Here is a 276,181-nt window from a genome sequence, read left to right on the forward strand (position 1 = left end):
TTAGCTTTTTAATGGTTGTAGTATCTGTGGTGATGTCCTCTTTTTCATTCCTGACATTGGAATTTGTGTTTTCTTTTTACCCATTATTTCCAGGGGATTATCCATTCTATTAATCTCTTTTGGCTTGGTTGAGTTTCCCTGCTTTTTGCTTTGTTTCATTAATTTCTGCTTTTATTTTTATTTCCTCTCACCTTTAGATTTAATTTGTTGTTCTTTTTCTAGCTTCTTGAATTGGAGCTTAGAGCATTAATTTTAACCTCTCTTCTAAAGCTATAAATTTTCCTTGAAGCACTGCTTTACCTATATCCCACGGCATTTGATATGTCACGTTTTCACTGCAGTTCACTTCAAAATATTTTACGACTTCCCTTGTGATTTACTATTTGACCCACTGATTATTTAGAAGTGTGATATTTAATTTCCAAGTACTTGGAGGCTTTCTGATAGTTTTCCTGTTTTTGAGTTTTAGTTTAATTCAGAGAGGACACACTTGTATAATTTCAATCCTTTGAAATTTGTTGAGACTTCATGGCCCAGGATATGGTCTATTTTGTTTAACATCCTATGTGCACATGGAAAGAACATGTATTCAACAGCTATTGGGTGAAGTGTTGTATATATGTGAATTAAGGCAAGTGGGTTCATCCTGTTGTTTCAAGGATAGAGATGTTGATTCAAGGATAGTGAAATAGGGACTTCCCTAGTGGTCCAGCGGTTAAGACTCTGTGCTTCCTAGGCAGAGGGCATGGGTTCGATCCCTGGTCACAGAACTAAGATCCCACATGCCAAAAAAAAAAAAAAAGGATAGAGAAATAGACCAGTGGGATAGAAAAGAGTCCAGAACAGATCCTCACATACACAGACACTTGGTTTATAATGGGGACTCTGGGCTTCCCTGGTGGCACAGTGGTTGAGAATCTACCTGCCAATGCAGGGGACACGGGTTCGAGCTCTGGTCTGGGAAGATCCCACATGCCGCGGAGCAACTAGGTCCGTGAGCCACAATTACTGAGCCTGCGCGTCTGGAGCCTGTGCTCTGCAACAAGAGAGGCCGCGACAGTGAGAGGCCCACGCACCGCGATGAAGAGTGGCCCCCACTTGCCGCAACTAGAGAAAGCCATCGCACAGAAACGAAGACCCAACACAACCGTAAATAAATAAATAAATAAATTAATTAATTAATTAATTAATTTTAAAAAACCAAAAAACAAAAAAACAAAATATAATGGGGACTCTTCTCCAATTCAGTGGAAAGATGATGGCCCTGTCAATAACCGATGATGGTCTACTGGATATCCATATGGAAAAAATGAGCTCTGACCCCCTACCACAATATTCATAAGAATTAATTTGTGATCCATCATAGATCTAAATGTGAATGCTAAAACAATTAAGCTTCCAGAAGAAAACACGGGAGAATATCCTAATAAAAAAGCACAAACATGAGAAAAGATTGATAAATTGGACTTCACTGAGAAAACTCCTGTTCAATGTAAGCAATAGCAAACCACAGAATGGCAGAAGATATTTGCAATACCTTCCATACAATGCAAATCCAAGTATCCATCTATAATACCAAGCCATGTGTAAGATCAGGGACACAGCATCCAGAATATATAAAGAACCTCTAGGAATCAATACGATAATGAAGCCGGGTGTGAATCCAGGAGGCTGGTGCCAGAGCTAGGTTCTAATCACTGGGACAGTGGGGGACAGCTCCTGCCCCGTGGTCCTCCTTGAGCGCATACCGGGAACTCGCTCGGTCCTCCTTAAGCGGGGAGGCGGTGGGGAAGCTCTGGCCGTGGCTCCGCCCCGGGGTTGCCTTTCCCTTAGAAGGCAAAGCCCCAAGCCTCGCCTCTCGCCGGCGGAAAGTTGCGCTGTGCTGCCCGCACTCCCCTCGCCCCCGACGACGCCGCCGGAGCCCCCGGAGGGCCCGAGACCCCGCGCCCTCAGCGCTCCAGCCCGGCTCGGGCGTGGACAGGGCGGGCGCCGGGGCGGGGCGCGCGTCCTCGCCAGTTTGAATGGAAGGATCCAGATCTGCGGAGACGGCGGCCAGCAGATACTGAGGCCAGCACTCCTCCCCAGCCCCCGCGCCCGAGACATGCGGTGGGAGAGGTGAGCAGGGCGGGCCGCGCCATGGGAACGGCGAGGCCGGGGACAAACACCGAGGACGGCGAGGCGCGGAGGTGGGTGGTGGCCCCGGACGCTGGGCCGGGCCGGGGTCCCGGCTGCCGCCGGTTGGGAGCAGGTCGGGCCATGCCCCCCCGCCCACGCCTCCGCCGCCCGCGCACTCGTCTTCGAGCGCGGGCACGGCGGCCCCAGAGCCAATCGCCATTTCCCCGAGGTCCTTCCTATCCCCGGCACCCGTGGGGATCTTTGTGATTGAGTTCGGCATCTAAAAGAAGGTGACACCGCGCTTTTAAAGATTTGGGGCACAAACAGGAACGCTTACCCGTAGCTGGCCGAAGCCCTTCCCCGGAGCCGCGCCGGCCCGGCCTCCCTGTGCGCTCCGGCCCGGCGCACGCACGCGATCTAGGCGCACGCCGCGCCCCTTGCCCGCGCCCCGCTGCCCGCCCTCCTCGCGCGGCCGACCTTCCCCTCCGCCAGCCAGGCCGGGGCGGCGGGGCGGGCCTGTCTGAGCACCCTCTGCCCGCAGGTGCGGCGCCCCCCGCCCGCGTCCCCGCCATGGAGGTGCTGCGGCGCTCCTCGGTCTTCGCCGCCGAGATCATGGACGCCTTTGACCGCTCGCCCACCGACAAGGAGCTGGTGGCCCAGGCCAAGGCGCTCGGCCGGGAGTTCGTGCACGCGCGGCTGCTGCGCGCCGGCCTCGCCTGGAGCGCGCCGGAGCGCGCCACGCCCGCCCCCGGCGGCCGCCTGGCCGAAGTGTGCGGGGTGCTGCTGCGCCTGGGTGAGTGCGGGCCTCGGCGGGCGGGGGGATCCCAGGCTTCCCCTCCAAAGCCGGCCGGCGGGGCGGCCCCGCTGCGCCTCGGGGTACAGCTGTCCTTGCACGGGCCCGCCCGCCGGTGACCGCGCCGGCACCCGCCCCTGCTGGGCCTCGGTCTCCCCTCTGGGGCAGGGAGGGGGCTGGTCCGGGGTGCCCTGAGTAACCCGGCGCACAAGGCGGGCGCACCCAGACCGATGATCCCTCCAGCACCCCTACTCTTGCAGTTCCCCCCTCAGGCTCGCCTGTGCACTGCCAAAGACCTTCCCGCATTTGCCTGCTCAGCCCGGATTTCAGACACTCTGGCAATAAAGAATAGACAGCTCCGGGAAGAATGATGTTTTGGTGGCTAAACTTCCGAGTGACCCTTGTACTCAGCTGGGCACAAAAATCCTTTGTCGGACCACGTGTCCTGATGTTTGTTTTGGAAAATAGGTCCTTGCAGTTACTGGCTCAAATCCTGCCGTGGGTTGCTCTTTTCTCTTGATTTGGAGGCCTCTTAGGGCTCCCTGTGAAATTTAGCGCCCCAGGAGAGCTGAGCCACCGTGAGGCTGGGTAGCCCAAGATCTCACCTGGACGGCTTGTTGAGTGGACACCTGGAGGTACTTGACTCTGGGGTCACACACAGCCCGGTAACTGTCTCCACCTTCTCTAAGGACCCCAGAGAGGGAGGGACCGGCCCAGCTGACTCAGTCAGCCCACCTCTCCACGGGGACTGAGGTTGCCCAGCCCTGCCCCATCCAGTGTGACAGTTCCACCCCGCGTGTGCACACGGGGAGGTGTGGCAGCGCAGATGGAGCCCTGACCAGGTGGCTCTCCAGGCAGAGTGCGGAGAGACTGGCCCAGGAGCCCTGGTCGGAGGGAGCACCCCGTGAAAGGGGATGCCCTCCCCTTCTCAGGCTGGCTTGCGTGTCTGCTTGCCCCTGTTTTGTGTGGACCCTGGGGGCAGGGTTGCGTAGACCTGGCCTGCACAGGAGTGTTGGGGTCGGGGGGAGACACACAGATGCCGAGGGGCCATTGCAGAGGGCTGCCAGGGGGGCGGTGTCCCGCCTGGGTCTCAGGGGAGGGGAGCAAGCGGGGTTTGGGGGATCAGCCAAAGGCCCAGAGTGCCTGGACTCCCCTGAGGTCAGCGCCCAAGCCATTTCTTCCAGTTGGGCTGTGGGGACAACACTGGGGGAGCGTTCCAGAGGGTCCTGGTGAATATGGTGTCTTGACCTCCCAAGAGCCCCTGGAGTGGCCAGGAGAAGGTCCTGCCTCTGTCCCGGCCTCCTCTGCGACCCTGCCCGCCCCCAGCTCCATCTCCTTGCCTGCGAGCAGGGGCTCGGGGCTGCCTCTACCTTGGGCCCGGGGTCCCTACTGTTTGAACTTTCTGAAAAGCCCTGCTTTGGGCTCTGCTAATCAGACCGGGCCGGTATCTGTCCCTTCAGCACTGTGACCTCAGACCCGGAGAGCCTGGGATGCTTCCAGCCTGGGCTGGAGGAGCAGATCCAGCTAAGTGCCCTGCGCTGGCCCTCTCAGGGGCCAGGCCTTCAGGCCCTTCTCCAGCATCCGGCCTCACCACGGCCAGTCCCTGGGGTTCAGTTCCTGCGAGATGGCTAAGGGGACCCTGGAGGGAGATGGCTTGGACCCCCAAAGCATCCGCCCTTGCAGCTGCTCAGCGTGACCACCCCTTCCCCACCCGTCATGGCCTGGAGCTGTCTCCCTGCCCCCAGCGTACCTCCAGCTCCTCCTGAGCACAGACGCCCAGCTCCTGGGGCAGCAGCAAACAGGAAGAGGCCCGGGTCGAGCTGGGGTCAGTCCCCGGTAGACCCCAGGGTATGTACGTGGGAACAGCCAGGCCAGCCCTGGGAGTTTCCACGCTCCCTTCCCCATCGTCTGCCAGCCTCCCCTAAGTCCTGCTCTGGTTCCAGATCTTAATTAATTAGATGGAGTGCATCTGCCCCATGGCTGACTCGGAGCCCTTATCGCCTGGACCTCCAGTCGGAAGCATTTTCCTGTTTGCTTTGGCGGAGAGGCGGCTGGGTTGGGGGACGCCCAGTCCGAGGGCTGTGTGGGATTCCCGGCACATCACTGCCAGGGCGCTGCGGCGGGCACGTCACTGCCGGGGGCGCTGCAGCGGGCACACGTGCAGACAGCGCCCTTGAGAGGGCCTCCCACTGCCAAGTGCGGCCGCCCCATCCAGATACCCCCGCTTGGCCCCGGGAGCCCAGGTCTGACCCTGTGTGGTGCTGGTGGCCCCGGGTAGTGGCTCCTTTTCTTGGTTCGCTGAATGGTGCTGGGGCCTGAGCGAGGACGCCCCTCTGAGGCGGCAGCCGGGCTCCCCACCTGCGTGGGGTCGCTGGCACGGTCCACGCCCATGTTGGGCTCTGGTTGCTTGCCTGTCAGACTACTGCCCGCCCGCCTGTGGGCTGTGAGTCACTCATCAGGCACGGCTGGGATTCCCGCCCCACTGGCCCAGCCGGCTCTGCCCTGGGGGGAGGGGGGGGGGCGTGGCTGGCTCGGCAGAGGGGACAGGCCCCAGAGGCAGGTCTGGGGGAGCCCACCGCACCTCCCTGGTCTTGTCCCCGGGGGCTCTGGGGGTGGTGTCTCGTGGGTGGGAATGTGACAGGTCGGGGGGTCAGGAGTAGGGCTGGGATCAGGGTCCCCAGCTGTGGCCACAGGCTGAGGAGTGGGCTGGCCCCAGGCCCGTGTGACCACCTCTGACCCGCCTGTGTGACCGCGCAGCGGACGAGCTGGAGCTGATCCGGCCCAGCGTCTACCGCAACGTGGCCCGCCAGCTGAACATCTCCCTGCAGTCCGAGACCGTGGTGACCGACGCCTTCCTGGCTGTGGCAGCCCAGATCTTTTCTGGAGGTAGGCCTGTGTGTCCAGGGGGCCCACACTGCTGGCATGGCCCAGGGTCTGTGGGTCAGGGCCGGGGCTGCAGTGCTGGGTGGGCTCTCAGGGGACCCTCCCTGGGTCCAAGGACAGTGGGCCTGCTGGGCAGCTGGCACGGGCCTCTTGTGCGGTCCTGGGGCTGCAGTGACCGGAAGCCCTGGCTGGGGTGCATGTCGCAGGCTGCCAGTTGGTGGTGACTGTTGGCTGGAGTGGGGCGGGGCTGTTCTGCGTGTGGCCTGTACGTGTCCTGTGGGGCTTGGGCTTCTCACAGCGTGGCCCCAGGTCCCAAGCAGCCCAGGTGGGCACCGCCAGGCTCTTTTGCCGTAAGAAGTCATGGTGTCACTGAGCCTGAGTCTGTTGGTCAGAGGCAAGTCGCAGAACAGCCCCCATAGTGGGAGGGCTGCACTAGAGTGGGAGTCCCTGGTGGAGTGGCTCACCGGGACACGTTTGGAGAATGCTGACACACCTGTCTCACCTGGCTGGCCCACAGTCACCTGAGAATCTCCCGAGCCTCCATCTGGGCCCTGGGAGCAGGTGACATCTCCTGCTTCTCCTCCTTGTGCCCTCGCCCTGAGTTCAGCTCGTGCTGCTTCCTGTCTGCACACCTGCCTCCAGGCTCACAGGAAACTATAGGACTCATCCCCCAAAACCCCCTCTCGTTCCCACGCCCCGTCCTGGGAACGCTGCTGGGCTCCCTGTGGTCCACAGATCTTGTCTCGCCACCCGTGACCTCGTGCCCTGTTCTGGTGCCCCTGCTCTGCGTGTCCACCCCGGTCCTGTGTCCTGGTACGTAGCAGGTGCCAGGCGCTGCTGGCCATCCAGGTGACCAAAGCCCCCACCCCAGGGCAGCACCTGCTCCATCAGCCGACCCCACCCAGGTTTCCCCAGCACGGTCTGGCGCTGCCCTGGGCCTGGGGACCCTGTGATGGACGGGATGGCCAGTCCCAGCCCTCAGGGAGGGGGAGCTTGGGGGCCCCAGAGCCAGAGTGTTCCCAGGCTACATCCCGGTGGAGTGGGGGTGTGAGTGGCCACGTGGCATCGAGGGTGGGAAGGGCTTTGGGGAGGACAGGCCCCTTCTGTGAGGTGGCTTTGGGTCTGTCGCTGACCAGCAGTGTGACCTCGGAGCACCCCTTGCCTTTGCTTAGCCATCGGAGGGTTGGGACAGCAGCAGGGCTTTGGGGCAGAGGGCGCCGCGAGCCGCAGCCCCCGCCCCATGGGGGACCTCCGCCCACCGGCAGAACAAAGGAGGCCGGTGGAGGGGCTGGGGCTGCCGCATCCCTTCAGGGGGCCCCCAGCCCGCTGACCACACCCTCTGGGTGTTGCCCTGCACTGTCCCCTCTCGAGGAGGCTCCTCCAACCCCTGGTGGGCAGGCCAGTGTGGCAGGGACACGGGACCACCGGCTGCCGGACCCAGCCTCCAGGGCGGCACTGGGTCGGCACTGACTTCCCAGCGGCGGCCACGGTGGCCAGGACTTCCCGGGGGAGTGCCTGGGAGGGAGGGGGCTGGTGAGAGGCGTGGGCTGCCCAGGAGCGTCTGGCAGTCCTGACCTGGGTGCCCTCGCGGTGACCTGGGCAGGCCGGGGAAGGGGGCTGACAGCCGCCCTGGGCCCTCCCTGGGCTCCCGTCCGGCCTGACGCTGGCGCGCGGGTGGCCACCGGTGTCTGTCTCCGCTGTCGGGTGGGCGGGCGGCTGGCTTACGAGCCGAGGGCTGGCTTTAAAAGGAAGGGTCATCTCTGAGAATGCGGCTCCGGCCGGCTGGTGTTTGGGACTGAGGGGGCGGGGACGGCTGGGCCTGGGGAGGCGGCTGGCGTGTGGGCAGGGACAGGGGGCGGGCAGCCGGGACGAAGCACCCCCCCCTGCCTGCCCGGCTTGCTCGGTGCGGGACAGGCCGGAGACGTGCCCAGAAGGGCTCTGGGTTCTGGAAGGACGAGGCGGGGTCTGGGGCAGGGCGGGGAGGGGGAGGGGCGGGGAGGAAGGTGCGGCCGTGTGAATGGGCACAGGGCACCGCGGCTTCTTCCACTTGGGGAGTTCAGTTTAAATCCCGTGATTTTTCGCTTGAAACCGGAGCAGGACGTACTTGTCTGCAATCAAGCATCCCCGCCCCACCCAGCTGGCTCTACCTTTTTCTCGTGGCGGCCTCCACACCGCCACCTGCCCCTCCGGTGCTGTGGGGCGCCCGCCCCCTCGTGGGCTGTGTGACCTGCAAGTGGCTTCTTAACCTCCGTGGACCTCAGAGCCGCCTGAACGGGGTGCAGAAACAGGCTCCACGGAGCATAGCGCTGCGGGTCCACCCCTCCTGCCGCCGGCTGGCTCTCAGCCCGTCCCCCTGACCAGCCCGTGGCCGCCCCAGGCGCCCTCCCGCTTCCCGCCCACCCGAGGTCTCCCTTCAGCCCTTGCTCATCCCAGCCTTCCCGGTCCTCAGGCCCCCTGGCCACCAGGCGAGCTCCAGCCATCAGATGCTTGCCGGCCCTGCCCGTCTCTGCCCGCAGCCTCTCCCAAGCAGCTGGGTCTTGCACTCGCTGACCCCCCGGGCTGGTCCTTCCTCCCCCTCCTCCTCCCGGCCGGCCCCTCACCTGCTCTGGCTGTGGCCGGTGACGTGGACGGCTCGAGGACTGCAGGGCAGGGTTCCAGGTGGCCCCCCCACGTGGCTGAGCCCCCGCGAAGGCAGAGGCAGGGGGTGCTGTTCCCGGCTGCGTCTTGGCTGAAGGCGCTTCTCAGTTCCCTTCAGTGGAAAAACTGAAAGTTGGCAAGTGTTTTCATTTTTTTCTTCTCATTACGAGAGCAAAATATTTCACCATGGAAAGATCAGAGAATACATGAGATAAAGAACTCTCAGAAATCAGTACTAAAAAGACCACCTCACTTTAAAAAGAGCAAAGGGTCTGAATAGGCATCTCGTCAGGGAAGGTGTGTGAACAGCCAGCACGTGCACGAGAAGTTGCTCAGCCTCATCAGTCACCAGGGAGACGCACATCACACCACAACAAGATGCCACCTCGCGCCCACTGGGGCACTCAAGGCAAAAGGCCAGAGAACCCAGCACGGGTGAGGCTGTGAAGAGTCAGGGCGTGAAGTGGTCCGGCAGCTTCTCCAATGGTAACTGACGGGGTCACCCCCTGACCCAGCAGTTCCGCTCCTCGGTTTTGACCCCTGAGAAAGGAAGCCACATGTTCACACAAGGGCTTGCACACGAGTGTTCAGAGCCGTGTACCCCCACAGCCGGAGGGGCCAGCAGCCCACGTGTTTGTTTCCTGATGGGTGGTCCATCCACTCGATGGAACATTATTCGGCCGTAAAAAGGAATGAGGTGCCGACACCAGGACAGCACGGAGGAACCCTGAAAACATTTTGCTCAGTGAACGGAGTCAGACACAAAGTGGGACATACTGTGTGACTGCATTCATGTGAAATGTCCAGAACAGGTAATCCATAGAGACAAAGTAGATGAGACGTTGCCAGGGCTGGGGTGATGGGCATGATTGCTCCCGGGGACAGTGATTTGGGGTGAAAATGTCTGGAATTCGATAGTGGTGATGGTTGTACAACATTGTCAGTATGCTAAAAACACTGGATCTCACACTTTAAAAGGATGAATTTACGCTAGTGAGATTATATCTCCATAAAAAAGAACACAAAGACCTCAAAGAAAATAGGACATACCTGAGCCCCACCTCCCAGAGACCACCCTGCCGGCACCTTCCAGACCAGGGCTTTCCTCTCCAGGTAAAACGTGGCCGTCACGTGGAGCTCACCTCTCCACACAGCACCACAGGACGCGTGTTCACTCTCTTGATCCCCGCCCTGCCACGCTGACCCTTCACCTGCCCCCGGTGGTGTTGGGTACCTGCTGGACGCCAAGCCTGGGGGTGCCAAGGGCACAGCTGTGAGCAGCACAGAGCCCGCCAGGGCTGGCACCCACGAGCAGCTGGTAAATGGGGAGCGTGGTGTGACGGCAGCGTCACCAGGACCTGATGCCGTCATGGCCTCAGTGGCCCTTAGAGGGGGGACCTCGAGCAGAGCCCTGGGGGTGAGGCTGGAATAGCGTGCATGAGGCCAGGTGGCGGGACAAGGGGGCCTCAGAGGGGCCAGCAGCCGGCTCAGGTGGGACTTCAGACTTGGATTTACTTTGAAGGAGATGGGAAGGGACAGTAACAGGAGGGTTTGGGGAGTGGCCTGGCCTGATTTATGGGGTTTTAAAATTTTCTTTTCATTGAGGTGAAATTCACATGACATACAATTAACCATTTTATTTATTTATTTATTTATTTATTTATTTATTTATTGGCTACACCACGTGGCATGTGGGATCTTAGTTCCCCGACCAAGGATTGAACCCATGCCCCCTGCAGTGGAAGCACGGAGTCCTAACCACTAGACCGCCAGGGAAGTCCCAATTAACCATTTTATTTTATTTTTTTTTTTTTTTTTTTTTTAATTTATTTATTTTATTTATTTATTTTTGGCTGCACTGGGTCTTTGTTGCTGCGTGCAGGCTTTCTCTAGTTGCGGTGAGCGGGGGCTACTCTTCGTTGCGGTGCATGGGCTTCTCATTGCGGTGGCTTCTCTTGTTGCAGAGCACGGGCTCTAGGCGCGCGGGCTTCAGTAGTTGTGGCACATGGGCTCAGCAGTTGTGGCTCGCGGGCCCTAGAGCGCAGGCTCAGTAGTTATGGCGCACGGGCTTAGCTGCTCTGCGGCATGTGGGATCTTCCCGGACCAGGGCTCGAACCCATGTCCCCTGCATTGGCAGGCAGATTCTTAACCACTGTGCCACCAGGGAAGCCCCCAATTAACCATTTTAAAGTGTACGATTCAGTGGCGTTGAATGCATCCACAATATCGTGCAACCACCACCTCTCCAGGTTCTTTGTCAGTGGGAAGAACACCCATTCCCATTAAGCTGTCACTGCCTGGCCCCCTCCTGCAGCCCCCAGTGACCACTGGTCTGCTTTCTGTCTCCACGGATCTGACAGTCCTGCACATTTCATAGGAATGGACTCATACGATACGTGTGGCCTTTCGAGTCTGCTTCTTTCACTGAGCGTGATGTTTTCAAGGTTCATCAGGTTGTGGCCCTGTCAGTGCTTCCTTCCACTTTGAGGCCAAATATCATTCCATTGTGTGGCTGGACCACATTTCCATTCACTGCTTCTTTATGTTTTGTCATTTCCACCTTTTGGCGACTGTGAACAGGGATTTATTTGCACTGACTTGTGCTCTTATGACACTGTCCCAGTTGTGGTGTGAACATGGGTTGAGGGGCATGCTTCCTCCCTGCCTGTGCTGCTTCCTTCGAGGACTGAGGCGGGGCACCCATGTTTGTGTCCTTTCACAGGTGGTGCCGGGTGCCCTCCAGCTGTCTTCCTCATCACAGTTACCAGGCTGCAGAGTTACGTGGATCCTCACATTGCCACTTGGAATTTTTAGTCTGATAGACTATAATTTACATCTCGTTTTAATTTACACTTCTTTGTTTATCAGTGAGGGTGAGCATTTTTCATATGTCTAGTGTACTGCTAATACTTTTTCTTTTGTGAATCAGCTGTTTGTATTCTGTGTTCGTATTTCTTTTGAAAGGTTTCTCTCTTTTTCTCATTGATTTATAAAATCTCTTTCTATATTAAGGAACCTTATACGACTGGCAAGCACTGTTCCCCAGATTGTCATTCGTCTGTCTTTCCTCCCAGGTGGGCTCCATCTCAGTTCTGCCCCCAGTAGCTTGGTGGTCTGGGGAAGGCCGTTCCTCCCGGGGCCTCAGCTTCTTTACATGGAGAACATCCTGCTGTCCTCGCAGGGCTGCGCTGGGGGCAGGTGCAGATGGAAGCTGCTTCCTGTTTATCACATCCAGTGCCAAGTCACTGAGCCCCCTTGACCTGCTCAGCCCCCTCTTTGCCTTTCTGCTCCATCACTTCCTCCAGCAGATACTGGGCTGTGCAGGGGCGTCGCCAGGCCCTGGCCCAGGTGTGCAGGTGCAAGGTGTGCAGGAGTGTAACGCAGGCTCGAGACATCCCCGCCTGAGGACGACCCGTGATGGTGGCAGGACTGACCTACAGCAGACGGTGGCTGGGACTTGCCCAGCAGGCAGCTGACCGAGCTCCCCGTCGGGTGGGAGCTGTGGGTTGAGGCTGCCCCGGGTGTCGACCCCAGTCACCAGCGGAATGGCAGGGGTGTGGCTCAGAAAGGCTCAGCCCCCCCACGTGACCCTGCGGGCTGGCCTCGAGCCGGGTCTTGGTGGCCTTTGGTGACCAGCACCCATCTCTCTCCCTGCAGGAATCACCTGGGGCAAGGTCGTGTCCCTGTACTCAGTGGCTGCGGGGCTGGCCGTGGACTGCGTGCGACAGGCCCAGCCCGCCCTGGTCCACGCCCTCGTGGACTGCCTCGGGGAGTTCGTGCGCAAGACCCTGGCGACCTGGCTGCGGAGACGCGGTGGATGGGTGAGGGAATGTGGCGGTGCCAGGAAGGGGGCGGTGGTCGAACGCCTGAGTGCCGGCAGTGGCAGGGGTGATGGGGCTGGAGGAGGGGCGAGGCCGGGGCTGCGCGGCCCAGGACGGCTCCTGCAGCCCAGCTCCAGTGCGGGCCCTCTGGGTCTGACCACCCCCGACTCCGGAGCTGAAACCCGCCCCCCGCCCCCAGGGACGGTGTCAGAGTCTCCACGCCCCCGATCACCTGGTCAGGCCTCAGGGGCAGCGGGGCAGCCCCACCTGTAGGAGAGCTGTTTTCTCCTCTGTAAAATGGGTGGTGGGCAAAGGTGTGCAAAGCACACTGGCCAGGGGGACGGAGCTCAGCCCTCTGCTGGGATTGGAGCCACGGGGGGGCGGTGAGGGGCCACCAGGGCCGTGGTCTCATCTGCAGGCGGCACTGGGCGGGGAGGGCGTCACCTCCTGGGTGGTTCACGTGGCTCCGGGCCTCCCGCTGTCCCATCCTGCCGTCCTGTCCTGGAGCCCGGCTGAGGCTGGGCACCGGGGCACCCAGGACGCTGACTGACACCACGGCCAAAGGTCAAGCTGTAGGGATAGTACTTCATTTCTCAGCAGAACTAGAAAGAAATAAGGAAGTAAGGAGTGGCCGTTCACTGGGCTTCTGGAAAGCTCAGTTCCTGCTCCTGTTCTAAGGGATTTGTCCTTCCCTGGCACCCCAGGCTCCACGGCACCTGCGGAAGGACGCTGGGATGTCAGCAGGTGACCGAGCCGGGAGCTGGTCCCGTGGCTGGGGGCCCAGCAGGCTCCCCTCCCTCCCCTCTCACTGTCTGAATCCACCTGTTGGGTCGGGTCCCATGCTGGAGCCTTCCATCCAGCTGGACCACAAGCCTTCCCAAACGGCCTCGAGCATTCCCTCAGGAGACTTGGCTGACACCGGGCGGGGCACGGGCCGCACCCTCTCCGCTCCACTCTCTGACTGCCCCCTCTTCCCTCCCAGACGGATGTGCTCAAGTGCGTGGTCAGCACCGACCCCGGCCTCCGCTCGCACTGGCTCGTGGCCGCGCTCTGCGGCTTCGGCCGCTTCCTGAAGGCTGCATTCTTCATGCTGCTGCCAGAGAGATGAGCTGCCGGCTTGGGCAGGGGCCGCAGCCCGGCCCCCGTACCCAGGAGGCCCTCGGCCCCTGAAAGTATCACCCTCTGCCCCACCCAAGCCGGGAAGACCCTCAGAGCCCCGTGTCGAAGCTGGAAGCCCTGCCCTGAGCCCCTCCTCCACAGACCCAGGCCCTCTGGACAGGGAAGTGGGGGGCTTCCTGGCCCTGGAGCTGGGCTTCAGGGCCGACGGGGGGCCCTTCCCCATCGTTCCCCCTCTCCCGGAACCCCCGCTGGTCCCCTTCTTTCTAGAGCCAGAAAGTCAGGGTCACGTCCCAGGCCCTGAAGGAAGGGAGCCAGGAGCGCCAAGCTCTCACTCGACGCCGGGCCCCGTCCGTGTGGGCTTCCCACGTCAGGACGTGAGCTGGCCGCGGTGCTCCCGGGCAGGGGGCCTGGACGCGGGCCTGGAGGCGACTCCCGAAGCTGGAGGAGCTGTGGAGTGTTACCGGCTCCGCACGTGGGGCCTAAGGCTCGTGTGGTGGCTGCTGAACCCGTTTCTAGAGGGAGGGCGTGTCCCCTGTGCACCGGGGGTGGGCCTCTGCGTGGCAGGGTCCTGTGGAGCCCACGACCGAGAAGGATGGTGTGCTTGTCCGATCCCAATAAAGCTCCGCAGCCGTGGAGGGTGACCCCGTCTGCTCCTTGTGCCCGTCCTCCTGCGACTGCCAGGGACCCGACAGATGGCAGGCCGGCCTGACGTGATGGAGCACAGGGGCACGTCTTCCCTCACAAGGCCGACTTGTGCTGCCCTGTGCCACACTGGGCCCGCGCGCATACACGCCTGCACGTGCTGCCACCGTGTGTGCACCAGCAGCTGCTCCCACGCTCCTCAGTCCCCCTCCCCCCCCGCCCCCGCCCCCCGCCTCTGGCCTGGCAGCAGGCACATGGTGCTGGACGCGGCCTCTCTCAGCCCCGGTTCCCTTTCTGTACGACGCAGGGTGGACCACACGGCCGCTAGGGTCTTCCCTTCCCCATCCAGCCTCCTGGGGAAGAGCCCAAAGGCGAGGTTGCCGTGCACAAGGGGGGCTGCCCCCCTCCCCCCATCGCCCACCTCCTGGCCCCCGGGCCCCCCACAGGACCCCTCTCCTCAGCTTCCTCCCGGGGGGCGGCCGCCCCTGCAAGCCCATCACCTCTCCAAGCTCTGCCTGCTCTGTCTGCACGGGACCCAGGGGCGCTCGCAGTGAGAAGCCTGGCAGATGGCGAGAGGGAAGGAAGGGGGCGGGAGGAGAGGAAGGTCCCTTTGCCACCCTGCTTCCATCACTAGGATCGATCCCTTGGTACGTTTCCAGCCTGGGAAAGTGATGTTACAGACGCTGAGTCAGGGAAGCAGCAGATTTACGGTCACTCAGAGAGACCAGGCATCTGCGTAGACATTGGGTTAGAGGCTGCAGTACAGGAGATGCCCCATTTCCAACAACAACAGAAGATGACATTTCGGGGTATAAACGGAGTGAGAAATGAGAAACCCTATGTGAGGCAAACTTTGAAGGTACCTCAGAGACACCCTGGACTTGGAAGGACAGAAGAAATCCCACGTTCCAGAGGAAAACGATCTCATAAGACAGTTCTCTATAAGTAGCTTTGTAAATTTAACGTAATCCTTATGAAAGTACCAGAATGTTTTTCCCCCTCTGGATCTAAACAAGCTAATTATAAAGTTCATATGAAGTGGGGGGGAAGGGCAAAAACAGCCGGGAAAACCCTTCAAAGAAGAGAAACGAGGAGGGTCTAGGCCTCTTCCTCTGAGTCTGTTGTTGGACCACCAGGCCCCAGGCTAAATGCAGGCAGGCAGGCGCAGGGTCACGGGACCCCCAGAGACAGACCCGCGTGCCTGGAGAACCAAGTCCATGATGAGGTGGGAAGAGCTGGGCTTGTGAGCAAACGTGACAACCAGTTAACGCTCAGAAAGAGACCAAATCGAATGCGTATGTCACACTAGACACAAGACAAATTCCAAATGGATCCAAGAGCCAAGCATGAAAAATGAAACAAGTTCTAGAAACAATGGGTGAATTTCTTTGTAACTGGGGAGTGAGCAGAATCTTCCTCAACATGATTTAAAATCCAGGAGCAAGAAAAGACAAAATACTTGCTGGGAAAAAAAAAATGTAACATTTAACATTTTCAAAAGTATCTGCAACTTGAGACAGGAAGCAGAGCAGTGCCGTCGGGGGGCGGGGGGGCGGGTAGAGTGGGAGTGGCTTAATGGGTACGGGGTTTCTCCTTGGGGTGACAGAAGTGTCCTGGAAGTAGACAGAGTTGATGGTTGCACGACACCGAGAATGTACTAAATACCACTCAACTGTACACCTGTGGACACTGTGGAATAGTGAAGTTCATGTTGTAACCGTGCATTTCACCTCCATGAAAGGTGGTCACTGAAAATCAGGAATACTAGGACTAATGTTTATAATTCGAAAGAACTTAAAAGCTTCGAAAGTCGAGAAGAAAAAGACAAAAAAAGAGAAATGCAGGGACTTCCCTGGTGGTCTGGTGGTTAACACTCCACGCTTCTTCCACTGCAGGGGGCGCGGGTTCAATCCCTGGTTGGGAAACTAAGATCCTGCGTGCGGTGTGGCGCAACCAAAAAAAGAAATGCATGGACGATCTCATTTCTCACAGATCAGGTTGGCCCAGATCCAAATCTGACAACAGACTCTTGTTGGTGGAGGCAAGTCCCCTCACACAACACTGCTGGGAAGCAAAACGGCACAGTCCCTTGGGGGAGGGGCAACACTTGGACAAGTCATAGATGCATTTACCCTTGGACTGGCTACTTCTGGAAATCTATCCCAGAGCTACGCTGGCCAAAGTCCAAAATGCCATGTACATAAAGTTATTCATTGTGACATTATTTGATCAGCAAAAGACTGGAAACAACCCAGATGCCCAGCATCAGGGCGTCTGCTGGAAAAACCATGGCAGGGCTGCCTGGTGGGGCACTCAGCAGCTGGGCTATACCCCCACGTGGAGCAAAATTTATCTTGTTTTACACTTTTTTAAAAAAAATAAATTTATTTATTTATTTATGTTTATTCATTTATTTTTGGCTCCGTTGGGTCTTTGTTGCTGTGTGCGGGCTTTCTCTAGTTGTGAGGGGTGGGGGTTACTCTTTGTTGCGGTGTGCAGGCTTCTCATTGCGGTGGCTTCTCTTGTTGTGGAGCATGGGCTCTAGGCACATGGGCTTCAGTAGTTGTGGCTCGCGGGCTTAGTTGCTCCACGGCATGTGGGATCTTCCCTGACTAGGGCTCGAGCCTGTGTCCCCTGCATTGGCAGGCGGATTCTTAACCACTGCGCCACCAGGGAAGTCCCTTGTTTTACACTTTTGACAATAGGGTCACGTAGGATGTTTTGCATAAGCAAAGCTAACTTAAGAAAACAGTCAATTTTTAAAAATTAAACAAATGAGTTTCTCTATCAAGTTGGTGACATAAGCACCCAGAGAAATCAATTATTCCAACTATATTTTAACTTTACATCTTCAATGAGAAAGCTGTAAAAACAGCAAAAAAGTCAAACTTCAATCAGTAGTCTTATTGTTAATAACAATATTATTATTCTCAAATAATCATACGTATCCTGTAGGAGAAAGCAAATAATGATAAACAGGATTTTTATTTTAAAAGAGGTAAAATCAAAGAATTTAAGTAAAAAATTTTATAATCTTAAAATTTGAATTGGAAACCTAAGTGTGGATGCACCATTTTGTTTTTCTTAAAAAATGCATGTATCCCATGCTAAAGGAGTTGAGAGTGAAGGGTTGTGATCTCTGCAATGAGATCTCAAATAGTAAAGTGGAAATAAGTGAGAAAATAATTTATAAAGGGATTTTCCAGTTCTGCCCGGGGCCTCTCAGTCCCACCCCCACTGGAGAGAAGGAGGTTCTGAGCCAGGAAGTGGGTACAGAGGCCATCAGGGGCTTGAGGGGCTCCATCCAGCCAACTATCACATCATGTGGGCCCCTCCCATCTGTCAAAGAAAAAGACTGGACTTGCCTAGCTCACGTCGAACATACAAAAAGTACTGGGTTCATAACAGAAGCAGGAGGGGCGGTGGGGGTGTGTGTGGTGTGAGAAGGCTGGTCGGGCGGCCAGCACCGTTGTCCCTGGCACACTTGTTCTAAAACCCGATGATCAAAGGGGAAGAGAGAAGCGTTTCCACTGGCTTCCTGGTGTGAACTTATTTCAGAGGAACCAAACTGAGCCTAATTGGATGGATGGAAGATCTTCGGAGAATTCCGCCACTGAATGCAGGACAGGCTTAGAAGACGGCCCTTCGGCAGCTCTGATTGGGGAGCTGGTTCAGGCGGGTTCACCCATGGGCGGGCCGGTTGATAGACACTGAGAATAAAGAGGGCAGGCCGCACTGTCTGAGCCTGTTAAGTTTAGCATCAGCCACGTGAGACAGGCAGATGCCGCACAGGAAGACCCGGACAGCCCTTAGGAAGTGTGATCCAACCTCCAGACTACAGCAAACAGAGGGGTTAGAGGAACAATTCAGACACCGCGAGGAACCCAGAGGAACCCAGGATCCAGACTGGGGACGCCTCCCAGCTTCCCAACAATCAGTGGCATGGGGGGCGGGGGAGGAAGAGGAGGATCAGGTGACCATGTCAGTTATTTGCTTTTCATCTCTCAGCTCTCAGCCCCACCCTTCCTGCTCCGCTCTGGGTGCTGCCCTCCTAGCCCGCTTCCAGCTGTGAGCAGGAAGCAGCCTGGGATGCAGGAGGGAGAGAGTGGGGCTTCCTTGATGCTCCCAGCTCCTCTCAGCCTCATTCCAGCAGCAGAGACAGCTCTGGTCCCATCCTCCAGGCTCCCTTGGAGCTATGGTCTGAATGTGTTTTCCCTCAAATTCGTATGTTGAAATCCTAACCCCCAAAGTGATGGTAGGAGAAGGTGGGGCCTTTGGGAGGTGACTAGGTCATAAAGGCTCCACGCTCATGATTGGAACGAGTGCCTGCATAACGCAGACTCCAGAGAGCTAGCTCAGCCTTTCTGCATGTGAGGTCACAGTGGAGACGGCCGTCCATAAGCAAGTAGCCCTTGCCACCTAATCAGCCAGCAACCTGATCTTGGGCTTCCAGCCTCTAGAACCGGGACAAGTAAATTTCGGTTGTTTACAAGCCACCCAGTGGATGGTTATTTTTGTTATAGCAGCCTGAACGACTAAGTCAGAAAGTTGTTACCAAGAAGTAACAAGTATCTAAAAATGTGGAAGTGGCTTTGGAAATTAGAAGTTGGAAGAGTTTTAAGATGAATGTTAGAAAAAGCCTCCACTGCTGTGAATGGACTGTTCAGGGCAATTCTGGTGACCCAGGAAGAAAAGAGAGCTGTGGAGAAAGCTTCAGTGTTCTTAGAGAATACCTAAGTAATCCTGAACAAAATGTTGGCAGATATATGGGATGTGTTCATCTAAAACAATAAAACAGCCAGTTTTTACCAACAAAATGGGTTTATTATGGAGCAGCAAAGATTTGTGTTTCAGGACAGGTAACTGTGGCACAAGTCCACAGGCAAGTCCAGTAGGACAAAGGAGAGGAAACTCTTTTATAGAGGAGAAGGTAAGGTGGGAGGGGCTGTTATAAGCAAAAAAGTCCATTGGAGGAAAATGGGGGTCTAAAGTGTGGTGGCTTTTCATTGGCTGGGCTGTTGCCAGGCAGGGAGAAAATCTTCCTTCCTCCTGATGGTGGTAAAGGGCTTCTGGCCTAAGAGGCCAGGTGGTCTCCTCCTGTTGGGATCTGTGCTGACATCCAGTGGAGCTGGTGAGTGCTCCCTCTTGTGCCCTCCCCACTCCATTATTTTTTGTTTTTTGTTTTTGGCCGTGCTGCATTGCTTGTGGGATCTTAGTTCCTCAACCAGGGATTGAACCCAGGCCCTTGGCAGTGAGACCTCAGAGTCCTAACCACTGGACAACCAGGGAATTCCCTCCCCACTCCAGTTTCGAGAGCTTTCCCTTTACTAATTTTCACAGGTGCAAAGGCCAGTCTGCTGAGATCTCAGATGGAAATGGAGGTCACTGGAAACTGGAGGAAAGGCAATCTTTCTTAAAAAGGGACAAAGAGCTTGGCTGAACTGTGTGTCCTAGTTTTGTGGAAGGTAGAACTTGTGAGCAATGAAATTGGTTATTTGCCTGGAAATTTCCAAGCAAAGTGCAAGTGTTGAAGCATGAGGGGCCTTGTTTCTCTTGAACACTTAAGAGTAAAATGCAAGAAGACTTAAGGACAGAGTTGTTAACCAAAAAGGAAGCCGACCTTAAAAATGTGGAAAATCCTCAGTCTATTGATATTGAAAGTAGTAAGAAAGCTTGTTGAGACAGATCAGGACGCGTGGGAGGACCTGACTCGGAGGTTAGTACCGATCTGTCACCTGTCACGAGCTAGTTACCCACACAATGGGAGACCAGGCAGCCACCTAAACAGAAGCCTAAAGTCCACACAATGGAAAAATGTCTTCAAAGGCATTTCAGAGATTGTGGGGGTGACCCTTCCATCCAAGGCCCAGAGGATAAGGCTCTGCTCCCCACATTCCTGTGCCACAGCAGACGTGGCGGCCCCCCCCGGAGGGCACAGCTGCAAACTTGGCTGGAATCGGTGTGTGGCTTCCACAAGGTACCATCTCTGCCAGCATGCAGAATGCAAAAGCCCTGGAGGCCTTGCTACCTTCCCTCAGTTTTGAAGGATGGAGCCACCTGGAGCCTCAGGCTCATGACCCAGGCAGAGACCCACACCCTGCAAGGGGTGCAGAGCCCCCGTTAGGGCGACCCCGGGTGGGCAGAACCTGGGGAGAGCCGCAGGCACATGACTCCAACCCCTGAGAACTGTGGTGACGGCTGCACCCGGCAAAGCTGGGGCGTGAGGGGGAGGGCAGGACCACCCCAGGGGGGCCCGGAGGACAGACACGGAGCCACAGAGGATCGTTCCTCTTAAGCCTTAAGGTTTTGGACTTGCTCAGGACCTGTCACGCCTTCTTCTTTCCTATTTCTCCCTTTTGGAAAGGGAGTGTCCATCCACTCCTCTCCTGTCGTTGACTTTCGGAGGCAAGTAACTTGTCCGGTTTCCCAGGTTCACAGCTGGAGGGACGAACTGTGCCTGAGTCTCTGCTGACCTGACTCTCTCGGCGAGCCCAGCCCGGCCACCACGTCCACCCTGCACGCAGGGGGCCGGCCGCCTTCCTCACGCTCCGGCCACACTCCTCTGAGGGTTCAGCACCAGCCCCGGTCCCTCCTCTGCGCTCCCAGGTACTGACAACCCCCGCGGTGGTGCCTTTTGTCCCCAGGGTGTGTGACAAGGGGATGTGTGGCTGCAGACACTGACCCCTGCTCTTGAGCACGGCCTTCTTTCACCCCGTGTCTACGTTCCTGGTGAGGCTCCTGATACCGTGCTGTGCTCCGGAAAGGAGAAAGGCGCTGTTTTGCTTTTACACACATGCTGAAGTGTTCCAGAGAAGTGACACTGTGTGTGGAATTCGCTTTAAGATGCTCCAGCCACAAAAAGGGGGCAAGAGCAGACGGAAGCACCGGTGTGGCCACACGCTGGCAGGAGCTGGAACGGGGTGAGGTCCAGGGGTCAGTGTATGTCTGGAAACTTCCATCGTAAACAAACAAATGAAGGTGATATTATATTGCCGAGAATAAATCAAATTTACAGAATGATGATAAATTCACTACTATCCTCTTGCCTTGGGAACACCCTTCGTCCATATGGAAATGAGGTCCTTATACTCTCAGCTCTTTAAAAATAAAGGAAAATTAACTGCAATCCTTTTTGTCCTACCTTTGTCTTCACCTTGTTACTGACTACTGTAGATTTATTAATATTTTCAGATCTTGTCAAAATTGCACAAAGGAGAGTCACCCCTTTCCAATTTTTTAGGGAAATGACTCTGAAAACAAATAGTCACCAGCAGATGAAAGAAACGTAGTCTACGCAAGTGATAATATTCAAAATGCTCAGCCATAAAAATAAAGGCCTTTTATTTGGTTTTTCTGTGCCATTACAGGAACACGTGGCAACACCCTTGAACCCATGGTGACCTGTGGCCACACCCACACCTGCTGCGGCGTCTGCTGAGAAGCCGAAGTGTCACCACACAGGCCGGCCCCGCCGGGACTCAGCTCTACCTGGGGTCATGGGGTCACCTTCTTGTAGGTGACGTGCAGATGCTGAGTCAGGGGCTGCGTAGTGGTTGCCATGGAGACCGTCTGTTCAAGTTTGCCTTCGGAATTCAGCCTGAATTTTCGGGTAATCTGAGCAGAACAAAACAAATACAAAACACCTTAATTTTACCTTCCAAAGATTCAACAACCGCTGAGGTGCCACCACAGGCCACATGCTCCCGCGGCAGCTGCAACGTTTCACCTCAGTGGTCAGGGGCTTGTGAGCCAGGCAGTGTCCCCGCCAGGGGGTGCCAGACACTCGGCCGGCAGCCGTGACGGGCGTCCTGAGCCCTGGCCCGCGCCCTCTCCCTGCCGCTCAGCTGTTCCCAAAAGACCGAGGTGAGCACGGGCGTCAGTCTCGCCGTCTGACTAGGGGCCGACTGTCCAGCGCGTCCCTCTCCACACAGCTTGAACTGATGTCAGATGTGTTCTCCGAAGACTCGGTACCAGCACTTTTGGAACCCCCGATTCATCAGGGCCAATTACGGCAGCTGTTTCTAACAGGAACACAGATCTGCAGCATCCGAGCCCCCGATGAGAAAACGGGTTTGCCTGGAATGTCTGTGAGCAGAGGGTGAAAGCCCGACGACTGTGGAAGCCGCCTCCAGGGGTGGGGGCCCACGAGCGCCAGAACCCGTGCTGGCCAGGCCCCAGCGACCGTCGGGCAGAGAAGAGAGGAGAGCCAGATCCCAGAGCCTGTTTAAAGCAGCCAGGCTGCAAGGCCAAGGCCTCAGGGGGAAGGGCGTGCAGGGGAAAGACCCAGCTCAGAGCAGCCGCCCCCTCTCAGAGGCCACCCAGAGGCTGGCGAGCCGGGTGGGTGCGCCCGACCCACGGGGCTGCGCGGCACGGGCCACCCCCTGGAACCGCTAGAAGGAGGCGTCTAGAAGGAGGGGCCGCGGAAAACCGCCCGGCTGTCGGTCAGGACCCTCTCAGGGCCGCACCCCAGGAGTAAGAGTTCCCCAGAAACAGACTGGGAAGTCCAGTTTCAAAGTAGTGCTGTCTCTGTGGACAGGATCTGCCCTTCCTGGACAAACCAGCAGAAGTGCAAGAACTGCCCTTTGGTGGGAGACAACATCGAACAAGGCCTCAAGTCACCCACGGTTTTCACACGCGATGTCTAGAATTCAAGAAATTCAACAGAAGGGATGGAAACTAGAAGACAATGGAAGGACATCTTCAAAGCAATGAAAATAGCTGTCCCCCTGGCATTCTGGCTGCAGTGAAAATACCTTTCAAAAGTGAAGGCAAAATAAAGACATTTTTAGACAAAAAATTCACAGAGAATTCACCGCCAGCAGGACTCCCCCCTTCTTTACACAAAACACTAGAGGAAGTTCTTCAGGTTTTAAGGAAAAGGGTGGAAGCAGAGATGCAGGAACGAAGGAAGAGCAGCAGGAGGGGTGAACGCGTGGAAAACCGTGCGGAACCCGAGGCTGGAAGTGAGGGTGAGCTGTCACGTATCCAGCCTCGTGGGGTCTCGTGTGCATGCGTAGCTACAACACGGGACGGCAGACGCAGAGGCGGGAGGAGGACACAGAGTCAGTGTCCCACGTCCCTGCTACTCGGTGGGCTCCAGGCACCAGCCCCACCTGGGCGGCTGCTGGAAATGCAGAGTCTCAGGCTCCGCCCCAGACCTGGTGCCTCAGAATTGCCACCCTGAGCCCCAGGGACCACCCCGCGTGGTGGTCCGAGCGGCCCTGTCCTAAGGTCCTTGCCACCGTCCACAGGTGTCAAAGGTCAACACGGTGTCCTCGCCACGGTAACCGCTGAGGACGGGAGAGGGCTGCAGAGGGCAGGACGTGGGGGGGGGGGGGCACAGCCCCAGACGAGGCGGACAAACAGAAAGCAGACGGGTGGCGGGCCAACATTCTCACACTGGGCTCGCTTCTTCAACTCCACAGCCTTTGTTCTGGAATTTAATTGAAAAACAAAGTCAAGGCTCTTACCCTTGAGACCACTGTGCAGAGGAAGCAGAAGTGCAGCGGAGAGAAACAAAGCCCGCGTTGCCCGTGCCACGGGCCACGTGCTCAGCTTCCGCAGGACAGCGGCCGCCTGGCCTCAGAGCCCGCGGCCCGCGGGGGGCCCGCTCCCCGGACGCCCCACCGCCGACGCGGGACACGGGCTCTCGCCCTCACGCCGGACGCCCGGCGCCACACGTGCCGGGGCAGCGCGGGCGGGGGCAAGGGGAATGCCTCCCCGGGGACCCGACGGCGGGGGCCCCCCGCGCCCCGTGAGCCTTTCCACGTTACAGGGGAGACACTGCGTATCTCTCACGCGGAGCCCGCCCGACGGGCCGAGGCTGCGGTCACCCCCGAAAAGCCGCACCTGAGGACAGACGACCTGGCTTCCGGCGCGGCCCTGCACCCCCCGTGCCGCCTCCGCGCTGCCGCGCCGGCTGCTGGCCACGCCGCGAGGACGCAGCCCATTTCACCGTGCGCTGAACCGAGGGCCGCCTCTCCCTCGGCCTTCGGCTCTGCCTCTTCGTGCCGAAGTCCGTGAACATCCGGTAACAGCCACCGGGCGGCAAGACGCAGGGCAGCAGAAGGCGGGAGACGGTCACGGGGGAGACCCCACGGCGGAGACGCTGGTCCCCCACGACCTCCGCAGGTCCCAGCGCGAGGCTGTGTGAGGGCTGTCCGGCCGCTGCAGCACACGCGCGGGGCTGTGTCCAGCGTGGCGCCCTCAGCGACGACACGGCTCCTGCAGCGTGCCCCCGTGCCCGGGAACCACCCGTTAGGTTCCTCTGGCCTTGGCGGCCTCCTGGATGAAATTTCTTGTGCTATTTTCCTCTTCAAATGAAAGTTATCTGGAAGAACTTAAAGTTGAGGCAGGTCGTAGATGGCATCGCTCAGGCTCAGAACCAGACCTCTCGCGGCGCCCACGGCCTCTGCTGGCAGTGATCCCGAGGTCACGCCACGTCTACCCTCAGGATGAGAATCCACCTGAGCTGCAGACTGACCCTCGTTTAAACAGGTTTAAACAAGGTGGGGCTGGAAGCAACTGATTGCCTTTAAACCGTCAAAGCGGAGCCTGTCGGGGCCACTGGGTAAGCGGAAGCTGCGGGGGCCGCATTCTGGAGAGAAGCCCGCACAGCTGGGGCCCAACTCCCACGGCAAAGGCAGGTTAGGAGGCCAAGGAGCCTCTGAACACAGGGACAGAGGCCATCTTGAAAACAACACGAGTTCTTACTTTAGCCAAGTGTGCTCACCTCTCCTCGACTGCACAGACCAAAGAGAAATATTACTGCAGAGAGAAGCTTGATGTGAGAACTTCTTGATGTTTTAATGATTTCTCAAACTGGTTAATAAAAAAACCGAGAAGCCACCCCATACAACACTTGAGGCATCAAGGAGGGGGCTGAGTCACGAAGAAAGGGGCTGAGTTTGATAAACAAGGACATCAGGACACTGTTGGAGAATTACAGACAGTGCAGGCCTCGCGTTTCTCTCGCTGACTTGCAAGAGGGAGGGGATGTATGTATATGTGCCGCTGACTCACTTCACTGTACAGCAGAAGCTAACACAACATGGTACAGCAACCCTACTCCAACTAAAAAAAAAAGAATTAGAACAGATGCAGGCTGCTTGCTGCCAATACCGGCTCCTTTCCCCTCCTTTGCCCCCTGCTTTATTGAGATATAACTGACATGTAACACAGTATAGGTTTAAGTTGAAACATGATGATTTGATACATGTGTATATGGCGAAACGTTTACCGCAATAAGGTCAGTTAATACATCCATCACCTCACAGTTATGTCTTTTTCCTCTTAGCAAATTTCACTAATACAACAGAGCCCTGCCAACTCTAGTGCCGCACTGTCCATCTTACACCTGGACGTTCACACCCACTGAGCAACACCTGCCCATTTCCCCCACCTGAGCTCCCGTAACCAGCATTCTACTCTGTTTCTGTGAGTTTTCTTTCTTTTTTTTAAATTTCACATATACTGGGCTGGCCAAAAAGTGCCTTCGGTGTTTAAGTAAAAATAAAAGACACATTTTTCATTTTTACCAAGAACTTTATTGAACGACGTTTTCACCCTTTTGTTCCACTACCTTCTGCCATTTTTCAGGCACCTTCATAATCTCACCTTCCCAAAACTTTTTACCTTTTTGAGCAAAGAACTGTTCCAGGTGCCTTTTACAGTCTTCAAGGGAATTGAAATTTTTTCCATTAAGAGAATTTTGTGAAGACCTAAATAAATTGAAATCCGAAGGTACAATGTCTGGTGAATACGATGGATGAATCAGAACTTCCCAGCCAAGATATAACAGTTTTTGCCTGGTCATCAAAGAAACATGCCGTCTTGCATAATCCTGATGGAAGATTATGCATTTTCTGTTGACTAATTCTGGACACTTTTTGTTGAGTGCTGCTTTCAGTTGGTCTAATTGGCAGTAGTACTTGTTGGAATGAATCGTCTGGTTTTCCAGAAGGAGCTCATAATACAGGACTCCCTTCCAGTACCACCATATACACAACATCACCTTCAGACCGGACTTTGGTGTGGTTGGTGGTCGTTTATTTCCCTTGCCCCACGATCTCTTCCCTTCCACATTATTGTACAGTATCCACTTTTCATCACCTGTCACAATTTGTTTTAAAAACGGAACACTTTCATTACATTTAAGTAGAGAATCGCACATGGAAACACGGTCAAGAAGGTTTTTTTTTGCTTAACTTACGTGGAACCCAAACATCAAAGTGATGAACATAACCAAGCTGGTGCAAATGATTTTCAGCGCTTGATTTGGATATTTTGAGTATGTCGGCTATCTCCTGCGTGGTATAACTCTGGTTGTTCCTAATTAATGTCTCGATTTGATCACCATCAACTTCAACTAGTCTACCCGACCGTGGAGCATTGTCCAGCGAGAAATCTCCAGCGTGAAACTTTGCAAACCACTTTTGACACGTTTGATCAGTCACAGCACCTTCTCCATATATGGCACAAATCCTTTTTTTGCATTTCGGTTGCATTTTTACCTTTCTTGAAATAATGAAGCATAATATGCTCAAAATGTTGCTTTTTTCTTCCATCTTCGATATTAAAATGGCTATACAAAAATTCACCAATTTTGATAAGTATTTACTTATTTATTTATTTGGCTGCGTTGGGTCTTTGTTGCTGCGCTTGGGCTTTCCTCTAGTTGTGGCGAGCGGGGGCTACTCTTCGTTGCGGTGTGCGGGCTTCTCATTGCGGTGGCTTCTCTTGTTGCAGAGCACGGGCTCTAGGCACGCAGGCTTCAGTAGTTGTGGCACGCAGGCTCAGTAGTTGTGGCTCGCGGGCTCTAGAGGGCAGGCTCAGTAGTTGTGGTGCACAGGTTTAGTTGCTCCACAGTATGTGGGATCTTCCCAGGTCAGGGCTCGAACCCATGTACCCTGCATTGGCAGGCGGATTCTTAACCACTGTGCCACCAGGGAAGTCCCAATAAGTCTTTTTATAAATGCACGCTGGTATGACAGCTGTCACGCACAATCTAACAAAATTGTTTTGAATGAACTTAAAGACAACTAAGTGCTAGTAGAGCCCTCTTAAGGAAAAAAATGAACGAACATTTTGGCCAACCCAATACAAAACATTCCAGAAAGAAATTAAAGAAGACATAAATAAATGGAAACACATCCCATGTTCATGGATTGGAAGACTTAATATCATTAAGAAACAAATACTACCCAAAGAGACCTACAGAATTAACAAAATTCAAATCAAAATGCCAATGATATGTTTTGTAGAAATAGAAAAATCCATCCTAAAATTCATATGGAATCTCAAGGGACTCTCAACAGATTTCAAAACTTACTACAGAATGACAGTGACCAAAACAGCGTGACACTGGCATAAAAACAGACATATAGACCAATGGAACAGTTTTGAGAGCCCAGAAATAAATCCTTGCATATGTTATCAAATGATTTTCAACCAGGTTGCCAAGACCATTCAATGAGGAAAGGACAGCCTTTTCAATAAATGGTGCTGGGAAAACTGGATATCCCCTCGCCAAAGAATGAAACCGTACCCTTACCTAACATTAATACAAAAAACGAGTGAACAAAAAAAACCCTCAAAACGAATCACAGCCTTGAAGGTAAGAGCTAAAACTATAAAAACTCTTAGAAGAAAACATAGGGAAAGTGTAATGACATCGGATTTGGCAATGCTTTCCTGGATACCAATTTATAGCCAATGAAGAAAAAGCAGACAAACTGTAATTCATGAAAATTAAAAACTTTTGTGCATCAAAAGATACTATTTACAGAGAAAAAATACAACCCACAAAATAAGAGAAATATTTGCCGATCATATATCTGATAAGGGATTCATAAACAGAATAACAGAGAACTCCTAAAATTCAACAACAGCAAAAACAAAAAACAAACAACCCAATTCAAAAATGGGCAAAGGATTTGAATAGACATTTTTACAAAAACGATATACAAATGGCCAAGAAGCACATGAAAAGTTGCTCAATATCGCTATCATTTAGGGAAATGCAAATCAAAACTACAATGAGATACCACCTCACACCCATTAGGATGAGTGATATCAAAAAACCAGAAAACAGCAAATGATGAGAATGCAGATAAATTGGAACCCCTGTGCACTGTTGATGGGAATGTAAAATGGTGCAGGTAAAGTGATTGTGCACTGTTGATGGGAATGTAAAACGGTGCAGGTAAAGTGGCGGGTCCTCAAAAAATTAAAAATAAAATTAACCACGTGACCCAGCAATTCCTCTTCTGGGGATACACCCCAAAGAACTGAAAGCAGGTCTTGAAGAGATATCTGTACACCCATGTTCACAGCAGCTTCATTCACAACAGCTAAAAGGTGGAAGCAACTCAGTTATCCATTGATGGATGAATGGAAAAGCAAATGTGGTCCATCCATACACTGGAATACTACTGAGCCTTAAAAAGGAGGGAAATTCTGACCCAGGCTACAACATGGATGAACCTTGAGGACATTGTGCTCAGTGAAATAAGCCAGATGCAAAAAGAAAAATAACTGTATGATTCCACTGATGTGAGGTACCTAAGAGGTCAAAATCAGAGATGGAAAGTAGAGAAGTGGCCGCCAGGGGTTCAGGGGAGGAGAGGACAGGGAGCTACTGTTTAGTGGGCCCGAGTTTCAGTTTTGCAAGGTGAATCTGTTCTGGAGATGATTAACAATGTGAATATATTTAAGTGTAACCTTAAAAATGGTTAAGATAATTAAGTTTTATGTATCTATTTTTCCACAATAAAAAATACTGAAGAAGAAAAAAAAGTTGGGGGTGAAATAAACTCAAAAGAAATATTGCCAGACCTATACACCTATACTACAAGAAATGCCACTAATGCAGGTTTAGAATGAAGGGAAATGGTACCACAGGAAACTCTACAGAAGGAGAAAAGAGCAACACAAAGAGAAACTAAGTGGGTAACTATAAGAGATTACTCCCCTGCCCCCCACACTGTAATTTCTTTGAAAGTTAACCGATTATTTAAAGCAAAAATCCTAGTGTGAAGGTTTATAATGTATGTGGATACTTTTTATATGTAAAAGGTATGATGACAACAGCACAAAAGGAGGATAAATGTAATTCTACACAGCTGTAAGATTAACACACACGTGAAGTGGGAAATGTAACAGTGTATCACTGATTATAAACAGACTTTGATAAATTTAGCATGCATATTGTTAGCCTTAAGTTAACTATTAAAAAAAAAGATACAGTTAAGCTAATAGAAGAAATAAAACAGAATGCTAAAAATACTTAGTTAACCCAAGAAAACATACTGAAGGAACAAAAGAGGAACAAAGCCAAGAAAGAAGCAGACAAATCAAGATGGTGGATGTACAACCACCCATACAAATACTTATGTTAAACATAAATGAACTAAATACTCCAATTAAAATACAGAATTTTCTGACTAGAGAAAAAAAGCAAGACTCTATAAGAAATGTACTGTAAGTATAAAGACACAATTTGAATGTGAAAAGGGTAGGAAAAAAGATATACTGTATAAATGATAAGCATAAGAAAGCAGGTGCGGTTACATTAGTATCAGACAAAGCAGATTTCCAGGTATAGTATTACAAGTTATAAAGGACATTTCATAAATATAATACATATATCATCTGTATGCATCTAAATTACAGAGCTTCAAAATTATGAAGCAAAGATGGAACCAAAGAAAAGAACTGAAATATCTTCAGTCATAACTGGAGATTTTAATACCTCTCAGTAATTAGATACAACGAAGAACCCCTCCACCCCCAAATCCTCTAGTATATAGAAAATCTGATGACATTATCAATCAGTTTGACCTAACTGGCATTTTCAGTCCACTACAGCCAACAATTGTCAAATACTTATTCATTCTGAGTGCATATGAAATATTCACCAAGTTAGATCATATACGGGGCATAGAATAACTTTCAAACAGACCACGTTCTCTGGGTTTTATAGAACTGAATTAGAAATCATAGCAAGAAAGTCCTCCAATAGTTGGAAAATAAGTAACATTCTTCTAAATAATCCTGTTCAAGGAAACAAAATCATTGGAGAAATAAAATATTTTGAGTGAGGATAAAAATAATAAAAATGGGTTAAGGACTTCCCTGGTGGTGCAGTGGTTAAGAATCGCCTGCCAATGCAGGGGACACGGGTTCGATCCCTGGTCCGGGAAGATCCCACATGCCACAGAGCAACTAAGCCCGTGTGCCACAATTACTGAGCCTGCGCTCTGGAGTCTGAGAGCCACAACAACTGAGCCCTTGCGCCACAACTACTGAAGCCCATGTGCCTAGAGCCCGTGCTCCACAACAAGAGAAGCCACCACAATGAGAAGCCCGCGCACCGCAACGAAGAGTAGCCCCGCTCGCCGCAACTAGAGAAAGCCTGCGTGCACCAACGAAGACCCAACATAGCCAAAAATAAATAAAGAAAGAAATTTATTTTTAAAAAGGGTTAAATATCAATGATCCAAATTTTTCCTTTAAGAAGCACCCCCCACAAACCAAACAAACAAACAAACAAAAAAAAAAAAACAAAGAGGAAGAAATTAAACCTGGAATGATTAGAATAAAATAAATAATATGACACAAAAATTTTCCAATTTACATATTTCAGTAATACATAAATCCGGTAATATAAAAAATGACAGATCATCACAATCAAAAGGGGTTTATCTGAAGAATGCATGGTTGGCTCAACATCAGAAAACCTATTACTGTAATTCATCATGAGCATCTGTCAGAACTTAATACCCATTTATGATTTTTTAAAACTAGCCATACAACCATATATAATAAACAACAAGGATTTACTGTATAGCACAGGGACCTATATTCAATATATTACAATAAACTATAACTGAAAAGAATAAAAAAAAGAATATACACATATATATGCATAACCGAACCACTTTGCTGTACACCAGAAACTAACACAATATTGTAAATCAATTGTACTTCAATAAAAAAAAACTAGCAAGCTAACATCACACCCAGTGGTGAAAGACTGAACACCTGCTCCTAAGACAGAGAACAAGGTACCAACGTCTATTCCCACTACTTTTACTGAATACTATACTGGTGGTCCTATCCAGTGCAGTCAATGCAGGAAAAGAAATAAAAGGCATCAGAATGGAAAAGGTACTGTCTATAATAGCAAATGATATGATTGTCTATGCAGAAAATCCTAAGGAATCTGTTAAAAAACTACTAAAATAAATAAGTGAATTTAAGAAGGTTATATAAGATCGATCTACAAATATCAATTTTATTTCCATATACTACAAACAAATAATTGGAAAAATTTTAAAAATCACTTATAATAGCATCTAAAACCATGAAATTAGGAAAAATTTAACAAAATATGTGTACGGCTTGTACATTGAAAACTGCAAAACAATTTAGGGTGGAAAAAACCTAAATAAATGTAGACATTTACCTGATACTGATCACAAGACTAAGTTTGCTGAAGATGGCAGTTCCCCACGTTCATCTAGAAACTCAAGCAATCCCAGTAAAATTTTTTCTAGAAATTCACAAGCTGATTCTGAAATTCATATGGAAATGAGAAAGATCCTGGATAGCCAATTTTGGAAAAAGAAAAAGAAAAAAATTGGGTAACTTATATTACCCGATTTCAAGGATTAATACAAAGCTATCGCAATCAAGACAGCGTGGTACTGCTGTAAAGACAGCTTAGAGATCAATGGGATAGAACAGAGTCCAGGAAAAGAGCCACATAAATATAATGAGTTGATTTTCAATAAAGCCACCTACCTACTTCAACAAATTAAGGATAATTTTCTTTTTAAAAAATGGTGCTGGGCGACTTCACTGGTGGCACAGTGGATAAGAATCCGCCTGCCAATGCAGGGGACACGGATTTGGTCCCTGGTCCAGGAAGATCACGTGCCGTGAAGCAACTAAGCCCGTGTGCCACAATTACTGAGCCTGCGCTCTAGAGCCCGCGAGCCACAACTACTGAGCCCACGTGCCGCAACTATTAAAGCCTGTGCGCCTAGAGCCCGTGCTCCACAACAAGAGAAGCCACCACAAGGAGAAGTCTGCGTACTGCAACGAAGAGTAGCCCCCGCTTGCCACAACTAGAGAAAGCCCATGAGCAGCAACAAAGACCCAACACAGCCAAAAATAAATAAAATTGTAAAAAAATAAAATAAAATAAAAATAAAGAAAATAGTGCTGGCACAACTGGATATCTATCTAGGAAAAAATGAAAGCATCTTGACCCCTACTTCACACCATACAAAAATATAAATTCCCAAATAATAAACCTTAAAGTAAAAGGAGACACTGTAAAAATTCTTGAAGAAAATGCAGGTGAAAGTGTGTGTTAGGCAAAAAATGTTAAGACAGGGCACAAAAAGCACAAACTGTAAGAGAAAAAACTGATAACAGAACTTCATCAAAAGTAAAACATTTTGTTAAAGCAATGAAATGGTAAGTTTTAAGTTGAGAGCACAGTCTTATCAACACGACTACCTGATAAAGGACTTGTGTCCAGAATACGTAACAAACTCTTACAGCTCCAAGATAAGGCAAACAAGCTGCTGGAGAAAAAGGACAAAGGATTTGAACGCTCACGTCATGAAACAAACAATACAACGGCACGTAAGCATGTTGAAAGGCTGAGCCACATCACTCATCACTGGGAAAAGGTAATTAACAGCTCACTGCAACAACGCCACTCGGTAGCCACCAGGACGGCCTAAGTTCAAGGCCCAGCCCGGGACAGGGTGTGCGCTGCTGCAGGGCAGGGCTACAGAGTGGCAACAAGAACCACAAAGCACTTAAGACTTCACCATGGAGTGTCCAAGGCCTCTGTGGTTGACGCCAGAAAGAAACCAGCTTTGGTATCTACTGAGATACACCGAACAAGATCCGAAATCCCTGCAGCGCACCCCCGTGCTGCTGTGCGCGGCTACCTGCGGGGTCTCTGGCGCCCATCACGTGAAAATAAAAGTAAGAGAGACTAACGGTCTACGCGTAAAAAAGGAAAGCTGTGACAGCACAAAAAAATGGAAGAATAATTTTATCCTTTTGGAGCAGAAGACATCTTCCTGAGCAAGAGCCCAAATTCATACGGCATTTAGGAAAAGACCCCGAGAGGCAACTAGAGAAAGATGTACAGCCTGTGGGTAGAAGACATCGTCAATCAGGCTAACCTAAGTCACCGGATGGGGGTGTTGTCACAGATACAGCAGACGACAGATTGATATCCACAGAACATAAAAAATCTCCCAGAAATCAACAAGAAAATGACACCTCGCAGAAAAACAGGCAATGACTCTGAACATCAAGTATCGGAACAAGAAATACAAACAACCAGTGAGCACGAAGAATGCCCCCTCACTCATAAGTTAAATTTAAAACACCAATGAGATACCACCTTTTATTTATCAGATTAAAAAAATCAGAAATCCTGAAAACACACTGCACTGGTCAAGGAGTAGGGAACAAGGTCCCCCCCACGCAATGCTGGTGGGGACGTAATTGTTCAACAAACCTGAGGACAGCCAACCGCGCACGAGCAGGGATAGATAATCACATCACGGCCTGTGTGAGCGCGAGAAAGAACCAGGTGACAGGAGACAGCCAGGCCTCCAGGATGGAGTGCAAAGGCAGGGGTGCCGCGCGGTCCCACCCGGGCTCACCTGCTCCACGTGGGGCTCCTTGGCGAAGGAGATCCTGGCAATGGAGTGGGACGCGATGCACAGCTCCTGCCCGTTCACCTCGCCCTCCTCCACCTCCACGATGCCTGCAAGGGACACCGTCAGTCCACGCAGCCTGCCCGGGGCCCCCGGCTGCCCTGCGCTGACCACCCTCCTTTGCAATCAAGGGCTCAACCAATCTGAACGTCACGGCCATCGAGGCAATAACTGCCCAGTCACCTGCGATGACCCCCCAGGTATCAAGAGGGAAAAGACACAACTCCTCCTGCAGCCAGGGCAGGTGATCTCTGGGGGTCGCCCTGACCCTGGCCCTCCCACTCCCCCCAGCGACCTGACAGGAGGGACACGAGGCCAGGGGAATGGACGCCCCTCTGGCTGCCCACCGATTTCCAGGCTGCCAATACCCCGGGCAGCTCGGCTGGCCCTGACTGTCCACCTGCTTCCTGGAAGTGAGCGCTCACTTGAGCCAGTGAGCAAGGTTAAGGGTCACGTAGGTGGGTGTTGAGTAATTTTGAATTCATGAACCTGGTTAACCATTTTAGGATGAATTCCCCCTGGGGGCAAAGCAAACTTCCAGACATAACTTTTGCTCCCTGGTCTAGGTACCCCAGAGCCCCACCTGCCTGGGAAGCTGAGCGACAGCACAGATGTGAGCGCAGAGGGCCGGAGATGAAGCCGGCCTGTTCCCACAGAGCCACTCCCGCAGCCCCCCGCCTGCCGGCCCCCCACTCTCCAGCTCCCCCGAGCCGTCCAAAGGCCCGACACTGTCCACCCTGAAAGGCACCCACGGGGCCACGTCTGCGGTCACATAGAAATCGGGGGGCAGATGCCACCCCACCTGCTGGCAGCACGCAGGACACGTGGGTGGAAGGCAGGCCGGCAAGGGGAGTACCTGTGTTCTGGGCGCTGACGAAGGCCACCTTGTTGGTGTCGGGCTCCAGGCGGATGAAGCCACACTCCCTGTGCATGGGCTTGTGGGTGTCCGGGTGGAAGGCGTTGAACCTGGACGGGTAATGCGACAGGTGAAGCCCAGGTACCAGGTGCCCACCAGAGCACATGCCAGACTGTGGCCCGCCCCCTCCTCACTTGGCAAGCGTCCCACCCACTGAACGTGAAGCACTGTGTGGAAACACAGACACGTGTAAAGGGCGCCGTGCGGAGACACGGGAGACGACAGGTGCGGGCACACCCGCTCCCCCGTCTCTCCTCCCCCCCCATCCTCCCACCAAGGCCTTTTCAGCCCCAGCACCGCACACACTTCTCGGCCTAAGCCCTCCACCCACACAGTAAAGTCCCAGCCAATGCCGGGCCTTCCCTCTTCTGAGCTATTATCTTGCTTAGGAGCCCAGTTAATTCATAGGGTAGGAGAACAGAGCAGGCCATGAGTCAGCGTCTTATCACCCGGCCACCGCTGCAAGTTCACTGTGGTGGTAAGAGCTGCCCCTCGACCCGAGAGCACCGACTCACAACTTCAACACCAACGCTTACAGTCTCACCAGCACGACGTGGGGGAATCTACGGCCGCTGCGGATGAGCTTCTGACAGGCTGGTGGTGTGGCTACGGCTTACACGCCCTCTTGCGACCACAACCCCTCACTGAGAAATACTTCTACTACATACACGTAGACCACGACGTTGACCAAAATACGTATTTTCTATTCTATTTCATTTTTCTTTAATGTTAGTCACAAAACTGAGTGACCAGCATTAAAAGAAAATTAATTAATGCTAGTCATAAATGTCTCTAATGGGTTACAGCTCATAGTTTAAAAAGACTGCTTTCGGGGCTTCCCTGGTGGCGCAGTGGTTGAGAATCTGCCTGCCAATGCAGGGGACACGGGTTCGAGCCCTGGTCTGGGAGGATCCCACATGACACGGAGCAGCTGGGCCCGTGAGCCACAACTACTGAGCCTGCGCGTCTGGAGCCTGTGCTCCACAAAGAGAGGCCGTGATAGTGAGAGGCCCGCGCACCGCGATGAAGAGTGGCCCCCGCTTGCCGCAACTGGAGAAAGCCCTCGCACAGAAACGAGGACCCAACACAGCCAAGAACGAATAAATAAATAAATAAATAAATAAATAAATGTACTATTCAATTAAAAAAAAAAAAAACCTTTAAAAAAGACTGCTTTCTATTAGGGGTTATTCTGCATTATCCAGAATTTCCACCTTTTGTTTATGTGCAGGATATTCTTTCCCTTCACCCATTCAGTCAAGAATAATGCAAAAAGGTATGAGACAATGTATCCTCCGCCACCTCCCCACCACCCCACGCCCCGGGGTGCCCCCACCTAGCCGCCCTGCCCTGCGACCCGCTTCCTCAGGAGTGGCAGGGAAAAGCTTTGCTGCACGCTACGAATCTGAGAGCCACGATACACCAGCTTCTCTGAGCCCTCGGCTGGCTCAGAGGTAGGACTAAATGAAAGCCGGGCCCCCTATTTTCAGTAATCTTGGGGTGACTGATTTCCACACAGGAATACCGCAGGAGATGAAGGATTTAATTGAGCACACGCACTTATCTCCACGTTTGGATTACCGAGCCTGAGATTCTGTGGTCACCTTCACGTTGTCTAAGACACAGGAAGGTACCATTTCCATCCAGTGTGTGTCTCAGGGGCCGGTGCAGGGCAGGAAGAGGGCACCTTTCGGAAAGAGACCACCAGGTGCCCTCTGTACCTTCCCACCTGGCGTTCACCTGTCTCATCTCAGAGAGCAGCGCGGCGGGCGGACTCACGAGAAGTTCAGCACGGGCTGGCCCACGTGCGAGATGTGCACCTCCTCCAGGTAGGGGCAGGGCTGCAGCGTCGGGAAGGTCCCGGCTCCCGGCGGGTCGGACAGCCAGGTGCCCAGCATCCAGGACAGCGGCTCCACCACGGGGTTCATTCTGGGGGGCTCTGAGGACGGAAGGAAGAGGGCGTCAGCGGCTGCCGCCAGCGGTCCGCGGGGAGCTGTGTGCGGCTACTCACACTCCGTACTGGGGCAGGCCCCAGTCACTGCAGCTCACCCTGCGGGGCCTGCACACGCCACCAGCCACCTGTCAAGAGGGGGAGAAAAAGGCCAAGCAGTTAGCAAACGTCATCTTGCCAGATGCAGCTTTGGAGCCCTGCAGCAGCCCGACACGGGGAAGAGAAGGAGAGGGCCTGGAGGGCAAGGAGAGTCCAGAGGCCCCGGGGCCTCCGAGGAGGGCTGGGAAAGCGGCAACGCCAGGCCCCACGCCGGGTGAGCGTGCCCTGGCACGGCGGCCCGGCGATGGAGGTGAAGGGCAGAAGGAAGATGCGGGGAGCGGAGCGGGGGGCTTCGGGGCCAGCAAGACGTGAGAGCGCACGGTGCGGGCGAGACGCGACTGTGGACTCAGCTTCCCGGGAGAAGCCGAGGGTCTGCCCCAGCGGCTCCCGGTGGGCCTCCTTTAGACCATTACCCAGACGGAAAGGACCCTCAGAAGGACCCACCGTCACTGAAGAGTGAAGGACGACAGCAAGGCCTTGAATGGGGAGGAGCCAGGTGGCAAGGCCCCAGCGACAGGACCGCGGGCGAGGGTCAGGTGGCCGCTCCCACTGCCAGGGGCCCCCAGGCAGCAAGCCCAGCCCCACGCCCCAGTCCTACCGGCCAGCAGTCAGGGGATGGAGGCTGACTAAGGACCACGTGCTGCTGAGCAGCTTTTCAGAAACGGGCTCACGCGATTCTCACGCCCGCCGTGTACGGTGGACTCGCCCTGAGACCACGGGAAGGCGGGGCTGGCGCCCGCACCTGGCCCACCGGGGGCACAGGGACAGGTGGTCTGAGTCCCAGATGCAGCCAAAGTGCTCCTCCTGGTACGCCTGCTTCCCACACCCTGTCACGCCTCAAACCCAAGTGCTTTCAGGCAAACAGTGCAAGCAATACAAAGCAAAAGCAGAAGAGGAGAGAGGCCGGTGTCAGCTGAGCCGCGTGGGAGGCTACACTACTTTTTTTTCTTGGCCGCACCACGGGGCTTGCGGGATCTTAGTTTCCCTACCAGGAGTCGAACCCGGGGCCCTGGCAGTGGAAGTGCGGAGTCCTAACCACTGGACCACCAGGGAATTCCCAAGGCCACACTACTGATTTCTGGGTTCTATCAACAAGCTCCAAAATGCCAGAGCAAAGGAACCCGCTCCCCAGTCACACACACCAAGGGGACGGGAGTTCCGGAAGCATCTCGGCCTCTAAAATCACACAACCTTCGACTAGATTGAAAGCAGTCTGGGAGAATGACACCCAGGGGAAAAGGAGCTCGAAGGGCTCTGGTGGTGGAGAAGCGACAGACAGCATCTAAGAACAACTGGGGACCACGGAGGAAGGCCGAGCTCCCGGCCAGGCCTGGGCATGCGGCGCAAACCAGAGGGTGGGGAACAGGGACTCACACCTGTGACTTCTGAGCCTCACGAGGCAAAAAACGGGCAGGCTTCGCGGGGTGGGGCGGGGTGAAACTCCCCTTCTTCTCCAACCTGGCTATCTCTTCCGGTACTTCCTTTTCAAACTGCCCGTGGAAAGTTAGAAAGCGAGGATGGCAACACCGGAGGCTTGACTCATCAAACCTTCATAATTAGACAGCAAAAGAAATTTACATCAGGCTTCTAGTTACAATCTTTGATGGAAGCAAAGAACAGAGCTTCCGAATCATCAGTCTGGGCTCCAGCAGACCCTGCTGCTGCTGACTCTCGGGGACGCATGGCTCATTCATTCACCCGTGCGACGTGCCACACGATCGTCCAGGGAGAGGGGCCCAGCAGCCAGCGGACGGGAGACAGACACTCGTCCCGGCGAGGGGAGCCGGCTGGACACAAGGAGAAGTAGAAGGGGCGGAACCTCCCGGACACTAGGTGATGAGCCAGAAAGGGACCTGGGGGCTGTGGGGACCTTCTGCGATCTTACTAAGCGGGGCAAGTTTGGCCCCTGGTGGGCGGGGAGCAGAGCCCGCGCTGGGGACTGGAGCCGACTGCTGCTCGGGGGGGCGGACAAGCTGCAGACACAAGTTCCCGCAGACACAAGGCGGGCTGGCCTTGCTGGGCAGGAACAGGCAGCCAGCGTGGCTGGGGAGGGCCGGCTGGGAGAGCCTTGTGAGCCCCTGGAAGGGCTCCGGCCTTGACTCTGAGCAGAGCCTGGAGGTCTGAGCAGAAGGGCCGAGGCCTCTGGCTGCAGGAAGCAGCTGGTGGTAGAGGAGGGTGGCCCCCGCGGCCGCGAGGGAGGCGGCACAAAGGGTAGGAAGCCACGACCGGGCGGCAATCCTGCCCTCGGAGCACCCGAGAGAGACGGAAACACGCCCACCCGAGACCTGAACACGAGGCTCATCTGGGACACCCCAAATGTCCTCCAACGTCGAGGGAATCAACAGATCACGCAGACACGGAGTGCAACTTGGACACAAAAAGGAGGGAAGCTCTGGGCTTCCCTGGTGGCACAGTGGTTAAGAATCTGCCTGCTAATGCAGGGGACACGGGTTCGAGCCCTGGTCCGGGAGGATCCCACACGCCGCAGAGCAACTAAGCCCGTGTGCCACAACTACTGAGTCTGCGCTCTAGAGCCCACAAGCCACAACTACTGAGCCCACGAGCCACAACTACTGAGCCCGCGTGCCACAACTACTGAGCCCACGTGCCACAACTACTGAAGCCCGTGCACCTAGAGCCCGTGCTCCGCAAGGAGAGAAGCCACCGCAATGAGAAGCCTGTGCGCTGTAACCAAGAGCAGCCCCCGCTCGCCACAACTAGAGAAAGCCCGCGCGCAGCAAAGAAGACCCAAGGCAAACAAAAATAAATAAATCTAATAAAATTTTTTTAAAAAAAGGAGGGAAGCTCTAGATGAGGACGACCTTGAAAACGTGGACGACCTTGGAAATGCAGGCTGAGCGAGGGAAGGCGGACGCTGAAGGCCACTCGGTGCGCGATCCGGTTTGTAGGAAAGGCCGGAAGGGCAGGCCCACAGAGAAAGCAGGGCAGCACTCTGCACCGCGACACGGGGGGGGCTCCCCAGGGACGCGGGGAGGGGACGCGGGTCCGAGGGTCCTGAGGCCACCAGAGCCCTGCCTGCCGTCCAGGTACAGGCCGGGCCATCCAACACTGAGCCTGTGAAAGGCGGCTGGTCCGCTGAGACACGCTCTAAGTGTAAGACACGCACTGAATTTCAAAAACTCAGTCCAAAAAAAGGAACTTCACGTAAATCAGCAATTTTCAAGTATTGGTGGTTACACGTTGAAATAATAATGTTTTATATAATATTGAGTTAAATAATTTACTAAAGTTAACTTCACTTGTTTCTCTTTACCTTTTTAATACGTTTAGTAGAAAATTTAAAATTAGGTAGGAACTCACGCCACATTCCGGTTGACAGCACTGGAAAGGCCAGTTTTCAACACTCAGGGAATGCTGTCCTGTGAGTTCTCCCTGAGGGTGTTCCTAGAAGACAGACTTCCCCAAAAGGCGATGGGAGATGGTGGCAGAGGAGTTGCCGTAAGTCCTGAACATGTTCCACGGGACAGCAGAGGTGAGCACAGGGCATGGGTGGGGGGTGCCCCAGCCGCACACAGAGACCGCGGGAGGAGTGGGAGCCCGGGGGGCAGGGCAGGCCGGCCGGTCCCTCATGGAGAGTCCGTGGCCCCGAGGCTGCCCAACCAAGAACAGACCATGCGGGAAAGATTTACTTTAAAAACAAAACACAGCAGGCACACTATAAAGCACTAAGAACTAACACCAAACACACCTGAAGTCACATGTTGAAAGAAAAAGCTCTTCAGAATGAATCACAAAGCAAGATCCTCAACACTTGCTGTAAACAAGAGATACAAAGGCAAGCAGCAGGAAATCAGGCGTCATGACCCTAAAATCAGGTAAAATGAAGTTCAAGCCAAGACGCATTCAAGCAGACAAGGAACAGCTTCTCAGAATGCGAAGGGCGCAGGTCACCATGGAGATTATGTGTGAATACGCATGCACCAAATGCCGGCAGCAATGTTTATAAAGCAGAAATTACTGAAGACGCTCAGATGTTGATAGAAAGAAACTAAAGGAAATCTCCATTCATGTCTCTCTATGTCCAAGTGAATAATATTCAAATAATGAAATAGAAAGCCTATACAATATAATTAATGAGGTGGTTCTGACATACACTGAACTTTGTAGCTTAAAACTAAAGGATACTCCTTCAAGTTCCTCTGAAAGACTCATGAAGACTTACCTTATAAGGGGTCAGAGAAAACCTGTAAGTTTCAAAAACTGAAAAGAGTTCCCACCATACTGTCCGATCACAATGAGAGACTAGAAATTAAAACAGTACAGATATTCCTTAAAAACATGTCACGAAAGAGACGCCAGACACAAAAACGTACACATTCCACGACTCCACTTGTAAGAACGTCTAGATCAGGCCCGCAGATCTACGGGAGGGGAGTCAGGAGGCACAAAAGAGCCCAGGGGAGCTGGCTGAGGGGTCTGCACCCGTCAAACCTCATCCAGGGGACACCTAAGCTGTCTCACTCATGTAAATGCTACCTCAGTAGAAACGTTAGGAGGTGAAACTTCCGTGAAACAAACAGGCATCAAAAGAAAGCAGAGACGCCCGCCTTTCCCTGGCCTGCTGGCTGTGCGACAGCAGCATGGGGCGGCCTCGCCTCCTGGGTCTCGGGTCCCCGCAGGCGGACTGCTGCCCCGCAAGGACGGGCTCTCTGTTGCAGGTATTCTGGTATTTTAAGAGAAACCAGAAATATTGACTTTGGGGGTAAAATATCCCGGTTTCTAAACATGTGTTCAAATTAAAACAAGAACAGGCTGTGGTGAGTCCCACCCCCTCGTCCCCAGCGGTCCCGGTCCATGAGCTGTCACAGCCTTGGCCTCACGACACAGGGCTTGTGGAGGGCCCGGCGCTCCCCTGGCCCCAGGGTCAGGGCCCGTGAGTGCCCCCCTCGTGGCCTCTCGTCCCTTCTCTCTTCCAGCCTGAGTGAGAGGCTGGTGACACCAGCGACCCCCCCGCAACCTGAACCAATGGCTTCCAGAGTGTCAAGGGACATTGCAGCTGCCCTCAGCTGGGTTTCTAAGTGAGGAAGGAGCTTTCTGCACTGTCTGAGATGCACAGGGAGCTGCTCTGGACACAGGGACGCTGCCCGCGTACGGACAGGCCCGCTGCCCTGATGTCAGCACGAAACCAGCAGCCTGAACAGTGCAGGAGGAACAGCCCCAGGACCTGCCGGGAGAGGCCTGTAAGGACGCGGTTGTGGCGGTCCACGAGGAGGAGAGCACAGCCGGTCCAGCGGGAGAACGGGGCAGCAGAGACGGTGAAGTCTACTGCAGGGGTGCTCCGCCGTCCCCAGCCCCCAGGGGCCCAGGGACTCGCCGCAACACCGGCACCTGGAAGGTGGGGGGAGGCGGAGCAAAGACGGATTAAAGATGGGCCTGGGGGGTCTCCACTGCACCCTTGTTTGCTAGGAGGCAAGAGAGGATGTTTTTATAAGAAACTCCAGCAAGACGCAGGAACTGCCTCAGGGACGCGGAGACGAGACAGGAGGAGCACAGGTGGGAAAGGGTTCCACGGAGGGTCCTCTGAAGGGACAAGAGCCCAGCTGCTCTCGAATGGGTGGGACGGGGCATGGGGGCGGCTGGCCGACATACGCAGAGCCCAGCTCGTCCCGGGAGAGTTGGGCTGGGGGGCCTGAGGCGGGCCCGGACCGCGCGGTGTACACCTGCAGGGTCGTGGGACGAGATGGCAGCGCTGGCCGGCGGCCCACCACCACTGGTCCCGCCTGCCCTCCTCGTTCCGGGGTAGCGGCCCCGGGCCGGGTCTGAGCGAAGGCTACCACCCACCAGGCTCAGGCAGAGGAGGAGCTGGGTGTGCAAACCGCAGCCAGGTGAGGCGAAAGGCGGGGCTGACCAGTCCCGGGGATGGGGACCAGGGAGGTGGCCAAGGGGACTGAGGGTGGAAGTCAGACACCTGGAGGAGAGTCGCCAAAACCAGAACATGGGAAGCGAGGCTTAAGATGTGACGTAGGTTAGGGAGTGAATGAGGACAGAAGGTGGGGGGGGGAGGCGGGGGGAGAAGTCCAGGTGCGGCTGGCGTCCTGGGGGGTTGGCACTGTCAGGGCGGCGGTGTGGGCCACACAAGCCAAGGTGGACACTGCCACCAGCACGGGTCAGAACCACCAAAGAGGCGGACTCAGCCAGGCACAGGCCCCTGGACAGAGGGTGGCAGGGTGTTTCGGGAAGAGCAGGCAGGGTGGGGTGACTGCTGAGGGCCTTGCTCCCCGCCTCCAGGAGACTCAGCCCCACACGCGCTCATCCGCGGACTCGGCAGGGCCGGATGGTGCCCACGAGGCCATGTGGAGCCTTCCCGAGCCGAGGTTCCTTGAGTCCTCGGGAAACAGAACCCTCGCTCAGGTGTCGGCTGTCGCTGAGCACGGAGCTCACCTGTGATGGACACTGTCATCACACTGAGAAAGTGGAAGGGGCAGCAGTGTGTTTATAAGACTGCATAGTAAAAAAGACTAGAAAATTCTAAGATGACTCTTCTTTTAAAAGCCAGAAGAAATACTGTGAGTAGAAATGGAGCGCTTGCTTGGAAAGGAAGGGGCACGCTGTTAAATAAACGTCAGGAGACTCCTGGTGCGGCCCGAGCGCACGGTTACAACCCAGAAGGTCCGACACCTGGCTCTGCTCCGAGAAACGCTTCAAATCCAGTCCTCCTGGGCTGCTGTCACTTGCTCTTAATCGTAATGAACTTCACCGTGGACAACAGTCAACAGGTGGGCGTGGGCAAGTCCCCGAAGGTTGGCTGCCCCGCCCCCGCCCCCACGCCGAGCTGCCACCACCAGCTCCTTGTGTGCACTGAAGTGCTGCAGGGCAGAAAGACCAACAGGATACTTCTAAGATCCGAAGGTCAAGTGACATGAGCCTATACATATGCCAGAATCCATCCAACTATATCCTTAAGATTTGTGTATTTAACTCTAAGTTATACTTCATTAGAGAAACAAAAACAAAATGAATTTAAAAGTCAAACAAATGAGAAGTATAATAAATAGGAAATCTAGCCTACTTGCCACTTTCAACCTCTTCAAGTGAACCAGACAGGTTTTTCTATGCATTTTTTTCCCCCGATTTGATTTTTCTTTTATTAAGATCTCAACCCAAACGCAAAAACAAAAATTTAAATTTTCTCCAAGAAATTTAAATTTTCATTTTTTTTGGCTCAAGACAGTGAAAGCAGGCTTACCCATCCCTAAGTTTTCTACCCTCCAGACACCGTCAAGGTTCTTCAAGGTTGTTTTCTGCCAATACACGGGAAATGTTTGCACCTGGCTGTTAGCAGCTCGACAGGAAGTGACTGCCAAACCTGAAGGATGCATTCTGGGAACTGTAGTTCCATGATAAAAGGGGATTCCTCAGGAGAAAGTGGAAGACAAGGACAGACCAGAGACGACCGAATCTTAGAGCTGAGAGGGGCTTTGGAGGTCAAGGTGAATTTATGAAAGTCAGACAGGCCAGAGGGGCGAACCGTGTGGAACAGAGCCAGGAGTGGGGCCTGCACCCTCCGCTGCTCCCACTGATGACCAGAGGGGACTGCCCTGTTCAACAGGGAAAGCACGTGGGCCAAGCACGCAGCAAAGGCTCTTTCTGGAACACACACTCTGGAAACTCCTGCCGTGTTCCCTTCTGTGTCTCCTGGCAAATGTGTCAGCAGTGTACAGGCCCAGGACCCCCAGGGGCAGGAAATGAGCACACCCGTCCATTGGGACCTAGGGACCGATGCCTTCCTGGTGCCACCCACGCCCACATCGCTTTGCGTTGATGCCAGCATTCCCGCCAGGGCACAGAGAAAATGACGCCAACTGCACACACATAGGGTGCAGAGCCCAGGTGGCCCAGCCAGCGCTGACTGTCCCAGGCAGAGAGGGCATACACGCAGCACACATGGTCCGGCTGGTTCCCACTGGACGGGCACACCAGGGGAAACTGTTCTTTTAAAACGATGGCAAGGCCTTCACTTCATCACCCAGGAAATGGAAAGGCACCCATGCACACAGGGGGAAAAAGGAAATGACAGAAAATAGAGCATATTTTCTATAAAATACAAAAGACATAAAAAGAGGCCAAATTATTATTATTTGCGGATAAATGTTATGGTTGGTTATCTAGTTAATCCAAAAGTCTCAACTGAGAAACTATTAGAATTAATAAGTGAATTTGTTAAGGTGGCAGTTACTAAAATGGGCAGCTTTCCCGCAAATTAAACTCAACAGGGGAGGGGCCGCCATCTTCCACTCTGACACGTAGAGCTTAGAAGTCATAACTCCTGTCTTTACAAGAAAAACACTGAAAGAACTGAAAATCAATGACTGTCCTTGGACCCATCAGAGAAGTGCGGCCACAGATGTCTCCCCCAAACCTGCAGAAACGTGCTCACCTGGAGCAGAAGATGGCGGGAACCCTGGACCAGATGCTGGGCTGAGTGCGCGAGACTGAGAGAGTAAGCATCTGTGGGGCCACAGTCCTGTAGGCCCCGCACTTCCACGGCGTTCATTTCCAGAAACCCACCAAGTTCTCATCACAAAAAGCCAAGAAAAAATCACCTGGGTCCTTGGCAGGGGTAGGGGAAGGGAACCATGTTGAAATAAGCCCAGAGCATTCTCCAAAACAAAGGCCTGTTCTGCAGTGAAAAGACTTCACCAGAGCTTGATCTCACCTGGGGGAAGGGCTCTTCCCCACTCGGCCCGCTGGCCTTCCGGTCTTACCCCAGGGAGGGGAAAGAAGGGGAAGAAACACTTGTGAAGGTCACAGCCCAGGAATACAGGCCACTAAAAGGCTGAAATTTAATCATAAGATTATAAAATGCTTCCCTTCCCCCTCACCGCTACTCAGGGCTCCAGCTAACAACAGGATTACAGGGGAAAATGCCCCAAGGTACGGACTCTATGAAAACAGTCTTCAGAGAAACCCAAAGACAAGAGGGGAGACAAAAAATAAGGACACGGAGGAATCTGAAGACTTGGTACGTACAGCTGCAGCTGCAGGAGAGATGAGACGCTGCCCAATCGCTAGTCAGGTTATGGTGACACTTCAAGCGGAGAGCCCATCTATGTCAGTTTCCACTGTGATACATGACACCATATCCACCTCTCCAAAAAATTACATGGTATGCTAAAAAGCAAGAAAAAAAAAAAAAAAAACACAGTCTGAAGAGACAGAGCCTGACTCAGATATGGAAGAAATTCTGGAATTATCAGATTAATATGCTAAGGATGCTAACTGAAAAAGTGGACACCATGCAAGAAGAGATGAGTAACATCAGAGGAGAGAGGAAATGTGGACAAATAATCAAAAACACTGATGGACAAGGCTGAGGAAAGAGAGAATCTGAAGATATGTCCATGGAAACTTCCCCAACTGAAATGCAAAAAGAAAAAAGAACGAGAACAGAATATCAGGGAAATGTGCAACAATAAAAAAGTGATACGTATGCATGATAGGAATAGAGAAGAAGAAAGGAGATAAAGAAATATGTGAAGTAAAAAGAGCTGAGAATTTTTCAAAATTAATGACAGACACCAAACCACAGATCCAGGAAGCTCAGACAATACCAAGCACAATAAATACCAAAAAATCTACATCTAGGCATATCATATTCAGACTGCAGAGAACGAAAGACAGAGAATCTTGAAAGAGGCCAGAGGGGAAAAAACCTCATCTACAGAGTTAAAACGATAAGAATTACAGTGGACTTCTCGTTAGAAGACATGCAAGCAGGAAAAGTGTAGAGTCCTACATCCAGTGAAACTATCCTTCAAAAGTAAAGAGGAAATAAAGACTTTTTCAAACAAAAACTGAGAGAATTCACTGCCAGCAGACATGCCCTGCATGAAATATTAAAAGTTCTTCAGGGAGAAGGAAAATGATATAGGTCAGAAAACTCACATCTATATAAAGAAGAGAGCATAGGAGAAGGAATAAATGAAGGTAAAAATAAAATGCTTCCTTTTCTTATTCTTAATTGACACAATAGACAAAGGTTTGTTCAAATTTTTAGTAGTAACAGGGTGATTATAGCATAAGTGAAATGAATGACAGCAATTTCATAAGGCACACTCTGTTAAAGGCACCTACACTACCTGTGAAGCAGTGTAGTGTTATTTGAAAGTGGACACAGATTAGGTGTAAATGTATATTGCAAACTTTCGGACAACCACTAAAAAACTTTTTTAAAAGAAGTATAATTGATATGCTAAGAAAGGAGAGAAAATGAAATCAAATAAAATGCTCAATTAAAAACAGAGAAGGCTGAAAAGGAGAGGAAGAAAACAAAAGAAGCAAATGGAAAGCAGTCACAAACATGATAGACATCAATCCAGCTGAAGCAATGACCAGTTTATATTTGAGTGGCCTAAGACCACCCATCAAAAGATGGAGACCATTAGAGCAGATTGAAAAAAAAAAAGACCCACTATATGTTGTCTATAAGAGACCCACCTTAAATATAAAGACAGATTAAAAGTAAAGGGATGTAGAAAGATATATCACGCTGACAAGAATCAAAAGACAGCTGGAATAGCCGGAAAGCAGACATTAGGACTAGAAAAATTACCAGGGGTAAAGAGCAGCAATAGTATATAATAACCAAGAGGCCAAGTCTCCAAGAAGATTAATAATCCTCAATGCTTATGTACCTAACAACAGAGCATCAAAATACATGAGACAAAGCCCGACAGAACTGCAAGGAGAAATACACAAACCCACTATCACAGCTGGAGACTTCAACACACTACGAGGAAAGGACAGATCCAGCAGGCAGAAAATCAGCAAGGACACAGATGAACTCATCAATCAACTGAATATAACTGATCTCTATGGACCACTATGGTGGCTAATTTTAGGTGTCAACTTGACTGGGCTAAGAGAATGCCCAACTAGCTGGTAAAACATTTCAGGGTGTGTCTGTGAAGGTGTTTCCAGAAGAGATTAGCATCTGAATTGGTGCACTCAGTAAAGCTGATGGCCCTCCCAGTGTGGGTGGGCCTTGAGGGCCTCAACAGAATAAAAAGGCTGAAGAGAGGCAAACTTGCTCTCTCTGTTTTAGCTGGGGCACCATCTCCTGTCCTGGGGCCTTCAGATGGACCAGGACTTCCCTACCCCCTCCCAGGCCTTTGAACAGGGACTGAATTACTCCACAGGGTTTCCTAGTTCTCGAGCTTGCCATACATAATGGTGGGAGCCAATTCCTGTAATAAATTTCTGTGTACACACACACACACACACACACACACACACACACACACACACACTACTGGTTCTATTTCTCTAAAGATCCCTGACTAACCACTAGTTCAATCAACAACAGCAGAACACACACTCTGCTCAAGCTCAAGCTCACAAGAAACATTCACCATGACAGGCCACATTCTGGGCCACAGAACACATCTTAACACATTTAACAGAACAGAAATCATAGAAAATACGTTCTCAGATCACTGGAATTAAATCAGTAACAGCAAGATACCTGAAAGATTCCAAAATACTTGGAGATTAAACAAGACACGTCTAAGAACAAAGTGGGTCAAGAAGGAAGCCTCAAGAGAAATAAAAAACACTTAAACTAAATGGAAATGAAAATAGAACTTATCAAAATTTGTGGGACGCAGAAAAAACAATACTTAGAGGGAAATGTATATTAGAAAAGTAGTATCTGAAATTAATAATCTAAGTTTTCACATTAGGAAAGTAGAGAAAGAAAAGCAATTAAGTTGAAAGCAAGCAGAAGAAAAGGAAAAAAATTAGAGCAGAAACTAATGAAATTGAAAACAGGGAAAAAAAGAAAATCAACAAAATCCAAGATTGGTTTTTCAAAAAGATCAATAAAATTGATAAAACTCTAGCCTGGTTAACTAAGGAAAAAAAGAGAGAAGACACAAATTACTAATATTATAAATAAAAGAGGAACATCACTACTATCCCATGGACATTAAAAGGTTAAAAAGGCATACTATGAACAACTTTATGCCTACAAGTTTGATAATTTAGGTGAAATGGATCAATTCCTTAAGAGACACATACTAGCAAAATTTATACCAGGAGAAATAGATAATCTGAATAGGCCTATCTCTATTAGAGAAATTGAATCAATAATTAATAACCTTCTAAAACAGAAAGTACCAGGCCTAGATGGGTTTCTAGAATATTGGTGAATTCTACCAAACACTTAAGGAAAACATTTTACCTCTTCTTTACAATCTCTTCTGGAAGGCAGAAGCAGAGGGACTACCCCCTAAGTCATTCAATTGAGACCAGCATCACCCTAATTCCAAAACCAGACCGAGACATTACAAGAAAGGAAAACTACAAATATCTCTCATCAACATAGATGCAAAACTCCTTAACACGAGCAAATGGCATCTAACAACGTAAAAAAAAAAAAAAAAAAAATTATACACCATGACCATGTGGGTTTATTCCAGTATACAAGGCTGGTTCAGCACTCTAAAATCAGTTAATACACTCCGTCACATCAACAGGCTAAAGAAGAAAACTCAAATGATCATATCAATGGATGCAGAAAAAGTGACAAAATCACTTTTCATGAAAAAACTCTCAATAAACTAGGAATAAAGGGGGAACTTCCTCAACTTGATAAAGAATGTCTATTTAAAAAACCCTACAGATGGGAATTCCCTGGCAGTCCAGTGGTTAGGACTCCGTGCTTTCACTGCTGAGGGGAGGGTGCAGGTTCAATCCCTGGTCAGGGACCTAAGATCATGCAAGCCGCATGGTGTGGCCAAAAAACCCCCCCAAAACCAAAAAAACGCTACAGTTAATGCCATACTCATGGTGAGAAACTCAAAGCTTCCCTACGAAGATCAGAAACAAGGCACGGATGTCCCCTCCCCACTCAAACAATGAACTGGAAGGTCCAGCTGATGCTGTGAGAGAAGAAAAGGAAATAAAAGGTGCACAGAGTGAGACAGAAAGATAAAACTGCCTTTGTTCTCAGATGACATGACTGTCTGTAGAAAATCCTAAAGGATCCACAAAAAAACTACTAGAGTTAATCAGCAATTATAGCAAGGTTGCAGGATATAATGCTAATGTACTAAAGTCAATTGTTTTCCTATATACTAGCAATAAACAACTGGAATTTGAAATTAAAAAAAAAATAACATTTATACTTCTGCCAAAAAAAGAAGGAAATATTTAAGTACAAATCTAACAGAATATGTAATAAACAACTGGAATTTGAAATTTAAAAAAAAAAATAACATTTATACTTCTGCCAAAAAAAGGAAATATTTAAGTACAAATCTAACAGAATATGTAAAGATTTATAAGGAAAACTACAAAACTGATGAAAGAAATAAAAGAAGATCTAAATAAATGGATGGATATTCTATGTTCCTAGATTGGAAGATTCAATATTGTTAAGATGGTCAATTCTGCCCAACTTGATCTATTGATTCAACACAATCCCAATCAAAATCTCATCAATCATTTTGTGGATACCGACAAACTGATTCTAAAGTTCATATGGAGAGGCAGAAGACCCTGAATAGCCAGCACAGTACTGATGGAAAAGAATAAAGTTGGAGAACTCACAGTACCCTATTTCAAGACCTATTATAGAGCTACAATCATCAATAAAACGTGGTATTGGCGAAAGAACAGATATATCAATCAGTGGAACAAAACAGAGTTCAGAACTAGACCACCACAAACAGAGGCAACTGATTTTTTACAGAGGAGCAAAGGCAATACAACGGAGAAAGAACAGTCTATTCAACAAATGGTGCTGGAACTGGATGACTGGACTGAAAAAAGCATCTAGACACAGACCTCACACCTTTTACAAAAATTAACTCAGGATGGATCACAGGCCTCGATGTAAAACGTTAAAGTGCAAAACTCCTTAAAGAGACACAGGAAAAAATCTACGTGACCTTACTTGGCAATGAGTTTTTAGATACAACACCAAAAGCACAATCCATGTAAGAAAAAAACTGATAAGGACTTTATTAAACTTAAAAATTTCTGTTTTGCAAGATGCTGTTAAGAGAATAAAATAAAAAGAGAATAAAAAGACAAGCTACAGACTGGGAGGCTATATTAGCCAACCCCTACCAACCCCTCCGACGCCCCCCACCCTGCCTAAAAGCTGCACTCGTCACCTTCCCTGCCTCCTTCTTTGGATCCTAGTTTTAGAAAAATTCATGTTCCTAACCCATGTTTGGTTTTTTCCTACCATTTCTATCCCATATATTTTCATATATTTAACTTTATTACATAAAGAAGTAAAACAAAAAAGGACTTGTACCCAAAATACACAAAGAACTCTTAAAACAATAATAAAACAACCTAATTTAAAAATAGGAGAACCATCTTTGAAAAGATGAACAAATTCAACAAACCTCTAGCTAGATGCACGAAGAAAAAAAGAGAGAAGACTCAAATTACTAAAAATAGAAATGAAAGTAGGGACACTACTACTAATTCTACAGAACTAAAAAGGACTATGAAAGGACTATGGACAATTGCATGCCAACAAACCGGATAACCTAGATGAAATGGACAAATTCCTAGAAACACAAAACCTACTAAGACTAAATCACAAACAAATAGAAAAGCTGAATACACCTACAACTAGTAAGGAGATTGAATCAGTAATCAAAAACCTCCTGACAAAGATGAGCCCTGGACCTGATGGCTTCACTGGTGAATTCTACTGAACATTTTAAGAAGAACTAACAACAATCCTTCTCAAACGTTTCCAAAAAAATTGAAGAGGAGGAAACATTTCTAACTCATTGTATTGAGGCCTGAATAACCTTGATACCAATGCCAGACAAAGATACTCCAAGGAAAGAAAACTACAGGCCAATATTCCTTCTGAATACTGATGCAAAAATCCTCAACAAAATACTAGCAAACTGAAGTTAGCATCATATTAAAGAATTACATACTGTGACAACGTGGGATTTATTCCTGGAATGCAAGCATAGTTCAACATACAAATATCGATCAGTGTAATATGCCACACCAACAAAATGAAGGGAAAAGAACACATGATCATCTCGATGCAGAAAAAGCATTTGACAAAATTCAAAACTCTTCCATGACAAAAACACTCAACAAAATAGGGATAGAAGAAAACTACCTCAACACTATAAAAGCCATATATGAAAAGCCCATAGCAAACATAATAATCAGTGATGAAAGACTGAAGCTTTTCCTCGAAGATCAGGAACAAGGCAAGGCTGCCCACCTCACCTCTTCTATTCAACATAGTACTCGAAGTTCTAGCCAGAGCAATTAGGCAAGAAAAAGAAATAAAAGGAATCCAAATTGGAAAGTAAGAAGTAAAATTATCTGAGATAGCACGACCTCATATGTAGAAAATCCTAAACACTGCACAAAAAAGCTATTAGATTATAGGTCATATAACTCAATATCAAAAAACAAACAACCCGATCCAAAAATAGGCAGAATACCTAAAAAGACATTTCTCCAAAGAAGACATACAAATGGCCAACAGGCACATGAAAAGGTGCTCAACACTGCTAATTATTAGAGAAATGCAAATCAAAACCACGATGAAGTATCACCTCACACCGGTCAGAATGGTCATCAACAAAAAGTCTGCAAATAATAAATGCTGGAGACTGTGGGGAGAAAAGGGAACCCTCCTACACTGTCGGTGGGAATGTATATTGGTGTAGCCACAATGGAAAACAATATGGAGGTTCCTTAAAAAACTAAAAATAGAGCAACCATAGGATCCAGCAATCCCACTCCTTGGCATATATCTGGAAAAGATGAAAACTCTAATTCAAAAGGATACATGCACCCCAATGTTCCTAGCAGCCCTATTTACAATAGCCAAGACATGGAAACAACCCAAGTACCCATCAGCAGACAAATGGTTTAAAAAGAAATGTGGTATATATGTACACAATGGAATATTACTTGTCCATAAAAAAGAATGAAATACTGCCATTTGCAGCAACATGGATGGACCTAGAAAATAACATAATAAGTCAGACAGAGAAAGACAAACATTACGTGATATTACTTATGTGTGGAATCTAAAAAATAATAGAAATGAATCTATATATAAAATAGAAACAGACTCACAGACATAGAAAGCTAACTTCTGGTTATCAAAGGGGAAAGGGAGGGGAGGAGGGATAAATTAGGACTATGGGATTAACAGATATATGCTACTACATATAAAATAAATAAGCAAGAAGGATTTACTGTATAGCACAGGGAACTATATTCAATATCCTGTAACAACCTATAATGGAAAATAATCTGGAAAAAAAAAAGACTGAATCACTTTGCTGTATACCTGAAACTAACACAATATTGTAAATCAGCTATACTTCAATTAAAAACAAAACAAAACAAAACATCAATAAACCCATGGTGATTCATGGTGAGCCAGCTAAGGTAATTTGGTAATCCTTTAGGAAAAAAAAAAAAAAGCTGTTGGATCTAATAAATGAATTCATCAAATTAGCAAGATACAAAGTCAACACACAAACACCAGTTGCATTTCTATACACAAACCATGAACATGAACAATCTGAAAAGGAGATTACAGAAACAATCCCATTTATAATAGCATCAAAAAGAATAAAATACTTTGAAATTAACTTAACCACGGAGGTGAAAGACCTGTACAATGAAAACTACAAAACACTTCAGAAGGCAATTAAAGAAAACATAAATTAATGGACACACATCCCATACTCATGCAGTGTAAGGCTTAATATTGTTAAACGTCAATATTAACCAAAGCAATCTACAGATTCGGTGCTCTCTCTCTCAAAATCCCAATGTTTTTTGCAGAAATAAAAAAAACCATCCTAAAATTCATATGGAATCTCAAAGGACTGAGAATAGCCAAAACAATCCTGAAAAAAAACAAAACTGGAGAACTCACATTTCCTGATTTCAAAACTTACTACAGTAATTCAAAACAGTGTGATATTGGCATGAAGACGTATATAAACCAGCGGAACAGAAGAGAGAAGCCAGAAATAAACCCCCACATATATGGTCAAATGATTTTTGACAAGAGTGCTAAGACCATTCGGTGGAGAAAGGACAGTGTTTTCAACAAACGGTCCTGGGAAAGCTGGACATCCACGTGCCAAAGAATGAAGGTGGGCTCTAACTGGTCCGGTATATGGTTATCTAACACCATATGTAAAAACTAACTCAAAATGGATGAAGGACCTAAACGTAAGACCTAAAGTAATAAAACTCTTAGAAGAAAACATAGGATGAAAGCTTCACGACACTGGACTTGACAATGATTTCTTGGATATGACAACAAAGGTACAGGTAACAAAAGAAAAAATAGACAAACTGGAGTTTAAGAAAATTGCTATAATTTGTATATCAAAAGGCAATATTCACACGATAAAAAGGCAACCTACAGAATGGGAGAAAATATTTGCAAATCATATTTCTGATAAGAGATCAATACCTAGACTATATAGAGAACTCCTAAAACTAAACAACAAAAAAACCCAAATAACCTGATTGAAAAATGGGCAAAGGACTTGAACAGACATTTCTCCAAAGAAGATATACAAATGGCCAATAAACACATGAAAAGATGTTCAACGTGACTAATCATTAGAGAGATGCAAATGAAAACCACAGTGAGATATCACCCCACACCCATGAGGATGGCTATTATCAAAAACACAGAAAACAAGTGCTGGTAAGGATGCAGAGAAACGGCAACTCTTGTGCGCTGTCGGCAGGCATGTAACGTGGTGTATTCATTATGGAAAATAGTACGGAAGTTCCTCAAAAAATTAAACACAGAACTACCATATGAACCAGCAATCCCACTTCTGGGTATACACCTGAAAGAATTGAAAGTCAGGTCTTGAAAAGTCACTTGTACACCCACATCCATAGCAGCATTATTCGCAAGAGCCAGTGGGTGGAAGCAACCCAAATGTCCATTGATGGATGAGTGGCTAAACAAAATGTGGTCCATCCACACAACGGAAGAAAATTCTGCAGTATGCTACAACATGGATGCACTTTGTGGGCACCAGGCTAATTAAACAGCTAATCACAGACGGACAAATACTGTACCATGTCACTTACATGAGTCAAAATCATGGAGACAGAAAGTAGAATGGTGGCTGGCAATGGCTAGGCGAGGGGAGAGGAAGGGATATTGTTTAGCTGGTATAGAGTTTCAGATTTACATGAGTTATGGGGATGGGTGGTGGTGACGGCTGCTCAACAACGTGAATGTATTTAATGCCACTGGACTGCACACTGACAAACTGTTAAGAAGATAAATTTTTTGTTATTTGTACTTTAACTCAATATAAGAAAAGGAACAACAACAAAAAAGAAATGAACTATCAAGCCATAAAACGACAGAGGAACCCTAAATATATACTAAGTGAAAGAAGCCACCCTGAAAAGGCTGCATGCTCTGGTTCATAGCAACCAGACATCCCAATCACACGACAGCCTAGAAAAGGCAAAACTACAGAAACAGTCTAAAGATCAGTGACTGCCAAGGATTGGGAGGAAAGGCATGAACAGTGGACGGAGAGGTTTTTAGGGCAGTGAAAATACTCTATGATATTGTAATGAGGATACATGTGCTTATGTATCTGTCAAAATCCAAGTATAAGGCGTCCTGCGGGCTGACCTGCCCAAGCATCTCCAGGGGCGCACAGACCCTGGCCGGGACTCAGACGCGTGCAGTGGTCGCCTTCCTCCCCAGGCCTTCAGTGGGGAGGCCGGTGCTCCTGTGTTTGTGTTTGTTTGAAAGATTCCTCTTTTTGTCCCTTTCCCAGCCGTGTTTTTCTTGCCCAGCAATGATTCATCTTCAATGGTTTGAAATCACAAAATTTCTACCCACCGAATCTTTTACTTCATTCTACTGAGTTGGTCTTAAATAAAATCCTCTTGAGATTTGTATCTTTGAAAGATATTCTTTCTTGTTAACAATGGTTTGTCAGTGGACGAAAAAAATCCAAGTATAAGACAGCGAACCTGAATGTAAACTGTGGACTTAGTTAATAACAACGTATGTATATGGGTTCATAACTTGTAATGAACGAACCACACTAACACAAGTGGAAATGCAAGATGTTAGTAGCAGGGGCAACTGTGGGGGAATTTCCTGTACTATCTGCTGAATTTTTCTGTAAATCTCAAACTTTCCTAAAAAAAACCTCTATTAATCAGAAAATAATCAATGGAAGGTAGGGAGTAGGTAGAAATATAGATGAAATAAGAATATCAGAATACTGATAAATGTTGAAGCTAAGGGGTAGGTACAAGGGAGTTATTATACTTTTCTGCTTAATTTGTACATGTTCAAGATTTCCACAATAAAAAGCTTTTAAAACTCCAGATTAGCTCAAGAACTGTCTGTATAATGAATAAAAGAGCGGGAAGAAAACTGAGATATTTTTGGAGCAAGTATTAAATTAAAACTGAGGGCATGGCTGAATCACACTTGATAGTGGACATCCTTGTCATATCAGGGACATTCACAGGTCAGTGAGCAAGGCGGGAATGGCACGGGCAGGGAAGGACGGAGAGGGGATGAACATGGAAAGATGTTCATCCTCACTGGTTCACAGAAAGGCCAGCAACGCGGCCTGGTGCAGCATGATGCCTGGACTCAGCACGGGCTCGGGGACAGAGCGCCCCATCCTGTGGGAATGCCACTCAGCACCAGCTTTCTGGAGGGCAAACTTCCCAGAGCCCGGAACCTGCAGGCCCACTGGCCGGGCTTCTCTGCTTCAGGGACTCTGTCCAAAAAAATGGGACTGGCTGAAGGTCATGGACTGAATAAACAAGTGTACAGTCCCTTCAACACACCCTATAAAACCACCAGAAGGTTCCTTCACCGATGAACGAAGTCATAAGCACACCGGGAACGGTCAAGGGAGCAGACGCCAAGGAGAGCCGCAGGCGGTGACCGTGGCGCTGAGCGGGGCCCTGGGTGGCCTCTCTCCCTCCCGCCCCTCCCACTGCCCCGGCCCAGCTCCTCCTGCAGCCTCTCCCTGCACCCCAGGGAGCCCGGGAGCAGAGGTGCAGCACCCCCCCCCGCCCCTCCTCAGGGCCCAGCGCGCTCCCCTCCGTCCTCACGGCTCTCCCTGCCCATCTGGGCCCCAGCAGACACCTGCTCCCTCGTCCCCATCCGACACACAAAACCTCCCTGTGGAGCCGTGCTCCCCTCTGGCTACTGCCCACTGTCCCCACAGCTCAACCTCTTAAAGTGCCTGGTCCCCAGCCACCCTCACCGGCCCCTCCCTTCACCGGCTCTACACCCAGCTCCATTCCCACCACTCCACGGAGACTGTGGTCACCAGTGACCCCATGTGGCCGAGTCAGCCATCCTTTCTCCATTCTGATCAGAGCTGCTGCAGCCCAGCAAAGCACCCCCCTTTCTACAACACCTTTTTCCCCCGCCTCTGCAGGCACACACATGCAACCTCAAGAGGCTGGGTGCTGGCTTTCTGGCATCAGCACCTATGAAGCATCTCAAACTGGATTCCTCTCAAAATTTCTCTGTCATTTGAGCTCCCCCCAAATCATTAACTATTTCCCCAAAAGAGGGAAAAATTGGTAACAATAAATCATGGTGAATAAAGTAACCAATACCACGTGTACGTGCATCTACTGGGGAGATGAGGATACAGAGCTCAGATCAGAGACGACCTGCACTGGGGGAGGGGGCACAGGAGCCGATCAACTCAAGCATTTACAGAAAGACAGGATGAAGGCTGACAGACACCCATCAGAATAGAAAGAGAAGCAATGAGAAAGCCTAACAAATTAAAAAATAAAATTAAGAGGCAGGCCCAAGTTTCAATTTATCAATAATCCCAGTTGTAAATGGATTAAATTACTTTATATATATATATATATATATATATATATATATATATATATATAAAGGCTCTCAGATTGAGCTAAAATATAGCTACAAAATAAAGGGATATAAAAAGGTTGAAAATAAGGAGACAAGTAAAACTTTAAATGGGACAAAATAGGCTTTTCTGTTTGGTAACACGCAGGCATACTCACGTATCTAATAACACGGTCTATAAATACAGTTAAACTGAACATTCAAGAAGCAATGGCACCTCAGGAATCACAGTGACAGACCTACCTCACCTCTTAAAAATCAACAGATCAGTGGATACAATAAGTTTGGAAACAGATCAGTTGACCAATAAAATAAGCTAGATCCAGCCTCAGCCCGACAGAACAATGTAACCAATCGATGGACAGGACACATTCTTCTCAAGCTGTAAGGAAACAGTCACAAACACAGAGCGTACTGAGCCACAATGAAACCTCAGAAGATTCTATAAAGCATGTATCTTTAAGTCACTGAACCTTAACAATAACACAAAAAATTAACTCCCTTCCCCCAATCCATCCACTTGAAAACCACAACACCCTCCTAAACAACTCAAGTTAGAGAGAATCAAGACTGAAATTACAAACTCTTTAGAAACTAAGGGCAAGGAGAGCGACAGGAGGCGGGTCTGTGGCGCAGAGCCAAAGGGACAGAAGGAGGGATCCAGCCTCCACTCCAGGTACCGGGAAACATTAACTGTCCCCGAAGACGTTATGCACTTCCCTCCAGGAGCCAGAACAGCTATAAAACCCAAGAAAGCAAAAAGAAGTCAGGAAGAAGGAAGCAGAAACAACAACGGAGACCTGATCAATGCAGGCTGTTTGGAAAGACCTGCAATAGTGACAAACTTTGGGGCGTCTGACCAAGAGGAGCAGAAAAAGGTACCAAGAAGTAATACCAGGTACGAGAAACTACAAAAAACACTCTGAAGTAACAGGAGGATGTAGCGTGTAACTCTGACCAGTACATCGGGATGGCTTTGGGCTGTGCTTTTGTTTTTGGTTGTGCTGATGGCTGTTGACCCGGGGGGTCCAGGAAGCCCTGAACAGCCTGTCACACACTGGAGCCTTCTCTCACCTGCAGTGTTAGTTACAACCTGGAAGACAAACGCTGATGCAGACTAAACGCACGACGTGGTAGGAAAATGGTTTCCACCTTTATACACGTAACAGGCAAAAGATACTAACCTCAGAACTGATTCTACAAGAAATAAATAGTAGACTAGGAGGAAAAGCAGAAACATAAGCAGTAATGTGTGAAATATATATCCAACCTATTTGTATAATAGACACAAAAACGTGTAAGTGAAAGCATAAAAAAATATGGACTTCCCTGGTGGTCCGGTGGCTAAGACTCCACGCTCCCAATGCAGGAGACTTGGGTTCGATCCCTGGTCAGGGAACTAGATCCCGCAGGCATGCCGCAACTAAAAGTTGGCATGCTGCAACTAAGAAGCCCGCATGCCACAACTAAAGATCCCACGTGCCGCAACTAAGACCCGACGCAGCCAAATAAATAAATATATTTTTTAAAAAGCATTAAAAAAAGTCTAAGATTACACACTAAATTTTAACGGCAACCAGGAATAAAAGTGGGGAGGTGAGTGGGAAAGGAGAATTTTCACCACTTCTTAGCCGATATATTTCTGCAGTGTTCTTACGAGAGAACATACTCTACTCGAATAGGTGTTTAAAATTTTTAAAAAGTTATTATTAACGTTCAAAGTGCTTTAACGTCAGGATATTCATCACAACCCAACTGGAAAGAACCTCCTCGTGATTTTAAGAGTCTCCTGCGATCTTTCTAATGGCTCACCGCGTCTGTCTAAGCTTACGTTTCAACCCTAACTCGTCAGCAATTTCTGTCTGCGGGAGGTCTGCGACAGGAAGGGACCCCGGTGGGGCGGAGGACCAGCCGTCCAGGCCCCACCACCGTGGTTCTGGGTCTCCCACCCCTCCTTGCTCACCGGCTAAAGCTCCCAGCTACAGCCACCTCCCGAGTGCCCTGGAGCCCAGCCGGCGAGGCGAGCTCGCCAGCCTGGCTCCCCTCTCGGGAGGCACCGCGCGGCGCAGGCCCCGCGCTCGCGAACCCCAGCCGTGCGGGCGCCAGGCCCGGGTACTGACCGCGGCCGGGGGCCAGCAGGCTGCTCAGGTGGGGGACGCTCAGCCGCCGCAGCCGGTCCAGCTTCTCCCGCAGCTCGCGCACCTGGCTGTCCGAGCGGCTGACCCTCTGGCGCAGGGCCCTCAGCTCGCCGTTCTTCTTCTCCACCTGCTCCTGCAGGCAGCACACCTGGCTCTTGCTCTGGCGGGAGGAGAAGCAGTAGGAGTGCAGCGAGTCGATGAGCTTGCAGGCCCCCGACGCCGACAGGATGACCTCGTTGATGGACATGGGGCTGGCGTCGCTGTGCTCGCTCTGCACGGCCTCGGCCGCCGGCTTCGGGGTCACGTCGGTCGGAGGCGCCGAGGGGCCCTGCGTGGGCTTCTGCGGCGTGGCCGTGAGCGATGAGCTCGCCGTGGGGGGCGCGCGTGGCGGGCTCTGCGCCGGCCCCTTGTCGGGCCCCGGGCTGCTCCCGCTGCAGCCGGGCTCGGCGTCTCTCTTCGGCCTCTTGCGGTCCACGGGCTCCCGGGGGACGGCCGGCCTCTCGCGGGCGTGCTTGGAAGAGAAACTGTAGGAATGAAGCGAGCCGATGAACTTGCAGGCCCCGGACCCCGGGGGGGTAAAGTCATCCACGGAAATGCCGCTCCTGTCCACCAGGTCCCCGTCCGGGGAGGTGGCGTTCTCGTCGCCGGCATCCACAGCACAAGCGTTGGCTTCTCCCCGGCTGCCGGACGCGGTGGCGGAGGCCGGACCGGCATCTGCGTGTCCTTCCAGAGGCTGTCGGGCCCGCTGCGGACCGGCGGCCTCCCGGGTGGCCCTGGCTGCGGTTCTGCCCTGTGACGCGCCCCGCTTCAGCTTGCGGGACTCGGACTTGGCCATCAGGCTTTCACTCGAGGACGACGACGACGACCCTGCAGCTGCCTTCCCGTCGGCAATGTCACTTGCATGTGCCCTCAGACCCCCCGAGGCCTTCCTGGCGTCCTTTCTCCGGGGGCGGCCATGGCCTCCGGGCCCCCTTTTCTTCTCAGCCAGGTGGAAGATGGACGGCACGGCCGTGGGCTTGAGCAGGCGGTGTTGATCCTCCAGTCTCTTGGAGAAGCTATCTTTGGTGAAATGTTCACTACAGAGGAAAGAATACTTAGTGGGCGTCCAGTTATCCCTCTGAACAGCCTTCAACCACTGGATCAGACGTTTTGAGTCCTTTAGGGGGAATCTGCAAGACAAATGACAAATTAGAAAAAAATAATTAAGTGCCTCCCCCTACTACTATCAACTATAAAAGCAGAACAAGTGTATTTGCAAACACCCAAACCTGTGCTGACTTTACCCATTTAAAAACTTAACAAAGAACTAAGGAATACCTTCTACTTGCAACTTATTACTGAAATAGAAAGATGAAAGACGCACTGTCTGCCCTTAAGAAGCTTACAGTCCGTAGGGTGGATAAAGAGTGAAGGTGAATACCTCCTCCCAGGCTGTGATAAATGCCCTGCAGGGATACAGAGTCCTTGGAGAGACAGCACCAGATGGCATCACGACAGCGGGAAACGCTTCAGGAAGCCCTGGAAATAGTTCCTAGAAGCTCATAGCTGGCCAACCCTCCTGGTGTGCCTGGGATACAGGACTTGGGGTGCTCAAAGGAAGATGGTTGCCCCTCCCCCCACCCCATTTAGAAGTCAAGCCAAGCGTCAGACAGCAGAGATGGGAGCAAGAGGCCAGGAGAGCGTCCCAGACACCCCCACGTGCCCCAGCTGCGGCTCGAGGAGCCGAGGACACGAGACCAGCTCGCAGAGCAGGCGAGACTCAACAGCCACGGCTCTGCGGCTCCCTCTGAAAAGCAACCAGTCCCTGGCAGATACTGAAAAAGACAGTTAATGATCATTTTTTTTCTCATTCAGGCAAGATGTCTACTTAGAAAACTCTGGCGAAACTACACATACGAGGGTGGGAGTGGGGCGGCCATTCCGGAGGGCTGTTCTGCTGCACTTGAGGTCACCTAAGCCACCTGCCGCTGCTGGGGATCAGGACCGCGGGGACACCAACTCCTCACGAAGCTCCAAGCAGCAGGACCCTCTAAATTTCCTCACTGCTTTGGGAGCCCGTTACCTGAAGCTCCCCTCCACCCCCAGTTCCCACGTCCTCGGCCATTATGAATGCCAACAGCAGCCTTCTCTGCAATGCTTTGCCTCCGTTTTCAAATACAGTAACAAAACTAAGGGCTCTGAAGGAAACTCAAGTAAGCATGCTGGCTGACCGCTGAAACAACCTGCTGTTACTATCTTGATAGGTTGTAACGACTGAGGACTTAACGCAAACCACCATGAACTTTCAGTAAGACTACACAACAAATGTCCTCCAGGTTTTCAAAACTTGAACACCATCCCGCAATATCAAAAGGAAAACAGAAAAGTATCCGGGAGGAGGTTTTTAAGGTGGAGTTTCTTCTGCTCACGGTTCTGGTACCTCCAGCGTGGAAGTCGTAGAAAAGGACTCGCTGTAACGGGCTGAATTCCAGAGCCTTCACGAAGCAGGCCAGGCCAGAGAGAAGGCCAGTCCCTGCCCTGCCTCGGGCCGGTTTCCGTGGGCGCCCACGGAACGGAGCCCTCCACGGCTCGCAGCTAAGCCCCGGCGAGGAGCGGGCTGGGCCGGCCCCACGCTGGATGCTGCCAGGGACCTCCCGGGACTCACCTCCGCGCGGCAGGGCTACCTTCCCCGAGGCCGACCGCGAGGCCCCTTCTAGGACACAGCGTCTGGAGCGCGTGTTAATCCATGAGGCACATTTGCTCGGCCACATCTCTGATCGCAGAGATCAAGACGGGCTCCCCCGCGACGAAAAAAGCAGAAAAGTCACAGCAAACGCAAGACGACAACCGACCGAAGGAAGCGCGATTCCAGAACACACCGTTTCTGGAGACTGGCGGCGCCAACCCGAACCCATGGGGCGCAGGGTGGCCACGGGGTGGTGGAGGGGCTGCCGAGGCCGCGGCGTGGGCGCCGGGCGGCCTCCGAGTGGGCATGGGGCGCGCACCGGCGGCCGAGGGTCGCGGGGGTCGGGTGGCCACGGATGGAAGCCGCCGGCCGCGGTGGCCCGAGGCGCCCGGCCCAGAGACGCCGGCCGGGCCAAGGTCACACAGCGCCGCGCTGACTCACTCGCGGGACCGGCCCGGGGCCCGCGCCCTGAGCGACCCCGCGTCCGACCGGGCCGCGCGGCCTCAGTCTCCCCGCGGGGCCGGGCCGGGCCGAGCCGGGCCGGGCGGGGGCGTGGCCCGCGGGCCGCGCGGGCGGCGGGCCGGCGGCGGCGGGCGGGGCCCGGTTACCTGTGGAAGGAGACGGCGCGCTTTTCCCCCTTGCCCTGCCGGTTGGAGCAGTTCGCGGCCGCGCAGCAGATCACCATCTCGGGCCTCGGGCCGCCGCGCCGCCGCCAGGCTCCGGCCCTCGTCTCGCCGCGCCGAGCCCCGGGCGGGACCGCCCCGAGGGGAGGGCGCGCGGCGACACGGCTGCGGGACGTGGGAGCCAGCCCCGCAGCTCCCGCCGTACGGCAAGATGGCGGCGCCCGGCCGCCCGCCGCCCGGCCGCCAGGCCCGGCCCTCGGCGCGCCCTGGATACCCGGCACCTGGCGGGGCGCAGCCCACGGCTCGCGGCGTCTGGGGTGGGCGGGGGCGCCCCGGACCGGCAGCGCCCTGTGGAGACATGGCGCGCGGGGGGCATCCGTACGGCAAGATGGCCGCGCCGGCCGGCTTGAGGGCACGACGGGCTCACGCTCCCGCCCCGGTGCCCTGCTGCCCGCTCGCGCCTGCTTTAGCTGCCCCGGCGGCTCGCTGGTGGGATCCCCGGAAGCACGGCGCAGGCCGCCGTGGAGCCGAGCGCGCGGGCCCGGGCCTCCGCGCTGGGTCCGCCGTACGCCAAGATGGCGGCGGCGCACTTCCGTCGCGTACTTCCGGCCCCGCCCGCGCCCGCGCCCGTTCGGTCTGGATTGGCCACGGCGGCGGCCCGTCGCGTCGCTCTGCGGAACCGTCGGAGCGACGCCGCGCTCAGTCGGCGGCTCTGGAGGGAAGATGGACGCAGGTGAGGGCCGGCGGGGCGCGGGGGGACCGGGGCGGCGCTCGCCGGGCCGCTTGGCGCCGGGGCCTGGGCCGGGGCTTCGCCGGCGCGGCCTGGGCGCGGGGCGGAGCGGGGCCCTGGGGCGGAGCGGGGCGCGGGAGGCGTCCGCGGGAGGCCGGCGCGGGTCTGACAGCCCAGTTTGCGTGTCTCGCGCTTTTCTGGGCCGCCCTCAGCGCCCCGGCCGCCGGTCTCCCGGGTCCGCGGCCGGCTCGGACGATCGAGGCAGCGCGACGTCCGGGACGGCGGGTCGGGACGCCAAGCGGTGCTGGGGGCCGGGCGGAGCCGGTCCATGACACTGCGGTGGAGAAGCTTTTGTCCTTTCGTTAGGAGTTACGAAGGGGAGACTTTAACTCTTATAAAGTTACGGGGGTGGGCTGGAGGCGAGCAACATGCTCCACCACTCAAAACATACGCATTTTTTTTTTTTTTCAAATTTAGTGATCAGTAGATGATCTAAGCGTTTTCCGTGACTGAAAAGACAGACTGAATCCATCTCATCATGTCTTAACTCTCTAACACAAAGTGTGCGGGGTCTGGGGAGGGTGTGTGCGTATACGTACGTATGTGTATATCTGTGGATGTGCTGTTTTGCTCTGTTTCATCATGTTTCTGCTCCAGGGGGGAGAATTGTTTAATTTTTGCTGGCACGCTATTTTGGATTTTGTCCAGTATCCTTGAAAGCATTCTTACACCTTGAAAAGCCCTCTTTTTCATCCCACAGCAGTTTTAGTTCTTTTATAACTTGTAGGGAGTGATTTGTGTTCAAGTATCCCCCCATCCGTAAAAACTTTCTTCTGGTTTAATTCCACCTACCATTCTGGATGGCATTGTTTTTGCTTTTTTTTTTTTTCCTGGCAGCTGCAATGTAAACTTAGTGAACTCTCAGTTTGGAAACTGTAATATAGACCTGTATGGCCAATATTTCAGTGACTTGTGGCATCTTGTCACTGAAGTGTGTTAGGTAGTAGGACAGAATGGTAGCCATGACTCCAGAAAGATGATGTTAACCAGATGTATTGTGAAGTTGTTCAAAACAGGAAAAGTACTAGGCCCGGGGTCGGGGAAGGAATAGAATTATTTAGTTGGCTACTTTCTTTTAGGTTATGACTGCTTGGGTGCCTAAGAGCATTCACTTGGGAAACTCGGTTAGGGTGGAAGGCACAGTTTTGTGATGGTCGTTTTACGTTAAACGTGAAAACCATCATGTTAAAGTTGAGTAGCCGCATGGTGATACCCTCATGGGACACTGATCACTGCTTCAAAGCAGAAAAGGTGTTTGCGTTTGAAGGCCTCTCTTGATGCTAGTAAAAACGTATATGATATTTGTAGGGTGTTGTGGAGAGTGTTCTTTCTGACGTGGTGCTGTACCACCTTTTAGGATGATTAATGGTCCAGCCTCCCCTGACCCCTGGAGTCCTTACAGGTTCTGCCTTCCTTGCCAGATGTTATGCAGTTCCTGGTTGTTTTTATAGTCATCCATTCAATAACTATACTTATTACTGAGTGTGGGTTTGTGTCTGGCATTGTTCTAGACCCTGGGGCTAGAGAAGTGAACGAAATAGATAAAAACCGTGTGCTGGCTGACATGCTAGACATGACACCCACGGTGTGGCTCGTGGGAGGGTGACATGGGTCAAGCAGGAGGGGTTTGCAGTCGCCAGGATGGCCCGGAAAGGTCTCACCACAGAGGTAACTTTTGACCAGGACTCAGAAGCAGTGCAGGCGGAGGGCAGGTGTCCTGCTCCGGGAGCAGCCAGTGGCCAGTGAGGCCAGGGTACAGTGGGTGGGGGTGAGAGAGCTGAAGGTGGAGCAGTGATGCGGCCCAGGCGAGGCCTTGTTGGCTCGTGGTGCTGGCATCTGAGCTGGCTGGGGGTGCTTCGGAGACTTTTGAGAGGAGGAGTAACGCGACTTGCTCGGGCTGCTCTCCTGCAGACGGGCGACGGCGAGGCCAGGAGACCAGTTACGAGGCTGTCGCAGTACGCCGCGCGCGAGCCCTTGGAGGCCTCGGTCAGCTTGGGGAGAGGGCGTTGACCTCTGGCTGCCTCTGCAGGTTGAGACAGTGGGGCTGTACCAGTGGGACGTGGTGAGGGCGGGGTGGAGAGGGAGGAGTTGGAGGTGGTGTGAGGTTTATGGCTTGAGCTGAGAAACTCATGTGGGGAGACTTGGGGAGATCCCGCTTGGTGGGGAGCTGTTAGCGGTTTGGTCTTGTACATGGTGACCATGAGGTACCTGCTAGATGTCCATGTTGTGACATCCAGAGAGCCTTGGGTCTACAGGCCTGGAGCTGAGGGAGGAGGGTGGGGCTGGAGGTAGAAGTGTGCGGGGGCCACTCTGGACGAGGTCGCTGAGGGTCTGAGTGTGGGAGGAGAGAGACAGAGCTGGGGATGGGGCCCTGGGGCTGCTGCGTAGAGGTCTGAAGGCGGCAGGCAGGCCCCAAGCACTGTCCGTTCAAACATGCTCCAGGGGCTTCCCTGGTGGTGCAGTGGTTGGGAATCCGCCTGCCAATGCAGGGGACACGGGTTCGAGCCCTGGTCCGGGAGGATCCCCCATGCTGCGGAGTAACTAAGCCCGTGCGCCACAACTACTGAGCCTGCGCTCTAGAGCCCACGAGCCACAACTACTGAAGCCCGCACGCCTAGAGCCCGTGCTCCGCAACAAGAGAAGCGACCGCAATGAGAAGCCCGCGCACCGCGATGATGAGCGGCCCCCGCTCGCTGCAACTATAGGAAAGCCCGTGCGCAGCAACGAAGACCCAACGCAGCCAAAACGAAACGCTCCAGTTGGCACTTAAATCCACATGCTGTCCGTTCCTTGAGGACAGAGCCGGTGTCTTGTGCTTCATCTCCGGTGCTTTGCGTTGTGTCTGGTGTGTGGCTGGCGATCGAAGAAGCAGAACTTGAATTGGTGTTAACGCACACATCCTTGTCCTGTAGATGTTCCTGGGCTGCAGAGTCTGTGTGTAACGGAAATCCAGTGTGTTGGTGTAAAGTGTGGCTGATGAGGGCAGCTCACTGCAGGGCAGCGGGGCTCACTGTGGACGCTCTGTCCAGCGCGGTCACTGAAGCGGCGTGTGCAGTATTCTCATGCCGCTGAAGTTCCAGCTTTTCTTCCCTTCCATCCTCCTTCCTCCCTTCCTTCCTTTTTTCATTCAGAACTGAACCACCAGCGTTTTCATATAAACTATTTGGGATTTGAAAAAACTAATTATTTGCAAACCTGTTATCTTTTTTTTTTTTATATAGGTGTTCAACTTTTTTCCAGATTTTATGTTTTTGGTATTTATTTTAAATTTTTTATTTATTATTTATTTTTGGCTGTGTTGGGTCTTCGTTTCTGTGTGAGGGCTTTCTCCAGTTGCGGCGAGTGGGGGCCACTCTTCATCGCGGTGCGCGGGCCTCCCTCTCACTATCGCGGCCTCTCTTGTTGCGGAGCAGAGGCTCCAGACGCTCAGGCTCAGTAGTTGTGGCTCACGGGCCCAGTTGCTCCGCGGCATGTGGGATCTTCCCAGACCAGGGCTCGAACCCGTGTCCCCTGCATTGGCAGGCAGATTCTCAACCACTGCGCCACCAGGGAAGCCCCCAAAACCTGTTATCTTAAACATAAGCATTTTCTGAAGGAAAGGAAGATCCCTTCTTTTAATTTTTATTCATAAAGCATATATAATATATGTATTTACGGAGTATAATCTCTCAGAAACATAAGCATTTTGGGGAAATGTCTTTGAAATGTGGTACATTACACAGAGCTCTAAACGAAAAGTAATGGTGTATAATTTTTGTGGTTCTCCCTGGTTGAGTTATGTAATTGGGACTAAGTCTTCTGGTTACATTTATTGAGCACAGTTTGCTATTTTCTACCACATTAATAACATTAAATTGAAACATTTTAAAAATGGAATTGCCATTCTGTTAAAAGGCTTTCCACTTCCTCTTCTGGGTGTGATCAGGGACACCCTAGGGAGGAAGAGGTGGAAAATCAGGCGTCTGGGACCCAGGTGACCAGGTGGGAAAAGTGTTTCTGAAAGGCTTTTTTCTCAAGGTGGATGGTGCCTGTCTTGCTTCTTCTGTGTGTCATCTTATTTCAAATTAAAATCATGGGACTTCCCCGGTGGCGCAGTGGTTAAGAATCCGCCTGTCAGTGCCGGGGACACGGGTTCAAGCCCTGGTCCGGGAAGATCCCACATGCCGCGGGGCAACTAAGCCCGTGCGCCACAACTACTGAGCCCGCGCGCCTAGAGCCCGTCCTCTGCAACAAGAGAAGCCACCGCAATGAGAAGCCCGCGTACTGCAACGAAAAGTAGCCCCAGCTCGCCGCAACTAGAGAAAGCCCGTGCACAGCGACAAAGACCCAGCGCAGCCCAAAATTAATTAATTAATAACAAAAAATAATTAAGTTAAAAAAAAGATTAAAAAAATTAAAATCATTACCTGGGCATCTGGAGACTGGCATTCTTTGGGAAGTTGGGCTCCTTTTAACTCAGGAGGTGTGTGAACTTCAAATGAAATGATGTGGGATGTGAAGGTGCTGAGGTTATCGCAGGGCTGGGGTGTGAGACGAGGGAGCCTTCTGGGCGGAGTGCAGAGGCTGCTGGCCTCAGTCCCCAGTGGAGCTGGTCAGTCTGAGAACAGAGTCGATGAAGGAACCTTCGAGGGGGGGCTCCTCGTGTTGGTCGGTCTCTGTGAAGCTTAGTGAGTGTGAACTTTAGTTTTAAAATGGAAAAGTATCAGTTTTTCTGTTGGAGTCTTTTGTGGACTGGTGTTCTGTAACGTTTTCTGTTCTGCACAAACATGAATACATATTTGTGCCTAAATTAATACCGGTGATAAAACAAAAGTGTTGTTTGGTTCAGGGAAGGGGGAATTTAATTTCATCTTGTAAGTAATGAGGTCTGAGATCACACGAGGAAGAGGCACAGGAGGTGCTCAGAGCCATGGTTGGGGGTTGCCCACGGTGCTGGAGCCCGTCCTGTGTTCTCACCCCACTGGGCAGAGCTGGCAGCTTCTCCCCATTTCGTAGGTGAGGAAACTGAGGCTTAGAGATTTGAGTCGGGTGTCATACAGCTAGCGTGTGGGTTCTCTGTCTCCAAAATCAAATCTTAATACAAATTAGAAAGTTGAACACTGGAGGTGAATGGAATTCAGAAAAGTCTTTCCTTTCTCCGTTACAGAGGCTGAGCCGAAGGTCAGGGAGCTGGGGGTCCGGTCCAGGTGCCCCGGCCCGTGGCCTCGCGGCTGGGTGTCGGGAGGGAGGGTTGGTCCCGTCCTCTGCGCAGGCCCGTGGGGACTTTCTGACAGCGGCCCAGGAATGAGGCCCTCCGCTCGCTGCTCTTCTGGTTGAAGCCGCCGCAGGTCCGTGGACTCTGTGCTGGTTTCCGGGGTGGAAGCCTGAGGACATTGAAGCAGCCCGGGAAGTGGCCGGCGGCCCTGCCCTTGCGAGCGGGCTCCGTTACCGGCTCCAGGTCTGGTAAAGTCACTCAGGCGGTGGACGTCGTCCCGGGTGTTGCACCTCCCTGTGGTCGCGGGCTGTGGAGACGAGGTCTCGTACCCGCTTCAGTGATGCCCCGCGTGCGCTGCCCGTCGCCACCCAGTGAGGATCGGAGCTCCTCGCGTGTGTTGACGTGTTTCTTCCTCCCGTGAGCCTCGAGGAAAGCAGCACCGCTCCTGCTTTGCCAGCGAGGAAACGGGCGCGGAGGGTTCCCAAGGAGGGAGCGTCGGACTTCTGGCCCTGTACGCGGTCAAGTTCAGGGCGCGCTGTTCGGACGCTCCGCCCGGTGCCCCGTGTGGCACGTAGAGCGGGAGCGGGGCCTGCGGGGTGTCTGCGGCTGGTTCAAGAGGCAGGTGTGACCCTCACCCGACAGGGGGCAGGACTCGAGTGGTCCTGCCGTCAGGAGGCGCAGGGAGGTGTGGGCCCAGGGGACTCGGGGACCACCTGCACTGTCACCTCCCGGCTGCACCTGAGCTGCCGGGCCCTGCGGCTGCCACCTGCCCATTTTTTCCCTTCAGGTGCCTCACGCAGTGAAGACGCTGAGGCTGAGACTGCACCGCCCGTTATTTTGTTAGTTACAGCAGGAAGCTCAGTGATGTGTTCTAACTTAATGGGTAGGATACCTGTTGCTACCTTCCCTTGGAAGTTGGCTTTGTTGCCTATAATGTTGGCTCGGTACCCTGAGAAATGTGCCTGCTTTGCATGTGGTGTCTTTGGGTATGAAAAAACCCCTCTACGGCAGGGCGGCCGGCCGTCGTCACCTGGCTTTCAGAACGAGCCTTGTTTCCTTCTCTTCCTTATCTGCTTGTCTCCCTCGTGGTGGTAGTTTCCTCACTGTGGGAAGCTAGGTTTCTCAGGAGTGTCTCAACGGTCCTTTGATGCGTGCCGCGTCCCTCTGCCGCCCAGAGCCTCCAGCATTTAGAAGGCATGTCTGCCTTCAGTTCAAGGCTGCAGTCTCGGTGGGGTCTCGGTCCAGCAGGGGGAGAGTTGCTGTCCCACAGTGCTGTCCGTTGAAATCAGGTCTTGCTTGCGTGCTTTTTCCTTGGAGTAACCTTTGTGGGTTTTGAGTGTACGTATCGTTTAAGCCTCGAGGTCAGAGAAGGCCGTGCTTTCTGAAGATGTGGGGTGGCTTTTGAGGGGCAGCAGAGACACGTGATGTTTTCAGCTCCTTGAAAAGGTAGAACTTTAATTCATCTCAGCTCGGTTTTTATAATCACCTGCAGAAACAAGTAATCTTATGTAAAAAAAGGGAGAGAGAAACTTGGACATTAAATTGTTTACTCCTGATCCCAAAGCGGCCTGGCCGACAGCGTCTGGGGAAGTGTGGAGAAGCAGACACATCAGAGCAGGGCCCCTGCCTTGCACCCGCCCTCTGGGCGGCAGAGCTCGCTCTGGAAGCACGCGACTCCTCTGACCCTGTAGGAGTTCCGGTGAAAAGAAAAAAGGCAGAGCTGGGTCTGGGTTCCCAACGTTCGAGAATTCTATTTTTTTTTTTTTTGCAAGGGGGAAGATCCCTTTTTTAAAATAATTAATTAATTATTTCTGGCTGCGTTGGGTCTTAGTTGCGGTACGGGGAATCTTTCGTTGCGGCGCGCGGGCTCAGTAGTTGCGGTGCGCAGGCTTAGTTGCCCCGCGGCATATGACATCTTAGTACCCCGACCAGGGATCGAACCCGTGTCCCCTGTATTGGAAGGCATATTCTTAACCACTGGACCACCAGGGAAGTCCCAGTTTGAGCATTTTTGAAGCGGTGAACACAGGGCCTTCTGTTGATGCGGATTTGTTCACTTAGTGAGCGCTGCTTTCCCAACCCTGTGACTGTGAATTTGCTGTGCATCCAGTTAATCCTTTTGGGTGTAGTAAAATTGCTTGTCTTCGTCCTTGATGTTAGTGACACCAGCTGACCTTGGAGCCTTTTGTCTGCCAGCCTCCTCGTGAGCCCCTCATGGGCAGGGTTTCAGGGACACTTCAGCGCTGCGCTGCAAGGGCATCCTGTTACATGTGCCGTTTTATGGGTGAGGGGCTTTCCACACCGAGGGGCTAAGTGCCTGCTCGGGAACTGCAGCCCGTGAAGGCCGGAGCTGGGAGGTTGTGGGATGTGGGCTGGCAGGGATGTGCGTGCAGCAGGACACTGTGAGGCCCTGAGACGTCTGGGTGGGGCGCTGTGACCACCGCGTGGAAAAGGATGAAGAAGAAACCGCAGGTGTGGCGTGGCTTCATTTATGGATCTACACATACAGGCTTCTGGAAGGAGAGTCAGTCCTGGGCATGAAGCTGAGAGTGATTTTTTTTCTTTTTTTTTTTTTTTTTTTAAATAGAAGATTGAGAAAGGTGGCATTTTTTTTTTTTAATTTTTTACTTATTTATTTATTTATGGCTGTGCCGGGTCTTCGTTTCTGTGCGAGGGCCTTCTCCAGTTGCGGCGAGCGGGGGCCACTCACTACCGCAGCCTCTCTCGTTGCGGAGCACAGGCTCCAGACGTGCAGGCTCAGTAGTTGTGGCTCACGGGCCCAGCCGCCCCGCGGCACGTGGGATCCCCCCAGACCAGGGCTCGAACCCGTGTCCCCTGCATTGGCAGGCAGACTCTCAACCACCGCGCCACCAGGGAAGCCCTGAGAGTGATTTTTTACATTTTGTAGTCTTCAGAGTTTGTTTGTTTTTTTTTTTTATAAATAGTATATGTCATTTTTACCAAAAGGTAGGGCTGTTGAAAAATAAACTCAGGTGTGGGGGAAACGCATTTAATATCTTTGATTTTCCAAAGAGTTGAATGGAGTTGCAGGTGAAGGGTAAGAGAGCACTGTGGAGCTGGCGAGGCAGCAGCTGGGGAGATGGGGTACCCGGGACACACCGTGTGCCCCTCACCTCGCGGGCAGTGGCTGAGCTCTGTCGCCTCCGGGGCCGTGTGCAGAGGGAGGGTGTCCTCCGCCGGAGCTCCGGGGCGGGAGGGACGCGGCCTCTCGAGCTTCTTTGAGGAAGCCCCACAGAAGGGGGTGCTCACAGAGGGGGCGCTCAGGGCTTGGAGGCACAGCAGGTGGCCGCGGCTGTGCGCACGGCACCTCCTTAGGAAGTCGGGGTGCGCCCCCCAGGTTCCAGGCCTCGCGGCGCCCGGGGCCCTGGAGGGCTTTGCACTGGTTGCGGGAGGTCAGTGTCCCTCCCAGGAGTAGCGCTCTGCCCCTCTGCCGCTCACTGCGTTACGGCTCCTAACCCAGAAGTCGGATGGCCTCGGAGCCCTGGGGCGGCCAGGAGAGCTTGCTGGACCTTCTGTGCCATCTGGGGCCGCCCTCATGTACAGAGATAAAGGTTTGGGCTCTTGTGTTTTTATCTTTTTAGAGTTAAATCTAAAACAGCTAAGGGCTTAAACCAGGTGCCTTTTTTTCCCCTCCTTTCTGTGCCCTGGGCCTGGCCCCCAGCTGGTCTCTCACCCTTGGGTCTGCCAGACAATGACTCTGTCTTGAATTTGAGAGGCTCAAGAAGTGGGTGCAGGGCCGCTGCCGGGTCGTGAGTGTTTGATTTCTCAGTGTAGTGGTGTGGCTGGTGCACTGAGTTGCACAATTCCACGTGGGCTCTGTGTACGGAGATGCTATAAATGATCTCTGATATTGTTTTATGAAATCATAGAACTGTCATCAGAGTGTGTCTTTGGTTTCCATAGCTACTCTGACCTACGACACTCTCCGATTTGCCGAGTTTGAAGATTTCCCCGAAACCTCGGAGCCTCTTTGGATCCTGGGTAGAAAGTACAGCATCTTCACAGGTACCAGCCCTGCCGGAGCCTGCTGTGCTCTGCATGCTCAGTCTGCAGAAAGAACTGTTTGGTGATGCTAGTTATCTGCTACCTCTCTGTACCATGTGCCCTAGAAACTTACGGCTGTGTGTGCATGTTTCTTCTCTCGAACGCTCTCTAGAGAAGGACGAGATCTTGGCCGACGTGGCGTCGAGACTTTGGTTTACATACAGGAAGAACTTCCCGGCCATCGGTGAGTACTGTCTGCTACAACGTGGGGTGAAGTGCATGTGGTTCAAGCAGAAAACTTAGGTTTCTAGCTTTGACTTCAGTGTGTCAAGTACTTGTCACTTGGTGTCATCCTGAGGCAACCCTAGTTAAATAAACCGGCTGAGGTCTTGTGCCTGGTCGTGGTAGAGCTGGATTCCAAACGCAGGGCTCCTGATTCTGCTGAGGCAGTGATGTTTCTGACTGTAGGCCACACTCTATTACTGGGGCCTAAAATCTGGATAATGGGTCACGACTGGCATTTGAAACGTAGAGCAGAACGGGGCGGGAGGTGGTGTGGCACGTCACGGTGGCGCTGCAGTTTGCTGCTCCCGGGGGGCTCGTATGCCTGTGCATCTGGCGTTGCCTGGGTCGTAGCTGTACAGCGTGCTTCTTGCTGTTGGGCCAGGATGTTGGGACGCCCTTGCTCTGTACCTGCTGCCTTTTCTAGTATCTCCCACACCTAGTTGTGGTGGGAGCTGAAGGTGGATGTGACGGGTTTCACATAATACGAAAGCATGTTCCATTGAAGTGGTTCTCCTCGCGGTACCCCTGGAGGTAGACAGATGGGGCCTGGCTCCGCGCCTGGCCTCTGCCAGTCGGAGAACCCCAGGCCGGAGGTTCGGGACCAGGAGACGGCCCTGCCTTGGTGGCCTGTCTCGGTTGGTCCCACTCCTAGATGTGCTTCCATCCATCCCCCAGAGCTCGACGTCCGGGAACGCTGGAAGGTAGGGGATGTGGCCACTGTCACCAGGGTTAGTGTCTAGCGACAGAGCTTGTCAGACATGCTCGGGGAATGTTGGTTCATCCAGCAAGTTGTCCTTTCACCCCTACTTGGCCCTGGACGCAGGGGCGGGGTCGCCTGGCCTGTGAGGCGCACTCACTGTGCTGTCAGGAGGACGGACCCCTGACCTACAGCGTCCTGAACCCACAGGGCTCTGAACCCACAGGGGCAGGACGGGCTGGAGGGCAGCCCTGTGTTTGGAAAAGCCATCGGGTGGAGCGAGGTGGCTCTCCCGGCCGTGTGGCCTGTGTCGGCCTTGGCCGCGTGGAGCCCACCGTGTGGGGCGTGCGTGGGTGGGCGGGGCTGAGTCCACGTGGGCGGGGGCTGTTTCTGCGCACCCGGCTCTGCCTACCCCGATCCCGCTGCTGCCCCGGGAGGCGGGCCTTGTCCCCTGCGCCTGTGTGCGGGAGGGGCTGCTGGAGGGGCGGGCAAAGGATGCAGCCCCCCCACGGCGGCCCGCGTGGTCTCAGCCCTGTTTCCTGTCATCTTTGGGCCTGTCTCATGCACACCTGGTACCGCGGTGCCCGGCGTCAACGTCTCCCTGTGCCCGGGCCGGCGGGCGGCGTGTTCTCCACTTCTCATGAGGCTGGGCATCTTTCCATGCTTCCAGACATTCTTTTCTCTCTGTGACGTGTTCACGTCTTGGCCCATTTTGAGGGGGTTGTTAAGATGTTTCACTTCCCAGCAAACGCAGCCTTGGCGTGAGCAGGTTCAAATGGCGTGTGTCGCCTGACACGGAGGTGACCCGTGCGTGGGCTCTTGGCCTCGGTCTGACGGTGAGTGCCTCTCTCTCTCTGTCCATGGCAGGGGGCACCGGCCCCACCTCGGATACGGGCTGGGGCTGTATGCTGCGGTGTGGACAGATGATCTTTGCCCAAGCCCTGGTGTGCCGGCACCTGGGCCGAGGTGAGTCAGCGCTGGGGCGGCCACGTCCTCAGGAAGCAAGGAGGATGGTGGGGCGAGGTCAGCGGAAGTGGATCACCACGAGACGCTTTAGGATTTGGGGTTTTCTTCAGCGATGACCCAGTGGTTCTCGTTGATTGAAGAAAGTGGCCTTAAAGAAATGCTGATAAACGTTTGTCTTGTAGAAATTATTTTTAAACTACTGAACCATTCTCTCCTTTCTGTATGGATTTGTCTTGATGTGTTGGCATCTGTGTATTTGAAATCCCGGAGAACTCGGTTCTTAAATTTAGAAAGGTTCGCAAGAGGTTTGGATACCACGAGCGCCTTAGAAAACTGAAGGCTTCTTGCCTGTATTTTGGTGAAACTGAACTTGCGCACGTGTCTCCCGTAGACTGGAGGTGGACGCGGCGGGCGAGGCAGCCGGACAGCTACTTCAGCGTCCTGCGCGCGTTCCTGGACAGGAAAGACAGCTGCTACTCCATCCACCAGATAGGTGGGGGGTCGCGGCGCGCCGGCCCCGTGCCTTGGGGCGCTGCGGTGTCGGGTCCCCGAGAGCTCTGCTGTGCCGTGAGGCGCAGGCCAGCGGGGTGGGGACGGCCCCGGGCCCATGGTGAAGTGCTGCTCTGCGCCCCGTCTCCGGACACCAACTTGGTGGCCTTGGAAGCCGGTCCTCTCGGGCTCCGGCCGGGAGTCCGGGCGCTCCTCTGTCTTAATTCAGCTTCTGAGCGTCGTGTTTCCACCTGTAGACGGAGGTGCGGGTAGAGCCCTGAACTCGCTCACCTGAGCCGTGTCCCCAGGGCTGCTGCTCGGTGGAGGTCTGTGGGGAGGGAGCACCTTGAGGAGGAGCCTCTCCCTTGGGGAGGAAGCGTCCTGTGCCCGTCAGGAGCTCGTGCCCAAGGCAGGCTTCCTGTGACGCGCTGCTCACGCCGCACGTGCTGGGATGGGCCTCTGCGAGGCGCGGGGAGGGGTGTGGGGTTGGCGGGGCGCGCGTGCCGCTGACTGGCTCTGTCTCCCGCAGCACAAATGGGAGTCGGCGAGGGCAAGTCCATCGGCCAGTGGTACGGGCCCAACACCGTCGCCCAGGTCCTCAAGTACGTGCTGAGCGCGCCCCCCCCTCCCTCCGGGGCAGCACGGGTACCTGGGCGCCCAGCCTCGCCTGAGTCTGTGCTGCTGAAGGAAATAGGGGTCTCGTCCTCGTTTCAGGACCCTCAGGAGGGTCCTCAGAGGTGACCGTGCCGGTGGTCTTGTGAACTGGAACTTCCCTTCCTAGCGAGGCTGAATGCCTTCATCTGGATGCAGCCACTGGATCGGGCCTTTGCTCCTTGTGTGCCGCGTCCCCTCCTGTGCCGTGGTGTCTGGTGGCCTGGGAAGTGGGAAGTGGTCGTGGGGCGACAGCATTCAGGCGGGCAGCCCGTGGCCGCCGTGGGCCTCCGCCTCTGTTCCCGCCCACCCCCTCCCTTGAGACCGCTGTCCTGGGCCGTGGCTCCCCGGGCAGCCGCCTCGCGCCCCTGCTGCCCGCTCCCGCCCTGCAGGAGTCCCCGGGGGCGCCTCCCGTGGCCCCTGGGCCCAGCCTGCTCGTCCTGCTCGCCCGCTGCTGGGGTCCGTTCCTGGGGTCCAGGACACTGGCTCCCCTTCCTGTGCAGCTTCCAGCTGACCCCCAAGCCCACTGTCTCTTGTGTCTCCTTGCCCAGCCCCTGGGATTTCCAGCCCCCACTGCCCTTTGGTGTCCTGGCCCAGCCCCGCTGCCCTGAAGCAGCCCGGTCAAGGTCACAGTCAGTTCCGTCATCACGTCCCAGGGCTGAGTTTCAGCCCCGACGTACTCAGCCGTCTGCAGGCAGCCCCTGGTGTGGGTGCTTGCCGCGCTCCTGGGAAACTTGGGCTGCTCGGCCGTCCTCCTCTGTCCATCTGGGCGCCTGCTCTGCTGAGCCCTGCGGGCTTGTCTCGCGCCTTTGGTCGCGGCTTTTCAGCTCCTGTTTGCGCACGCGCAGCTCCTGATTTGTCCCAACTCCAGACTCACATCCAGACGCTCATTCGGCAGTGCCCCTCGGATGCCCAAGGGGCACGTTGACCTAATAGCCCAGACCCAGAGCTGGCCCCACCCTCTCCTCCAGCGCAGCCCACTGCCCCTACGGGACGCAGCACCGCCCTTCTGGGGGCTCAGGCCAAAAGCTGGGGTCACGCCAGACCCCTCTTCCCTTCAGCACACCCCGCCTGCATGTGCCCGAGCTCTGAGCAGTGCTCCCTGCCCCCGCCCAGGCCCCCCCCCTCGCCGCCTCCTCTCTCTGCCATCCTGGCGCCTCCCTCCAAACTGCAGCAGAGTCACCCTCAAGAAACAGACGGTGGCCATCTGTTCCTCCTCTCTCAGCTGTCCCGGGGTTCCCCGCTGCGCCCGGGAGGGCGGCAGGCACAGGCCAGCGTGCCGGCCCTGTCCTCCCCCCGCGGTGCTGTGCCCTTCGCCTGGAGCCCCCCCAAGGCCTGCCGCGTTGCTCCCCGGGCCTCCACGCCGAGGCCGCTCCCACCCAGGCCTCCCTGCGCTTGCGTCAGAGGAGCGCCCTCCCCTCTGCCCCGGCTCTGTGCTTTCCCCAGGCACTTAGCTCCCCTGGAGCGCCAGCCTCTCCCGGGACCTGGTCTCCTGTGTGTCCATGTCTCTCAGCACGGGGGCCCACCTGGCCCTCGGTGAGCCCGGGAGGGAGGGGAGGGAGGTAGCCGGTGGAGCCCTGCAGGTGGCGTCCGCTCTGGCCTTCCCACCAGGAGACCAGGGGCCTCCGCCCTCCACCCGTGTCCCCAGGTGCGCTGGGTGCTCTCCCACCTGGGGGGCCCCTCTGCAGCCCCCGAGGTGAGCTCAGAGGCCCTCCCGTCGTGCCTTCGGTCACGGTCTGCTCCTCTTTCAGAACCGTAATTCCTCGGCCACAGTGGCCCACCCAGCACGGGGACTCCCTGCTGGGCTCTCCGTCACCCGCAGGTTCTCTGTGAGGACTCAAGCCGGCCGTTGGCTCAGGGGGCCTGGGGGATAAGGCGGGGCTGGGCCTGCCTCGGGCAGCGTCCGAGACCTGGGCTCACGTTCTGGTTCCTGCCCGTGTCCAGCCTGATCGGGAAGTGACACCCGGCAGGCTCCTGCGCAGGACCTTCCCTGCACGGTGGCGGCTGGGTGTGGCAAGCGTGGGGCCCGGGCGAGAAGCAGCGGCCGGCAGAGGCCACAGGTCGAGCTGTGAAGGCTCCTCAGTGTGTTCTGCCCTCTCTGGTAGGAAGCTCGCCGTCTTCGACACGTGGAGCGCCCTGGCCGTTCACGTAGCGATGGACAACACGGTGGTGATGGAGGACATCAGTAAGTGAGCCAGAGCGCGGTGTCGTGGCGGACGGGACCAGGGCAGCTCGCTTCCCTGCCTGGCCCGCGGGCCCTCGAGGGCGGTGCCGGCCAGGCTGAGCGGAAGGCCACTTGGTGCCCCACCCTGCTTCTGCGTCTTCCTTACAAATAATTGACGCCCGTGTGCTGGGTTCAGCTGCAAGGCCCTGTGTGTGCCCTGATGCGCCACGAAGAAGGGCGATTCAAACTGGCCCTGGCCATCTTGTCTTCTGGCCACGCCAGGCGCTACCGGAAGTGTTGAGAATTCTGAGGGGCACCTGGGTTCATGAGGTCTCCTGATGGAAAAGCAGAGAATTTAGACACGTTGACAATGCTAATGGGGCTAGAAAACTACAAGTGGGGGCCTGGTGCAGCCGGAAACCCACCCCTTACTAACAGGGCGTTTGTAGGGGACAGGCCACGCGAGGACGCAGTGAGCCCCGAGCTCAGCAACGACAGCCCCACTTCTCTGCTCTTGTTCCAGAGACACCAGAGGGGCCGCGCTAGTGGTGACCATCTAGTCAGCAAGGAAAATGTTCTCATCACAAAAAAGCCTCAGAATCAGCGAAGCGAAACTTACAGTAAATTAAGAGAGACTGTATGGCAGATCGAATATATAAAAATAAAGTTACAAGGATCTGAATAATACAGTAAGAGAGCTTAGTAGAACATGTGTCAAACCCTAGATTCTGGTGGCAGAGCATACCTTTTCAAAAATGTCCATGGGACATTTATATAAATTAATGCAAGAATAGATAGAAAAAAGGACAAACTCTTATTACCTAGAAATGTCAAACTTCTGTCTTAGCTTTTGGGTCAAAAAGAGTCAAGTTTACAGACTACATATCAGAATCTGATGTGTACTGAACTCAGGAGAAAACACGTACCTTTAATACTGGTGACCAGATCATAAGAAGTGAAGATGAATGGGCATCCTGCAGTTCAGCTCAGTTCTGGCCCTGTCTGCACACCTGGAGATGGCATCAGACCCACAAGACTGCCCTCTCACCCCCAACTTAAGACCCCAGTGGCAAGTCCAGGTGGTCACCTGTGCTTCCGACAGACTGGCTATGGATTGGAGGTTCCCACGACCCTCTCCTTGGCTCCGTTACTTTGCTGGAGCGGCTTGGAGAACTCAGGAGCACGTCCCTCACTAGGCCACAGATGTGTTCAAGGACACACCTCAGGAGCAGCCCGATTGAGGAGATGTATGTGCCTGGGCCTCCTGGAGTCTATGGAGGCTTCGTGACACAGGCCCGTTTAGGTTTGGATCGGGCGTGTGACCAAGAGCGTGCCTGGTGGTGGTGTCCGCGGCAGAGCGACACGGGAAACGGCTTGCTCCCTGTCAGTAGCGCTGCCTCGGTCACCTGCTTAGGACGCGCCCCTGGTGCCTAGCGGCTCGCAAGTGGTCTGGAGGGGATACGTTACGCGCACTGAGGGTTTACTACGTCGGGTCTGGAACAGTGGTCTCTCTAGGGCGTGTATCCCTTCCACATTTATCTGTTGGCACTCTTCTTGGGAAGAGCCCTCTTTTCTCCCCTCTTCCCTCTCCTTATTTACATTTGGAAGACCTATTTTTAGAGTCAGCATCTTCATGGATTCTATTTTTAATTCAAGGTGTTACCCCTTATGGTCATTACTTACTCCTTGTCCCAAATTTGGCTGGCTGTTTGACAGAGTCCTGTCGTTTTTGTTGTTCAGCGTTTTCTTTCTGGCATTAACTAGACTCAGGCTCACCTGGTACATTCCCTGCCCCATCCCTGGAATCAGCCATTTTCCCCTTGGTTCCTTTTAGTGGGGAAAGGTGTTTAGGAACCACGGACGGGGTGCCTGGTGTGCTTGGGGTACTGGAGTGGCTCTCTCCTACCACTAAACCCCGTAGTTAATCTGATTATTGAAGGATTACCCAGTGTGTTTAGACAGAAGAAAAAGGAAGGAGAAAAGTTATCGCTCGATGCTCTCCTTGCTTAGGGGGGACCAGAGGGGCCCTGGGTCAGTGCTGCATCCACTAGGCTGGTGGCTCCGTGGTGCTTGTTTTATTATTGCTTCTAAGGTGCACGTAAATGTTTTCTTGCATTATTTTGTGTGTATGCTTTATTTCACAATAAAAAATTTAAGTTAAACGCATAGAAAATGTGCAAATTTATTTTTTTCCCTCTGGGCGGCAGGGTTAGTGTCATACTTTATTTTCCAAGTTTGAGGTGTACTTTAAGTACTTGACTTTTTTATACTCGTTTCCTGTTAACAGTGTAAATTCTGTACCTGTTTCTCTTGGGTGAACTTCTGCCTACTTCTTTTAGCCCATAAAAGCACGTCTCCCTTTTTCAGGAAGGTTGTGCAGGAGCAGCCTTCCTTGTGCCGGGGCCGCAGCGTTTCCTGCAGATTCCGACCGACACTGTAACGGGTTCCCGGCTGGGGCCGAGGTCAGCAGCAGGCCGTCGCCATGGAGACCCCTGGTGCTGCTCATCCCGCTGCGCCTGGGACTCACGGACATCAACGCGGCCTACGCGGAGACACTGAAGGTGGGTCTGTGCTGGCCCGTGCCCTCCCGCCTGTCATCCCTGCCCACCGGGGGGCTGAGACCCCGCTTCCTACTGGAAGCCCCGGTTGTCACCGTCTTGCCCGGCCCCGCCCTCTGACCGCCCTGTGGGCCCCCGGCCCCGCCCCTCCCGCTGGCCCCTGGCCCCCACCAGCTCGCTCTTCCCTGCGGCCACCTCCTGGGGCCCTTGCTCGTTGTGCTGACGTGGTGCTGCTGGCCTCCCGTCTCCATCTCTGCCCCCCGCCCCCGCGGGGTGCCAGCCCCTCCCCACTCCTGTCCGCCCGGCGTGCAGGCTGGGCCGACCCTGTCCGCCCCGCCAGCCTCCCCTTGTCCCTTCCGGCTGCCCGGGGCTTTCCTGAGGACCTGCAGCCTCGGTGTCCGGAACCCGCACCCTGTGGGTCTGGTCTTCCGTCTGCGGTTGCCCACGCCTGGCGCTGCAGGGGGAGCGGGGAGCCCCTCGCTCAGCGGCCCGGCCTGTCTTCCGCCCCGCAGCACTGCTTCATGATGCCCCAGTCCCTGGGCGTGATTGGAGGGAAGCCCAACAGTGCCCGCTACTTCATTGGCTACGTGGGTGAGTGGGGTCTGCAGTGACGTCGGAGGAAGGGGCGTGGTCTCTCGGGCAGCCCCCCCCCCCACTTGACAGGCAGCGTGCCCCCACCTGGCCGGTGCGACGTGTGCCCTTTTCCCGTCCAGCCGCGTGGCGCTGGTGGCTGTGGTGAGGCAGCTCTGCCCGCCTCCCGCTGACCTGCCTGCTGCCCGCCCAGGTGAGGAACTCATCTACCTGGACCCTCACACCACGCAGCCAGCCCTGCAGGCCGCTGAGCACTGCCCGATCCCGGACGAGAGCTTCCACTGCCAGCACCCGCCCAGCAGGATGAGCATCGCGGAGCTCGACCCGTCCATCGCCGTGGTGCGTCCGCCGCTTGGTCCCGCTGCCGCCAGCTGCGCGCGCTTGTGCCCGGGTGCCCCGAGGCATCTGGGCCCAGTCCTGCTGCTGCTTTAGGATGAGAAGGAGAGCATCCCCGTTTCTGTAATCTCAGCGTCTTGGAATAAGTATTGTGATCACGTGGCTTAGAACTCAAAAGAGCACAAAGGGCTGGCAGCCTCAGGTGTGGCCCAGGCAGGCGTGTGTGTGCGAGTGAGTGTCCCGCGTCGCTGCCCTGCACCGCCCCCCGCGGGGCTTCTCGGTTCGCCTTTACTTTTTAGAGTAGCTGCATCTGCAAGGTGGTCCCTAAGAATGAACCTCCTTGCTCTCTCTCTTTTGATTACAAGGCTGGAATTGTTGGTTGTTCTCAAAATATGTTTGAAGGAGGCCAAAAACACCTAGGAATCATAACACCCCTAGGGGAGTGATTAACTGAGTTGTGGACACGACGAGGCACTCGGTCCTGAGAAGGGATGACCCCAGACACACTGCCCATGGGTCTCGGTCGTGCCCTGAGGTCGGTGGCGGCGGGCTGGCGCGTGGGGCCTCTGCTGTCACAGGAGCCCCCCCCGTGAGCTCGTGAACATCAGGTCAGGTGGGAGCGCGCATCCCAGCTCTCGGGGCCGCGGAGGACGGCTGCTCTGGGGAAACAGGCCTCCGTCTTCCGGCCGCAACCCGCGTGTCCTTGCACCAGGACCCTGAGCAGAGCCCCGAGTGCCTCTCTGCGGTTCCCCGGTTTCTTTTTCTCCACGTGGCGGGTTGAGCGTTCCCAGTAGCTCATCCCAACCCTGGAGTCCTGCAGACGGTAGCTCCAGGGGGGATGGGGTCTGCACGCCTGGTGTCCCCTCGGGAGGGGTCCGCTGATCCCATTGTGCCCCGTGCGTGCTGTGGGCCACTGAGGCCTGCGGCCCAGCCCCAGCGGCGCGGGAGGAGCGAGCTTCCTGCTTTGCCCTGACTTGTCGTCGTGACCGGCTCGCTGCCCGGTTAGTCCAGGCAGAGGGCGAGGGTGGAGCCGTGGACGCAGCCCGCGGAGGGGCGTAGGGGCTGGAGAGGCGAAGGGGGCCGGATGCGCGGTGGCCACCACGTCCAGGACGCACACGGGGGCCGGCGGGTTGGACGTGTGTGCCGCTCTCCGCTTACCGCTGGCTTTGGTTTCAGGGGTTTTTCTGTGGGACCGAGGACGACTTTAACGACTGGTGCCAGCAAGTGAGAAAGGTCGGTGGGGCCCCGCCCCTGTGCGGGTCTGGGGGTCCTTCCTCCCCTGCTCCGCTGGCGCTCGGCTGCACAGCGTCTTGCGCGCCTTGCCTGGCCCTTGGACGCCAGGTGCGTCCCTGCTGGGATCAGGGCGCGGGGCCGGACTCTGCTGGAGGCTCCCTGGGACTTCCGGTCCCGAGTCGGGGTGGTGAGGGGCGGCGGGGTTCCTGCCTGCGCACGGCGCCTCGCTCCGCCCGCGGGGCCCCTGACGCGCTGTGCCCCGCTGACAGCTGTCCCTCCTTGGAGGCGCCCTGCCGATGTTCGAGCTGGTGGAGCGGCAGCCTTCCCACCTGGCCTGTCCTGACGTCCTGAACTTGTCCTTAGGTGAGTCCGGACGCCCCAGGGCCCCGTCTCAGGTGGGGACGGGGGCGTCCCCTGTCTTGAGGCTGGGGGTGCTGCCTGCGTGATGCTTCTGCCCTGCCCTCCGCCTCCCCAGGTCCCGTCCCAGTCACCTTTGGCCTTTCACGTTGCACGGCCCCTCGGCGGCCCCTTGTGAGTGGGACCAGGGACGCTGCCGGTGCCGCCCTCCCTCCTCCCACCTGCGTGGGGCAGCACGCCTGCAAGCCCGCCCGGCCCCTCCGCGCTCCTCCCGTGGCCCCTGGTTCTGAGAGCTGGAACAGGCCAGGCTTCCTGTGCTGGTGTGGCATAGGTGGCTCCGTCCCCACTGCCTGGTGGCTCTGGGCTTGGGGGCACCTCGCCCAGAGTGCATCGAGCACGTGGCACGTGGGGAAAGGGGACCCGCCGGGGGGCCCTGAGCACGTAGAGACCACCCTGGGGATGACCACAGCCCGCGGCCTCACGGGAACCACGGGGGTCGGGGTGCCAGTGCCAGACTCAGGACAGATGCCCCACCAGACCTGGCTGGTGCAGGGGGCGGGCACCCCTCCTGGGATGGGACTCTTGCCCTCCTGGCCCCCGTTGCTTCCCTCTGGGCTCTGGTGAGGGGCGTGTCTGCCCCCAGCCGCACATGCCCTCACCCGCCCAGGCCGTCGTCCCCATGCTCACAGGGCAGGAACCCCTCTCCCACCTGCTCAGACCCACCGCCCGGGAGGAGGGCGCCTCAGCCGGGCAGTCCTGGCATCCTCCGACCTCCCTCCGCGCCCTGGCCACCCTGGACGGTCAGGCGCTGGGCAGGACCTGCTCCTTCGTGGGGCGGGTGTGCTCACACGGGCCCTTGTCCCTCGGCCCACACCCCAGACTGACCCACGCCTGGCACCTGGTGAGGTTTTGTCATGTTCCTTCTAGATTCTTCTGACGTAGAGCGACTGGAAAGATTCTTCGACTCAGAAGATGAAGACTTTGAAATCTTGTCCCTCTGAGGATGCTGCAGCTAGGGGACGGTCTCACTGGCCCCGCAGGGGCGCTCGGCCGCCGCATCTCATCCCGCCCGCCGTCCGCCGCCCACACAGAGGCCCGCGCCACCGGAGACCCAAGCGCCAGGCACCCACGAGGGGCTCTCCCGCCACACTGCCAGCCCTGCCCGGCCCCGCTTCCTCCTGGGCTCCAGGCCCGGGTTCGCTTTGGAATTAAAGTCCTGTTTGAAGTTTCGTGACGGACCTGGCTTCTGTTGGGCGTGTCCTGAGCCAGGCTCCGAAGACACGGCCTCCAGGGCCATCGCGGCGGGAGAATGGGCCGAGGAACCACGGCCCGGGTCTCCTCGCGTTGGGAGGAGAGGAGCAAGGGGTGGGGGCGGTGAGGCCCAAAGACGTCGCCGTGCAGGTGGCGCCGGGACAGATGCGCCGCCAGAGCCGCAGGTGAGGCCGCGGGGCCCCCGAGCTGCTGCTTGCCTGTCGCTCCAGCTTCCCCGGGGCCTTCCTCCGCCTCCCGGTCAGCGAGGCTTCGGATGGTTTGGGGCCGGAGGGTCAAACCTCAGCTTTGTGCCTCTGCCCCTCGCGCCGCTGGAGACCTTCCAGATGGACGCCAGCACCTGCCTCCTTAAACCTGTGTTCTGGGCCCCGGGCACCGCCCCGCGCAGTGGCTTTTGTCCCACCAGGGAGCGCAGACGGGGGTTTGGGAGCCCAGGAGGTGGCAGCCTTCTTCCCCGGGACCTTCCTTGCAGAGCCCCGGCTCACTCCCCGTGAGTTCTTCCCTCCGTCTCCCATTCTGTCTCCCCCTCATCCCCCGTCATCCCTCAGGTCGAGTTGGGTGGGAAGGTTTCCATTCCTTCTGCTGTGCCACTGCTGGCGGGGCCGGGGGTCTCGCTGCAGCTCCTGCTGGCGGCACAGACGGCGGAGGTGGGGGCCCCCCGAGCAGCGGGGGCTCTGTCTCGTGTGCGTCAGGAAAGGCTCACTGAGGAGCATTCACTCTTAGCTGTATAGTGCGCGATTCTTAACGGCAAATAATAACAGTTTCAATAGAAAACAAGGTTCGTCTGTGTCTTGATTTTCTCGGAGCTGTAGTTGGACATGGTAAGAGCGAGAACAAGTGTTTTCTGAGCTCACGAGGGGTCTGAGGAAGGACTTGGTGGATGGACGCGCTGAGCTCGTTCGTTCCCAGACCTGAGCGAGCGGCGCCCTCCTGTTCGGACCTGGTTCCGCCACGCTGACTCTCAACTCTCTCTGGCTCCTGTGGTTTGCGGGGGAGCTTGGTTTTGGGAAGACGCTCTCCTTCCTTCATAGACGGGAGGGAGTAGCTGCGGTGCCGGGAGGCGTGTTGGCTCCCTGGGCAGCGTCCCTGTAGGCGCCCCGTGCCTCAGCCGGTCACCCCCGAGCGGGCCACCAAGGATGTGAACAAGGGCCTCTCGCCCTGCCGGGAAGTCCTGGTGGGACGCTCGGAGCGACCCCGGCCCACTCGGCTCCCCGCTTCCGCCTGCCCGCCCACCCTCCAGTCTGGTGCAAGGGGACCAAGGCCAGACAGGACAGCAGGAAGCGCCATGGCTCAGAACCTGAGTCCTGGCCTCTAGAAATGGTCGCGTTGGCTTCTTGAGCTGCGACGCCCTCCACACGCAGGGGCCAGAGACAACACTTACCTCCCAGGGTCCTGGCGGGCAGAGGTCACCAGGGCTGTCCCCCTGGGGCCCCAGGGAACTGGCTACCTGTCCTTTCCGGCTCCTAGAAGCCCCCGCGTCCCCTGAATCAACACCCGCCCCCCCCCCGCACCCCCCGCAGAGCCGTCATCGTCTCCTCTGAGCGGGCCCCTCCCGCCTCCTGGGCGATCTAGGGTGGCCTCCCACCTCCTGGTGCCTTTGGCCAGGTGGGCGCCCTACTCCCAGGCTCCGGGGGTCAGGACGAGGATGTCTCTGGGGGCTGTCATTCTGCCGGCCGTGGGGCCCAACAGGCTTCTTTAGGGGAAGCCAGAGGGTCAGGGCGCCTCTGGACACGCGGCCCCCTCGGCAGTGCCGGCTGCCGCAGCCCTGGCAAGATGTTTTAAAACCCGTGCTGGGCGTACTGAAGAAAGTTTAAGTGGCCCGTTAATTTTGCGGCCTCCGGGGCCATTTCTGTCTTCACACCATCCAGCTGCCCGTGGGCCCCACTCAGCTCCGGCCTCTCCTCCCCTGGGCTCCGGCCCGCCCCCGCCCGCACGGCCGAGCCCTGAGAGGGTCTGCGCTGGGCCTCCGTGGCCCCGCTCCTGGCCTGGGCCAGAGAACTCTCGTCTGGTGCCCAGCTCCCACTCGGGGGCCCGCCCGGCGCGCTCCGGGCCTCCCACCCAGGTCCACAGCCGACGCAGCCTCCCTGACGGCCCGGTACTCTCAAGACCCCCGCCCCACGTTTCGTTTTCTTCACCTAGGACGTGGCCTTGGTCGTGTGAAAGATCAAAAGGCAGGTGGATGGGAGGGTTGCCAGGCCACGCCCACGGGTGACCCTGGGACTCCGGAACGAAAGTGGTCTGACTCTGCGAGCGGTTCCCAACTGTTTCTGTCACTGGGTCACGGGCCCCAAGTTCTGACCTCGAGCGTGTGCTGCACGTCGGGGTGGACACAGCCAGGCCCTTCAGACAGACGGGCGCCCAAGGCCAGCCTGGTGCCATCAGCAGGACCCGCTGTGAACTGACCGCACAGCCGTCCGCGTGCACAGCTCCAGCCACCCCCAGCGCTTGTGTCCTCTGTCCTCCCTTGAGGGCTGGGCTGCCCCCACCTGCCAAGCACCTGTGGATGGGCAGCCTCATCTATTCAACCTGGACGAGAAGGGACCCTGCCCGGTGCGGGGAGTGGGCGCCACCGCTGAGCTGGGACCCGCTTGGCCACATGCGGGTTTTCCCTCAAGCCCTGGTCAGACTGTCTTGTGACACTTTAAACTGTCACATCCTCTTGTTCTGCTCGGAATCCAGTCTCCTGGCACGCACAGAAGGGCGCTGAGACCTGTGGTGCCCTGCAGACGGGGGCTCTGCCCACCGTCCACTGCAGGGCCACTGCATCCTGGAGTAACTTCACAGGATGCAGCGACTACACACCTGCGTCTCAGACCTTAACAGAGGGAAGAGCAAAGCGAGCACTGGGCGTGCTCCGAGGAGACGGGCGCCGCCGCTCGGACGCAGCCCGGTCAGGCCTTGTGAGGTTGGCACGTTAGGCCGGCGCTCAGAGCCCAGGCACGGCTGATGCATGCCAGGCCCAGGGCTGCCCACAGCCGTTTTCATTTCATCTTTACGGGTATCTGAAGACGTCCACAAGGAGATCAGCGACCCCGATGGAACTGCCTGGACACAGTCACTGTGAAACTTCAGTAAGCAGAACACAATAACTAATTTATTAGTATCTTCGGGGCACAGGTGAGGGCAGGAGAAGGCCGCCCCGCAGGCCGCTCCACGGGGAGCCCTGCTTCGCCCCCCGGTCGCTGTGCACACGCGGCTCCTGCCTTGCGGATGGCAGACGGGGGTCCTGTCCCTCTACGTCCACAGCTGCCCCAGCGGCCTGTGTGCAGCGGCCCGCATGGCGCCCTCAGACAGCACGCGGATTTCCCGGTGGACGTCCTCGATGCTCCTGGAGGCGTCCACTGTCTGGGCCGGGGCGGGGGCGGGGGAGAGACAGGTTAATGTTCTCAGTGGGCGGGTCAGGTTCCGGAGGGCACGGCTTCCGCTCCTCCGGGGTCCTTGACCCCCGGCCTCCCCTGGGGACAGGGAGCTGGACGGGTCCTTGGGACCGAGCCGCCCGGCCCCCCGGCTGCAGCCCCGGCCAGACGCTCACCCCCAGGGGACCCCGGTGCCACCAGCAGAGGCGGCGAGGGCAGCGCCCATTCCCGCCCCTCCACGGCTGCGCCCGGACCTGCCTGGACCCCAAGTTCTGCCGGGAGCCCAATTCGGGTCCGACTCCTCTCCCTGGTACGACGGGCTTCGTCCCGACAGCTGGCTGCCCCCCTTGCCGACCCGTGGGCCTTCGGTCACCGGGGAGCCAGCCCACGGGAGGAGCGACCCTCCACCGGAGGGAGGGACACGTACTGGGCCCCACGAGGGTGGACGTGCCTGGGAGCCCCTCCTCAGCCAAGGCTCGGCCCTGGGCGCCAAGAGCCTCTAGGCAGCCTCTGGGGCAGCAAACTCCGGAAAAGCTCCAGGGTGTAGACACGCTCAGACAGCTGTAACCGCTGCACGAAGTCTATCAGGAGCGACACCGCCTCCCCACGGGCCCCCCTGCCCCGCCTGAAGGTCACCCTACCGTCCACAGCCCCAGTGGCAGAGCTCTGGCACAGAACCAACCCAGGCAGCTCACGGTGCGTGGCACCTCCCGTGTGAACCTGTACGTGGATACCCCTCGTCCTCTGGGGGCCCAAATAACCGTCTCTATCTCTTTCTCCATAAAATGGAATCAGGAACAACTCGGGACGCTGGGCCGGGAAGGCACAGGGTGAGCCCAGAGATCGATCGTAATGGGCCGGGAGCGGGAAGGGCCCGGAAGTGAAGGGAACTGATCAGAAGGCCCCGGGGCTGGGGTGGGGGTCACCCAGGGGCCAGACCTGGGGCCATCTGCGCCTCCAGTTGCGAGGAAAACGGGTTGCTGGTGAGTAAGCCATACAAACATGAGTCCGTGTAAGTGTAAACATATAAACGAACTGCAAATCTATGAGCAGCGAGGTTTTTACATGGCTTCAAAGCACCACCTCGCAGAGGGACGCGGAGCGACTTCACCGTGAACCGCTTAACCCAGAGGTCAAGGGGAGCGTCGCTGGAGCGCGACACACCGAAGGCGCGCAGCCCGTGACGGGGCAGCGACAGCCCACCAAGGACACACGACCTGATCCAATCACAAAGTCATTCTGAGGTTTGGCTACAAAGCGACTGCTGCGACCTTCAAAAAAGTCAAGGTTGAGAAAGTCACAGGCTGGAGGCCAGAGAGTGTGCCTGTGAACTACGTCCTTTGTTACAAGGGTCACTAGCGGGACCAGGGGGGTCAGGCACTAGGAGCAGATCCATGTGACTGGCCCCCATTGTGACAGGGAGGGGGTGTCAGCTACTAATTTATTCTCAAATGGTCCTGGGGAAGAATTCCTTGTATCGTACTTACAACTTTTCTGTAAGTTTGTGACTGTTTTAAAAATTTGAAAAATAAGTTTTCAGATAAACAAAAGCTGAGGATGCTATGCCAGGAGACCTGCCCTACAGGAAACATTAAAGGAAGTTCTTAGAGCTGTGGGAAACGAGACAAGACGAAAACTCAGTGCAGGAAGAAGAGGAGAGCGCCGGCTGGCCTTCCCCTTTCACGTTCCCGATGCTGTTAAGTCTTGTCGTGTTCCTCCTAGCAGGTGCTGAAATCTAGTATAAATCAAGAGGAACTCACACCATGTAGAACTAGTTAAAAAAAAACAGAGAGGGACTTCCCTGGCGGTCCAGTGCTCTCAATGCAGGGGGCAGGGGTTCGATCCCTGGTCGGGGAACTAATCCCACACACAGGCCGCATGGCACAGCCAAAAACAAAACCCCGAGAAACAGAGGAAAGCTCTGGAATTCAGTAGCTGATAGAAGCAGCCAGCAGAGAGGTGACGGGGATTTGAGGCACCACACTGCAGCCTCCGTCTGGGGAAAGACACGCCCTTCCTTCCACCCCCCTGAGCACACAGGAGACAAACGGAAAGGTCAAGGGTGTACTTCGCACCTGCACACAGAGGAGCCCCGGCCCTGGCCACAGACCAGCACCACCCAGGGCAGGACAGCGGGGAGGCACAGCCGGAGGGCGAGGGAGAAGCACGAGGTGCCAGAGCCAAGAACCCAAACCCCGGAACCTGCCCAAGTGGCGAGGACACCGCCAGCAGTGAGAGAGCAGCGGCCGTGCCAGGCGGGCGCGTGCAGGGAGGATGGGCCGGGGCGCCGGGGCACGTGCCCTGAGGTGGGCGGGCGCCAGGCTGCGGGGACGGAGAGCAGGGAGGCGGCAGCTGTGGCGGGCGCGGGCTGCCTGGAGCCACGTGGAGGGGCTGGGAGGCCCCACGCTCGAGCCGGTTACGCGGGAGCGGAGGTGCCGCCGCCTGACCCCTGCGGACTCGGCGTTCTGGACACTGGCCTTGCACAGCTGACGCCCAGCAGGGGACGGGAGCCCGCTGGACGGCCGGCTCGGCACAGGGTCCCCCGCGCGGACGGCTGCTCTGGAGCCGCTGCCCGTGCAGCCCTGCCCTGGGCCAGCATCAGGGCACCGACCCACGTCCTGCACCAACCCCAGGACCAGAAAGCGCCGCCCCCAGGAGGGCCCGGGCACCGCGCCCACCTTCCACGGCAGACTGGAGTCTCCCAGGAGCTGCTGGAAGCGCTGCAGGGCCCGCTGCTGGAAAGGGCTGCTCTCGTAGCGCTCACGGCCGAACTCGCCCCTCGCGGCGGCCTCCGGCAGCTGCAGCTGCAGGAACACGACCAGGTCCGGCTTGGGGAGGCCCACGTCCGCCTGCTTGCACCAGTCCAGAGAGAAATTCTGGCGACGAAGAACCCAACCGTTATGGAGCCAGCCTAACGCGCTCTCACTCCTGGTTTCAAAATTCATCAAAAAGGGGGAGAGGCGAGCTGACGTTTGAGGGGAGAGTTCTTACACAGCAGCAGCTCTGTCCTTAGGTCTCCAGCGTTTTGCTTTCTCTCCCATCACCTTCCTGTGTTTTGACGTGTGAATACGTACACAGTGGACAGAACACCCCGGGGCCCAGGACGCGTCACTCAGGGCCCGGGACCGAGGGCATCGTGCGTGCGCCCCACACCCTCTGGCCAAGCAGCGGCAGCAGACGGGCCAGGGCGTCACCCCCTTCCACAGAGAGGGGAGGACCCCAATCCTGGAGACGCTCGCCAGCGCCCCGTGTGCTGTCTCCTGCACGTCCCATCTCATTCATCCTCGCGACTCTAAAAATAGTGTCCCCACTTCTAGAGAAAGAGAGAGCCACACAGCTCTGAAGATTTAGGGTTAGAACCCAGCTGTGGGCCCAGAGCCTTGTGCTGCCAGGACGCCCTGACGGGAGAAGGGGGCCCGTCGGCCCTGCCCGAGCCCGCGTGCTTTTCACAGACGGAGCCGTGTGGCCGGTGCCTCGGGGGACCGCCCTAAAGGAGGACCCAGCTCGCGGGAGGACTGGCGGGGCTAGAAGGCTGCCATTGTGCAGCGCTTCGTGAACTAACCGCGATAAAGACTGTTAGCACAAAACGCAGACAACCAGGCACGCTGGGCCTCTTGATGGGCGACTTGGGAAAATAAACAATTCAAACATTTTAGCGGAAGGAAGAAAAGAGATGCAGGAACCTACGTATCGAGAGATTCAAGAGACGTTTCAAGAATGGACCTTAACTGGCTGGGTTCTGATTCAATCGAGCTGTAAAAACACAAGCCGGATCACCCGGCTCCTGAGAGCGCTGGGACCTCTGCACTGACTGAATGATGACATTCCGGAATGGGGTGAGACGAGGGTTCTGAAAAGTTGTTTTGGGGATGTGCACCGACATGTTTATGAAGGGACTGATGATGTGTCTGGGGGTCACAGAGACCAGAAGGTTCTGAGGCAGGTGACGGTGCTGGGTGGCTTCTTTTCTCTGCTGGTGTATGTTTGAAAATTTTTAAATAAAAAGCAGGAAAAAAGGGCAGTGTAGTCACTGCCATTATGCCTGTGAAACAGCAGCTCCCTGGAACAGGGGGTCAGGAACACAGCATGAAAGCAACCCAGACACTCTCACCGTCTTTTCCGAAAACAAGACGCTGGATGAAACAGGTCTGCCGATGGACCATCTGTGTAAATGTATCATGTGAAATGTGTCGGCCAAATGAAAAACGCAGTTGTATCTGTGAAAACAACCTGCAGCTACAAAAAAGGTCTCTCTTCTCGTCAATAAAGACCAAATTAACCTGGCGAACACGGGGATCTCAAACCCCTAGAGGCAGTGACATGAAGAGACTCGTGCTGCGACTGCTCTGTGCCCACGGGGACCACACTGAGTCCACACCAGGCACAAACCACGCGCTGGGGCCGAGCTGCACTCACCTCCTTGGCGCTGGTGAAGGCGACCCCGGAAAAGGCGTACCTGTCCACGACCAGGGTGACGCCCTGGCTCAGTTTCTCCTTAATTAGCGGCCTACAAAAAAGAGAATGCCTGTGAGCCATGGTCCTGGCTTCGTGGGCCCTGAAGTCTCATGCTCAAATCACCCTGACGACACAATTCAATTCAGAAGCCAACATGATGAAGGAATCATGCACGGGCAGCAATCTGTAGCCTGACTGTCATCCCCCAAGGCTCTGACTCTTCACTCCCAGCAAAGCCCAGCACGAAAAGACAACTCCACTAAAGGGGATAAATACAACTGGCATTGGCAGCTGTCCAGAGGCAGCTCGGCTGTCCGGGAGCGGAGGGGCCGGGCCCTGCGGGGAGAGGAGGGGCCGGGCCCTGCGGGGAGAGCAGGGGCCAGGCCAACAGGAGGGAAGGCTGGACGTGGCCCGGAGGTGATGAAGGATGCTCGTGCGTCCACCTGGGAGCCAGGACACCCTCCAGCAGGAGGCAGCAGGTCCCCACCACCCTCCGGCCCCGAGACCTTAGCAAGGTGGGTGCAGACAGAGGCTTGGCATCGGCCAGAAGCACTGCTTGTACTTGGGGAACAAAAGGCGTCTGCTACTGTCACGGTGAGAAGCTCACAGAACAGCACGGCAGGGGCGCCTCCAACAGTGAGACGCGATTCCCACCACAGCGTCATTCCTAAGTGCAAATTATCAACACTTAAAACTACCTCATCTTGTGAACAGAACGCTGGTAGAATACGGCACGAGCACAGAAGATGCAACTGTACAGAGAACGAGAAAGATGCCCCATAAACGCCCTCCTGACACGTTGCTAACAAAGCAAAGCACATTGAGCACACAGGTGGCTGCCTTTATATCAGACAGAAGGTGAGTCAAGACAACAGGTATCTGCTGACTTTGTTTAGAAGTGAATGGGCCTGCTTACCGACAGGGGAGGGCAGGGCTTGGATGGAAAGGGGATGGGCAGGACAGTGACCTTTCTGTATGATTCTGACCCTTAGAACCATTTCATGTTTTACGTATTCAAAAACTGAAATCAACAAGAATGGGAAAAAAAAAAAGAAAAAAACCCCTAAAATTGTATACAGTCAAATGAACCTACCCATATCCCAAATGAACACAGTGGAAGGGCAAAGGCATGCTTGAGATGTTTGGACACAGCACCGTGTGCCCTCATTCTAACGACAGAGCTGCAACCACCCATGAGCCCCAGGCAGGCTTTACATAGGTGGGGGCGGTGATCCTAAAACCAGCCCGTGGAGGGCAGGCGGGGCAGAGGAGCCCGGGTGCTGGACGAGATGGCAGGGGTCAGACAGATGCGGGGGACGTGAACACGTGCAGACGCTGAGGAGCAGACGTCGGTCTCTGAAGTCCACCCTCCACAAAGCGGAGAGAACAGCTGGCCCCGGCTAACGCAGGAGAAGGCACGGAAAGCCGGAACACCTCGCCATGCTAAGAACACGTCCAAGGGACGAAGGAGCCAGCCTGAAGGGATTCCCACAGGCCAAGGCTGGGACAATCCCAACAGCAGAACGACGACCACTAGCGCTTATGACCCAGAGTCCGTACTGACGATGGACGGACGGATGGACGGACGGGGAAGGCAGGAAAGCTCTTCCTTACACAGAATGCCAGCTGATCAGTGTGGAGGGAATGACAGAATCAGAAAATCACAATAACGGACTCCAGCAGGATGACTAACCAACACAAACTAGGAGGTGAGTTTCATAGAAAGGGGATATTTATGGGTTTATGAGTTCCCCTTTTGACTATTTACAACAGGAAAGAGAGTCACTTAGTGGAAGAGCCTGGCCAGCAGCCCCCTTACTCATCAGGGGAAACCCAAGTGGCCTCGCATCCTGCCACGATGCCCTCAAGAGGACCCAATGGCACTTCTGCGGTATTCCTACCAAAAATGCAAACCCAAATCTACTCGTGAGGAAACATCAGGTAAACCCGGCATTTCATAAAATAGCCCTTGATTTTTAAAGAGTGAGCAAATGGTAAAGCAAATGTGGCAAAATGTTATTAACGGGTGAAGCTTGGGGAAGGGCACCGGGAATTCTCGGTGCTACTCCCGCAGCTTTCCTGTCTGATTGAAACTATTTCGGAATAAAAAGTTTAAAAATAGGTAGAGAAGAACATTGCTAAATTGCTATGGAAAGTAAGAGATATTGCTCATTTCCAGGAATTTAATTCCTGGATGGCCCTAGAGGATCAGTAGGTTTTGGCAAACAGCCGGGGAGGGAAGCGGAGGCCGTTACCAGAATCGGTGCCAGGGAAACCGCACAGCAGCTGGGAGGGGAGATGACTTCCACGACCAGCAACTGACCTAGTAAAGACGCAGCACAGCAAAAGAGCAGAAAACCAGGGGCTGAGGAAGTAACCAGAGTTCCCTCAGAAAGTGCTCCGAGCACCAGGGTGGACTCAAAACAGCCCAGGTTAACTGAGCACCCATTCCCAGGCCCGCCCTGCACACCAGACCTGAGGGGTACTGGGGGCCACAGCGCTGGCCGGCATCCGACCTGTCAGCCAACGACTTTCAAGTGTCAGCAAACCTGATCTGATGGCAGTGGCTGGAATAATCAGAAGGGGGAGCTGTGGCAGAACAAATGGCCCAGAGACTTGCAGGCCTGTGTCCTGGAAGCAGACAGCGTTAGGGAATGGAGGCAGAACCGTTTTTCATTTTCAGTTGCTCTGACATTACTTTTCTACAAATCCACAAAAAGCGAAAAGCACAACATTTACGTCAATAAACTCCAGATGTGTTAAAGATTGTAAATCTGCCCTCATTTTCATCTAATACACAGAGGGGGAGGCCTTTCCAGACTAGACTACCAGCTAAGCCAAAGCCAGAGGAGAGTAGTGCCAGCTTGCTTGTGAGAGGGAACAAGGCACAACCAGCTGAACGTCCGTCCACTGGCATCACTTAATCCAAGGTGGAGCAGCCTTTCTGGAGAGCAGGCCGCCGGGACGGGAGAGAAGAGGAAGAGTGTAGATTGTGAGGCGGACTTAGGAAGCCAGCTGTGAGGGAATCTGTACGGTAGGATCCCATTCGTTCACGTTAAAACAAAACACCTCCGATGACATATGTTACCTACATACGTGTGTAAATGGAAACAGAAGCACCTGAGAGTGTACCCCACAGGCACTTCGTCAACAGTTGTGCTGGGTGAAGAGGGAATCCACCAAGATGATGTAAATCAAAAAGAGGGCGTGAGAGGGCACACCCCAACACAAACTCACCTTCACTTAATGATGTGTCAACACTGGTTCATCAAAGACATAAATAAGAGCAGCTCTGGGCGAGGAGGAAGGGACAGGGGTATGGGGGACTCTTTTCTGTGTATCTAAAACTACCTACAGTCTATTAATTACAAAAAGCCAGGGGCGGGGGGGGGGGGAGAAAAAAAAGCATCAACTAGTGCTCTTTGGGATCCGTGCATAAAAGAACCTTGTAAAGGTACAGTCTCCAGCATGACTCTCAACCACTCAGAAGCAAGAGCCGCACTCAGAGTCCCAGGGGGAGGCACAGAAGCGGGGGGTGGGGTGGGGGTGGGCGACAGAAGGACAAGGTTGTTTACACGTGTTCCCAGCGGTTCGCAGAGAAGAGCAGGTGCACCGAGTGGTCCTCCACCTCGCTCTTCTTTTCCAGGTAGGAACTCAGAAGCTTGCCAATTTCAGTTGATCTTTCTAAAAAAGAGAGCAACACACAAGAGTGACGTCAGGCTCTCCATCCACATTAACAGTTTGTGCCAGATTTCCAGGCCCTGACCCAAGTCTAACTTTGAGTTTTATTTTACAACTTTAGACAGGTTCACCTTTTCCTGAGAAAGGGCAGCAGTGTGCAGACACTCTAGGATGAAAAACGCTTCAGGAAGAAGGAACTCAGGTAGGAAGCAGCAACTGCAAAGGCACTGTCAACCCAGGGGGACCGGCACCAGGAGCCACCTTGATACCAAAAGAAGGGTATTCAACTCCCAGAGTCGGCCCTCCATATCTGAGGTTCTGCATTCTTGCATTCCACCAACCCAGGACTGCGTGGTACTGTAGGTGTTTATTGAAAAAAATATGCATGTAAGTGGACCACTGCAGTTCAAACCCATGTTGTTCAAGGATCAACTGTGTAAGATTTGTAGACTGGCTGGCTTAAAGATTAAAATGATAAATATTCAAAAAAAGCACTTTCGGACTTCCCGGTGGTTGAGACTCGCAGGGGGCACGGGTTCAATCCCTGGTCAGTGAAGTTCCACATGCCACAGTGTGGCCAAAAAAAAAAAAAAAAAAGAAAATTTAAAAAAGCATCCCCCCATCCCCCTACCCCTGGTTTGTAAACCTTGAACTTCTCTTGATTAAGTATGGATATTTTTACAGCATTTTCAAGATCAATGTTCTACCTTAAAAAATTAAAAATATGACACAAAACCCTTCACAGGGTAAACAACCATGCAAGGGCGGGGGGCGGGAAACCCAAGACAAAACGGAGACTTGGATTACACAAAACGGAGACTTGGATTACAAAGCAGCACCAGGAAACTTTCAGGGGTCACAGATACACCCATTCTCTTGGTTGTGAAGACGCTTTCCTGGGTGTACATGCGTCAAGACTCACTAAACACGTGACTTTATGCACATCAGCCGCGGGGCAGCTGCGCAAAAACAGAACCACAGACTAGTCCCACTGAGGCTCGGGGACCACAGGGGGGCCCAGTCCCCGCGCTCCGACCCGCGGACAAACGAGGGCGAGTCCAGCGCAGGAGGCCTTCGCTTCTCGTCCTCAGGAGCCGGCGAGGCCTCCGTAGCCCCCGGATCCCCTCCCCGGCCCCCGACATCCCGGAACCCCGCGCCCGCCGCGCCCACCCGGGAAGCGCAGCAGCTCGGCGCAGTGGCCCGCGGCGCACAGCGCGTCTACCAGCTTGCGGCTCTGCGTGCTCTTCCCCGCGCGGTCCACACCCTCCAGCACGATGAGAGCGCCGCGCCTGCCCGCCATCGCCGCGCTTCCCGCCTCCGCCCCCAGCGCAGCGGGGCCGCCCGGACCTCTCATTGGCTGCAATGGGCCGGCGCCCACGGCGCGCGCCGGGATTGGCTCAGATGGGCCGGATTGGCTGGGACTAGTCCGGCGGAAGCGGCGCGACTGGCCCGACGGGGCCTCGGTCGCACCGCCTCTTGCGGGCCGGAAGCGGGACGCGCCTTCTGCCGCGCGGGCCGCTGTCATGGGCGCGGGCGCCCGTCCCTGCTCCTAAAGTTCGGGGCTGCGGCCTCGGGGCCCACCCGCCGCCGACTCCCGACGGCGGGGACCTTGAGGGCGGGCGCCCCGGCACCGGGAAGCGCTCAGTCAGGTTGGCCGCTGTCGTCTTAGGGGCGGTTCCAGGTGAGACCGCGTCCGCCGCCTTCTCGTCGAGGGGTCCCGCCCTCTGGGCCTCATGGCCCCGGAGGCCTGTCCCCAAGTACTGTCACGGTGGGGTCAGGCCTCAACCTAGGGGGTTGGGGCGGACACCAGCGTTCGGCCCGTGCCAAGCTGGGAGCCGCGTTTCCCAGAACTGCCTCTGGAACGTTCGAGTTTGCCGAGGAGAAATCCGGAGGCAGCCGGCAGCGTGGCCGTGAACTTCAGGGCTGCTCTCCAGGGAGCCTTCGTGAAGCACCTGCTTCCCTGCTGCAGACGAGAGACGGGCGAGGGCTCTCCAGGGCTGGGGACGGCAGCGGACCCCCGCGAGCTCCAGACCGTCCACCTCGGTGCTTGGGCTGAGGTCGTGGCAACAGTTTACCTGACTTTCCTCCCCCACCTCATTCGGTGCAAGCCCCTGATTTCCCGTGACCCCAGACACCTATGGTCGCTTGACGTTTTCCTGATGGACCGTTGCTTGATTTGGTTGTGGGTTCCAGAAGGGTGGTAGATTCTATCATTCCCAATTATTGGCTTTCTTCCTTGATGTTGAGCTTGGCCCTGTGACTTCCAAGGCATCTGTAAAGTAACCAGAGCTGACTTTCAGGAAGAAACTTTAAAAGCTGTTGTGCGGGTCACCCCTCCCCTTCCTGCCGCCAGTGTGAGAACAGCATGTGCACGATTAGGGCTGCTTTTTCACCCTGGACCTTGGAATGAACAAACAGCCACAGCCAAGCTACAGCCACTGCAGCTGACAGGTGGCACCAGCAAGAAATAAACAGTTGTGATGCCGGGTCCACCGAGACTTTGGGGTCCTTTGTTACTGCGGTACAACCTAGTGAAAGGTCATTGATACAAACACTAGTACTTAACATTGCCTTTGAATAATCAGTCTTGTTCTGAAATTTTCATCTCCTTGCCTTCAAAAGGATGAAGGGGTTAGGGATTACAGTACACAAGAGAACCCTCCTGGGGTTGGGCAAGTCCCAGGACAGCCTTGTACCACATCTGTAGGATGAACTTACCAGGCAGACGGGCAGGAACACGTGCAATACCTCAGCTTGTGGCCACATAGCCTTCCTGGTCACCCATGGAAATGCGGGGAGCCTGGCTGCTGGGTCCTTGTATGCGGGGGATGCCCTTTTGATGGCAGAAATTGCTAAACTGGCACAAGTACAGTGAAATTTCTTATTAAGATACAGGAAGCAATTTTGCTTCCACCTCTTCCAACATGCCTTTGACTGCAGGTACCAGAATGCCAGCCTAACTGGCTTAAATCACCAGGATATCTAATCATCTCACATAACACAAAGTCCAGAGTTAGGCAGCCAAGAACTGTTTCTGCTACTCAGTGACGTCAGATGTTGGGTCAACAACTTACCAGTTCTCTTAGCTTGTCCCTCGTGGTCACAGGGTGACTGCAGCACCTGCATGCATGCCGTCGTGACCTCACATCCCTGACGCAGGTACAGGAGAGTCCTTGCATCTGTACATCCGTCTCTGTGCTTGCTATGCTGAGAACCGTCTCCGCACAGTCTGCCCTGAGCAGTGCGAGTCTCCACTGCCACGGAGGCCTGGTAGCGGGCACAAGGGCATCTGCTTCATGGAGGCAATGCCAGCTAGGGCGCTGGGCCTGAGTGTGCTTGGGGCCGGTGAAGGGCCAGAAGCTGGCCGGAATTGCTGAAGCTGGCTGATGGGCATGTGGAGTTTGTTAGGTCCTCTCTGCTTTTGTGAGTTTGAGACTTGCCATTAAAAAAGAGGCCCCATAGCTCTCTTACTGTCCTACTGCAACTTCCATCACAGGAATTGGTCAGACTTTGCTACTACCCATCAAAGACTCTCTCCCTGTCTTAGCCGGGTTGCAAGAGCAAAATGCCACAGGCTGAGTGGCTTAAACAGCAGAACATCTTCCTCACGGTTTTGGAGGCTGGAGGGCCAAGTTCAAGGTGCCAGGAGGGTTGATGTTCTCCCTCTGGGTTGCAGGTGGCCACCTTCTCACTGTGTCCTCACATGGCCTTCACACTGTACAGCTGTGGACAGAGAGAGAGAGGTCTGGTTTCTCTTCCTCTTAAATGATCTCTCAAATACAGTCACATTGTTGGTTTAGGGATTCAGCCTATGACTTTTGGGGGGGATATTCAGTCCATAGCACTCATCTACTTCCAGAAGAATAAGATTGTGCTGGGCACATCACTGCCCTGTTAGATGCCATCGCTCAGCCCTCCCTGCAGGTAGATGGGGCCAGGTGGCTACGTTACTGCCAATGAGATGTGAGCAGCAGTGGTGTGTGCTCCTTCAGACAGTGGACGGAGCACTTTCCCTCTCCCCCAACCCCCCCCCCCCACCACCTTCTTGCAATCCAGCCTTGACCATGAAGACAATGGCAAGGCCCTTTGGGGGCAGACGCCACGCTGGAAGGAATCTGGGTCCCTGAGGAACCCCACGGAGCATGGCTGCCTGGCCCCTGGACGGTTACATAAGGAATAACATTCCTTCTGTGCTAGTGGGTTTTGGTTGGGTTTCTTTGTTAGAGTAGCTTAGCCTTCCCCCAAAGCACTGGCTCTTGACTGGGGGACATTTTGACTGTCACAGCCTGGGGGGGGGGGTCTAAAAGCATCTAGTGGGGGAGGCCAGGGATGTTGCCGGCCATCCAAGCACAGGAGAGGCGCCCCCCCACCCCAGGAAAGACTTACTGGTCCCAAACTGTCAATAGTCCCAAGGTTGAAATTTGTTATCAAAGATTTATCTAAAGTATTGCAACATACTGAAAGAAAAAGCATGGATGAAAAATAGTCTCTGCCGCATCAGTAAACAAAGGATGTTGCAGCCATCAAGCCGGCAGCTACTGCAGACACCCTTGACGGTGCACCCTGAGGGGATTCAGGAGGGAGAAAAGCCGGATCCTGGCCCTAGATAGTTAAGGTGCACATCAGAGGAATGATTTCAGTGAGCCCAGACTCTTGAATTTTCCCATACATAGAAAAGTGTTAAATCCATTAACTTGAGGTGTCTGGTTTCCTTTAATTAACAGTACTCTTTTGATGTTCCGACTGCGCGGTTTTTGTTGCAAAAACTCTCATATATCCTGGCTCCTCTCTTACCTCCTCAGAGCAGTCTCTCAGAAAGTCTGACAAATAAAGCTGAATTCTCAACTTTTAGGTTGTGCGTTTTTTTTTCAGTCGACAATAGTTAGGGAATCATCTCTCATTTTTGCAGTTTCTAAAACGGTCTTTGTAAGAGAATTCATCACTATCTGGGAGGAGTTATTTTCATTATATGATACAGGAAGACCACTACCCTTCATAATAAAGAATTTTTTTTTAGATGAAAGGCATGAAGACCAATTTCCCCATCGATAACAGTAAAGGACATAAAATGATAGAAGAACTACAAACAGCCAACAAATGTGTGAAAATCTGTTTAGCCTCACTTGAAATCAAAGAAACACAAAACACTGAGTTTTTTTTTTTTTTTTTCCCTATCATGTTAAGCAAAGATAATAAAGCCTGGTGAAATCTAGGGTTAACAAAAGTAGAAACATACTCAAAGGAGTGTCAGTATAACCCCCCTCGGGCAATGCATTTAGAAATATCAGCACTTAGAACACACCCTTTGAGCCAGCAATACAATTTCTAAGAATCTATTTTGAAGAACTAATAAGACGGGACTTTCCTGGTGGTGCAGTGGTTAAGACTGCACGCTCCCAATGCAGGGGGCCCGGGTTCAATCCCTGGTCAGGAAACTAGATCCCACACGCTGCAACAAAGAACCTGCATGCCGCAACTAAGAACCGGCGGAGCCAAATAAATAAATAAATATTTAAAAAAAAAAAAGAACTAATAAGACAATGTGGTAGATTAAGATGGCCACAACTGCGCTACTCCTCCCATTGAGAGGTGGGGGTCCACTTTCCCTTCCCTTCGAGTCTGGGTTGGCCCCAGACTCAACCAATAGAATGTGGTGAGGTGATGTCCTGGGATGACCAAGGTGAGGTCACAAGAGTCTGGCAGCTTCCACCAGGGCCTCCTGGAAATCTCCAGAAGCCCTGAGCAGCCACATAAGAAGCACAACTGGGCTGGAGAGGCAACGTGTAGGTGCTCTGGTCCCTGGTGCCAGTTGAATGCAGCCTTCCAGCCACACCAGCGATCTCTACCACATCACAAAGAACAGAAGAATCATCTAACTGAGCCTTGCTGGAGTGCCTGACCTACAAAAATTGTCAGCTCTAATAAAATGCTTCTTTTAAACCACGAAGTTTTCAGGTATTTTATTATGCAGCAGTAGATAACTGGAACAGATACATACAGGTGTATGAACAAATGTTCACAAGAGCACTATTTATGGTAATGAAAGATTGGGAACAATCAAAATATCGTTCATCTATTAGGAGTATGGTACACTAACACTGTGAAATATATCTAATAAACAGAATGACATAAAATTAAGTAAAACATGGCCAGAATTTATGAAGAGTATTAAGTTAAAAATGTAAATGGTAGAAAAGTGGATAGTGTGACACCAATTAAGAAAACCAACAGCTCAGTTTAAAAACTGGGCAAAAGATCTGAACAGACACCTCACCAAAGAGATGTACAGGCAGCAAATATGCATGTGAAAAGGTGCCCAACATCATTTGTCATTAGGGAATTGGAAATAAAATGAGATACCTCTACACATCTATTAGCATGGCCAAAATCCAAAACACTGACAACACGAAATGCTGGCAAGGATGTGGAGCAACAGGAACTCTCATTCATTGCTGGTGGAAGTGCAAAATAGTACAGCTCATTCTGGAAGACAGTTTAGTGGGTTCTTTTTTTTTTTAATTAATTAATTTTTATTTTTGGCTGCATTGGGTCTTTGTTGCTACGCTCGGGCTTTTCTCTAGTTGTGGCGAGCGGGGGCTACTCTTCGTTGTGGTGCACAGACTTCTCATTGCGGTGGCTTCTCTTGTTGCGGATCATGGGCTCTAGGCGAGCAGGCTTCAGTAGTTGTGGCTCGCGGGCCCTAGAGCGCAGGCTCAGTAGTGGCACAGGGGCTTAGATGCTCCGCAGCATGTGGGATCTTCCTGGACCAGGGCTCGAACCCGTGTCCCCTGCATTGGCAGGCGTATTCTTAACCACTGCGCCACCAAGGAAGTCCCAGTTTGGCGGTTTTTTACAAAACTAAACATAATCTTACAGTGTGACCCAGCAATTACAGTTCTTGGTATTTACCCAAAGGAGTTTAAAAAAAATGTCCACATGAAAACCAAAACATGAATGATAATAGCAGCTTTATTCATAATTGACAAAACTTGGATGCAACCAACATGTCTTCAGTAGGTTAATGGAGGGACTTCCCTGGTGGTCCAGTGGTTAAGACTCTGCTTCCACTGCAGGGGGCGCGGGTTCAATCCCTGGTTGGGGACCTAAGATCCTGTGTGCTGCGCAGCATGGCCAAAAACAGGTAACTAAATAATAGATGAATGGATAAATTGTGGAACATATAGACAATGAAATATTCTTTAGCATTAAGAAGAAATGAGCCATCCAGCCACGAAAAGGAATGGAGAAAACTTAAAATGCCTATTACTAAGTGAAAGAAGCCAATCTGAAAGGGCTATATACTGTATGATTTCAACTATATGACATTCTGGAAAATGCAGAACTAGAGACAGTGAAAAGATCAGTATTTGCCAGGGGTTCGGGGGCAGGGAGAGGGATGAATAGGAGAAGCAGACGAGTTTTAGGGCAGTGCAAATACTCTGTATGATACTGTAATGGTGGATACTTAACATAATTGTACAACACAATAATTCGTAATGTAAACCATGGACTTTAGTGAATAATAATGTATCAGTATTGCTTCATCAATTTTAATAAATGTACCCCACCCATGGAAAATGTTTATAATAAATGAAACCGTGTGTACGTGTGGAGGGGGTGTATAAGAACTCTATTATTTCCTTCTCGATTTTTCTGAAAACCAAAAACTGCTCTAAAGATAAAGTCTATTAATAAAAACACTTATCTACTTAAAACAATAAAAAGGTGGGTAGAGTGCAATTATGTACGCGAGCGCGCGTGTGTGCATTTTCACATCAAGCATTAAATGGGGCCAGAAAGGTTGCACCGAAACTGCTATCATTTAGATTGAAAGGTGAGCAAGATAATCACAGTCCTGTAACTTCGGGAGGTTGGGAAACTGTAAATTCCTGTACAGTTTGAATTTCTACAATGAAGATAAAATTGCCAAAACAATGAACGTGTTTCCACTCTTAAATATCTGCCTGGGGTTTAGTGAAGAGTTCACGGAGGAGGGTGTACCTTTAAGCGTGCATTTTCAGTGATAAACGACTGCCCCCGGCCGACCCCCGGAATCGCAGGGGTCTGGGTCCGCGGGGCCCCGGAGGCCGCTCCTCCTGTGGGTCGCGACGCGCTCGAGCTCCCCGCTACCCGACACCTGCTCCACCCGCCCCGCCGGGACCGCCCAGCTCCCGCGCGACACCTCGCGCGGCCCCGACCGGAAGCCGTGGGGCGGGTTCAAACGGCGCCCCGCCCCGGCAGGCGACCAATCAGCGCGCGGGGTTCATTAATAGTGACCACGCCGGCCCCGCCTCCGCCTCTCGCGGGGCCACCGCCCGCGCAGACCCAGAGCGCGGCCGCGGACGAAGATGGCGACTGCCATGTACTTGGAGCACTACCTGGACAGTAAGCGCCCCTCGCGCCCCCTAGGCCCACCGCCCTGGCCGGGCCGCCCCCGCCGCGCCCGCCCCCCGCGCACTAGGCTCCGCGCGCGGACCCCGGGGCACGTGGGGGCGGCGGGACGGCCCGGAGGCGGCGGGAGCGGCTGAGGCACGCGCGGGGCGGGAGGGCCCACGAGGGAGGGGCGCGGGAGGTGCGGCGCGGGGTCCCGCCGTCACGGCCGCGCCAATTCCAGGTGCGTCACGGCGGGGCGGGGCCGGCGGGTGCTGGGCGGGGCCAGCGCGTCTCGGCTCCACCCTCCCAGGCTCAGCCCCGCCCACTTTCGCCATAGGCCTCGCTCTTTCCTACCTAGGACCCGTTTTCCTTGGCTGGGCCCCGCCCCTCATTCACTAGGCCCCGCCAACTTCGTCGTCGGGCCCGCCCTCTCCGCCCCGGCCCCGCCCTCTCCGCCTAGGCCCCGCCCCTCCGAGTCCCGTCCCGCCCATTCCCGGACCCGCCCCCACTGTGGGGACCCGCTAAGGTGGTCGAGTCCCAGTCCCCTGGGACTCTGGGCCGGGTTTGGGGGGGCCCAGGGCCTGAGGGTTCTGGGTTCTGTGCCTGCTTGTGCTGTGACCTGGGAGTCGCTTCCAAGCCTCAGTTCGTGCATCTGCAAGGCATGATGGCGCGGAGGGTCTCTGAGGGCACCTGTCTTTTCGCAGGGGGTTGGTTGGGGGCGCTACTTAGACGTGTGGGTAGGGTGTTCAAGGCAGTGGTCATCACAGTGGGCCAACGTCCCGAGGCGTCACACAGATTGCACCCTCTGGAGGACTCCTGAGCAGGTGGTTATTGGCCGCATTTCACAGCGGGGGTGACGCTGCGTCAGAGGCTAAGTAGCTTGTCAAGGTCACTCGCTGGAGAGTGGCGATCCCACGTTTGAGCCCTGCGGTCCGACTCCAGTCTGACCCTGGCGGGGACATGGCCTGGGGATGCGGGCTGGTGGGGATTTTGCCTGGTAGTTCTGGAGCCCTGTGCTGCACTGGGGATTTTCAGTCATCCGGGCCTGGGCGCCCAGACCCCCACCCGAGGTTGCTGAGAGTAAGGAGTGAACCCCGGCTCCGGGGAAGGCAGTGGGGATCCAGCCCTCCCCAAGGGGGTCTCCCAGGCATGGCCCAACCTGAGCACAGCGTCCTGGGCCGGAGAGCACCGTGGAGGGAGGAGCTTCCGCACCATCGTCACTGGAGAGGCCTACACCCAGGTGCCTGTTCGGGGTGCTGCGGCTCACCCTCCTCTGACCGGTGCCTGCCCAGGGGGCCCCAGGAGGAGGGTCTGAGGAACACAGCTCCTGTCCCGTGCGGGACACCCACGTGCAGGCTTGCGGACGGAGGTCACTGCTCACTCCCTGAGCACCTGCTGTGTGCCAAGAAAGCAGACATGATTCCTGTTTTCCTGGAACTGGCTCTCAGATGGGAGAGACAGAATTTTTAAAAGTTCATAGAAGTTTAAAGGTCATGGAGGAGCCCAGCAGGTCTGAGAGTGCAGGGGTGGCACTGTCTTGAGAGCCCTGGTAGGACAGCAGGGGAGCCCACGGGGAGGGCGTGGTGGGCCTGGAGGCCGTGGGTGGGTCTGTGCTGCTCTCCGCATGAGCTGGGAAACACTGGGGCTTAAGCAGCAGCTTTGTACAATTAGACAGAGCTCTTAGAGCGGTCATCTGTGGAGGGGGCCCGTCCTGGCTGCGGGCAGGTGGGGAGCTTGGCCTGGACCAGGAGCCTGGCCATGCGGACAGCAGAGCAGTGTGGGGCAGGGTCCTTCCCTGTGCTATCCCGCACGGTCTGTTTGATTTTAAATAAACTCAAGTAAAATGAGAAGTTGAGTCCCTCAGTTGTACTGGCCCCATTTCAGGTGCTCAGTAGCCCCGTGTGGCCAGTGCCTGCTGTGTCGGGAAGCTCTGTCTTGGCATAAAGTTCTACCGCACAGCCCTGGTGGGCACCAGCCAATGCCCTGAGTTCAGAGTAGAGTGGGGGGAGAGCAAGGAGGACCCCGGGGTCTGGGCTTGTTCTCTGTGGCGGGGCGTCTGCAGGGGAGGAGTGGCCTGCGGTCTGCGGTGGGAGAGTCGCACAGGCATCTTCCTCCCTCTGCTCTCTGTTCGCCTCAAATTTCTCGAGTTTCTGACAAGTTCTGAAGCGCATCAGCCTATTACCAGTGTGAAATAGGGGAGGGCTGGATTCCCCACTGTCTTCAATGTTTGGCTCACGTCCCTGAAAAAAGATACCTTGATTCTTCTTCTCTCCAAACCCTAACAGAAACAGAACCCAGAGTGGGCTTATTGTTTGTAGCCTTGAAGTATGAAGCTTGGAAGGCGGGTTTTTGTCCTGCTGTTGAGAAGCATGTGTCTGTGTTTCAGGTATCGAGAACCTTCCCTGTGAGCTTCAGAGGAACTTCCAGCTGATGCGAGAGCTGGACCAGAGGACAGAAGGTGGGTTCAGACCTTTCAGAACAGCCAGGGTGTGGGGAGCAGCTCCCCAGGGCCAGGAGCGGAGCACCCGAGTCCTGGGGGTGGCGCACTGGTCTTCCAGGCACCTGGGGCAGTGGGGCTGCTGTCCAGCCCTGGGCCGCAGGTGTTGGGTAGTGTGTCAGAGAGAGTGATGAGTCTTTTTTTTTTTTTTTTTAAATTTATTTTTAGCTGTGTTGGGTCTTCGTTGCTGGGCGCGGGCTTTTCTCTAGTTGCGGCAAGCGGGGGCTACTCTTCGTTGCGGAGTGCGGGCTTCTTATTGTGGTGGCTTCTCTTGTTGTGGAGCACGGGCTCTAGGCACACGGGCTTCAGTAGTTGCAGCACACGGGCTTCAGTAGTTGTGGCTTGTGGGCTCAGTAGTTGTGGCTCACGGGCTCTAGAGCGCAGGCTCAGTAGTCGTGGCACATGGGCTTAGTTGCTCCGTGGCATGTGGGATCTTCCTGGACCAGGGCTCGAACCCCTGTCCCCTGCACTGGCAGGTGGATTCTTAACCACTGCGCCACCAGGGAAGCCCCTAGTGCTGAGTCTTTAAAGTCAAACTTAGTCCCTTGTGTCCCTACACGTCTCCATGTCACATCTTTATAATCGTCATCCCCTCCCGCAGTCAAAATATTTGTTACCTTTTCTCTCCTTTAAAAGATTTTCTGTTTTCAAACTATGTGTACATAGTTTAAACAGTTAGTCCTTTTAGATCTTTTGGTATTTAACTCCCTATTTCCAAACAAACAGTTCATTTTTGCTGCTGTTTCTTACTTTATTTCCTTTTGGTTTTAGACTTTATTTATTCAGTTATTACAAAAAGTGAAGATTTACGTCTCCAGTTGTGCCCTGCTCGGTTCATGCGCACACGGCTCCCTCCCCCCGTCTCCTGGGTGGAATGGACTGGGATTTGAATTGTGGTGGTGCTGGGCTGTCCGGCGGTGCTGTTTCTTTCCTGGGCTGCTGTGTCGGTGGTTTACCGTACGCTGTGCTCACATGCCCTGTTGGAGTAACTGTCTTTTTCTTGGAGTTCTTAATGCTTTGCTTGTTGGTTTTGTTTTCCTCGTTTTCAGTGTGCCTGCTGCACCAGGTTACCTGCCAGTTCTGTGTGTGCTCTCCATGGAGACCTCTCTCCTGGAGCCTCTGTCCTGCGGTCCTGTCCGGGCCGACTGTGTCCGGGCCTGCCACGCACGCCTTGCCCTAGGTATTCCTAGGCTCTCCCTTTGTTCCTCTTCGGCGTGGAGCCCTGTTTCCCAGATTGTAAACATACTACTTCTTGATACGCCCGTTTGTTTCAGAGGAGCCTTTTCTCTGGGAGCTTCCAGGAAGAAATTTACGGCAGGGTAAATTTCTTATACCGTTGCATGTCTGAAAATGCAGCAGTGAATGGTTTGGCTGGGTATAGAATTCCAGATTGACAGGCATTTCCCCCAGAATGTGGCAGGTGTTGCCGCATTGTCTCCCAGCTTCTGTGTTGCTGTTGAGAAGTCTGATGTCATTTGGATTTCTCATCCTTTGAATATGTGATCTTTTTTTCCCTTTCCTATTTAGAAGCTTTTAGGCTTTTCTCTTTATCCCTGAGGTTTTACATTTCATGGTGATGTGCTTGGGTATGGGCACTTTTTCACTCATTGTGCTAGGCACATGTTTTGCAAGATTGGAAGAGCTGTGGTTTTTCACTAAGGAACAGCTTCCTGACTAGTGAATACAGAGATTTCTTTTATGGTGAGATAAAGCATTTATATTCAGAAATAAGCATAAACATTTGTAGATTGCTTAGCAAATAGCACCCGGAGAACCTCTCCCCAGATGGAGAAATGGAGCCTCTAGTGCCTGGGGGCCTGTGTGATCCTCATGAGCAGGCCCCCCTTCCCCAAGGGGTACACCCTGAGTTTTCACCTGCAAGAATGGTTTTCTCACCTCTCTAAACCAAAGAGTTAAGACTTGCGTCTGTCTTTGCCTTTAACATCAATGGAATCATACAGTGTGTCTTCCTTTGTGTCTTGCTTTTCTTGCTCAGTGTCACCTTTTGTGGGATTAACCGATGTTGTTATGTTTTTTTTGTTGCTGGGTAGCATTCTGTTGTGTGAATGGACCACAGCTTATTTATCTGTTTTACTGTAGATGGGACGTTTGGGTTGCTTTCTATTATCTGCAGTTATGAGTGTTTTCCCATGTGTACCCTGGCCTCTAAATCTTTAGGGTATGTACCTGAGAGTAGCCTGCCGGGTCATAGGTAAGGTGAGCACATCATTATTCAAACGATAATAAATGGACTCTTCAGACTTGAGAGTCCAAGAGGGCACGATGAACCCTTGCTGGGGCAGTGTCATACGTTGGGACTGTCATGGGCGCACTGCCCTGGTCGGGGTGTCTGCTTGTCTCCCTGATCCAAAGTGTTTGGGAAGGCTCTGCCCGCCACCGGCGGCCAGTTTGGGCCAGCCACTTCTTTGCTGGCCCTTGTCATTGTCAGGCTTTATTGGTTGCCAGTCTGGTGAGCGTGTCCTGGCTTTTCGCCCCTTACTCTCTCAGACAAGAAAGCCGAGATCGACATCCTGGCCGCAGAGTATATCTCCACGGTGAAGTCTCTGTCCGCGGATCAGCGCGTGGAGCACCTGCAGAAGATCCAGAGCGCCTACAGCAAGTGCAGGGAGTACAGCGACGACAAGGTGCAGCTGGCCATGCAGACCTACGAGATGGTGAGCGGGAGGGGGGGCAGGGGCGGGGCCTCCCCGCCCGCACGCGCCTCCCTTTCACGCAGCGAGGGGGCGTCGAGGTGGCGGCCGGGCTGCGGCAGAGCGATGCTGCTGGAGAAGGTGCACGTTGGAGGAGGCCTCGTCCTGGGACCGTTACTGCGGGCTTGTGTCCTGTGCCCGTTTTGCTTGTTCGTTTATATACACTTTTAATGCTTGTTTTTGTCAGCTTTAGGTAAAGTCCTAGAATTGGTTTTGTCCAGTTTCCTCTCAAGTCCGCTTCTCTTGGGGTTTGCAAGGTGGCACAAAGCCGTTCTGCGACGCACCTGAGGTCGTGTAGTGCGGCTCCCGTCCTTGCCTCCTCCGATAAAACAAACAGTGATTTCTTAAAGCCTGAAATCAGTCGTGTTTGAGAAAGAATCCTCTAGGAGGAGAGCTTAATGCCTGTGTGTGGGACTTTGATGCTCCAAAGTGCTAAATCCTTTGAGTAATCAGCCTGTCTTCCAAGGAGTTAGGTGTGATCAACGTCCTTAAGGCAGTCCGTTTTCTCTCTGACGTGTAATGAAGCTTAGGACTGTGGTTCATTTCCAGTCGGGGGCCGTGATGGACGGTGTTGGACGGCTGTCACCAGCCAGCTGGTGCTGTGTCTCGTGACGTCCTTGTCGCTACAGGAGCCCCTCTGTCACGGGCAGTTGTCCTGTGCGGTCCTTCCTTCCAGCTCCGGCCTGAACTCCGTCTTCAACAGTCATTTTCTGTTGACAAACCCATAGCTCTTCACATTTTACGTCAGGATCTAGTATCCAAGGTCCTCAGCCCTTTACTTCATTGCATCTTACGGCTCTGTTTCTCATTGTTGCCTGCCTTCAAGTTTTTTTCCCTGAGTAGGATTTATTCTGTTGATGGGGAACAGAATGTGGGGAAAAAAGACCCTTGCATCAAGTTGGAAATAGCAGGCCTTGTTCTAGCAGAGTGTTGTTACTTCTAGACTCAATTTAAGGGCCAGACACTGCTTTCTGCTTGACGTCAGGAGCATTTGTGACCCTGAGGCGTTTTGCTCTGAGTTTCGAACGGAATATGTGAGCATCCTTCTGTGTAGGTGGATAAGCACATCCGGAGGCTTGATGCGGACCTGGCTCGCTTCGAGGCGGACCTGAAGGACAAGATGGAGGGCAGCGACTTCGAAAGCTCTGGAGGACGGGGGCTAAAAAGCAAGTCTGTTAATTTGTCTTCATTTTGTTATTGTTAACTATGGAGTTTTGAAGAATTTTGTCTGATAAGTGTGTTAGGAACATTATGGTAAATATCATATTTGGATAAATCTTGTCCTGCTTCAGTGAAATCTGTGAACAAAGTTGTGGTCTTTGTTGTTTCAGAAGGTCGAGGTCAGAAAGAAAAGAGGGGCTCCCGGGGTCGTGGCAGGAGGACCTCAGAAGAAGACACCCCGAAGAAGAAGAAGCATAAAGGAGGGTGAGAGGTGCTTTTTTTCTCTTTTTCCCTGAAGAACACCATTGGTATTTGCTCAGGATGGAAGCACCGGTGACTGCTTAGGCTGAGGAAGTGCTTACCTGTGCGAGGTGTGCCGTAGCTCCTCCTGCTTTGCCCGCGCCGGGTGTGCCGTAGCTCCTCCTGCTTTGCCCGCGCCGGGTGTGCCGTAGCTCCTCCTGCTTTGCCCGCGCCGGGTGTGCCGTAGCTCCTCCTCCTTTACCCGTGCCGAGTGTGCCGTAGCTCCTCCTGCTTTGCCCGCGCCGGGTGTGCCGTAGCTCCTCCTGCTTTGCCCGCGCCGGGTGTGCCGTAGCTCCTCCTGCTTTGCCCGCGCCGGGTCAGTTGGTCCTCACAGCAACCTGAGGGAGCAGTGTTGCAGTCGTGGAGACCGAGGCCTCGGAGCTGTTGGGTTTGCACCAGGCGGTCTGACTCCAGAGCCCATTCTCTTAGCCACTGCGTGCCCTGCCTCTTAAGGGACACGGTGATGTTTGGTGCGGTTCAAGCTAAGCCACTTCCTAGTAGTTGAATACACATCAGTTGATCATTTTATATATAAATACATGTTTTAGATGTATTCATTTTTAAATTGTGTGACTGCATTTATTAAATATCCATGTCATTTAACTTGAACTTCAGAATATTTCATTTAAAGCACTCTCTCACTTGCTACCCCCTACCCCCCAAGATAGCTTCATAGAATATGAATGTGATTGCTTCGTCCTCCAAGATAGTGTAACACTGCTTCATAGAAGATGCTGAAATGCCAAGTGGCTTCTGTGGAGATGATTCTGATGGTTATGGGGAGAGCTCAGAAGAGTTAGTTTTTGACAAAAGAGAAGTTTTGGTTCTTAAACCTGATGTTTAAACTTTTATCTTTAAAAAAAAACAAACAAATCCAAATAGCGTCTTTGTAAAGTAATGCACAGATGCAGAAGACCACACAACACACGTGTAGTTTAACGAATTACTGTAAGAGGCACATCCTTGTAATCATTGCCTGGTCGGTGACTAATGCTCCCTGGGGGGCCCTTCCCTGTGCCCTGTCAGAATCACCACTTCTCAGCCCCAGACACACAAGACCCAGACAGACAGGGTGTTCACTTCCATTCTTTCTTTGTAGTTTTGTCCCCGACACGTGCACTCCTGGACCCTGTAGTTTAGTCTTGTTGCTTTTTTTTTTTTTAAGTTTTAGATTAACTTCATTAAGGAATAATTTACATAACAATAAAATGTTCTCATTTTAAGTATACAGTTTGATGCTGTATTCAACTTCTTTAAAATTATAGAACTAGTCAACCTTTCTATTTCTTCTTGAGTCAGTTTTGGTAATCTACATCTTTCAAGGAATTTGTTGTTTCATATAAGTTGTCACATTTATTGACATCAGGTTATTCATAATATTACTTTATTATTCTTCTGATGTTGTAGGTTCTGTACTGATGCTCACTCTTTCAGACCTGAAATTGATGATTTATGTCTTCTCTCATTTTGCCTTGATCTTTTCAGAAAACTAGCTTTTGGTTTCATTGATTTTAATTTTTTTCTCTACTGTTTGTTTTCTGTTTCACTTATTTCTGCTAATATCTTTATTCTTTCTGTCCTTCTGCTTGGCTTGGATTTACTTTGCTTTTCTTTTTCTAGCTTTTTAAGGTGGAAGTAGCTTAGATCATTGATTTTCATACTTCCCTTCTTTTCTAATATATATATTTAAAGCTATAAATTGTCTTCTAATTACTGTTTTAGCTGCATCACACAAATTTTGATATGTTTTTATTTTTATTCCATTCAGAATATTTAGAATTTTCTTTCGTGATTTTTCTTTGACCCATAGCTTACGTAGAAGTATTCTTCTCAGCTTCCAAATAATTTGAGATTTTCCAGCTAACTTTCTAATTTCAATTTCTAATTTAATTTTGCTGTGATCAGAGAACTTCTGTAATTGAAATCATCTGAAAGTGATTAAATTTTGGGTTATGGTTTATGGTCTGTTTTTCTGAATGTTCCATATATACTTGAAAGCAATGTGTATCTTACTGTTGTTGGGTAGATGTCAATTATATAACTTGGTTGACAGCACTGTTCAAGTTTTATGTATCCTGACAGATACTCTGTTTACTTGTATAAATTACTGAGAGAAGAGTGTTGAGATCACCAACTCTAGACATGGATTTGTCTATTTCTCCTCCTGCTGTGTGGGTTTCTGCTTCACGTATTTTGAAGCTCTGTTATTTGAAGGTACATACACATTTAGGTTTTTTAAAAATAATTGACTCCTTTATCATTATTTATTTTGTTGTCCTTCATAATATTCTTTGTTTTGAAGTCTGTTTTGTCTAATATTACTATAGCCATTCCAGGTGTCTTGCAGTGAGTTTTTACATGGTGTGTTTTTTCCCTTTTTCATTCTTTTACTTTCACCCATTTGTGTTTTTGTACTTAGAGTGAATTTCTTGAAAGCAGCAAATAATTGAGTGTTGCTTTTTTATCTAGTCTGAAAATTTCTGCCTTTTCATTGCACTATTTAGACCAGATTTAATGTAATTAGTGATATGGTTGGCTTTAAATTTACTATCTTGCTATTAGTTGTCTCCTTGTCCCATCTGTTCTTTTCCTGTCTTCTTTTGGATTAATCGTGTATTTTTTCAGTATTCCATTTTTTTTAAGTGGGTGTCAATGGCATCTCAAAGAAGTCTTAGTTTTCATTTTATTTACTTTTTATTTTTTTGTTTTTTGTTTGTTTGTTTTTTGGCTGTGCAGCATGGCTTGCGGGATCTTAGTTCCCTGATCTAACCAGGTCCCCGGCAGTGAAAGTGCTGTGTCCTAACCATTGGACCACCAGGGAATTTCCTCAGTATTCCATTTTAAGGACTATTCCAGTGTGTACACCCTGTTTCATTAACTTATCACAAAGAATTTCAAATAATACTATACTATTTCATGTTTAATGTAAGAGCCTACATGGTATTCTTTTGTTTTCTGCCTTTTGTCCTTTGTGCTATTATCAAAAATTTTACTTCTACATATGACATAAGTCTCTGAATATATTGTTGTTATTGTTTTAGGTCTAAATCATTGCTTATCTTAAACACATTTTAAAATATGAGAAAAAGTTTTATAGTTAGTCCATATATTTACCATTTCCAATGCCCTTCACTATGTGTAGATGCAGATTTCCATCTGGTATCATTTCTCTTCTGCCTGAAGAACTTTCTTTAACATTTTTTACAGTGCAGGTTTGCTGATGGTGATTAATTTTCTGGTTTTGTTTCTCTGAAAATACCTTTATTTCACTTCCATCTTTGAAGGATATTCTTGTTGGATATAAAGTTTTAGGTTGACTTCTTTTTTTCTTTCATCACTAAAGATGTCCTGTTGTTTTCCATCTTGCATTGATACTGATGAGAAATTAGTGGTAATTCTTATCTTTGTTCTTCTGTATATAAGTGACTTTATTTATTTTTGCTGTTTCTAAGGTTTCCATTTAGCAACTTGATTTTTTTAAAAATTTATTTGTTTTATTTAATTATTTTTGGTTGTGTTGGGTCTTCATTGCTGCACGCGGGCTTTTTCTAGTTGTGGCGAGCAGGGGCTGCTCTTCGTTGCGGTGCGCAGCTTCTTACTGTGGTGGCTTCTCTTGTTGTGGAGCAGGGGCTCTAGGCGCACGGGCTTCAGTAGTGGCAGCACGCAGGCTCAGTAGTTGCGGCTCGCAGGCTCCAGAGTGCAGGCTCAGTAGTTGTGGCGCACGGGCTTAGTTGCTCCGCGCGGCATGTAGATCTTCCCGGACCAGGGCTCGAACCCGTGTCCCCTGCATTGGCAGGCGGATTCTCAACCACTGCTCCACCAGGGAAGTCCACAGCAACTTGATTTTTAACAACTTAATTATGATGTGTCCTCGTGTGGGTTTTTTGTGTGTTTTCTGTTTGGAGCTCATTGAGCTTCTGGGAACTGTTAGTTTATAGTTTGCATCAAATTTGTAATTTTTCAGCCAGTTTTTCAGATTTTTTTTTCTGCTCTCTTTTGTCCTTTTTATGGGACTCCAATCATATATGTGTGTTAGCTTGATATTTTCCTACAGATCACTGAGGCTCTGCTTATTATTTTGTCAGAAATTTTCTTTCTACGCTTCCATTTGGATAGTTTCTATTACTTTATCTTCAAGTCTTTTCTTCCTTGTTGTCTAATTTAATCTTAATCTCCTTTAGTGAATCTTTCATTTAAGAAATTTTCTTCTCAGGAAGTTCTGTTTGTTTCTTTTTTTATATACCTGCCCTGTCTATTATTACACATATACTTTCCTTTATGTCTTCGAATATATCATTTTACAACAGCTTTTTAAAAAACTTTCTCTTCTGATTCTGTGTCATTTCCAAGTCTATTTCATTTTTTTTTTAAAGCCGCTTTATTAAGATATGATTGATATACAAAGAACAGTATATAATGCATACATTTTGATGAGTTTGGCAGGTCTGTTTCTGTTGACTGCTTTTTCTCTGGTTGTAAATCACATTTTCCTCCTCCTTCACATGTCTAGTAATTTTTTAAAAAATTAATTTATTTTTGGCTGCATTGGGTCTTTGTTGCTGCACACGGGCTTTCTCTTGTTGCGGCGAGCGGGAGCTGCTCTTCGTTGCGGCGCACGGGCTTCTCATTGTGGTGGCTTCTCGTTGCAGAGCATGGGCTCTAGGCGCACAAGCTTCAGTAGTTGTGGTGCGTGGGCTCAGTCGTTGTGGCGCATTGGCTTAGTTGCTCTGCGGCATGTGGGATCTTCCCGGACCAGGGCTTGAAGCCGTGTACCGTGCATTGGCAGGCAGATTCTTAACCACTGCAACACCAGGGAGGCCCCCATCTAGTAATTTTTGACTCGATGTTAAGACAGTGTCAGTGTTATGTGGTTGAATATCAGGATTTTGTTGTCTTCGTTTAATGGGTGTTGAATTTAAAAAAATCATTTAGGGGCTTCCCTGGTGGCGCAGTGGTTGAGAATCTGCCTACCAATGCAGGGGACACGGGTTCGAGCCCTGGTCTGGGAAGATCCCACATGCCGCGGAGCAACTGGGCCCATGAGCCACAATTACTGAGCCTGCGCGTCTGGAGCCTGTGCTCCTCAACAAGAGAGGCCGCAATAGTGAGAGGCCCACGCACCGCGATGAAGAGTGGCCCCCGCTTTCCACAACTAGAGAAAGCCCTCACACAGAAACGAAGACACAACACAGCCATAAATAAATAAATTAATTAATTTAAAAAAATTCATTTAAATTTTTGTCACCAGTTTAATCACCTGTGGAGCAGCTTGATCCTTTGTAGGCACATTTTTTTTTTTAAATTTATTTTTGGCTGTGTTGGGTCTTCACCGCTGCGCGCAGGCTCTCTCTAGTTGCGGTGAGCGGGGGTTACCCCTCGTTGCGGTGCACAGGCCTCTCACTGTGGTGGCTTCTCTTGCTGTGGAGCACGGGCTCTAGGCGCATGGGCTTCAGTAGTTGTGGCACGTGCACTCAGTAGTTGTGGTTTGCAGGCTCCAGAGCGCAGGCTCAGTAGTTGTGGCGCACGGGCTTAGTTCCTCCGCGGCATGTGGGATCCTCCCGGACCAGGGCTCAAACCCGTGTCCCCTGCATTGGCAGGTGGACTCTCAACCACTGCGCCACCAGAGAAGCCCTGTAGGCATGTTTTTAACGTTGGTTAAAAAAAACCTTTTTCTTAATATGCCAGATGGTAAATATTTTAGGCTTGTAGGCCATATTGTCTCTGTTGTGACCACTCAACTCTGCTGTTGAGTATTGAAAGCATCCACAGAAAATATGTAGATGAATGATGTGACTGTGTTTCATTAACACTTCATTTGTAGAAAAGGCAGCCAAGTGCAGGCTGTATTTTGCCAACCCCTAGGTTAGAGTAGCCTTTACTCTAGGCTTGGTTAAACCCTCCTGCTAAGGTGTGACCCTTCTGGGTTCTCCTCTGAATGTATTTGGTGTTTGACGAGGTCTTTCCATTCTGGCTGGTTGGAACTTGAATGTCACCCAGGCTGCCTGTGAGCTCTGGGAATTGTTCAGCTCACGGGTCCCTGGTATTCTCTGCCTGGCCTAGTGGATTGTCACTCTGTGCACAGGCAGCTTAATTTTTAGCTAAAAACTCAAATGGATCTGTTTGCAGGTTTCCGGAGTGCACTCTCTGTGGCTTCCTCCTTTCCAGCACCTGCCCCCAGGTTCCAGCAGCCTCACCCTCCCTGAGCTTTGGTTTTTCCCTCCTTCTAGACATGCAGGCTTTGCTCCTCTCTAAGGACTGGCGTGTGGAAAGTGCCTCCATGCAGAAAGCTGAGAAGGTCATAGGTCTCACCTGGCTTGTTTACCTTCTCAGGAACGCTATCCTGTGCTGCCTTCTGTGTAGTGTCTGGAAACTTCTACTTCAGGTATCTTGTCCAGTTTTCTACTTGTTCATAGTAGGAGGGCAGCTCAGTACCTGTTATTTCGTCAGGGTCTTTTTTTAGGTAAAGTTTCTTTAATGTGTAAGTTTTTCTCCATCCCTTTCTTTTCTTCATAATTTTCCTTCTTGAAGGACCTGCGCTGTTTGGCTTGTAGCATTCTCCAGAGTCTGGATGTTGCTGACGAGATGTGAACCCTTGTGAGAGCTTCTTTGTTGAGCATTTAGACAGCGCATCTCCTTCTTGTTTGCTCTGCAGGGTGACCCTGGGGAATGCATCGACCTGTGTGTGTTCTTACTGAAGCCGGTTTTGTAGATCTGGCGGGACATTTAATGCTGGGCCATGAGACCTGTGTCAGAGGTGATTGAAAGCATCTGCCTTATGGGGGATGTTTGTTGACTGTGTGGGAACAGTTAGGCTGTGTCTGTTGTAGATGGATGAGACCATAAACGTTACAGGTGACCCTTGAACAATGTGGGGCTGGGGGCACCAGCCCTCCGTGCAGTTGGAAGTCCGTGTATCACCTTACAGTCAGCCCTCTGAGCCTGAGGTGCCACATCCGAGGGTTCATCCAACCACGGGCCACGTAGCACTGTACCATGTACCCACTGAAGAAAACCTGTGTGTTAGTGGGTTTGCGCACTTCAAACCCGCCCTGGTCAAGGGTCAACTGTAAGTCCGCGTGCTGTAGTCTTCATTCTGGAGCGCCCATTTGATTCCTTTTTTACGGATTTTAGTTCCTTTTTGAGAAGTCTCCATATTTGCATCTCTCTTATTTACATTTTCTTCATAACGTGTGTTTAAAGCCCTTCTCTGCTAATTTTAACATCTGGGTCGTCTCTGCGTCTGCTTCCGTCTGCCCGCTTTCCTCTGGTTACCACTCCTGCTTTTTCACGTCATGTGCTTGTCTCGTCGTCTGGCCTTGGAGGCACGTGGAGAGGGAAGTTCTGCGCTCCCCCGGAATGGCTTGCCCTTCTTTGGTCCAGGCAGATGGAGCAGGCTTGGGGCGGGGTGGCGAAGGTGGCAGGGGGCCTCCCGGCTCTTGACGGAGAAGCCGAGCGTCTGTTTTGCTGCCCCAATGGCCGTCTGCGGGCGGTGCTTGGCTTTCCTCTCCGCGGAGGCCTTCCTGCGGAGCTCTGGAGGAGGAGGCTGGCTGCTCAGAGACCAGGGATGTCACTCTGCAGCCTCTGCATGGCCCCAGGGTCAGGAAGCGGACCGTAGGGTCACGGCCGTGTGTGCAGGGTCCTGCAGTGTCGGTGTGGTCCCCGGTGGGCATCTGGGCCTCGGCCGAGCACGGGAGGTGGATGGCCTGCTCCCTCGGCTGCTGCCCCTTCCTCAGCCCTCGGGCATCTGGCCTGTGTCACTCCACAGCTGTCCAGGGTCTTTAAAGTATGACCTTAGCAGTCTGTCGGGTTTGTCTTTCACCTCGTGGTGGCAGCAGTGTTCTGCGCCTTCCTGCTCCTTCCTGCTTAGGGCCCAGAGTCATGCCGCCCTCCTCTGGGGACGAGCAGGTGTCCTCCTGTGTCCCTTCCTCTCCATGAGTCCCCTTGGAGGGACAAGACGCTGGCTCCCCGGTGCAGTGGGAGCCTCCCCGACGGGCGCGTGCCTGGCCGCGGCGCAGACCTCGGGGGTGACCCGGGTGTCTGACCCTGTCTCTGCGGGCGCGCTGGAGCCGGCCGGGCCCGTAGCTTTCCCCTCACTGCGGGGGCTGGCATGCGTGTCGCTGGCTGCTGTTCGTAGCACTGGCCGCAGCAGCAGCAGGTGAGAAGGGCTGGTCAGGGGCGGCGACGTTGGCAGAGCCCTCGGTAAGTCAGGCTGGACCCGGCGCTTCCGCGTGAACCGTTTCCTCTCCACGGCCACCCTGGGCGGCGGTGCCGTGACCGCCCCGATTTACAGACAGAGGGGGCCGGGGGTGCTGAGGCCCGCCCTGCAGTCCCGCTCTGCCAGGTGACCGGGAGCGCCCTGTCCCCAGGGGCCATTGGGGCAGGACGGGGCTGGGCGGTGTCTGGAGAGGACAGGACACCCGCGGGCTGGGTGCGCGCCAGTGTCCTCCGTCTGCCGGCGCTGTGGCTTCACAGCCTGCCTTGGGGTGTGGCTGCAGTTCCAGGGTCAGTGGCAGGTCCTGTCGCCCTGCGGGGCCAGACAGGGGGGCCACCCGAATGGCGAGCGCCAGACCTCGGGTGCGTCCTTGCCGTCTGTACGGCCCGTGAGCCAGGCAGGATCTGCTTGTGGATGTGGGGGCCGTTCCTTCTGAGGATGAGTAGCCGTGCCTGTTGGGGGGCGTGTCCTGAAGCGCCTGGGACGCGCGTGGGGGGCGAAGCGTGTGGGGCTCCCTGGGGTGGCTGCTGAAGGGTGCCCACCACATCCCGGGGTCCGGAGAGATGGGCAGCACTGCTGCCTGGGGCGTCACCCTGGCCTGCCCCAGGGATGGGCTCGGCCAGCAAGAAGGGCCCTCGTGGGCTCGTCCCCCGTGACCTCCTGGCCGCTCCCTCCACCCTCCCACCCCGGAGCCCCCTCCAGGTCAGACTGGAGGGGCGGTGGTGCGGGGTCCCGGGCCTGCTCGCTGGCTGGGGGGGTCCTCGCTGGGGGGTCCCCACAAGCCCTGCAGCCTCTCCTACTGCCACGCACCCGGCCAGTGCCCTTGAACCCGGGGTGACGGGCGCAGGTTGCGCGGCAGCTGGAACTGTGCAGCGCGGTCGAGCCTTAAGCAGACGCATGGAGCAGGCGAGGCGAGGTCTGTGCCGGAGGCGGGAAGCACCGCAGGAGAGGCGCGAGTCCGCTGGTGGGTGCCTGCCGCGAGGGTTTGCACTGATTCCCCGGGGGGCGCCTGGGAGGGAGGCCCCTGGCGGCAGGACAGGACCCCGTGGACGGTGACACAGCACCCCAGCCCGAAGGCCTGCTCGCGGCTGCGCCTGAAGCAGTTTGAAAGCACAGGGGCCAGGACGCGTTTCCGCGACATCCCCAGAGACGGAGAGCAGGGCCCACACAGAGGGAGGGCCCCGGGGGGCAGCTGCGCGGGCACCGAGCGTACTTGTGTCAGGGACGGTGTGCGGCTGGGGCCCTCGCTGGGCCGGGAGGCAGGTCGCAAAGGCACAGCGTGTTTCTAGACTCTGGTGCACAGGGAGCACGTGAGCAGTGAATCCCTTTGGGGACCAGATTTTCTTCGTTTCACCCCGGTCAGTATATTCAGATCGCCCGGCGGCCGCCGTGTCTTAGCTTTCCCTTTGCCGTGTTCCTCGTGTGACTTGCTGTGTTTGGTTAGCAAGTACGCATTTGAATCTGCGCCTGTACTTTTTACTTTGGGGGTGGGGGAGGGAGGGTTTTCTTTCTGTACTGTTGGGAACGTACTGTCTGTCTACACCAGCCTGAGCTCGCGGCTTTTGTTTTAAATAACGAAACACATGAGAGTCGATTCCACGAGCCCTTCCCTGTGTGCAGCTGCCGAGCCGCAGGCAGCGGATCGGAGGGCGGTGTGGATGGTGCAGGGGTCTGGCTGGGCTGTGGGTGGAGCCCAGAGGGCAGCTGGGGGGTGCAGGGCGACAGGACGCTTCCCTGGCGTGGGCAGGTGAGGGCGGCCCTGCTGACAGTGGGCAGCTGGGTAGGTGGTGGTGGGCTCCTGGGGGTTAGAGCCAGGGCCGGGCGAGGGGAGCAGGGGCTCCCGTGGCTTTGGTGGTGGGGCGGTGGCCCTTCCTGTGGGGGAGGTGCAGGGCGAGCTGGCGGGGTCAGGGCCGCTTAGACCCCTGGGCTGCCTGGATGGGCTCAGGTGGGTTCTCGGACGTTGCCAGGTGTCCACTGGTGGTGGTGACGTGTGCCTGCCCCGGCCGGGGAGAGGCCACGGGAGGCTGGGGGCGCTGACCCAGGCTGGGGGCGGAGCTTGGGGAGCAGGCCCCGTCGGGCGGGGGCTGGGCGGGGGCCGGGCATGGTTCTGGTCCCCGGGGCGACTGGTCTGGATGCTAAGTGGTGAGCGCCTGCCCCCGACACCCTCCCACGCCTTCGTGCACGGCCTTGTCTGGCGTCATCTGGGGCAGCTTGTCCCCGTACCCCCCCGCTCACCGCTGTCGTTTCCCCGCAGGTCCGAGTTCACTGATACCATCCTGTCGGTGCATCCCTCTGACGTGCTGGACATGCCCGTGGACCCGAACGAGCCCACCTACTGCCTGTGCCACCAGGTGTCCTACGGGGAGATGATCGGCTGTGACAACCCGGACGTGAGTGGGGCCTCGCTGGGGCCTGGGGTGGCGCCCTCGGGGCGGGTGGCACCCGGAGCGCGGGGCTGACCACCTCCTCCCTCGCCTTGCAGTGCCCCATCGAGTGGTTTCACTTCGCCTGTGTGGACCTGACCACGAAGCCCAAAGGAAAATGGTCAGTATGGGCGCCGGCTTTCCTGGAGAACTGGGTGAGCGGCTGGTCCTGGTCCCCGGCGCCGAGCTGCAGGGGACACCCACCCACCTCACGCGGGGTCGCGGCTTTTATTACGTTTGCATAATGTAGGGACCCGTGAGCAACATGGGTTTGAACCACTTAGATGCGGATATTTTTCAATGGTAAATACTGCCGTGCTCTGTGATCCCCCGTGGGTTGGATCTGCGGGTGTGGAGGAACCGCGGGTGTGGACGGCCTACTGTAAGTTATATGTGATTTTCAACTGTGCAAAGAGTCGGCGCTCCAACCCCTGCCTTGATCAAGGGTGACCTGCACTTCCGGTTCCCCCAAACCACGGCCATTCTGACTCTTGAGCGAGGCAGAGATGATCGCAGATGCAGACAGGGAATGGGGAGTCCTCCCGGGGAGCTCTGACGAAAGACGAAGAACGTTAGCCAGGCCTTGGCCGGGCGCAGGCCAGGCACCCTCAGCGCCGCGGGCTTTCTGTTCCACCGAGAAGACATGCCGTGGGTCATGGCTCCATCTGTTCCGTCCTGTGTTCAGTGGGCAGCGGCAGCTTTGGTGTGCATAGACGTCTGGTTTTGCTGACCTGCGCTGAAGCGAAGTCCCGGGAACAGGAGGCGGGGAGGGCGATTTGAGTTTGACTTGGACGTGGTGGGTTCGAGTTGTTTGTGGGACTTCTGGGTGGAAGAGTCTAGTAGGCACTGGAAAATCATTTCCTTCTGGGAGGAGAGGGTCTGCCCACCACTTGCTGGGAACAGGGCGGGACGTGCAGAGCCAGCCAGGCAGCCGGGGTGCGGCCCCAGCCCGCCGCTGTCTAACTCCCGGCTCCCCTGGGCTCCCCTGGGCTCCCCTGGGAGATGGCAGAGAGCAGGCTGCTTCCCGCCTAGGTCCGAGACCTGAGCCCGTGTCTGGGAGTCTGCACGCTGTGCGCACTGGTGCAGCGTTGCCCTCCGCCCCGGGGCCCGGCAGGGCCGGGCTCACTCGCTGGCCTGGACCAGGTGCTGGTGGCCGGGGCCGGGGCAGCTGCATCACACGGGATCAGCTGCCTCCCTTCTGTTACGGGGCTGCCAGGGCCCAGGAGGGACCAAGAGCAGCCCCCTGTGTCTCTGGCTCTGGAACCTGCTTGCCCAGGGTCACCAGCGCCCGCTCAGCCCCACGGGGCGGGCAGGGTTCTGCTCCTGCCCGGTTAAGGGGCCCTGCTCGACTGCTTGCCTCCCGTTCAGTCCCAGTGGGTGCTGTCATCGCGCAGGGAGGACCCATGAGCTTGGTCGAGAGGAATGCTCGTGTGTAAACACCATTCTGCTCGCCGACCCGTATCTTATCCACCGACTTCAGAACAGACGTGCTGGATGGAATGGCCCGTGTCGGGGGTTTTCCCCGATGGGAAGGCTGCACTCTCTGCGTTTGTGGGTCTCTGTCCTGGTGCCGTTTCAGCAGCGTCCAGCCATCCTGGAGATGGGGTCTGGCTGCCCACGTGCAAAGGGCCCCTCACTGTGCCTTTCTCATCACAGGTTCTGTCCACGGTGCGTTCAGGAAAGGAGGAAGAAGAAGTAAGGAAGAGGTGGACGCCCGGACCAGAAGAGCACGTTAACACATCCCTTCATTCACGTCGCAATATTTTATCTTCATTTTAAAACGACCTTGTTTCCAATGATATTTAATAACTCAATGGCCAGTTGTAATTCTGGATATTTCCTAAAACAAACAAGAAGCCACCTGAGCCCTGTTGCCCAGAGAAGTGACCCTAGGGGACTTACCACAGTGACTCCATTCTCATGACTTTTCGTACAGACCCGTGGCCCCAAGCATGGCGGTCACAGCGAGTGGCCCCAGGACTTCGAGGGGTGTGCGTGCCTGGTACACTGCCATCGCTTTGCAGCTGGAGGTGTGAGCCCTGGTCATCTGTCTGTGGTTTCCTGGGGCTGCTCCCCGAGAGCCCAGCACCACTACCGGCACCTCTGACCCTCACTGAGAGCGGTGCACGTGGAGCCTGGTGACGAGCCTGGGAAGGGCCGGCTCTCCCCGGGGCGGGCAGGGGTCTCAGCCTCGCTGTGCGCTGCCTTTTCGTCTGGACTCCCGCTTCCCTCTGTGAGGGGTTTACTTTCTGGAGTAAACGGCTCTCCATTAGCGAACGATAAGAGATGGCCCCGCAGACGGGCTGATGTTCTGTTTCCCTGGGAATTCCTGGCGTTTTTACTGTGAAGGTGAATTATCGTGGTAGCATGAAGATAGTGGTCTGTGTGAATATGAAGTGAGTCCAGGCCACTAGGGGCTGATTTGAAACCTGTTCATTTGCACAGCAGATGAGCAGCTTAGATCAGGAGACAATTATGTGATGTGATTTGTGAATTTCTTGTGCCACAATAGCAGTTCTGGATGAATCTAGGAAACTAGAGTGTCCTTTCTTTTTAAACAGCATTCACCAAACCGACTTTGAACCGTCTTTTTGGTAATAGTTGGGGGAGATTGCGTACCTTTGGTGTGTTGATTCTGTGTGTGATGATGGTCCGTGAAGCGTGACTTCTGCAGGTGTCCTCGGACTTGAGAGCCTCCGGCGTGCATTTACGGAAGGGGAAACCTGCTTCTGTCTTCAGGCCAGAAGTCCGTGAGACAGACTTGGGGCTGAGATTCCCAATTTCGAAGAACCTTGTTTTCTTTATAAGGAAGGCCATCTGGAATGATACACCCGCTTCCTCCTGAGGCCTTGTTACTATAGATGCTTCTCCTATTTTCTAATACCAAGGAGAGGAAAGAAAGCAGAAGGGAGCCTGTGAGGCTGTGTCCTAGACCGGGCCACTCCCCGCAGAGTTAGTTAATATTCAGCAGATGAAAGCGGGGTGTGGCCGAGGTCTGCATCTCAGCTTCCCAGTGGGGCGTCGCCTGCGCCCCGTGTCCGACTCTGTCCTTTCTGGAGGGAGCTGACGGAGTGGCACTTGATCCCAGGTGACCGCGGGCAGTTGGGTTCAGCACGTGTGGCCTGTCCAGTCTCGGGCTGGGGGTGGGGTAGGGGGTCGGCCGCTGCTGTAGCTTGTCCCTGGAGGATCCTGGAGCCACACGGCTTTCTAGAACCGATGCCCTTCTGCTGCCCCAGAGAAGGGGGGCTGTGTCCGGACGAGTGCTGTCAGCACCCTCAGTCTCAGCATTGGCTGGAAACCCAGGGGCGTTGGTATTTAATAACTTAGGTTTTTGTTAACACAGGTGTTTAAGGATTGTGGGGAATAAATGTGGAAAAAAATTTTTTCTTCACTCTTTTACCAGTTTTTGTGGAGAAGATAGGTAAGTACAGTAAGCTTGTGGTGATTCTTTAGAAGCTAATTTAATATTTGCACTTCATCTGTGAACACTTCACACCCGCTGTTACTGCGGGAAAGCGATGGTGTTTGTGGATGCGGGTTGCTGGCTGATTCAGTTGGGATTGTCACCTGGTTTCCTGAGGCCGCGGTCGTTTCCCAGGAAGGATGACCGACTTCTCTGTCTTAAGCTTTTGTTTAAAGTCCGATGGTACCATCCTGCTTGTCGCTGTGTAACATCCCACGTGTGGACCTTTTTTTTCTTTTGTTGTTGAAGTTTCTGTGCTTATATGTTTCTAGTGTTTACTTTTTGCTGGTTACAATAATATCACCAAAATAATATGCACGTAGCCTAGGAGAAAACGGAAAACACGAGCAGAGTAGAAAGAGTCCCCGGAGCATCGTTTGGCCTCCCCGAACGCCAGTGCTGCCTGTGACAGAAGGTGGTGGCCACGTGGTCGGGAACGTCCTGGCCCGAGGGGTCGGCTGGAGCCCACGCCGCTCGCGCCATCGTCTGAGGCCCACCGCCTTCCTCGGGATGCTCGCCGGGCCCCGGGGCTGATGCCGGAGGCCGCTCTGGAGCCCCGCCCGGCCCTCGCCGAGGAGGAGGCTGCCCTGGGCCATCGCAGCATTTCCGAGCGAGCGAGAGCACCGGCGCTGTGTGGCTGTGGGGCTGGCTTGTGAGGGAAGAGGTTTCTCGTGCAGAGGAGACGCACAGTCGTTCCCTTGTGTCCAGTGCTGTCTTATCTGTCGACCGTTGGAGAAACATCCTCTCGTTTTCCTGCAGGAGAACACATGCTGCACCAGTAAAAGCAGGTGTTAAACTGAGCCCCCAGTCTCTGTGGCCAAGCTCGTGGGGCTCGTGGCTGGGACGCAGACACCGAGGCCTGTGTGACTGTCCCCACTGCAGGCTGGGCCCCCGAGCAGGTGGCCGTGAACCTGGTGCTGGCAGGGCCACGTGAGCCGGGTGGCTTCCCATGTGCTCAGGGCAGCAGATGCCGGACGCGGCCCCAGGCAGCAGTGACGGGGGTGGGCGTGAGGGGGTTGCAGGGGTGTGTGGGGACAGTGGCCAGCTGTGTGTCAGCCCTGCCTCCTGACCCGTCACTGGCAGCCCTTGGCGGGGACTGCGTCGAGCAGTAACGCTGTCTGAAGAGCAGCTTCCCCGTGTGGCCACAGCCAGGGCCTGCCCCGGTGCGGGGCTGGGACGCTTGTCACGGCGTGGAAGGTTTCAGGCTTTCCTCAAGTTCTAGTGAACAGTGGTTGGGCTTCATTACCTGTGTCGAGAGGAATTTTAAAATGGGACGTCTAAGAAAAATGTTCTCGTTCAGGAGAGAGTTCTGTGAAGTTCCTTCCTAGTGTGTATTTGTGGTGTTCATCATACCACATCTCATCCAAAACGATGCAGCTTTAACATGAATGTTACATTGTATTTTCAAGGAATTATTATTGATGTTCTCTTTGTAAAGGAAAGATAATATTGTAAATCTTTTTATTAAATAATGTAAAGATGTATATCTGTATTTTTGGATCATGTTATAGATTATGGATATATTGTTTAATGAATAAAGTATTTTTTGGAACAAACATTTGAGAATGCATCCTTTCGGGAAACGATAAAACTTCAACATCGTGTCCGGAGATGAGAAGTACATCCTGTGTGGCCTTTTGAAGGGGACGTGCAGTGGACCAGAGGGGGTGTGTCACTGCCACGGGCCTGGGGTTCCTGCCACACCTTGGTCGGTGGACAGCCTTGGGCCTCAGCTGTGTCATGGCATCACAAGTTGGTCCCCAAGCTCACAAGAAAGATAAGTGGTTAGAGTGCTGTGGGCCACTTTCTAGAGGCTTAAGGCGCTTCCTTTGGAACAGAAGTTTCACCCTCTAGGCCTGCTTGGGCGCCAAGGCCCTGTGGGAACTAAACAGCTCTTAGGACGTTCCCTTGATGAGTGTTAACAGTCAGGGTCCAGAAACCCAACCTGGTCACGGTGGGTTGGGAGAGCACAGCTGGGCAACCACTTTCCAGATGAAGCACAGACTCGGGTCCTTGGCTGGAGGGGCGCCTTCGGCTCTGGAGGAAGGCCTGTGACCTGCCTCTCCCTGCACCATCTTGCCCCACGCACACCAGGGCTGCCTGCCTGGGAAAAGGAGGCACCAGCTCTTTGTTTCGGGGGTGGGGTGCTAGTCTGCACTGTTGCTGATTCCCAGAGGTCCAGGATGCCACTGGTCTGGTCAAAGCGAAGGCCCACGGCAATCAGGTGCTTAGGTAACATTTGTCTGGATGGGTCCACAGGCCCCTCTGTGGTTATCTTCCCAGTGCCTGAGTGTGTCATTGAAATAGGCAGACGTAATGGCTGGCAGGATGGCCACATTGACCTGTGGAGTGAGGGTCGTCACGGTAGGAAGGGCCAGGTGGAAGGCTTGGAGTGTCCTCTCCCTGCCAGGGCATAATCGAATGGCAGGATGTCTCCTTGACAGGAAGGTCAGGGGTGGTGTTCCTAGCACACCCCATTAACATACCTGTGAAGAGGTGGGCGGGCTTAAGGAGTATGGTTTACTGAAGATGTGGGTGAGACCCCCGCTGCAGCTGCTGTTCCTAATAAGGCATGGTTACCAGAGCAGAACGTACGCTCTTGGCAGGTGGCAGGCAGTTGTTGATCTGGCCAGTGCCAATCTGCAGGGACCACCAGAATCTTTGTTCTGTTGGTACTTGGCCGAGCTGGCAGCACACCATCCCGGCCCTGCCTTGGGCCATGTACACACGCTCGCTCTCCGCAGTCCCCGGGCCAGGGATCGTCATCCTAGCATCCCACGGAACATCCCTCCTGTCTGCCTCACCAAGAACTCTGCAACTGATGAGCCAGACACATACTGGAGACGCCTTGGTAGGACACGTGGGGGCCAGAGGGTGGGAAGAGAACTCTACTCTGGGTACTAGGGACTGTGTTAGCCAGCAAAGTAGAAACCACTGTTAGTTATTGTAACAATTTAATTGAGGGCATTCCAGGGCTGAAAAAGCAAAAAGGGAGCACTGAGGTTAACAGTAATTGGAGGAAGCAGCTGCCATCCCTAAGTCGGCGAGGGGGGCGGGGGGCGGGGGGCGGGCCGGGTAGGGGGAGGAAGTTGGAGTTTGGATTTGGCTGCTTGGAGGAGGGGCGCTGATTAGGATTCAGAGCTCAGAGGAGGGCCGGCCGCACGGCCACCTAGAGCAGGTGTTACTTGGGTGGCCCCGGGCCTCAGGAGCCCCGGGAAGGGGTGCCCCATGGAGCTGGGGCACTCCTGAGGGAACGTGATGCGGCTGGGAACTGGCACCGTGCTGCTGGGGTGACGAACATCCATCAGGCCGGAAGCTTCCCCCTCCCTTTGTCCCCCTTGGGTGGGTGCACTGGAGCTGCAGACGGCAGCCCAGCACCGGGCAGGTGCAGACCTGGAGGGGCCAGAGGAGGCGGCAGGCTGGAGAGGCTGCTTCCCTCCTGGTGTGGTTCAGGCCTTCCTGCAGCCGGGTCACCAACCCAGCCCAGCTCCTCTGAGGCCCCCTCACTAAAGAATGCTTGGGCAGAGAGCTTCTGGAGCTCCGCGGGTTCGGCCTGCCTGCAGTGCGTACCTGACCTGCACAGATGTCTGCCCTTCTGCCAGAGTGGGGGCCAGGGTGTCCCTGGGGCAGAGGAGGGGGGTGGTGAGCCAGAGTCCCCTGGGGACCGCCTGTAGGATGAAGGAGTGAGCAGTTACTCTCTCACCCGGGGCCAGTCCTCGTGGAAGGGGTGGGAGGGTGCGCTGGGACCCCCGCTAGCCGGTGCCAACGCGGGTCAAGGCCAGCTGTCCCCCCGTGGAAGCTGCATCAAACCGCGCTCCAGGGCGCAGGGGGCTGGAGGCATCAGGGGCGGGGCCCGGGGACGGGGGCGGGGCCCGGGGACGGGGGCGGGGCCCGGGCCGGGGCCTCCGGCGCAGGCGCAGTCTCGCCCGTCCCGCCCACTCTTGCTGTGGCGGCGCGAGGCCTGCGGCGGGGACGCGGACGTGAGTGCGTGCGCGCGGCCGCCCGGGGTCCGGGCTGAGGGGCTGCGGGGCTGCGGGGCTGCGGGGCGCGGGTCCGGGGCGGCGGGCGCGCGCAATCGCGGCGGGGCGGGCGCCCGCGGGGTCCTTGGGCCCGACAGCCCGGGCTGGTCCCGTCATGTGATCGCGCAGGCCGCGCGCTCCGGGCCCTCCGGAAGAGCCGGGGTGGCTCTGCGCCCCCGGGTGCGCCGAGGCCACCGCGATTAGCCGTTGCTTCCCAGCCGGGGCGGCCCCTCCTGGCCCCTGGTGGTCACCTGTGGGCTGGCCCGACGGCCGTGGCCCCAAGCTCCTGGTCCCGGTCGGGGGTCCCAGCGAGTTCCTTTCCTGAGCTCGCCCACCTGTACTGCGTACCCCCTAACGGTGAGGGTCACCGTCCGTGGTTCATTTAATCCTCACCCCCACCGGTGAGGCACATGCTGCATCAAGGCACAGAGAGGCTCGTTCGTTTTCTCAGGGTCACACAGCGAGTGTGAACCCACGCGAGAACGCTGCCCCCGCTGCCGACTCAGGTTGTCTGAGCACCAGGTGAGGTGGAAGTATCCAGAAAACGGGTGCTCCACCCCTCCCCCCTCCCCGGGGGGCTGCAGGGCTGTGTGGTGTTTGTGCGAATCCCGGCTCTCCCACCGTGGGCAGCCAGAGGAACTTCTCCCTGTCCCCACTTTCTTTGATTCCGTGGTTTTTAAACTTGTAACATATCCACGAAACATATGATTTATCATATTAACCATTTTTAAGTGTACGATTCAGCGGTATCTGTCCCTTTCCTTTTAGCACCTTAACTCCTGGTTTGTTCTGAAGGAAGGGGGGTAAAAGGGAGATATGGTTGTTGCAGATGTTAAAAGCTGACACCCAGGGGTGGCCTCAGCGAAGGGCGTACATCTCAGTGACTTGTCAGGAGGTGACTCCACACTGGGTCAGGGTGAAGGCCTCGTGTCCCTTGTCCCCCCCACCCCCAGCCCACATCTCCTGGGTGGTCCAATCTCACTCCGCCACCACCACCGTGGAAACTGTTGTCTGTTTCTGGACCTTTCCTGGGCCTGGGCCCTGCCGAGGTCTCTCCCCAGCAGGTGCTTCCCTTTCCGTTGCTCCGTAGTATTCCAGAGTTCCAGGTCCAGTCACTTGCTTTTCAGGGCAGGAGCGATGATGTCCCGTCTGGCGCCCAGGTGGCCTGCGTGGCTCTTCTGGTGGCGGGCGGCCTGCGCTCAGGGAGTCTCCGCACAGCAGAGGACATGGGCAGGGGCGTCCAGGATCCCTGGGCCGGGCGGCCCTTGGGGGGCCACGGGCACCAGCCCCCTCGTTCGAAGAGGCAGCTCCTCGGCTTCCTCCGGTGCTCCCGAGGTGACGCTGACCCGGGAGCGCTACTCCGTGCGGCGGCTGCCCTTCTCCGTGGTGTCTGAGGACGACCTGGCCGCCCTGGAGCGCATCGTCCCCGGCGGGGTCATCACAGACCCGGAGGAGCTGGAGGCTCCCAATGTGGACTGGCTGAGGACGGTCCGAGGTGAGTAAGGGTCTGTTCGTGCTTCTTGCTTGGCGGGGTGGGTGGGCCTGAGAAACAGCATGAGGTGAGGTGAGGCGGTGAGGAGCTCTGGGTGGCGCCACCTAACGCTTTTCTTACGCCCGACATCTACACATTAAAAGATGAAACAGCACCTCCCCCGCCCCCGCCCCCCCCCCCCCCACAGCTGCCTCGAGGTGGGGGTGTGTGTTAACTACTGCTCACTTCCTCTCAGCGCCTGCATTAGTCTCCCGGGGCCACTGTGTAACAAAGAACCACAAACCAGGCTCAAAACGATGCATTCATCCTCTCCATTCTCAAGGCCAGAGTCTGAGATCCAGGCGTGGGCAGGGCTCCCTCCAGGGGAGGGCCCTTCCTGCCTCTTCCAGCTCCCGGGGGATCCAGGTGTCCTCGGCTCGTGACAGCATCACTCCAGTCTCTGCCTCTGTCCTCACATGGCCTCTCCCCTGTGTCCTCTCTCCGGTCTCCTGTGAGGATGCCTGTCCTTGGATTGAGGTCCCACCCTTATCAGGATGATCTCATTTCAAAGATCCTTAACTTAATTACACCTGTAAAGCCGCTTTATCCAAATAAGGTCACGTTCGCGGGTTCTGAGGGGTGGGAGGTGGACGCATCTTTTGGGAGGCCTGTTCTCCCCAGTGCAGCTCCCTCTCCTCCACTGTGCCAGCGGTTCTCCTCCTGGACCCAGCACACCCTCTTGATAACAGAGACTTCCTAATACCCTGTGTTCTCTTCTGAAATGATTTCAGAGGTAACGTGACCTAGTCCCTTAGTTACCAAAACCAACATGACGTTCTTGCTACAATATTAAGGAGAGCTAGGAGACAAGCAATTTACAACATGGTGACATATTTAAACCTGTAATTCCAGGACACGCTGGGCGGCCAGGTCCGCAGGCTGGGCCTGGATCCAGCGCACTCGGGACTGGACAAGAGTAGTGGAGGGTGTGCTGTGCTGTTGACTCGGACACCCTGAGGGCTGCGCTGCCGGCGGGAAAACCTTCGAGTGAGGTTCCAAACCACAGTGCAGAGTCTTGAGCGAGTGGAACTGGGGCGGAGGCGCAGATAACGGGGCGGCCCTGCCCCTGTGGGAGGCCCGAGGCATTGGACAGCCTTCGGCTCTACTTCTCTGCTGGGGCGCCCTCGAGTGGAAGGGCGTCCAGCCCCGCCCTGCCCACAGGGGTGGCGCTGCCCCGTTGAGAGGCCCCGCCCAGCAGGCGGTGATCCTGGAGGCCGGAGAGGGTGATGCCCACCCCGGCTCAGCCAGGCCGGTTGCGGTCCCGCCTTGGTGCTGCTGTCTGGGCGGACGGACCTCAGTGCCCAGCCCCACGCAGGGCGCCGCACCTGCTCGTCCCCGAGGCCCGCGTGCTCCTGCTCCGGGGTGCCCCGAGCGGGCGGGGGCTGCAGTCTCCTGGGGGCCCTTCTCCCTGTCAGCCGCCCTCCTGGGGGCCGGGCAGTGGGCAGCCTGCCCTGCGTGCCCGCGTGGAGGACCCCCTCCGGGCTTCCTGTCTTCCTGGGTTCGGGAAGGTTGCACGGGGCCTGCTCAGCTCTGAGTCCGAGGGCTCAGGGCCCAGCGGCTGCTCAGTGGGTGTCTGTTGGGGGACTTGGTGAATTTTTGTCGAAATACTCCTTTATGTGGCTTTCTTTTGGAGAGAAAGCCTGTCTAAATTTTTGATCATTTTAATCTCAGAGTTATGTAGAAAATGTAAGCTAGCAAAAGCTGATTAGGGTCTTTTAATTTTTCTTAAAAAGTGAGATTTTATTTGAAATGGAAACTTATTGAATATTTCTTCCTTCAAAACTTAGACCACTCGCTCGTGGGTGAACCCCACAAACTTTGCGCCTGCACTGAGTGAAAGGCTGGGGCCCTGGCCATGCAGATGGACATGAGGCTGGCCTGGGGGAGGCAGCAGGAGCAGGGAGTGGGCTGTGCTCCACGTGGCCGTGAGTGCCCCAGAGGCCGCCCCCCAGCACAGGCCCTTTTCTCCAACCGGGGCAAGCCTCTGGGAGGGCGTTCCTAGAGCAGGAACAGCCAGCCAAAGCCTCAGAGCAGGGCTGCACTGGGCTCCTGGGAGGAGCCGTGAGACCCGAGACCCCATGAGCGGCCGGAGTGGCTGGAGGGGGGGAGGTCGGGGAGGGACGGGTCAGTGAGGCCTCGAGGGCCCCGTGCATCCTGACCTTTCCTGCGAGCTGATGGGGAGTGCGGCCGGAGGGCCACAGCAGAGCGGGCCTGCGCTGTGACCGGCCGCGGTGGGTGTGCGAGAGGCCGGGCGCCTGGGGGGGGGGGCTGGCCGCTGAGTAGCGAACGGTTGGCTCCGGGTGTGTCTGGAAGGGAGGTCGGCTGACGGCTGGATGAGGGTGTGAGGGAAAGACGGCAGGCACACAGGGACGTTTGGCCTGAACAGTAGCAAACACTGGACCCATCTGCTGCGTTGATGAGGAAGGTGACCGGAAGGGTGAATCTGTGCGGGGAGAACCAGGAGTCTGGGTTTGGACGCGTTCACATGGCCACTCGAGGGGGCCTGTCGGGCCGTGGAGCAAGCTAGTCTGAGGTCTAGGGCGGGGCAACACCGGGCGTTCCGAGGAGGCGGATGACCGCTGTGGTCAGTGGGGGGGCGACGGGCCAGCCAAAGGGGCGGAGCACCAGGGGCCGGGGGAAGAAAGGCAGGGAGGCGGGGTTGTGGGGTCAGATGCGGCCGCAGGGACAGGCTGAGACGGGTCACGTGGGCGTCCTTGGGGACACGTGGGAGGTTCTCCATGGCGTGAAAGGGGACGCATGCTCCCCTGGAGCCGGCCCTGGGGTGTGAGGGACCAAGCGGGGCAGAGAAATGGGTGGGGCTTGCAGGGCTTGGGGGGTGAAGAGAAGGGACTTTCCGTCTTTGGTTCTAGGATGAGAGCGCCGTCTCGGCAGGTTTGTGGTGTCATCGGGGATGACCAGGTGGAGAGGGAAACGTGGATGACACAGGGACAGGAGGGACGTCCTCGAGGAAGCGTCGGGGGGGGGGGCACAGTCCCGTGGGCGGTGCAGATGCTGGGGCGGGGGGCAGCTTGTTCTGTGGGCCACTGTTCGCCAGGAGGCCAGGTCTGAGTCCTGCTGTTGACAGTCTCCATGGCCCGGCCAGCAGGCTCCTGCGGAGGGTGGGCAGGAGGTCCTGGGCCTCAGCTCTGCCCCCTCGTGTGCAAGCAGCCCCGACGTACGACGTACGCAGGGGGCGGCAGCCGGGCGTGCTGTGCTGGCCCTGAGGTCGGGGGGCACTGACATCCCCGGGACTCGGCTGGCAGACCGAGAACCGGGGTGCCGCCAGGTGCGTGTGCGCGAGGAGGGTGCCTGGACGAGGCCCCTGGGGAGGAGGGCGCCTCTGGCACCCCAAGCCCGGAGGCGTCCTGAGGGAGGGAGAGGGGCCAGTGCCCTAGGGCTGCAGGGGAAGCAGAGGCAAGAGGCAGGAGTCTCGGCAGCCGCCGGAGCAGCTGCACCAGGGCTCCGGGCGCTCAGGAGGCAAGGAGAGCGGATGGCCTCCTGGGGGTGAGGCACCTGGAAACGCTGGGATGCCGCTGGCAGGTGGTGGGCGGGGTGCTGAGCGAGCTGGGATCCAGGGCGGTCCACCTGCAGGGACAGCCCCCAGAGCACTGTGAGGGTGTTGAGAGGGAGGAAGGTCGCAGTGGGGTGGTGTTCTGAGCCTGTGCAGCCGGCCTTTCCGCCTGGCCCCTCGCTGGCCTGCGCGTCCCGGCCTGTCCGGCCTGGACGCTCCTTCCCTCCGGTCCTGGGCGGTTCCCCTGAGTTGCCTCTGATGATTCTCTGCTCTGTGCTCCGTTCTCTTTGTAGGCCCCCCTTATTAACACGTTGGGCCATTTTCTTATCCTTTCCCCCATGAGAAAGTAAACTTCCCAGGGGCGGGAGAACTCGTCTGTTTTTATTCTCTGTGCCCATCACAGGGCACATAGGGTGGGCACTCAGGTGTTGCTGAGAAACAGTGTGTGAGTGAAACCGACAGGAGCCTCGGGGGTGACCAGGGTCCCTGGACTGTGCTGTCCTGAAGGGCTGGATGCCGAACGGCCAGCTGCCTGGGCAGACGTGGTTCATTTGATGCAAAGCAAGTGAGAAATGGCTTTCAGAATAGAAAAGGGTGAGGTAGACACTACAGCCCGAGCTCACAGCTCCATGAAGTCACGGACCAGCAGGAACACCTGCCAGACGCCCCCCTGTCCTCCTGCCGCCTCTTAGCTACTTAAAGTACTGATACTTCCCACAAAATTGAAAGGGTGGAAAGAGACTCGATTGTCTTGGAGGCAGTGGTCAGGAATGCCGACAGACGAGGCCACGGCTGGACAGCAGATACATCGTGACAGCAAAGAACTGTAACCAATGAACAAGCTAAGAACCCATGAGCCCGCACTGCTGTGATTAAATAGCCAAGGACACAAATACGTGAGAGGGAAGGGGAGGCCCCTTCTTACAGCAGAAGGTTGACTCGAATGCAAGCGGATGGATGGATTTAGAAACATCACCTCTGGTACCTGTCCTGAGAACAGATTCAGGTAAGGATGGTCAACAGACGCTAAAGTTCACGGGCGACTGTTTGCGGGGCGACAGGGTATTGACATAACCTCAAGTGTCTCTGCACGAGACATGTATTAATTACAAGGGAAACCCAGTAACTTTCAGTGGGGAAGCCGGACAGACGCCCCTGCCCCGGGGCCCGGCCACCCTGCTTCCCAGGGCCCAGCTCGGGACCACAGACCACCACCCACTGGCCCTCCACCTCCTCCAGCTAGAGACGGGCCGCTTCTGCCATCGGGTTTTGGCCCTTGAGGTTTGTGGGCCAGCTCCGCCAGGAGGTGGGATGCGCCCCCGCCGCGGGGTGACCGCGCAGCTTCTGTCTTGCAGGCTCCAGCAAGGTGCTGCTGAGGCCCCGGACGTCCCAGGAGGTGGCGCACATCCTCAGGTACACGCCCTGCCCGCTCTCTCTCCTGTGTCGCTCACCAGTGGTTTCCTCACAGGCACAGGACACAGAACAGGCAGACCCCGTGAAGTGGGCAGTGACCGGGGCCGGGGAGGTGGTGGGGGCAGTGCCAGCCTGAGCAGGGCTGAGCCCGGAATCTTGGACCCTTGGGGTACCAGGTGGGCCTCGGGTGGGGAGCGGCTGCAGACTCGAAGCGCAGAGCAGGGAAGGAGATAGACCTTTTCTTGAGAAATGTGTTCTTTGATGTTTTATATCAATACACTCTCGTGTTGATTATAGAAAAATTGGAAAACGTACAAAACCATAAAGAAAAAAAATGCAAAAGCAACCAGTAATTTCCCCTCCAGAGAAAACCACCAATGACCTTTTGGTGTGTTAGCTCAGCATCTTGCTTGCGCGGGTGAGGGTTTTTAAATGTTACCACATTGTATCTACAGCGTCAGAGTCTTTTTTCCCTTCCATTTGGCAATATCCGTGCCCATCTCTTGTTGCTAATTATTCTCCCACGCCACTTTCATTGCATGGAAGGTGTGCGCCCTGTGAGTGCTTTGTCCCCACGGTGGCACGTTGACATGTGTCCAGTGCGTCAGAATAGCTGGCAGGTGGGCGGGCGCCCCGGCCTTCTCTGTCAGAGCCACGGCTGGAGGCTGACCGCACGGCAGGCGGCTTTTTTGACGCACGTGGGCAGCCTGCCTCTCGGGGCAGGTGCCCTGCTGCCCAAATCCTGACCCATCGGGGCCCTCGTCGCTGCAGGTCTTGGCGCGGTGGGAGCCTGGTTGGGGACGAGGTGCTGCTGATGAGGCTGACGTTTGTCTGGAGGGCGGTGGGCGAGGGAGGGGCATGCGGCCAAGGTTAAAGGGGAGAGGAGACGTGGGGCGTGGAGGTGGGAGAGGGCCCAGAGTGCCTGGGGGCTGCGGCTCTTCAGGTGAACAGGGAGGGCAGCAGCTGTTGCTCGGACTGTCTGTACTTGGAGCAGTGGCGTCTCAGGGCAGCTGGGGCCTCAGCCGTGATCTGGGAAGATGCTGGCCGCCAGCTCCCCGGGGGATCGTGTGATGGACGTTTGTCCCCTCAGACTCCCATTGTGCGTGGGGACCGAGGAGGCACCCCCTCGAGGCTGTGGCAGGAGGGCCTTGGGGTCTCACAGCCCCGAGAGTGTCCCCCTGGGCTGCTGGTGTGGGAAAGGGGCCCTGACGCTGGTCCTGTGTGTGTCCCAGGTACTGTCACGAGAGGAACCTGGCCGTGAGCCCACAGGGGGGCAACACGGGCATGGTGGGGGGCAGTACCCCCGTCTTTGATGAGATCATCGTGTCCACCGCCCTCATGAACCAGATCGTCAGCTTCCACAACGTGTCCGGTAAGGCCAGCTGCCCGTCAGGACCTTCCCTCTCAGCCGCGGGGCTGGGCCATGGGGGACCCGGGCCGGGGAGGGCCCAGAGGCCACCACCACTCCACTTGAGCCAGGCCCCCGGGGGCGTCTGCAGGGGGGCTGTTATTCAGTTGGTTACTGGGGTGACTCACCCCTTGGGCTTGAGCTGTCCCCGCGGCCCCTTCGGATTGACATGTCCTGACTGTGCCGGCCCTTCCCAGGGCGTGCAAGGCGTCTACGGGGCTCCCTGCTCATGGAGCTCGGGGCCCGGCAACGGCGAGTCGGTGCCTCTCGGGCAGGACATCCGGGTGGATCGTGCTGTCTGGCAGGGGTACCTGGACACTGGGCGGTGTCGAGCAGCACCCTGGCCTCCACCCACTCGATGCCAGCAGCACCTCCAACCCAGATCGCCTCCAGAATTGTCACGTGTCCCCGGGGGCAGAATCACGCCCACAGTTGAGGGCCACAGCCTTGTAGCAGTCCTCCGTTTACGGCTCCCTTGCATAAGCGTGTATGTGTGTGTGGGGGTGTGGTGTATGTGAGGTTTTTTTCCTCCATTTTGCCTCACTGTTTTTTTCTTTTCTCATGAAGGCATCTTCTGGGGAGGGATGGGGGACACGCCCCTTTCCCTCCTCGCCCGGGTTCCGGGCGGATGCCCCTTCTGGGGGTTTTCGCCGGCAGGGCCCCCCGCGTGGTCCGGCTGGTCCTGAGCTGAGTTCCCGCGGGCGCTCTGGTTGCTTGGCAGGGGTCCTGGTCTGCCAGGCGGGCTGTGTCCTGGAGGAGCTGAGCCGGTATGTGGAGGAGCGGGGCTTTGTCATGCCGCTGGACCTCGGGGCGAAGGGCAGCTGCCACATCGGGGGGAACGTGGCGACCAATGCAGGTGGCCTGCGATTTCTGCGATACGGCTCGCTGCGAGGGACGGTCCTGGGCCTGGAAGTGGTGAGCCGGGGACGCTGTCGCGGCTCGGCGCTGGCCCTGCTTCCAGGGGCGCTGGCCCTGCTTCCAGTGACACTGGCTGGGCTCGCTCTGGCCCCCCGGTCGGTCCCAGGGTGGCTGACCTTCCCAGTGGTCAGCACGCGAGGTCTCTGGGTGAGACCCCCTGCCAGGTCCACCCTTGCTCCCTGCAGACACCTGGGGTGGTGCAGGCCCAGCATGGGGGCTGCCCTTTTGGGCCCCGGGTGGCGCAGGTGCATGAGGCCACCTCGGGGATGGGGCCTCGTCCCAACCTGGAGATCCAGGTTCCCACCGTACCAGCCCCGGTCTCCTCTCGGTCCCAGCAGGGCCTTGGGGGTTACACGTAGCACCCCGCTCTCTGGCTTCCCACGAGGTGATGGCGTGCCCGCTGCCCTGCTGCCCCTGTGAGCAGCTGCCGTGGGAGCCCGAGCGGGTTCCCGGACCAGCAGCATCCCGCCCGCCAGCTTCCTGGTGGCTCGCGCTCAGAGGAGCCCCGTGGCGCCACCGTCACCACCCCTAGGGCTGCTGAGTCTGTGAAGCACACCTCGGGGCTTTCTAAAGCCAGGGCCCTCTGTTTACCCAAGGAGGGAACGACTTCCATCTGCTAAATCACGAGGTTCCCGTAGCTTTGTCCTCTGGACGCAGGTTATTTTTTATTGTAACTCACTTTCTCATTTTCACAAGCTGTTTCACTAAGCTTCTGACTAGATGAACCAAGCAAGACTCAGGACGGGCTTACAGAGCATGACCGAGGGGCCTGTGGATGAGGAGTGCAGGGGTGGGGGGCCTGATGCACTGCCGTTCTCTGCCCTCCTGCACCCCAGGTGCGCCCGCTTTGGGCCAGCTTCCCGTGAGCACTGAGCCCTGAGCTTCCTGATCGTGATGGTGGGGGGGGGGTCGTCACTGCATCCGGGGAAGAGAAGCCCCTCTTTCAGCCTGTTAGGGTGACTTCAGGCCTGGTGCCGCCCTAGGGACCCCTGTGTTCCTGGACCAAAGTGGGGCGGGGGACTGATGGCTGGCTCAGCTTTCTCAGGGTGCCCTGGGCTGGGTCGGCCTCCCCAGGGCGTCTGCTGGGGCCGTGGGCTGATGCAAGAGTGCCCGTCTCTGCTCCCTCCCAGGTGCTGGCCGACGGCACCATCCTTAACTGCCTCACGTCCCTGCGGAAGGACAACACGGGCTATGACCTGAAGCAGCTCTTCATCGGGTCGGAGGGCACCCTGGGGGTTATCACCGCCGTGTCCATCTTGTGTCCGCCCAAGCCCAGCGCTGTGAACGTGGCTTTCCTCGGTAGGTGCCCTCCGTCTGCCTCTCGAGCGGGTTCTCAGGCTGCGCTGCCATGTGCGGTCCCTCCTGTTTCTCCGGGCTTCTCGCTGTTTCCAAAGGTTCTGGGACCTGGCCTTGTTGGTGTCCGCAGTGGGGTTTGGGCAGAGCACACTCTATTCTGTAACAAAACCGGGGCTTTGCACGTTTCATCCACCCAGCGTTTGTTATTTAGGCAGCTTATGCAGTAAGATTCACAGGGAAATGATGTGGTTTGGCGCAAGATCAAGGGCACGAGTCCGTTCATCACGGGGTTGGGGGGGGGGCAGTAAGTAGTACCCTCTGTAAGCCAGCGGCTTGCCTCCCCTGTCTTGGACCACCTGTCTCTGCGAACGCGTTGGGACATTTCCCTCGCCGGCCGTTCACGTTCTCTGCTTCCCTTCACAGCAGGCTTGAAAAACGGGCTCATGTCTGCTTTGTTCCGATCCCTCCATCACCTGTTTGCACCTCCTTTCCCGCCGTCGTTCAGCTGCGTTAGGTTGACCGCGGCCTCCGCTCCTCTGCTGGTCCAGAGGCCCGTCTCTGGGAGGTCCCTGCGCCTTGCCCGGCGGCGGGATCCAGGGCCCGCGGTGGCTCCCGCCACGCACGGGTTCTTGTCTTGAGTCCGTCAGTCTCTGATCTCTGGTGGTCCTTACTGTTACTTTCCACACGTGCCATTTTCTTCGTCCCCTGTGTCAGGCCTTCCTCCGGAGGCCGCGTGCTCGTGAACACGTCCTCCGTCACTTCCTGTCGTGGATGCCTGCTGCTGTCCGTTCTCGCTTTGAGTCTGTCCAAAACCATCTCCGTTTCACCGCATTCTTGGAAGACACTCTCGCGAGCACAGGCTGGCATCTGTGCCCTTTCGTCCTGTGAGGGCGTCACTCCGCGTGGCTCCGTGGCTGTTGGTGGCGTCAGCCAGCCGTCCTCTATGCCGCTGCTCTGAGGGACTCTCTCTCTTTTTCTTTGGCCGATTTAAAGATTTTCTCTTTACCTTTGGTGTTTTATGGGTCTCGGTGTGTTGCATGTGAGAGTACGTCTCTTTTTCTCTCTGGGTTTCCTGAACTTCTTAAACCCATGGCTTGGTTCTCCCACTTCCAGAAGTTTCCTGCCACCCCCCCCCCCCGTCAGCCGTTGCCCCCGTTTTGCTCCCCTCTCAGGATTGCGATTAGACGCACGATAGAGCCTATCAGTCTGTCCACCCTCCCTGTGTCTTACCTGCACCCGAGTTTCCATCCTGTCTCACTCTGTGATGCGTTCTGGAAGGTTTCTTCTGATCTGTTTCCAGTTCACTGACGCTCCCTGCGGCTGGAGTTCATATATTGCCAAACCCGCCATGTCCAGCCCTGCGTCCAGCTGGGGGGCCTGCACGTGTTCCTTGGGCCTCAGCCCCTGAGCTTCACTCGCCGGATCTTGTCTCCAGACCCTCCTCCCTGACCTCCACACGACCTCTCAGTGCCTTCCCATCCCTGCCCTGAAAGGCCAAGTGTGCCCACCCCTCCCCCCCTGCTGACATATCCACGTCCCCTCTCTGCCTTGGGCCGCTTGGTGGTCAGCTCCAGGCACCGGGACACCACGGAGAGCTCAGGGGTCAGTAAATGTGCCTTGAATGACTTGCTGGGCCCTGGGTGTCGTCAGGGACGCACAGCTAAGCCGTTTTCCGGGGCGGCCCGTTGCTGGCCCTGTGTTTGTGGACTTTCCAAGTGGCTTTCCCGAGCGTCGGGGCTCTCAGGCAGGCTTTTCTCTTCCTCTTCGATGCCTGTGACCTACGACGTGGCGGCTGACCCGGGTGGCTTGTCCCGCTCCGCGAGGCTGCCCAGCTCAGCGGCACCGTTGCCGGGAGACGGGTTGGTTTTGCTGCTTGAAAGGGGGCTCAGGTGGGCCCGTAGGTGAGGCCCTGCCTCCGCATGACCAGCTCGCCTGTCCTTTCTCCACGTCTGTTGCAGGCTGTCCTGGCTTTGCTGAGGTTTTGCAGACCTTCTGCACCTGCAGGGGCATGCTGGGCGAGATCCTGTCCGCATTCGAGTTCATGGATGCCGAGTGCATGAAGCTGGTCGGGTGCCACCTCCGTCTCGCCTGCCCCGTGCAAGGTACTGTCCCCGCCTGCTGGCAGCGCCCACCGCCCCTATTGTGCCGTTTGATGTGTGGGCTGATCGGAGCCTCCGTCCCGTCCGTGAAGTAGGAGATGGCAGGGAGCGTCGCCACGGTTCCCACGTCCCCGTAGTTGTTGAGAGCAGAATTCTCCCGGAAATTCGTTTTACGTACGCCCCGGGAGTTCAGTCAATGCTGTCGGCCGTGCTGTAGCCCTGGGGTCTTTGGAACAGCCAGACGCACAGTCAGGGGCGCCCTCCTGGCTCCTGCACTGGGAGAGGTGTCATCCCATGAAGTGCTGGCCCTCGGAGCTCAGCCAGCTAGTTCTGATTTAGCCAGTGAGCTCGTCATGCCCAGGTCTTTAGTCCGCGCTCTGTGTAAAGCTAAGTCCATGCAGCTGTACACCTTGGTATTTTCACTTCTGGAATCGACCTGGAAGAAATGATCGTTGTCTTACCCCAGGCTGCCCTAACAGAACACTACAGCCTTAAAAAAGGAAATTTATTTCCCCCAGTTCTGGAGGCTGCAAGTCTAAGACCAGGGTTCCATTGGGGTTGGGTTCTGGTGAAGGTCCTCATGGGGTGTCTTCTGTGTGTGTGTGGGAGAGACCTCTGGAGTCTCTTCCTCTTCCCATGAGGGCACCAGCCCTGAAAGATCAGGGCCCCACTCTTAGGACCTCAATTAACCTGAATTACCTCCCTAAAGGCCTAATTTCCGAATACAGTCACATAAGGGGTGGAGTAGGGCTTCACCGTGGGAATTTGGGGTGGGCGGTTACACAGTTCAGTCCATAATAGTCATAAATGTGGAAAGAACTCTATGCTTTAAATTTTTACTGAGGTATTTGTTTTCGTATAAAATAGGAAACCACCCGTCCAGGGTAGAGAAATAAGACATGTAGAACCATTGGAAAGATGGAGGGTCCCTGGGGGGTAGGGGCGGAAGGTCCCTGGATGGTTGGAGGGCCCCTGGGGTGTTATCGGCCATTGCAAAGCGCTGGGCCTCCCCTTTAGCCTACAGTTTGGTAAGAGGAGCCCCTGGGGCGCCTCCCGCCCTATCCAGGCACCAAGAGTACAGCTTTGTGGTGTCTCCAGGGGGCATGGTTTCTCTTACAGTGAAAGACCTATTTTTAAACTGTCTGAAATTCAGCCTGAGTAGCCAGCGGCTGCTCTGCGGGCAACATGAGAGCTGTCAGGGGTACTAGAGCTGCGGCTGGCCTAGACCTGTCCTGGCTCTCGGCCGACCGCCTTCCCCTCCGCTTTCCCTCTGCCCCCTCCAGAAAGTCCGTTCTACGTCCTCATCGAGACCTCGGGCTCCGGGGCGGGGCATGATGCGGAGAAGCTGAGCGGTTTCCTGGAGCAGGTGCTGGGCTCGGGGCTGGTCACCGACGGGACCCTGGCCACCGATCAGAGGAGGGCCAAGGTGTGTGGAGGCTGAGGCCCTCGTCCTTCCCATGACGCCTGAGGTTGGACCGTGGCCTGTGGCTGAGCGTGAGCGGGCGTGCCCAGTGGGGCCAGCTGTCCGGGCCGGGCGCCGCATCCCTGGGGGGTGGTGCCACCTGCCTCGGTGCCCCCTCTGGTCCTGCCCTGTCTGGGCTGCTGGCTCCACGGCCCCGTTCTCAAACGTCGGTGCCAGGGGCCCGGCCGGGTGGCACAGGAGGGGCCTGGGCCAGCATCCTTCCTGGGTGGGTGAGGGGTCAGGAGGACGTCCCTGAAGGGGCATTTGAGCACAGATGGATGGGGGGTGGGGAGTGAGGTACCTGTGCAGGTGCACAAAGGCCCTGAGGGGCTGGTGCCTGCCGTGTTCCAGACAGAACTTTCTGGAGAGGGTGGGATTGGAGCGCAGTGAGAGGGGGTGGGCAGACAAGGGGGCAGCAGGTCTTGTGGACGTGATGGACGTAGGTGGCCGTGAGCGGGGGTCGAGGAGCCTGTGGGCACAGGGGACGGGCGGGGCCGGCCGGCTCAGGCTGGCCATGCAGGGCTGTGGCTGGACTCCGGGTGTGAGGGTGTCAGGCCAGAGGAGGGGCTGCCGATGAGCGAGCGGGAGGCGGGTGCCGAGTGACCCTCTGCTGTAAAGGTCTGTGAGGCGGCTGGGGAGGTCCGGGCGCTGGCTGGGTAGTCCGTGGTGGCGAGGAATTATTGTTATTTTTTCAGGGGTGATCATTGCACTGGGGGTATGTTAAAAAAGCAAGAGAAAGGAGCTTTTGCCTTGCCGAGGAAGTTGGTTTGCTGGGAGGTTTCCTGAAATGGGGAGTGGGGAGTGGGGGGTGGAGGGCGGGGCAGGGATGAGGCCCAGGTGGGACGGGCGTGCCCAGGCCCTCTGTTCTCTGACGCGACAGGGAAGGCTTTCTCGCGAAGCACAGCGTGACCGTGATGAGGACACCCTGCCTCTCTGCTCCCTCAGTCCCTCCCCGTGTCCCCCAGCCCAGGCCCGGGATGTCCCCCCTGTCTGCCATGCTCCTCCCGCACCTGCCCTGCCCCCGCCCTCGCTCGGGGCCCTGTCATGGGGGTCACAGGATCTGTTCCGATTGTCCCGAGAGGGGCCCTGGGTGCCTGGGTCCCGGGGGCCAGCCTGTGGCCTCATTCGGGGACCTTGTCCCATATGGACTCTGGGACAGAAGCCACACACCTGTCACGACACAGAACGTTTCTGTCACCTGGAGGGTTTCCTCGCGACCCCGCGGTCACCCCGCAGCAACTCAGCATCGCTGCCCTGCCCGCCGCAGGTGACCGTGCCCGTCCCCTCACTTTCAGATGCTGTGGGCCCTGAGGGAGAGGATCACCGAGGCCCTGAGCCGGGACGGCTATGTGTACAAGTACGACCTCTCGCTGCCCCTGGATAGGCTCTACGACCTCGTGAGCGACCTGCGGGCCCGCCTCGGCCTGCACGCCAAGCACGTGGTGGGCTACGGCCACCTGGGTGAGCGCCGCCCGCGGTGTGGGTGGGGACCCGGGGCCGGGAGGGGGAAGGGCGTCCTCACCACGCGGTCTCTGGGGCCGTCTCGGAGGCGGAGTGCAGGGTCCGGTCTTGGCTGGGGCAGCGGGAGGTGGGCCCTGAACGCGGGGGTCTCGAGGTTTGATGAAGGGGCCTCACCCCTTCCTCCTCAGACGTAAGGATCTTAAAACCAGTTCAGATAATTATTTTTTGCAGAAAAGTCACGCAAAATGAAAGGAACTGTTTCATTCCCCTTCATTCTCGGCAGCCTTTGGAACTGGGCGTCTCAGAGCCCCGTCCACAGGGCAGGTGTGCTGGGGTGGGCCCCTCTGGGGCCTCCATCCATGTCTTCAGGGTGGGATTCAGCAGTGCCTCCTGGGATTGTGAGGGTTTGAAGAGGTGCGGTGAGGGGCACATGGTGGAGGGCTGGCCCTGGCCCGGCATCGCTCTGAACGCTTGAGTGGAGGGATTCCACTTTCAAGAATTGAGGAAGAACGTTGGATTTGTCGAATGCTTTTTCTGGGTCTGCCCAGGTGCCCAGTGCTGGTTTTCCTTTGACCAGCCAACAAGGCTCATCACTCCAGACCTCTGAGGGCAAGTGGGCCTGTGTCCCAGGATAAGCCCAGCGTGGCCATGATCCTTTTTGTGTCTTGTTTGATCCCGTTTACTTATCTCATGTAGGGCTTTCTCCATCCTGTCCTGTAAGGCTTCCTTCTTCTGTCCAGGCTGGATGTTGGTCTCAAAGTCCTAAAACGATTTGGGGGTCGTCTCTGGAAGAGTCTGTCGGGTTGAAATTACCTTTTCCCTGAATGTTTGGTAGAACTTGTAAATGAAGGTATTTGGGCCTGAAGGTTTTTGTGGGTATTTTTTGGGGGGGTGGGATTGACTACAGAGAAATTTCTTTAACAACTAGAGGGCTCTCCTAGCTTTCCTTTTCTTCAGAATTGGTTGTGGTAATTTTTTTTCTGGGCATTAGTCCATTTCTTCTAAGCCTTCGAGTATATTGGCATTACCTTGTTCATATTATTCCTTTTTTGCCTTTGTGCCATGTCCAGCCTTTGGGGAGGGGGGCTATTTAACTGCTGATTTGGTTTGTTTCTTGTATCTGTCGACTGAAGAAAAATGCACAACGTAAAAGTTGTGAGTTAAGTTTTATTCGGGGACCATACTGAGGACATAGGCTGGGAGGCAACCTGTCGGATAGCTCGGAGGGACGGCTTCAAAGAGGCAGAGGAGGAACCAGGATAGAGAAGAGTTTTTGTAGTCAAATATCAAAATATTACTGCTAATCACGAAAACCAGACCGCTGAAGTTAATGATTTTAGTGCTTTTCTTTTCTTTTTTTTTAACATTTATTTATTTATTTTATTTTTTATTTTTTGCCTGCGTTGGGTCTTCGTTGCTGTGTGTAAGCTTCCTCTAGTTGCGGAGCATGGGCTCTAGGTGTGCGGGCTTCAGTAGTTGTGGCTCACGGGCCCAGTTGCTCTGCGGCATGTGGGATCCTCCCAGACCAGGGCTCGAACCCGTGTCCCCTGCATTGGCAGGCGGATTCTTAACCGCTGCGCCACCAGGGAAGCCCCAGGTCCCACCCTGTCTGATGGCACTTTCATTATCTTTCGGGTCTGAATATTTTCTCATTTCCATTGTCATTGCTTCCTTGACCCATGAGGTAGGCAGAATTGTGTCTTTAAATTTCCAAACATATGGGAGTTTTCTAGCCATTTTAAAGATCATGGGCTTGTTGACTGTGCTGTGGGCAGAGAGCTGGGTGGAACTCATCTTCAGTTGAAGCGTGGTCCCTGGCCCAGAGTGCAGCCAGTTTCCATGCCCGTTTGGTGGGTGCCTGAGAGGGGTGTGCCCCCTGCAGACCCTCCAGATAAAGTGTGCACTCTGTGCCGCCCCCTTCCTGGAACCTGCTCGCCTGTCAGCTGCCGAGAGGAGCCCCCACTGTGACAGTAGACCCCTCTGCTTCTCCTGGTGCCTCTGCTAATTCTGAAGATAGGAGATGCGGGCTGTCAGTTTGATGCCGAAAGCTCGGCCTCGGTGACCGGCACCGAATGGAGTCTCAGAGACAGAGTTTTGGGTGAAGTAGAAAAGAATGGCTTTATTGTTTGCCAGGCAGAGGGAGACACAGCGGGCTCCTGCTCTGAAAAACTGTGGGTCCCAACGCGGGAGGATTTGGTGAGGAGTTTTGTAGCCATGGTTCAAGGGTGGGGTTGCTGATGAGATTAGGGTGTGTGCAGGGCCTGTGCTCCTTTAATCTGGCCTCAGGTGGTCTCCTGATGAGCTTCTCTGGTTCCTTTAATCTGGCCTCAGGTGGTCTTTTCTGGAATGAAGAATGCTGACATCTTCCATTTGTTGGGGGTTTTAGTTCTGTTAAGAGCTCAGATACATTGTTCTGTGTGTCCCGTGAGGGGGAACCGGGACCTGCCCCAGGGCTGCACTGTTGTTTCTGGGCTGCTCCTCCCTCATCTCTGCAGCCCCTCCCTTCCCTGATCAGCAGCTGTTCGAATCTGCCCTTTGGAGCTCAGGGAAGGTCATGGAGGCTGAACAGAGGGGCTCTCTTGCCCAGGAGCCCCACAGGGTCCTGCTTGGTTTCAGTTAGAACTTGGGCTTATAGGGCATCTTAGCAAAGAACAGTACATCTTTGGAGATGGCACAGATGAAGAGGACAGAACTTCTAGGCAGCAGATTGTGGGAAGGTGCATAAACACACGGGGAAGCTAATGGACATGAGGCTTGTGTAGACTGAGGCCAGAGTTGTCTCAGGTGGGTACCGTGACCTTGCTGGAATGTGGGGACACCTTTACACACTCACGTCCTGCTTTTAGGTGGACGGAGGGCAGAGAGCTTCTCTTGTGCCTGGTTCTTTTCAATTGCCTTCAGCTCAAAATAATCCTTATGCCAAAGCAGGCTGTTTTGAGGTGGCATATTTTGTAATTTACATAGACTGTAATTACTCAGTGACCTGGATTTGTCTGACTTTGGGCCTTCTATTTGTCCTTCATTTCTTCTATTTCTTTTTCTCTGATTTATTACCTTCTTTTGGTTGGTGTTTTTTCTCATATAACTTGTTTCCATTTACTAATGAGGGAAGCGTGCCTGTCTAGTCTTTTGGCAGTAGCCCTAGAATTGTGGCCTTACCAGGGCGGTCCTGCCTTCCCAGGGTTGGAAGTTAATCAGTGTCATGATCCCCCTCCCAAACAGTGTGGTGGCTCATTTTGTGTGTCAGCCTGGCTGGGCTGTGGTGCCCAGATGCTTGGTCAGACACCAATCTAGATGTTGCTGTGAAGGTATTTTTAAGATGACATTAACATTTAGATTGGCAGACTTTGAGTAAAGCAGATTACCCTCCATGATGTGGGTGGGCCTCATCTAAGCAGTCGAAGGCCTGAAGAGGAAGGCACAGGTGTCCCCCGAGGGAGAGGGGGTTCTCCCCATGGCCTCTGGACTCGAGCTGCAGCGTCTGCTCGCCCCCAGGTCTCCAGCTGCTGGTCTGCCCTGCAGGTTGGGCTCCCACGTCCCCAGTCGTGGGCCAGTTCCTTAAAATCCACCTCTCTTTGTCTCTCCGTCCTCCTAGCCCTCTCCCTCCCGCCGACCCCCACTCTGTACATTGCGTGCATCTGCAGGTGTCCTACTGGTTCTGTTTCCCTGAGAGCCCTGATCAGTACTTGGGGCAGGGACCTGGGGACCTGGGGACCCTGGGACCCTGTCACTTTGATGCTACCATCTGCTCCTGGTCACACACTGTGTTTTGGAGTGTGTTCCATCGTGTTTTTTAGCCCCAGATAGCAGCAGTGCTGTTGTTATTACTTCACGAGGTCAGTGTTTGTCTAGACTCACCCACACCTCTGGTCCTTCTTTGACCTGGGGTCACAGCCCTGCCTTTAGAATTGCCTCTAGTGTGGGAAAGTAGGTGACAGCATGTCTTGGATTTTATTTACCTGAAAATGTATGAATTTTGTTCTTCAGTGGTTGTTTTTCCAATGGATTTCAAAATTCTCTGTTGACAGTTCTGTTCTCTGCAGAGTGAAGACATCATTCTGCCGTCTTGACTTCTGTTGCTGCAAAGTTAGCTGTCAGCGAGTGTGGTTCCATTGAAAGGAGTCCATTTTTTTCCTTTTTGTTCCTTTTAAGATCTTTCCCTTTTCCTCGGGGTTCCTTGGCTTCACTCTGCTTTGGTTTAGGTGAGCGTCGGCATGCCCTGCTGGGGTCTGGTGGGCTTGGCTTTTGGAAATTGCTCCCCTGTTGTCTCTGCAAATATTGTCTCTCCCCACCCGCCCCTTCTTTCTGGAGCTTCAGTCGAGGGCTCACGATGTCCCCACGCGTCTGTCTCTCTTTCCTGTTGTCTGTAGCTCTGATCCTCTGTGTGCTTGATTTGTTTTCCATTTCATTAATCTCTCTTTGCTTGTTGACATTTCAGTGACCATATTTTTCATTTCTAGAAGATCAGCCTGGGTATTTAAAAGCTTTCCCTGGTCAGTGTCTTATATTTTTCTCTCTCTCATTTCTTTAAACACGTGAAGCATTTATTTTCCGTCTCTGGAAATCACCAGGTCGCAGGTCCTGGCGGGTCTTGGTCATCATCGTTTCTTTTCTATGTGTTTGCAATTTGGGGCTCACGTATCTTAGGCTTGTATCTGTGGGAATTATTTGAGGCCGAGGTGGGGTGATTTGCTTGTGCAGGAGGTGGGGAGGGTGGGAGTGGGGCTGGGTCCCGGCCCGCAGCCAGGAATGGCCTTGGGGCCACCGGGGCCCTGTGAGCTGTGCTGCAAGCCCGTGCAGGCTGGCTGCTGGTGTGGATATCTGAGTGTCAGTGGAGATAAGGTTCTCTCTCCCCCCGCAGTGTTTCCCTTGGGAAAGACCCTTGTTTTTAGAGCCTTTGCCCTGAGGGTATCAGCGGGAACCACTTTTGGTGGGAGAGGGATCCCTGGTTCGCTCCCTACATTTGACAAATGTGCATGGAGGGAGGGGGTCTAAGAAGCCCCAGGTCACAGGGTCAGAGGCCCCCAGGTCACCTGGTCCGAGACCTCCTGGACACTGGGGACCCAGGTCTGTGGCGGCATCGGTGGTCCAGCCTGGGGCTCTCGCAGGTCGGGCGGGTGTTCGTCCCTCTCAGTCCGGAGCCCTCGGGGAGGGGTTGGGGGGTAGGCTGTGCGGGTGGAGATGGGGGGCTGGGGAGAACTTGGAGAGAAAAGTATGTGAGGCCAAGGGAGCTGCAGCCCCCAGAGGAGGGGAGTGGTCACCAGCAGGTCAGTGGCCAGTGACGTGAAGGGCTGGAGGCCGGCTGTGAGGGCAGAGGCGGGTGGGACCAGCACTCCCCCGGGCGGCCTCCAGGCAGGGCAGGGGCGGGGCTCGGGGCTCCCGGGAAAGGGGGCCCCAGCCTGACCTGCGCGTCCCTCCAGGGGACGGCAACCTGCACCTCAACGTGACGGCAGAGGCCTTCAGCCCGTCGCTGCTGGGCACCCTGGAGCCCTACGTGTACGAGTGGGTGGCCAGGCAGCGGGGCAGCGTCAGTGCCGAGCACGGCCTGGGCTTCAAGAAGAAGGACGTCCTTGGCTACAGCAAGCCACCCGAGGCCCTGCAGCTCATGCAGCAGCTCAAGGCCCTCCTGGACCCCAAGGGCATCCTGAACCCCTACAAGACGCTGCCCACCCGCACCTGACGCCCACTGCGGTCAGCGGGAGACTTGGGAGGGGGCCTCGATCCTTGGCTTTGCCTGTGGGGCGCGCCCGCAGGCTGGCGTGGGCTCACAGGGCCTCCATCCGACGGAGCCAGCGGCAGGCGGGGTGACCGGCCCCCTGGTCGGCGGTGGGGAGCCGGCCCTGTGGAGCCTGGGACACGTGGCTCTCGGCAGGATTCCTCCGGCTGCTCTGCCGGTTCTGTTGGGTGGGCCGAGTGGAGAGGGCTGCTCGGTCCTCACTCCATCCTCGGGGCGGGCACTCCGTCCCTTTGCAGGTCCTGGACAGGCCAGGTGGGTGAGCAGTTCTGCCCAATCAGAATAGACCAGGTCACCCCTGCTTTGCCTGTGGCCCCTGGGCTTCCACCTTGTGGGGTGCAGCTCTGGGAGGGGGCACGGGTGGTCCTTCCGCTGGTCCCCCACGCAGTGTGAGCCTCTGAGGTGCCCCGGGCAGAGGTGATGAACTCCATGTGGGCAGCAGAGCACCGTGAGGTGGGTCCACGCGGAGCTCTGACCAACAGAGCCTGGGCCATTGGGCGCTTTACGGATGACTTTTAGTCACATTTGAGCCAGAGTGACAGGAATGCCCCCCACTGTGGAAGGTGTCATTTCCTCTGTTTTCTAGAAGGCCCACGAGTTGGCAAGACCGTTGTCGGAAGACAGGCATTGGTTTCTTGCACTTGGTGGTTTGCTGTGATGTGTCTTTCCAGTTCTGCTTTGACCACGAATGTCAGTAGTGCCGGGTGAGAAGCCCCGCCCGGCACAAGCATCTTCAGTCACCCCGACCGGGCCCTCCCCATTGACCTTGGTCCCTGGGGCAGCTGCTCGGGCTGTGGAGACAGTCTGGGAGGCTGGACACGTTTTCTGTTTCTGGCTGCTGTGAACTTCCAGTAAAAGTGGGAATTAATCACGATACTTTCCTTCCTTCTGTTCTTAGAAATATAACCTCATAAAAGCCCAGGTGAAGCGCCCGTGTACCCTGTTCCTCAAGCACCCGAACGTCAGTGACCCGGGGCCTGGCAGTCTGTGTGTGGGGACAGGGCATCCCTGTCCCCGTCCCCGATCCCCATGCCATGTCCCCCGTCCCTGTCCCCCACTGTGTGACTTGGAGCCCCGCCTCATCGGGCCCCTGAGGCATGGTCTCACATGGGTAATGTGCAGTGAGGGGCTTTGCGATGCAGAGAGACCTCCTATAAAAAGTTTTAGGACTAAGCAAGTTTATTTTGGAGAATTAAAATAATGCATGGATTACTAGAGGGCTTAAAACTTTGAGGCATTTCCTGCTAGAGTAAGGGTGGGGCTCCGAGAAGGTGGCCTAGTGACTGGGGTTGGGAGGGAGCAAGTGGCAGGAGAACCCCTCCATGTCCTTGAAGGATAAGCTGGCCCCCAACATGTCAGAAAGTGAAGTGGCACCCACTGGCCCTGCGGTTTACTCCTGGGGCTCGCCCCTCAGGATCCACCTGTGCACGCGCACACGCGCGCACGCACCTGCACACTAATGGCACACGTGCACGCATGCACATGCCGGCGCGTCCCCGGGCCATGCTCGGAGCACCGTCTGCAGGTGGTGTCGGTCAGTGGCCGCGTCGCCGGCCGTGTGTCTGTTGAGAAGGAGGCGGGTGTGTGCCTCTGTGGCCCCTGGACAGAGGGACGGCCGGAGGAGGGGATGGAGGGGGCAGCTCACCTCCTGCTTCTGAGAAAGGCCGTTGACTCTTGGAAGCCGGTTCAAACAGAACCTTCCTGCGTGTCAAGACCGCGGCTGGGACTCACTTTGGGTGCCTGGAGGCCGGGTTGGGTGGGGAGGAGATGTCATGTTCTATGTTTTTGGGATGCTTTGCCTTTTTTTTTTTTGCCAAGTGCCCGTACACTCTCATAAAACGTGAACAAACCAGGCGCAAACTGATTCAGAGGTCCCATGGCTGCTGCTGGGCTGGATGGGTGAGGCCGGGCATGGGCTGCATCCACGGTCCCCTCCCCTGTCACCCAGGAGAGGGGCAGCCCCAGCAGAGCCTGGTCCGAAGGGGACACAAGCCCCTGCCCCTGCTGACGCGGCTGGCCCGGGTCCACCTGCCCGGCCAGGGTCCTCTGGCTGCGGATGGGACACACCCTGGGGGAGGTGGGTGCTCTCCTGGGGGTGTCTTGGCCCCAGCGTGATTTCAGGGCCTGGGCCAGGGCCCATCTCCAGCCCCCACGCCGGCCCAGCAGGGCGGGCGTGTCGGGACACCCGTGACTGCCTCCAACTGACCCTTCCTGCTCTCTGCCAGGATTTAAAATGCAGGTCCCCTCCCCACCCGTTGTCGGCTGCCTGTGGCCTCGCCTGGTTCCAGGGCCTGCCTGGGGGGCCCTGCAGTGGGTCCCTCCGGCCTTGCTGGCCCCATGGCTGGCTCTGTCCCCTCTTCCGTCATCCCCAGCTGGGCACTCAGCACGATGGAGCTCCCGAGAGCCCTGGTGGCTCGCCTGTCTCTCCTCCATCCGTCCAAGGTGAGCGGATGGCCCGTGGTGCTCAGCTTCTGACCCTCTGGAAGCCAGGTTTGAGGCTGGCGTTTCCCCAGTTGTTTCTGGGGCGGAGCCGGGGCTGCCCTGCCCAACGCCCTGGGTGGAGGAGGTGGCAGTGGCGGGTCATAGAAGGCAGGCACACACCAGGCGTTCCCTGCTGGTGACGAGGCCTGGGGCGCGGCGCCGCGGGCCAGGGGCCTTGTTTCAGGACCCACAGCGGCTGGGGTGGGATATGCCGTTTTCTCTGCCCACCCCCCCAACCAGCGATGGTTCCCTTCAGCCTCTGAGGCCCCCTGTCCGCTGGTCTTTGTGCCGTCTTTGTGGATGGTGTCCTGGAATCAATGAAACAACGCGGCCTGTGGAGGGAACACGGGAAGGAGGCCTGCCAGCCGGACCCCCGCTTGTGTGATGGTAAAACGTGGGCTCCGCAAGGACAGGGAGGTCTTGGGTTTTCACACGTCCAGAAAAAGCTGCTGGAACAGCAGGAAGACCAGAGGAAACCCCGTCGCATCCAGCAGGCGACTCTCAGAACCTGCGGGGACATGGGCCGTGTGGACCACACCGCAGAGCCCGGGTGTGGGCTGTGCCCGCGGAGAACACGTGCCCTCCCAGGGGCCGCAGGCGCAGACGGCAGGACACCCGGAGCGCGCGTCCAGGCGGGGCCTGGGGAGGCTCACCCATCCAGAGCCTTGCGGGCTCTGCGGTCACACGAAACGTCACAGGCAGAGGGAGGGAGCCAGGCAGGCTGGGCGCCAGCAACAGGCACCTTCGGACCAGGAGCGGACCCCGCGGCGGGGCGGGGGCAGGGGGAGACCACCCACCTCCCGGAGCGGCTCCTCACCGGACACTTGCCCGAGGACAGGCTCCACATGTGCCTGCAGGTGGCGAGGGAGGGGCTGAGGGCGCTGCTGGGTTTGGCTTAAAAAAAGCTTCTGGGGGGGCTTCCCTGGTGGCGCAGTGGTTAGGAGCCCGCCTGCCAGTGCGGGGACACGGGTTCCAGCCCTGCTCCGGGAAGATCCCACGTGCTGCGGAGCAGCTGAGCCTGTGAGCCACAAGTACTGAGCCTGCGCTCTAGAACCCACGCGCCACAACTACTGAGCTCACGCGCCACAACTACTGAGCCCACGTGCCTAGAGCCCGTGCTCCGCAACAAGAGAAGCCACCGCAATGAGAAGCCCGCGCACAGCAACGAAGACCCAACACAGCCAAAAATAAAATAAACAATATAAATTTATTAAAAAGAAAAAGAAAAAGCTTCTGATTTTCACCTTAAAACCTCTAAGCTGCTGCAGTGTGAGAAGAGGTTACGTGAGAGGACCGCTCAGAGCGGAGGCCGCGGAGAGCGGCTGGAGGGGGCCCGGGGTGGGAGGAAAGCCCCAGGCAGGGGTGCAAGCAGGCTGTCGGGGAGCCGGGGGAGCAAGGAGGCCGCCCCCCCCCTCAGCCCCAGGGATGGGTTGCGGCTAGGGGGTGGGCAGCCCTGCCAGCGCAGGACTTGTGGTCCAGGACCCGGGGGCTCAGAGGAAGACCGGGGACCTCGTGGCCCTGCAGGGAGGGCCCCCTGCGGGTGTCCACCAGGATGCTGACCCCACGGAGAGGTGGAGGTGACTGGCCGCGGAGTAGTGTGCCTGACCCCTGACCTCGCTCACACAGGATGCCGGCTCAGGCCCACTCCTGCACCTCCTCCCTGACCTCCACCAGGACGGGGGGTGCGCTCGGCTGCCCCACCAGCCCCGCTTCTGCCTGGCACACCACCCGCCGTCCTAGGCTTGAGGCACCTTGGACCTCAGGGGCCCGTGGAGGACAGGCTGGGTTGTCCTGCTCAGGCCTCGAAGGCCACATGGGCAGTGGGGACATGGCCCCTTCCTGGGACGGGCGCACTGCTGGACGCACTCACGACGGCCCTTGGGTGACCCCCCCACCCCAGGGAACATCAGCCCTGCCCTCCCCCAGCCCTGCGGGACAACCGAGTCCTGGGAACTTTCTAGAGCAGCTCCTGGTGCAGGGGTGTGTGAGGAGGAGCTTCCGGGGTGGCCCTGGCGGGCCTGTCTCCCCTGGGGCCTCTCTTCCGCTCCCCTCCCCCTGAGGTGGTGCAGAGGTGTCCCGTGGGACGGTGGCCGTGAAATCAGCTGATGTCCCTTTGCTTTTGGGCAGTGCCCAGAGCCATCTTCCCATTCCATGGCCGTGGGCCCTCTGGACAGCGAGGGAGGTGGGTGCTGGGTGGAACCCGCTCGACCTGGCTGCTGGGATTCTTGGCTGGCCCCTGGACCCAGAAGCAGAGAGCTGGGGGCAGCGGTGCTTAGGCTGCAGCGCCCCTGCCCCGGGTCCGAGCCGGCTCCTGAGGTTCACGGGTACTGGCCGGAGCTCGGAGGGGCTGCCGGCGGTCAGCGGGCAGGGGTCCTGGCGCTGGCTTCCCCGAGCCCTGGGCTGGTGACGGGGGCGCGTTTCCCGGGCTCTGGACTGGAGGGAGCCCTTCCCTGCTGGCTCTGCCAGCCCCTGGCTCACAGCCACCCCTGCCTTACTGTTCATGCAGAGCCAAGGGAAGAGGAGACAAATACTTGTGGGCCTCCCGTCCTGCCGTGGGTCCGGCCCGGCGCCGCCCACCCCGCAGGACCCAGGCCACACGCCCAGCACAGAGCATGGGTGGGAGCAGGGCTGGGCTAGAGGAGACAGAGCCCTGCACCCATTAAACTGTCCCTCACGCGGGAAGGAGGGGCTGGCAGGGCGGGCTGGGCATGGGCTCTCCAGCTGGGCAGGCACGGAGGTGACCTTCAGCCCTCAGGGTGCGGCTCTGCCGGCAGGGGCACCGCACCTGCTCCCAGACTTTGTTGGAGTCTTCTTGGTGTTCCATCTACCCCTGGAGTCCCCAGACCCTGGGCTCATGGGGGCTCCATCTGGGACCATGAGTCACAGCTGGCCCCCTCCCTCTGTCCCTGGGCCCACCTATGCTCCATGTCACGTTGCTTTGTCCTGTTCTGCACCCCCAGCCCAGACCTGAGCCGGGGATGCCGTGAATGACCCCTGGGCCTCCCCCACATGGCCCACTCTCCCTGCCCGGGATCCTTTGGCCCCGCCCGGCGTCCGGCCCCCATCACCCCAGGACCCTGGCTGCGCCTTCAGGGCTGAGGCTCTGTGGTCTCCCCTGTTCCCTCAGGTGGGGCCCTGGGCGCCTCTTGGGGTCTCAGCTCAACGGCCCTTCCTCCCAGCTCCATCACCAAGTGTCGGAGGCCTGAGGTACATTTGGAGGAAGGGAAACATTTGAAACAACCATGAAATCTGAGTCCCCCAGTGGGTGGGGGAGTGGGGTCTCTGCCCCAAGCGTCCCCACGTGTGGCCCTTAGCATCCCCACCCCCGGCCAGAGGGTCCCGGTTTTGCGCCCAGGCTGGGGCTCTTTTCCCCGGGTAAGTGGTCAGGCAGGATGCCCCTTTCCCTGGGAGAGCCGGGGCCGCGTGTGGCCTTGTTGACTGCGGGAGGAATGGCCCTTCGAAGCCGTAGCGATGGCTGTTTACCGCGGCTCCCTGAGGAGCCAGGCGGACACCTGCCTCTTGGCCAGGGAGGGGGACCCCGAGAAAGCCGAGGAAACCCTCCGCCCTGCACGACGGGGAGGACCAGCCACCCCTGCACAGGGCTTGGTGACCAGAGCAAAGCGGGGGCTCCCTGTGCCGGGAGGGGACTGGACCAGGGGACCCCGGGGACAGAGGGTGGCTTCGAGTGGCCGATGCCCTGCCCCTTGTCCCGGGGCTCGGCTGTGTGGCTTTGGTGGCCTGTGAGGTGTGAGGGGTGGCGATGCAGCAGGTAGGACGTGCCCTTGTTCCCCCCGCACGTCCTAGCGGCCGCCGCGCGCTGGAGCCTTCGGTGGTCTGTCTCGGCGCCAGTGCGTCGTAGGTGGGGACTCCCTGGTGAGGTCGGGTGCCGTGTGTGTAGCGCTTCCGTCTTTTTCTCTCTTCACCCCCCACGCCCTTATAGAAGTGAAATACGTGCTGCTGGGCTGCAGCTCCCCCGAAGGAAGACCCTCCCGGAACCGCCACCGAGGACGGGGGGAGCCTCAGCCTTCTCCCCAACCCTTTCAGTCGAGCGTTTTGGGGTGCGGGCCCCCTGCACTCTGAGCTGCACCCTTGCCCCCCAGCTCCTGCCGGGCCAGAGGTGCCCTCGGAGGGGACGTGAGTGCCAGCACCAGAGGCCGCTCCGCCAGGCTCGCCAGAGGCGTGGGAAGGTCCCGAGCCTATTCCTACCCACCCACCGCGATGGGTGCCGACCGAACTGGGAGCCCTGCCTCGCTGGCACAGAGGGGGCCTGTGGACAGGTGGCCCCAGAGGTGCCCGGCCGCGGCGAGGCGGGAGGTGACCCCCAAAGCCCATGCTGCCAAAGCCCACAGGGCTGGTCGGGGTGGCGCGGACACTCCACGGTGGCCGCCCACTGTGCTGTGGGGATTTTGTCTTTTCCTTCTGGACTTAACGTTTGGTAAAAATGCTGCAGACGTTTCCCCGAGTCTGTTGTTTGTCTTTGAATTCTATTTATTTATTTCCCAAGGAGAGAAATGTACTTCCATGGAGTAAAATCTACTAAATTTTTTGTTTATTTTCTACTGGGGTGTCCTCTTCCCAAAGTTCTTTTCCAGCCCAGGATGTAAATAATAGTTAACTTTCTCCTGGTATAGATCAAGCTTTTGAGAAGAAGGAAGGGAGGAGAGCGCTTGGCTTGGCCTGTTCCCCCCTCGTCCTCAGAGCTGTTGGCTGACTCATGAACGTTCGCATCTTGTGCTGCCTTCTGGTCCCAGAGGCCTTGACGATGCCCACGGCTGCCCCCAGCCCACCTGGGCCGACTGACCTGCACTGGGGCGGGGTGAGCAGGTAGCAGCCCCACGGCGGCGAGCCCGGATGGGAGGCCTGTGCAAGGAGCCAGACTCCGCACGCGGCACCAGCCGGGCCCCAGGGAAGGTCCGGTTCCTCCTGAGAACGCTATGTTAAGCCCTGGGCTTGGGGTGAGGGTGGAAGGCGTGGCCTCCCACCAGGGCTGGGCTGGCGGGTGAGCTTCTCTGGGAGTCGAGTTCCAAGCGTCACACCCAGACTGGTACCTGTGCCCTGCGGCTCCCAGCCAGAGTGTGGCAGCGGGGCCAGGCCGGACCGCCACCTGCCAGCACGCTGTCTGCTCCGGGGGGCTTGCAGAGGTAAGGCAGGGGCTCCGGGTCAGCGCGGCAGACAAAGCACTTCTTCAGTCCTGGGAGCCTGAGAGCCTGGCAGAAACAGGCCCTTCTGGGAAGTTGATGTGGACTCGGGGATACTTCCCTGAATTCACCCTCCTTGGGCTTCATTTCAGACAGCACGGAACCCCTCCCCTTCCTTCCAGGCCTGGGCCTTGTCCTGTGCCTGGGGGGGTGGGTGATGGGTGTGGGCCCTGGGCCGAGGAGACGGCGATTTGGTGCTTGGGCTTAAGGCCTGGGTGGTCGGCTGCTGGGGTCAGGGCCTGCTGGCCTCTGTCCTGCGGTCGCCTTCCTGCGGCACTGGCCGTGTCCCTGGCCACCTCCCGGCACTTTAGGGCCAGTTATCCACGTGTGCATTTTAGGATGTTGGCTGGGGGCCCTGAGCCACTTAGAGGGTGTCCTCTGACGGGTGCGGGCGCCCGTGCCTGCCACCTGTGGGTAGTAAATGGCACTGCTTCCCCGTGTGTAACGGAGGGAATTAGACTTTTCAGCACCTTTTGGAGGGGAGGTGGGTGTGGTCTGGACGTGCCTTCTTTTTCTTTCCTGGCTCACCCCACCTGCTTCTGGGAGATTCCAGTGCCTCTGGGTGCCCTCCCCTTGCCCCGCTGCCGCCCCTCTGAGGGCCTGGGGGGTGGGCATGATCAACCTCTTTGTAGAGGTGACTCCCCTTTCATGGGTGAGGATGGGCTCCCCTGGAGGGCCAGCCGAGAGGGGTGGCGTGACGGCTGAGGGGTGTCGCCCCACTATTTGGGGTCAAGCCTGGGTCCCGCGGGCTGTCCCGGCCCCGCGCACTTGGCAGGCATGGGAGGCCCTGCAGAAGGGGTCAGGCGCCATCGCTGGGACACAAGGCCGGGGTGGCGGCCGCTCTGAGCGTCCCAGGCTCACGGGTGCAGCTCAAAGCCCTGAAGGAAGGGGCTGCACGGAGCCGCTGTCCCCACAGCGCTCGATGGCACTGGCCGTCCGGAGCCTCTTGTTGATTTTCCTCGCATTGTGGAAACATCTGGAGGCTCCTCTTGCTTGGCCAGCGCCCTGGGCTTGGCAGGCAGACCGGCCCGCGGCCCTGCGGACAGGGCACAGGCAGGCTCGGCCGTGCGGGCAGATCTGGGCGCCACGGGGACAGAGAGGGGACAACCATGGGCCGGTGGGTGAGCCCAGTGGCCCTGGAAGGCCAGAGGAGCGGCCTGGAACAGGGACTAGACTTCTTCTGCCGGGTGGGGCGAAGGGTCTCAGTGAGTCTCCTGGCCTGTGGTGTTTAGGAAACGAACCCTCCTCAGCTGCCTCAAGGCTTGGGGTGACCCTGACTTGGGGGGATCGCCGCCAGGCTCCTCTCTGCCGGGGACCCCAGACCAAGGTTTCGGAGTCGCTGACTGTATGGCAACCATTGGGATGGGTCCCCAAATGTCCCCAAGTCCTGGCCTTGGCCATTTCCTTCGGGCCTCTGGAAAACCTGTGTTTCTGGTTGTTCAAGGTCAGCTGTTTCTGGGAACTAACATCTCCTGGGGTACTGAGCCCCAGGGAGTGCCCGTGGGGGTCTGTGCAACCCCGTGGAAGGCTGTGTGACCCCGTGGAAGGCTGTGTGACCCCGTGGGGGGGCTGTGTGACCCCGTGGGAAGCTGTGTGACCCCGTGGAAGGCTGTGTGACCCCGTGGAAGGCTGTGTGACCCCGTGGGAAACTGTGTGACCCCGTGGAAGGCTGTGTGACCCCGTGGAAGGCTGTGTGACCCCGTGGCGGGCTGTGTGACCCCGTGGGAAGCTGTGTGACCCCGTGGAAGGCTGTGTGACCCCGTGGAGGGCTGTGTGACCCCGTGGCGGGCTGTGTGACCCCGTGGAAGGCTGTGTGATCCCCTGGGGGCTGTGTGGACCTATGTGGGGCTGTGTCTCTGACTCCAGGCCCTCGGGCCAGCTCTGAGGGTGGGGAAACAGCCTGTGTGTGCGTGCAGGGGTGCAGGGGACAGGGCAGCAGGCTTGGCAACAGTCTGCTGCTGTACAGCTGTGGTGGCCACGTGTGGGCTGGATGGGGGGCCAGAAACAGCCCGGGGTGGGCGGTGTGGACCAGCCAGGATGCTTGCAGTCGATGGGTTGACTCTGCATGGAGTCTCCAGCACCCTCAGGAAGAGTCTGGCTTGTGCCTGAAACGTGTCCTGGCACCAGAGGGTCAGTGCGCTGGCCGGTCCGTGACCGGTGGACGGGTGTCTGCAGAGGCGGCTGGCCAAGGTGAGGCGTCCCCTGGGGGCTCCGGGGAACGTGCTGGAGGAGGGGGTGCTGGGGGCCGGTGGGACCTGTGGGTGGACCGAGGAATCCACTGGCTGAAAGACATGCCCCCAGATGCCCGGAGCGGTTCCCATCTCCATGGACCAGCCCAGTCCCGGGCCTCCTGGGAGGCGCTGTCTGGCGTGAGGGCGGCTCTGAGGCCTGGCCATCCTGACCCGGAGGCTGACCACCCCAGTCGAGGGCCTGTCCGGGGCAGGGGTGGGGCGGGAGGAGGACGTGCCCAGACTGAGGAAGGCAGAGGCCCAAAGGCTGCGAGGTCGCACTCTCCCCCCGCTGGCCTCCTGGCCCTGCACCTCTCGAGGGCCAAGCCGGATCTGCCCCAGGGCTGCTCTCCGAGCCAGAGAAGCTTCCCGAGAGCCACACGGCAAGAACTTTGCCCGTTGTCTCGTGTTTTCCCAGCTAATGGGCCCCTGGCACTTGCTGGGAGCAGCCCCCTGGAGAGGGGGGTCCAGGACACCGGCCTCGCATTCACCTCTGTGGCAAAGGCAGTGACCACCAGCCCGGCCCGGGTTGCCCCTGGTGGCACACCCTGCAGGGGTCCAGAGGGCAGGGCTGTGGCCCCGCCAGCTTCATGTCGCCCCAGCAAGGCCGGGAGGGGTGGTGGGCACGGGAGGCGCCTCTGCGTCTGGGGGGCTCACCTGGGCTCCAAGGCAGCCCGAGCCCGGGGGCCACACTGGGAGCTCAGGGGAGACCAGGATGACAGTGCCTGCCGGTCCCCTCCTCCTCCTGCGCCCCCAGACGCTGAGAGGACGTGTCAGCAGACTGTTCACGCCTCTGCTGCCGGATAGGCGGCTCCTTCCCTGGGCAGCTCCAGGCGCTTCGAGTCCTGAGTCTGGACGCTGGCACCTGCGGGGCCGGAGGAGGGGCCGGCTGTGTGGCCCCTGCACCCCACAGCCCACCGAAGCCCAGGACGCACCGGCATCTGGAGGACTTTGTGGTCCCCTGAGGTCAGTGGCCATGCGATGCTGTCCCCAGGGAGGGGTGGTGACTGCAGAAGGGGCTGAACCTGCTCCCCCAAGAAGAGGGCGTGTCCAGGCATGTGGGGTGGGGGGCAGGGAAGGAAGGCGCTGCACCAGGGCGAGTGTGGGGCGGGCAGGGGCCGGGGGTCCCAAGGAAACTGGCCAGAGAGGTTGTGAGACGGAATCTCGGCTGCCGTGTGTCAGAACTGCCGACGGCCTGCACGTTTCCTGCCCTGGACTTGGACGCCTGGGCCTGGGGCAGCCACTTCTCAGTGGACAAGGGGACTCCTTGGCCTAAGCATGAGGCGACAGAGGCAGATGGCACCCGACTGATGTGGTAGAGTGGATGTGTTTCCATGGTGACCTGGGTGGAAGAAACATGGCGCATCGCTGTCGGGGACACACGTGAATCTCTGTGAGTGTGTCGATCTAGACAAGTCTCCCCGCAGCCTTACTGCACCCCACGCTATCAGATACTCTCTTGTCTGTTCTGTTCTACTCCATATTTAATCTAGTCTATGTTTATTCTTTTCTATTCTGTATCTGTCCCACCCCATCCCGTTCTACTCTATATCTATTCTATTCTATATCCATCCTATGCTATTCTTTCCGTTCTGTTTTGCTCTAGTCTACTCTATTCTTTAAGAGTGTTGGCTACAACCTCCAGTGCTGGTGGTGTGACCCACTGAATTGCCTTCAAGGCAAATGTGGTGCAGCCCGGAGTTGAGAAAACACCACCCAGTCTGTACAGCATGAAGCAGTGGTGTTTGGGGAAGGATTTGGAGGTCCCCGTGGGGTGGCGGGGACACGGGCCACCCTGGGTTTTCCTTGTATCAGCAATCTTGTAACGGACCACCAGAGACCCGGCCGTGCAAGGTGATGCTGAGCTGTTTCTCAGGGTCAGTGTCTCGGCTGGCGCGCCCCCCGGCGGCGGCGTTCAGCTGGACGGCGGTGGGGCTGCAAGGCCCTGGCCAGCCCCTTGCTCACTGGCTCTCAACTGGGGCGCCTCGGTTTCCTCCCACGGAAAGTGGCACAACAGCTTCCTTGGGGGGCCGTCTTAGGACGGTGTTTTGGGGGAGCAGAAGCGGAAGCTGCCGGCCTCAGCACCCCACAACATCACTTCCTGTCAAGACACGGCCCAGTCATTCCCGATTCAAAGGGAGGATTGCAGGTGGGGAGTGGGTGTGGGTCCAGGCGTCTGTGGCCACGTTTCTCCTCTGTCACACCCTGCAGGCGTGACAAAGTGACTTTCTTTTCTTTTTTTTGGAAGGAGCCCCTGGGTGGAGGGTGGCCCACACTCCCTCTCTCTATTATTTGGGGGATGTTGAGTTTGGACATCCGGGCCCCTGTCCCTGATTCTTTTTGGTTTGGCCTTTATATGGTTGGCTGTGTGCTCCGGACTCATCGGCCCATGGCCTCCACTCTCCCTGATCACACCGTCCCCAGCCCCAAGGAGACCTTAGGCCGCCCTGCGCCAGGCCTCGTGCTGACGCGTCTGTGGGGGGACGGGGGGCCGGCATCTCCCTGCTCTTCTCCAATGGCTGAGCCAGGGCGGGGCCTGGTTTCCCGAGGATACGTCCTTTCTGGCCAAGTGCTCTTCTGTGAGGGGGGAGCCCTGAGTAACTGTTCTGTCTTATCCTCGGCCTGTGCTAATTAAATGCTCCTGCTGTACCTACCCCCTCAGCTTGTCCACATGCCTTATGCACTGGGGATCAACAAGGACCAGCTGAAGGGACGATGGATGGACGAACCAGCAGTGACCACTTTCGGGGGGGGCGGTTTTATCTGACCACTTTGGATCCTACACAAGAGCCCTGGGTTGGGGCCCTAGATCAGCCAGAGGAGAAAAAGCCAGAGGACAGATGGAAGGCTTTGTAAGTTTGACCTCGTATGTGTGTGAGAGGGAGGGCTAGCTCTTTTCAGCCCATACCTGCTTCCTTCAGGCTGTGGGACCACCGGGAGAGAGAGAGAGAGAGAGAGGGAGAGAAAGAGAGAGAGAGAGAGAGGGAGAGAGAGAGAGAGAGAGAGAGAGAGAGAGAGAGAGAGAGAGAGAGAGGCAGGTGACCACGTGTAGCCCGGGCCTCCAGGTCCTCTGCCTGTGCTGCTGGAGTTTGTCGGATACTGTGTTTCTGGGTTCTGGCTACAATTGGCTGACCACAGAATGGCAGTCAGACCTTCAGTTCTATGTCGTTCTGGAGAACTTCCCTGAGTTGGAGATGGGATGTCCTTGTCCTAAGGCTCTTTATTACCCATAATTTTAGATCTTTTATTGGTTCTTACTCAGATGCCTAGGAATTCTCTCTGAACAGCCTGGGAACGGCCCCACCTGGGGGCGCTCAGCGGTCAGCCAGCTGCTCACCTGGGCCTGGGCCTGGGGGGCTGGGGGCCTTGAGCTCCTCCTGCCAGCCCCCACTGGAATGGGAGCAGCGCCCCGTCCCGCAGACCCCATCGGCTCCTGGTCCCTCTGCTGCAGGGTTGGCTGCTGCCACTTCTGGGGCCCGCACTCTGTGACCCTAATAGCAAAGCCTGACCGAGGGGTGTCGGCCAGCTGGCAACCCCTGGAAACCAACCCTGTCCCTGAGGAGGGCAGCCAGAGCCCCCAGGCTTGGGTTCCAGACGCAGGAAGTTTGAGGCGCTTTGGAGTTTATCCACTGAGTGATGCAGGCCAACCCTGAAGAAAAGGGAGCTTCACCGAGAATGCTTTGTTTGAGCGGCCAGGTCCTTGGGGATGGTAGGAAGGCTTTTTAGCCAACAGCCCTCAAAGCAATGTTACATGGTTTATAATTTTCAGCTATATTTAATTATTTTCCCACAATTATTGGCTTTCCAAAGTTTTTTAGAAGCTGAACTCTTTAAAAATATTTCTAATTATTTTTTATTTTTTATAAACAGCTTTATCGACATGTAAGTCCCATACCAATTTCCCCAAAGCTGTGCAGCCGCTGGGCTGGCCCTAAGGAACGGACGCCTGTGAGTAGCCCCTGGGGGTGAGGCAGACGCGGGACTCCATCCCTCGGCTGGGAAGAACACCCCACCCCTTTGCAGCCCTGGATAAGTGGCTCCCGGTGCGTCAGCCCTGCTGGGCTGACCACCCGGCCCATTCAACACCCAAGACCCTGCTGACCCCGCAGGCGATGGGACCAGAGGGACTTTTGCAAAGGAAGAGCCTCTCTTTAGAAACGAGGGATTTCTCTGAAGACGTCCTTGCTCTTGGGCAGCTGTGGAGAACTTGTTGCCTTAAGGTCAAAGGGCTTATTGTAAATGTTAAAGCAGAACCTTCGAACAGATGGTCAGTGTGTGCCGGAATTCCGCCAGCTCCTCTGAAGGGGCCAGCAAATGTGCAGTGTTTGCGGAAGGGAGTTTTATGTGTCGGAGCAAAGTCAGGAATGGGTGAGACTGAAGGGAAAAGCCAGGCCGGTTAACGTCCCATCCAGCAGGGGTTAAACTCTAACTCTACAGGGCTGTGAAACCACGGTGGTGGTCGGCACTCGGGCTCCAGGGCTGACAAGCCGTCTTCCCTGGGAGGGTCTCAGGAGCTCAGCAGAAGTGGCTCAACTGTAGGGCGGGAACCTGTGAGCCCGTGACCAGGGTGTGGCCTTCTAGGAGTTGTACCCCTTTGGGGTTTGGGAAAGCCTGTCCCTTCTACCTCGGTGCAGACGACCGGCCCCGGAACCGCGCCTGCAGCCGGGACCCAGCTCCTGTGCTGGCTGCAGGGTCTCGCTGTGCCTCGCCACTGCCCCCCGCTGCAGCCCACGGGCCGGCCGGCTACTCGGGGCCGTCGCCGGGGCCCTGGCCCATCTGGCCCCATCCGGCCCCACCCCGGTGTGTAAGCCTATCGGTGACCCTCCATCCACTGTAGTCCTACGCTTGTTAAGGCTCCGCCTTGGCCTCCTGGGAGCCTCTCTGAGGCGGGTCCCAAGCTCTCGGTCATGAGGGCTCAAGGGAGCATCGGGAGAGAATGACCCGAAGGTGGGGGTAGGAGAAGCTCATATCACATCTGTGTGACCTGGAGACGCAGGTGTAGTAGGAGCTGAAAGTGGTGGAGAGAGGGGACGGCATGTGCCCAAAACGGCTCGACCTTGAGGCCGTGTGTATGACGTGAGGAAGCGATGGCGGGGGCTCGAAGTCCCCCAGCCTGTGTCTGGGACCACGCTTCCCTGGGAGAGAGGGTCCCCGAAGAGCTGCCGTGTGGTGTCGGAGCGACGTGTGGGGGTGGACTCCCGGGGAGTTCCCCGCTCCGTCCGCTGAGGGGCCCAGAAACTGCGAGCTTCCCAGAGCAGCCGGCACCGCCGGCCCAGACTGTGGTCCCCAAAGCCCATTTCCTACCAGTGAGACCAGGCCCTCTTGGCGATGGGGCCGGTCCCAGGCTGGGCCGGCAGGTGTACAGGACGGGCCCGGAGCGCCCTGTCACAGCAGGCACGGGAACGCTAGGATTCGGCCACAAGAGGCGTGTAAAGGGGCTGGAAGTGACTGGATACAACGCACCTTTAAACAAAGTTCCTTCTGCCCTAGTGATAAGCACCAAGAAAAGGAATGTGAATTAACATTCGTTTACAATGGCAACAAAACCCAGCAGATTGCAGTAAACACGCGAGGCTCTGGACCTAGGTAACGAAAACGACAAAATCCTGTTGAGAGCTCCGAAGACAGACCCTGGACACACGGACCCGGCACTTCCTGCGGGAGGGGAACGTCGCGACCGAGTCCGGTCTCTGCAGATCCGCACCAGCACCCCCTCTGTTCGCTTCCCAGGGCCAGCACCCAGGAGACGGTGGTGCCGCTCGGTCCTGCCGGGCTGTCCTGCTGGACGTGTCCTGCTGGACGTGTCTCAGATCTCGACCGCTGCCGGACCTTCCGCCTGGAGTCCTGGCCCCGAGGTGATTTCCCTGCCCTGCCCCGTATGGAAGGCCGCCAGCGCATTGCTCCGTCTGCTTAGTCCCCGGATGGGCCGGCAGCGGGGACCACTGCGAGCGGGGACAGTGTGGCCGCTGGTTAACTCGGCCTGGGCCACAGGCCTCTTCGCCGTGTCCTAGCGTGTGGGGACTCCATGGGGCAGAGCATGTTGGTGTCAAGATCAGGGAACGTGGGGTGACTATGGAATAAATCCCTGGATACCTCTTTGCTGGGCAAAGGCTCTGAGGTCCCGAAAGGCAGCGCCAGTCAGAGCAGCAGCCCCAGGAGGGACAGCCTGGCCACACCATGACCGTGTGTTGACATCTTTGACCAATTTATTCTGATCGATGGGGTGAGGTGGGGAGCCGGCACAGGGGCCCGCTCGTGGTGACCCGCTGCTCCCCTCCCTGGAAAGCCCCCCTTTATCATCACGTGCCCTCCGCCCACTCCGGGTCTCCTCTGGGACTTTCTACACCTCCTAGAACCTGTGTTCCCTGACATTGTTTAGAATTTTCCTGCTATTACTGTATGATTTGCTTCCATCTGAACTTTAAATTTTTTTTTTTTTTGGCTGCGTTGGGTCTGTTGCTGCACACGGGCTTTCTCTAGTTGTGGCGAGCAGGGGTTACTCTTCGTTGCGGCGTGCAGGCTTCTCATTGCGGTGGCTTCTCTTGTTGCGAAGCACGGGCTCTAGGCACGCGGGCTTCAGTAGTTGTGGCTCGCGGGCTCTAGAGTGCAGGCTCAGTAGTTGTGGTGCACGGGCTTTGTTGCTCCCGGCATGTGGGATCTTCCTGGACCAGGGATCGAATCCGTGTCCCCTACATTGGCAGGCGGATTCTTAACCACTACGCCACCAGGGAAGTCCCCCTTCTGAACTTTAGAATTGACTTCTTAGTTAAAATTTCTCTTTGGGGGATTATGTTAAACTTCGAGACTGTTTTGTGCAGAGGTCTGGCCATCTCCTTCCCCCAGAGCAGAGGAGTGGCGGCCGCAGCTGTGGGCGGTGGGACCTACGCCTCGCTTGGGGCCAGGGGGCCAGGGGGGGTCCCACAGGGCAGCACATGAACAGCCATTTCTGGCCTAGCAGTGCGGGCCAGTGTGAATCCACTTCTGAGTTTCAGTTTCGGGAGGGTTAAGAGAGGTTCATATGGACTTCCCTGGTGGCGCAGTGGTTAAGAATCCGCCTGCCAATGCAGGGGACACGGGTTCGAGCCCTGGTCCGGGAAGACCCCACATGCTGCGGAGCAACTAAGCCTATGCGCCACAACTACTGAGCCTGAGCTCTGGATCCTGCGAGTCACAACTACTGAGCCTGTGTGCTGCAACTACTGAAGCCCACGCACCTAGAGCCCGTGCTTCTCAACAAGAGAAGCCACCACAATGAGAGGCTCGCGCACCATGGTGAAGAGTAGCCCCGCTCGTCACAACTAGAGAAAGCCCGCATGCAGCAATGAAGACCCAACGCAGTCAAAAATAAAATAAATAAATTACGTAATTAAATAAAATGAAAAGAGATAATTCTATTAAAAAAAAAAAGAGTGGTTCATATAATGCCTGGGTCGGGTCTCCCTGCTGTCCTTGTGTCACCCCCACCCCGAGTGGAGCTGCCATGCTTTGCCCTTTCCTTCCAGGCTTCTTCCTCGTGTTTCCCCCTGGTTAGAATTCCTCTTCCTCTATTTGCCTGTAACACTCTTATGTACCCCGTAAAGCCCTATGTAGAAGCCCCAGTCCAATCAGGAAGCTCATCCCTGGGTCCACTCCAGGTGCCAAGCTCTTTGAGTGCAGGTATGTCATCTGGTCCCCTCACACCTGTGACTTGCCCCCTCCTGCACTGAGAGGCCATGGCCTGTGTGGCACGACCCCCCTCGTCCCCTCCAGCCCCTGCCATGCCCTCCATCTCCCCCCACCCCCAGAGGCCTTCCTGGTACCAGCTGCCCCTCCACGTTGCTGGAGCCCGAGGGACAGCCTGCCCTGCCGGGCACAGGCTGCGTGGAGACTCGGGTCCCAGAGTTAGGTTCCAGGAGGACTCTGCTCTTGTCCTTCTTTTCCTTCTCCTTCTTCAGACTGGGGAAGTCTAAAGCTCACCCTCTGACCTCAGATCAGCCTGAGGAGAGGCCCAGGGACTTGGCTCTGACTCATAAGCAGGAAGCAGGTGGATGAGGAAGGTGTTGGAAAGGCTATGAAAGGAAAGGCTGTGAAACTTGGGACCGACCTGCGAAAGGCAGTTGTGAAATCTTCCCAGGTGTCTGGGAATAGGTGATAGGCACCCGCCCACCTGGTGACGGGTGCCTGGGCTGGGCGGCTCCTCCCAGGGTCACTCCCCTCAGGAGCTCAGAAGCCAAGGTTCACGCGGTTATTGGCAAAGTCAAGGCGAGCACACGCAGGTCTGCATAGGCACCTCCCATCTGCAGGAGGTCAGGATGCTGAGCCATCCGCGTCGCCTGGTTGGTGGGATGGTCAGGCCGTGCGCCAGGCGTGACGGGGGCCAGAAGCTCAGAAGAGGCCGCAGCCCCTAGGCTGTCTCAGGCGGAGGGACAGGCCCTGTCTCCCCGGCTTGCTCCCGTCTGCAGGAGGGAAAGGAGCGGTGAGACGTGACGGGGGAGGTGCTGTCCCGGCCAAGTGAGGGGTCCCGGTGGCCCTCTACCCAGTAACCACCCGGCGTCCCGCTCGCTGGAAAATCAGGGCCAAAACACCTCGATGCAAACGGGGGCCGCAGCCGCTGAGGAGGCCCCGAAGACAGTGGCTTTGCCAACACTCCACTGAGGCCGTGCTAGGGTGGGGCAGTGCCGTGCGGTGGCTCTGTGTCCAGGACCGCCTGTCGTGAACTCCGTATGCAGACATCCGGAACGTGTCTACAGCCTGAACATCTGGGCTAAGCAGGCCTGACTTGCGGGTTGTTCTTGCTGCTGGCTGGGACACCGGGGTCCTGGGCCGCAAGCCAGGCCACGTGCGAGAAGGCCACTTGTATTTCCTTCAGAGATGTGTCTGCCTCCAGGGCAAGCCCAGCTAGGCCCAGGCTGCAGCCCACCGTTCCCGTAGAGCTACACAAATGTAACTGAGGCTGACACCCATCACCTTCTCCCTTCCCCCCCGCCCCACCCCCAACCACCACAGAGGCTGTAAACACTAAATAATGCTTTCCCAGCGCCCCCTTGCAGTTGGGGGTGACCATGTGACCGAATTTTGGCCAAAAAGATGGAAGTGGAGGTTTGCTAGAGGCTTCTAAAAGGCCTTTGGTTCCTTATCATGGTTGGTCCTGTCCCTTCTCCCTTCTTGCTGATCCAAATGTTGATATGATGGCTGGAGCTTGGCAGCCATCTTGTGACTATGAGGCCACATGCGTGGAGAGAGAGAGAGATGTCAATATCCTCAGCGTGGTGGGGCTGAGTCTGCCAGAACCAGCGGCTTCCCTCCCAAGCTTCTAGATTGGTGAGGAAAGTCCACCGTTGTTTTCTGATTCTTGCGGCCGAGGCTCCAACTGACATGGGTTTTTATGCTGATGTGCAAATGTGTGTCCTGGCCCCAGCAACTCCTTGAGCTCCAGACTCCCTTTCTAGTCACTGCCTGGCATCTGCACTGGGTGTCTCAGGACATTTCACACTCAACAGATTTGCTCCCCCACATCAAAACCTGTCCCCGCCCCATGGTTTCCCCTCCCCCTGCATCCCACGCCAGCTCAAACCAGGAGGTCCGCGGTGGGGGGAGGGGACGTGTGCTTGGTTTCACTCACTTACTCAGCAATTACGAGCTGAGCACCTTGCACATACCAGCTGCCCTTCCAGGAACCGAGGAGCTTACACGCTAGTGGGCAGCACAGACCACAAACAGACAGACGCATATGCAACCCCCTCAGGTGGCAGTGAGGCTGAAGGGAGAGACAACGAGGGGTGGGGTGAGCAGTGCTGCAGGGAGGCTGGGGGGACCCCCCGCCCCGAGCCCGAGCCTGAGCCCGAGCCCAGAGGAGCTGGGGGTGGGTCGTGCAGTAACTGGGAAGAGTGTCCCCTGCTGAAGCCTCGTGAGTACAGAGGCCCTGGGGCTGGAGTTTTGAGGAGCAGGAGGAGGGCAGTGGCTGCAGAGTGGGGGGGGAGGGGCAGAGGGCCTGGGGAGCTGCTGGGAAGACATGCATTTTCCTGGAAGGTTTTAGCAGAAGAGCCTTTTCAATTAAGGGGTTTAATCAAGGGTTTGAGCACCTTGGGCTTTTTAATAAAAGGGTCCTTTGGGCTGCTGAGGGAGAGTGGACCGTGGGGGGCAGGGACGCAGGTGGGAGTAACCAGGCCCCCAGGGTCTGGGAGTGGCGTGGGTCGAGACAGAAGATGGGGGGCCATGTGGCCAGAGCAGGTGGAAGGAGCCGCTGTCCCCTGCGGGTGGGCTGGGTTTGGAGGGCAGGGCAGGAGCAGTGGTGTGGACCTTGGCGGCTGCGATGCCTTTGGACACCCCGTGGAGATTTGGGGCAAGCCAAGGCTGGGGATGTAAATTTGGGGCGGCCTGCAGGTGGCTGACACAGCCGAGACTGGCTGGGGCTTCCTCTCCCTTTCTCAGTCGGAAGTGGCCCTTGGGGTGGTGAGGGCCAGGGAGGCCCCTCATGGCTGACCCACTGCAGCTTCTTTGTCCACGGGATGGCAGGACATAGGAGGCGGTCACTGCCCAGCTCCGAGGGGCGCCCCTTGTCCCAGCTCTGTCTCTTCCCTGACATGGTCACAGCATTTCCCTTGGGTGTTCTGGCCCAGGGACCACGGCCTGCACCCCACGTGCCGAGCTCCTGGCACCCAGGCAGGTCCCCCAAGGCTCCCCTCTGGTGGGCCCCTCCCTCCCTTGATGTGCCACAGTCTCTCAGGGGGCCCTGCTTAGGGTTGGGGGTCCCTGGACCTGCTTTCACCTCTGCCCACCAGATCACCCTTCTCTGCCCCCCACCCCAGGGAGCGGGTTCCCCTCTTGGCTTCTTCTGGCTTCTGAGCAGTGGATGGTGTGGTAGGGGGACCCGGTGGGGGTAGAGTCTGATGATTCATGCCCATCCCGGGTTTCACCCCCTCACCCCAGGGCCCCTGTGGGCCAGCGCACAGTAGCAGGCGTTGGATACAAGCTGTTACATGGACAATGGGGAGGTGGACGGGGTAGGAATGGGGGTGGGCAGTGCTGGCTCCTCCCGGGCCCCTGACTTGGGGGCTGAAGGGCTTCCCCCTGCCCACAGGTGCTTCTGGGCCATACTCCTCCTGGCCCTGACGGTGTTCCTGCTGGCTGGCTTCCTCCACGTGGACGTCGGGCTGCTCGTGCCGTGAGTCCAGAGTTAGATAGCCTGAGGTCTGGGCGCTGCCCCCTCCCAGAGCAGTAGCGGGACCCCAGTCTGCCCACCTCTGGTAGGCACCCAGCACTGGCCGTGATGGTGGTGGGCCACGCCTCCCTCAGGGCCTCAGTCTCTCCTCTGTAATGGAGGAGTGGGCCCTTCCTTACGGTCACCCTGTCTCCCGGGGGCCTCCCAGTGTCTCCCATGGGCAGTAAGCTGCCCAGGCCTCCGGGTAGGGCTACGGGAGGGTTGACTCTGGGCCCGGGCTGGGGGTGTCTTGGGCAGAGGGCGACGGCGAGGCAGGGCTGGGGAGGTCAGGACCGCTGTTCCCCTGCTTGCTGGTGGTATGACCTCTGTGAAGCCCAGGGTCCACACCGATGGCCACCCAGGCCCAGTGCTTTTGCCTGGCTGCTGGAAGGGCCCTCCAGCCCCAGGCCAGCCCCCACCCCTCTGGTTGAGGTCCACAGGAGAGGGGGGAGTGTCAAAGCCCCCGGGTATCTTTGCCTACGCCTCAACTGTCCCCGGGGCTGGCACAAGCCTCTGCTTCCTGTCCCCCACCCTCCTGGGTCACTCTTACCGGCCCTGTTTTGGGGCCCTGCGTTGGGGCAGGGAGGGCACCTGTTGCTCCAGGCTGGCTTCCACAGCTGGGTGGGTGCCACTGTGGGATCACGGGAGTGGGCACCGGCGTCCACTCCCGCCCTGCAGTGAGGTCAGCTGGCCTCGGCATGAAGGGTCAGCCAAGAAACGCCAGCCACGGGGCCTGGGTGGCAGGACCAGAGCCATGCCGGTGGCCTCGGAGCGAGACAGGAGGTTGGGGGGGCGGGGAGCCAGGGCCTGGGAGCCCAGCCTGCAGTGTGCGGGGCCAGATGGTGCGGCCACTCACGAAGCAACGGTGTCTGTGCCGGTGGTCGTGCCGGGCTGCAGGGCTGGGGTCTCCAGGGTAAGGGGAGCTCAGTGATGGGGCTGGGTTGGGGTGTCGCCAGTGCGAGGAGTGTGGGCTGCGGGAGCACGGCGCCGGGAGAAGGTCTGAGGGCCTCCAGCTTCCGAGGTTGCTGGGCTGGGGTCTCCGGGTGGGGAAGCGCGGGGGCTCCCTGGCCGATGGCGGCTGTGCTCTCCCCCCAGCCCCCTCGGGGGCCAGGATGAGGGGCCCCCCGTGACCAACGTCATGTTCCTCAAGACGCACCGTGCTCAACACCCTCTTCCGCTTCGCCGAGACGCACAACCTGGCGGTGGCGCTGCCGGCCGGCGGCCGCTTCTACCTGGGCTACTCCTGGCTCTTCCTGGCGCGCTACGTGGAGGGAGTTGAGCAGGGCAGCCCCGAGCGGCGCTTCAACATCATGTGCGACCACCTGAGGCTCAACCGGAGGGAGGTGCGGCGGGGGGCGGGGCTCCCGGGGGGCGGGGCTCGGTTCCAGGCCCGCGCAGCTCCCTGGCTTTGCGGTGTGACCAGCCGGGACCGGAGAGGCTGACGCCGTGGGGGTGTGCGCGTCAGGGACCAGGCCGGAACCTTGCATGGGGGCTGGTGAGGCCCCCCGCAGCTCCTGCGGCCCCCTCCCGGCTGCCAGTCGCCTGCGGCGGGCACCCCAGGGTCTACCGCCCTCTCCCTCTTCCTCTCCCGCCTCCTCCTGGTTGCCAAACCCGCCAGCTCTTCCCACCCCAGGCCCTTTGCACGAGCTGTCCCCTTTGGTGGGGAGGCTCTTCACAGCTCCTTCTCTGGGTCATTCGGGTCTCAGCTTAGAGGTCACCTCCTCCCGGGGTCTTCCCTGACCTCCTTCCGAAACGCTTAGCGGGGGTGAGGGGGAAGGGTGGGGGTGAGGGGCCTGGCCCGGTTTTAGGTGTTTTAGGGTCACTCCGGGTGCTGGTGGAGAGTCGCGGCCAGGGGAGCCAGGAGGCCTGGACTGGGTGCAGGGAGGCCGGGTCGGGGAGGCGATGGGGCGGAGCGCAGGGGGCAGGTTCAGGTGTGCTGCGGGGTGGGGAGCGGGGGAGGCGACACCACCTGCCTCCGGGGGGGCCGCTGCGAAGGAGTCCGGAGCGTCACCAGCCCTTCCTGTTCTGTCACCGAACAGGTGCAGAAAGTCATGCCCAGCGACACCTACTTTTCCATCCTCAGAAACCCCGTCTTCCAGCTGCAGTCCTCCTTCATCTACTACAAGGGCTACGTCCCCGCCTTCAGGGGCGTCGCCAGCCTGGAAGACTTCCTGGCGTCGTCGCGGACCTACTACAACCCGAGCCTGGGCTTGCGCCACGCCTACGCCCGGAACAGCATGTGATTCGACGTTGGCTTCGATCACGACGTGCCGCCCGAGGAGGGCTACGTGCGCGCGCGCCTGGCCGACGTGGAGCCGCGCTTCCGGCTGGGGCTCATCGCGGAGCACTTTGACGAGTCCACGGTGCTGCCGAGGCGCCTGCTGCGCTGGCGGCTGGACGACGTGGTCGCCTGCAGGCTCAGTTTGCGCAGCCCGCGCAGCGTCGCCAGCCTGACGACCGCGGGCCAGGAGCGCGCTAAGCGCTGGCGCGCCCTGGACTGGCGCCTCTAACAGCACTTGGACCGCACCTTCTGGGCCCGGCTGCGCGCAGAGCTGGGCCCGCGGCGGCTGCGCTCCGAGGAGCGGCGGCGGGAGCGGCCGCGCGGGCTGGCGGCCCTGTGCTTGCAGGATGGCGCGCCCAAGGGCAAGTCGCAGGTCACCGACCGCCGGCTGCGCCCCTGCCAATCCGGCAGGGCCGACATCCTGGGCTACAACCTCAGGCCGGGCCTGGACAAGCAAACGCTGCACATGTGTCAGAGGATGGTCATGCCCGGGCTCCAGTACGTGGCCCGCCTGTACACCGTGCAGTTCCCCGACAAGCCCCCCAAGAACGTCCACGTCCTGGAGGCCTGGCGCCGGGGACTCTGTCTAGCCTCTCTCCTGTCATCCCTGGGAGGCCCTGGGCACCGCCTCAGGCTCGGGGGGTGTCCTGGGGCATCGGGGGGACCCAGGCCCTGCCAGACCACCAGTCCTCAGGGTGAAGACGCCTGTGAAGAGACCACCCTTGATCCACCCTCTTGGAGGCGACCTCTGTGGTGAGGATCCCAAATATAGGACACTGGGCACACCTGGACTGATGACGTGAGCCTATCCATCAAATAGAAAAGTCTTACCAGGTAGGAAAGTGAGGGATATTTAATTACGTGTCAGCACACTGTCCATCAGAAGAACAGGAGTCCAGGGAATCTGGAGGGCTTGGGTCCCTGAGGAGCTCAGAGGCGCTTCCCTCAGTTTGCTGGCCATGGGGACACGGCTCTGGTCACTGAGACACTGGTTCAACACCCACAGGCAGTGCTTTGAAGATGGGCCTGGGGAGCTGGGTCTGGAAGGGTCTGGAATGCCCAGCTTCCCATCTTTGGCTGTAGGAGGCTTATTTCCAACCGAAGAACGGTTTTTGATTGAGAAATGTTAGAAATGCTTATGAGACAAATGGTTTAGCCCAAACACAGGTCAATGCTGCAGCTCTGTGTTGGGATAGCCCCCTCCGTGAATGTGCAGCGAAGGAGAAAACCTGCTGGAGAGCTTGGATGGGCCAGTGCACCCTTGGTTGTTGTGGAGACCACGCAGGATGCAATCCCAGAGGAGGGCGCTTCCAGGCACCCCTGTTTGTGGCTGTGGGGAGACAGTGAGGGTGCCCTGCCTGGCAGAACGTGATCCCTGGCTGCTTGGGGGTCCAGTGGTTAGAGTGGGGTGCACACACCCAGCACCATGGGCCCTATGCCCTGAGAAAAGTGGGGTGCCTGGAGCACCCAAGCAACAGAGCCACTGTCTCACACTCAGCTGAGAGGCTTAGCCTGGCCTGTCCACCTGGTGCTGGGGTCCCCTTCCTTCCACGTGGGGCCCTCAGCCCTGAAGACCCTGGCAGCTGCTCAGGTGCTCCTGCATCTGGCCATGTCCACACTTTTCAGGGGAATCAGCATTTCTAAGAAAAGGGGGCTCCCACCCCCAGAGCAGGCAGCAGCTCCCTTAGGCATAATTTAATGGAGGGACTTCTTTTTTTATAAATTTATTTATTTTATTTTTATTTTATTTTTGGCTGTGTTGGGTCTTTGTTGCCGCGCGCGGGCTTTCTCTAGTTGCAGCAAGCGGGGGCTACTCTTCGTTGCGGTGCGCGGGCTTCTCATTGCGGTGGTTTCTCTTGTTGCAGAGCACGGGCTCTAGGCACGCAGGCTTCCGTAGTTGTGGCGCAGGGGCTCTAGAGTGCAGGCTCAGTAGTTGTGGCGCTCGGGCTTAGCTGCTCCGCGGCATGTGAGCATGTGGGATCTTCCCGGACCAGGGCTCGGACCCGTGTCCCCTGCATTGGCAGGTGGATTCTTAACCACTGCACCACGGAAGCCCCTAATGGAGGGACTTTAAGAAGAATGAATCTTCAGTAAGATTAGAGGACATATTGCAGCATACTTGAGAATAAAAGAGAATATTTGGAAACAGAAAAGATGACTTCTGTAAAAACGGAATAGAGACCGTGAAGGATAGATGGACACTGCAGAGAGCCAGGGTCAGCCAGGAGATCCTCCGGAGTCGCCTCCATCCTCCACCCAGAGGAAAACGCAAAGAAGGAAATTCCAAGGGAGAGTGGAGACGGGGAATCAGATCCAGGATGGGCCATCCTGATAGGAGTCTGGGAAGGAGAGTAAGGGCCATAGATGAGAACCTATAGCCAAGCAAAGAATGGGAAAAATGACCCCGATTTAAAGAAAGACTCAAAGCAAATCACTGCCCTGAGCATCAGGCAGCTCTGCGAACCCCCAAAGAAAACCAGACGCCGCACTCAGCCAACGTGGGCAAGCGAGTGAGCCCAGGATAAGCAGAAAGCACTGCTGCTGCTTAATACGGAGAGCGGACTGTCGCAGGGGAGGGGGTGTCAGGCCAGCAGCGCTGGGACCGCGGACGTGGGCCCGTGCTCAGTGGCACAGTAGCCAAGAACACGAAGTTACCATAGAAACTCAACGGGGGTTACTCTTGCCTTTGAGGTTGGCAGGAATGTAAACTGGCACTGTCTTTTTGGAGGGAAAATTGGGGGTATTTATCACAACGTAAAGCGTATATGGTTTGTAACAGAGAACTTCAGAAACAATCTGTCTGGGTGTCCATCCAAAACAAACTCAGTTGTTTAAAACGCTAAGTCCTACACAACCAATAAAGCTGGGAGCGCAGAGTCTGTGAATCTCCTCTCCGGAGGGGCGTCTCCAGGCCTTGTGATGCTGGGTCAGGGTTGGTGAGCAGGGCTGCGGGTGACTGGGGTGGGGTGTGCTTGTCCCAGCCAGTGGTGCCCATGGGAGTGGGGGAAGCCGGGGAGACAGACCGTCTGATTTTTCAAGAGAAGCTGGAAATACAGGTTTTTATGTGAAATCTCTAGATTTAAAAAAGCTGGCATCTAACTAAAACATGAAAACCCCGGAGAGAGGGAACAAGGCGTGTGTGTGCGGGCCGCCTCCTTCTGTGGCCCCCGGGCACCCTGGTTAGACAGCCCTGCTCTGGCTGGGGGGCTTCGAACAGGTGATGCGGGGACTTGGAGGCCCCATTTCTCCGGGGCCTGGGTGCTCAGCGGGCAGCCTGTGAGACGGCACCTGGCTTGGACTTGGGGGACAGGAGAGGAAGGTAGACCCTGCCTTCTGGTTTGGATGGGGCTCTAGAGGCGGGAGGCTGTGTGAACTGTTCCTTCACACTGCCTTCCCCTTTCCGTTCACGGCAGACCCCTGGGCTTTTATGTGGGCACGGGCTGCTGGCTGGAGACGTCCTGGGGCCCCTGGAGGGGGCAGAAGTGATGTGTGCCACATCTGAGCCACCTCCGTACAGTGGGTGCCACGGTGCCAGCACCACCCCGCCCCGCCTTGCCCTGCCGGTGCCCAGCTCTGCTGTGTGGGAGGAGATGGTGGCCCAGACACAGGGGTAGGATGTGGGGCCCATGAGGGCCAAAGGGGCTGGCATCCTGGGGGCCAAGGGAACGGCAGGCAGGCACCCAGGTCGTGGTGTGAAGGACCACAGAGAGCTCACTTGGCTTCTCGTGGGAGGCATCTCTGGGGGCAGCTGATGCCCGTGTCCCCCACGGAGGTCAGCTGTGGCCCCTGGTGGCGGCCCGCCCCCAGCACAGCCAGGAGGGTGAGTGCCTAGGGTGGAGCCAGTTGACCAGCAGAGAGGAGCCCTGTGTGGCCCTGTCCGGACACTGCCCCCTCCTGGCTGCCCTTCTTCACCCCCCCACCCCTCTCTGTGCTGCACCACAGTCGCATGGCTGGCGGGACGGTCCTGGATCCTGACGCAGCCCTGGGGCACGGCCAGCTCCCGGCTCCCGGCCACGGAGTGGGCCCTTGTCTCTGCCTGTGAGCGGGTCGGAGAGGCAAGCATTCCTGCAGCCGCCCCGCAGCCAGCTCTGCGGGGCCCGGTGAGTCCCCTCCCTGCTCACCTATATCCCCGGCCCTCGGGGGCCAGGACCTGCCTCTCTTTGGCCTGAGGGCAATGGGCTTGTGGACGGAGGGCCTTCAGCCAGAGTTGCCACATGGGCCCCCCGCAATGGGATGACTTCCTGCAGGGCCTCGGGGTAGATTTAGAGGATGGGGTAGATGTAGGCTGGGTGTCGGGGCCCCGCCCCACCGAGCACGATCACTTGGGCCCATAGGTGACGCTTCACCAGGCAGAAGTGTCTGAATTGAGTCCTTGCCCTGGACAGGGCACAGGACACCCGGGTTAGGCCGGAGACCCATCCTGAGGTGACACAGCCAAGTCTGCCCGTCTTGTGTGCAAAGGGCCTGTGCCCTTTGTATGCGTGTGTTTCATAGCCCCGCAGGCTGAGTGTGCCCAGCGCCAGCAGGCCCACGGGACAAACGTGCTGGCCCAGAGGGCGTGGGGCAGGCGACCTGGGCTGGCTTGTGCTCCAGGGTGGAGCCCAGACAGGACCGGCTGCAGGAGTTCGGGGCAGGTCCCTGCTGGGGCAGAATGACCCCCGATAACTTGCCTGGGTCCAGGGCCAGGCGACCAGACTGTCTTGGAGGTCCCATCTCCTCTCCAGGCCTCGGTTCCCCTTCTGTGTTGCATCACCCCTGGGGAGGGCCCCGCTGGGGAGGGTGGATGGGCATGGAGGCTTATGGGAGCCGGCCCCGCTGAAGGCTGGGTTACGGCCATCCTGGTCGAGCCAAACCCCCGGAACCTGCTGCACGGGCCCAGCTGGGCAGGGCCCGCAGCCTGGGAGGCCTGCTCTTCCTCTTAGATTGAGGGCCCCCCGAGACCCTGGGGCTCCGCAGAATCCCAGGGCGCGGCCCGGCGCGGGTGCTCTGAGTGTCCGGCAGCCTGTCCCACTCTGTGCGGTGAGCAGGCGGCCCAGCTAACTGCTGGAGCCTCCATCCCTGCCGCTCCGCCCCACGGAGGGGGCTGGACCTGAGCCCCCTGCTTCTGCTGGCACCAGCTCCTGGCGGTCCTGGGCCCTGCAGAGCAAGCCAAATGCAGAGAATGTCCCATTTGTGTCCATTCAGCCTGGAGGGACATGTGGCACCTGCACCTGCTTCCTGCTTGGGCACAATTGCCCCTTGGATGCAGAGTGGGGGTGGGGGCCCAGGGCTTCCAGGACACGGGAAGCTGCTCTCAGAAGCCCCAGAGGCATGTTGGGGTGGGTGGACCTGGCGTTGGGCAGGGGTCTGCTGGGCTCAGGGGGCGGCGCGGTGGGGCTAGTGCACTGCCCCAGGGAGCTTTCCAGGAGCAGGCGGTCCTGGGCAGAGGTGGGCGTGTCTGTCTGTTTCGGGGACCTCGGGCATGGAGGTGTATGTGTGCATTCATTCCCGTCACCCCACTCTCCATCCCGACTGTGTCCTTCGATGTGCGCCAGCCTCGCTGTACAGGGACTCCCCTCCCCCCAGCACCCTGTCTAGTTACCGCTGCGTCTGGCCCTCAGCTGCTCAGACACCTCCGGTTCCTGTCGCAGCCCCTGGACCCCACTGCGCTGGGGGGAGCAAACTCACTGCCATCCCTGGTGGGGGCTTGGCCAGCCCACCTTTGTGCGAATCAGAACGGGACCCCCGGCAGGGGGCCGTCGGATTGCAGACCGTGTGTGCCCCCAATGCACCCGCACCCGAGGCCCCGCCCCTGTGAGCCTCCCTCAGGTGACCCCACCCCAGAAAGGCCGCCCAGGCCACACTCCGTCACCCCTGCAGGAACCTGGGCCTGTGGGCGAGGGGGCTGGGGGACCAGCCAAGGTTTAGGGAGCCAGGCTTCGTGGGGCCTGGGCTGTGGCCTTCCTCATGGTGGCTGGATCCTGCGCCGCTCCCTCCTGCTGGGGCGCTCCTGGTGCCTGGCTTGTGGTCTCCCCCCGCCCCTCCCCTCTTAGCTCTCAGCTCTGAGAAGCCCACCCAGCCTCCACCCCCTGTCCCCCAGCCTGGCTTCTCTCCTGGGTGTGCTCCCGCTTCTGGGGGGGCTCCGTCGTGGAGGGCGCTCATCTTCCTCCCATCACTGTGTGGGAGCCGCTGCTTTTCAAGTTCAAACCCCTGCCCCCTCCTGTAGACTAAACCCCCCGCCCCACACTTGGTTCCTTTCTGCCTGGAGGGGGCAGGGGCAGGATGGCAGGGTGGTGACCTCTCTGGCCTCTTTGGGGTCCCTCTTGTTGCCCCACTGGCTTGTACCGCCCCTAGCTCTCTTGGGGTACACGTGTGAGCTATTTGGGGTACCCCATAGGTAGGGGTGGCTCTGCTGGACTTCCCCACGTCCCCCAGCCTTGCTCAGGAGCCCGGGGGGCAGGGTGGCGGGTCCCCTACCTCGCAAATGTCCCGCTGGGGCCTGGAGTTCAGGACCCTTATCTGCAGGAGAGCTGCTGGGCCCCCCTTGGGTCAGCAGGCAACCCTCTATACGTCTCCTGGCCACCCCCAGAACCCCAGGTCTGAGAGGGTGATGGCAGCGGTAAGCCTGGAGTCTGGGTGCGGCACATGTGAGCGTGTCTTCCTCTGTATCTCCCATGTTTCCGTGCTTCGTGTCTGTGTCCTTTTCTGCGTGTCTGTTTGCACGGCTCCTGTGGTTGTGGGGCCCCTGCTTGGGGACACTGAACCCCTCCTTGTCCAGAGCCTTGGGGTCCCCTGGCAGCCTCCTGCCCGGCAGGCTCTGTGATGACCGCAAGTCCCCAGCACGCGGGTGGGCAGCGTCGAGGGGCTCTGGCCAGGCTACCCTGCTCCTGACACCAACCCGTTCCCTCTCCGTGGGCCATGCTGAGAGGAGCACGGCGCGGATTCCAGACATTTGGGGTGCAGTAGCCGTCGGGGAGGGACCACCCTGGACGGGGGTGAGGGGCCCTGGGACAGGGCGGTCTCCGGGTGGGCACAGGAAGGCGGGCTGGGCGGGGTCAGGGACAGGGCGCCTGCATCCGCAGAAAACCCTCGCCCATCCGGAGGGACCCCGCTGACTCTGGGGTCCTGGGCCCGCGCCCGCAGAGCATGGGGCCCCGCGTGTCCCCGCGCAGACCGTGCTCTTCCAGGGCAAGAGGGCCGGCCTGACGTACCGCGTGCCCTCACTCCTGCCCGTGCCCCCCGGGCCCACCCTGCTGGCCTTCGCGGAGCAGCAGCTGAGCCCCGACGACGCCCACGCCCACCGCCTGGTGCAGAGGACCGGCACGCTGGCTGGGGGCCCCGTGCGGGTGAGCCCGGGGTGGGCGGCGGGGCCCGCGCCGCGCGGGAGGACTGGGGACTGAGGCTCGGCCCCCTCCCCGCAGTGGGGCGCCGCGCGCGTGCTGGGGGCGGCGGCCCTGGACGAGCACCGCTCCAGGAACCCCTGCCCGGTGCACGTCGCGCGCACGGCCGGTCTTCCTCTTCATCGCCGTGCACGGCCGCGAGGCCGCGCAGATCGCTGCGGGCGAGAACGCCGCGCGCCTCTGCTGCGTGACCAGCGGGGACGCGGGGCGCAGCTGGGGTGGCGCGCGGGACCTCACAGCGGAGGCAGTGGGCGGCGCCGAGCAGGGTAGGTGGGCGCCCCGTCTGCACGGCGCGGGGGTGGGGGGGAAGGGGGGTCCGAGCAGGGTGGGGGTCGCGCGGGGCGGGGATGGGATTCTGCACCGCGGGGGGGTCTGCACCCCGGCGGTGGAGGGGGGCCTGGCTGGAGCTCCCGCCTCGCTCCGCACCCAGCCTAAGCGCCACCAACACCGTTTGCTGGGCCGCCCCCGTCCTGTCCCCGGAACCCCTCAGTCCTGCGCCCAGCAGGCTCTGTCATCTTCCCGAGCCTGTCTCTGTCTGAGCGCTGAGGTCCCTTCTGGCCCCAAACCCCAGGCGGGTCACCTCTTTTACCCCTTCCTCTTCTTCCTTCTCACCCCTCCCCCAGGGCCCAGCCCAGGGCTGCAGCCGGGTAGGTCGGCTTGACACCAAAGCTTTCCCTCTGCTCTTGCTGCCCCTTCCGCAAGGGCCTGACCACCCACTGCCCTCGGGGCCACTCCGACCCTGACATGTGGAAGCTGACCCAGGGGTCACCTAGGCCCTGGCTGGTAGGAGCTAAACAGAGGGGTGGGGCAGGCTCTGAGACCCAGACAGGACACAGCGGATCTAAAGAGCTGTCTGCTGGTGTGGACCCCGCCCCAGGGGACTCGAGCCCATTGCCAGGAGGGGCTGCCCAGAGCCTCCCGCCCTCAGCTGCCCCTCTGCCTGGGCAGCGCGCACACTTGGGTGCTGGCCTCCCGCTCACCCGCTGAGAACCTGGCCCAGCGGCCTGCCTGGGCTCGTGGCTCCTGCTAATGACCCAAGAGGCTTGTACAGCCTGGCGGTGGCCGGAAGGAGTGGACGGTGGGGGCACAGTGAGCCGGTGGCTGCCTCCTGAGCCGTCCCCTAACCCGGGCACTGGTCCCCCATCCTCCCCGTCCCCCAGGGCGGTGGTGCTGCCTGACCGTGGGGACCAGCAGCCCTTCCTCCCTGCAGACTGGGCCACGTTTGCTGTCGGCTCCACCCATGGCGTCCGGCTGGGCTCGGGCCGCCTGCTGGTGCTGGCCTACACGTACCGCGTGGACCGGCGAGAGTGCTTCGGTGAGATCTGTGGGACTGACCCCCACTCCTTCACCGCACCTGGCACCGCGGGGGCCTCGTGCCCAACCTGCGCTCGGGCGAGGGCCGGTTGGCGGTGGTGGACAGAGGGCCGGCCGGGGGCATCCTCTGCTGCAATGCCCGGAGCCCCTGGGCAGCCATGTGCAGGTGCTCAGTGTAGACGAGGGCGCCTCCTTCCTGCCTGGGGAGCTGGTACTTGCCCTGGCCGAGACCGCCGGGGGCTGCCAGGACAGCATTGTGGGCTTTCCGGCCCCGCCCTCCAGCAGGCCGGAGGATGAGGGGTGCTCCATGGGTACCAGGAGCCCCCTCCACCTTCCACACCTCTGCCCTGAGCCCCAGGAACCCCCAGAGGAAGGAGGGCGCTGGAGACACCCGAGGGGGCGGGGGGCTGGGTGGGACAGAGGGATGTGGGGATGGCCCCGGTGAGCCTGGCCCAGGGTCTGGGCTTGGTGGGAACAGGGGGGCCTGGACCCCCGAGCTCCCGGTCCCCCCTCGGCCTTGTCTCAGAGCCCCACGTGGCTGCTGTATTCCCACCCGGTGGGGCGCAGGGCGCAGCTCCACATGGGCATCCGCCTGAGCCGGTCCTCCCGGACCCCCACAGCTGCACGGAGCCCTGGGCGATCCACGAGGGCCCCAGTGGCTACTCTGACCTGGCGTCCATCAGGCCCACCCCCGAGAGAGCCCTGACCTTCGCCTGTCTGTACGAGAGTGGGACCGGGGTCTCCTACGAGGAGATCTCCTTCTGCATGTTCTCCCTGCAGGAGGTCCTGGGGAACGTGAGGGCGGCGCCGGGCGTCCCAGCCTTGGGGACAAGCCTCCGGGGCGCTGCCGGCCCTCCTGATGGGCCTCTGGCCAGGCCCAGGAGGAGCGGGGAGGAGAGCAGGGGCGGAGGATGCTGGGAGGTGGCGGGGCGGGGGTGTCGGCGTGACCCTGACCCAGGCCTGGACGGGGCTCCAGCCTGGAGAGGCGCCTTTGCTCCTTGGCTTCTCCATGGAGGTTCGTGAGGGTGTTTGTGAGGGACCTCGCTGAATTTCACAGAAGCTCAGTTGTAACAGTGTCCAAGCAGGGCTGGTCTTTAGGAAGGAGGTGTGCAGCCGGGAGGGAGGGTGGCCCGGATGGCCCGGATGGCCCAGGGTGGACGGACGGGTGGCCCTGGATGGCTCACCCCGCCCCCTCCCAAGGCCGACAGCAGGGGCTGGGGGGTGTGGCGGTGGGAGGGTGGCGCCGGGATCCTTAGTCTAGCCCGCGGTGCTTGGTCGCCTGTACCATTTTCCTCTTTCCTCTTGCTCTGCTGGCTTTTTTCTGGCTTATGAACAAGAAATAAAGGGATCCTGCACGTCTGTCCAGGGGTGTCTCTCCTCAATTCTTTCCACGTCGAAGCCTGGGGAGGGTCCCCAGTGCTCTAGCCATGTCACTGTGGGGTCTGCCCCCCTAAGCTAGACTCTCCAGTGCTGGAGGCTGCCAGCCGCGGGGCAGGAGGCGGACAGGAAAAGCCGTCTCTGTGTGGCAGCCCCAGATCTGCGTGGTCTCGGCACTGCTGGCCGGAGGGGCCGGTGGGGAGTGGGGGCAGCTGCCCCTCCCTGGATGGGTTACCTCCCAGGACCGGCCCTCTGTGCCCTTGTGGAAGCACCTTTTTATTTCCTCTTCTTTGTAACATCTTCTTTCTGGTTATAAAAATAAAATGCGTTCGTTGTAGAAAATGTGGGAAATGTATAAAACTATAAAGAAAAAAGTGACCCACACAGACCCTTCTGCCCACCACAACTATGATTATCTTTTTGGCATTTCTTTCTGATTCCTTGAAGAAATTCTTTTTAAAAAAATACGGCTTCATTTTAGCGCGTTATCACCCTCCCCGCCAGCTCTGTTTACGGGCCCCGATGTGCCATGATGAGGACCCTGCAGGGCGACCTTCTGGGGCTGGTTGGTTTCCCCAGTTGCCAGTCATGCGTGATGAGCCTCTTTGGGGTGTCCCTGGATGGCCCCAGTTCCTGTCACCTCCTTAGCCTGGACTCTGGGACAGCATGACGTCTTACACGGTCTTCCCGAAGGGTGGGGACGTCCAGGAAGCCTCTGAGCAGTGGCGGCCCAAGGGTCCCCAGGGAACTCAGAACGGCCAGTCCCCTGGGAGCCGGGAGGCCCCCTTATTGCTCTCCTTCACTGTCAGCCGTCCCTGCAGGGGTGGCCACCTTTCAGGGGTCACCACTGGGCTCCAGGCACCCCCCCACCTCCAGGCCACCTCAGTCCCCCGTAAGGACAGCCCCTCTACCTGGGGCTTTTGGGCAGTGGCTTGAGTCTGCTTTTCTGTTTTCAGGTTTAAGCCACAGAAACCAGCAAAGAAGGGCAGGTGGGGCTTTCCAGAGGCCCAGAGGTCACAGGTGTGTGTACGGCAGTGTCCTGTACTCACTTCCAGACTGGGTGATTAGTGTCTCCTAAATTCCACCTGGAACCTCAGATTGTGACCTGTTTGGAAGTAGGGTCTTTGCAGATGTAATTAAGGTTAGGATTGAGAGGAGACCATCCTGCGTTAGGCTGGGTTCTAAGTCAGGCAGGAGTGAGTGTCCTCATAAGAGAAAAAGGCCGTCAGGGAGAAGTCATGTGAAGATGGAGCCCCGGACTGGAGGGGCGTGCCCACAGGCCCACGGGCACCTGGAGCCCCCGGAAGGTAAGAGGCAGGAGGACCCTCCCTGGATCCTGGGGAGGAAGCGCGGCCCTGGGACTCCTTGACGTGGGGCTTCTGGCTCCAGAACCGGGAGGGAACAAACACCTGTTACTCAGGCTGCCCTGTTTGTGGAACTTCGGGAAAGCGCTGCTGTCCTACCTGGGGGAGGGAGAGCGCCAGCCAGGGCAGGTCCCGGCTGCCCCTGTGTGGGGGCCGTGACAGCGGCTCGAGTCCTGGCCGGCACGGCAGGCAGGCGGCCAGCCTCCCACTCCTGCACCTGCATCCTAGGCAGGCTTCTCCCGCCACGGGGCTCCCAGCGGGCCGGTGAGTCCCCTCCGTCGAGCACCCCACGCAGACCAGCCGTGGAGTGAGGTCTCCCAAGTGAGCAGAGCTGGCCTTCGGTGACTGGGTCCATCCCAGAGCTGTGGCTTCCTCGGGGGGCCCCATCCTGGCTCCTCGTGGTCTAGGCCGCGGCTGAGGGCTCTGGGTTAGGGCTTCCCCAGGTGTGACCCACCCCCGGGCAGGGAGGGAGGCTGTGGGGAGAGTCCCTGGGCTCAGGGCAGCTCGGGCCCCCTCCTAAAACGGTCCTCACCCACCCCTGAGGCCTGTCGCCACCTGCACCTGCTCTGGCTGGTCCCCGAGGGCTCAGGGCCCCTGGTGCTTGCTGCTGTAGGGGGCAGCTGAGCTAGGGATGGCCCTCCCCGCTCTCTGGGCCTGGATCCAGCTGCTGGCCTGCAGGGCTCAACCTTGCTGGGGCCTGTGGCCCTAGCTTCCCTGGTCCTGGGTGACTGTACCTCGAGCAGTGCCCAGCTGTCTAGCCTCCGGGGCCACTGGTCCTCAGAGCGGCCCAGCCTGACCCCACAGGAGCTGCTCCTCTGCCCCCTCCTCCCACTGCCCCCCAGGCTGATCTGACCCCCCAGGCCCTCTGGGATGGCCCTGTGCTCTCCCAGCCTCTTCCTTCCTTCCTCGGTTCCAACTTGATGGACCAGCCCCTGGGCATTTCCCCAGGCTCTGTCATGCGCCTGTGGTGCTGTCCCCAGGCCGGGTCGGGCCTTGCTGGGGGTTCTAGTGCAGACTGCCCGTTGCGTTGTATCCTCTCCAATGCTGTTCCTTTTGTTTCCTTTCCTTGTTTTACTGGACCGGCAGGACCTCCAAGGAAATGTGAAACAGACGTGATGTCTGGTAGACAGAATACAGGCTCCCAAAGGTGTCAGCGTCCTAACCCCCGGAACCTGTGAGTGTGTGATCTTCGTGAGAAAGGGACCTCGCAGCCGTGATTAAGTTAAGGGTCTTGTGATGGGGGACTGTCCTGGGTTATCTGGGTGGGCTGGCACTTAGATGGGGGACAGAGGGTCAGAGGGGAGAGCAGGTGTTACGATGCTGGGCTTGAAGATGGGTGAGGGGCCTGGAGCCAAGGGATGCAGTGACCCCTGGAATCTGGAAAAGGCAGCAAGCGGATTCTCCCCCGGGGCCTCCAAAAGGAACCTGCCCTGTGGACACTGTGACTTTAGCCCAGTGAGACCCATTTCAGAGCTGAAGGGGGATGAGTTTGTGCTGCTGTAAGCAAGTTTGTTCCAGTGGCCGCGGGAGACGCCAACAGGCGACACTGGCTACCTAATCCCACTCCAGAGTTTCTGGGACCCAAGTTCCTGAACGCTACCCTTCTCACTGGATGCTTCTTACTCTCTTCTGTGTGTTTTTCATCATTTTCTGTCTCTGTGCTTCACTCTTGACTTTTCTTCCAACTCACTAATTCTGTCTTTGCTGTGACTGATTGGCTGCAGTCATCGCCTCCCTCCTTCTCTGTCTCTGTCTCTCTGTCTGTCTCTGTCTCTGTCTTTATGTCTCTCTGTCTCTCTCTGTCTCTCTAGCTTTCCCTCCCTCCCTCCCTCCCCCCATGTCTCTCTGTCTCTGTTTTTCTGTCTGTCTGTCTGTCTCTCTCTGGCTTTCCCTCCCTCCCTCCCTCCCTCCCCCACCTGTCTCTGTCTCTGTCTGTCTCTGTCTCTCTGTCTCTGTCTCTCTGGGTCTCCCTCCCTCCCTCCCTCCTCCGCGCTGTCTCTCTCCTCCGTCCCTCTCTCGGCTTCAGTACTGTGCTCCGTTTCTGTGTGTGCACAGAAGGGAAAGGATAAGACACTCACAGAAGGTCTCCTGTGTGTCACATGCTTTGTGCACTCCATTCCCTTTAATAAATCAAAGCCCCTGTGAAGCAGGTATTATGTCCATTTTCCAGATGTGGAAGTTGAGGCTCAGCGGCCTGTGCTGATCCCACAGTTCGGGGTAGAGACCAGCTTGCAGTCCATTTGGTGGCTCCCACATTGAGTCTTTTGAATGTTTTCCGCTGTGTGTCATTAAAACAATTTCAGTGGCCACAAGTGCTTGTTTTAATTAGTCAACCCAGAGTCTCAGCCCTCCCCATTCTGCCCCTAAAGGTGACAGCAGCCCGCTCCCCTCCCAGGGTTCATACAAGAGGAAATAAATGGGAACATACACGGACGTGTTTCCCTTTGCACCAGGGTGAAATAGTCGCATGACTGTGGTCCTGCAGCTGACCGCCCGAGTGCAGCAGTGCTTGGCCGGGCTGTGTGCCCTGCGGATGAGGCTCGTCGCTGTGGTCTGGTGTGGCCCACTTTCCAGGTGACCGTGAGCTTGTGCTTGCACTGCTGGCGTGGACCTGCAGGGGAGGGGAGCGTGAGCGTCGCGGCCGCAGCGGGGTCTGAGCCTTCCCGCCGAGCCTGCTCACCTCCTCCTCCTCCTTGACAGAACGCAGGGCTCTGCAGGTTCCCGCCGTGGGAACTCCCCACCACCGTGCCAGGGGAGGCCGGGGTCCTTTCCGGGCAGTGTCTGTAACAGGGGAGAAGGGAGAGGTTCTGTGCGCTCAGAGCGGCACCGAGAATAAAACCGTGATGAACGTGGGGTGGGGCGGGGCCGTAGTCTTCTTTAGTCTGCAAACCCTGTGCCGTCTCTGAAGAGTGTTTGGAAGGTGGGAAGGAGGGAGGCTGCCCACAGAGCTATTTTTAGATGAGATTAACATTTAAATCCGCAGACTTTGAGGAAAGCACAGGTATCCTTTATAACGTGGGGGCCTCCTCCAGCCAGTTGAAGGCCCTATGAGAAAAGAGTGAGCTTCCCCGAGGAAGAGGGGATTCTGCCCTTGACAGCTCAGATCCCAGCTGCAGCACCGGCTCGCCCGGCTCTCCAGCCTCTGACTTGCCACAGCTGTGGCAATGACCATTCTCTACCCCAGCCCCATGTTCATCTTCCTAAACTGACACTGTCGCCACTAAACATTAACTTCCCAACCCCTCGTCCCCAGCTGTTGGCACCCTCCATTCTACTTTCTGTCTTTATGAGTTGACTACCTAAGTGCCTCATATAAGGGACTCATAGGTGTCCACCCCCTGCGTCTGGCTTATTTCACTGAGCGTCGTGTCCTCACGGTTCATTCGCAGTGTAGCGTGGCTCAGAATTTCCTTCCTTTTGAGGCTGAATAATATTCTGTCATGTGGACGGACCACGTTCTGTTTATCCTTCATCAGTTGATGGACGTGGGTTGCTTCCGTCTTGTGGCTGCTGTGAATGACGCTGCTATGAATGTGGGTGGACAGAATTTTTAAAATTAATTAGTTAATGTTTTAAATGGCTGAGTAATAGAATTTGATAGTATATTTTCAGAATTCAGACTGAGATAAAAACATAAAAACAAAAAATTATCATGGATTTTGCCGCCGCGGGTCGGTGGGATGCTGGTGCACGTGTGCCTGAGGCCCCGCCCCCCAGGCCCCGCCCTCAGGCCGTGCCCTTGGACCAGCCCCATTTTGCCCAAAGGACCAACAGGAGCTGAATCTAGAGGAGCTACGACCCCCACTGGGACCCCTGGCTGGGAGAAGTCAAAGCAGCTGGGGGGTGTTGGATGTGGCTCGGTGCCCACTGGGCAGGCCACCGGGGGCCGGCGCCCCTCGGGGCGGATGTGAGGCTGGGCGCCGTCTGCCTGGACGTGTGGGTGCCTTGGCCCAGAGCCTCTTCCCGCCCGAGGGCCCAGCAGCCGAGCGCCTTGTGAAGCTCAGATAACGGGGCCTGAGACGCAGGGCTGTGGGGCGGTGACACATCTTTCCCCTAAAGTGGCTCTCAGAGGCGGCCCTGACCTGCGGCGAGCGCAGGGCACCGCAAACCGCAGGAGGCGAGGGCTGTGGGGACCCCCCCACCCCTGCCCACCCAAGTCAGTGGGCTCGGGAGCCAGGAACACAGGCTCCCCCCAGCGGATGGGGCAGCCCTACCGGGTCGAGGTACAGGACCCCCGGGAAGGGTCCCCCGCACCGCCTTGGTCACTCTCAGGGGGATCCCCACATTCTGAAGTCTCCAAACACTCAGGAACCTCACTCAGACCATAGGGGCAACCGTGCACGTCAGACCACCAACCCACAAGGGCTGAGAGCCCAGGCGCCGCACGACAGCCCCGCTTCCCTGTTCCCAAGGCTGGGTTCCCTTTGAGACCTTAGCCCCTCTGCTGCCAGGAGGCCTTGGCCACAGCGCCCGCCCGTCCCGCAGGCCTTGTGGGACCTCGGACTCCTATGGTGAGGTGTCCGGCCACCCCCACTTCCCAGCACAGCAGCTGGGGACAGGGAGGGCACAGGTGGCCCGAGGGGGTGTCCTGCTGGGCAGAGGGGCTGCCAGGGTGGGGCTCGGCTAGGTAGCACCTGGAACCTGGTGGGCTGCCGGGGTCTCAGGCTGGGAGCAGGGAGCCCTGAGACCCGCCCTCCCCCTCTCCCCACTCCCGGACGCTGTGGGTCCGTGAGATGCACAGACGCTGATGCAGGGACTGACCCGCTGGAGCGGGTGTGGGCGGGAGGTGGGCGCGACGCCCCGCGAGGCCGGTGACACACGCGGCTGGGGCAGAGCAGGGGAGCGGAAAAAGTGAGTGGCGGCAGGCGGCAGGCGGCAGGTGGCAGGGGCCACCTTACGGGAAGGCGGATGCAAAGTGCTGAGTGTCGCTCTCGGTCTCACTTCTTATCTGAGCGCGGCTGCCAGGGCGGGCGGCCGGCACTGCCAGCACACCCGAGGCCACTTCCTTCCCTCCCTGCTCTTTCATCTTAAAAAATTTTTTTCCAGTATCAATATGAGCTCGTGGTCTTTTAAACTTGCTCAGAGTGTGTGAATCAATTAGATTTTTCATGTTAATTTTGGCAGTTTTGATGCTCAGATTGCCCCCTTGTCTTTTGACCGGACCCCAGCCTGGTTCCGTGCTCCGGGGCCGAGTGTGTCCATCCCTCCTGCACACACCTGAGGGCTGGCGGCCGCCCGGGAGCCAGTTCACCCGGAGTCCGGGCGGGGCCCCTGCTCCTGCCGCCCCGGGGCCTGCCCGCCTTCGGCCATCAGGTCCAGCACAGGGAACCCCGCGTGCTCCTGGTTTCTGCCAGTCTCGCCGGGAGCTGTTGCACAGGTGGGGCTCAGGAGTGAAGGGCAAATGCTCCGCTAACTGCTAAGCAGCCGCTTCCAGCATCCTTGCCCAGGGTGTGGTCAAGCTTTCCGAGATGGCCGGTGAATAGGTGTGGCTGTGATCTGCAGTTTCCTTATTTTGAGTGAAAATAAGCATCCTTTCCCTGTTTAAGGGATATGTGTGCATATGTGTACATATAACATGTGGGAGGCATGTGCGTGAACAGTCCGTCATTTCTCTGGCTCGCTTTTCCATTGCAACTTTGACCTTGCTGTCTCCCCGATTTTAGACCTTTCTCTAATTGGAGCATTGGCCTTCTGCGCGATATTGCAAATACTTTCCCCAGTCTGCTCGTGCTGATGTTTCTGCTGTGCTACAGGGTTTTCCCCAATTTACACAGTTGAATTTCCCCATCTTCTCTTCCATGGCACCTAGGGTGAGCCGGCATCCCTGCCCTCCCTGTGAAGTTCTGGTAGGTTTTTCTCCTGTGTCTCATAGGGTTGGGATCGATGCAAGCACAGGGTAGGAGGGACGTGTCTACCTTACTATACACTACTTTCCAAATAGCTGTGCTGTCCCAGCACCACCTAGAAAAAGTCTATGGTTCCCCACTCATTGGCTCTATTCCTGCCTTTTCATGTGCTAACGCCACTGTTTTAATGATCATCAGTATTAGATCTGATAAAGCTGCTCTTCTTTCACTTTCCTTTCCTGGTTTTCTTGGCTGTTACTTGCCTGTTTATTTTTCCAGATGAACTTTACGGTTGCAGAAATGTGGGTTTTTACTGGGATTGTATTACATTTGTAGAATTAGGAAGAACTGACGTGTCGATGGCTCGAGGCATCCGCCCCAGAACATCAGGCCACGCCTGTGCTCTGCTCTCCTCCTGCGGGTTCGTGCTTTTCTCACTAAATCTACGTCTTGGACACGCAATCTTTTCTGTTGCTGTCATAGGCGGAATATTCGCTATCACTTTTTCTTCTAAGTGGTCACCGTTGGATGTACGGAAGCCATTTATTTCTGGATGTTAATTTTACAGCTGCTCCTGGACTAGATTTTCCTGTTGCCGTAGCAGTTTCCCCACAGAACCTCCTGGGTTTTCCAGGCACAAAAGCCCACGTCGTCTGCAAGATTCACCAGCAGTGTTCCCTCCAGTGTCCCAGACCCGGTGACTCTCCCTCTGCCTGGGACAGTCTCCAGGATGGCAGGCACAGGGTGTGGGCTCAAGGGCTGAGGAGCTGGTGGGGGCCGCTGTGCTCCTGGCACCTGCGGGTTTGGGCGAGGCTCGCTGTGGGGGGCAAGGTTGGGGGTGTCTGTCATGGTAGTCAGGGACAAGAGCCGATGACCTGTGTGGTGGCAGTGCATCCCCTCCCTGGGGGACTGAACCATCATCCAGTTTGCAGAGGGGAAGGGACTGGGTTTCCCCACAGATGCCAGCCCCCCAGCAGCCTGGCACCTGCTCACTCATAGCACTCAGGTGGCAGCCCACTCGCTCGCCTACCCGCTCCATCCCCTCGCCGGCCTGGTGTGGGGACACGTGGGGCTGGGGCAGCACATTCAGGCACAGCTGCTCAGTTGGGGACATCCTGTGCCAGGTTCGGGGGCAGGGGGCTACAGGACCCGGGGGCGTGGAGCCTGGAAAGGGCTTCTGGGGGGGCGGTGCCCGGTGGCCCCCTGAAGTCAGAGGGGTTTCAGGCTGTGGGCGTGAGTGTGGTGGGGACGGAGAGGAGGGGCCTTGGAGGGCCAGGCCGGGCAGGCTGGTGCGTCCTCCTTCCTCAGGCCGGTGTCCAACGAGTGAGGAGGAAAACTCGGCGCCTTTCTTAGAGCTTTCATCACTCTTTAATTACAGTGTAACAGAGCAAGGAAGTGTGTGTGGACCCCTAGATGGGACACGTGCCTCCGAGTCCCCCACACCCAGCTGCCCCGGCCACACTGCCCCGGACGTGTGTGTGCAGGCCACGGGGAGTGGCGGCTCCGTCGGAGGGGTCCCTGCTGAGGGGGCCCCGCACCTGCCCCACTGCCCTGGAGGGAGCCCGGCGGAGGCCCCTTTAAGTAGCACCGTGAATGGGCGCCAAGGAGAAGTGGGGATACACGGTGGACACCAGGGCCCCCAGGATGGCCTCGGCGGGGTGACTCCAGCTCCGCCAGCTCCCTTCATTGCCTGTTTCCTGGGCTGCATGACGGGCCTGGGCACACGTGAGGGTGGAGGGGCCCCACCACCGCCAGGAGCTCTCTTCCAGGCCTGGGGGAGCACGAGGCCCCAGGGGAGCCCTGACCTTGTGCATTTCCCCGTGTGCCCCTCGGGGGATCCGTGCTGGACCTACCAGGCCTGCTCCAAGACGGAGTCTCCAACCAGGACCCGCGGGCCCCTACGTCCAGGCACCAGGCCCTCCTGGGAGGCAGCTGGCGTGTGTAGGAGGGAGGCTCTGGCCAGCTCAGCCTGAGACTGGGTCTGGAGTCCGGGGTGAGGCTCCTTCCCCTGCCCATAGAGCCGGGCAGGGCTGGCAGGTGCTGGCAGGGGTGGGCGCGGTCACCCTTGGACAGGCGGTCACCTCCTGGGCGGCCCTACCACTCTGTGCTCTTCCAGGGAAACTGTCCACCCCGGCTCTTGGCGGAGGGTCTGAAGGACTCGGGCCAGCCGAGGAAGGCGGTCAGAGGGGCCAGGAGCAGTGTCCGTCCTCAGTCCTCAGAGGCCGGGGCCCCTGCGGGCTGTCTGCGGAAGCCCTGCGGCCTGGGGAGCCCGGCCTGCCCGGGAAGACGATGGTGGCGTACTCGGTCTGCTCAGGGACACAGGGGGCCGGGGGATCCGGGGTCTCCTCTCGCCACTGGAAGTCCAGCTCCCCGTAGTCCACGGTGCACGCAGGCCCGGCGGGGGAGCCCTCCTTCTTGGGGAGAGAGGGAGGGACGGCTCGTCGGTCTCCGAGGGGCTGACACGTGCGCGCGCGCGCACACACACCCCCCCCCCACACACACACACTCGCACGCGCGCGCACAGCAGGGCAGGGCTGGCCACCCAACCTCGGACACACGCATTGGTGGCGGGCGAGGGGCGTGGCTGCTCTGAGGCCACCCACCCCGGGCAGTCGCCCCGCCCCCCGGCAGTCGCCCCGCCCCCCAGGGAGGTGCGGCCGCGGCGACGGCACCGCCAAGGGAAGGGCGCTCACCGGAGGCTGGTCTTCGCTCCTGCGCGCGCGGCCCTCTGCAGAGAAGCACACGAGTCAGGGAGCCCCGAGGCCCTGCTGTCGTGGCGTGGGGTCTCAGGGGCCCCTGGGAAGGGCACCAGGCTCGCCGCCCGCCCCGCTCGCCTCCTGAGGGTCCGGTTGGGACCTGGGTTGTCTGGGCCCCAGAGGCCCGCCTGGCTTCCAGGCCTCACGTGCGGCCCAGCCCCGCGCCCAGCGCCCGCTCGGCTGCGGCAGCGCACACAGCGGGCGCATCATCAATGATCCCCGCACGTTCTCAAAAATATTTGAGGGCGGGAAGAGCGATTCCCTGGAGAGATGACCTCCCACAGGGGCTCTGCTGTCAGCTGGGCTGCACCCCTACCCCGCTCAGCGGGTGGGGTGTCCTCAGCGGTCTCCAGGCGGTGGGGCGGCGCCGGGGGCTCCAGGCCTGCAGGGGCTGTGGCTGTCACCTCGGGCGCCCAGCGGTTAGAAGAGCTTTCAGTGTCCTGCAGCCTGAGGTGCAGCCCGGGGTGACTCGGCCTTGCGGGGGGCTGCCCTCCCCACTCCCCTCCCTCAGACCCCTCCTGAGGGCAGGCACAGGGCAGGGGCACTGCTGGGGTTGTGAGGGGACCCCAGACCCTGGGAAGCCCAGTCTGGCCCCTCCTTGTGGGGGGACACGGAGGGGCTAGGAGTAGGGGAGGGGTGAAGGGAGGGCGACTGTGGGCTGCGCCTGTGGGGACCGGCGGGGCATTACCTCGAGTGGCCCAGAGGAAGACGGCCGCCAGGACCCAGGTCAGCAGCAGCAGCAGCAGAACCCCCAGCAGGGCGCTTGTGATGCCGGTGACCAGGCCCTGCAACTGGCCTTCGGGCCTGGGTGGGGGGCTGGGGCGCTCTGTGGGCAGCTCCAGGACTCCCTCTGCAGGGGCAACAGGACAGGAGTCAGAGCCGGGGACCCAGGGCCCTGCCCTCTGCCAGTCCTAGACCTGCACTGAGCAGTCTCGCCCAGGCCTGCACCCCGGCAGAGCTTCCGAGCACGAGCTCATCCTGAGAGGCGCCCGCCACCGGCCCCCTCCCTCAAGGACAAGTGGGTCTGGGGGTGCTTCCAGTCATGGAGAGCCAGCGCCATGGGTCGCCGTGGTCCTGGGTGTGGGACAGAGCCCTGGAACGGAGCCTGGCAACCCCTGCCCACTATGCCCCATGGCTGAGGCTGCTCCTGCTGGCTGCCCAGACCCTGCCCTGCTCACCCCAGCCCTCGGGCCCCCCCTCCGCCCTGCGCTCGGGTCTCCGACGCCCGCACCTGTCACCGTGAGCTCTGCAGGCCGGCTCTCGTTGATCTGCGTCTTGGGGGGCAGGTAGATGGCCCCACAGAAGTAGACGCCGCTGTCATTGCGCTGGGCGGCCATGATGCTCATGTGGAAGCGTCGCCCGCCGGGCAGCGGCGTGACGTGGAAACGCCGGTCCCGGCCAGGCTGGCTGCGGTCCTCGGGGAAGGCGGCCAGCTTGTCCGTCTGGTTGCTGGGGCTCATGCGGTACCAGTTGAGGACGAAGTGCTCGGGCTTGCTGGAGAAGCTGCAGGTGAAGGTGGCGTTCGCCCCCTCGGGCACAGTGAGCCGGGCCGGGGAGAAGGTGAGGGGGCTCCAGGGCCTGCTGGGGGCATCTGAGGGGTGGAGAGAGGAGCGGTGGGCGGGCGTGCGGGGGGGTGTGGGGACAGCCCACCAGCCCCTCCCCCCCACTTTCCCAAGGCCCGTCTGATGGGAGGGCTGTGCAGTGCTTCTGCCACGGGGCCTTGCACGCCCCCAGGGACGGGGTGCTCACCTCTCACGGGCCACTCCATGGTGGGACTTTGTCCTTTGACGCTACTGAGACCTGGGGCCAGGGCTGCGATCTGGCTCTGACCTCCAGGCCCTCGTTTCTCCCCCGCGTGGTGGTTTAAGGGCCTTCACCCCCTCCCTCCTTGAGTCCCAGTTGCCAGTCCCCGCAGGCCCGACCCCCACGCTCCCAGACCCGGCATACTGGTCCTGCCTGCTCTGCGCTGGGGGAGGGGGAGGGTAACCGGGAGGCCGGGCTGGGCTGGTGGGGGCGTCCCACGGAGAACCCAGCCCCGGCAGGCTCCATCTCAGGACCAGCTCGGAGCTGGGAGCCCCCCCTCCGCTCCCCCCGTGGGCACTGCTGACTGGGCAGCAGGAGGCCCTCCGTGTCTTCTGCCACGACGGGAGACTGGTGCTCAGAGGCCAGCCGGGCCATCGCCCCTCGCGTGGACGAGCCTGGGCTCTGCCTGCAGGCCCCCAAACAAGGCCAGCCGTCGCCTGCCAGGCCCCACCTGGGGACGCCCCGCCACCTGCAGGGGCCCACCTCGCCGACACACACACGCAGCTCACGCTGGCACGCGCACGCATGGGTGTGCACGCCCTCACACCCAGCTCGCTGGCTGGGGGGTGGGGGGAGGGGCAGCCCCTCCCGGGAGATGCCCAGCCGCACCCCACACGGAGTCCAGGCTGACGTGATGACCCGTGTTGCAGGGAGGGGCCCCGGGTGGGACCCACACGTGGCCAAACCCACACTCGGTGCTTTAGCCCCTGCGGACGGACGGCTCATGCTGGGAGCTTGCGCAGTGGCCCCTGATTTGCACACAGCGGCAGGCCTGAGGCTGCCCCCCCCCAGACCCAGCTCCGGGTCTGCGGCCAGCTCCCCTCAGCCCCCTGCCCGCTCCTCCAAGCGGGGGTTCCCCCGGCCCCTGTGGAGGGGCAGCTCTGTGCAGGGTGGGCGGTTGTCCTCGCATCTCTGTGGAGGGCCTGTCCCACTGGCAAAGAGGGGCGGGGGCAGCGGGAAGGCCGAGGAGGCCTGCGGGCGGCTGGGCCTCCCCTCTCAGCCAGGCCCACGGCCCTGCGGGGCCCGCATCTGCTCCCCCGCCACCGCCCTGCCGCCGCTTCGGTACAAGCTGGACACAGATTTGGTCAAAGTCGCGTGGTGGCGATGGCGCACCGGATCCGAGAGCCCTGCTCTGCACAAGGCCCTTGGGCGCCCCCCACCCCCGGGCTCCCACCTGCAGCGAGCCCGCGTCTGGGTCCGGAAACCCAGGACGCCTCACAGGTACCCCAGGAGCCCCTGTTCTGGGTGGTGCCCCCCAGACTGTGCTCCCACCCGTCCTGTGTCCACGCCACTGCCCCTTTCCCACCTGCCAAGGCCTCGAGTGAGCCCCCTGGGGAGCCCCCCTTCCTGCACAGGCCCCTCCAGCAGGGCCCCCATGAGCGCCTGCGGGGACCTTCGCTGACGAGCCCTGCGTGGACGGCGGCCCTGCTCGTCTTCAGTGCAGGCCCTCACCATCACCCCCATCCGCCAGCCTGAACTGGTGGCCATTTGAGTCTCTTGTCTACCTGCTTGCTCTTTGTGGGGACTCTCACAGAATCTGGACCTGAGCAGCTGGGACCCTGGGCTGCCTGGGTCCCTGGCCTGGTTCTCTACACGGCCTCCCCGTCCCGCTCAGGCCCTGGGAACTCCAGGTCCCTCCCAGGGGCTCTCCAGGCCCTGCTCCCTCTGGACCCCATGGCCTCCCTGCTGCCCCTCAGACCCCTCCCCCAGCACAGCCCTACCTGGGTGCCTGTCCCGGCCCCCCCGCCCCCCCTGGATCCTCACAGTGTGGGCAGAGGCAGGGGCTGGATGCAGCTGCTGGGGGGCCGGCCGGGGACACATGCATCCCTTTACATCAGCCTTGGCCTGGGAGGCTGATAGCAGAGCTTCCTCCCGAGTCCTGGGGAGTCCTGGGGTCTCACTTGCTTTATCCCTGCAGTATGAATGTCTATGAATCTTTTCTTATGTTGTTTGAGTAATTGAAAATTTAAATATTGTCTATTTATGTAATAATGGAATGTCAGTGAGGGGTCTCCAGGCCTGTTTTTCTGTTTGAGGAGTGGGTTGAGGAGAGAGCCGCTGAACCCCAGCAGGGTCGGGAGGGAGAGACCCTGGGGGGGGTGCCTGGGTGTGGGATGGAGTGTGAGTGTCGAGGTGGCACCAGCCCGGGGCTCCCATGGAGGGAGGCCTGGCACGGGCTCAGGGTGGCCTCAGAGACCACATTTCACAACTACCATCTAACACCTGATTTAGGCAACACCCGTCAGTGGGTGCTGAAAGCATTGCCCAGCGGACTGCTGGGTCCCTACCTCGGGTCTCTGATTCATCCCGAAGGGAAAAGAGCACCTTCCCCCAATACTTTGCAGTGGACCCAGAGGGAGCGACCCCGTCGTGGGGTCTCCGATGGGTGCCCCAAGAAGGACCATCATGTCTCTGACCTCCCACAAACAAACAACAGACACACCCAGGTGGCAGGTGCTTGCACACCTGGCCTGGCTCCTTCAGGAATGCCAGCACCGGCAACAAAAGCAGAAATAGACAGGTGGGGCTACATCAAGCTAAAAAGCTTCTGCACAGCAAAGGACACCATCAAAAAAGGACACCATGAAAAGGCAGCATAGTGAATGGGAGAAAATACTTGCAAATCATATATCTGATAAGGGGTTGATATCCAAAGTATATAAAAAACTCTTATAACTTAATAGCAAAAAAAGAATCTGATTAAAAAGTGGGCAGAGGACCCAAAGAGACATTTTTCCAAAGAAGACATGCTGACGGCCAACAGACACATGAAAAGATAGCTGCTCAACGTCACTAATCATCAGGGAAATGCAAGTAAAAACCACAATGAGGTATCACCTCACACCCATCAGAATGGCATCGTCAAGAAGTCTAGAGATAACAAGTGGTGAAGAGGATGTGGAGAAAAGGGAATGGAAACTGACACAGCCGCTGTTGGAACAGTACGGAGGTTCCTTAAGAACTAAACATAGAACTACCATGTGATCCAGCAATTTCACTTCTTAGTATTTATCTGAAAAAAATGAAAACATGAACTTAAAAGATATATACACCCCAATGTTCACTGCAGCACTATTTACAATTGCCGAGCTATGGAAGCAACCTCAGTGCCCATCGACAGAGGAATGGATAAAGAAGATGTGGTGTATATACAATGGAATACTACTCAGCCATAAAAAAGAATGCAATCTTGCCACTTGAGACAGCTTGGATGGACCTAGGGAATATTATACTTAGTGAAGTAAGTCAGGCAGAGAAAGACAAATACCGTATGATTTCACTTATATGTGGAATCTAAAAAAAAACCCAAAAAACAAAACAAGACAAAAACTGAGCTCATGGATATAGAAAACAGATCGGCAGTTTCCAGAGGTAGGGGCTGAGGAAATGGGTGAAGGTGGTCAAAAGGTACAAACTTCCAGGTATAAAATAAGTAAGTCCTTGGGGTGTGATGTACGGCATGGTGACTAGAGTTAATAATTCTGTGTTGCGTATTTGAAAGTAGCTAGGAAAGTGGATCTTGACAGTTCCTTTCACAAGAATAAAACCTGGTAACTGTATATGGTGATGATATTAGTTGGGCTTATCGTGGTGATCATTTTGGAATATATACAAATACAAATACACTGTATACCTGAAACTAATATAATGCTATGCCGATTACACCTCAAAAAATCCTAATTCTAAGGATTTCCATATCTAAAATAAAATTGAGGTTTGATTAAAAACAAACAAACAAACAAAAATGCCTGCTGTAGGTCAGAGGAAGCTGAGGACAGTGGCGTCCAGATGAAGCCGAGGTTCTGGACTCGGCTCCATCAGGGAAAGAGTCCAGCCAGAGGGCAGGCTCGGGACGCCAGGGCATCTGATCTATGGGACTGCATCAGCCACCGTCCCGGGCGTTAGGAGAGTCTGTGACTAACGCTTAGGTGACCAGCGGTGCGCGGATGGAGAGGGCTGTGGGCTGCACCGGCCCCCAAATCCCCGCGTTCAGCAGCACCCCGCAATGTGACCTTATTGGAAACAGGGTCTTTGCTGATGTGATCCGTTGAGATGAGGTGTGGGGTTGGTGGCCCCTAACCCGACACGACCGTGTCCTTACTGGGGAAAAGGGGACACGTGGACAGCCCTGCACACGGGAGGACGCCGGGTGACACGGAGCAGAGCTGGGGTGACGTGTCCACAGGCCGAGGGACACCAAGCATCGCCACCACCGCCCGCAGCTGGGAGGGGCCTGGAACCACCTCTCGCTCGCAGCCTCGGGAGGAAGGGACCCCGCGACACCGAGGTCCGACTTCCAGCTTCCAGAACTGCCGGCCCATGAGCTTCTGTGGTTCCAGCCGCCTGCCCAGTGTGGGGCATTTGTTACCGAAGCCCCAGCCAACTAACACAGAAAGCCAGTGTGCCAGGGTTACCAATCGGAGACTCTGGGTGAGGGTGTTCACTGCTGTGTTTTTGTAACTTTTCTGTATCTTTCAAATATTTTTCAAGTCTGTAAGTTGAAAAAAATAACACATATCTGACTTGAAAAAATGTGTCATAGGCTGGGCCAGACAGTTCTTATAAGATCGAATTCTCATGACGCTATAAGGCAGGCATTATTATCACCAAACTGCAGGAGGGAAAACCGCAGCTCAGAGAGGTTAAGGGACCTGCCTGAGGGCACAAAGCTCACCAGTGTCGGCTTCAGTTGGAACTCAAGGCCGGCCCCTTTCACGTTTTGATCTTCCCCTGCTTTGGGAAGGGGCCCTGGTGGGGAGTGGGCAGCCGAGGGTAAGTCACAGCGCCCCCCAACCCCCGGGCCTTGGTTCCTCCTCCTGGGATGACACGTACCCCGTCTCCACCCCCACGCCGTGCCTGGGCTCCCCAAGTCTCCCCACGGGGCACCTTTCGGCCACAGGCTCTTGGACCACTGACTGCAGCCGTGAGTTTCTTCCGTCCATCCTGAGAGCGAGGCCAGGTGAGGGGAAAAGCAGGGCGACCTGGGCGCTGAGCAGGTGCTGAGCAGGCCCGGCTGGGCCGAGACAGCTGAGGGCCTCTGGGCACAGAATCCCGGACTGGCAGCCAGTGGGGGTCAGGGCAGCCCCACCTCGGCTTGGCCCTTCTAGGGCCCTTGACCCCTGAGCCCAGCGAGGTGTAGAGGACAGGCCCTGGGTCTGGCTGGGGACCCCTCCCCATCAGGGCAGCACCGGGCGCAGTGGCTGAGGGCAGGGCAGCCAGGAGGGGCCTCTGCCTGACCACCGCTCTGGCCACGGGCCTGCAGGGGCGGCCTGTACTGAGGGCCTTGGGGCCAGGGCGCCTCTCCAGAACCTGCTGGGGACGCTCTCGGATGTGCCCGGGCGCTGTGCTCCAGGCCATCTCGTCCAGAGGCCCAGGTGGGGCTCATCCCAGGCCCACGACGGGGTGGGTCTTTACTGGAACTCTTACACTTTTGACATAATCGGAGAAACATCTCCAGGCCACCCAGCCTGTGCCCTCATGGAAACAGTCAGTCCCTTCCCCCCAGGAAAACACAAGCGGGGCCGAGGTTTGGGGCTCTGGCGGCCCAGCCCTTTCATCCTACAGAGAGGGGCATGAGCTTGCCCGTCCCTCGGGACTCCCAGGAAGAGCTGGGATACTCCTGCCTGCTCATGAGCAAGGAAGGGACTCACCACCAGGTGAGGGGAGTGGGTGAGGAGCCGGAGCCCAGAGAGGGCCCTTCACCTGCCCAAAGCCACACAGTGCCCTGCCAGGGGCCGTGCTGGGCCTCAGGGGCCTGGTTCCCAACCCCCCCTCCCCCCCGCCAGAGACTGAGGACTGGAGGTCTTTGCCCAGCCTGACCCCTCGCCACCCAGCCCCGACCCACATACCTAGGAGCCATCCTGGTTGCCAGCCCAGCTGCAGCACGGCCCAGACGAGTGGCCACAGTGCCCGCGGGGTCCCCATGCCCGGAGCGCCAGCCCGCCCGGCATGCTGTCTCCTCTACTGCTTGCAGAAGTGCAGGAGGAAAGGAAAGTGTCCCGGGTCAGGTCGGAGGGCCACGCCCCAAGCCCCTGCCCCCTCTTCCTCCTCCTCCACTTGGGCAGGGAGTTGGTGGGAGGGAGAGAAATGCTCTGCGCGGAGATAGAGATGAGAGAGAGGGAGAGAGAAACAGAGAGACAGAGGCAGGGGGAGGGGGAGGGGCGCCTCCATCCCGGGCACTTCTTGTCTCTTTATTTGTTGGTGACTCTTCCGGAGGCTGTGGGTCCGCTGGGAGGGGGTGCAGGGTCTTCTCTCCTCCCCTTCCCCAGCCGTCCCTCTGCCCTCTCCGGGCTCAGGTCCCTGGAGCCACAGTGTTTGAAGCACCGCACTCTGCCACTGCTGGGCCAGGCCTCTGCTGCCCGCCCCCGCCACCCGACGGGCTGTGGGCAGCGGGCACACTGCTGCCCCAGTGGGCAGTGAGGGTCCGGGGCCTTTCCTCCAGGCCCACCTGAGACCCTTTCCCTCTTGTCCTACCCGGGGCCCTGGGCCCCTCCCTGCCCCCATGGTGGCCCTGCTAGCCCCGTGCTGAGGGGCGTCGGGGCCCAGCACCAACCCCCTTCAGGAAGCCTTCAGGGGCTTCCGGGGCCAGCTTTCAGGAGGCCCCAGGCTGGGTGCGGCCGCGTTTCCAGATATTTCCACTATCAGCAGCTTCCTGACCTCCTCCAGTGCTGGGGCTTGACCGGTAATGCAGACCTCACCTTCCAGGACTGACTTGCCTCAGGCTGGGGGAGGTCCTGGGGTCCGGGGCCCCCTCACAGCCCGAACATTTGTGAAGTGATTGGATTATTCACCGCATTTCGCTCTAAGCATTTTGTTCTAATGAATGGAAAACAGGAAAAATGAAACTGCTGATATTAGCGGCGCAATGTGTAGGTCTCATCAGCTAAGATGACAGAGACAGAAACCGCCTGACAGCTGGTGTTCAGCTCCGGCTCTGAGACACTCAGGGTTCGCTGTGAAGGGAAAACATTAAAGAAAGCTGAAACGGTGGAAAAAGAGCATCAGAGATGATGTCTCAGGCGAGGCGTTGGGCGGAGGAGGCTTCGGCGGCAGATGGAGGGCCGCTCCCCGAGCCTCAGCTGCTGGGGCCCCGGCAGGGCACGGCCTGGAGCGTGGGAGGGGTCCCTGCCGGCCAGGTGTGCGCTCCGAGCGTGGAGCGTGGGGGGAAGCTGGCCAGACGGCTCTGGTGGCTGGTCTGGGAGAGTGTGGCCCGCAGCTGCCCCGTGTGACACCCCATGCAGACAGGCATCTCCTGGCAAACCCTCCCCTGTGGCCTCCCCTCGGGGGGCTGGAGCCCTGGGCCGCCAGGCACCCAGAACTCTGCTCCCTGCTGACCCCTGTGTCCGTGAGGCACGTGGCACTCACACTGGGGCCCTGAGGCTCTGTGCCGGGGGACTCAGCTGTCCTCGGAGGACCAGGGCTGGAGGAGGCTGGGCTGGAGGGTGGGGGTGTGCTCTGGGATGGGAGGTGCTGTCAGACCCTGGGGGGGGGGGGTCTCCTCACCACCCCTCACCTCAATTCCATCTGCGAGAGCTCAGACTGTGTCCACAAAGGGCGATGCAGGGCCCCTCCTCACCCGCCCACCTCCCTCCATCTCCCTCCATCCCTCCCCCTTCTCCCCCTCGACTTCCTCTTTCCCTCTCACGCCCTCTTCCCTTCCTCTCCCCTCCTGATTTTCCCCTCCCTCCAGACTCTTAACCCCTACCCCGCTGACACCCTTGGGGCTGGGGGCTCGGTGGGGGACCCAGACTCAGGAGGCTGAAAGGGGCCCAGAGACCGTGGAGGTGGGGAGGGGGTGCACATGGCCTGGGGTCGGCAGGACCAGCAGGGCAACCGGGTCAGAGCCAGGGAGGGGCTCAGGCAAGTGAGGAAGGGGGAGGAGTCCCAGAGCCTCTGGGGTGCTGTCCCCCCAAAGTCAGCTCCCCCCGAGCTTATCAGCTCACTATACCCCAAACACCCCCATCCAAACACATGCTGTCCCCACCACACACTGTCCCCCCCAAACACACAAACTGTCACCACACACGCTGTCACACCACACACACCATCCCCACCACACACACCGTGCCCACCACACACACACCGTGCCCACCCCACACACCGTGCCCACCACACACACCGTGCCCACCACACACACCGTCCCCACCACACACACACCGTGCCCACCCCACACACCGTCCCCACCACACACACCGTCCCCACCACACACACCGTGCCCACCCGTCCCCCTCCCTCACCATCCTTCCTTAGGGACAGAACAGGCTCCCTGGGAGGAGGGCAGAGGGAAGGTCAGGGCTCCATCTGTCTCCCTTCTGTGTCCCCTGTCCTCTCTGTCCTGCGTCCTGATTTCACCCCTTCAGGTTTGGGAGATTCCAGCCGAGGTCCCAGCCAGGGCCTCCGTTCCCCTGGTCCCACGTATTACCCTCTCACATGACCAGGCACTGGACCTGGTCATCAGAGCCAACAGGGGCCCCCAGTTCAGTGGGCTTTCCAGTGATGAAAGCTGCGTGTTACTGTCATCGAGGTGATTGCAGGTGTGCTTCCAGCTGTGAGGATAACAGAGCTGGCCCTGCACATGGGGCCGAGTCTCTCTCAGTGATAACACTTTGCACAACTGCCGTCTGCTATTACAGCCAGGATGCTGCCATGGGTACGGCCCAGCCAAGGAGCGCAGAGGGCCTTGTCTTAGTTCACTCACTCGTGTGTGTTTAGTGCTGTACGATGTAGCCACGTGACAGCCCTGGCATCCAGCCCTCTGAGATGATGCCAAGGTCTGTCACCACGGGACACCCTGTGCCTCTTTGAGCCACACCCATCTCCCTTCTGCTCTCACCCTGCATCCACTGGTCCATTCTCCAGCATATACTTTTGTCTCCACAAAGTACAGTGGGATGGCCCGGCAGTGGCCCGCGGGGTGGGTCTCTCATGCTGCACGATCCCACGGACAGTGGTCCACGCGTGCGTTTGTCTCCACTGGGATCGTCGCTGTGCCCGCATGTGCTCCATGGCAGGTGGCACACTTGGCTCTTCTCTGCTGAGGTCCGCTGGGCGGATCCAGTTTGGGGTGGTCCTGCTGGGAGGATCCCATGTGCAGGGCCTGGGTGAGCAGCAGCTTTGGTCCTGGGATCCGTGGGTGTCTGGGTGCAAGGTGCCGCGGGGGGTGTGTTCTGTGTCTGCGGGGCACCCCACCTCTACCCAGTCCATCAGGCTGCCGGCTGCTTCCTGCCCGACCAACTGCAGCAGCCCAGGGACCAGCAGTGAAGGAAGCGAACGGCCCAGAAGGTTCTCAGCAAAGCGGGCACTGAGGACGCAGGGTCTGGCTTTTAGGAGCCTGGGGAAGTTTCCCTACTCGGGCCACCCACCCTTCTACCTGGAGAAGAGGGGCCCTAGAGTTTCCAGGTGTGCCGGCCGAGGTGACACGCACAGCCGCACAGGAGCGGAGGGAGAGTGGGGGAGAGGGGATTCCCGTGCTCCTGAGGCACCACCAGAGCCGGAGGGAAGTTTCCATTCACAGGAGAAACACAGGAAGCAGGAGGGTCATCCTGAAACTGCTTCTGAGGGGCTGGAGGGTGGTGGTGTCGGTGACCTCTGACCCAGACTGGGAGGTGCACAGTGGAAACGATGTCCCCCAGCCCGGGAGGGCGGTGGATTCACAGCTAGTCTGAGGTTGGAACAGGAAATGGTTAATAGTGTTTGCAAATACAAACTTTCTGCTCTATCCTGTTTCTGAAGCATTTCCCAGAAGTTAAAAAAGAGCGCCTAATTTATCTGCCCAATTTAAGAATCAAATTAAAAAATAGGGACAAAATATTTCCACCATTTATTGTACACAAGAATAATAGTTGGCTTGTTTGTTAAGGTGGTGGGGTCCCAGAAGATTTCTTACCCCCTCATTTCTAAACTTTCTAGAATGCTGTTGGGAGTTTAAATGCAAATTTATATTTTAAATTTCCTAAAGTGTGTGTTTGGGTGTATGTGTTCATGTGTATGTGTGTGCGTAGGTGTGCAGGCATGTGTGTGTATTCATGTGCAGGTGTGTGTATAGTGTGTGTTCATGCCTGTATAGGTGTTCATATGTTTATGTGTGTTTTGTGTGTGGTGTGTGTTCGTGGGTACCTGTTCATGTGTGTGCACGTGCTCATACACGGGTTGGTATTTGTATATGTGTATATATGTGTGTGGTGTGTTTGTGTGTGTATAGTGTGTAGGTATGTGTGTGTTTATGGGTGTGTGTTCATGTGTGTGTAGTGCACATGTGTGAACACTTCCCTGGCCTCTCCCACTGGGTGTCATTCACGCTCCTTGCTGGCTGCTCGCCCAGGCAGCTGAGGTGCTGCCCCGCGGGCTCTGGTGCCAGACTGACCTGGGTGGACGTGCAAGAGCCACTGCCCTCTGGGCAGGCTGTCCTCAACATGGAGGGCCGGGGTCCCCTCTGCCCAGCCTGTGCCGGCTTACTCAGAAGGTGCCCCCCTGCCTGCGTCCCCTCCGTTGCCCGATGTCACGGCTCCTTCCGGGACCTGGTGGAGGTGCCGGCCCCTCGCTTGGCAGCAGCCGGGCTGGATGTTGGAACTTGGGACGGTGGGAAGCGCCTTTAGGAACAGAACCGGCTGGACGGGGGCTGCTGCCCCAGCTGCTGGCCAGGACCCCCTCCTGCTGCCTGCAGGCCCTGGACACACACCTCGACGGCGTGCTGGGGCTCGGGCCTCCCGGGGGGCCACACGGCCTGGGGTTCGGGGAGTGGCCCATGTTCCTGGAGCTGCACCCCCTCTGCTGAGGTCTGGGGGGCTGAGGTGAGCCCAGCACGGGCTGAGCACCACGCTGCTGCCCGAGTCTCTCTTCTTGTCTGTCTGTCTGCCTGTCTGTCTCAACCTCTCCTGCCCAGACACACAGGGTGGGGCCCTGTTGACAGAGCAAAGCCAGTCGGCCGGCTGGCCTCATGCTGGGCCCCGCGACCCCGCGACCCTGACCCGGCTGCCAGGCTTGATGCCCCCCTGCTGGGCAGTCCTGCCTCTGCCACCTTCCCCCTCCCCCTCCCCACCCCCGGCCCAAATGGGGCAGTTCCCTGGTCCAGTGTCGCAGTGAGGGGCTTCGGGGAACCAGCCAGGCCAAGAGGGGGACAGACACTCCTGCAGGAGACTGTCCTCGTGTCTCACCTGGGCTGCGGAGGGTCTGCTTTCACACGCTCCACCTGGAGGCCCCCAGTGTGAGGGCTGCCCCTGGCCCCCGATCAGGGAGGTGAGTGTGAGTGAGGAGGCCAGAGGGTGTCCACGGGGAGAGGGGCCTCAGCGTCTCCCTCGGGGGGCGATCGTGTAGAAATGGTACCTGTTTCCTGACACTGCTCTCCACACCCATCCCACCCCGGCCTGGGGTCGTCAGCGCCCCAGGGAGGCTGTCATAGGTCAGGAGGTGGAGGGCAGAGGGCGGAGGGCAGCGTAGGGGCAGAGGGCGTGGCTACGAGCCTTGTTCTTAGAGCCTGTCCTTAGAGATGCCAGCATCCTTGCACCTGCTCCGAGGAAGGGCTTCTCCCACCCCACCTACGGGATGCACAGTCACACAGCCGGACCCATGGTTCCAGGACGCGCCGCACAACCCAGGAATCACGTACGGAGTGGTGCGTGCGTTTTGCTTCGCCCATCGTTTCTCTGGTCAAAAGGAGGGGATATTTATGGTTGAAGAATTTGTTAGCTGACCCTGTAAGTAGTTTTTGCAGGGGGTTTGGCTCGTGGGTTTGGGGAGCAGATAAATGGGCAGACGGATAGAGGTATGTGGAGGCTGACTTCCCCGGGGTCTGCACCTGGTCCTTTGGAACAGGCTCTGGGACAGACTGAGGAGGTCCTGAGAAGGGTTGGAGGCGACAGGCTCCTTCCATTTTGAAAGGGTCCGTCTTGTCACCCAAAGGTTATTTTCCAGGGCGGGGGGTGGTGAGTCATGATTCCAAGACTCTCCTCCAGAGTCAGAGACAGTTGGTGGACTTGGAGCAGAGGGGCCTGCAGGGTGGCCTGGTGTACAGGGCTGTGATCTGGTATGGGCAGAGCGAGGGTGCCAACACCCAGCACGGTGCAGGCACAGCCGGGGCCACTGTGCCTGGAGGGGCTACCAGAGAGGGAGAGCTCGGTGGGGGCTCCTTGGGCTAGGGCTACAGCCACCCCCTCAGCCCCCTGCACGGGCACGTGACAGGACTGCATGGGTGCCCCCATACACACACTGACCAGCAAAATTCAGGACCTTAGAATTGCTACGATTGGCTGGGTGATAACCAAAAAACTCCCAGAAAATGGCTGCTAGAAGTTTATTTCTCTCTTGAAGAAGAAATCCAGAGGTAGGCGACCCTGAAGTGGTATTGCGACTCCAACTGCCATCCAGGATTCAGGGTCTCAGCATGTGGTTTCCATCTGCAAGGTCACCTCATGGTCTAAGGTGGCTGCAGGAGTGCCAGCCATCACCTCTGCACTGATGAACTGAGAAGGTGAAAGTGGAATGGGAAAAGTAGGACTTTCCCTGGTTACCTGGTCCCATATTATGGAACCTTCCCCAAAGCACATCCCAGTAATTTCCTGTTCTACCTCATTGTCACACTTAGCTGCAAGGAAGAAAGATGTCACCCAGTTGAAAGAGAGCCAAAAGGAAGTTTGAGAAATGAACAAGTCACTTGACAGGATCAGCTGTAGTCTGGACACAGAGAAGGAAAGAATCAAGGAACTGGGAGAAAAATGAGAAGAAACTGCTCAGCATGCAGGGTACAGAGGCAGAGTCACGAGACAGGTGAATATAGGGAGGAGGCCCACAAGGAGGTGAACAGGCCGTGGGCAGAGCATTCACTGGGGGCGAAGGCTATGCTAAGTTTGCGCCTTGGAATTTCTAGGTGGCTCTGGGCGTGAACAGGCTGCAGGAAAGGCCCGCGAGGCCCGCTCCCAGCAGGGGCGAACGCAGCGATTCTCGAACCTGGAGCCGGCCGCCCGGGAGGTGCCGTAGCCCGCGGCAGGGGACACCACAGAGCAGGCAGCTCGCTGCTGCGGGCACTGCCGCCTGCCCAGGGCGAGGGTGGAGGCCCAACGGCCCAGGGGCAGAGTCCACGACCCTCATTCCGGGAGGGGGTCCGGATGAGGCCCGCTCTGTCCTGGGAGCTGCCAAACGGCCTGGGGGAGCATCCTTTCCCACCACCCGCGGGCGCCGGGGGGCTTGCTGGCCGCTGAGCACTGTCCCTGCCAGCGGACGTCCCTGTTTCACTCGCTCAGAGCCTCTTCCTCTCGTCAACACGAGCCGCCGTTGCACGGCCTTGGGCCCACGGAGAAACCCGCTTCCTTGGCACTGGACCGGCCAGCTCCTCGGCGGGGTCTTGGAGCCACACTGCCCAGTGGACAGGGCGCTGGGCGCCGCCTCCCCACGGTCACCGAGGGCGGCCTCCCCTGGGAGCTCGCTTGAGCCCTCCCCCCGCCGCCCCGGGCTCAGGCCCCTCCCGGCTCTGCTCGACCCTCGACCCTCGGCTGGTTCTTTCCTCGAGCCATGTCGCCATCTCACCGTCACCAAGTACTGGACACGCATGGGGTGAAGCTGGCCCGCGGTCAGGAGGGGAGCCAGACGCATGCGCACAGGACGCGGGGGGGCGGGGCTTCCTCTGAGGGGGGGCGCAAAGCCCCCAAACAGGCGGCATCCCAGGTGGAGCTGCCAGGGGTACCAGGCCGGTGCCTCTGCTGGGAGGGGCGTGCTGGCGGCGGGTAGGGGGCACGCAGACAGCTTTGGGGGGCTGGCTCCTTCGGGTCCTGAGCTAAGACTTTAGAGTAATTTGTGAAGTTGTGCATTACCTTTAAGGCATTTTTACGTAAATGTACATTTCTAGCCAATAAAAAGTGTGAAGAAAGGAAACGTCATGGGAGGGACTTCCCTGGCCGTCCAGTGGTTAGGAGTCCGCACTTCCATTGCAGGCGGTGCGGGTTCCATCCCTGCTCAGGGAACTAAGATCCCGTAAGCTGCGTGGCACAGCTGAACAAACAAGCAAACAAACACCAAAAAAAAAAAAAAAAAAAAAAAAAGAAAAAGAAAGAAAAGACATGGGAAAATTCGCAACGATACATGTTCAATAAAGTTCCTCAAGCTTTGTTTGTAATGGCAAAGACTTAGCACCGTGTTCAAGGACAGAGGCCGGGCAGGTAGATTATGCCCCAGCCACAGACTGCAAAATATCAGATATTTAGAAGAATGGGTATCACCGTCCATGCTATGCTGTGGGTAAAAGAAGCAGGCCTTAGGATAATATGTTTAGTAGGATTTCCTATTTGTGAAAAATAATTATGGAAATGTATATGTGCATAGGCACCGAAAAACACGTGGATGTCAGCACCACGATGACTATGGGCGATTTTTATCATATTGTAGTTTGTCCTTTTTATTTATCTGTTTCTGATTTTTCCTAAAATGAAAATCCACTGCTTGCGTAATGAAAAATACGCAAAAGGATCAGAAAAAAAGGGCTATTTCTCATTTCTCTGAGACAAATCCGGTTGCTATGGAGACGAGACGGTTGTCAAGGCGGCAATTGGTCGGTGCCGGAGGCGGGTGGGCGCTCGCTAGGAGCCGGAGCCAGCGCAGCCCTCAGACCGCACTGCGGAGCCCAGCGCCAGCATGGACGGCGTGGATGTGTGGGCCAGCACCTTGGCCCAGCTGATGGCCAAGAGGAAGCCCCAGGACACCTGGGAGCTGGTCCCCGAGGAGAACCTGGCCTCAGGGCACCTGGACAGCAGCGGTTTCCAGTACCGGCTGCGGGGGCTCTCGAGGTGCGGCTGAGAGTGGGGTCTCCTGTGGGGTCCTGGGAGGGAAGGGCCGAGGCTACTTAACCACTTGGCTAGGCTGGGTGTGGCCTGGCCGGTGAGGAAGGTGGGGGGGGGAGGGGGGGGCATGTGTCTGCCTGGCCTTGGCACCCAACAGGTGGGTGGTGGGCCGGGTGTTGCTCCTCCCTTCCGGGAAGTGCGGGTGTTGGGGGAGCAGTCTCTTCATTGCCTTTCAGCACAGGCGAGCTGAGACCCTGCCTGGCAGTGCCGGCACCGCCAGGCCAGTCGGGGCCCTGCCAAGGGGTGGCTGGCGTGGTGGTGCTGCCCCCGCGTGGAGGACTTTGCTTGTTCACTGCAGCACCTCCTCGTTGCCATGGCAGCGCTGACAGCGGGCGCAGGGGGTGGGCAGGCACCCGGTCAGCGCCCGGCCCTGCACTGCACAGAGGCCTGAGGGGATGGAAGAAGGGAGCACGGGCCCCAGAGGAAGGAGGATGTCCCCGGCCTGGGCTGTGGCTGAGTGGGGGCTGACTCACGAGCCCCGGGGACCACGGGTCACCACGTGAGCCTCGCCCTTCCTCATCGTGATGACAGCTGCCGTCAGAGCAGCCAGGACGGGCCAGACCTGCGGGGGCCCTGCCCAGCCAGGCAGCCTGGTCCCCCAGGGGCCAGCTGGGAGGGGGCTGGGGGGAGAGGGGGCCTCGCAGACCAGTCACCGTGTGGACCCTGCAGGCAGCTACCCTTTGACACGGACGCCCCAGTTCCCCAGCGTCCGAAACCCCTGGAGTCAGGTGTGCAGTGGGATGCCGGCTTTCCCAGGTGTCAGGAAGTAACAGCCTTCGGTGCATCTGAGGGGCCCCTTCCAACCCGGTACTGTTCCCACAGCCCCGTGGAGGAGCCGCTCTACACAGGTGGGACGAGGACCCTGAGCGCACATTCATTTTCCGTTTTCATGGACAGAAATGCCAGCTGGTGGGATGGTCACTCGGGCAGACCCACCTCTCCACGTGCAGCCACTGGCCACGTGCAGCCATGACGTGCTCATTAATTAACAGATAAAGGAGGACGTCCAGTCCCTAGGGCACCATCCGTGTCCAGGTGCTCCCCGGCCACGTGTGGCTGGAGGCTGCATGCAGGGGCGCAGTGGGGACAAGCCCACCATCCGGGGAAGTTCCGGTGGACGGGGCAGAGGGTCACCTGTGACCTGACAGTCTGGAAACAGAAGCACACAGGGCCTTCAGCCTCCGGAGCAGCCCCCTCACCGTGTGAGGGCCAAACCCGCCGCCCAGGGAGTGGTGCCCGCAAGCGAGCGCAGGGCCACCCCGGCCTCCTGGGGTCCCAGCCCCTCACCGCTCTCCTCACGCTTCTCTGCCCACCCCCAGCCTCCCCATCGCCTCTCTCCCGTGGGATGGGCTCCCCAGGTCCTTTCTGCAGCCCCCCGCCCCCGCACTGGGCATCACAGATGCTCTTCCTTCCCTCACTGTCCTGGTGACGTCTCCTCGGGCAGTTGAGACCCAGGTCAGCAGGCGACAGACCAGCAGCAGCAAGCGCAGACGTGGCCCTGCACGTGGCAGTCCGGGCTTTGCCGCTGAGGGCGTCTTGGTGCCAAACGGACGAAAGGCGTTTGCTTCGGCTTTTCAGGTTATGGGTGCAGCGAGGGATGTGCACACACGGGCTGGGGTCCTGAGTTCCGCTGGGCCCGGGGGAGGGCCACCCCGGCCCCGCTCACCCCCTCTCTCCTCCCCAGGCTCCAGTGTGGCCGCTGCCAGTGGGGCTGGTCCTCGGCCCACGTGCACATCCTCTTCCACCTGTGGTGGGACGAGGATGCCCGGCAGGGGCTGGTGAAGATGCGCATCTGGGCCCAGCGGTGCCGCCTGTGCCCGCCGGGCGGGGCCGCCTGCCAGGTCAGCCTGCTCAACGTGCGGCTCTTCCTCAACAAGCTGGTGCAGTTCATCGTGCAGAAGTGCTACGGGGAGGGCCCAGGCTCTGACCAGTGCCCCGAGATCTGCTTCGGCGAGCACTGCGAGGCCTGCGACCTGGGGGTCTGCTTCTTCCAGAAGCCCCCGGACCCCGCCTGGGGGCCCGAGGTCAAGAGCCCCAGCACCATCAAGGGCAGGTTCACCCTGTATGGCGGCAGCAACGTGGACGCCCCCACCGCCAGCCAACAGCTGCGCACACTTGGCTGCGGGCTTGTGGTGGACCGCTCCAGGGGCTACACCCCCAACTCCATCACGGTCCCCCTCTCCGTGGCCGACTTCATCAAGAACCCCCTCTCCGAGGGCAGGGACTTCTTCGGCGAGGATGAGGAGATCGTCACTGTCCCCTTCTCCCTTGTGCGCAAGGACAAGGGGCCCGTGGCCGACCCTGCCGGGCCGCTCATCGTCGGCAGGGGCTCCCTCTACCTGCCCACCAGTTCCAAGGCCACGTCCAAAGGCAAACGCTTCCCGGTGAACATCAAAGCCCCCGTCTTCCACGGCAAAGGCCTCCTCCTCAGCGGCACCAAGGAGATGACGGGCTTCATCTACAAAGGCCACGGCTGCGTCTCCGACCCTGATGAAGATGAAAATGAAGACGAAGATGCAGATGACGGCTGGGGTGCCGCGTTCGGCAGCAGCGGTCCCATCATTGAAGTCACTGAGGGAAACGGCCTGCGGCCAATGACCTACATCATCGGCCTCATGAACAACGGGGAGGGCTCCGTCACCTTCCCCTCTTCCTTGACCAATGTGGTCCTTGAAGGCGAGGACCCCTTTGACCTCATCTACGGCTCCCTCACCTTCCCTTTCATCTTCGCCGACAAGGGCAAAGGCGGGGCTTCCTCTGCTGGCATCACCGAAGGCAAAGGGAAGGAGGATGGCGGCAGCGGCCCTGCCACCACTGGCCGTGAGCCCCTTCCAGGGACCAATGCTGGTGGCCCCGTCCCCATCAGCGAGGGCTCCGTCACTATCCCCTTCTCCGTCCTCAGTATCATTCAGAGCAAGGGCTCTGGCAACGATGCCAGTGGCCCTCAAAGCAATGGCCTTGCCACTCATGGCTTTTCCAAGAAGCAGAGGCACCCGGGGCCCAGGGCGGGCAAGTCCGGCCCTGGGTCCTACTGGGAGGAGGACTTCTGCTGGGCCGAAGGCTTCTGCTTCGACCCCTACGAAGAAGTCTGGATCTGGGTCTCCATGACCGTCTGCATCCTCTGGATAATGTACCTGTACAAGTTCAGCCCTGACCACTCCCCGCGGGTGTGAAGTGTGGCGCCTCTCGTTGGTCCCCACTTCACCCCCCAGCAGGGCCGCCTGGGCAGCCAGCGAGCCCAGTGACCTCCCTGTCCCCCCAGCAAGCCCCCGGCTGCCTTGGCCGCCCCCTGCTTCCGTGTTCTGTCTCCTGCCGTGAGTTGTGGTGTCGTGGCAGCTCACGCCGTGGTCATCCCCCGAGCTGACCGTGTGTGTTCCAGGCGCTTTTCTGTACGTGTGTTACACTCCGATAAAATAAAAGTTAAGAAGCAGCAGCCACACGGCACTTGGGCTGAGCTGAAGGTGTGAGGTGGGAGGGCGAGGTGGGCACACGGGCCGACCCCTGGGTCCCAGTCCCCGCAGGGTCTCCTTCCCTCGATGGCTTCTGGATCACTGGACGGGATGCTTGAACCTGTTCAGCACAGGCTGTCAGGGCGGGGTGGGCGGTGGGGGAGAGGAGGTCCTACACCACCCACTCTGCGAAGATCACAGCCCCTTGAGGTGTGGTTGGCAAGCCTCTTCCTCCCCCCCACCGCCCCCCCCCCCCAACACCAGGGTCCCAGGAGCTGAGGAGGTACCTCCCCCATGGGAGGGGCAGGAGGCCAGCCAGCGCTTTACCAGATTCTGTTCACGGTTCCCCTGGAGCATTTACATCCACAGTGCTGTTCTGGATTAAGAAACGCCATCTGTGCTGTAGGTCAGAAAACTGTCCTGTCACTTGTATGCACACCCTGGATTTCCATCTTAAAGGCCGTAGGTCCGGTTCTAAGGGGCAGGGGTGTTGGGCCATGTGGGTCCAGGCAGCTGGGGGCGTGACAGCGGGCAGCTGGGTCAGGCCACCCTGTAGCCCCCCATGCAGAGCCAGCCCCAGGACCCTGGTGGGGTGTTGTCTGCAGAGCCCTGAGGTCTGAGACTTGCATCCCCTGGCTGGATGAGAGTTTGGGAAGGCCTGCCCTGTGGGGAGGGGTGAGTGGATGGAATCCAGTGGTGCTGGAGATTCAGCCCTCAGGCCTGCCCTCGGGGTGAGTGGGGAAGGCGGGGCGGGGCTCCCGCACAGACAGGGCTGCCTGAGACGGCAGGGGAGGAGGGGGCTTTACATCAGCACCAGAGCGGCATGTGCCAGCCCCATGCCTGCCCACAGAGACCCCACACGACACCAGAACCACGGAAGTTTCCACCCTACAGGGGAGGCCAAACCTGCACGCGACGTGAGCCTGGACACCTCAGCCAGTCTGAGCAGAGCCTCACCAGACAGCACGAGGCCAGGCCACCAGGTGCCCTATGCGCTAACCTCACCCTTAGTGCGAGACCCACCCTCCACCCTCAGTGGTGTGTCTACACTGAGTAAGACCCTCACTATTTGGGCAGGATCCACCCTCCACCCTCAATGGTGTGTCTACACTGGGTGAGACTCTCACCCTTAGTGCAGGACCCACCCTCCCACCCTCAGTGGTCTGTCTGCACTGGGTGAAACCCTTACCTGAGAGCAGGACTGAGCCTCCCACCTTGGTTTTCCCATCTACACTGTGGTGTGACGACCTAGCCGGGTGGTGTCTGTGGTGGTTGGGGTTCTAATTTACTTTTATTTTTAATTTTTTTATGACATAAGCACTGTTTTATTCGGGGGAATCAGGAAAGGCCTTTTGAGAGGCCTCTCTCCTCTTTTGAGAGAAGGCTTTTGATCAGGAGACTTTTGAGAAGAGGCTTGATGGAAATAAAAGTAGCAAAATGAGGATTAAAATAAGTAAATCTATAGGATTTTTCAGTTAGGAAGCCACTTCAGTTAGGAAACCACCTTTACAATGATGAGTGGAGTGTGGGGGATGAAATCTGAGTGCAAAGGGCTGAGAATGAGTAAGAGGAGACAGTGTTATTCTTTCCAGTAGTTCGCTGCAAAGGGCAGAGGAGAGACAGACAGGGGAGAACACGCATATCTGAAACAACACAGGATCCGATAGGTCTCTGCTTGCAATTACCATCGGACTCTTAGCTCCCTTCCTGGGGCCACCTTTTCTGATTCCGTTTTCTTTTAGCTTCAGGTAGTCTTTTCCCCTGCCTAGCTGTCCTCTTCGGCCCTGCCCAATTCCTTTAGGGAGCTGTCTTTAAGCCCCATGTCACATACTAGGCACCACAAGGAGGTGACCGCCTCCTTGAACTCTTGCGCTGATGGAGGCTTTTATTTCTTCAGCTTTTGCACAAAGTTATTCTTCAGTTGCTTCCTCCTTCTGTCTGTTCTCCCCTATCCTGACTTCGGCCTTCATTGTTCACTTTCCACTTTCAACCCCGCCTTGTCTTTTAGACTAGATTTTCAGCATTGTCTTCTTACCCATAATCTTGTCTACCTGTTTTCCAAGAATTAAGTCCTTTCTGTACACTGCTTTGGGCTGCCTCTCAGTCCAGCCCCAGGAGATATGGTGTTTCCTGAAGATACAGCAGAGGAAACCACAGATTAGGTTGTTAACCTGCAGTTCTGGATCACCTCCTTGGTAAGACCATGGCCACTTCATGCCCAAATTAAAGTCCTCCATGGCTAGCCAACCTGGCACTAGAGGTAGAACATTACTCTAGGGACTTCCCTGGTGGCACAGTGGTTAAGAATCCGCCTGCCAATGCAGGGGACACGGGTTCCAGCCCTGGTCTGGGAAGATCCCACATGCTGCGGAGCAACTAAGCCCGTGCGCCACGACTATAGAGCCTGCGCTCTAGAGCCCACGAGCCACAACTACTGAGCCCACGTGCTGCAACTACTGAAGCCTGCACGCCTAGAGCCCGTGCTCTGCAACAAAGAGAAGCCACCGCAATGAGAAGCCTGTGCACCGCAACGAAGAGTAGCCCCCGCTCGCCACAACTAGAGAAACCTGCACACAGCGACAAAGACCCAACGCAGCCAAAAAAAAAAAACCAAGACCAAAAACAAACACCCCTCCCTCGCCAAAATAGAAAACCATTACTCTAATAACTGGAATCCCTGGGCTCATTAACCATTCACGGAGCCCAGGGCCGAATTGCTGGCTCTACATTGGGAGGCCCAACCCCCACGGCTCTGAGAGCCCTCCGAGTTCTGAGGTCTGTTTTCCCAGAGGTTCAGTTCTGCTCTTCTCTAACTGATAGCATGCCAAGTGTGCATAAAGCACTTTTGCTGAACTGGGGGGTCTGACCGAAAGGGCAGTTGCAGTTCCTGCGCTGGGGTCAGCACGGACAGTGGGCGAGCTCCCTCTGCCCCCACCTGTCAGGGGCCCCCTGCCTCTGGCTCTCTGGCTTTGCCCGGAACTGGCTGCGTGGAGGCTGTGCCGTCCATAGGGGCGTCCCCTCTGTTCCTGGTTCCAGTGCGACCTCTGCTGGCGCAGGTCTCTCCCTCCCCAGCCCTGGCCGAACGGCAGCGTCACCTCCATGGTTTCCAATTTCTAGATAAACTAAAATTATTTCCCAGATGCAAAGCTTGCCTGGGTGGCTTAAACTGGATGTTGTGACAGTGAGAATTTCAGCGCTGGTCGGTCACTCTTCCTGTGGATGTTCAGTCCGGGAGTCCGACCACACCGGCTCAGAGGGCGGAGTCACCCTTGGTCCTGGGGTAGGTTTGGGGAATCTGCCCCCAGCACCACCTCCCAACCGCCTCCCTCCCGTGTGGGTGGGGTCTGCACCAGCTCCTGGCTTCTGGGACCTCCTGGTGGTCAGCTGGGCCACCCCAGGCAGACAGTAACCTGCCCCTCCCCCACCACCACCGGCCAGCGCCGTGCGGCGGGCGGTCCTGGGCCTGCTGGACTCACGGTAACGGTCTGTGCCTCCCCGGGCCCTGCTGGCCGCACACCTTGACCTCATCTCTGTCCCTCCCATCGCCCGCCGGCCCCGCGCACGTGCAGGGAGAGGGAGGGTCGGGTTCCCGTATGGCCCCTCTGGGTCTTCAGCACCCCTCGCCCTAGGAACCTGCGAAGAGCGGTGTCCCCTTAGGTGTGAGCACACGGGGACCTCAGTAAGGTCCCCACCAGCCGGAAGCAGAAAATGTGGGGAGCGCTAGAGTCCTCCAAACAGAGAGTGGGGAGAGGGCGGCATCACGGATGGCGTAAGAGGTGGGGGTGCAGCGCCTCCGGGTCCGGGGGTCCTCAATAGGCACTCCCAGCCCCGCCCCGTCCCTCCCACCCTTCCCCAGCCCCTCGGTCTCCTGCCGCCCCAGGCCCCGCCCCCAGCTCCGGCCCCTCCTCCTGCCCCCGCCCGGCCGCCCGCATTGTCCTGCGGCGCCCCCGCGTGGCCGCTGCCGGGAAGTGCAGTCCTGCGATGGGGGAGGCGGGAAGGCCCTGCCGCTCTTTAACTGTTTACTGTTTAATCAGAAGGTTCCTTAAAACCCAGCAAACTCCACCCATCGTCAATATCACTAGCACACGTTTTCATAAATAATTAAATTTCATTTAATTACTTAATAATTAATTCATTCAGAATTAAGATTCAGGAATACGATGAAAGCGAGAGCAATACCCACACTTGATCTGTGCACCCCCCCATGGCCCCCCCCCCCCCACCCGCCAACATTCAGGCGTGCGGGCTGAGTGCGTGGTCAAGGGAAGTTCAGGCTCGCGGACACTGGATAAAACGCCAAGGGCGAGCCTGGGGCTCAAATCCAGGGCAGCCGGCACCCCAGCCCCTGTGCAGGCTGAGTGACCACATTGGGCCTAAGAGGACTAAAGGCAGACACGTTTCAAATGTAATTACTATTAGTTCAACCAAAGATGGGGCACTTAAAGTGTGAACGATTTCCTGATCTCTTGCCCTCTAGGGAGAGGCCATAGGGTCACGGCCGGCCGGGGACACAAACCCCTGCCCTCCTCAGCCTGTTTCCAGAGCAGGTTCAGGGGACCACACGCAGGGCAGGGGGCTTGATCTGGCCAAACCTGACTAGCTGGTGCCCCTCCCGAGGACGGGGGCGGCGGCTGGGCTGCACCATCTTTTCATCACCTGTTCTCTTAGTTGAAAGATTAGACGGCAGACTGTTGACTTTCATTATGATGAAATAAAATTCATATTTTATGGCAAGATGAGAAAAATTTTAAACAAAAACGTTCCCTTGCCCGTTTGGGCCTCCTCCCTCCCCTTTAGTGTGTGCTGTGCATCTGCGTCAACCAGACCTCCTTAGGAGGGAACCTTCCTTCCTAATCCTGTGAGGGCCCACAAGGACCCGTGCCCCACTATGCACTCTGTACGTGCAGGTCTGGATTATGTGAACTGTCAATAATACGTCATTTGATGCATAACTCTGTCTCAAGACCTTATGTAAATGGGCTTTGACTTCTAATGGGCAGAGCACTCCCCAGCGCTTTCTGAAAGACTCTCCGCAGTTATAATCCTGAGGTTGGCTAGAGTAAAATTTTCTATTTCTTTCTTGGATTGACTATTGATTAATTTTCATTGACAATTAGGAAACACATCTGTTTTGTAGTCCAGATGTTCTCATCCGCTAGGGCAGTCTGGCATTCCCTGCTAGAAAGTTATACAGCTCTAGTCAGAAAGGGGCTGGTGAGTGTGCCCTGCCCTCCGCCTGGCCTTGAGTGGAGTGCGTGGCACAGAGGGCCATGTTGCTTCCTTTCCCAGGACATGTGACTCTAGACACGGGGTGTGGGCTTTCTTCTGGGGGGAGCTGCTGCTCCGGGGGCCTCGCAAGAACTGCACACTTAGTATTTGTGATTTGAACCACTGGGTCCATTTTCATTATGAAAGTAAACGAAAAATTCTGGCTCCCGGAGACAGAAGGTTAAGAACTGCTTCCTGGGACGTCTGCAGTTTTTCTCCTCAAGTTTCTTCTCTGCGTTATCCAGCAGCATGGTTCTCTCTAGATAACACAAAATGGGATTTGGGGTGTAGTCTTTAACAGTCAAAATACTGACATATCTCGGAGATAGTGGGGTTCAGTTCCAGACACTGCAATAAAGTGAGTCATATGAATTTTTTGGTTTCCTGGTGCATATGAAAGGTATGTATATACCATACTGTAGTCTATTAAGTGTGCAATAGCATTGTGTCTAAAATACAACGTGCATACCTTAATTAAAAAATACTTTATTGCTAAAAAATGCTAACCAATGTCTGAGCCTAATCTTTTTGTGGGCGGAGGGCTTTGCCTCGATGGGGTGGCTGCTGACTGATCAGGGTGGGGGTTACTGAAGTCTGGGGCAGCAATTTCTTAAAATCAGATGACAATGAAGTTTGCCTCATTGATCGACTTTTCCTTTCATGAAAGATTTCTCTGTAGCATGCAATGCTGTTTGTAGTCTTTTACCCAGAGTAGAACTTCTTCCAAAACTGGAGTCAATCTTCTCAAACCCTGCTGCTGCTTTATCAACGAAGTTTATTTAATTTTCTAAATCCTTTGTTGTCATTTCAACAGTCTTCACAGCATTGTCACCAGGAGTAGATCCATCTCAAGGAACCACTTTCTTTGCTCACCCATAGAAGCAACTCCTCATTGCTTAAAGTTTTATCCTGAGACTGCAGCAATTTAGTCACATCTTCAGGCCCCACTTCTATTCTAGTTCTCTTGCTATTTCCACCACATCTGCAGTTCCTTCCTTCACTGAGGTCTTAAACCCCTCAAAGTCATCATGAGGGCTGGAATCAGCTTCTTCCAACCCCTGTTAATGTAGGTATTTGGACCTCTTCCCATGAATCACGAGTGTTCCTAATGGCACCTAGAATGGTGAGTCCTTTCCAGAAGGTTTTCAATTGACTCTACCCAGATCCATCAGAGGAATCGCTGTCTTATGGCAGCTATAGCCTTGTGAAATGTATTTCTTAAAAAATAAGACTTGAAATTTGAAATGACTCCTTGATCCATGGGCTGCAGAATGGATGTTGTGTCAGCAGGCATGAGAACAACCTTCATCTCATTGCGCATCAGAGCTTTTGGGTGACCAGGTCCATTGTCAATGAGCAGTAATACTTTGAAAGGACTCTTTTTATTCTGAGCAGTATATGGTTTAAAATGTTCAGTAAACCATGTTGTCAAGAGATGTGCTATCATCCAGGCTTTGTTAGTCCATTTATAGACCAAACACAGTAGATTTATCATAATTCTTAGGGGCCCTAGGATTTTCAGATGGTATATGAGCATTGGCTTCAACTTGAGTCACCAGGGGCATTAGCCCCTTTGAAGCTCCAAAGCCAGGCATTGACTTTTCCTCTATAGTTATGAAAGTCCTAGATGGCATCTTCTTCCAGTAGAAGGCTGTTTCGTCTACACTGAAAATCTGTTGTTTAGAGTAGCCACCTTCATGAATTTCCTTAGCTGGATCTTCTGGATAAATTGCTGCGTCTTCTACATCAGCATTTGCTGCTTCACTTTGCACTTTGATGTTATGGAAACGGCGTCTTTCCTTCAACCTCATGGACCAACCTCTGCCAACTTAAAACTTATCTTCTGCAGCTTCCTCACCAATCTCAGCCTTCACAGAATTGAAGAGAGTTAGGGCCTTGCTGTGGATTAGGCTTTGATTAAGTGAATATTGTGGCTGGTTTGATCTTCCATCCAGACCACTCAAACTTTCTCCATACCAGCAATAAGGCAGTTTCACTTTATATCATTCATGTGTTAACTGAAGTGGTACTTTTAATTTCCTTCAAGGACTTTTCCTTTGCATCCACAGCTTGGCTAACTGTTTGGTGCAAGAGGCCCAGCTTTCACCATCTCTCAGCTTTAGACCTGCTTTCCTCACTGAGCTTCACCATTTCTAGGTTTTGATTTAAAGTGAGAGACATGCGACTCTTCCTTTCATGTGAGCACCTGGAGGTCACTGTAGGGTGATTAATTGGCCTAATTTCAATATTGTTGTGGCTCAGGGAATAGGGGGTCTGAGGAGAGGGAGAGATGGGGGACCAGCTGGTCAGTGGAGCAGTCAGAACACACCACATTTATGGATTAAGTTCGCCTCTTATATGGGCGTGGTTTGTGATTAAATTATGTTACTATTATAATTGTTGCTATTTGAAACAGTTAAAATAGTAATATCAAAGATCATGGTCACAGACCACCACAACAAATATAAGAATGAAACAGATCGAAGTATTACGAGAATTACCAAAATGTGACACAGAGACATGAAATGAACAGACGCTGCTGGAAAAGTGGCCCCAACGGACTTGCTGGATGCAGGGTCCCCACAGACCCTCACTTTGTAAGAAGTGCAACGTCTGTGAAGCACATTGAAACGAAGGCTGTCCGTAATTCCCAACAGGACGACTCCGTTCACCAAACAGCCTGGCCCGCCCGGCCCTGCTGGGGTTTTCACCGCCCGTCACCGTGCCAGCCCCGCAGCTGCAGGGGACACACAGAAGGACGGCGTGTGTTTCCTTCAAACACAAGAAAACCGTGAACATGACACGTGCTTATTCTAGAGAAGGAGGAAAACAGGGAAGAAGACGGAGGAGGAAACGAGAGCGATGGACCCCACGGTCCTGCCGCGGCCCAGGCATGTCCTCCCGTTGCTTCTCCCGTGTGCGGCCTCGGTGACGTGGGACACGCCCGCGGGGAGCAGGCGATCCTCCCGAGGAGCCTGCCTGGGCCCCGGAGGGGCGTTAGCGCGGGGGTGGGGTGGGTGATGCCTGTGCGCGTGCAGGCAGGGACACGGGGACAGCCGTGCGCCTGGCGGCCACGAAGGGTGGGGCTCATTTCCTTCCTGGGTGTGGAGGGTGGGCGCTGCCCTCCGCGCGGGACTCAGGGGTCCGGCTCCCCGGGAACTCTTCCCACTGTCAGGCTCCCTGTGGGGGGAACGGGGGTCCCTGGGCCCAGCTGGAGCTTGGTGCGTGACCACAGGCGGTAGCAGGGTCCCCAGGCACCTGGGCAGACAGGCTGAGTGGCCCCGGTCAGCACCGGGCTCCACCACTGTCTCCACCTGGGTCCAGGTGGAGGGGCCGCCAACCCAGTCCGAGGCCACAGCTGAGTTCTGCCCCGGAGGGGGCCTGGGAGGCCGAGGACAGGCCTGGTGGCAGAGCAGGCGGCTGGAGCTGGAGAGCCACTGGCACGGCACAGGTGTGACCCGCACCTGCAGCGGAGGTCACGGGGACCCTGTGTTCTCTCTGCTCTGGCCGCTGTTGCCCAAGGTGCACCCCGTCCCTCCCACTTCCAGGGTCTCACGTGCGGCGCCTGTGTCGTGGCCCCGCTGTCCCATGTCCCACCCCCAGCACGCGTCCTGCCCCAGCAGCCTTGACCTCGGCCCCAGCCGTGCCGGCCGCAGGGCCCTGCTCGGTGCAGAAGGGCAGAGGGTCAGAGGGTGGCCCTGGCTGAGTCCCTGAGGCTCAGGAGACGCTGCGACTCCTGGGCTTCTGGCGTGTGTAGTCCCGGGAGGGGAGGCCCCGCTGCCCCAGCGCCGACTCTGCGTGTGGGACGGGCCGCCGGGTCAGGGGGCCACCAGGTGGATCCCTCGGCCCACGTTGTGCGATTTCCTGTTTTCAGGCTGGTGGGCGGGGCGGAGGTGCACACCTGAAATCGTCTGAAATCATCCCCCTGGCTTGGTGTGTCCCTGGGGCAGCAGGCAGAGCCGCTGCCGGGTCTCGTCCTCTTCAGGCTGCCTGACCCTGGGACGCACGGTTCTCACCTCTGGCCACAAGGAGGGAGGCTTCCACTCCTGAAGGGCCGCTGCTTGGTGGGGGACCCTGACCACCTCTGGGCTCACCCGAGGGTGTGGGGGTCTGCAGGGGAGGCTGGGCCGCGACTCTGGGCCTCGGGTGGGAATGGCCAGAACCTCTCCCCACCTGGCCCTGGACTCTGAGGGTCGATGCCCTCTTTCCTGCTTCCCGGGTTCCGCCCTGGACCCCAGTCCTACCCTCCTCTCTCCCCGGGAATCACTCACAGTGGCTGCCAAAACTTCCCGGGGTGTGGGCGGCCCAAGGCACTTTATTTCTGCTAGTTTTTATTTAGATTTGAAAGGAGCCTGGTCCAGCCAAAACACAATGCCGCTTAACCAAGGGAAGCTGTTTCATGTTCTTTATTGAGCTGCGTTTGAAACACAGCCACTTAGTGAAGAGGCAGAAGTCACTCTGGGTCAGACAGGAAGGCGCTTCTCCCAGCCCTGCATCTGCCCCTCCAGCGGTCGCTGGGCCTCCTCACCTTTTAATTCCTCTGTTGGTCTTTTGGCTGTGCCTTGCTGTATTACTTTTTTGGTAGTTATTCCAGGGGTTACAATATGCATCCTTAACTATCACAGTCTGTTGCCACTTCGCAAAAACCTAAGAGCCTAGCAACAATGTAATTCCATTAACCCCATCCTTGTGCTGTCGTTGTCGTGTGTGTAACTTCTACACTATAAACTCTGCAACACGAGGCGGCTCTTACTTTAAGAAACTAAGTGTATATATGTCTGTATGTCAATCCTAAAAAAAAAAAATAGATCAGTGAAAAACAAACAAACAAAAAAAGAAATTAAGTGTCACAGGTTGGGTTGTCCGGGAAGCAGATGCTGGGAAGGAGTTTGGGGGGCACATGTTTTATTGGAGACACACCTGGAAAGGGAAGAGAGGTGGTGGGATTGGGTGGGGGGCGTCGGGTCTGCCTCGGAACGGCACCACCTTACTCCAAAGCCACGAATTCTTCAGGCAGTTTTTTCTCTGCCCATCTGCTCCCTCCCTTTCCCCTTGGGGGCTTGTGTATATTCCCCCAGGCTGTACCCAGGGGGGTTAGGGCGTTGCACTTTTATTTTCTTATTTTCTCTTTGCTGGTGGGATAATTCCTATTCCTCTGCCTTCCGGCTCACTTGCCTTTTTTCTGCAGTTAAGCCCGTCAGTGAAGTTTTTGTTTCAGACATGGCGCTGTTTCCTTGGCGACCCGTCCTGGGGTCCTGACGCTGCTGATGGCGGCCAGGTTTGGGGCCGAGAATCGACTTCCTTCCTTCAGGGCTTGAGTTTTGCCCTGACTGGTGAGGAGGCTGGTGTGCTGCTTGTCGGGTCCATTTTAGCTCCATTTTCGTCCGCTTGTGGCCCTTGCTGCAGGGCACGGTTCTCGTTCGTGCCCGGTGCTGCGGCTCCCGGGAGTGTCTGCAGCCCTGGACGCTGGTGCTGGTCTCAGCAAGGTCACGGCTCCTCTGGGCTCCACCTCCCAGGGGAGGGGCAGCAGCCCCAGGCAGAGGGCCGGCGACAGGGCTGTGGCTCACGGTCGGCTCTGCCTGCTGCCCTGTATTTGTCCAGTTTTACAGCCATGGTGGCAGCAGGGCAAGTCGGCCCCAGTCAGTCTGCCAAGGCGAGAGGTGTAAGTTTCCTGCCAACCTAGCAACCCAAGGGGACCCAGGTCAGCGACAGGGCAGGGTGAACACGCCTGCCCAAAGCGCTGTACGGTCACAGCGGCAGCTCTCAGGGTGCTGATGGCAGAGTCAGACTTGGAATTGCTGTAACCTTGGCAGAAGTGGCGTCTGCTGGGGGCACAGGGCTGGGTCCGCCCCTCCCGTGAGGACAAGGTCTTCCAGTGGGCGTGCTGCCCACTTAGGGCTGCTTACGGAGCCCCTGGGGGGAGGCACGCAGACCACCCTCGGTGGGCGCCCTCTGACAGCACCCTCGGCCTCGGGAGACCCTGCGTCGGCTCAGCGCCTTTCATGGGGGCCTCTCTGGTGATGCCCCGCTTTCTTAGGCATCGTCTGAGTGTGTCTTTCGAAGCTGCAGCCATGAGCTGCCCAGGCTGGGTGCTGGGCAGGAAACCATGCACCTGGGCTTCACACGATTTGAGAAGATCAGGGCTGCAGGTGGGGGCACTTGGGGCATTCATGCAGGGCTGCGGCGGGGGGTGAATTGCATGGGCTGGTGTTGGGTGGCTAGACCCTCGGAGAGGGCGATAAACCCACACACGGGGAGAAAAGAGGAGTCAAGCCTTCCCAGGCGGCCGTCCACCCAGTGACCACCGGCGGTCTTGACCCAGGGCCACTGTCCCCTGGCCCGGCCACTCCGTGCTCTGCCTTCTCATCCACAGAAGGGGCCGTCCCGGGCGGGAGCTCCTACGCTCAGCGGCTCCCTCGAGGTCCTTCCCAGGTAGCACCCCTACCAGCGCGTGAACTAGAAGTTGGATCCTCTCACCTGAATCGGGATTAACCCAAGAAGGATCCTGGCGGGGAGGGCAGGTCTCTGTTCTGGGGCCTGCAGTGGAAGCAGGGAGGTGCGCCATGGCTTTGCACAGACACCCTCACGTCTGGCTTTCGGAGCCGCAAGCCCTGTGTTGTCACTTCATCCTGATAAAGTTCAAGCTTCCGTGTTCTTCCACATCACCTGTCCTCAGGTCTCACGGTGAATGGCTCTGTTGGATCTCTGGGGGCGTTGGGGGGCGGGTAGGTCCTCGGGACCGGAGCGGAAGCGTCTGCATCGGGCGGTGAGGGGTCCCCTGAGCTTGTGCTGCGAAGGGGGTTGGGCTGAACCTGAGCGGCGGGTGCGCCGGAGGCTTGGCCACCTGCCCGAGGGTCTCTGTGCAGAGCTGGGAAAGCGGCCCGTTGTATTTTCTCCCCTCTGTGCTCAAGAATAACTGCTTTTGTTTATGGTTTTCTGAAACGTGTTTCTAAGTCGATTACCCCTGAAGGGTGAGCGGCGCCCATGTATGGCCCGCAGATGCACCTCCAGGGAGAGATGCATCCAGGGGCCGGAATCAGGCCAGCGCCACCTCCTCCCCCCACGTCCTCGGCTCCCAGACCTGAGGGGACGACCTTCTAGGTGGGCGACCCCCTCCCCCGCCCCGCCCCTGGGCACCATCCCCCGCCCGCACGACTGAAATTCTCTCCTGGTCTTCTCCACCCCATGCGATGTAACCAGTTTCCCCACCTGAGGGGGTCCAGGCGAAGCGCACTAGTTGGTATGATGTAGTTTCTGTAACAAATCATCACAAACTTACTGGCTTAAAACAGCTCAAATTAATTTTCTTACAGCCCTGGAGTGGGACTCATGTTGCACAGTGCAGAGGGGGTCCCATGGGGCTAAAATCAAGGTGTCCTCAGGGCCGGTTCCTTCTGGAGGCTCCAGGGAGAATCTGCCTTTTCCAGGTCCCAGAGGCCACTGTGTCCCTCTCCCGTGGACCCTCTAATCTTCTCTGATTCTGACCTTCTTGCCTCCCTCCTTTTTTTCCGGCTTTATTGAGAAATAATTGACATATAACATTGTGTAAGTTTACGGTGGTGACTTGATACGTGTATATGTTGCGAAATGATTCCACAATAAGGTTAGCTAACACCTCCATCACCTCACATGGGTACCATGTTTTTTTGTTTGTTTGTGGTGATAACATTTAAGATCTACTCTCTTAGCCACTTTCACGGATACAGAACAGTCCTGTTAGCCAGAGGCACCACGCTGTGCGTTAGATCCCAGAGCTTGTTAACCTTAGAACTAGAAGTTTGTACCCCTTGACCAATATTTCCTCATTTCCCCCTCCCCACAGTCCCTGGTAACCACCATTCTGCTCTCTGTTTCTACCATGTTTTCCCTCTATTCCACACGTAAGTGAGATCATATGTTATTTGTCTTTCTCTGTCAGGCTTATCTCACTTAGTGTAGTGTCCTCAAGGTCACAAATGGCAGGATTTCCTTCTCATGGCTGAATAATTGTATGTATATATTTATACCACATCTTCTATATCCATTCATCTGTCTACAGACACTTCGATTATTTCCATTATTGTAAATAATACTGCAATGAACACAGGGTGCGGACATCCCTCTGAGATAGTGAGCTGCTTCCCTTTTATAAGGACCCATGTGATGACATTGGTCCATCTGGATAACCCAGGATAATCCCCCATCTCAAGACCCCTAACTTAACTACATCTGAGAAGTCGCTTTGTATGAAGGTCACATACGCACAGGTTCTGGGGATTTGGACGTGGATACTGGGGGGAGCGTTGTCCTGCCGACAACAGCACGAATCAGATGGCCCCGAACAGTTCGCAGCTCACAAAACACTGCACTCTGCACAAAGTCTCTGTCTTCCCCAGGTTGAGAAAAGTCTATTTATAGCCGTTGGTTTGGTTCTAGGCTGGGTTTATATTCATCATGCTCACACCGGCCTTCTCTCCGGCAGCCGATGAGGGACGCAGTGACCACTGGGCTGCACCCCCAGCCCCGTCAAGCACTGCTCCCTGGGTGGGGCCCGTGCACGGCTGCCCCTCCGCCGTCGTCCCTCTCAGACTGCCGCCCTGGCCTGGACCTCGCCCTCTGCACGAGTGTAAGGCCCGGCCCCTTGCTCGCCTGGACACGTCTGCAGAGCCCCTCGGGGACTGGCCACGGCCCCATGTCTCCCCCGCACAGTCCTGTCGACCTCCGGTCTTCCAGGGCCCCCTGGCAGAAGCCTGCACCCTGCTGTGATGGGGCCCCTGTCTGCCCCTGGGATCCCACAGCCCAGGCCCCTGGGACTGGCAGTGAGGACCCACCCCTCACGGCATTTCCATCCCAGGACCAGGGGACCCCACAAGTGCTTGCCATGGGCTGGGGTCCAGGAAGTGAGTGCTGGCGGGCGCAGACCAGGCGAGGGAGGGACAGTAGGGCTGGTGGATGATGTGGGGACAGTGATGGCTGGAGAGGGACAGAACGAGGCCGGATGAGGCACCGTCAGTCAAAGGCCGCATGTGAAGCCGGGAGGACCCTCCCCTCCCCCATCCTGAGCCCAAGGACCATTCAGCGGTCCCAGGTGCACCTGCCCAGGTCAGGGTCCGACTGGGAGGAGAGGGACAGTGGATCCCGGTGGGCAACGTGTGAGACCGGGGACCCGAGATCCCTGGGTGGCATAAGCACCCCTGCCCCCATCAGGGCCCAGCACTCGCCCTCCCTGGGGGTGGAGTGGCCTCTCCCTGGGGGCAACGCATCCCTTCAGATGGGAGGTGCCCCCCCACCGGTCAGCAGCAGAGGTGGGGTGCACCTGCTCCTTCACTGTAAACCTTTTCTATTGGGATGAAATTCACACGCAATAAAGTGCACGATCCGAGGGTCAGCTCCATGCGCCATGAGGGTTGTGTGTCATGTAACCGCCACCCGAACGAGATCTGGAACATCTCCACCCCCACTTGGCCCCTGAGCTGTTCGGAGATGATCCCCTGCCCGCAGGGGACCAGGGTCCCGCTTTCACCATGACTCTCTCTGCCCCTTCTGGGGTGTCACCTGCAGGATGGGCACGTTTTTATCACACCCCAACCTCCTTTCACCACACGTGCCGCATTGGTGCACGTATCAGCAGTTTGTTACCTTTTTTTCCTATTATTTTACTATTGAATGTACCACAACTGGTTTATTCATTTTCTGTTCCGGGGCAGCTGCGGTACACACAAGCTTAGGACCTTTTGTTGTTTCAGAAAGCAAGGGAACTTTCAAGATGAGTGGAAAATCCTTTGAAAAGGTCCCACTGGTCAAATCTGTGACAATTCAAGCATCGAAGGTGATGCTCCGAGTTGACTGACTGCATCCAGTCGATGTAAATCCACGAATCCAGGGTCATACTCAATAGGAAGCCTGGGAAATAGATCCACGGTCATACTCAATAGGAAGCCTGGGAAATAGATCCACGGTCATACTCAATAGGAAGCCTGGGAAATAGATCCACGGTCATACTCAATAGGAAGCCTGGGAAATAGATCCAAGGTCATACTCAATAGGAAGCCTGGGAAATAGATCCACGGTCATACTCAATAGGAAGCCTGGGAAATAGATCCACGGTCATACTCAATAGGAAGCCTGGGAAATAGATCCACGGTCATACTCAATAGGAAGCCTGGGAAATAGATCCACGGTCATACTCAATAGGAAGCCTGGGAAATAGATCCACGGTCATACTCAATAGGAAGCCTGGGAAATAGATCCACGGTCATACTCAATAGGAAGCCTGGGAAATAGATCCAAGGTCATACTCAGTAGGAAGCCTGGGAAATAGATCCACGGTCATACTCAATAGGAAGCCTGGGAAATAGATCCACGGTCATACTCAATAGGAAGCCTGGGAAATAGATCCACGGTCATACTCAAGAGGAAGCCTGGGAAATAGATCCACGGTCATACTCAATAGGAAGCCTGGGAAGTAGATCCAAGGTTGACATTAAGCCAACTTTTCATTTTGAATATTGGTGGCAAAGGGAAAATGAAACATTATCCTGCTTTCTGCACTCATGAGAGGCAGTCTAACCAAACCACTCCAGTCACAAGAAGAACCCACTTGAAAAACGGATGTTGTCTAATGAACATAAAAGTGGTGACAGATGAGCAAGCCCCCTTGTCAGCTTTCTAGAAGTGACCGGTTGGACAAGGTGGGGATTTGTGATCAGACCATGAGGAGTGTCTGCCGGGGACCTGGGCTTATCTGGCGTCAGCGGTAGGGGGACCGTGTGTCTCCCGGACGCAGACTCAGACTCAGCCTCATGCAGAGGGCACCCAGGTGCCGGTCTTTGGGAGGGAGGTGACGCAGCCCTGGTGTTTAGCTCGAACTCCTTGAGCCCTTGGAGCGAATTTCCATCTTTAAGAGGATAGAGAAGCAGACAAATGACACCGCGAGGAAGGGGCCCCTCAGGACGGGTGGGGGGGACCGTCCCAGGATGCTGGTCTCCCCCCGGAAGTAGAGTCACCTGTTCGATGCGAGTCTTGTTCACACAAACCTGCTGTCACAGGAATTTGGGGGTAACCGGGCACATTCGAAAAAGGACTCAGCATTAACTGGTGTTAAGGAATCTTTATACCTTTTTGTTGAGCATAGTAACTTAATTTTGGCTAGGCTGAGAAATGCTCTTATTCTTAAAAGGCGTGTGCTGAAGGAGAAAGAAATGGTACACGGCCAGCCACCTCTAAGGATGACTGACTTCCTCGTTTAATTAGCCCTGTTCTTGGTTTGGCAGGTCCCAGCATCGCTGCTCTGCAGGGAGGACCCTCCTCCAGGGAGCCTCCGCGGGTGCCGCCCACGGGGTCTCGAATTCAGAGGCCAGCCCCGCGTGGGCGGCTTTCCTTCCCACCATGACAGCCCCTCAGTCCCTTGTCTGCAGTGCCCAGGTCCAAATAGCTCTGAAAAGTAGAAGCTTTCTTTGTAGCTCACTTGTCAGCCAGACCCTCTCATATCACACTGAGAGGAAACTTCCCTGTTTTCCCGGCAGAAACATTAAGATGCTTGACCACAGGTGTCAGGAATTTCTGGGCTGTGGGCTGTGGTTCCTGCCAGAACTGGGACCGAGTCCCACGCAGGCTGAACAAGGGGCTCGCGGATGAGGAAGAGCACAGCAAGCAGGGGGGCCCGGGCAGCCCTACGAGGCTCTGCCGGACCGTCACCTAGCTGCCCGGCCCCGGCTCGGTTCTGGAGGGCGAGCCGCTGTGGACTCAGGGTTACGGTTACTCTTCAGGGCGCGCGGCTCTGTTCAGCCTTGCTGAGCTCGGCAAAACGTGGTGTGAGTTACGGAAGCCCTTCCATGATACAGCAGGAAAAAACCCAACTAGCCACCGGGCGTTACCCTGCTGTGTTAGGATGAACGTCAGACCTGAGCGGCGATGCTGTTTTGGGGAAGAGCTGATGGGCACAGTGGACGGACCCCAGGTGCCCCGTGGAGGCCCGAGAGCGGCAGGTGCCCGCACAGACCCGCTGGGAGCAGGTGTCTGTGCCCAACCTGAGGGCGGGAGTGCCCCGGGCTCGGGGGTGCCCCTCACATCAGGCAGCCCGGGTGACCCCACACCCTCCGCCATCACGGCCCTTCCCTCAGTTACTCCCGATGCTGGGAAAGGGCAAAGGCTTGTGGAGAGAAGAGAAAGGCCCTCTTCGCTCTCTTCTCCAGGCTGCGTGGCTGGGGCCCCATCCCCACTTCTCTGTGTCTCAGATTCTCCTCCAGAAGAGGAACGAGTGGATATTCTGTTGGAATTCAGCCCCTAAACATGCTCTGCACACGTGGAAAATTACAAAAGAGCCAGGTGTGCGGAGGGCTCGGTCCTGAGCCCTCACGTGGGCCCCTGGGGCTGGGGTCCTGCCCGCCCTCGCTGCAGCGCCCTCTCCGTCCCCTCTCCCTCACCAAGTGCCTTCTGACCTCAGAGTCTAGCTTGGCTTCGCCTGAGGCTAAGATCAACGATAAAGAGAGAAGATGCAGTTGGTGAAGAGCCTTGTCTCCATGCCATTTTGGCTTTTGCCACGAAGGGAAATTCACTGGGTCACTGCAGAGTGACCACAGTGTGACAGGCAGTGAGGACAGAGATTGTGCACGGCCTCACAGCTAGGGCTGCTGCACCAACATGCCTGTCCACCGCAAACGGTCCAGGCCTCTGTTTATCAGTGTTGACAGCACGGAGCTCTAAGCACATCATAGATGAAATTACCTTCCAGCAGCCTGGGGCTTTGTGAGTCTTAGTGACGGACTTCTATTCTCCAACTATTTTTAGGGCAATTAATCACCACGTTCCCAGCATGTTTATCCATGGAAACTCCTGAGTCACGAGCAATGACAGACAGCCCGCGAGGTGACCCAAGGAACATGTGTTTGCAAGTTGGTGTCGTAAGGGACCTTTGCTACGTTCTCTCCACTGGGTCATTTGGGGAGCTAAACATCCACGCTTTGTGTCGGGTTCCAGGCCTTTCCTGCTGGACTTTCGCTTGCCTGTCCAGTCTGTGTGGTCAGCTCTGGAAATGCCCTACAAGGCATCCGTGTTCAGCGCAGGATGTCACGTGGATGTCACAGGATGTCACGTGGCCATTGGTGTCACGTTTTTTCTCTGGTTAAGTCTCTGGAGAGGCTCCCAAAACTGGTGAAGTCATGCTCCTTCCCCTCTGCTCGCCAACTGGACCAGAGGGTCAGAACAAAACAGAATCCAAACCCAGTTGTTACCGAGTCCGAGCTTGTACTGCTGGCCGCACGACAGGCCAATAAATTGAGAGACCAGGTGCTGGGGCAGGGAATAGGGACTTTATTAGGAAAGCCGGCAGACCGAGAAGATGGTGGATGCGTGTCCCAGAGAACCGTCTCACCCAAGTCAGAAGGGGAGGGGTGTGGCTGGTTGCTGCAGACTTCTTGGCGTAGACTCTTTTGTTCCTGCAGCTGCCCATGTAGGTCAGGTCCCGATGTTCCTGTAAACCTCCAACAAGACAAGTGGTATTCTCTGTCCTGCAAATTTTTCTCTTTATATGAATGAAAAGTGTTGTACCCTTACAGGTCAGAGCCTTGAGAATGGGCTACCTTGTATATTTCAGGTTATAGGCAACATTCTTTTAGTGATTAACTTGTAGCAAAAGCAATAAGATACAAAAGTTAAAGAAACAGACCCAATATGGAGTCAGATTTGTCCTTCCCTGTTACTCAGTCTGGAGAGATGATGTGAGCTAGACCCCAGCCCCATACCGGCAGTCCTGCACCGCCAACGAGGGGCCGCAGTGGCCACCGCTGGGCGCACACAGGCAGGCTGGCGGAGTGGGGTCAGGCACCGGCTGGTGTCTGGGCCTCATCAGGAGATGAGACAGACCAGGTCCTCCTGCTGCGGCCCGGCCTCTGCTGCATGCTCGGCCCTCCTGCCCGTTTGGGGTGGTCACAGCCCCCGCTGGGGGGCTGAGGGGGACACGACTGCGCCTGAAGCACCGAATCCCAGCTCGAACGGCCTCTGTGGACTCAGGAGATTTGTGCCTCCAAACCCGAGTGAAATTTCTGGCTGAGGACAAGACTGCTTAGCTTCCTGAGATGTTCCGGGTAATGAGTAAAGTGTGTAAAGGAATTCTGGGAAAGCACATGCTTTACACACCTTCACATCAGGCAGTATCCTGAGGCTGAGCTTTTGCACACATTTTGATCACAGGTGAATGAAACTGTGTTTAAATTTGCACGAGTCCCTGCAGCCCAGCGGCTTCTCTCTGTGGCTTGTTGTAAGTTAGTAGTGTCACTGTCGCTTTTAATATGTGTCCATTTTACAGATACAAAGAAAAATGCGCACAAAACATCCACTTATCTTAGATTTTATTGGGTGCTTGCATCACGCTAGAGACGCAAAACCGCAAAGCGGTTCTGCTGGCGCGGGGGCCACGGCGGGGCCGTCGGGGGAAGCAGGTCGGGCCTCAGGCTGCGGGCTGGTCGGGGACGCCGGGCGGGGCGGGCCTGGGGGCGCCTCCTGGCGGCTCAGCATCGTCTGATTCCTCGTCTCCAGCTTCCGAGCCCACTCGCTGCGGAGCCTGGGGCGGGCGACCGTTTGGGCTCAGGGAGGACTGGGGTCAGCTGGGCCCGTCTGTGGGCACCTTGGCCGCGTGCGAGCTAAGCTGCCCCCTCCCTGCCGGCTGGTGCCCGCACTTCAGGCCTTGCCTGCCACGGAGGGTCTCACTTGGGCTCCTCCCGGAAGGGAAAGCGGGGACCCAGCTGCGTCCTGAACTCGCACCTGGGGACGCGCCCGTGTCTGCAGGCACCTGTGCTCCCAGGGTCTGGATGCGTCCTCACGCCGGCCCCTCGGGCGGAACCTTCCTGGGAAGGTGGCCTGCTGCGGTGACCACAGCACAACACACGGGGTGCCCCCGGGCGGGAACAGCCTGGCCAAGGGGTCAGGCTCCCCCAGGCCCCACACCTGCCTGTGGGCCACGTGTGAGCGTGTGGTTTGGTTTGGAGGGAGGCAGGTTAGGGGGCGCCTGGCCGGACTGACCTCCAGGGCTGGCGGGCAGACTGGCAACGAGCGTCCCCGCAGACGCCTGTCCCAGTGCCCAGGGACCCAGGTGAGGAGGGCGCCTCCCAGCAGCCGGTGGAGAGGCTGGGACAGCCGGGCCCCGCGCCTCGGCCACGCTCCTGCCCTTTTCCAGGCTGTGGGTGGCCCTGGGGACATGGCCCAGAGCTGCTGCCGGCCAGGAGTAAGGTGTGGGCTGGGGGGGTCCGAGGCCCCATAACAGCCACTTCTCTCCAGAGAGGCGAAGATGTCACCCCCTTCCCCAGTTCGGCCCCTAGCAGCCCAGGACCTCTGTGACTAACTGGGCCGGTGCTGACCCGTGGCCCACTCTGGGGACCTGCCCCCATGGGCCAAAGACCCAGAACATCCCAGGGCCTGATGACACATGAAAGACAGGGACAAGGCCACGGAGACCCAGGAGGGAGCCTGGGGTGGGGAGGAGCCATTCGTGTGAGGGTTCTGTGCCAGGACCCCTGCCGCAGGAGGCCAGGTGGGCGCAGTGACCAGCTCTGGGGGCTGCACCGCGAGGAGAGGAGACGTCATGGCCCCCACACCTGTGCCGAGTGGCCGGAAGCCTTGGATGACGGGTGGGGGGCGGCCAGCACGGCAGCCAGACCTCTGGCTGCTCACAAGGTCAGTGCAGGCCTGGTCCCGCCGCGGCCCCCAAGAATCCTCCTTTCCAGCCCAGCTCCCAGGGCGGCAGCTGCTGGTACTATCTGGGGACTAAGGCTGCGCCCACTTTGGAAGTTTCTGGCCATTCGGATCCTTGTCTAGGTGCAAACTCTGTGCTAATACGCCCTCTTAGCTGTCCACGAGCGGTTACTCCTGGGCCTGCTCGGGGTCGCCTGAGCTCAGGGAGACGCCCTCAGAACTCACAGGCCCCTGGAGTCCACCCAGTAAAGAAAGGGGTGGCTTTGAATCTGCAAGTCAAGCAAATGTGTGGGAAGGAGTAGGAGGGACACGTTGTTTTATCCTGAACTCAGTGGGAACAACTGTCAGAAAACAGACAAAGCCAGACTAACCCTGGGCAACAACTTCCTACAAGACCCTCAGGAGAGTGGGGATGAATGGATGGGGTGATGGAGAGATGGGGTGAGGAGGGATAAGGTGATGGAGGGGTGGGATGATGGAGGAATGGAGTGATGGAGGGAGGGGGTGATGGAGGGAGGGGGTGAAGGAGGGATGGGGTGATGGAGGGATGGGGTGATGGTGGGATGGGGAGATGGAGAGATGGGGACAGGGAGGGATGGAGTGAAGGAGGGATGGGGTGATGGGGGGACGGGGTGAAGGAGGGATGGGGTGAAGGAGGGATGGGGTGATGGAGGGATGGGGTGATGGTGGGATGGGGAGATGGAGGGATGGGGACAGGGAGGGATGGGGTGAAGGAGGGATGGGGTGATGGGGGGACGGGGTGAAGGAGGGATGGGGTGAAGGAGGGATGGGGTGATGGAGGGATGGGGGAGGGAGGGATGGGGTGAAGGAAGGATGGGGGAGGGAGGGATGGGGAGATGGAGGGATGGGGGTAGGGAGGGATGGGGTGATAGAGGGACGGGGTGATGGAGGGATGGGGGAGGGAGGGATGGGGGTGATGGAGGGATGGGGATGAGGGAGGGATAGGGTGATGGAGGGATGGGGGAGGGAGGGATGGGGAGATGGAGGGATGGGGGGAGGGAGGGATGGGGTGATAGAGGGACGGGGTGATGGAGGGATGGGGGAGGGAGGGATGGGGGTGATGGAGGGATGGGGGTGAGGGAGGGATAGGGTGATGGAGGGATGGGGAGGGAGGGATGGGGAGATGGAGAGATGCGGGAGGGAGGGATGGGATGATAGAGGGATGGGGGAGGGAGGGATGGGGTGAAGGAGGGATAGGGTGATGGAGGGATGGGGGAGGGAGGGATGGGGTGTCCTCTCTCCCACTAGTGATTCAATGATGTGACTCTGAAGCTGAGTTAATGTGGCTGGTGTTCAGGGTTTCGTACCCGTTTCTCCTGTGACACTGATCCGGGGGGAGGAAGTGGGAGGTAGTGGTGGGGTCTGCGGACGCCCGCGTCCTGAGGGCTGAGCAGCCCTGGTGCAGGTGTGTCTGTGCCCCCAGGTCGCTGGCTCTGCGCTCACCTGTCCAGGGCACTCCTGCGCATCCTCATGTCCTCGTTCTGCAGCTGTTTAGTGTGAAGCTCGATTTTTTTCTCCCAAAACATTTTTATCATCCCAGCATCATAGGATACCCTTCCCGGATTCTTCAAGGTGTAACTTTTACTCATTTTCTGGGTAAAGGAGAATTACAGGACCTCAGTCACTTTGTGCTGTGTTGGTGCGAGAGCACATGAAACCAGCTTGTTAACAATAAAGAAGTTGGCTCGGCCCCAGACATTTCCCGGGCACCCTGTACATCTTTTTGGGGCGTTGGACTGTCAGCCCCTCATGGCCTGTCTAAGACCAGTGGCCCTGCCACCTTCTGGAACGGTTTCCTGTATTAGAGGAAGTAGCAGCTGATGGCAAATCCCATTTTGGGTCCTTGGATGTTTCACGCGGGTGATCTTGGGTGAGGACGGCTGGCAGTTCATATGGCTCCACATGGCAGGTGTCCCTTCCTGAGCCCCCCGAGCTGTCGCTGAACCGTGTCCTCCAAGTCCTAGGTGGGGGTCCCAACCCCCAGGACTGCAGAACGTGATTGAGGTAATTAAGGCTAGAAAAGTTCACTAGGGTGGCCCTGACCCAGTAGAGCTGGGGTCCTTATAGGAAGAGGAGGTCAGGGCACAGACACGCACAGAGGGGCACCCCGTGAAGACCCGGGGAGGAGGCGGCCGTCCACACGGCAAGGAACGAGGCCTCAGGGGACCCCGCTGCCCAGACCTGGCTCTTGGAGTCCAGCCTCCAGGATGGAGACGTTCAATGTCTGTTGCTTCAGCCTGTGGTACCTTCCAGCACCTCAGTGCGTCACCAGGTTTCCAGCTTCTGTAAGCTCGGGGCCCTAGTGTCTACCCTGCACACACGACCCCGACACGCCTTCTTCTGGACGTCCCAGTGCTGTGCCTGGGCTTCCTGCCTCCTGGGTGCCTTTCCAAGCACACCCCAACCAATCCAGAGACTCCCTCTACGGCTGCCACACGCCGGGCCACGATCCACTTGCCCTCATCACCCAGGACCAGGCACCAGAAAGCCAGGGACAGCCCTGCACCCCGGGCCACTGCAATCAGTCAGCTTGCCCTGCCTCACCTGGGCCTTCCCACGGAAATCACAGCCCCCTCTCTCCCTGCCCCCCAGCCGACCCTGCCGCTCCCCGGGAGGCCCTGCCGGGTGGGGCGTGCCCCCTCCTCTGGGGACCATGAGTGACAAACTGTTCAAGGCGGTCACAGCCTGATCTGCTGGCCTGGCTGCACCCCACGTGTTCTATCAAGACCCCATGTTTCAGAACACACAGGTGGACACTGGGTCAGAAGAAGCCCGGTGGGAGATTCCAGGACCCCAGTGGACCCCTGAAACCAGCCGAGGTCATTGGAAAGGCACCCCGGCTTAATTAGAAATCGAGATCAACGTAAGTTTCTGGGGACAGAATGAGCTTTTGTTTTTCATCTAGAGTTGGCTGCTGTTAAAACCTCAGGCCGGGGCTTCCCTGGTGGCGCAGTGGTTGAGAGTCTGCCTGCCAATGCAGGGCACACGGGTTCGAGCCCTGGTCTGGGAGGATCCCACATGCCGCGGAGCGGCTGGGCCCGTGAGCCACAACTACTGAGCCTGCGCGACTGGAGCCTCTGCTCCGCAATGAGAGGGGCCGCAGTGGTGAGAGACCCGCGCACCGCGATGAAGAGAGTGGCCCCTGCTTGCCACAGCTGGAGAAAGCCCTCGCACAGAAACGAAGACCCAACACAGCCAATAAATGGACAAATAAATAAATAAATAATAAAAGTGTTTAAAAAAAAAAAAAACCTCAGGCCGTGCGCTGAAGGGCCAACCAGGCTGCTCCCTGCTGGCAGAGGTGGAGTGGGGGGCGGGGGGGGGGCAGCGGGGGGGCCGCGGGGAGGCGGAGCGGGGGGGGCCGCGGGGGGGCCGCGGAGGGGCAGTGGGGAGGCAGAGCGGGGGGGCAGCGGGGGGGCCGCGGGGAGGTGGAGCGGGGGGGCAGCGGGGGGGCCGCGGGGAGGCGGAGCGGGGGGGGGCAGCGGGGGGCAGCGGTGGGGGGAGGGCGGGGGGGGCCCAGCCCTCAGCCCCCACAGCGCCGGCTCCCTTGTTGCTCCACCTCCACGAGGCTAGTCCACGGCTTCTAGCGAAGAAGGGGCCCAGCGCCAGCCTGTCAACACACGCTGCATGTGTGTGCATGTGTGCACGCGTGCCTGTGTGCGTGGGCGTGAGTACTGGGGAGCAACTTCTGTGCTCTGGACACTGGTTGACCCTCAGGACAGAGGGCTGGCCATAGGGACAGCTGCTCACATCTGTGGCCAGAGCTGGACCCAGGCGCAGTGTGGGAGAAGGAGATGGTGCTGGTGCAGGAACCCGGGAGAAAAGAGGAAGAATGATGAGCCGCCCGCTTCGCAGTCTAAAAGCTTCTCGGGGAGGCCAGCCCTCCACGCTCAGGCGCAGGATGCTTACAAAAACTAAAGAAGAAACCAGAGCCTGGAGACCGGCAGCAGATCCCTTAAAACAACTTTAAATCTCCGAGGCTGCTGGCTTGTTGGGTCGGGGTTTACGCGGCTGCGTGACTAACCCCAAAGCGCCAAGCCTGCACCTGCTGTGGATTCTGAAGGAGAAACAAAAAAGACACTTGCAGGCGTCAAGGGCGGAGGGTGGAGCTGGCAGGGAGGGTCTGGGCAGGAGGGCGGGGCAGGCGGGGAAACGGCTGGGAGGGCTGTCCTGTCCGAGCCGCGGGGGGGGGCCGCCCCCCCTCCTGGTCACTGCCCTCCACGCCAGGAGCCCGTGGGGTGGGACGGCCTGCCCTGCACCCATCTTTCAGGGCCATCGTTTATTTTGGTCCTCACCCTGGCACGTGGGGCTAGGCTGTCTTCACCATGTTCTCGCCAAGCAGGTGGCGACGGGCTGGATCTGGGAGCAAGTGCAGCCCAGCTGGGGACAGGGTCTACTGTGACAGTGAAATTGCAGAACACCATGGGCGCGAGGCGAGACTCCTCTTCACTCTGTGTGACTCTGCGTGGCCCTCTGTCCCTCGTTCTGGAATGTAGCCCCTCCCCAGCCTCCAGGCATGAGCCCTACTCCGCCGTCACGTCCACACTCCGAGGACGCCAGCCTCTCCTGACCATCAGGCAGGGCCCCTCCTCTGGGTCCCATGGGCCTCGGTGTGTCTCCAGGTGACCGCAGGCTCCCTGTGGCACCAGGACACACACGTGTATTTGCAGAGCAAATAAAGGAATGAGTGAGCTCCGTGAAAGGAGGCTGTTAACAACTCCGAAATCAGCAGTGATGGGGAAGGAGCCAAGATGGTGGAGGAGACCCTGAGCTCACCTCCTCCTGCGAGCACATCCAGACTCTAACAACCGCTCACAGGGCAGCTGTCAGCGAGAGTGACCAGAGGCTGGCAGCATCTCCCACAGCTGAGGGTATACGGAAGGAAGGAGCCGCCACCAGACAGGCAGGAGGGCTGGAGACACAGTAGAGCCAAGACCCCCACCCTCGGGTCTCCAACCCACAAATGGGAGGGATTTCACAAGCATAGAGGTTCTCCCCAAGGAGCAATGGGTCTGAGCCCCACGTGTAGCTCCCCAGCTTGGGGGTCTTGCACCAGGAAGATGAACCCCCCGAATGTCTGGCTTTGAAGGCCAGTGGGGCTTACTTTCAAGAGAGCCAGAGGGCTGTGGGTAATAGGCTCTGCTCTTAAAGGCAAAATCTCACACACTCCAAGACCCAGGGCAGAGGCAGTAATTTGAAGGAGCCTGGGTCAGACCCCTTGCTGATCTTGGAGAGCCTCCTGCCCCCCCAGGGGACACAGATGTTGACACCCCCTGGGGACACAGATGCTGCAGCAGCCAGGTTTGGAGGCTTGTTCTACCACATGGACACAGATGCTGGCAAGGACCATTTTGGTGTCCTCTCTCTAGCCTATTAGTGCCAGGGGCTTACCCAACATGAGCCGGTCAGCACCAGTCCTGGGACTGCCCCCCTCCTCCCCGGCTGAGCAGCAAGTTGCACAGGGACCCAGCCCTGACCACCAGCAAGTCCAGGGTCCAGCCCCACCCACCGGTGCGCCAGCATCAGCACTGGGGATTCCCCCAAGCCCCATACTCAGCTGCGGTAGGACCCATCTCCAAGTGCCCCAGGTTGCAGTCGGCCATGTGGGGACCTGGCCCTGGCCACCAGTGGGCTGGCAGTGGTCCCACGCCCCACCTGGGCCACACAGCTAGCTGCTCAGGAAGGCTACCCTGCCCTTCACTGGGCCCACAGTAGTCGGTGCCACCACAACAGAAGGGTTCACGCAGCCCACGTGAAGTTCACCCCTAGAGCACAGAGCTCTGGTGCCAGAGGGAAGTGCACTGCTGGGCCCCACGGAACATCTCCTACAGAAGGCCACTCATCCAAGACTGGGAAACGTAACCAAATATCCTAACACATAGAAACAAACACAGGGAATTAGGCAAAATGAGGAGACAGAGGACCTCAGGAAAAGAACTAAACAAAAGGTAATGATCATAAAGATGTTCATGGAACTCAGAAGAAGAATGAACACAGTGAGAATTCCAACAAAGAGACAATATAAAGAAGAACCAAACAGAGCTGAAGACTAGAATTGCTGGGGAAAAAAAAAACAACACTAGAAGGAATCAACTGTTGATTAGATCATACAGAGGACTGGATCTGTGGTCTGGAAGACAGAGTAGTGGAAATCATCTGAAATGAAGAGATGAAGATAGTTTAAGAGACTTCTGTGACAACATCAAGCGTACTAACATTCGCATGATAGGGGTCCCAGGATGAGAAAAGTGGGAACAAGGAGCAGATAACTTACTTGAAGAAATAATTGCTGAAAACTTCCCTAAGCTGGGCAAGAAAAAAGACATCCAGGTCCAGGAAGCATAGAGAGTCCTAAACGAGAACAACCTAAAGAGGTTCACATCGAGACATATTACAAGTAAAACGGCAAAACTAAAGATAAAGAGAGAATCTTAAAAGCAGCAAGAGAAAAGCGACTAGTTACCTACAAGGGAACCCCCATAAGACCATCAGCTGACTTTTCAGCAGAAACTTTGCAGGCCAGAAAGGAGTGGCAGTGTATATACTAAGTGATGAAAGGGAAAAAAACCTATAACCAAGGCAAAGCTATCTTTCAGATTTGAAGGGGAGAAAAAGAGTTTTACAGACAAACAAAAGGTAAAAGAGTTCAGCACCACTAAACCAGCCTTACAGAAATGTTAAAGGGATTTCTCTAAGCAGAAAAGACCACAACTAGAACTTATAAAAATTATGAAAGAAAAATAAATCTCACTGGTAAAGGCAAACATACAGTAAAAGTAGCAGATCGGCAACGTATAAAGCTGGTAAGAAGGTTTAAAGACAAAATCATTAAAATCATCTACATCCACAATAAGTGGCTAAGGTGTAAAATATAACATCAACTAAACTAAACGTGTGTGTGGGATAAAAATGTAGGGTTGTTAAAATGCATTTGAGCTTAAGAGGTCATCAAATAAAATAATCACGTATTTATATAGGTTGTTATATATGAACCCCATGATAGCCACAAACTAAAAACCTGTAACAGATACACACACACACCAAAGAAAGGAATCCAAACATAACATTAAATAGTCATCAAATCACAGGGAAGGGAGCAAAAGAAGAAGAAAGAAACGAAAAAGAACTAAAAACTATCAGAAAACAACTAATATAATGGCAATAAGCACATATCTATCAATAATTACTTTAAATGTCAATGAACTAAATGCTCCATAAGACATAGAGTGGCTGAGTGGATGAAAAAATAAGACCCATATATGCTGCCTACCGAAGACTCACTTCTCATCTAAAGACACACACAGACTAAAAGTGGGGGATGGAAAAAGGTATTCCATGCAAATGGAAATGAAAAGAAATCTGGGGTAGCAATACTTATATCAGACAAAATAGACTTTAAAACAAAAATTGTAACAAGAGACAAAGAGGTATATTACGTAATGATGAAGGGGTCAATCTAATAAGAAGTTATAACAATTGTAAATATGTATGTATGCACCCATCACAGGAGCACCTAAATACATAAAGTAATGTTAAACATAAAGGGAGAAATAGATAGTAACACAATAGTAGTAGAGGACTTTAACTAGCAACTTACATCAAAAGGATGGATCATCTAGACAGAAAGTCAGTAAGAAAACACTGGCCTTAAACGATGCATTAAGCCAGATAGACTTAATAGACACATGTATATGTTTATATTTTATCCAAAAGCACCTTAATTCATTCTCTGAGGCCAGCATCACCCTGATACTAGAAAGAAAAGACACCACAAAAAAGAAAATAACCCCAACATCCCCTCCACAGCCAATATCCCATCCGTGGATGGTGAGGACCCCGACGGTGAACACCGTGTGTCCGCACGGCCAGCCTGCTCCACCCGCTTGGGGTCTCTCTCTCCAGATCACAGCCTGGCCTCAGTGGCTTCCCCTCTGGATGCCGGATGGTGCCGTGTGCTTGCTCACTGCGACCCGCCCCACGAGCTCCAGCCCCATGAGCTCGGACCCAGGCTCTCACGGGCTTCTGCACGTTCACCTTTGGGGGAAGCAGAGCCCCCACCTGCCTGACCGCAGGGCCATCTTATCGGCCTGGTCACTTCTTCTCTTGCTGGGGACTCTCTTCCGGAAGCATCCAGGGCACCCAGGACAGCACCAGAAGCACCTATAGCATCTGGGGCTGTGGTACATGGAAGGAAGGAAGGAGGGAAGGAGGGAAGGAAAGAGGGAAGGAGGGAAGGAGGGAGGGAGGAAGGCAGGAAGGAAGGCAGGAAGGAAGGACGGAAGGAAGGAAGGCAGGAAGGAAGGAGGGAAGGAAGGAAGGAGGGAAGGAAGGAAGGAAGGAAGGAGGGAAGGAGGGAGGGAGGAAGGCAGGAAGGAAGGCAGGAAGGAAGGAGGGAAGGAAGGAAGGCAGGAAGGAAGGAGGGAAGGAAGGAAGGAGGGAAGGAAGGAGGGAGGGAGGAAGTGTTGTGGCCACAGGGACAGCTGGTGAAGGTGTTCACAGCTCCGTCCAGCGCTGGGTGGCAGCTGGTACTCAGCCCCTCCTGCGGCCAGAGAGCAGCGGGGGCCCCGGGGACCCTCCTCCTGAGTGGGGCAGACACATCCCTGACCCCGACCCTGACCCTGTGACCTTCGAGGTGAAGGCAGAGAAGGGGGTTCCCTGCTCTGCCCGGCTGCTGGCCCGAGTCCAGAGGAGCGGGTTTTGGTGGAGGAGCCCCTCCCCGGGGCCTCTGGGTTCCCTGCCTCCCACCGGCGGCACAGGGCAGGCTTGTGGGGGGCCCTGCAGGCACATGCTGCCCAGCCCCACCTGAGACAGCGCCAGGGCAGTGGGTGCTCAGCCGGGCCGCCCGCCTCAGCCTCAGGGGACTGGCCCCACCGTGCTCCCCATGGCTTCTTAGAAGCAGGTGGAGACCGGCGTCCGCCACACCTAATCAGGGTCAGGAGGAGGCTGTAGAATCTGGGAGATCTCAGCTAAGACGTTACACTAACTTGTCACGTTGGCCCCTCATGAGAGGAAGTGGGAGGCCCAAGAGGAGGTCCCCTGGGCTTTGGAGACTGACCCAGTGCTGGCCCCAGGCCTCCAAGGGGTGGAGGCCCATAAGGAAGGCAGGGGGTCCTGGGGGAGGGCAGGGTTCACTGGGAGAGGACAGGGGTCCCTGGGAGGGCAGGGGTCCCTGGGGGAGTGGGCAGGGGTCACTGGGAGAGGGCAGGAGTCCCTGGGAGGGCAGGGGTCCCTGGGGGAGTGGGCAGGTGTCCCTGGGGGGGGGCAGGCATCCTTGGGGGGGCAGGGTCCCTGGGGGTGGGCAGGTGTCCCTGGGGTGGGCAGGGGTCCCTGGGGGGGGCAGGCATCCTTGGGGGGGGCAGGGTCCCTGGGGGAGGGCAAGGGTCCCGGGGGGGGCAGGCATCCTTGGGGGGGGCAGGGTCCCTGGGGACCAGCTTGTGGGTTTGAGTTTCCTGCCCCCTGCTCAGCCCTCGGGAGCACTCTGGTCTCAGTGGAGCCGGCCTCACCTCTGGAGCTGTGGCAGCTCCACCAGGGGTCCGTGGTGTCCTGTGTGGCCCGAGGAGCCTGTGACCCCTGGTTGCCTGGTAGGCGTGGCCTCTGGGCCTGCAGAGCTGACGGCACTGACCCTGAGCCCCGGCTCCCCAGTGCTGCCCCTGGCGGTGCCCCCAGCGGCCTCGCCTGACCGCCCAGGGGCAGCTCTCCCTCCGCCTGGGATACACCTGGCCGCGGGGGCGAGTGTGTCGGGTAGCGCTAAAACCTTCAGGTCGACTATTGGACAGAATACAGTAAAGTAAGGCTGACGGAAGCGCTCACTTTCAACCAGTTCTTCTGCACTCACCCGACGCAGAAATCAGGACCCCAGCAGCCCCTCGAGCCCAGAGCCTACAGCGAAGCGAGGCTGGTCTGACTGTAGCTCCCGTTCCTGCCCTGGGCCAGGCTGGCCCGCCAGCTGCCTGCCTGGTGCGGGTCTCCGCGGAGGCCGGCTGGGCTCCAGGGCGAGGCTGGAGGGGGAGCGGCGCCCCGCCCCGTGTGTGAGGCCCTCGGGCTCTGACCGCGGGTGACCCCGGTGCGCAGCCGCCCGAGCTCCGCGCTGCCCTGGGAACCTGGGCCGTGCGGTGGGGCTCAGGGAGCCGACACGGCGCTGGATCCCCTCAGATCCCGGGACAGCTCCCCCCGCCCCCCGTGATGCACCTCCCTGGTGGGCGGGCTCAGGACGGGAAGGTTCTGGAACCTGGCTCAGGCAGCCAAGAAGAGGGACCCGGAGCATCTTCAGGGAGCGCCGTGTGATGTCATATGGGTGTTGCTGCCGCCGTGGCCTCCAGCTCAGGGACGCAGGAGCGAGGTCAGGGCTGTGGAGGCCACTGGGGCCGGTTCTGAGGAGGCGGGAGGGCGACGGCTTTTCTGGGGGCCCCGTAGACCAGAGGACTTAGAAACGCGGCAGTTTATCCCCCCGGGGCCGAATCCTCGCTGGCGGTGCTGCCGGTGAACTAAAAGAGTGAAAACGTGGGCGACTGTGTGTGGGGCTGGGGTGCATCCACTCAAGGGTTTTGCCTCCGGGAGGGACCAGGGGTCGGCGCTGGACTCGTTCTGACCGAGGGAAAAGTTGACATTTTAGGTGAGGTTGGCTGTTCTCCTTGCGGGGCTTCCCAGAGACACGGGGTATCAGAGCTTTAACTCTCGGGAAGACCAGCCCTTCAAACCCTCACGGAGCAGAAACAACGGACAGACAGACAGACAGAGAGACAGACAAGGGGCACCAGAAAGCCAGCAGCGGACAGTGGAAACAGTCCAGCAGTCGGCCCCGGGGTGGGAGCAAGGGGGAGGGGGCCGGCAGCTTGGTCTCCATCCCGGGCTTTGTCACCAGAAGGCTGAATGGGAGAAGCTGCTAACAAAGTTAAATCCCCAGAAAACGCAAGTGTGCGGCCCTGGCTCCCACATCCCACGGACGGCCCACCCCCGGGGTCGCATCACCCAGGCTTACTCTGAGGTCTGTCCGGGCCGGTCGGCGCAGCCCCTTTAGGCAGGTGTCCTCCCGTGTCCCCAGCGCGCCTGGACTGTGTCTGCCCGTGACTTTTATACGGGCTTGGTGACACAGTGCCTGGCATCCGGTCAGAGGCCGGAAAGACGAGCTGCCTTCAGTCTGGCGGCCCCTGGAGACACAATGGGCTCCCGCCACAGGCCCTGGCAGGCACGCGGCCCTCGGCTCCCCGGCCAGAAACCGGAGGGCAGCCCGGGGACTCTTCCCTGCTCGCTGGCTCCTGGCAAGATAGTGTTACCAAAATCACCGCCTTCTCTTCCGGATGGGCTGCTCCTGAGAAGCCTCGTAGGCTGAGGTTAAAAAAAAACCAGCTGGCATCAAACCCCCTTTATCTTAAGATGTATGAGAGGAAGGCCTCCAAACAATACATGATTATGCTCATAGTAAGGCAGCCATATCGTAAATAGCGTTCTTTTAAAATTTTTCTTTTATACTGGAGTACAGTTGATTTACAATGTTGTGTTAGTTTCAGGTGTACAGCAAAGTGATTCAGGTATACGTATACATATATCCATTCTTTTCAGACTCTTTTCCCATGTAGGTTATTACAGAGTATTGAGTAGAGTTCCCTGTGCTGTATAGTAGGTCCTTGTTGGTTATCTAGTTTATATATAGTTGTGTGTATCTGTTAATCCCAAACTCCTAATTTATCCCTACCCCCTCTCCCCCTTGGTAACCACAAGTCTGTTCTCTGTGTCTGTGAGTCTGTTTCTGTTTTGTAAATAAGTTCATTCGTATCATTTTTTTACATTCTACATATAAGTGATATTATATGATGTTTGTCTGACTTACTTCACTTAGTATGATCATCTCTAGGTCCATCCATGTTGCTGCAAACGGCATCATTTCATTCTTTTTGGATCCACCTCCTAGAGTAATGAAAATGAAACAAAAATAAACAAATGGGACCAATTAAACTTAAAAGCTTTTGCACAGCAAAGGAAACCATAAACTAAATGAAAACACCATCCACAGAATGGTAGAAAATATTTGCAAATGATGCGACTCACAAGGGATTAGTCTCCAAAATATACAAACAGCTCATGTGGCTCAATACCAAAAAACCAAACAACCCAATCAAAAAATGGGCGGAGGACCTAAATAGAAATTTCTCCAAAGAAGACGTAAACATGGTCCACAGGCACATGAAAAGATGTTCAGCATCACTAATTATTAGAGAAGTGCAGATCAAAACTACAACGAGGGATCACCTCACATCAGTCAGAACGGCCATCATCAAAAAGTCTACAGATATCAAATGCTGGAGAGGGTGTAGAGAAAATGGGAACCTTCCTACACTGTTGGTGGGAATGTAAACTGTGGAGAACAGTATGGAGGTTCCTTAAAAAACTAAAAATAGAGCTGCCATGTGATCCAGCATTCCCACTCTTGGGCGTACATCTGGAGAAAAACATAATTCGCAAAGAAACATGCAGCCCAATGTTCACAGCAGCGCTATGTACATAGCCAGGACGTGGAAGCAACCTAGATATCCGTCCGCAGAGGCGTGGATAAAGAAGATGCGGCACATACATACAGTGGGCTATTACTCAGCCTCAAGTAACATTTTTCTTATTTCTTAGCTCATTGTGGGAATTTTATATTGAGTGTGGTCGTGTACATTGGCCCCAGGAGCCCTTCACCAGGGAAATAAGGTGCCTCCTGGGGTGGCCTTTGCAGGGCAGGAGGCAGGGAAGGGCGGGAGGGGGACCCCCAGGTGGACACTGAAGTGACTGGGAGGGAGATGGGACAAGAGTTCCTGGGCCGGGGCCGGGTCCAGATTCGGGCTCGGCTCCTGGCTCCTGGGGGGAGGCGTGTGCCCCTCGCAGAGGAAAGGCCGGCAGGGAAGCCCTGAGGGTGGACGGCCAGGCCCCGGGCACAGTGGCTCACCTCGAAGCTTGGGCTGGATGCTCTTCGTAGGCCCCGGACAGCAGGGTGCCTTGAGATGGAAATGGTGCAGGAGGCACGTCCAGATGCATTTCGTCCTGGGGGGCCCACTTGGAGCATTTGCTAACCTCCGGCAGAGCCCGGCTGACCCTGGCGGGTAGTGCTGCTCTGAGCCCAGGGGAATCAGGGTCCGGCCCCTCTGGGCCCCTCCTCTGGGACCCCTGGGCAGCCAGGTCCGCTGATGCTCTGTCCACACTTTGTGCGCCTCAGCAAACGCATGCAACTCGCCAAAACGGGAAATGCAGCTGCTGTTTATTCTAAGTGCTTCCTCCGCAAGCCCCTCTCTCTTCCCCCCCTGGGACTCGGATTACACAGGCGGGATCTTTGTTTTTGGCCCGCAGGTCAGTGGGCTTCTGCTCACTTCTTTTCCTTTTCTCTCTTCTTCAGGTGGATAAATTCTGCTGATTTGTTCTGTAGTTCACTGGCTCTGTCTTCTATCATCTCCAATCTGCTGTTTTGCACAGTAAATTTTTTATTTTGAATACTGTATTTCTTGGCTCTAGAGTTTCTATTTGATTACGTTCTACAGTTTTTTTTTTTTATTACTGCTGACATTTCCTTTTTTTCATGCAATGTGAGCATATTCTTTCACGTTTTACCTGAGCACACATTGAATGGCTCCCTTAAAGTCCGTGTCTGCTGTCTTCATCACCTGGGTCACCTGGGTCACCTGGGGCTGGAGGTCTGTTCAGATGATAGGCCACAGTTTTCCCTCTCTTTGTATGTCCAGTAATTTTGGATTGCATCCTGCACATCTCGGACAATGTGGAGATCCTGCCTCCCCCCATGAGTGTCTGGATTTTTGTTTAATCAGGTCAATCAGGTAAACCCCAAGTTCTGTCTCCCTGCCATCTCTGACAGGTTTTCTCATGGCCACTTGGAGTCCCGCACATGTGTTGGGGTCAGTGGGAGATTTGGGGTGAGATCTCCCCTTTCTGGGATTCCCCCTTGGTCTCCAGCTGCTGTGGTCACCCAACCATCTCTGGGTCTTCACACCAGTGGACGTGGGTTTTCCTCCCGAGGTTTCGCCCACCTGAATGGGGCCAACTTCCCTCAGGCAAAAGGCCCTGATAAGGGAGACGCACGCACACGTTCCTCTCCGTGTACCAACTCCTCGGTCTGCTCAGCCTGCCGCTGTGTTCTGCTGGCTAGCTGCTTGTCTGCCCAGAGGACGCAGGGGGCCGGCGGGTCTGACGTGCACAAGCTCAGCCGTGATGGGAAGTGGACCCTGGGAGCCCCTCTTGAGATAAAGGGCCTGGCCCCAGCCTCACTGGGCTGACTCTGAGGGGGGCTGCCCCCCACGAAGGAGCACAGACCCCTCACTCGGGGCTCTTGTCAGAAGGTATGGCTGACACTCTCCTGGCCGATTCTGACCAAGGACAAGTTCCTGGAACCCGGGGCTGGGGAGGGGTTTCTGGCCTCAGTTTCCCATCTGTGCAATGGGCACAAAGGGGTCTGAGTGAACATATGAGCGGCACATGAACAGGGCTCTGCCTGTGGTGATGCTGGATCTTGTTGTTTTAATTGCTTTAATATGCTCATTAGTCGGGAAGATTGCATGAAGGGTGGAGAATCCTCTGAAAAAGGGTTCTGGGGCAGGTGGCCCCTGTTTTTCTGTTTGACTCTTCATTTTTCAAATGTATTTGATAACAGGACCCTCCTCTATTTTTTTTAGAAACCCTATCGACACCCTGAGGCATGTGCTTCGAAAATGTTATTGGGAGTAATCTGACTATTACCATCATTCTAAATAGTCTGAATTTCATTCACGAATCAAATCAGACTGCCATCTTCTCCAAACTGATCTGCCTTTATTTTCCTTTAGCCCTGATTATCTTTTAACAAATTTATTTATTTTATTTATTTTATTTTTGGCTGTGTTGGGTCTTTGTTGCTGTGTGCGGGCTTTCTCCAGTTACGGTGAGCAGGAGCTACTCTTCGTTGTGTTGCGTGGGCTTCTCATTGCGGTGGCTTCTCTTGTTGCAGAGCACGGGCTCTAGGCGTGCAGACTCAGTAGCTGTGGCCTGCGGGCTCTAGAGCGTAGGCTCAGGAGTTGTGGCGCACGGGCTTAGTTGCTCCGCGGCATGTGGGATCTTCCTGGACCAGGGCTCGAACCCGTGTCTCCTGCATTGGCAGGCGGATTCTTAACCACTGAGCCACCAGGGAAGCCCTACTCTGATTTTTTCATCCATTAATTTTTCATCCTGATACATCATAAGTATTTCTATCAGCCCCTTAAATGAAATTAATTGCTGTAGGTAAATAAATCAACTGTTTTCTAAGGGAAGAAATAGAAATACTGTTTATCCAGACTTGGGGGATATTAGGGAAAAATGTAAACTTCCACGAAGCCAGATGATGTCATGTTGTTCTCAAGGCAGATTCAGGGGCCGCCCTCGAAGCACAGAAATACTGACCCCTCCGCTGCCTCAGCCTCCTAAGCGCCCGTCTCCTCGGGCCGGCTCTCCCCCGGTGTGTGGGGCGGCTGGATGCCGGCCTCGCGCTGCCATGTCTGACGACCATGAGGCACCACGTATTTCTTGAAGGACAAACCGCCAAACTCAAAAACACTAACTGCAGAGGAAAAGACTGTAAAGAGGAAGTATGTTTTTAAATTTTGTTTGGCCACGCCGCTTGGCTTGTGGGATCTTAGTTCCCCCAACCACCCTGGTGCCCCCTGCAGTGGAAGCGCGGAGTCCTACCCACTGGACCGCCAGGGGAGTCCTAAAGAGGAACTGTATTAAAACTAAGATGAGACAATCATCCAAAGTAAAGACAAAGGAAACGAGAGGCAGGCACAGGATGGGAGAAGACCTTTGCAGCTTGTCAGCCTCAGAACAAAGGGTCGGTCTGTGCAAGTCAGCCAGAAATCGCACACAGTGTATCCATGCACAGGCGCGAGATCGTCCCAAACACGTCAGAATCGGCCGACGGAGACAGGGCGAAGCGCTGGCCTCAGGGAGAGTGATGCCGGGGAGTAGGGCAGGTGTTGGTGAGGCTGCAGCAGCAGGCCCCCGACCACTGCTGGTGGTCACAGGAATTGGTGTCGGCACCTTGGAAAACAGCCTGACGCATGACATGCTAAAACCTTACCCACCCATGCACAGCATACAAGCCGGCAATCCCACTTGTGGGACGTGGTGGACAGAGGGCACGCCCACGCTCCCCCCAGGTACCTGTCCAGAGCAGCCACAGCAGAGGTATATGTAACAGCCCCAAATGCCCAAATGCCCCGCAACAGCAGATGGATAACTGAGTTATATTCAGACAACTGATTGCTCCCCAGTGATGAAAGTTACCGGACTGACACGCCACAGAACCACGCCTCTCACGAGCGTGAAATGAAGGAAGCCAGGCACGAAAGAACAGACGCTCTTTATATAAGCCGCCGTTCTGTAAAGTCCAACCACAGGGGCAGGGGCTTGCAGCCTCGGGGGTCTGTGCGCTTGGGGAGGGGGCGGGTGATTAGAGGGACGAGTGGGGCGTCTGGGGCGACCCGTGTACAGTTAGCGCGGCCCTCAGCTCTGATGTTGCGCAGAGCATCTCGCCTGGGATGCAGACACCGCTCTGGTCGTACACGACGCCTCCACCGACCTCTGGAAAAGCTCACTTTCTCTGTATTAATTTGAACCATAGGACATTGCTGATTCAGCCATTTTCTACCTACAAACAAACAGACACCAGCTCTCTTATTTGCCAGTTTCTGAGGCACATAAAAAGCTGTTTGCAGATGTTTAATTTAAGAGGAAAACTCATTAATCAGGAATTGATAAGTTGGCAAAAGATGCTGTAAACGCCAACCTCCCCACAATCTTGCGGGTATCAGAAATCGTGATGATTTCTCAAGTAACAACAGTTTTCCTTCTAAAACTGGCATTTTCCTCTAACAGGTGTTGTTGTCTGCCTGTTCTGAATGGCACAGGCTGTTCTTCAGAGATTTTCTCCTTTGCTGGATTTTTGAAGCCTGCTGTTCAGCGGTCAATATCAGCCATGGAGGGAGCTCTCCGTGGAAGGGGGAATATTCTCCCCTTTAAGCAAGATTGCAAAGAGAGATGCAATACAAATAGACTCGGTTTTTCCTGACAGATACACATGGTACATTTAAAATCCGAGGCAAGAATAGTCTAATCCAGCGTGTGAGGTATCCCTAGACACCAGGAGTTGCTGGCGAGGTTAAAACGTGTTCACTTTGGGGCAGGTTCATCCCGTGTCTCTGAGGGTCACTCTGACTACCACGAGTTTGTGGCTAAGTCACCAGGAGCTGGCCTCACCTGTGGATATCACCTGTACACACAGATGCCGACCGCTGAGGGTGGAATGCACGGACCTCTTCCACAAAGGAAGCTGGAGTGTTTCAGGTGGTCCCTCACTGTCCGGACCCTCGGCCCTGCGTCCCTGTACTGCACTAGAGGCAGAACCCACGGCACAGAACGTGGCAGGAGACTCATGGATGGAACCGGTTCCAGCTCCAAGCTTCCTCCTCTGTCTGTATTGTCCCAAAACTTGAAGGGGAAAAATCCCGCCCCTCCTAAAAAAAGTGGAATTAAAACAAAAAAACAAAAGCCCACCTGCTATTAAATTCTCTGGGAATTGCTTTATTTCTCTTTGTTATCCCAAGCTAGACCCCAAATATTTCATTGCAAGATGAGCTCTTTTGAGCCTGCAAATGCTAATAAGACCTGTCTGCTCTTGGCCAGGATGAAAAGGAATTAGCCGTGGACCAGGAAGTTGGCCACATCCTAAAACACGGTCTGTCCTAAGACCACGTCTTCATCTGAGTTTCTAACAAGACTCAGCACCAATCGCTAAGGCTGTGCTTCCTTCTGCGTCCTGACAGCCAGGTGGAAATGACCTTTCCTCTCCTCTCCGTGAGGAGGGGCTCAGCTGGCCCCCTCCTGCTCCCTCCTGCCTGGCTCTGCGCTCCTTCCCCCTCCCCTGCCCGGTGCGCTCGCTGGCCTCTGGCCCTTTGCACGTACTGTCCCCCCTCCCCCAGCTCCCGCTTCCTGTCTGCCCGGCTGTCTTTGGGGCTTGGACGCCACCCGGGGTTTTCCTGGCCCTGGAGAGGCCGAGTGTCGCCATCACACCCCCTGCTCTGTCTTTCCTAGGTTCCCTGTCATGATTCTGTGCTTTGCCCTGTGACTTGTCCTCGGTCCTTTCCTCTCCTGCACTGGGGAGGCGGCTGCAGGCAGTTTATGTGCTGTTAGAGTCTCCGTCTGATTCTTTGTACAGATTCTGTCGATATCATCCGTCTTTTCAGCTACTTTCTCCATGTTTTCTTCTATTTATTCAACATGTTAAATGTGGTTTAATTCCTGTCTGTTAGCTCTAGTATCTGGGATACACATAGTACAGATCTGGGGAGTTTCTGTGTGTCTGAAAACTTCTTTAGTTAACCTTTATTTTTAAAAGGTATTTTCACCTGGGTATAGAATTCTGGTTTGGCCGGTTTTTACCTTTGTTACTTTGTTAGTGAACCAAACGAGAAGTTGATCTGTGAACTTAGTTCCCGCTTCTCCATTCTTTGGCCACTGAACAGAGCCTGTGCTGTGTTGGTCTCAGCTTTGGTTTTGTTATTTGCCTACTTGAACCCACATGGAAAAGGAAACCTTCCCCGCTGAGGCAGAGCGCCTCGCCAGGCCAGGGTCCGAGCAGGGTCCATGTGACTTCACTTCGTAACAGTCTGTAAGGGGACGGTGGTCTCTGCCCGGGGGTGGGGGGAGGGAACACCTAGAGCCACAGCACCGGCTCCGTGGATGGCACGGCCCCTCGTGGGCCTGGACCGTGTGCTCTCGTCCCCCCACGCCTGACACCCCCTGACAGTCATGACGCGGTGACACTGGCTGCTGGGTGTCCAGTCAGGAGGGACCCAGAGGCAGCACCTGGTGCCAGATCAGACGTGCCTTTTCATGGGCAGGGGACATGCGAGATATTAGGACTTTGTGTCTGGAAAACAAACCAAGCGGCTAGAAGGTGATCTGAGCTGTGGACGTGAAACCCACGTGCGAGGTGAGAGCTCCCACTGGACACTGGCTCGGAAGCTTCCGCACAGAGGATGACCACACCAGTGCTTCCCGCCCGACCCCTCCAGGCCTCCCTGGCGGGCACGGCTGGACCTGCGCTCATCAGGCTCCCCGACCCGGAACCTGAAGGTCTGATGCTGGCAGGGCCTGGGGACGCGAGTGGTCACCCCACCAACGCTGCTCGGCTCCTCCTCCCCAGTGACCAGGGGAGGGAAGCCCCGTGGAGTCTGAGGCCCGGCACAGGCAAAGCTCGCACACCCCCTCCTTGGGACCCCCGGCCCCGCCCTGCTTCCTCAGCCCACCGTCTGCCCCTCCCGGTGCCCGCGTCCCACCGACCCACATTCCTGGTGTGGACGTCCACGTACACAAGCTGCTCCGTGTTCTCTTCCCACGTGGGACACCCCCATCCCTGCTTCTCCCTAATGACGGCCTGGACCTCGAATGTTCTGGGCAGGAAGAGGGCCGAGGAGGAGGCCGGCGTATCCCGTCTGCCTCCCGGGGGCCCAGACACAGGGCTTGGGGGCTGCTGGGCCTTGAGGTCTGGATGCTTCCAGGTGTGGGATGAACCTGCCACTGCCCGCTGGAGCTGCTCCTTCCGAGATTCAGGAAACCGGGGGACCCACCGAACGGAGCCCATCCCCAGGCTCTGCTGCAAGTCTGCTCGGATTTGCTCTCCTGATCCTGAAGACAGACCTGCGGGAAACAGGACCTGCGATTCCCATACAGACGGTGTTCCGTGGAATTTCCACTAGACCCCTTTCTACCCTGTTCTGAGCAAATTACTAGTCAGTCCACGCTACCATCACTCCACGAGCAGACCAGGAAGCTGAGGCTCCAAGAGGCCAAGTAATCCAGCCAGAAGCAAGCTGTGGGACCACAGAGTGGGGTCTGCACCCGCCGCCCGCCAAGGGGGACTGCCCACTCCCCGCAGCTTCCACACCTGTTCCCTTCGCCCCCCTCCCGGGACCAGCTCACAGAGCCTCCTCTTGGGGGGATTCACTCACCTTCTTCTAACAGGATCCGTCTCACTATCCTGTTCTGGGATCATCCGGAAGGCTTGTCACTCTGAAGCAGGTTCAGCCTCACGTCACCACGGCAGCTTTCCTGGATCACACTCACCACCTGCACGTCCGCTCCCAGCTCAGACCCAGAAAAGCCCCCTCGGCCCCGAGCCCCATGGCTCTGCCTGGGCTCCCACCTCCTCCTACCTGGTCCGTCCCTCTCATGTCCCCTGCAGGTCACCAGGAGCTCCCACCTGCCCCAGACAGGCTGTCTGCTCTGTTCTGGGAAGGCCTCCATGGTGTCAGGCGGAAGACACAAGAGGTACCCGTGGGGCCTCCCTCACGCAGCACAGTGGCCAGCACCCACCTACTGACCTCATCACTCTGGATGGACAGGGGTTCAGGGGGTCCGTGGCATCTCCTGGTTCTCATTTCATCCCAGCGCTGCCCACAGGGAAGTTGCTAAGCAACTCTGTGCCGGCTGCACAGAGAGGACGCTCATACACACCCCCCTCCCAGCACACGGGGCTCTCGTGGCCAGGCCCCTCCCAGGGTATGGAGCTCACCTGGGCAGGCACCCAGCAGCCCCCGGGGCTCTCGTGGGCAGACCCCTCCCAGGATATGGAGCTCACCTGGGCAGGCACCCAGCAGCCCCCGGGGCTCTCGTGGGCAGACCCCTCCCTGGATACGGAGCTCCCCTGGGCAGGCACCCGGCAGGGCTGGGCACACAGGAACCGTGCACGTGGCCCTCGTTGCAGAGCACCCCAGCTCACCTGTCGTGCAGAGCTGACCCTGAGCACCTCAGAGCAGGACCTGAACTAACAAACAGCAGCTCCGACAGGTCTGTGACCCTGGGCTTCACTCTGTGCGGCCTCCCTCCGCCTGGTCTTCCGGGGGCTTCCGCTGCAGCCCGGCCCCAGGCCTCTGTCTCCACCCACCACCCCTCCTCTCCCTGACTCCTGGGTTCCTCTCATTAGGAGAGGGTCTTCTTGAAGTTGTCTCCCACTCATGGACCAGATAAAATGATTAGAAAACAAGCCAGGGCTGCCGCCCCTTATCTATCCTTACTCTCGGGACCCTACACCTGATCCTTGGATCTGGCCGGTGCAGCAAGACCCATTTTCTGCAACTCTGAGCCCCTGAGGGGCGAGGATTGGCTGACCTGGGCAGCCTGACCCGGCCGGCCAGCCCTCCCCAGGTGTGCCTGTGTTGAGGTCTATATAAACACCCCTCCCGGCAGCAAGAGCCCCTGCAGCTGTGCCTGACACCATATTCTCTGCACCGTCAGCAGTCTCGGGGCTGGGCTGGTGGGAGGGAGTGAGGGGTCACGGCTCTGTTAGTGGCCTGGTCTGAGTGGGGCTCTGCTGGACTTTCTGCAGGAGTTGCCGGGCTGCCACCTGCTAAAGAAGAGGATGTGTCACCCATACCTGCCACTGGAATTTCTCCCCGGTCAGAGGTGAGGAAGGAAAAAAGCAGTGGGGGACGGGACGGGAGGGGTACCTCAGGCAGGGAAATGGAAAGCTTCCAGAAGAGCGCCGGGGGCCAGGACCATCCTGCCTGGCCTGCAGGCACCAACTCAGGCCTGCGTGCTGTCGCTGGTGTGGCCCTTCCTCTAGGCTTTAAGGTCCTTGCACACATTCAGGTGTTTTACCTGGGAAGGGTGGGAAAAGTTCAGCAGCAGCTGGCCTGGGGCTCAGCTCACGTTTACTCAGAGACGCCTGGGCACGGTCCCCCAGCCTTGCAATGAGGACGGTCCTGGCGGGGGGTCTGCTGGCTGCGTGTGAGACTATTCCCCACCTCTGACCAACTTCAGAATTGTTTACCACTGGAGCAAGTGTCCTGGTAGGGTTTTCATCTTTGTAACTTGTGGGTTCTTAATGAGCAACGTGAAGGGTGACATCAGAAGTCCTGAATCAGGATGGAAATACTTATCCCCAGCATGTACAGGCGTAAAAACCTGGGGAGGCCGTGTGCAGCCGGCACCCTTAGGGATGGGCTTCCAACTGACCCCTCAACGTTCTGGTGTCCAGCCTCTGCTTTAGGATTTCTGGGGCCCAATGCTGACTTTAAGGACTCTGCAATCCAGCCTCTGTCGGCCTTTAATGAGACCCGCACTTCCAAGATCCTACAGAGCAGGGTCTGTGTGACCGTTCTGTGGCTTCTGTAACAAATGACCACAAGCTGGGCGGTTTAAAACAATAGGAATTCATCCTCCCCCAGTCCTGGAGACCAGACATCTGAGATCAAGGTGTTGCAGGGCGGAAGTCTCTCCAAAGGCTCCAGGATAGGGTTCTTCCTGCCTTTTCCAGCTTCTGGGGGCTCCAGGCGTCCCCAGGCTCGCGGCTGCATCCCTCCCATCTCTGCCTCTGTCTTCACGTGGCTTCTCCTCTGTGTCTGTGTCTCTCCTCTTTTGTCTCTCACAAGGACTCTCTCAATCGGATTGAGGGCCACCCAGCCCAAGATGACCTCACCTCGAGATCCTCAACTACATATACAGAGACCCTTTTCCCAGATATGGTCCTGTTCACGTGTTCTGGGGGGGCACATCTTTTGGGGCCAGCATTCAACCCATTACCTGTGTATGAAATAACCCTCATTTTAAGAGATTACCAAGGTCCCGTATAGACTGGCACAGACAGCAGCCATGTGGGTGAGGGTCTGGGGAGAATGAGGACCCTGGAATCACCTGGAAGGGATGAAGTCCTGGCTTCATTAGGTGAGCTCTTCCACCACGGGGCCCGTGGAAACAGCCACTCCGCTCTGTCTGTGGAAAGGGACCCAGTGCCGAGTCCAGAAGTGGCTATGTTGCAAAGCTGGCTCTTCTGGCATTTCATCATCAATAGCATCATGTAATCAATAACTATGGGCTTGGAGGAGTCACTCTCTGGCACATGATGACAGCACTGTCACTTCAGGCTCATCAAGCCTGGAATAGGAACGTTTGAAGGAGAAGAGTTTGGGAGATTGCGAAGCTTGGTTGTCAAGGAAACTGATCAGGTTTGTCAAAGTTGTCAAGGAAACTTCTCCCTTAAACTGAAGGCAGGGCTGGGAGAGCTGAACTGCAGGGATCTTTTAAAGGGGCTGCTCTGAAGCACCATCACCTGAGAGGTGGTCTCAGCGTGAGCTGGGGTTTGAGAAAAGTGTGATGAGATTAAGCCTGACTTTCTGTGACAGCTGGGGAGGGGTTTGTAAAGCACCTTGGCTTTTAAGGCAGAAGTTTGTTGCTGGACAAAGTGTCTCCCAAAACTGGGCTGAAGCTCAAGCTGTCTCTTTCCCCTTCTTGTGACAGTCCAGGGCAGGTGGGTCTCAGGTCCCAGGCTCTGTCCCCCTTGTTTCTCCTCCCTGCTTCCAGGTGAGGGCTCCAACCAGCAGGGTGGGGTGACCAGGTGGGCATCATGCCCTCCGTCCTAGGATGCAGGCTGGCCAAGGCCCTCACCACCTCCACCTCTCCCCCTTGGTAACAGGAGACACTGTGCCCCAGCTGTAAGGGGTGGGAAGGCTGGGAGGTGCAGGGTAGCTGTGAACAGGAAAAAGGGAAATGGGATCTGGTGGGCAGCTGCGCGGCTCTGCTGTGAGGGTCACCTGGACAGTAGCGCACAGACTCTGGGTCCTGTGAAGCGTCGATGCTTTGTGGTTCTGGAAATCCTATAGGAGATGGTCCACAGCGGGTGAAGCTAATGCTCTCAGTGGAGGTGGTGAAGCCAAAGATCTCAGTTCAGACTGAAGGTGCCGATGTACATACAGGACAAGACCATCTCGTGTGAATGGACTTCAGGCACGTTTAACGTGAATGCAGTCGTGTTAATGCCTAGCACCTTCTATCTTGTGCCTCTCCTCAGGGACCCCCTCCTCAGTTCCTGAGGATCCTGTAACTCCCATACCGGGGGATGGAGAGTGGGCTCTGTCCAGTCTGAGCCCTGAGTTACCCTGCGTGTGAGTCGGCTCAGGACCGCCGTAACAAATACCACAGACTGGGCCGCTTGAATAACAGACCGATCTCCCAGTCCTGGATGCTGTCTGAGATCAAGGTGTGTGCAGGCTGGCTTCTCCTGAGGCCTCTCTCCTTGGTGCTTAGACAGCCGTCTTCTCCCCAGGTCCTCACGTGGTCTCCCCCTTGGCCTATCTGTGTCCTAATCTCTTCTTGTAGGACACCAATCCTATTGGATTAGGATCCTCCCTAGTGACCTCATTTTTACCTTGATCGCCTCTTTAAAAATCCCATCTCCAAATACAGCCACATCGTGGGGTCCTGGGGGTTAGGGATTCAGCATGTGAATTTGGGGGGACATGGCTGAGCCTATCCCATCCTCCTTAGGAGCCAAGTGTGCCTCGGTCCTTCCTTCCCTCAAGTCACACGAGGTGATGTAATGGCTCAGGGAGAGGCCACTCATGCAGAGTCTGTATCCCAGCTGGGGAGACCTTCTCTGCTCTCTCTGATCAGGCCGTGGCCGTGCCAGTCCCCTCCTGAGGTGAGCAGTTCTGGGGTTTCCTGCTGTGTCTCCTGGCCTGCGGAGGTGCTCATTGTCAGGGAACCCAGGAGCCAGCGGCCTCGTGGGGATGCCGGAGACTCTCAGGGCCTTGGCAGATGTCTCTCCCAGCAGATACCCTAGCGAAAGTGGGGAAACATTTGGGGATTACATGTGGGAGAGAGTCACAGTCTCGTTTAAGCTTCAGAAAGACCACGTTGGGGTGGGATGTGAGACGCACCGTGCGGGCAGGGAGTTTTGTCAGGGCCTGGTGGAGGAACCAGGCACAGGATCGGGCTTGGGCCAGCGCTGTGGGCGTAGAGGTGAATTAGTGTGGGAACTGGCCACAGACTGTTGTCGAAATCTCGGCTTCCCTGTGCACCGAGGCCAAACAGAAATACGGAGACAGGGATTTTGGAGGAAGAGAGAGATGGCTTTATTCTTCTGCCAGGCAGAAGGGAAGACACAGCCGGCTAGCGCCTCAAGAACTGGGCCCGCCCTCCTTGAGAATCAGGGAAGGTTTTATACGTGGGGCTCTCGCAGTCCGGGGTATAGGATGAGGATCGAAGTAGTGAAGGTCTTGCGTTCCTCCTTTTCTTTGCATTATTTCAAAACAGTCATAGTTGGCATCAGGCCGCCCGGTAATTGGGGTCTGGCAGTCTGGTAATTGCGTCCGTTTGCCTCTGGTTTATCGGCCGGTGACCTTGTTTCTGAAATGCAAAGACTATAGGGGGTGATTTGTTATGAGGGGCGTATAGAATGTATGTGCTGGACATAATAAGGTTAGGGAGTGTGAGGCAGGGGATGTAACTCACACAGAGTTAGGGGTGATGGGTGCTGAATGTAAATTACATAGTGTCAGGGAGTGAGGTTAGCTTTCTAAAGTACAAATCTAGTTACTACAAATTAGTGACAAAGTAAAACAAGGAGTGATGAACTCTTTCAGGCCAGGTTATGTTTCTTCTCTAGCCTGTTCGCTGTTCCCTTTGTTTTCCTTGTTCTCAGGGGAGGGAAAACTTCATTTCTGTTTTTGCTGCAACAAGACTCTGGAGGAGCAGATGACAGTCAGTGGGGCACAAGGAGAGTGGGAGCCTGGGAGACCCCAGTGTTACCGAACAAAACTTGGGTCCGCTTGCCCGAGTGCAGTAAAGCCAGTCTACTGACACCGGGTGTGGTGAAGGGAAGTGCAGCTTTAATTGTAAAAGTGCCAATACAAGGAGAACAGGCGGCTTGTGCTCTGAATCCCCGAACTCCCTGAAGGATTTCAGCACAGCAATTTTAAAGGCCAAGTGAAGGAGGGGGGTCACAGGGTATGGGATCAGCTGGTGCACAGTTCTCTGGTTGATGGTGAGGTAACAGGCGGTTAACATTCTAAATTCTTAGGCACCAGAAGTTCCGGGGCTACCTGTTCAAGATCATCAGGTAGTTAATTTCTTCCGTTTGGTGGTGGTTTCAGCATCTGTAAAACAACTCAGGAAGCGTGCATCAGATGCTGTTATCCGGGTACTTCAGAGAGGAGCTCCAGCAGAGGATGTGGGGGAGGGCTCTGTCCTGGGAAGGCCCCGTAGGGTCCTGCTCGGTTACACCCCGTGCCTGGGCTCAGCAACCTGGGAAGGTGGGGCTGCTCCTGGGTGTGGGGAGCTGCAGGATCCCGGTCCCCTGAGGGCCCTGTTAGCCCCCAAGGTGAGATGGGGGTGCAGTGACTGGACAGAGGCGTCTGGCCTGCGAGAGGGTTCCAGGCTGGAAATGTCACGGGACTCATCGCAGGGAGGGAGAGGAAAGGCCAATGGGGGCAGGTAGGTCACAGCAGACTACGTGCAGGTGACTGCGGTCCTGTTGGAAGCAACTCAGAGCCAGAAAGGAGTGGCCGTCAGGGGCTCAGCTCCATTCTCTTGTTCCTTTGTAAAACCGCTGTGTCAGAGTTTGAGACGCTGCCAGGAGACGTCTGGGGCCAGTGCTGCCATGGCTTCATCAAAGGGGTCCAGGGGGAGCACAGAACCACTGCAGACCCCGCCCATGTCCGCACTGGGAATGAATCCCATTGGGGCTCCTGGGCTCACAGACTTGAGGGAACCTCTGTCCTCAGGACTGGTCCTCCTCCTTCCTCTCACCTGTTGGTCAGAGGCCCAGGAACCCCCATCCTGGCTCCACCCCCAGGGCCTGGATTCTGGGACAGCTTAGGGGTAAGCAAGACCCTCATGCTCCTTTATCTGCCTGGGGGCGAGACTGTCTTAAACGCTGCAATTGACTGATGATGGGGGGCTGAGTGTTTCCGGCAGGTATGGGTGGAAAGATGGGGCGTGAAGTTCCTGTGTCTGCAGGGTCTTCCCAGCGTGAAGATCTGTGCGTTTCCCCCGGCCAGTCAACATCCTCCCAGGAAGCCCAGATCCAGGATTACGAGGGCAGAGGCTCTCCCCTTGCTTATCTGTAACTTCCCACTCCCACAGCAAGGAGCCTGGCTCCCACCATCTGCCGTTTATGTATGCATTGCTCCTTTCCAGGTTACATGTGCAGAGGTTTCAGAATTGTTAGCTACTACACCCTGGAAAGAACTTCGTAAAATAAAGCCCACTGTATATGTACGGTCCAGTTTGCCTTTAGTCTACAGATTCCATTCATTTCCAAAGGTAACTTAGGTCAGCACCTTTTATCCCATCCCCTACAGTGAGTTGTTTCCATATATTTCTAATACAGTTAGATTCTGTCACATAATGTATTCCATCCTGCAACACTCCTACATCCCAAATAACTAAATTTGAATAGATTATGATTGACCCCTTGGGCTATACACATCTGTGGGCTTAGACAAATGCATAGTGACAGGTATCCATCCTAGAGTGTCACATGGAATACTTCAAATCCCCACCCCATGATCTGCTTATCATCTGTGTAGCTTTGCCTTTCCCAGAGTGTCACCAATGGGGTCATACTGTGTGCAGCCTCCTCAGCCTGGATGCTTTCACGTAGCAGTATATACTGAGGATTTATCCATGTCTTTCCATAGGCTGATGGTGCATTCCTTTCTGCTGAGTAGTATTCCACTGCACGTGTATGGGCGGAAAAACAATTTCCCCTCTACTTTCCTAGGTTCTTGGTTGAGGCCCCCCTGCCCCTGAAATAAAAGACAGATTACCAGGAGAAAAGCAGAAGTTTAATTACATGTATACCTTCTGAATGCAGGGGGGATAGCAAGGAAAACTGAGTCACTCCCTGAAATGACCAAAACCATCCCCTTAAATACTGTCTTCAGCTAAAAACAGAAGAAAGATGCTGGGGAAGGGGGGAAGGCCAGTTTTGGCAGGTTATCCTGCAAAGCACAGTAAACAAGGGTATGAGTGTTTGCATATTTAAGTCAGGACTTCTCCAGTGAAAAGAGTTACTTAAGATTTAATTATCCTTCTATTTTTGGTGCAAAGAGGGACATACCCTTATAAATGGAGACTTCTCTATTGTAAATGTCCTTCATAAAACGGCAATCTCAGTTTTCTGAGATTGTTTTTTTGAATAAATTTATTATTTTATTTTTGGCTGCATTGGGTCTTCGTTGCTGCATGCGGGCTTTTCTCTGGTTGTGGCGAGCAGGGGCTACTCTTCATTGCGGTGCGCAGGCTTCTCGTTGTGGTGGCCTTTCTTGTCATGGAGCACAGGCTCTAGGTGTGCAGGCTTCAGTAGTTGTGGCACACGGGCTCAGTAGTTGTGGCTCGCGGGCTCTAGAGCGCAGGCTCAGTAGTTGTGGCGCACGGGCTTAGTTGCTCCGCAGCATGTGGGATCTTCCCGGACCAGGGCTCGAACCCGTGTTCCCTGCATTGGCAGGCGGACTCTTAACCACTGAGCCGCCAAGGAGGCCCTTTTTTTTTTTTTTTTCAAAGCAGACCAATAATCCTTATGCCAGAGAGACATATTTTGGGGTGGCATATTCTACTCGCCTTGACATGGATATACCCCAATTTGCTTATGCATTCATCTTTTGAAGGATATCCTGATTTCTTCAAGTTTTTAGCCATTATGAAAGTGCTGTTGTGCATAATTGCATCCTCATTTGCATTTGGACATAGATTTTCAAAGCAGTTGCCTAAATGCTGGAAGCATGATTGTTGGATCCCAACGTGAGACTTGTTTAGCTTTGGAAAAAACTGCCAAATTGTCTTACAAAGTGGCTGCACATGCATCCCCCCAGCTATGAGGGAGAGCTCCTTTTGTTCCTCACCCTCTAGCCATTGGTATTGTCATATTTTTGGAGCTTAGCAGTGCTAATAGGTGTGCTGTGATATCTCACGGTTTTAATTTGTAATTCCCTAATGGTATATGATGTTGAGCTTGTTTCTGTATGACTTTTACTCTCTGTATATCTTTTTTGGTGGGATGTCTGTTCAGATCATGCTGTTCACGTTCACGCTGAGAGGAGCCCTGTCTCCTCAGGACCCGCTGGGGCTTTGGCTTCTGGGACACGTGGGGCCGAGTCCATGCTGATGGCTGGTCTTCGGGACAACCGGGGTCGAGTCCACACTAACGGAAGCCGGGTCTCCTCAGGACCCCCTGGGGCTTCAGCTTTGGGACACTGTGGGGTCCAGTTCATGCTGACAGGAGCCTGGTCTCCTCAGGACCTGCCGGGAAGTGACGCCACTGAGGGAAAAGGTGAGGAAAAGTGGGCAGAAGGTTCCTGTACGTGGCTGACCGCTGAGGGTGTCTGTCTTCAGAGGAGCCAGGAGAGGAGGAGCTTGATGTGGAAAACTGGGTTTTTGGCCCCTTTTGTGTGTGGTGTAGACAGAGTGCAGTGTTGTTCTTTTGCGTGTGGCGTCCGGTTTCCCAGCACCGTTTATTGAGGGGACTGTCCTTTCCCTGGTGTATGTTCTTGGCTCCTTTCTTGTGAATTAACTGATCACACACCTGTAGGTTGATTCCTGGGCTCTCTGCTCTGTTCCTCTGGTCTGTGTGCCTGTTTTTGTGCCAATTCCACACTTTTTTGGGACTGTAGCTTCGTAATGAAGTGTGAAGTCAGGGAGCGAGATGCCTCCAGCCCGTTCTCCTTCCTCAGGGTCACTTTAGCTCTTCTGGGTCCTTTGTGGTTCCACACACATCTTAAGATTGTTTGTTCTGTTTCTACGGAAAATGTCATTGCACTTTTGGTAGGGATTGCATTGAATGTGTACATTAATTTGGCTAGGAGGCATATTTTTTTTTAATTAAAAAAAATTTTGGGCCACACCATGTGGCATGCAGGATGAGGGATCTTAGTTCCCCAGCCAGGGATCGAACCTGCGCCCCCTGCAGTGGAAGCGCAGAGTCCCAACCCCTGGACGGCCAGGGAAGTCCCACCTTAGAATGCATATTTTCACAATATTCTTTTTACCCATGAGCACGGGGTATCTTTCCATTTATTTTTGTCTGTTCAGTTTCCTTTATCAGTGTCTTCCAGTTTTCAGTGTGCAGGTCCTTCACGTCCTTGGTTAAATTTACTCCTGGTTATCTTTTTGGATGCAGTTGTAAGTGGGATGTTTTTTTAGAATTCTTTTTCTGATGGTTCATTATCAGTGTATAGAATCACAAATGATTTTTGTGCATTGATTTTTCTTTTTTTGTATCCTGCAGCTTTACTGAATTCATTTTTTAGTTGTAACGGTTTTTTGGTGGTTGAATGTGGAAAACTAGAATTCAGAAATCCCACTGTTTCAACTACATCCAGGTCATCCACAGCACCCAAGACATAGTGGCTCCCAATGTAATCTTCCCAAGGTGCCTCTCATAGTATGTGGACTCCTACGAGGGTGATTGGCATCCCCACTGCGGGTGAGCTGGATCTGGGTAGCGCTTGGCCTCTATAACAGAGTTTGATGTCTGTATTTCTGGCGTGGTACGACATGGTTGTTTTGATGAGTACTTTATTTTCTAGTAAATTTCAAGTGTATAAAAAACTTTAAATAACAGTATCAAGTTTTCCACATTCACAAAATACTCCAGTTTGTTTTACCCTGTGAGAGTGGGAGGGCCACTCTCCCAGGGAACCAGCACATAAGCCCAAAATGAGGAATAATTATGGTTTCCACATTATAATCCTATCCACAGACCTGCTTCAACTTTCACCAGCTGCCCCAGCTTTGTGGAAATGTATTTTCCCATTCGAATACAGTTTTCTTTTCCTGGAACCATCACTGGGGCTTTTCCTCACTTTAAAAACCTTGCTGGATTTAAAGTGTACAAGATGAGCATGATCTGGGTGGTTTTTCTGTGTGGCTTCTTTCACTTAGGATGTTTTCAGTGTTTATCCACCTTGTAACATTGATCATTATTTCATTCATTTTTTCCATCGTGATTAAAAACACATAACATTTACCATTTAAACCACTTTTTTTTAAAGCTTTTTTAAAAAATTTATTTTATTTTTTATTTTTGGGCTGTGTCAGGTCTTTGCTGCTGTGTGCAGGCTTTCTCTAGTTGCGGCGAGAGGGGGCTACTCTTCGTTGCCGTGTGCAGGCTTCTCATTGCAGTGGCTTCTCTTGTTGTGGAGCACGGGCTCTAGGTGCATGGGCTTCAGTAGTTGTGGCACAAGGGCTCAGTAGCTGTGGCTCGTGGGCTTAGTTGCTCTGCGGCATGTGGGATCTTCCAGGACCAGCGCTTGAACCCATGTCCCCTGCATTGGCAGGCGGATTCTTAACCACTGTGCCACGAGGGAAGCCCCATTTTTAAGTATACAGTTCTATGGCATTAACTACATTCACATTGTAAAAATATCCTCACCATCCATCTCCAGAACTTTATTTTCCCTATGTGAAACCGTAGCCATTAAACACTAACTCACCTCAACCCCTGGCAACCTTATTCTACTTTGTCTTTGAATTTGACTTATCTGGATACCTCATACTAGTGGAATCGTAGAACGTTTGTCCTTTTTGTGTCTGGCTTGTTTCACTTAGCATAATGACGTCAAGGTTCATCCACATTGTAGCATGTGTGAGAATTACCTTAGTTTTAAAGGTTGAATCATATCCCATTGTGTATATAATACACTGTACTTATCCATTCATCTGTTGAAGGATGTGTTGTGTTGCTTCCACCTTTTGGCTATTGTGAATAATGTTGCTATGAATACGGGGTACAAATATCTGTTCCAGTCCTTGCTTTCTAATATTTTGGGATTCCACCCTGGAGTGGAATCCAGGGCTCATACATTTTCCATGTTTTTGAGGAGCCACCATAGAGTTTTCCACAGCGACTGTATAATTTTACTTTATTCCTTTATATGACAGAATAATGCAGCTCATGGATCTACCTTATTTTGCTTATCCATTTACCTGCTGATGGACATTTAAAACTTTTCTACCTTGAGCTATTGTGAACAGTGCTGCTATGAATAATTGGTGTACAAGTTTTTGTTTGAACACCTGTTTTCCATTTTTTGGGTATATATCTAGGAGTGGAGTTGTTGAACCACATGGTAATTATATTTTATATTTTTGAGTAAATGCTAAAGTTTTGTACACATAGACTGCACCATTGTACATCTCCACAAGTAACTTTTAAGGGTTTCAGTTTCTCTACATTGTTGCCAACATTTGTTATTTTTATTTATATATTTTAAAATTTATTTTTATTCTAGTGTGTGTGAAGGGGCATCACACTGTGGCTTTAATTTGCATTTTCATCATGACTACTGATGTTTGACATCTTTTCATGTCCTTGTTGACCATTTGTATGTCTTGCCTGGAGAGCAGTCCATGCAAGCCATTTGTCTGTTTCAAAAATTTTATTGTTTGTCTTTTTGTTGATGAGTTGTAAAAGCCCTGGGTATATCCTAGGTAAAGAGTCTTATCAGATATATAATGTGCCAATATTGTCTTCCATTCTGTGGGCTGTCTTTTTACTTTCTGGATAACCTCTTTTGATGCACAAAGGTTTGTAATTTTGAGGAAATCCAATTTATCTATTTTTTTCTTTCATTTCTTATGCTTTACTGTCAACTCTAAGAAACCATTGCTAAATTCATGGTCAGGAAGATTTAATTCCTTGGTTTATTTGAGAGTTCATACAGTCATCCCTCAGTACCCACTAGGCCAGGCTTTAGGCCTGGGGTTGAGTCAGTGTGAGGGTTCAGGGGTCACGGTTTAGGGTTATGGGTCATTGTTGGAGAGTCATGGTTGGAGAGTTATGGTAGAGGGTTGTGGTTAAAGGGTCAGGGGCGAGGGTCTGGGGCTAGGGTTGTTAGGGGGTTAAGGTTAGAGGTTAGGATTCTTAGGGTAAAGGTTAGAGTTAGCTTTAAGCACAGTTGACCCTCATTGCCTTCCCCTCTCCTTCTCTCTGAAGCCTCCAGAATGGATAGGACTTGCCCAGGGTCAAACAGGAGTCAGGGAGCTGAGGTCAGTAACTGTTTTTCTGGCCTCCCTTCCCCCAGTCCTGGGCTCTGAGAGAAGAATGAAATGTCTGTTCTTGTCTCGGACTGTTTCTTATCCAACTCAACCTCTGTCAAGGATTAGGGAGGGTGTCAGAAGTCATGCATGGTTTCCTTCTGCCCTCCCACCTGGGAAGGGTGATGCCGGCCCTACTCTGCCTGGGCAGCCCCAGGTTCCAGCACAGCCCAGACAGCAGGGCACTCAGTGGGCATGTGTGGATTTATACAGGACTGGGTGCAGTGACCTGCCAGCCCCCAGATGCTGCCTTCTTAAGGGCTGGTGGGGCCCTCCTGGCACTGGAGGCATCCTTTGTCCCATCTGAGTGGGCATGAATAGATGATCAGGTCTCGGGCAGGAGAGCCCTTGACCTCTGACTATCCAGGCAGACATCTGTGGTCCTCTAGCTCAGTCCAGCCTGGGCATTGTCAGGCCCTCATGTACAGTTACGGAGCTGACCAGGATGCTGGGCAATTCAAGAGCTACCTGGTCAGTGTAGACATTCCCTTGAGAAGTTTCAACTACCAACATGCATGTGGTTGAGAAAAAGGCCTCCTGCTCACAGCCTCATAGGCTGCCAAGAGAAGTAATAATCCTCTAAACATTGGAGTGTGTCCGTGACACAACAACCATACAGCAGACCATGGCCCTGCAATCCTTTGTCCTTTCAGTCGTTAGAAACTTTTTTTTTTTAATTTAATTTTTATTTATTTATTTATTTATTTATGGCTGTGTTGGGTCTTCGTTTCTGTGCGAGGGCTTTCTCTAGTTGTGGCAAGTGGGGACCACTCTTCATCGCGGTGCGCGGGCCTCTCATTATCGCGGCCTCCCTTGTTGCGGAGCACAGGCTCCAGACGCGCAGGCTCAGTAGTTGTGGCTCACGGGCCCAGTTGCTCCGCGGCATGTGGGATCTTCCCAGACCAGGGCTCGAACCCGTGTCCCCTGCATTGGCAGGCAGATTCTAAACCACTGCGCCACCAGGGAAGCCCCCATTAGAAACTTTTGACATTCATAGTCATTAAGAATCAAAGATATGGAGGCAACTGGACCTCCCAGTGGAAGGTTCACACTGACACTGCATTGTCCTGGAGAGCCGTATGCATCCACGTGGCCTCTGGAAAGCCTGCCAATTATGGGTGCCATGGCTTGGAATAATTCTGGAGCCTCCCATTACATCATTGCACAAGAGTTTCCTTACCACCCTAGCATTTGGTTTCTTCCTCTTAGTAAAGGAGAGAGAAGAAACTGGAAAAGGAGCAGTATTGTTTTTCAGGGATGGGCAATTAATATGGCCATGGAGATGGCATAACTCAAGGGCTCCCACCTCTCAGGGGCAGGAATGAGGTCTGTGTGTCTTCTGAGGGCACATGGGCTGTTCTGGGCCAGCCTCTGAGATGTGAGGACCTGATGCCCAAGGAAAGAGACTTGAGTTGACCACCACCAACGATCCTGATTTTTCAGTAAGTGAAAGAACTTCTTGCAGTCTTGGGAGGACAGTAAGAGCACTGGATGAGTAGCTGCAGCCCCTGACCCTGAGTGAACCCCTTTCTTCCTTTTGTGTCAGATTCTGTGCTGTGCAGTGAGCTGTCATTGACTTAGAATCTGGTGCTTTCTGCCAGCCAGCATCTGTTCTGAGGCCCAAGTGCCTCAGTTTTCCTTTGGGAATTACATCTCACCTGCTTCCAGTCCAAACAGTTGCAGAAGGATGAGCCCATGTTGCACCCAGCTCGAAGATGGGTTTACAGCCCACATCTAGCCAGTCCCACTTTCCATCTTCTGGTGATGGGTCAAGGATGAGAATGCAACCCAAGCCAGATCAAAAGCATTTAAAACCATGACTTTCTTGGAATCCAGGAAAAGGAGAAACTCTTTCTCGGAGAATGGATGGTGAGTGGTTGTCAGCCTAGAATTGCTGTTGGCCCAAGGGCAGTGAGAGAGCCTGTGCCTATGAATGGGGTCCCCCAAAGGCACTGAGCAGGGCAAAGTTTTGGAGAGAAGCAAGGTCACACTGAGACAGTGTGAGCCACTGGACCTGCCAGGTCCAAACCCATTCTTCAACTTGCCACTTGCAAGTATTAATTTATTTCTACCCTTACAATAAATACTAATTTATTTTACTTCAGTAAGTGTGTCCAGTCGCTGGGAAAAGAAAAAGTCCTGGTTGATACATCTGAAACAATAATCCCTGATCCTTCCTCAGGTGTCCTCACTGGGTAGGCGTGGCTGGGGGAGATGAAGACACTGGGTGGGGTCAGATACTAGGGGAGCTGCCAAACAGCTCTGCCCCTGCTCCTTCCCTGTCCCGGGAGAGGGAAACCCTGGAACAGTGATAGGATAACCAGTATGGGGAAGAGGTTCCTCAGTGATTAACTGGTCTTTTTGTATTTTCCTTAATTTAGGGTTCATTTTGGTAATGTGTTTTTACAAAGAAATCCCCCTTTTCCTCTAGATTTCCAGTTTGTTACAGTAGGTTTCTCTTATTTGACTTTTAATATTTCCTGTCAAATTTTCTACAGAATCATGACAAATAATGAACAAATATTGATACTTTATTATTAAGTGAAGTCCCTATTTATGTGCCCTTTGTTATACCTTTCCTTGTTCCAGGATCTCAAAGGACATGGGGTCATCATGTCTGTTTAGTCTCTTCTGGGCTTTGACAGTTGCTCAGACTCTCCTTGTTTCCATGACCTTGCCAGTGTGGAGGAGGACTGGTCAGGTATTTTATAGACTGCCGGGCACTGGGATTTGCTTGGTGGTTTTGTCGTGGTTAGACTTGGCTTTGAAAAAGCAGACCACAGAGGTGAAGTGCTTCCTCTTCACTATATATCGAGAGAACAGGCTATTAAGGAAACTTCTCACTTATATTCTTAACTTTGGTCACCTAGCTGAAGTAGTGTGTGTCAAGTTTTCCCACAGTGAGGTTAATTTTTTCCCCATGTGCATCCTGTGTGTCTTATTTAGGAGGAAGTCATAATGCGGAACCCACACTTGAGGAGAGAGGGGTTAGCTTCACATCCTTGATGGACAGCTGAGTGGCTATATACATTGCTTAGAAGCTTTCTGCATAGGAGATTTCTATTTAACACCATTCATCAAAAACTATGTAATTTATTTTACCAGTTTGGACACGTGAATAATTACTGTAAACTTTTGGTTATAATCCAGCACATTATTAGACTGCTTACTTAATTCTTGCTTTGGCTGTTGAGCGCTTTTTCCATTTGCTCCTGTTTTCATTTTACATAATTTTTCTTTTGTGGGTTTTTAAAATTTTGGTACTTTTTACTTTCTGATATTTTAAGATTATCCTGCTTCATATATTTACTGTCTCAGTCCTAGCATCAGCCCTTGCTTCAAAGAGCCCTTGTTCCTTTTATTAGAGAATGGTATTAAAAACTTACACGTGGGAGCTAAATATGCTCAGCTGACAGTGCACGGAAATATGTGCATGTATCCCAGCCTATGCATATACCCATAATTATAAAGATTTCCATGTGGAACTATGTGTATCTCTATTAGGCTAAAGATAGTTTATACTGATGTCTCCAACCGGATCTGTTATGACATGGATATTGTAAACTTCTCCCTTTGTTTGACTGTAACATCCCACTCCGGTGGTAAGAAACCTGGCTTCCACCATTTGTCATTTATTAAATTCAGTGCCTGTTCCATTCGATTACTGATATAGTAGTTTCGGTACTGTTAGCTACTACCCCTCATGGAAAGAACACAGAGTCCACTGTGTATGTATGGCACATTTTGTCTTTGGCCTACAGATTCTGTACATTTCCAAAGTTAACTTAGGTCAGCCCATTTGTCCCACTACCAACAGTGAGGTTTTTCATACATTTCTGAATCGGTTAGATTCTTTGTTACATTCTGTATTCCAGTCTTTGACACTCCCATATCCTAAGTAGCTAAGTTTGAATAGATTGTAAATTACTTGTTGGGTTGTAAAAATCTGTGGGTGTAGACAAATGCATAGTGACAGGTATTCACCACTAAAGTATCATATGGACTATTTCAACCACATATTCCATAAACTGTTTACCATTGTCAGTTTTGCCTTTTCTAGAATGTCATATAAATGAGGTCATACAGTGTGTAGCACTTCAGACTGGATTCTTTCACTTAGCAATGTAAGTGTTAGATGCATCTTTTTTTTTTTTTTTTTTTTTTTGCACGGGTTGATGGTCCATTCCTTTATATCTCTGAATACTATTGCATTGCATGTATATGAGAGGAAAAATAGTTTTCCCTCTACATTTCTATGTTCTTTATTGAGATCTCCCTTGTAATGAAAAAGAGACGAACTGGAGAAAACAATCAGAAGTTTAACATATACCATGCGTACCTCCTGTATACTTGAAAGATACCCAGGAAAACTGAGTCACTCCCTGAAATGGCCCAAGCCATTACCTTAAATGCTATCTTCTGCTGAGAACAAAAGGAAGATGTTAGGAAATGGAGGAAGCCATTTAAGGGATGTTATTAGTCAAAGCCCAGTAAACAAGGGTATGGTTGTTACACAGATTTACATCCAGGCCTGTTTCATTGACAAGTTTTTTTTTTAAACATTTATTTATTTGGCTGTGCCGGGTCTCAGTTGCGGCCTGTGGGATCTTTAGTTGCGGCATGCGGGCTCTTAATTGCAGCATGCGAGATCTAGTTCCCTGACCAGGGATTGAACCCTGGTCCCCTGCATTGGGAGCATGGAGTCTTAACCACTGGACCAGCAGGGAAGTCCCAACAAGCTTTTCTTGATATTTAGCCATCATTCAATTCCTCGTCCAGAGAGGGACATACCCTTACAAATGGAGATATCCTTAATAAATGTAAATTTACCTTCTAAAAGGGCATTTTCTACTTGGTTTTGAAAGATTCTCCTGGGTCTGCTGTTTCTTAAATTAATCAGTCCAAAATAATCCTTTTGTCAAATGGGCATATTTTGGGGTGGTGTAGTCTTCTCCCCTTGACATGTATGTGCCCTAATGTGCTTATGAATTCATCTACAGAAGGACATCCTGATATCTTTAAGTTTTTAGCCATTATGAATAGAGCTGCTGTGCATTACTTGATGCTAGTTTTGGTTTGAACACAGTTTTTCAAAGCAGTTGTCTAAATACAAGAGGTACACTTCTTGGATCCTAAGGTGAGACTTTTTAGATTTGGAAAAAACTGCCAAACTGTCTTCCAAAGTTGGTTGTACGTGCATTCCACCAGCATCTTGAGTATATTCTTGTATGCTTATTTACTGCCTGTTTATCTTCTTGGGCCAGGTGTGTGTTTCAATCTTTACCAAATTTTAATGGCACTGTTGGCATAATTTGAGTACAAATCTTTTATCAGATATGTGTTTTGGAAATAGTTTCTTGCAGTTTGTGGTTTGTCTTCCGGTTTTCTGAATAAGGTCACCAGACCCAAAGTCATGTAGATTATCTCTTTTTTTTCTAGGACTTTTATAGTTTGGTAATTTAAATTTGTCTATGGGCAGTTTTGAGTAAATTTTGGTTTAAGTTGTAAAGTTTGTGTCTACATTCATTTCATTATATATGGTTTGTAATTAATTGCTCCTTAAGCATCTTTTGAGAAGATACAGTGAGATACTTGGCTCCATTTCAGTTTGGATTTCCAAGCTTACTATATACAGCAGAACTGCCTTCCGGATGAGGCCTCTGGGTTTGTGAGTGCGGCGCTCCCGGCACTTCTCTGACGTCCCACAGGGGGCGCCGAACCCACCTGTCTGACCCTGGGGGCACAGGTGCACCCTGCCCACAGACTTTGCTCCGTGACAAGCAGACAGGAGCTTTGTCTCCTGTCAGGGCTTAGGTTTCTGGACCATGAGGCATTGTCCACACTGACAGCAGCTGGGTTTTCTCAGGAACCACTGGTGAGGAGACTCCACAAGAGGAAAAAATGAGCAAGTGTGGAGAATCTTCCTGTGCAGCTGACTGCTGGGTGGTTGGGGTGCATCTTCAGGGGCCTCAGGAGAGAAAGGGTTTAATGTGGAATACTGTGCGCTTTTAGTTAGTTTTATGTGCCGTGTAGATGGTGACCAGTGTCGTTCTTTGGAGTCTGGTGTCTAGTTTTCCTGGCACTGTTTGTTGATGGCTTTGGGTAGAATAAACATTTTAATAGTAGTAATTTTTCTGATGCATGAGCATGGAATATTGTTTTCTATTGTGTGTTCAGTTTCTTTATCAATGCTTTATAGTTTTCTGAGTATAGGTCTTTCATGTCCTTGGTTAAATTTATTGCTAAATAGTTTGTTCTTTTTGATGGAATTGTAAATGGGATTGTTTTCTTAATTTTTCTTGCTGGTGGTTCATTATTAGTGTATAGAAACAAAACTGATTTGTGTATATTGATTCCATATTTTGCAACTTTACTGAATTTATTTTTTAACATATTTTTTGAAGTAATGTGAAAAATTGCAATACTAAAATCTCAGTGTCTACTGCACCCCAGGTAATCCACAGGACCCAAGACATGGTAGCTACTAATATACTCTTCCCACGGTGCCTCTTAATACCATGCGGACTCCTACAAGGGAAATAAGTATCACACCTTTGGTTGAACTTGGTCTGGGTGAATCTTGGCCTCTATAACAAAATTTGATGTCTGTCTTATCTGATTTTCTGGCATGATACTGACATGGTTGTCTAGAAAAGTAATTTACTTTCCAGTAATTTAAAATGTACAGAAAAGTTGCAATAATGGCAAAAAGTACTCACATTTGCCACGTCACACAAAATGCTCAGTGTGTTTTGCCCAAAGAACCAGCACATAACCCCTAAATGAGGAAATCCTGATGTCCACATTATAATTTAATACTCAGCCCCACTTCAACTTTCACCTGCTGTCCCAACTGTATGAAAATGTCTTTTTCCATCCTGATCCAGTTTTCTTTTTCTGGAACCATTACTGAGTTTCCCCCTCATTTGGACAACCTTGATGGATTTGAAGCAGACAAGATGAGTATGGGATCTAGGTGGCCTTTTCTGTATGGCTTTTTTCACTAAGAATGTTTTTAATGTTCATTTTTGTAACAAATATAAGCGCTACACTTTTTTTTTCTTTGCCCTTAGAAATACAAAACATGACTTTAGCATTTAATTCACTTTACGTATACAGTTTTGTGGTATTAACTACCTTCATATAGTTGCACAAACAAGTTAACTAACATGTGTACCTCCTGTGTGCATGGCAGATACCCAGGAAATTGAGTAACACCCTGAAACGGCCCAAGACATCACCTTAAACACCGTCTTTATCTAAAAGGAAAAAAAAGGAAGGCTATAGTTGTTTCTGTCTGCATTCATTTGATTGTATATGGTTTCCAATTGATGTTGTATAACTAGTTGTGGAGAAGTCATGGGATAGGTGGCTTCATTTCAGTTTGAATTTCCAAATTTCGTGGACTCTGCAGGCTTGATACAAGGTATACAAACTTCATATTGGATCAGGACATCCCATGGTGTAACTGATACTCATGGTTTGTTAAACAGTTAAAGTTCTGTGTGATATGAGTTCATCCCGGAGTAATCCAGGTTAGTTTCTGTTATACATTTGTCCCAGGATGAAAGGACAAGAGAAATAAGGCCTGATTTATAAAAGTGCCTTCAAACTAATTGATACTGAAGTATAGTTGACCTACAATGTGGTGTTAATTTCTACTGTACAGCAAAGTGATTCATATATACATACATACATATATACATATTTTTCATATTCTTTTCCATTATGGTTTATTACAGGGTATTGAATACAGTTCCCTGTGCTGTACAGTAAGACCTCGTTTATCCATCCTATATATAATAATTTGCATCTACTAATCCCAAACTCCCGATCCATCCCTCTCCCCTGTCTTCCCCTTGACAACCACAAGTCTGTTTTCTATATTTGAGAGTCTGTTTTTGTTCTGTAGATAGGTTCATTTGGGTCTCATTTTATAATCCACATATAAGTGATAGCATATGGTATTTGTCGTTCTCTGTCTGACTTACTTCTCTTTGTATGATAATCTCTAGGTCCATCCATGCAGCTGCAGATGGCATTGTTTCATTCTGTTTTGTGGCTGAGTAGTATTCCATTGCATATATGTACCGCATCTTCTATGTCCGTTCATCTGCTGAGGGACACTCAGGCTGCTTCCATGTCTTGGCTGTTGTGCATAGTGCTGCTGTGAATGCTGGGGTGCGTGTATCGTTTCAAATTATACTTTTGTCTGGATGTGTGCCCAGGAGTGGGGTTGCTGGTTCATACGGTAATTCTAGTTTTAGTGTTTGAGGAACCTCCATACTGTTTTCCATAGTGGCTGCATCAATTCACATTCCCACCAGTAGTGTAGGAGGGTCCCTTTTCTCCACACCCCCTCGAGCGTTTATTTCTAGACACTTTAATGATGGCCATTCTGACCACTATGGGGTGATAACTCACTATAGTTTTGCATTCTCTAATAATTAGCGACGTGGAGCATCTTTTCATGTGCCTATTGGCCATCTGTATGTCTTTGCAGAAATGTCTATTTAGACCTTCTGCCTGTTTTTTGATTTTTTTTCTTTTTTGAGTTGTATGAGCTGTTTGTATATTTTAGAATGAGGCCCTTGTTGGTTGCATCATTTGCGCGTATTTTCTCCCAAACAGTTAGCACAGGTTCTGGAACGACTGGATACCCACATGCAGAAGAATAAACTTGGACCCTTACCTCCCCTCACCCTGTATACAAAAATCAACGCAAAATGGACCAAAGGCCTAGATGCA

General features: G+C 55.9%; 12 protein-coding genes and 2 long non-coding RNA genes across 31 annotated transcripts; 7 read left to right on the forward strand and 7 right to left on the reverse strand.

Moving 5' to 3' along the window:
• Positions 1-1,798: 1,798 nt before the first annotated feature.
• BOK (BCL2 family apoptosis regulator BOK) lies at positions 1,799-14,001 on the forward strand. Of its 12 annotated transcripts, none has more exons than XR_009504354.1 (8): positions 1,804-2,115; positions 2,657-2,908; positions 5,666-5,794; positions 6,527-6,604; positions 11,151-11,301; positions 11,441-11,502; positions 11,610-11,920; positions 12,086-12,164. XR_009504354.1 is itself a non-coding variant. In XM_059929175.1 (6 exons), exons 2-6 carry the CDS (start codon positions 2,686-2,688, stop codon positions 13,417-13,419), a joined length of 744 nt encoding a protein of 247 aa, XP_059785158.1. In that variant the 5' UTR covers positions 1,815-2,186; positions 2,657-2,685; the 3' UTR covers positions 13,420-14,001. The 12 variants fall into 12 exon arrangements, 4 of the variants coding, with proteins under 4 accessions (XP_059785158.1, XP_059785157.1, XP_059785160.1 ...); XR_009504355.1 differs by having other exon boundaries at positions 11,737-11,920; XR_009504350.1 differs by lacking the exons at positions 11,151-11,301; positions 11,441-11,502; positions 11,610-11,920 and adding exons at positions 7,889-9,240; positions 9,542-9,746 and having other exon boundaries at positions 1,799-2,115; positions 12,086-12,173.
• A 7,333-nt stretch (positions 14,002-21,334) lies between these two features.
• THAP4 (THAP domain containing 4) lies at positions 21,335-63,243 on the reverse strand. Of its 3 annotated transcripts, none has more exons than XM_059929179.1 (6): positions 63,047-63,243; positions 59,756-60,942; positions 36,460-36,619; positions 34,621-34,730; positions 33,711-33,814; positions 21,335-21,624 (listed from the first exon to the last, which is right to left on the reverse strand). In XM_059929179.1, exons 1-6 carry the CDS (start codon positions 63,121-63,123, stop codon positions 21,505-21,507), a joined length of 1,758 nt encoding a protein of 585 aa, XP_059785162.1. In that variant the 5' UTR covers positions 63,124-63,243; the 3' UTR covers positions 21,335-21,504. The 3 variants fall into 3 exon arrangements, with proteins under 3 accessions (XP_059785162.1, XP_059785163.1, XP_059785164.1); XM_059929180.1 differs by lacking the exon at positions 63,047-63,243 and adding an exon at positions 62,632-62,835; XM_059929181.1 differs by lacking the exons at positions 59,756-60,942; positions 63,047-63,243 and adding an exon at positions 43,938-44,030.
• A 443-nt stretch (positions 63,244-63,686) lies between these two features.
• On the forward strand, positions 63,687-85,423 carry ATG4B (autophagy related 4B cysteine peptidase). Its single transcript, XM_059929182.1, has 13 exons — positions 63,687-63,794; positions 72,970-73,071; positions 73,223-73,294; positions 74,900-74,998; positions 75,390-75,491; positions 76,017-76,089; positions 78,244-78,323; positions 80,670-80,863; positions 81,373-81,451; positions 81,645-81,790; positions 82,964-83,020; positions 83,290-83,383; positions 84,305-85,423. Exons 1-13 carry the CDS (start codon positions 63,785-63,787, stop codon positions 84,376-84,378), a joined length of 1,182 nt encoding a protein of 393 aa, XP_059785165.1. The 5' UTR covers positions 63,687-63,784; the 3' UTR covers positions 84,379-85,423.
• Positions 85,424-87,718: 2,295 nt separating this feature from the next.
• Positions 87,719-97,475, reverse strand: DTYMK (deoxythymidylate kinase). 2 transcript variants are annotated; one of them, XM_059929184.1, is made up of 5 exons: positions 97,309-97,475; positions 96,033-96,141; positions 92,419-92,509; positions 90,681-90,806; positions 87,719-87,991 (listed from the first exon to the last, which is right to left on the reverse strand). In XM_059929184.1, the coding sequence occupies exons 1-5, from the start codon at positions 97,436-97,438 to the stop codon at positions 87,881-87,883; spliced, it is 567 nt and encodes a 188-aa protein (XP_059785167.1). In that variant the 5' UTR covers positions 97,439-97,475; the 3' UTR covers positions 87,719-87,880. The 2 variants fall into 2 exon arrangements, with proteins under 2 accessions (XP_059785167.1, XP_059785166.1); XM_059929183.1 differs by having other exon boundaries at positions 90,681-90,878; positions 97,309-97,474.
• A 1,397-nt stretch (positions 97,476-98,872) lies between these two features.
• Positions 98,873-104,289, reverse strand: LOC132369374 (uncharacterized). The gene is made up of 3 exons (XR_009504358.1): positions 104,140-104,289; positions 99,213-99,861; positions 98,873-98,995 (listed from the first exon to the last, which is right to left on the reverse strand). It is a non-coding gene; the product is annotated as an uncharacterized LOC132369374 (long non-coding RNA).
• Positions 104,290-104,447: 158 nt separating this feature from the next.
• On the forward strand, positions 104,448-126,792 carry ING5 (inhibitor of growth family member 5). The gene is made up of 8 exons (XM_059929186.1): positions 104,448-104,523; positions 106,898-106,969; positions 109,517-109,683; positions 110,774-110,885; positions 111,051-111,144; positions 121,647-121,782; positions 121,875-121,936; positions 123,472-126,792. Exons 1-8 carry the CDS (start codon positions 104,487-104,489, stop codon positions 123,512-123,514), a joined length of 723 nt encoding a protein of 240 aa, XP_059785169.1. The 5' UTR covers positions 104,448-104,486; the 3' UTR covers positions 123,515-126,792.
• A 2,418-nt stretch (positions 126,793-129,210) lies between these two features.
• D2HGDH (D-2-hydroxyglutarate dehydrogenase) lies at positions 129,211-151,006 on the forward strand. 3 transcript variants are annotated; one of them, XM_059929187.1, is made up of 10 exons: positions 129,211-129,258; positions 130,425-130,792; positions 135,695-135,752; positions 136,985-137,124; positions 137,882-138,075; positions 139,209-139,377; positions 141,333-141,476; positions 142,757-142,899; positions 144,231-144,396; positions 149,817-151,006. In XM_059929187.1, exons 2-10 carry the CDS (start codon positions 130,435-130,437, stop codon positions 150,074-150,076), a joined length of 1,632 nt encoding a protein of 543 aa, XP_059785170.1. In that variant the 5' UTR covers positions 129,211-129,258; positions 130,425-130,434; the 3' UTR covers positions 150,077-151,006. The 3 variants fall into 3 exon arrangements, with proteins under 3 accessions (XP_059785170.1, XP_059785171.1, XP_059785172.1); XM_059929188.1 differs by having other exon boundaries at positions 129,217-129,262; XM_059929189.1 differs by lacking the exon at positions 129,211-129,258 and adding an exon at positions 135,069-135,345 and having other exon boundaries at positions 130,725-130,792.
• Positions 151,007-164,301: 13,295 nt separating this feature from the next.
• Positions 164,302-179,294, forward strand: GAL3ST2 (galactose-3-O-sulfotransferase 2). The gene is given in 11 exon segments (XM_059927562.1): positions 164,302-164,405; positions 164,619-164,837; positions 165,768-165,892; positions 167,672-167,693; positions 171,097-171,180; positions 172,312-172,371; positions 172,373-172,559; positions 173,256-174,062; positions 176,911-177,107; positions 177,440-177,535; positions 179,063-179,294. Coding segments are annotated over 11 exon segments (2,133 nt in total).
• Positions 179,295-179,960: 666 nt separating this feature from the next.
• On the forward strand, positions 179,961-182,896 carry NEU4 (neuraminidase 4). Its single transcript, XM_059927563.1, is given in 6 exon segments — positions 179,961-180,024; positions 180,620-180,822; positions 180,898-180,983; positions 180,985-181,142; positions 182,087-182,191; positions 182,811-182,896. Coding segments are annotated over 6 exon segments (702 nt in total).
• Positions 182,897-192,150: 9,254 nt separating this feature from the next.
• PDCD1 (programmed cell death 1) lies at positions 192,151-201,289 on the reverse strand. 2 transcript variants are annotated; one of them, XM_059927521.1, is made up of 5 exons: positions 201,186-201,289; positions 194,765-195,124; positions 194,222-194,383; positions 193,471-193,505; positions 192,151-193,188 (listed from the first exon to the last, which is right to left on the reverse strand). In XM_059927521.1, exons 1-5 carry the CDS (start codon positions 201,259-201,261, stop codon positions 192,958-192,960), a joined length of 864 nt encoding a protein of 287 aa, XP_059783504.1. In that variant the 5' UTR covers positions 201,262-201,289; the 3' UTR covers positions 192,151-192,957. The 2 variants fall into 2 exon arrangements, with proteins under 2 accessions (XP_059783504.1, XP_059783505.1); XM_059927522.1 differs by lacking the exon at positions 193,471-193,505 and having other exon boundaries at positions 192,151-193,233; positions 194,208-194,383.
• Positions 201,290-209,946: 8,657 nt separating this feature from the next.
• On the forward strand, positions 209,947-227,623 carry RTP5 (receptor transporter protein 5 (putative)). The gene is made up of 7 exons (XM_059927564.1): positions 209,947-210,107; positions 211,846-213,328; positions 222,203-222,400; positions 222,482-222,562; positions 224,285-224,359; positions 224,916-225,027; positions 227,340-227,623. The coding sequence occupies exons 1-7, from the start codon at positions 209,956-209,958 to the stop codon at positions 227,621-227,623; spliced, it is 2,385 nt and encodes a 794-aa protein (XP_059783547.1). The 5' UTR covers positions 209,947-209,955.
• Positions 227,624-233,188: 5,565 nt separating this feature from the next.
• Positions 233,189-245,621, reverse strand: FAM240C (family with sequence similarity 240 member C). The gene is given in 4 exon segments (XM_059929190.1): positions 233,189-233,338; positions 233,341-233,417; positions 236,009-236,157; positions 245,544-245,621. Coding segments are annotated over 3 exon segments (258 nt in total). The 5' UTR covers positions 236,155-236,157; positions 245,544-245,621; the 3' UTR covers positions 233,189-233,303.
• LOC132368774 (uncharacterized) lies at positions 238,033-241,227 on the reverse strand. The gene is made up of 3 exons (XR_009504163.1): positions 238,861-241,227; positions 238,475-238,622; positions 238,033-238,365 (listed from the first exon to the last, which is right to left on the reverse strand). It is a non-coding gene; the product is annotated as an uncharacterized LOC132368774 (long non-coding RNA).
• Positions 242,133-247,579, reverse strand: LOC132368851 (collagen alpha-1(III) chain-like). The gene is made up of 4 exons (XM_059927565.1): positions 247,491-247,579; positions 244,449-244,935; positions 244,069-244,312; positions 242,133-243,487 (listed from the first exon to the last, which is right to left on the reverse strand). Exons 1-4 carry the CDS (start codon positions 247,577-247,579, stop codon positions 242,526-242,528), a joined length of 1,782 nt encoding a protein of 593 aa, XP_059783548.1. The 3' UTR covers positions 242,133-242,525.
• Between the last annotated feature and the right edge of the window lie 28,602 nt (positions 247,580-276,181).

The sequence above is a fragment of the Balaenoptera ricei genome, chromosome 7, assembly GCF_028023285.1.
Source record: "Balaenoptera ricei isolate mBalRic1 chromosome 7, mBalRic1.hap2, whole genome shotgun sequence".
Lineage (NCBI taxonomy): Eukaryota > Metazoa > Chordata > Mammalia > Artiodactyla > Balaenopteridae > Balaenoptera > Balaenoptera ricei.

Coding starts and splice junctions, on each gene's coding strand:
- D2HGDH (XM_059929187.1), top strand. CDS start 130,435: ATGATGTCCCGTCTGGCGCCCAGGTGGCCTGCGTGGCTCTTCTGGTGG. Junction 138,076..139,208: donor CGGTCCTGGGCCTGGAAGTG/GTGAGCCGGGGA, acceptor GCTCCCTCCCAG/GTGCTGGCCGACGGCACCAT. Junction 141,477..142,756: donor TCTCGCCTGCCCCGTGCAAG/GTACTGTCCCCG, acceptor TGCCCCCTCCAG/AAAGTCCGTTCTACGTCCTC.
- THAP4 (XM_059929179.1), bottom strand. CDS start 63,123: ATGGTGATCTGCTGCGCGGCCGCGAACTGCTCCAACCGGCAGGGCAAG. Junction 60,943..63,046: donor CGCGCCGTCTCCTTCCACAG/GTAACCGGGCCC, acceptor TTTGTCTTGCAG/ATTCCCCCTAAAGGACTCAA. Junction 34,731..36,459: donor CAGCCCGTGCTGAACTTCTC/GTGAGTCCGCCC, acceptor TTACCCGTCCAG/GTTCAACGCCTTCCACCCGG.
- RTP5 (XM_059927564.1), top strand. CDS start 209,956: ATGGACGGCGTGGATGTGTGGGCCAGCACCTTGGCCCAGCTGATGGCC. Junction 213,329..222,202: donor GCCCTGACCACTCCCCGCGG/GTGTGAAGTGTG, acceptor ACCTGGGTCCAG/GTGGAGGGGCCGCCAACCCA. Junction 222,563..224,284: donor TCGGTGCAGAAGGGCAGAGG/GTCAGAGGGTGG, acceptor CCCTTGCTGCAG/GGCACGGTTCTCGTTCGTGC.
- DTYMK (XM_059929183.1), bottom strand. CDS start 97,438: ATGGCGGGCAGGCGCGGCGCTCTCATCGTGCTGGAGGGTGTGGACCGC. Junction 92,510..96,032: donor GCGAACCGCTGGGAACACGT/GTAAACAACCTT, acceptor TCTTTTTTGTAG/GCCGCTAATTAAGGAGAAAC. Junction 87,992..90,680: donor ACTCCAGTCTGCCGTGGAAG/GTGGGCGCGGTG, acceptor GCCCCGGCCCAG/ACAGTGGACGCCTCCAGGAG.
- PDCD1 (XM_059927522.1), bottom strand. CDS start 201,261: ATGGGGACCCCGCGGGCACTGTGGCCACTCGTCTGGGCCGTGCTGCAG. Junction 195,125..201,185: donor GCAACCAGGATGGCTCCTAG/GTATGTGGGTCG, acceptor TCCACCCCTCAG/ATGCCCCCAGCAGGCCCTGG. Junction 193,234..194,207: donor CTCGAGGTAATGCCCCGCCG/GTCCCCACAGGC, acceptor CGCACGTGTCAG/CCCCTCGGAGACCGACGAGC.
- ATG4B (XM_059929182.1), top strand. Junction 74,999..75,389: donor GTGCCGGCACCTGGGCCGAG/GTGAGTCAGCGC, acceptor TGTCTCCCGTAG/ACTGGAGGTGGACGCGGCGG. Junction 78,324..80,669: donor GGTGGTGATGGAGGACATCA/GTAAGTGAGCCA, acceptor TCCCTTTTTCAG/GAAGGTTGTGCAGGAGCAGC.
- LOC132368851 (XM_059927565.1), bottom strand. CDS start 247,579: ATGCATCTGGACGTGCCTCCTGCACCATTTCCATCTCAAGGCACCCTG. Junction 244,936..247,490: donor CATCCAGCCCAAGCTTCGAG/GTGAGCCACTGT, acceptor CCGCCTCCTCAG/AACCGGCCCCAGTGGCCTCC. Junction 243,488..244,068: donor GAGCTGCCACAGCTCCAGAG/GTGAGGCCGGCT, acceptor GACCCTGATTAG/GTGTGGCGGACGCCGGTCTC.
- ING5 (XM_059929186.1), top strand. CDS start 104,487: ATGGCGACTGCCATGTACTTGGAGCACTACCTGGACA. Junction 109,684..110,773: donor CCATGCAGACCTACGAGATG/GTGAGCGGGAGG, acceptor CCTTCTGTGTAG/GTGGATAAGCACATCCGGAG. Junction 121,937..123,471: donor ACGAAGCCCAAAGGAAAATG/GTCAGTATGGGC, acceptor TTCTCATCACAG/GTTCTGTCCACGGTGCGTTC.
- BOK (XM_059929175.1), top strand. CDS start 2,686: ATGGAGGTGCTGCGGCGCTCCTCGGTCTTCGCCGCCGAGATCATGGAC. Junction 2,909..5,665: donor CGGGGTGCTGCTGCGCCTGG/GTGAGTGCGGGC, acceptor GTGACCGCGCAG/CGGACGAGCTGGAGCTGATC. Junction 5,795..12,085: donor AGCCCAGATCTTTTCTGGAG/GTAGGCCTGTGT, acceptor CTCTCCCTGCAG/GAATCACCTGGGGCAAGGTC.